This window comes from Lepidochelys kempii, chromosome 2 (genome assembly GCF_965140265.1).
Source record: "Lepidochelys kempii isolate rLepKem1 chromosome 2, rLepKem1.hap2, whole genome shotgun sequence".
Classification (NCBI taxonomy): Eukaryota; Metazoa; Chordata; order Testudines; family Cheloniidae; genus Lepidochelys; species Lepidochelys kempii.
In genome coordinates, this window is record NC_133257.1 from 256824899 (window position 1) to 257113256 (window position 288358).

Sequence of the window (288358 nt, forward strand, 5' to 3'; positions counted from 1 at the left end):
GCAGCGGTTGGGCTAGGTCTGAGGCCAAAGCAGCGGCCAGGGCCGGAGCAGTGAATGGTCAGCAGAATAGTTCCACTGATTTCAATAGTACAGAGTCACAGACTTCAATGAAACTATGCTGATTCACACCAATAAAGGATACTGCCCATGGTGTCTAGCTTCGAAATATAGGGAGAAAGTTACAGCATGGGCCCAAAACTCCATAGTAAGAGACCATTTACACCAGGAGAAGCAGGGGGAATAAAACAGAGAGAAAGAAAGATAAAAGGCATTACAAATATTATTTATTATTTTTTGTATTCAAATAGTACCTTGAAGCCCCAATTAAGACTGGGACCACATTGTGCAAGGCACTGTACATATGCATAGTAAGAGCCAGTCCCTGCCCAAAGAGCTCACAATCTAAATAGACAGACAAAAGTGGGGAAAAGGGAGATTTATTAAAGGAAATATTATTATTCCCATTTTATAGAGGGGGAACTGAGTGAAAGAGAGATTAAGGTACATCTGCACTGCAGTCAAATGTGATTTGCCTATGGTCACATGGAAAGTCTGTAGCCAAGCAAGGAATTGAACCCAGATCAGAGTCTCAGTCCAGGGCCTCAGCCACAAAGCCAAGCTTCTTTTCTGTCTGAAAACACTGTGGGGAAGAAAGGAAAGCTGTGCTTCCCCTGGACCAGTTACCCTTGATAGTCACATGAATCTTGCCACTTTTTTTAATCTTATCTTGAAAAGTGATTTACATATACAATTAACAGTTTTAAATATGGAATGTAAGTGTCAAGAGAGACTTGAGTGGTCTTGTGGCTCTGAATACCTGGCAATGCAACAGAAAGGAAGACAAATCAGTAAATGAAAAGCAAAATGGTTCATACAGAAAGTATGAACCCACGTATCTCAAATAAGTATTTACACACATGGTAGAAGAGACTGAAGGCAGGCCAAGGTGTAGAGTTTGTTGTGGAGAAGTGACAGCTAATGATATCATGATGTCATAAGAGTCACAAAGATTTTTAGAAAGAAAACATGGTGAAGATAAAGATGTCAACTTCATAATTCCAGAGGAAAAGCAGTTCAGTTTTGTGTAAAAAAAATATTCTAATGTAATTCATTTCTGTTTCTGGAATGATAAGTATTACATTTATTATGTCATTATACTGCAGTAACTTGACTATAATAGTATACATACCATGGCTACTGTTTAAATTCATCATATTGGAGGAGTTCCAGTACAGTTTGACATATCCGTGGGTCATGCAATAGCAATGTTTATGATATGTGGGTCACAGAACTGAAAAGATTGGGAATCATTAGTCTACCAGGTTTATTATCAAAGTGTTAATTATGCTAAATTTCTCCTGCCCCTCCCTACTTCAAAACCCTCAAAAACCATTACATTTTCTCCCACCCCTTTCCCAGACAGCTATTTCTTTCCAGATATCTTGAAACTTATTTTCCACTTCTTGAACTTGGTCCATAATGAGGCAAACCAATCTAAGTGGGTGGGTGTTCGGTTAGCAGAAGTAAGCAAAGTGCAGCTCTAATCAGCTCTGTGTCTGGGCCATAGTAACAAGATACCAAGGATTCTGCCTTAATTCACGACTGCCACCAAAATAACAGTTATTACTCTACACAGATTCTTCCTAGGTATATCTAAATATAAACATTGAGTAAAGTTGAATGTAGCAGGGTCAAAGGTGACAGCTTATGAACTCCCATAGTTAAGGGTAGAACCACCCTTGTTTCTTTTGCAACTAATGTTTAAAAAGAAGGCTGCTTCGGTTGCTGTATATTTACATCATTATATTCTGTGAATATTTTAAAGCATTATTAACAAAATATTAAACAATGGATTCTTTATCTTTGTCTGGAGATAGCCGACAACCTATAGGTACATCACATTTGGAAGAGTCCGCCGTCTTTACCTGGAGGTTGTCATTAGTGTCCCCGGTGACACTGTCATAGGATGGAGGGAAAGACGTTGAAGACACAGTCTCAGACTTGTCTAGGTTCTTACCATAATTTTCATTCACCATGAATGCAATGAGACCTTCCTTCTGTGAAGCATCTTCAAGGATGTCACCATCACAAGTTCTATGATATAAGAGAGAGGCCTGCTTCATGGACCGTTGAATCAAATGACTCCTATAGGCCCTCTGGATAATAATGGCAGAAACCTCCTCTTCTTTGTGTCTGAGCGTGGTTGTGATTGGTTCATGAAAAAACCTAGATGGATTGGCAGCCATAAACTTTTCCTCTGTCTGTTCTTTTAGTTTGTCCATTTCCCCAGATTCTCCTAGCACCCGTTTGGTAAAAGCAAACAAAATATCCAAACAGTGAATCCTATCTCCGCTGGCCAAGGGAAGGTCCATTGCCAGGAGCTCAATTTTGTTTGGTTTGGCTACACGTAAAGGTTCTGCCAAAGCATCTGCAAAGTTTGAAAGTGCAGAATACTCAATAAATTGAGTTGCTTCAGGATCAAACTTCTCCCAGATTTTATAAAACATATCAAAGTCATCGTCACCTACAGGATCTGTACTTTCCTCAGTGGCAACGTTGAAGTTCTCTAAAATAACAGCTATATACATGTTTACAACAATTAGAAATGATATAATGATGTAACTTACAAAGAAAATAATACCCACAGCAGGTTTACCACATTCTCCCACAGCACCTCGTATGTTAGGATCACAAAATGGAGGTCCAGTGTTTAAAATAGGACTGAGAAGACCATCCCAGCCAGCAGATGTTGTCATTTGGAAGAGACAAAGAATGCTGTTAGCAAAGGTTTGGAAGTTGAACATGTCATCAATCCCACTCTCCCATGGAACATAAGCAAAGTTAGCCATGCCAAAAATGGCATAAATAAACATGACCAGAAAAAGGAGGAGACCAATGTTGAACAGAGCAGGAAGGGACATCATTAAGGCAAAAAGGAGAGTTCTAATTCCTTTGGCAGCTCGGACAAGTCTTAATATTCGTCCAATCTCAGCCAACCGAATGACTCTGAAGAGTGTAGGTGAGAAGTAATTTTCAAATGCATTAACAATGTCAGAAAGCAGAGCGCCTAAAGGAAAAAAAAAGGAATAATCAATTAGAATTTCTAATTTTTTGTGAATTTGTAACTGAAAGAAATAATATTATTCGTAAAACTGATATCTCCCTGACATTAATGTGTTGATGATCTAACACTGACAGTTCTTACAGGAAAACTTACATATTTTAAAAAAAGATTAATGGCTTATCTGTAAAAGTTTAGAAATTAAAAAAAATAACACACCTTTATGGAATTGTATGTTGTGCCCACAAAATCTGCGAGCTGCGGCACATGGAAAACACACGTGTGTACTCAAGTAGATGTTTTATGTGCAGCATTTTGCCAGTGGGTGCGAAGGTTATGTGACTATGTTTTAACATTTGGTCCTAAAGGTTGAAAAAAATCAAAGCTCAAACAACAAACCAAAACATAACACCAGAATCATAGGCACTTAGATGCCTAGATGAGAACCATGTAAGCAAGATAGACAGAAACAGATAAAGTAAATATAAGTGTAATCCATGCTAACAGTGTGGCTTTTGGCCCCTCTCTTGTGATTTGACTACTTTATTAGTCTGATAATGCCGCCAAACTAATGGAGAAGGTCCATTTTCACTAGCAGTAGAGTCTATTCTTTTAAATCCAGAGGTCTCAGATTCAATCCCTGCAGATGATTACTCCAGGGGTGTCCTTACACAAGGAAAGGCTAAACTTATTCTTATTCTAGAATAATAACACTTATTATTCTAAAGTGTTCCGTTGCAGCCCCAAGTAGTCTCATATGACAACAAAAAAGAAAAAGGTGATCTTTTAAACATCATTTGGTCATAACTTGATGGAAATATCTATACATTTTTTCACATGATAGAAGAACGGGATTTTTTCTCTTGTTCTCCTTTTAGGTCAACTTATTTATTTTAGCTATTTTCTGGGAAGTCCTTGAAGCAACTTGCACTATAGAGAAATACTTCTCTTTTAAGGGAGATGCGTTTTAAAATTCTCCTAATCATTATGGGCTTTACAGGGACCACTTTTTTGCTCCTCTGTTTTCACCCTTATGTCATCACAGAGGAGGTAGAAAGGGAAAGAGGAAGAGATTAGGATACATTTGTCCCACTACTCTTATTTCTACTCCAAATATGTCTAATAGTGTGGGGCAGTAGACATGTTTAAGACTGGTGGAAAAAAGGCCAACTGATAATTTTGAATAGAATCATAGAATATCAGAGTTGGAAGGGACCTCTGGAGGTCATCTAGTCCAACCCCCTGCCTAGAGCAGGATCAATCCCCAACTAAATCATCCCAGCCAGGGCTTTGTCAAGTCTGACCTTAAAAACTTCTAAGGAAGGGGATTCCACCACCTCCCTACGTAACGCATTCCAGTGTTTCACCACCCTCCTAGTGAAAAAGTTTTTCCTAATATCCAACCTAAATCTCCCCCACTGCAACTTGAGACCATTACTCCTTGTCCTGTCATCTGCTATCACTGAGAATAGTCTAGCTCCATCCTCTTTGGATCCACCTTTCAGGTAGTTAAAAGCAGCTATCAAATCCCCCCTCATTCTTCTCTTCTGTAGACTAAACAATCCCAGTACCCTCAGCCTCTCCTCAAGTCATGTGTTCCAGACCCCTAATCATTTTTGTTGCCCTTCGCTGGACTCTCTCCAATTTTTCCACATCCTTTTTGTAGTGTGGGGCCCAAAACTGGACACAGTACTCCAGATGAGGCCTCACCAATGTCGAACAGAGGGGAACGATCACATCCCTCAATCTGCTGGCAATGCCCCTACTTATACAAGGTGCCATTGGCCTTCTTGGCAACAAGGGCACACTGTTGACTCATAACCAGCTTCTCGTCCACTGTCACCCCTAGGTCCTTCTCTGCAGAACTGATGCCTAGCCATTCGGTCCCTAGTCTGTAGTGGTGCATTGGATTCTTCCGTCCTAAGTGCAGGACTCTGCACTTGTCCTTGTTGAACCTCATCAGCTTTCTTTTGGCCCAATCCTCCAATTTGTCTAGGTCTCTCTGTATCCTATCCCTACCATCCAGCATATCTACCACTCCTCCCAGTTTAGTGTCAAAATATCGTATTTTTAGATATAGCCAAAGCTTTTGACTCAGTATCCCACGATCACATCATGTGGGTGCTGCGGGAAAGGGGCCTGGACCAGCACATGATCAGCATCATCAGTGACTCCTATAGGAACGTCCATACCCATATGGAAGTAGGGAAGGAGCTGTAATAACTTTGATAAAGAAATCTACATACATGGTCCTTTTTATTGGTATTTAATAAATTGACTTTTTAATATGCTATGATAAATAACTCCACAAAAGGCTATCTTGGACATTTCTAAAGGTGTCTCTAGAACAACTGTGCCCTTTAAACATGTAACAAACTTTAAGGATATACTTTTTCTCTGTCACTAATACTTTGCATCCTTTGTAGAACTGATTAACAGATTTTATTTAGAAATGTACTAAGTTCATAAAAAAAGCATATATTCCTCTTAAAATGATGAAAAGGCATGAAATCTACATTTATTCATTCATTTTTTGATGTTTCCAGTTAAATTAAATTAAACTTTTTCCCCAAAATGGCCAATGGTGCCAAAAATGCACATGGGTCCAAATGTGATACCTAGATGCCTAGGGAACCTAGAAAGGGTAGGAATAGACTTCCAAAACCATACGGCCAACTCCTAGAGCAGAAAGGGGGAGGAACAAAATGGCAGCAGGAGGGGTGGGGGGCATGGAAACATATAAAATAATATATGGTGATGAAATATAAAGGGCTATTACTGAGCTTGTTGGTATATTTTTACCTACCAACAATAGACATAATGACCACACTTAAATCAAATATGTTCCAGCCATTGGTGAAGTAATAGTGTCTCAGAGCCAACAATTTCATGGTGCATTCTACAGCAAAGATGGCAACAAAGAACATGTTGATTTTGTTAAGAATGTCAGTCTTCCTTATAGTTTGATCATCAGTTTCCACCATCATAGTGATCATGTTAAGGCAGATGAGAATCATGATGATAACATCAAAGGCTTGGCTTGTTACAATGTCAAAAAAAAACCCTTGGTATTTGTTCTGCAGGGGGGGAAAACAAGAGTATTTAGTATTAGTTATGAAAATGAGGCCATGCTTAGGCATGTGTATTTACTTACTAGTAGTCCTTATATGTTTCAATGTTGCTTAATTCCATTATAGATAGATATATTAGAGAAAGGTAGAGTATAAAACAGGATAGCATAATTCCCTTGCCATTCTGAAGGATAATCAATTTCAAGGTAAATATTTCTGCAAAGAACTTAATAAATATTTATTCTTTATAATCCTTCAGTGGCAATTTCTTGGTACAGAATTAATTCTATGAACATTCTCTGAACATCAGTGGAAACAAATACATTATATATAATGTGTATATTATATATAATTAATAAATTTTTGGGTGGATTAAGTTTATTTTACTATGGATTTTCACTGATTAGAAATATTTTAGTTGGAAGAACTCAGGTGGTCTCACCAATGGCCTTGGGATGGGTTTTTGGGGTTTCTTGGATCCCAGTTTTTTCATTGCGTTATAGTATTTTCTTTGTTCTTTTGTCATAAAGATGTCTTGTCTACCTAAGTATATGGAGATAATGCTACTGTTACTATTGATGAGAAAAAAACATCATTGCCCTGCAAGAGTCTAAAATATTGGAAGCCAACATTTCTTTCTTTTTCTGCCCTTTTATTTCTTGCTGTTACTAACACTTCTCACAGTACCTAATTGGGATCAAATGCATTTTAAACAGTTCTGTAGTGGCACTCCACTGGCTCAGAAAGCAGGAAAATGACTAGCTACGAGCTCAGGCACACGAGGGAAGGATCAACTTGTTCCCTTCCCCTTGACCTCCTGTTGTTGCTGTCCTCTACCAGCTCTGGCGCACTGCCCAATCCCAGAGCTGCTCCTCAGACCCTGTCCCACAGTGCTTAGCTATAAATCTCCTCACTGTATTTTCCACTGAATGCATCCGATGAAGTGAGCTGTAGCTCACGCTCAAATAAACTGGTTAGTTCCTAAGGTGCCACTAGTACTCCTTTTCTTTTTGCGAATACAGACTAACACAGCTGCTACTCTGAAAGGTAGGGGAAGTAGCATTCAAGTGACTGCATAGCTGACTTCACAGCCTCTTGAATCAGTGCTGCTTCTGGAGCCAAGAATTACATGGATGGGAAACATGGGAAAGGAATGGTGAAGGGGAAGCACTTCTTAGCACTTCACTTGTAATGCTGCCTCAATTAAATTCAATACTGATGCTGTTCCATGTAATAAATGTAAATAAATGTTTTAGAGTTTCAGTATACAGCTGGCATCCTATACTCTGAAGACAGCATGTAAGGGATATATCAGGGGTCTGGAAACATATCCAATATACTTATCTTTTTCTTTTGTTGGTTAAAATTGTCAATAATGACACCAACAAAAAGATTCAGTGTGAAGAAAGATCCAAAGATGATGAAAACCACAAAATAGAGGTACATGTATAGATTATGTTCCTTCCGTGGCTGCTTTTCTTTCTGCAAAAATGATAACCAAGATGAAAAATGACTGAAAACAATATGGCTGTGCTCCTAGAAGGAGTTCCAAATAGGTGCCTCCATCCCCCCGTACAGAGTTCATTGCAGGATATCAAATTTACTACATCACTACATATTCTGAAAAAAGTTGTCTAGTTAAAAACTCTAGTGGGTAACAATAAGTACTCCTGACAGAATTCTGTGCCCCTGCAGGAGCACAGAATTCATATGGCCTGCATATTTCTGTGCAGAAAAATGGAAAAAAAATCTGCCAGGGGACATGCGCCTCTTCCCCGGTAGCCCATTCAGTGCATCTATTCCAGCATGCCTGGAGCAGCCTCAGAATTGGGGGCGAGAGGCTGGATGTGCGTGTGCCTGTGTGGTTAATCACTGGCGGGCGGGGGGAGGGAGGGAAGGCTAGGCATATGTGTGTGCCAACGAGAGAGAGAGAGAGAGATCCATCCCTCTCTCTTGCGACTGCAGCTCGCGGCATGGAAGGGTAGAGTTTTTTATTATGCACGAGGCTGGCTATGTCCTGGAGGCACAAAAATAGAAGCATGCCTCTGTAGTAACATTGTTAAAGTGGCTGTTGACTTCAATTGAGCTCATTCTCTGAGGCACAAATGTAGCAGCCTGCCAGTGTAGTGACACTGTTAATGTTCTTATTGTTAGTTAACTGTTTCCAGTCTCAGTCAATTCACCCAGGAGTATAAAACCTGTAAAAAGTTTTAAGGCTGCTACATTGCCAAAGTGATGTAAAGGAGCCTTATTATAATGACAGGAAGGGAATCCTCAGCTAAGAAGGTCTATAGGCTTTCTCACTTTTTTCCTGTGCCAAAGTGGCACAATGGGGTTAGAGTACAGCTCAGGATTTATTTTACATACCCATTTAAAAAAAAAAAGACTTTGAGGGCAAATAAAACATTCACTAAGCAGTCAATAAAATGTCAGGACAATCCGAACCAAGCACTTCCCCAACTCCCCAGCCAGACACAGGACAATGATTAGCAAACCTGTAGGACTTTCATGTATGAAAGTCTGAGCAAGTTAAAATAACATTCTACATTTTTTGGGGGGCGCTGTTTGGTGTCTGTAACATACTTCAAATGAAAATCCAGGATTATAACTGGAATCCGGGTATGCTACCAAGTGTTTGTAACTTAACTTTCATGTGTTTAGGAAATGCTGTGACTTTTTTCTGTATTGTAGTTTAAATAAATTACCAAAACAATTGAAATTGGGGTGATTATATTGCATTATTATGACAAATAAAATATACAGAATTTTGAATTTTTTGGCACAGACTCTCCCGAGGAATAAGTACGTCTTGCATTTCATGGGTGCACTTGAGGAGGGGAGAGAAAATCTACAGTGTGACTGTTGGACAAAGTTAAATCTAAGGACACCACAGAAGATGTGGATGACAATTTTACTGAGAGCAATGTTTCTCCTAGCACTTGACTATCCTTCTTGGTGACCTGAAAATATCTTCTAAAAATAATATGCCAAATTTTCTGTTGTCAATTAACTAAATGGACAGAGAATTTGGCCCAATGTATTTTAGTGGTGTCATAAATATAAAGGGAAGGGTAAACATCTTTAAATCCCTCCTGGCCAGAGGAAAAACCCTTTCACCTGTAAAGGGTTAAAAAGCTAAGATAACCTTGCTGGCACCTGACCAAAATGACCAACGAGGAGACAAGATACTTTCAAAGCTGAGAGGGACACAAAGGTTCTCTCTGACTGTGTGATGCTTTTGCTGGGAACAGAAAAGGAATGGAGTCTTAGAACTTAGTAAGTAATCTAGATAGATAGTGTTAGATTCTGTGTTGTTTAAATAGCTGATAAAATAAGCTGTGGTGAATGGAATGTATATTCCTGTTTTTGTGTCTTTTTGTAACTTAAAGTTTTGCCTAGAGGGATTCTCCATCCTGATTTTACAGAGGTGATTCTTTTACTTTTTCCTCAATTAAAATTCTTCTTTTAAGAACCTGATTGCTTTTTCATTGTTCTTAAGATCCAAGGGTTTTGGGTCTGTGTTCACCTATGCAAATTGGTGGGGATTTTTATCAAGCCTTCCCCAGGAAAGGGGCTGTAGGGCTTGGGGGGATATTTTGGGGGGAGACATTTCCAAGTGGGCACTTCCCCTGTTCTTTGTGTAACACTTTGGTGGTGGCAGCGTTTAAGCTAAGCTGGTAAGAATAAGCTTAGGGGGTCTTTCATGCAGGTCCCCACATCTGTACCCTAGAGTTCAGAGTGAGGAAGGAACCTTGACATGGTGGCAGAGCGGTGGGATTAATTTGAAATTATTTTGAGATTTTTTTTTAATCAGAAGCACAAAAGGATTTTAAAAGATTTTAAAGGGTTTTGTAAAAGGGGACAAAGCAACAAGCATAACAAAAGGGACCTTGCTTTTGTGAGCTGGAGTTTTCTCTACCTAAAGGCAGGGTAGTTAACTTCCTGCAGGGAAATTCACAAGTCTTCACAGACCTGAAGAGGTGGGTTCTTTTTTTAGCTAAGAGCAACGAGAGGCTTTTTCTCTCTATTTGCCTGGAGACAGAGGTGTTAGTTTCTTTTTTTTTTAATGGATTTTTCTGTAGGCTGACAATCACTATCAGAGAACATCAGTATCCGGTTACAGCACAACCTTTTTTTTTTTTTTTTGACAAGCCAAGTTTTTTGTTTGTTTGTTTTATTTCTACCTCTCGGGTGTAAAGTTAGTTAAAAACAGAGAGGCAAAATGACAGAGCCCAAGGCAGAAAAAAACCAAGAGGCTGCCCACAGGAGAGCTATGGAGGCAAAGGAAAAAGAAATGGAGGCAAGGGAAGAAGAAATGGAGGAGAAGGAAAAAGAGAGGAAGCATGAACTGGAGTTGGAGACGGTAAGGGCTGAGCGGAATCCACTGGATAACCCTAACCATCCTTCCCCAACAATCCACAAATGGGAGCGACTATGTCCACAGTATGATGAATCCAGTGATATTGCTGAATATTTTCTCACCTTTGAGAGACTGTGCACTCTCCATAAAATTCCTGAAGCTCACAAGATGAACACATTGGTCGCAAAATTGACTGGAAGAGCTCTGGACATATTCAATAAGATGCCTATTGATGAGGCTTCTGACTATAATAAGTTCAAGGATTTGGTTTTAAAGCAATTTCAAATTACTTCTGAAACGTACAGAGTAAAATTTTGAACCCTTAAAAGGGGGCCTGGACTAAGTAATGTGGCTTATCTAAACCAGATGAAGGATCTGTTAGATAAATGGGTCCAAGGAAGGGGTGTCACTAGCTTTGACGGAATGTGTGATTTGATAGCTGAGGAGCAATTCCTGAATATGTCCAAGGAGGAAATAAAACAGTGTTTATGGGATAAGGAAATGGACTCAGCAGAAAGTCTTGCTTCTTATGCTGATCGATACAAGCAGTCCCAGACCGCCAGAGAGGTAGGGCAAGCCAGAAAAAAATGGGTGAAGGGAGGAGAGAGGAACAACCCTAGTCGCAGTTGGAACGGATACCAGAAGGGACACCCTCAGACCACACCCTACCACCAGGGGCAGCCCAAAGCCCCAACTACACACCAAGGATTACTCCAGATACCTTATCGTCCTGCCACACCATTCTCCAGCAACCCACCTCAGTGACCCGTCAGCTGGATGATGTTTTAAATATAACGAGCTGGGGCATGTGAAGGCCAACTGCCCCAAGAACCTCAACAGATTACAGTTCATTGCACCGGAATCACACCAGAGGTCCTCAGGCCCAGATACCTCCCAGATACCCTCAGAGCGGAGGGAAACTGTGAGTGTGGGTGGGAAGAAGGTCACCGCGTGGAGGGACACCGGAGCACAAGTGTTGGCTATCCATGCTTCCTTAGTGGACCCCAATTTAATCGACCCAGAGATCCAAGTGACAATTCAACCCTTCAAGTCCAACTCTTTCAATTTGCCTACAGCCAAGTTGCCTGTCCAGTACAAGGGCTGGTCAGGAACGTGGACTTTTGCAGTCTATGACAATTATCCCATCCCCCATGCTGTTGGGGGAAGACTTGGCCAATCATGTGAAGCTAGCCAAGAGGGTGGGAATGGTCACCCGCAGCCAGGCTAAACCAGCCGTCACACCTAGCTCTGTTCTGGAAACTTCTACCAGGACCCGGTTAGAGGTGATGGACCCGGAACCCAGGCCAACGTCTGCAACGGCAGTAGTGGATCCAATCCCAGAGACCCAGACAGAGCCAGCCCCAGAACCAGAACCGGTGGAACAACCAGCACCAGACCCACTGAACGCAGTACTTGCAACCCTAACACCAGAGGGCCCCACCGAACCTGAACTGGCAGCAGCCGATAACCCTACACAAGAGGCTCTGCCGGAGCCTGAACCCCAACATAGTGCACCAGCGAAGAGCGGTTCACAGTCAACGGAAACAGCCCCATCCCCTACATCGCTTCCAGAGGGACCAAGCCTAGGTCCACAATCCAATGAGGAACTGATGTCTTCAGCATCAAGGGAACAGTTCCAGACCGAACAGGAAGCAGATGAAAGCCTCCAGAGAGCTTGGACGGCGGCACGGAGCAACCCACCGCCTCTCAGCTCTTCTAATCGATCCAGGTTTGTTGTAGAAAGAGGACTTTTATACAAGGAAACTCTTTCTGGTGGACACCAGGAAGACTAGCATCCTCAGAGACAGTTGGTAATTCCAACCAAGTACCGGGTAAAGCTCTTGAGCTTAGCCCATGATCATCCTAGTGGCCATGCTGGGGTGAACAGGACCAAAGACCATTTGGGGAGGTCATTCCACTGGGAGGGAATGGGCAAGGATGTTTCTACCTATGTCTGGTCTTGTGAGGTATGCCAAAGAGTGGGAAAACCCCAAGAGCAGGTCAAAGCCCCTCTCCAGCCACTCCCCATCATTGAGGTTCCATTTCAGCGAGTAGCTGTGGATATTCTGGGTCCTTTTCTGAAAAAGACACCCAGAGGAAAGCAGTACATACTGACTTTCATGGATTTTGCCACCTGATGGCCGGAAGCAGTAGCTCTAAGCAACACCAGGGCTAAAAGTGTGTGCCAGGCACTAGCAGACATTTTTGCCAGGGTAGGTTGGCCCTCCAACATCCTCACAGATGCAGGAACTAATTTCCTGGCAGGAACTATGGAAAGCCTTTTGGAACCTCATGGGGTGACTCACTTGGTTGCCACCCCTTACCATCATCAAACAAGTGGCCTGGTGGAGAAATTTAATGGAACTTTGGGGGCCATAATATGTAAATTTGTAAATAAGCACTCCAATATTGGGACCTAGTGTTGCATCAGTTGCTCTTAGCCTACAGAGCTGTACCACATCCCAGTTTATAGTTTTCACCATTTGAACTTGTATCTGGCCGCGAGGTTACGGGACCATTCAGTTGGTGAAGCAGCAATGGGAGTGGTTTACTCCTTCTCCAGGAACTAACATTCTGGACTTTGTAACCAACCTACAAAACACCCTCCGAACCTCTTTAGCCCTTGCTAAATAAAACCTACAGGATGCTCAAAAGGAGCAAAAGGCCTGGTATGATAAACATGCCAGAGAGTGTTCCTTCAAAGTTGGGGACCAGGTCATGGTCTTAAAGGCGCTCCAGGCCCATAAAATGGAAGCGTCATGGGAAGGGCCATTCACGGTCCAGGAGCGCCTGTGAGCTGTTAATTATCTCATAGCATTCCCCACTTCCAACCGAAAGCCTTTTTTTAGCTGCACAGTATTAATTCTCTAAAGCCCTTTTATTCCAGAGAATTAAGGGTTTGTCAGTTTACAGCCCAGGGAGAAGATGACACTGAGTGGCCTGAAAGCGTCTACTACGAAGGGAAAAGTGCTGGTGGCGTGGAAGAGGTGAACCTCTCCATGACCCTTGGGCGTATGCAGCGACAGCAGATCCAGGAGCTGTGTACTAGCTATGCACCGAAGTTCTCAGCCACCCCAGGACTGACTGAACGGGCATACCACTCCATTGACACAGGTAATGCTCGCCCAATTAAAGTCCAACCTTACCGGGTGTCTCCTCAAGCTAAAACTGCTATAGAATGGGAGATCCAGGATATGCTACAGATTGTGGTAATCCGCCCCTCTGGCAGTGCACGGGCATCTCCAGTGGTTCTAGTTCCCAAACCAGATGGGGAGATACGTTTTTGCGTGGACTACCGTAAGCTAAATGCTGTAACTTGCCCAGACAACTATCAAATGCGATGCACAGATGAACTATGAGAGAATCTGGGACGGGCCCAGTTCATCTCTACCTTGGACTTAACCAAGGGGTACTGGCAGGTACCACTAGATGAATCCGCCAAGGAAAAGTCAGCCTTCGTCATGCATGTCGGGGTGTATGAATTTGATGTACTCCCTTTTGGGCTGCGGAATGCACCCGCCACCTTCCAAAGACTTGTAGATGGTCTCCTAGCAGGATTAGGAGAATATGCAGTCGCCTACCTTGATGATGTGGCCATATTTTCGGATTCCTGGGCAGAACACCTGGAAAATCTACAAAAAGTTTTCGAGTGCATAAGGAAGGCGGGACTAACTGTTAAGGCTAAGAAGTGTCAAAGAGGCCTAAACAGAGGACACCAGGTTGGTCAAGGAACTTTCAACCCCCTACAGGCCAAAGTGGATGCTATCCAAAAGTGGCTTGTCCCAAAGTGAAAGAAACAGGTTCAATCCTTCTTAGGCTTGGCCGGATATTACAGGCGATTTGTACTGCAATACAGCCAAATCGCCGCCCCACTGACAGACCTAACCAAAAAGAAACAGCCAAATGCCGTTCAGTGGACCGAAGAGTGTCAGAAAGCCTTTAACCAGCTTAAAGCGACACTCATGTCTGACCCTGTGCTAAGTGCCCCAGACTTTGACAAACCGTTCCTAGTAACCACAGATGCGTCCGAACATGGTGTGGGAGCAGTTTTAATGCAGGAAGGACCAGATCAAGAATTCCATCCTGTAGTGTTTCTCAGCAAGAAGCTGTCTAAGAGGGAAAGCAACTGGTCAGTCAGTGAAAAAGAATGTTACGCCATTGTCTACACTCTGGAAAAGCTACGCCCATATGTTTGGGGACGGCGTTTCCACCTGCAAACCAAACATGCTACGCTACAGTGGCTTCATACCGCCACAGGAAATAACAAAAAACTTATTCAGTGGAGTTTAGCTCTCCAAGATTTTGATTTTGACATCCAACACATCTCAGGAGCTTCTAACAAAGTGGCTGATGCACTCTCCCGTGAAAGTTTCCCAAAATCAACTTGTTAAAATCGTCCTTGAGATGTGGAAAATATTGTTAGTCTTTATATACTTGGTAGTATATTTAGAGGTGCATGTGTCTTATTAACTCTGTTTTTCCTAGAGTTCCAGGAAGAAATCACAGCCAGCGTTTCGCCCTATCTGTGATTTTGGGGGGGGGGGGTGTCATAAATATAAAGGGAAGGGTAAATACCTTTAAATCCCTCCTGGCCAGAGGAAAAACCCTTTCCTGTAAAGGGTTAAGAAACAAAAATAAACCTTGCTAGCACCTGACCAAAATGACCAATGGGGAGACAAGATACTTTCAAAGCTGGAGGGCCGGGGGGGAAACAAAGGGTTCTCTCTGTCTGTGTGATGCTTTTGCCGGGACCAGAGCTGCAATGCAGGTCAGAACTCCTGTAAAGAGTTAGTAAGCAATCTAGTTAGATATGCGTTAGATTCTGTTTTGTTTAAATGGCTGATAAAATAAATTGTGCTGAATGGGATGTATATTCCTGTTTTTGTGTCTTTTTGTAACTTAAGGTTTTGCCTAGAGGGATTCTCTATGTTTTGAATCTGCTTACCCTGTAAGGTATTTATCATCCTGATTTTACAGAGGTGATTCTTTTACTTTTTCTTCAATTAAAATTCTTCTTTTAAGAACCTGATTGCTTTTTCATTGTTCTTAAGATCCAAGGGTTTGGTTCTATGTTCACCGATGCAAATTGGTGAGGATTTTTATCAAGCGTTCCCCAGGAAAGGGGGTGTAGTGCTTGGGGGGATATTTTTGGGGGGGGGAGACATTTCCAAGTGGGCACTTCCCCTGTTCTTTGGTGGTGGCAGCGTTTAAGCTAAGCTGGTAAGAATAAGCTTGGGGGTCTTTCATGCAGGTCCCCACATATGTACCCTAGAGTTCAGAGTGGGGACGGAACCTTGACAAGTGGTATGATTGCTATTGTCTGTTGATTTGATTTCTGTGCAATCTTTAAGGTGTTCTCTGTCCACGTATTGAAGAGATCACTGCAACTGACACTGATGTTGATTACACTTGTGCTAAGAAACTTGTAGGACAATATCTCCCATTCCATTTACACTGCTGACAAAGAAATTAAAAGCTTGACGGATGGATTTTTTTAAGGAGAGTGAGAGGAGTTGCACTTTTGTCTTCATTCAAGGACACATAAGAAAATGTTTCCCTTTTTAACCATCTGTTTAAAATATTATATATCATGACTAAATATATGTCCAATTCAACTTCCATTGAAGTCAACCGGAGTCTTTATTGACTTCAAAGAGAGTTGAATCACATCTTACTGGCATGATTTTCAAAGGCATCGAGGAGCAACCAACAGCTTTGACTGAGGTCGGTGGCAACTGTTGAGCACTCAACATTTGAAAATCAGGTCACTTATTTAGGAGCCTAACTTCAAGCTTCTGCTTTTGAGAATCTTGGCCGAGATGTGTTCTTCCAATTTAAACCTTTGGTTGAAAAGCTATTCTATTACTGTTGGAAAAAAGCAACAAAGTTTTACATAAACCTGAGAAAATTATTTTCAAATGTGGTTACATTTGAGCTCATTCATTTCCTTGGAAGATATGCTGGTAATTTTGTTCAATTTAAGTCCTTTGGATGCAGAACTGTATCTTCCTCTGTATTTGTACAGCAGCTAATGCAGTGGAACCTTAATCCTGACTGGAGTCTTTAGGTGGCACAGTAATACATACATTAAATATAATAATAATGATACTTAATAAATAATGCTTGCCCATTTATTTTGAAAAAGATGCTCATCCATTTTAGCTCAGTGAGTAGATAGCACCACGAAAACAATGTACAGACTAGACCTACACATTGTGTTGACTAACACTAATAAGCATGAAAATTAGAAAACACAAGTAACAATTGGAGAGATGGTTACAAGAGAGAACATTTTAATTTTCATGACCTACCCCTCGTGAATCTACTGCTGCATACATAATGTCTGTCCAACCTTTAAATGTTGCCTAGAAAAAACAGAAAAATTATTAAAATCATATTAAACTTTTAGGATGAGATTGTTTAGCCTGTTTACATTTTTGTGCTTCTGAGATGGTGCAAAGGGACTGTAGTATGTCCACAAATGCCCAGCACAGAATTCACCTGGTGTAGGGGATCTCCTTGCTGACATGTTTGTGACAGAGTTGATCACAACAAATCAGGGAATTGGAACCAGCCCACTGATGCTCTCTCCCCACTTCCCATTTCTGCACTGAGCTTTACTCAGTGCAGGAGAGAATTTTGCCTGTAGTTTCATGAAATTATAACAAACATTTCATACCATCTTCCCAGGAGATAGCTGCAAATCAGAGGAGCACATTTTCAAATGGTTACATAATCAGTTCGTAGCTCACCATTGGACACTATATGTGCATACACTGGAAGGGACCCTGAATGGGCTAACCATATTGTCAGTCTGAACATGGGGTGGGGTTGGGACAGCAGGCTTCGCAGGGCCACTGCTTCCCACTCCTTGCAGATGTGGGTAAGCAACTGGCAAAACCTGATTCCACCCCACCCCACAACGTGCCAGTCAGCAAAACAGAACTTACCACCTGAAGAAGAGCCAGATAACCAGAACCAACATTATCAAAGTTGACCTTAGCATTTGTCCAATATATTTTTTGCGTGTCATTATAGGTTGTGCAATCCAATTTGTTCCTAATACTTTCATTTAATCCTGATGTTTCTTCAGTCAAGTTAATGCATTTTCCAAATTTTCCTGCAAATAGGTTCACTCCCATGATACTAAAAACGAGCCAAAAAATGAGGCAGACAAGCACAACATTCATGATAGAAGGGATGGCACCTACTAGGGCATTCACAACCACCTTAGGAGAAATCAAAGAAAAACATGCAGTTACTATAGGTATTCACATGTGCAAAGCCTTAAACAGCTATTTGCTGCATTAAACTGTTTTGAAAATCTAAGCAATCCCGTGTCATTTCAGTAAACAGTTACACACATGAGTAACTTTACTCCCATAAATACTTCTACTGAAGCGGCAACTATTTCGAGTAAAGGTTCTTACATCTATAGTGTTGGCAGGATCAGGCCCTTCGATTATCAGTTCTTCCGGACAGGAACCTGTTTTTTGTTTTCTGTGAAACACCTAGCACACTTGGGAGCACTATTAAATAAAAATAAAGTATTTGAATGTAATGGTAGAATGTTCACTTTTGGAGCTTCCTTTTGTTGTTGTTTTTTTTTGTTTGTTTTTTTGTTTCTACAAGATTCTAAATACACATTATTTCCTCATGAGGATTAATATAGCCGTCTGTTTTTATTCATGTCAGCATGAAATTTATTCAAGTTGTGTGGAAAATTAGTTATTAGAGGATCAATAATGAATCTGTGGTAGATATGTAAAGGTTGCTGCAGATATTGTAACTTCCATGAGAAGTTTTCCACAATTCAAGAGTAACCTGGAAAGTGTCAGTACAACATGTAAGTTTTGAGCAGACTTATAAGCTCCACTGGTATGAAAAAATAAGATCTACCATAATCTCTTCTGGGGAAATAGCAGAAATTGTGACCAACTTGCATAAATTACACATTCTGACTCATGCCTGATGGAGACTTTAACTTCCAAAGTGCATCTCATCACATCTGGCTAGTGTTTCAAGGAGTAACCTCTACTAATGATCTCATAGAGTAAACAAATGTCAAAGCTGTGACTTCCTGCTTAGGACAGGAACTTCTGCTCATTGCCTAGTAAAGGGCAGAGTAGAACCCAGTACCCCCCAAAAGTAGAGTATGGGTGATCCTTTACCTTCACACAGGTCACAGCCAGTGGGGCGAGCTAGCTTCCCAAAGGCAACACTTTGAAAAAGAGAGGTCAAGCAGGCCACTGGGCATCCCCTCTAAGAAATATCTAAAGTTAAAGTGGGAGCCTGGGCTTATTGGGAGGGTGGAGTGGGAGTGTCCTAAACTGAGTGCAAGTATAGCATGACACTCACCCTACATTCAAGTGAATACATTTCAGATTCATAACAAATCCCAAACCCAGGCAAGCTTTTCTTATTTTTGTTTCCTTACAAGTTTCATACAGCTTTCAAATTAGGAGAGAGAACAGGAAAGAAGCCTCAAATATTGTGCTAGTCAAGTTTGTGCTTGCTGGGTTTCACATGGCCAGAAAAGCCTTCAAGGTCTATACCGTTTGTGCAGAAGCTATAGCATTTCCCAGACAAAAACTTTATGATAATGTTAAAGTTATAAATAAATATCTTGATTCAGAACAACATTTTTAGAACACTGGGATTATATAAATAGGGGACAAATTTGTAGTTAAGATTGTACAAGCTGTCTTAACTATACCCCTATATCCTCATGCTGCCTTTACTGATACACCAAAAACCCTCATCGCTACTGGTCCTGTTTCATATAATTTCCAGTCTGGACTACAAATCATCATGAACCACCAATCACAAATGGCTTACAGACAATTGTATATCATCTTTCAGTTCACTTCCCTTTTATAGAGCAGAGACACCAAAATCTTACTGTCCATAGACAGTTCAGATGGTTGACAATCCCCCATAACAACTTTCTTCTATGGCCAACAGACAACGAAGATATCACATCAGACTCGTAGTATACAGATAGTACAACTTGCCAGAGACAGGTATATAGAATGCCACTTCTATAACACATTTTCCTTTCTTTCCCCTTATCCCAAGACAGGCTCTCCAACTGATGCTGTGGGGCCAAAGGAATGGGAAGGGAAGAAGCAGCTGTGGAACCTGTCTAGAGGCACAGGACCCCCACACTGACAGACATCAGCTTCACTGGATCTACCAGGATCCGGAACTGATGCCCTGGCTCTTCCATAGAGCAGTGGCAAATTCCTTATGTAGGATCTTTCCACATATAGGTGATGATTTGGAGAGAATGGTTAGCAGAACAAAGAAAAGCAGTAGATATGTTAGTTACAAAACTGCCTCAGCTACAACCTGTGCAACTCCTGTGGAATTCAATGGGGTTGCACAGTTTTAACTGAAACAGATTTGGACCCGTTATCCAGGATTCAAAGCCTTCCTGCCATGCAAAATGTAAAAGCCTTTGATGTATACTGTCAAGGTTCCTCCCCCACTCTGAACTCTAGGGTACAGATGTGGGGACCTGCATGAAAAAACCTCCTAAGCTTATCTTTACCAGCTTAGGTCAAAACTTCCCCAAGGTACAAAATATTCCACCCGTTGTCCTTGGACTGGCCGCTACCACCACCAAACTAATACTGGTTACTGGGGAAGAGCTGTTTGGACGCGTCCTTCCCCCCAAAATACTTCCCAAAACCTTGCACCCCACTTCCTGGACAAGGTTTGGTAAAAAGCCTCACCAATTTGCCTAGGTGACTACAGACCGAGACCCTTGGATCTTAAGAACAATGAACAATCCTCCCAACACTTGCACCCCCCCTTTCCTGGGAAATGTTGGATAAAAAGCCTCACCAATTTGCATAGGTGACCACAGACCCAAACCCTTGGATCTGAGAACAATGAAAAAGCATTCAGTTTTTTACAAGAAGACTTTTAATAAAAAAAATAGAAGTAAATAGAAATAAAGAAATCCCCCCTGTAAAATCAGGATGGTAGATATCTTACAGGGTAATTAGATTCAAAAACATAGAGAACCCCTCTAGGCAAAACCTTAAGTTACAAAAAAGATACACAGACAGAAATAGTTATTCTATTCAGCACAATTCTTTTCTCAGCCATTTAAAGAAATCGTAATCTAACACATACCTAGCTAGATTACTTACTAAAAGTTCTAAGACTCCATTCCTGGTCTATCCCCGGTAAAGACGACTACAGACAGACACAGACCCTTTGTTTCTCTCCCTCCTCCCAGCTTTTGAAAGTATCTTGTCTCCTCATTGGTCATTTTGGTCAGGTGCCAGCGAGGTTACCTTTAGCTTCTTAACCCTTTACAGGTGAGAGGAGCTTTCCCCTGGCCAGGAGGGATTTCAAAGGGGTTTACCCTTCCCTTTATATTTATGACATATACCAAACTTAACATAAAAACATCTAAAAATTCATATACACCCAGTATCACAACATGTAATTGTTTACCCACTATATTACTAACTTTTTGCTTTAAATCCACTACTATATGCCAATGACTCACATTAGCACTCATATACAATACTCTAACAGTCTTTCTATAAAATCTAGTCTATATTTGAATGAGTTTGCTGCTCAGTTCCTTCATTCTATCAAAATTAGGATCTTCTCTGCTGATACAAGCCTTTTCTCTTTTTCTCTGACATTTCTGAGCCTGGGACAAAGTGATATTGATTCACAAAAATAAAATTTTCTCTCTTTTTGAAACTGAGTATGAAAATGCCAGGTCTTATTCTCCATCATATCACAGTATTTCACTTTCTTCTAAACTACTAATATAGGGTTTCTCTGTCCCTTTTGCATTTCTTTACACTTCACAGAAAAATGACGTTACACACTCACAACAGGCAATCATGAAGGCCACACTATGGATCAGACCCTCAGTTATTGTAAATCAGTATAGTGTGCCCTTCACAACTAGCTTCAGGTAGCATGAGTTTTTGCAATGTAACCTGGAGGTGCTGAAGGCAAGGGTCATGACAGTCAGGTCAACATATAAGATTCAGGGGGCAAAGTATGACTTTAGACACTCAGCTGAATCCCCAGCTTTTTCTATCACTAGTGTGTACAATACCATATTGTGAGTGACCAAGGTAAATTATTTTCATTATTAGTTATGATTATTAATTACGAATTAATATTAATTATGAATTTAGTGCTAGTGAAAGGGTCAGAACTGGCAGGCCTGGAGATGGAATTCCTATATCCATAGAACATGTATGTAGATTAGTTAATGATAGCACAAATTTCCCCACAATATCCAACTAATGTCTCAACCTTGATGTGCAATTACTATGTTGGGGGAAGAATGAGGGAGATTATCTAGTTTGCATTAGAGATGGGTCTAAACCAAAACCTTTAAACAACCTGTGGTAAATTTTAAAGGAAATCTTAATCTAGTTTCAAATGTCACTGTTGGTGCGTCTTTCTCTTATGGGTTGAACATAATCTCTGGTCTAAACACCTCCAAACTCTGGGAAAGTTCAGATCTGAATATTGTGAGTTGGACTTATCTCCAGTTTCCATGTTCGCTGAATTCTTGACCTTTCTGCAAGTAGTATCAACAAGGGTTCCAATTGTTCTGGTGGTTTTGTTACCTTAATGCAGACAATTTTACTTTAGAAACAGGAATGGGGCCATCAACTTACTGAACATCCTCTAGATATTAATGACTTTTAGTTCATACAAACATATACTGAATCTGAATTTGATATAGATATAATAGGCTCCCTATCTTAGTATCAGTCTCCTGAGTTTTTGTAATTATTAAATAATTAATACATAGTAATACCTTTCCTTAGCACACTTAAGGATTTTGTGTTTCCGAATTTAGTTTTTGCTTTCATTTATTGAAAAATTTATCTGGTGCCTTGCTATGTGTGTTTACATCAGAAATCTTAGATTAATTTGTAAATGTTACTTACACTGCTAACTTACATATCGTGTGTTGCCATGTGATCTGCAGTATTAGTGATGCACTTGCTGATATAGAATACAATTATAATAATTTGCTAATCATGTAATGATAAAAAGGAAATACAAAAACAACAAATCCAAATCACTAAAGGTTAAATCCTGGACCAATTGAAGTCAATGGGAGTTTTGCCATTGCTTCAATGAGATCATCATTTGTATACTTAGTATGATCATCAAGCAAAAACAAACAGATAAGAGAACTCCTGGCAAAATATTCATTCACCAAGAAAATGCAAAAGTGAGCAAGAAAATGTTTGGACAAACAATGAACACAAGTGATATGGTTACAAGCTAATTCTGGCATTCCAGCTTTAAACTAAAGTATATCAGAGGATTTTTTCCCCCGTAAATCTACTTATTAGTTTTCCAGATTTATAAGTGTAAGGTTACTTTTCTTCATTATTTAAAAAAAAATCCGCAAACATTTTGTGACTTTTTCTATGTCTGAATTCTAGCGGAAGAAAAGAGAGAGAATTCAGTGAAAATCGGCCATAAAGGAATGATTTTTAAAATCTTATTGTTCTTTGTGTTTCAATTCATTTTTCATCAAACCATTACAAAAAATCCAAACATATATAAATTTTGAGTATGATTTGATTTTTTTTTGCCATTTCAGTGGTTTTTTTTACAAAATAAAGTTTTAAAAACTCTTAAAATTGAACTCAAATGTAACCTTAACTATTGTACAGCACCATAATGAAAGCAAACCCATATGAAATAGTGTCCTTTCACATGCTTGCTCTTCAGACAAAGGGGCTTCTTCAATGGTTGCTTTATTTATTCTTACCCTCATCCCTTCAAATTGTGACAATGCTCTTAATGGTCTCAATGCTCTCAGGGTTTTAAGGGATTTCATGGGTCCTATTTCGGCATATCCAAGTGAGTTAGCTATAAGGCTTGCAAAAGAGACCTAAATAGAGAGAGACAAAAAATATTAGCATAATCCTGCCCTCTGGTTTTTTTTCCTCTTTTTTCTCATGCTTACAAAGTCCTATCAGTGAAAGTATGAAATGGCAGCCAGTACAGTACAATAGAAAGGCATCTTAAGGGGACACTAACAGGTATAAAATAATGAGTGAAATGCAGGCAGCATTGAAGTTAATAATAAAACACCAATGATTTCAGGGGTGCCAAGATTTCACTCAATCCATTTTAACAAAACAAATGTACTTGACCTGTCTTACTAATGCTAACTTAGATTATTAAAGCTGTAAGAATTTTGAGGCCAAAATTTTAACAAAATTACTATTTTTGTTGTCCAAATTGAGACACTTTGAAAGGTCTGGTTTTTCAAAGGGTGGGTGCTCGGTACTTTCTAAAAATCAGTTCCCCTTCAAATGAAGGTGCCTCAATTTGGGACATCCAAAAAAAAAAAAAAGCGAACATTTTGTTGTTCTATATTACGTAATCCTGCCCACAGAACTGATCAAATGCAATACTTACACCTACAATTAGGAAGTCAAGCCAACACCAAGCATTGGTGAAATATTTCTTGAAGCCATAAGCCACCCATTTCAGAAATATCTCCAGGACAAAGATGTAAGTGAAGATTTTATCAAAAAATTCCAACATAATTTTAATGTTTTTTCTTTTCTCAAGATGTATATCTTCAAATGCCTGAAATAATAATGCTTAGATATAAACCCACTCTACAGAATTTCAATGGAATATGGTACTGTTGTACTGAGATTAGAGATATGTGCACCCTTCATTATGAAACCCCAAACCACATGAAACCTGGACCCTCATCCTGCAAACAGGTAAACAAGAGTTTAACTTTCCACACAGGTAGCCACTCTGAAGATAATCCTGATGAAATGGATATTAGACACTGTGGAGGGGCTACAAAATATTACCATACATTAAAAAAAATGTGAGTCCTTGCTCCATTATACAGTTGAACTTTGATATTAAATTTCAGGTTTCAGAGTAGCAGCTGTGTTAGTCTGTATCCGCAAAAAGAACAGGAGGACTTGTGGCACCTTGTTAGTCTCTAAGGTGCCACAAGTACTCCTGTTCTTTTTATTAAATTTGTATTTTGTGGCACAACAATCTATTTTTGGCAGAAACATGGGTGAGAATCCTGATACAAGTGTAAATAGGTATAGGCTCAGTAAAAAACAGACCTGGACAACTATCACAAAGTATCATATAGGCCTATATATTTCCTGGTTACAATCTATGAAACAAACAGCAACATTCAGAGGTGAGTCTTGTTATATTTGGACCCAGCAGAGAAGGGGATGGACACAGGGGGTGCTGGCAAACACAGCTGTCTGCTGTAGTGGCTTTATTGTTCTGCTAACAAAACAGAAACTAACATAAAAGTGAGGCTCTGCAACTGAGTGCAGAGTGTCCAAACTATTTAAAGGTGCAGAATATCTAATTTCTCCACCCTCCATTAAAATACTTTCCAAACATATATACATTATCATTTATGTGGATAACATAAAACACTATATAACCTAACTAAAAATTATGGGTGGACTACTGCATACTCTTAAATTGCAAGGGATTATTCTACCCTGGAATACCAACTCTAGCTAAACAACATATAAGTTCAGGCGCAAGCACTGGTTTTTACGCTCTCTTGGGATAACATTGTGATGGTGGAGAAGCAATGTCTGGTACAACAGGAACAGTCTGTGGTACAGAATCAACTGCATCTGGTACCAAAATTTGTTCCAACAAGCCAAGAAAATTAAGAATTGAATGGAAGGAGGTTTGATCAGAGGAGAAGAGAGTCCTGATGGAACAGTCATGGATTCTGTTACTTGTTGAGGTTGCAGCTGGTCCATATGTCGTTTCCACAAAGTACCACCACATAGTTTAACCATGAACGAAAAAGGTCTCATGCATTTCACAAGTTCCCCAAGTATGCATTTCACTCAACAACTGTAGTTGCGAGTCCCCATTACATCTCCTATTTGAAAACAACAATGATGAACCTCACGTTGTCAATCACTTTGCATGGGATTTGGCTACACATAAGACAACATCAAGTCATAGCAGGTTCCAAAAGATACCCAATGATTGCTTCAAAAAAACAGGTGCAGTTGACTGCAAGGTAGTAGCACATGGTGTGCTCCTGTAGACAAACAAGAATTTGTCCAATTTCTGCTGATAACTCAAAATAAACTTGTTAGCTCTTAAGGCATGCTTAAGTGTCTGTACAAAGAGTTCCACTAATCCATTTTTAGCAAGGTGGTACGGAGCAGAACATATGTGCTGAATTCCATTTGATGCTAGGAACCTCTGAAATTCTTCTGAATAGAATTGAGGTCCATTGTCACTCACCAACTGTAACAGTAGACCAAACTGACTAAACAAGGCATGAAGATGTCCAACGGTCTTGAAAATTGTGTTAGAAGTCATTCTGAAAACTGGTCATTTCAAATGGGTGTCAACTATGACCAAATATATATAATGTTCCAATGGTCCAGCAAAGTCCACATGAACATGTGTCCTCCAAGGAATCTGAGGCCAGAACCAAGGGTGTAAGTATGCTGGGCCAGGATCATGCTGAATTTGCTGACATATAGTACAGCACTTCACCTTCCTCTCAATGTCTTCATCTATCCATGAGGACATTGAGACAGAACTCCAGACTATAGCCTTCATCCATACAATGCCAATATGACCATCGTGAAGAGCTTCCAAAACTTGAGACTGAACTGATTTTGGAAGGATAACTCAGATTCCCCATAAGATGCAACCTTGATTCACAGATAATTCAGGCTGACGCAACCCAAATTGTGTAAACTGGGGATTCATAAGATCCAATACCGTACTTTGTAGTACCATTCTCTACACAAGAGAAAGCACAACATCCTTAACAGTTTCTTTGTGCTAGTGACAGGCAATCTATCCACCAAATTGAGATAAAACACTTCGTCTGAATACCATTGATTTCCATTCAGTCCCTTCAGGATCTCATCCATGGCCTTCTAGAACAGGGAAGATGCCAATGTGGTACTAAAAGGCAACCGGTAGCAAAATAAGCTTTTTCTTCCATGTTGATTGTGAGATATTTGTTAGATGCCATATCAATCTACATTTGGGACTTATCAGTTGGAAGTGATAGAGGAGGAGAAAGACTGGGTGTATTGGTTGATCACAGTATGACTATAAGCTGTCAATGTGATGCGGCTGTGAAAAAGGCTAATGCAGTGCTAGGATGCATTAGGCAAGGTATTTCCAGTAGAGGCAGGGAAGCGTTTAGTACCATTATAGAAGGCACTGGTGAGACCACATCTGGAATACTGTGTGCAATTCTGCTCTCCCATGTTTAAGAAAGATTAATTGAAACTGGAACAGGTGCAGAAAAGGGCTACTAGGATGATCCAAGGAATGGAAAACCTACCTTATGAGAGGACACTCAAAGAGCTTGTCTTGAGGGGAGATATGATTGCTCTCTATAAATATATATCAGAGACGGAGAGGAGTTATTTAAGTTAAGCACCAATGTGGACACAAAAAACAAATGGATACAAACTGGCCACCAACAAGTTTAGGCTTGAAATTAGATGAAGGTTTCTAACCATTAGAGCAGTGAAGTTCATAGAATCATAGACTTTAAGGTCAGAAGGGACCATTATGATCGTCTAGTCTGACCTCCTGCACAACGCAGGCCACAGAATCTCACCCACCCACTCCTGTAACGAACACCTAACCTATGTCTAAGCTACTGAAGTCCTCAAATCGTGGTTTAAAGACTTCAAGGAGCAGAGAATCCTCCAGCAAGTGACCCATGCCCCACGCTGCAGAGGAAGCCGAAAAACCCCCAGGGCCTCTGCCAATCTGCCCTGGAGGAAAACTCCTTCCCAACCCCAAATATGGTGATCAGCTAAACCCTGAGCATGTGGGCAAGACTCACCAGCCAGCCACCCAGGAAAGAATTCTCTGTAGTAACTCAGACCCCACCCCATCTAACATCCCATCACAGGCCATTGGGCATATTTACTGCTAATAGTCAAAGATCAATTAAATTGCCAAAATTAGGCTATCCTATCATACCATCCCCTCCATAAACGTATCAATCTTAGTCCTGAAGCCAGATATGTCTTTTTCCCCCACTACTCCCCTTGGAAGGCTGTTCCAGAACTTCACTCCTCTGATAGTTAGAACAAAGGGGAGGTTCCAAGGGGAGCATTGGAGGCAAAAAAATCTAACTGGCTTCAATGTTGAGCTTGATAAATTTAGGGAGGGGATGGTATGATGGGACTGTCTACAATGGCATGCGGCAAAAATCCCCAGTTGCCAGAGATGGGGCACTAGATGGGGAGGGCTCTTAGTTACTACAGAGAATTCTTTCCCAGGTATATGCCTGGTGGGTCTTTCCCACACGCTCAGGGTCTAACTGATTGCTATAGTAGGGGTTGGGAAGGAATTTCCCCCAGGTCAGATTGTTAAAGACTGAGTATTTTTTTGCCTTCCTCTGAGGCATGGGGCAGAGGTCAAGTGCAGGTTTAAACTAGTGTAAATGGGGGATTCTCTGTAACTTGAATTTTTTAAATCATAATTTGAGGACTTCAGTAACTCAGCCACAGGTTAGAGGTCTATTACAGGAGTGGGTGGGTGAGAGTCTGTGGCCTGCAATATGCAGGAGGTCAGACTAGATGATGATGACAGTACCTTCTGACCTTAAAGTCTATTCATCTATGAATCTATTTGTAGGTATGCATTAAACAAATCCAATTTGCTGAAACACTGCCTTTCACTAAGAGTAGCAAACAAATCTTTGGTACGAGGAAGTGGATACTGGTCTGCACATAAAACTGGATTCACTGTCACTTTGAAATCTCTGCAAATTCAAATGGAACCATCATTCTAGATCACTGATACAATGGGTAGCCCACTCACTGTGTGTAACATGACTCTGATGCTCACTAAACGGTCCAAATGAACCTCCACCAGAGGCGTCAGAACATAAAGCGCAACTCTGGGCTTGGCTGTTAGACTTAACACTGAACTTCACTGACATGTTGCTTATCTGTCCAAATTCTTTTTCAAAAACTTTGGAGTGTCTGTCCAGTATTTCTTGAAGATTTTGAGGTGCTTTTATGATCACCTTGATCTTGGTCCAATTCACCTTGAGCTTCTCAAGCCAAATCCTGCCAAATAGTGATGGATACTTTCCTTCAATCGCATACAAGGTAAAATGACAGATTGTCCATCTAGCTGAACTTTCACTTGGAGTATCTCCTAACTTTACCCTGGTATAAAAGTCTTCAAAACTGGAGAGGTTTTCTTCCAGAGGAACTTGTGACAAAGTCTGGTGATGGCAGATGCAGAAATCAGTGCGACGGCAGCTCCAATGTCAAGCTCCATTCTTGTAGGAACTCCCTCAATCAAGGGTGTGACTCAGATGACATCTCTTTCTCCAGCTTCCGATAACACATAGAATCATAGAATATCAGAGTTGGAAGGGACCTCTGGAGGTCATCTAGTCCAACCCCCTGCCCAGAGCAGGACCAAACCCCAACTAAATCATGAAGTGTTATGGTTTGGTCAGTGCCGCTAGAGCTTTTGACTTTTTCCACATTATGAATTCCCAACTTCTATACTTTCTTAGGTTCAGTCTTCATACATGTGCTCTTGGATGGATGGTTACTCTGTGTTGTTGGATGTTGAACGGTGCAACAGGTAACCACAATGTTTCCTTTCTCCTGGCACTTTCTCTAAATGACCAGATATGCCCAGCAATTCTTTTTAGCATGTGCAGTTTGTGCACAGTGGCCACATGGGAATGACTCACATTCTCATGCTCCTCTGTCTCACCAATTCAGGAGATGTACTTCTTGGTTCATACTAAATTCCAGAGAATCCTCTGTGGTTTCCATGGTAATAGCTACCTCAATAGCCTTCTTGAATGTAACACTGATATAGTCAGTAACTTCTTCTGGATCTAGTCTTTGTGTAAACCAGAGACAAACTGGTCACACAAAGCATCACTTAACGTTTGTCCATACTGACCATGCTCTGAGCACTGTCTTTACAGGAGCAACAAACTGTGTCACTGACTCTCCCCTTTCCTGATGCCTCTGATGGACCCGTTATCATTCTGCTATTATTGATGGGTAGGAGAGAAATATTCCTGCATTGCCGCCGTAACTGCAGCATATGTGGCAGTTCCAGGCGTAGCCTGATATAGTAGATCATGCAGCAGTCTGTATGCCTTTGGACCCATCACTGTCAGCAAGGTTGAAACTCGTACATCTGGAATGCAATTGCAGGTCATAAATTGCTCAAAATGTTTGAAGTACACAATCATGGTTCACGATTCTCTTCAAATTCACTAACATTGCCCAGAAGAGTTGCCATTTTACTTCTATCCTGTTGATCTACACACCCTTCTGGATCTCTGCTTTTCCACTGATTTTTTTTTTAAACCATACACTGTCTGTTCTTGATCTCCCTTTACTGACTGTGTGCTGACAGAGCAGAATGACAGTACTTGGGCTCCCTCTGCTGGCTGTATACACTGCAGGCTAAAGCTGTCTCTGTCTTCTTGCATGGGGTCATCCAAGATGGCTGCTTCATCCTCACTCTGCTCTGTGTCTGGTCAATCAGCAGCAACTGCAACCGCTCCCTTCTTTGTTCTGCCCTATTTGCCTACTTTCCCTGTTTTTCTGGCTGGTCGACACTGTTTTTCTTGGGACAAAAGCTTCAGTCTGCTACCTTGTGCCTCTAAATGAACTTTTTTCCTTTTTTAAATATTATTTTTTTTACTTTTTCTCCTTCTTGGGCAGGCAGTGAGAGCACTGGACACCCATGGGATAGAAGCTCCTTGTCACCAATGTTATATTTGGAACCAGCAGACAAGAAGATAGACTTAGGGACTGCTGATTTAAGTACAGCTGTCCGCTTTAATGTTCTGGCAGCAAAACAGAATCTAACACAAAAGTGAGGCTATGCAATTGAGTGCAGAGTGACCAAGTCTTTTAAAGGTGCAGGATATCCTAAGTTTAAGCAAGTGTAAGTCAAGAGGGAGACAAAGTTAATTAAATCTTCTGGCCCCTCAATATGTAAGTTACACAAACTTAACTCCCTTTAGACTTATTTTATTCACACTAACTTACTAACTTGTAACTTTTACACACAGACACACTACACTTCTGTCCTGAGGAGTTTTACTTTCAATAATTTTTAGGGGAGTATTTTTTCAGATGTATACAAAAATCTAGTTCAAAAGTAGATTCAGCTTCATGTTCCAAGAGAATTAGCACCAGGAAAGACTCTTTGGTCTTAAGGATGAACATAAAAATGATAGTCTGTGTGTGTGAAATAACTGCCAGACAAAGCTTCAGAAAAACCAATATACACCAGAATGGAAATCATCACAGCTTGTTAGAGTTGCTCATTCTGTCATTCGATTTACTTTATTTTCCAATTACTATAAAAAATAAGTTAGTCCTTTGCGAGGCCAGTTTTCTTCTTCTCCCACCATCAGCTTTGAAAATACACCCTCTTTCCTGTGCTAAAAAGTCATTTATAATTCAACCTGATATGAGATTAAATTAAATTTACCAGGCTTCCACTGCTTAGCAGAATCATGAATATGATAAAGCTTTCGAAAGAGTTGTGTTCAACAATTTTGTAGCATGTTTTCCTCAGGTTCCACCATGTTTTTCCTGGAAACTTTGTGGTATTCATTGAGCAGCAAGGGGAATGTCGAACACAGCCTGAAAGAGGGACACATGGTAAATACATGAACACCCAGGACTGCTGTAGAAATTTCTGGGTTCAGGGGAAACTCCTTGGTCACCTTAAACTTGTGTCTCTGCTGTTTCATCTCTCTGTCCATTTTCCTTTGAAAACAAACTACAAAAATATTTTTAAGCAATGAGGAATATCTTACACCCTTTAGTGAGTTACCTTCCCGATCAACAATACCTGTTGAGAACACTGGCAACACCCTCAGAATGTTGATGTTCAGATTCACAGAACAAAGGCAACATAACATGACGAATTTCATAGCTCTGGAGGAGGTTTACCAGCATGGTTAGCACTGGAATATGGAAGGATAATACAGTTGGCAGAAGGAGTTATTGCATCACAGAAATTAAAGATAAAGAAGAGCAGTGGGGTCATCTAGTTCACCTCCTTAATAGTGCATTATTGTTCCCTACATTCTAACTTCTAGTCATTTATTCATTCTAGATTCAAATGTACAAAGCAACTGGGTTTCCACCATACACCTTGAAAGAAGATATGGAGGTTACTTAACTGTAAGTGGAGGTTTTTTGAGATATGTGGTCCATATCTGTATTACACATGTGGGTACTCACGAGCACAGTGCACCTGAGACTGGAAAATCTTGTGAGCAGAGTCTATTGGTCAACGCTTGCATCCTGGAGATTCTTGTGGTCAGCACCCAAAGTGGAAGGGGAAGTGCAGACTGACCACCTCTCCAGTTCCTTCTCTACTACAAATCCAGTCATGATCCAAAGCAGAATGGAACTAGGGCAGGTAGTGGAATACATATAGGGGCCACACATCTCAAAGAACCTCCAGTTACAGGTAAGTAGCTTCCATTTCTTCTCTGAGTGCTGGTCCCTACATGCATTCCATACATGGGTGACTGGTAAGCAGTAGTCAAGAAAGAAGGATGTGCAAAGAGTATAGATTCTGTAATACCCCTGTTCCAAAGACTGAAATCAGCAGAAGAGGCTTGGACTAAAGCTTAATGCTTTGTGAAGGTGTGGATGCAACTCCAGATTGCTGCCTTATAAATGTTCAGCATAGGCAGTTCTCTAAAACATACTACCGAAGTAATCTATGCTCTAGTGAAATGGGCCGTCATCCCATTCAAGGAAGGGAACTGTGCTCACTGATAGCAAAGAGGAAACAGCCAGAAATCCACTTAGAGTCTCTGAGCAAATATTGCTTGCCCCTGTGTTTATTCTGCTATAGCAACAAATAATCTAAGTGGTTTTCCTAATTGGTTTCATTCTTTGCAGATAGAAAGCCAAAGCTCATCTGACAGAGGTGAAGCCTCCTCTCCTTGCTAAAGGCATGAGGTTTTGGAAAGAAAACTGCCAAGTAAATTGATTGATATGGAACTTGGAAATTAATTTAGGAATAAATTTCAGGTGGAGATGAAGAGATGCCTTCTCTTTATCAAAAGTACTGTATGGAGGGTGGGCCATGAGTGACCCCAGCTTACCTTCTGGCTGACATGAAAGCAACTAGGAAAGTGACCTTCACAAACATGTGGCCAGTGGTTCTGGGGGCCCTGTCAGGGGGCAGGGGTGTGAATAGGGGACTGGGAGAAGGGGGGGTTGAATAGGCGTGGGAGTCCTGGGGGGCCTGTCAGGGGTGGGGGTGTGGATAGGGGACAGGGAGTAGGGGGTAGGGTCCTGGGGGGCAGTTAGAGGCTGGGAGTTCTGGGAGGAGGCAATTAGGGGACAAGGGGCAGGGGGGTTGGATGGGTCAGAGTTTCTGAGGGGGGCAGTCAGGGGGCGGGAAGTAGGAGGGGGAGATAGGGGGCGGGGCCAGGCTGTTTGGGGAGGCACAGCCTTCCCTACCCGGCCCTCCATACAGTTTTGCAACCTCAATGTGGCCCTTGGGCCAAAAAGTTTGCCTACCCCTGTTATAGCCCCTTGTGAGGAGAGAGTCTGCCTCGTGATGGAGGATTTCCTTGTGAGAGTGGTCTCTGAAGAGAGATTGGAAAAGAAACTAGATGTAGCCAGAGTGCATGATATCTAGTGCCCATCTGTCCATTGTTGTGGCCCTCTAGTTGTCGGCGTAGTATGCTAGGCAGCCACTAAAGGTTTAGGAAGCAGCAGGGGATGGTGTCTGTGATGGTTTGCAACTCTTGAATGTCCCAGCAAAAGTAACCCTTTGCTGGTGAGTGAGATTGCGTGGCTGATATCGAGGTGCATGAGGCTACATATTTTGGTCCTTGGACCTTCTGGCACTTGCAGCACAGCCTGAATGGAGAAGGTGGTAGAAAGATAGTGGGAGAGGAATTGGCTTCTACAGCTGTTTATGGTATTTCCTCTTATGGCCTGGGATATAAATGTCATTGCAGTGGAGGATTGTCCTGGAGTCCTTTAATGAGCATAAGGACTCATTTATGTTCTCGTTAAAAAGATTAGATTTGAAGGAAAGATCCTTGATGGTATTCTAACCTCCCTTGAGAGTCCCAAAGTGTGAAGCCACAATTCCCACCGCATAACTTTTACAGTTGCTATGGCTTTAGATGTGGTATTAGCCATGTCCACTATGTCTTTGCTACCAGTTTACCCTCATCAATGTGGGTTTGAAATTGGACCATCTGTTACTGAGTGAGTCACTCCTTAAACTTCAGGAACTTGGAGTACTTCGCAAAATCATACTTCGCCAACAGGGCCTGGTACTTAGCAATTCTAAACTGGAGGCTGGTTAGTGAGAATACCTACTTCCCTAGAAGGTCAACACATTAAGCACCCTTGTCTGCAGGGGTAGTCTTGAGATGTTGCTGCCCGGATCTTTCTATGGCTGCTTGTACAAGTAGGTAGTTGGGGGCGAATGGGTGAACAAAAATTCCTCTGCTTTTGGTAGGTACAAAACAACTTTCAGCCCCTTTATGTGTAGCAGTCCAAGATGCAGGTCTGTGCTACATCACCCTGGTAGGTTCCACGATGGCCTCATTTAGAGGGAGAGCCACTTGATTGAGATGAGTAGGCTGCAGGATGCCCAGGAGCTTATGCTGAAGTGGGATCTGGAGGTCAGCCACTACCCTCCTCAAGAGTTCTTGGTATTGCCTGTTGTCATCAGTCAGGGATGACAAAGATAGGATGCTAACCTCATCAGGTAAGAAAGATGATATGCTTGTTGGTACTACCGCTACCAGGGGTTCCAGCTGAATATCTTCCTCTTCTGCATACTCAGGTGGAGCTGGTTGGTGTTGTCTAGGGGAAGAGAGTCAGTGACACTCTTGCATGAATCAAAGGTGCCATGCATAGGGATCCCATGGGCCTCAGTAGGGCCAGTATGATGGTTTGAAAGCTGGTTGGGGAGGACTCCACTGGGTACTATCGGTCCCTCAGAGGGTAATAGTGTCTGGGTGGAGGGAGGGTCCAAGACAGGTTCTGTCAGGGCTAATCTGCCTCTGTGGAGGTGGATTGCTCATCTTGAATGTCAGATTTGACTGAAGAGAAGGTTGAATCCAGCGATAACAGTGATACTGGGAGATGTAGACTCCAGCCTGGGGACAGAGTAGGGGAGTAGCTCCTTCTCCTCAAGGTGGGTTCCTCTTTTGGTGTCAAAACCATCCGTAGAAGAACTGGACTTGGGAGAAGAGGAAATTGAGGGTAGGGAAAATGAAGATACCATCCAGAAAGGTAGAAGTTTCAATTAATCCAAGAATACAAGGTGTCCCAGTAGTTGGTATGGGCAGATCCAGCACTTCCACAGGCTTAGCAGTTGGCCGATCCTTATGGGGTTGAGTCAGTACCATGGGAGAAGATTCTTGCCTGGAGCTGATGGTCAGTGCCAGCAGATGGTGCTCTTTTGGCTTAGTAGTCAGAACCAGAGTCAGTACCAGTGGATCCTTGCTTCTGCATGCCATACCCTTGTGGTTGGGAGGTTTAGAAAGGCATAAGTCTTTAGGATTCGAGCACAAGGTTTAATCTGATTTGGAAGGAGTCAGGGAGGGATCCCTTCTTTTGGAAACAGATTTGGAAGTGCACCTGGTCCTGTATTTTAAGTGTACCCCTTCTCTCATGAAAGGCCCAAGACAATGGGTCCTTTGACTTAGTAGATTTGACCTCTGTTCTGGAGCTCATGCTCATAGAGGTGCTGCTCTAAGTTCTCCCAGCCCGGATCCTACTGGGATCTCATGGCTTTCTCCATGAGACACTTCCTCAATTGAAGCTCCTGTTCCTCTCAGGTTTCGGGAGGGAAGGAGCAGTAGATGCTGCAGTTGGTGGAGATATAAGCTTCTCCAAGGCAGAAAAGGCTGTGCCCAGGATTACCACTGACTGAGAAGGAGCAGGGTAGGAAACACGGTTTTTAAACCCCTGATCTCTGGGCATAGGCCTTCTCCCAAGGGGAGAGAACAGGGAAGGTTTTGAGGTGGGGAAAAACTATGTGAGGACTGAGGCATGGCTAGTGGTTGGAGTCAGGGGCCAGGAAACAGAGCCAGGGGCTGGACCTAGAGACAGGGTGAGGAGTCAAGGCAAGGGTCAAAGCCAGAGACAGTTACAGTTACCAGTGTTTTACCCTACTTCTAGGGTAGAGGTCAGTTTACATACTCTGGATGTTGGAAGGACATTAGCCTTTCACTTGGAGCCTTTCACCTCCTTTGGAAAACTTGCTGTGGTTGGATTCTGCATTAAGAATGTAACTGGAGTGGCAGTTGGTCTAGCACGGCCCTATGTACCCTTAGTACAGGGCACAAGGATAGTTATGATGCATGTGTGGACTGAACAGACTGCAACCAAAAATCTCTCAATTTGAGGCACATGCACACCTATGGCGGAGCACCCAAAGGAAAAAAAACATCTTGAAAAACTCCAAATACCGTACACAGTAAATAGCTTATCCTTATTTCCCTTCCAGCTGCTTCCGACTCCCCATCTCTTCCATTCCTGAATTTTGACCAAAAATCCAGAATGAGGCAGGTTAATGGTATCTCCTACTACTAAAATTACTGTGTTTTTTTAACAACAGATTCATACTGTAGCTTCAGGGTGGAGACAAATAAAGCCGGTAGTATTGTGGTGTTATGCTTGTGATTTAGACTGTAAATTAAATGTTAATTGACTGTAATATAGCTGAAATGCTTGTAATGGAAATGGCTGCAGTAGAATGCACAAGGATAATGATATCATGGAAAAACTGAAAACAAAACAGAGAATACAATATTTACACAAAGTAAATAGTTTGATTTGCTAGTCTGGTGTATTTGGAAATGTTCCTACTTCCCAATGCTGCTTTAAATTGGAATTTATACTTTCTTTTGGCTATGAACTGAAAATGTATGGCCAGATCCTTGGCCCCGGTCAGGTCCCTTTGGGTCAATCTCTGACAGGGAAGCTGGAGGTTCCCCTGTCTCCTGTAGAAGTGACATAGCCAGCTCTGCACCAGCTCATCCTTCCCCATCTCATGAGGCATGTACCAGGATTAGAAGTGCTTTGCACTCCAGTAATCTCCCGCCAGCAGAACAGCTCCTTGGAGGCCATTGCTGTGGGCACAGATTAGAGAAGCCTAAAGGTCAGAACAAGGTAGAGACTGCTCTACTTTATGTTGGGGCAGAACTGGCCCCGGCTACCATCAGGATAGTCACCTTTTCTTTCCCCACCTTGGGTCCTATGCTGAGAGTAATTTGGCTAGACTTGAGGATCTGGTCTGTAATAATTTTCCTGTTTTTGAACTGAAATTGTCTAGATAGAGAGGATACAGCTTCTGCAGAACTAGTCACATGGATTAAAAATTTGTTGCAGGATCATAAACTAGTTCAAACTTATGCATGATCTTAACTGGAAGAAGGTGAGTAGCCCCCTGGAAATCTATTCACTTGCTTACAGTTAAGTATGTGTGTAAGTGTTTGCAGGATTGCGGCCTAAACACACAAAGCAGCATACAAAGGTTGTTGGGAAGAGAGAAAGAGTCAAACTAAGAATTATATACACACACACACACTTGTTTTATTTTATAGCAAATATCCTAGAGAATAATTTAATGGCAGAGTGGAAAATGGAGGATGACTATCAGGAAAAGTTTCCTTTCAATCTCAGCACATTACTCAAACTTGTTGTACTTATTCATCGTCCATTTTCCTAAATAGTAAAATCAACTGAAGTGCCGATTCTTCTTTGAATACTGGTGCCTATGTGTATTCAACACATAGGTACACATGCACACAATGGTACAGGAAACAAGAAAATCTTGTGAGTCTATTCCTGTGCCCTGAAACTCCTCTTGCGTCAGTTTCTGCTTCCTTTTGTCTCTTATGTTAAATTGGCTTTGGCTTATTTGTATAAATAAGTTAGCTTGAGTCTCAGAGAAGGGCTCACATATCTGGGCGCATTGGCAAAGTGCTTTGCTAATAAACAGAGTGTCTGACAAATTACGTGAGTCCTGAATCTGACTTTGACACTCAGTACCATGGTATAATGGGAGGTGCAGACCTACCACTTCTCCAGTTCCTTTTCATTGCTGCACGGTCTGAGTCGGAATCCTCTCTGTCCAAAGCTCCTTCACGGTCTTATTATCTATTAAACAGTTCTTAGTTTTCTTCTGCTAGCCCTTAGAGGTAGTAGAGTGTACTTTGTGAGGAAATCATGGATCTTGAAACCAGGCCCATAGGTCCCCAGGTAGCGCTCAGACCACAGCCACCATCCATTGCTCAGCAAGGGCTCCACCCACAAAGCTCCTGACTGGGAAAACATCCAGCTCCACCAATCGGCTCAGACGCACCACTTAAGCCAGAAGGAGGCACAGGAAGTTGTTTGAGGAAGTAGGTGAATCCCTTGCTGGCTGCCACTTCGGACCCTGCCTACTCAGCTGACTCCTGAGCCCTGCCTTTCAGCCTGGTCTGGGTTCCTGCCCTTCTTATCCCGGATCCTCCAATACCCCAAGTTCCTTCCTCGCTCTAGTTCCCTGCTCCTCTGTCCTACCCTTGACTCCTCACTCTGACTCCAGCTTCAACCCTTGGCTTGACACCTCACTCAGACTTTGGTTGGACCCTTGGCTTGACTCCTCAATGACTACAAGGTTCTCAGCCCACGGGCCACATGAGGCCCCATTACCACACAGCTGCGGCCCAGCTCAGCTGTGTGCTAAAGGCCATGGGCTCCAGGATGCTGGCTGCCCTGCTGCGTGGCGAGCTCTGGGCTCCTGGCAGCCCTGCTGTGTGGTGGGGATTGGGGTCCTGTCAGCTGGCTGCCCTGCCACATGGTGGGCTCTGGGCTGCCAGCTGCACAGAGAGGGTTCCTGCACAGCAGGGTCTGGGGTTGGGGTCCCTGCCCCACACCCAGCTCTCCGCTCCTGCGCCCACCCTGTGGAGGGGTCTCTGGGCAGAGGGCACTGAGCATAGGGGTTTGTGTGTGGGGGGGTTAGATGGGGGGCACCGTGGTTCTCAACCTGTGGCCCAGGTAACACTTTGTGGGCCATATATGCAGCCCACAATGATAAATAGGTTGAGAACCCCTGATTTAGCATAACAAAGAGAAGGTTAAGGGATGACTAGATTAGAGTGTATATGTATCTACATGGGAACAAATATTTAATAACAGGCTCTTCTACCTAGCAGAGAACAGTATAACATGATCCAATGGCTGAAAGTTGAAATTAGACAATTTGAGACTAGAAATAACATGTACATTTTGAACAGTGAGAGTACGTAACCATTGAAACAATTTATCAAGGATCATGGTGGATTCTCGATCATTGACAATTTTTAAATCAAAATTGTTTTTTTCTAAAAGATATGCTCAAGGAATTATTTTGGGGATGTTCTACTGCCTGTGTTATACAGGAAATCTGACTAGGTGATCACTGGACTCAAGGACAAACCAAAGATCTTTAAGCCCATGTCAAGGTTCCTTCCCCACTCTGAACTTTAGGGTACAGATGTGGGGACCTGCATGAAAGACCTTCTAAGCTTATTCTTACCAGCTTAGGTTAAAACTTCCCCAAGGTACAAAATTTGTCTTGTCCTTGAACCGTATGCTGCCACCACCAAGTGTTCTAAACAAAGAAAGGGAAAGAGCCCACTTGGAGATGTCTTCCCCCAAAATATCCCCCCAAGCTCTACGCCCCTTTTTCTGGGGAAGGTTTGATAAGAATCCTCACCAATTTGTACAGGTGAACATAGACCCAAACCCTTGGATCTTAAGAACAATGAAAAATCAATCAAGTTCTTAAAAGAAGAATTTTAATTAAAGAAAAGGTAAAAGAATCACCTCTGTAAAATCAGGATGGTAAATACCTTACAGGGTAATCAGATTCAAAACACAGAGAATCCCTCTAGGCAAAACCTTAAGTTACAAAAAGACACCAAAACAGGAATATACATTCCATCCAGCACAGCTTATTTTACCAGCCACTAAACAAAAGGAAATCTAACGCATTTCTAGCTAGACTACTTACTAACTTAACAGGAGTTGTAAGGCTGCATTCCTGATCTGTTCCCAGAAAAAGCACCACACAGACAGACAAACCCTTTGTTCCCCCCTCCAGATTTGAAAGTATCTTGTCCCCTCATTGGTCATTTTGGGTCAGGTGCCAGCGAGGTTATCTTAGCTTCTTAACCCTTTACTGGTGAAAGGGTTTTGCCTCTGGCCAAGAGGGATTTTATAGCACTGTATACAGAAAGGTGGTTACTCTTTGCTTTATATTTAGGACAGCCCAAAAGGTAATATAATAAATGTGGTAATTCAGAATCGGAAGGAGAAAAGCCACATTGTGTACACCAAAAAGAAAAGGAGTATTTGTGGCACCTTAGAGACTAACAAATTTATTTGAGCACCGAGACTGAAACCTCTTCCATTTCTCAAGGTAAGACTTTCTTGTGGATGGTTTTCTGCTGTTCACCAATGTTTTGCACTTCTGCAGTACAGTTCATCTCTAGGTTTAGCAAACATATCTTGAGATGGATCAGACTAAGACTGGAATGGAGAGACCCGAGTCAGCAATTTGGGCATCAATGGCAAATGAAGTGATGGTTGAGATAAATTAGGTTGAGACATTAATAAGGTCTGGTAACTATATCTGTCTTGCACATGCTGGTGCTGTAAGAATGACTCTCACCTTGTCTTGCTTTATCTTTTTCAGCACCTTCAAAAGCAACACAGAGTGGGAGGGTAGGCATAAGCCAAATTCCCTGACCATGTTATGAGGAATTCATCCTCTAGAAAGCTGTGACCTAGAGTTCCCCTTAAACAGTACACAGCTAGCAAATATTCTGTAAAACACTGAATGGTTCAGCTCTTATTCGTGATCCCACAGGAAATGTCTACTTTGTCTGCTGTAGTGTTCTATAGACAAAATGGTAATCTGATGTCTTATAAACCAAATCTCTAGCTTCCCTGCTTCTGTACATAGGGAGAAAGCTCTCATTCCTCATTGATGATTTATGTAAACTATGGTCGCCTTGTCATCTGTCATGATTCTGATCACATGATCCTAAAGATGAGCACCCCAGACTATTACAAAGCCATTTGTCACTATAGTCTGCATGGATAAGGTGAGTGGGAAAGAGTAAAACGTACTCCAACGCACACCTTGTTTGGATCCCTCCACCCACCAACTGAGCAAGTCAAGAACCCTCTAAGGAACTCACAGTGACCTATCTTGACTGTATTTTTGTGTATATAAGCACTCTTTAACCATATTTTAAGGCACTGAAGATGCAATATGGCATGAGGTGTTACAAATGTACATGTAGCCATAATGACTCAACAAGTACTTGCTGTTTTGTGTGGACTCAAGTGCAGTTGGAAAATGAGGCTTGACTTTGTATCAAACCTGTCCCCTGATAAGTAACTTCCGGCAGTTAACCTCGGGCAGTTTTGGAATCCAAGTTGGTTCTTATAAACTCAATGAGCTGAATGGGTATCAAAGTGGACTTTTCTTTGTTGAGTTTTAACCCTCGAGTCTTGAATATGGTTATAGTCTTGTTTATTGCTGACTGTACTTTGTCAGAAGATCAACCTTGAGGAGCCAGTCATCTAGGTAAGGAGAAACTTGAACTCCTAAATATCTTAGGTAGGCTGCTACTAGTGATAGAACTTCCATGAAAACCCTGGGGGCAATCAAAAAGCCAAATGGAAGTACACAATGCCGAAAGTGATCATGGCCAATCACTTTGCTATAAGAAAATATTCATTCTGGAGGTGTCATAAATAAAGGGAAGGGTAAACCCCTTTGAAATCCCTCCTGGCCAGGGGAAAGCTCCTCTCACCTGTAAAGGGTTAAGAAGCTAAAGGTAACTTCGCTGGCACCTGACCAAAATGACCAATGAGGAGACAAGATACTTTCAAAAGCTGGGAGGAGGGAGAGAAACAAAGGGTCTGTGGGTCTGTCTTATGCTGTTTTCTGCCGGGAATAGACCAGGAATGGAGTCTAAGAACTTTTAGTAAGTAATCTAGCTAGGTATGTGTTAGATTATGATTTCTTTAAATGGCTGAGAAAAGAACTGTGCTGAATAGAATAACTATTTCTGTCTGTGTATCTTTTTTGTAACTTAAGGTTTTGCCTAGAGGGGTTCTCTATGTTTTTGAATCTAATTACCCTGTAAGATATCTACCATCCTGATTTTACAGGGGGGATTTCTTCATTTCTATTTACTTCTATTTTTATTAAAAGTCTTCTTGTAAGAAAACTGAATGCTTTTTCATTGTTCTCAGATCCAAGGGTTTGGGTCTGCGGCCACCTATGCAAATTGGTGAGGCTTTTTATCCAACATTTCCAAGGAAAGGGGGGGGGTGCAAGTGTTGGGAGGATTGTTCATTGTTCTTAAGATCCAAGGGTCTGGGTCTGTAGTCACCTAGGCAAATTGGTGAGGCTTTTTACCAAACCTTGTCCAGGAAGTGGGGTGCAAGGTTTTGGGAAGTATTTGGGGGGGAAAGACGCGTCCAAACAGCTCTTCCCCAGTAACCAGTATTAGTTTGGTGGTGGTAGCGGCCAATCCAAGGACAACGGGTGGAATATTTTGTACCTTGGGGAAGTTTTGTCCTAAGCTGGTAAAGATAAGCTTAGGAGGTTTTTCATGCAGGTCCCCACATCTGTACCCTAGAGTTCAGAGTGGGGGAGGAACCTTGACAGGAGGTCAAGGTATGCAAACCAGTCACTTGGATCTACTGTTGTTGTTGCTGCTGCTGCTGAGGTAACCATCCTGAATCTATGTGTCTGGATGAAGGTGTTCAGTATTCTGAGATCCAAAATAGGTCTCCACCCTACCTTCTTGGACACTAAAGCATTTTGAGTAAAAAACCCTTCACACTTGGGGGAACAGAACTGGTTCTATATCTTCTAGTTGTAAAAGAGATTCTACCTCCTTTCTTAAAAAACTTCTTGTGAGAGGGGTCCCTGAAAAGGGACAGGAAAGTGGGTGGGGTGGAGGAATGGATTATTACTTCTAATGCCCATTTGTCTGATGTAAACTTTCCCATGAGTCTTTGTAAATGGAAAGATGGTCTCCAAATGGTGAAGTAGAAGGGTAATGCAGCTGTAAATTCAAACAGTGAAGTGGTTCACAGCTCTCAACCAATGTGAAGTGAGGTAATATCTTTTATTAGACCAATTTCTGCTGGTGAGAGAGACAAGCTTTCAAGCTACACAGACCTTTTCCTCGGGTCATCACCTGCCTGAGGAAGAGCTCTGTGTAGCTTGAAAGCTTATCTCTCTCGCCAACAGAAGTTAGTACAATGAAAGATATTACCTCACCCACCTTGTCTCTCTAGTATCCTGGGACTGACACAGCTACAACACTGCATACAAAATGAGTGCTTGCCAGATGTGGAAGATTGTGTTGTTGCAGTTGCAGATGTGGAAGGTCTATTCTTCTGGAATTTAGATCTCCTTCTAGGTGGCTACGATGCCCTGTGATAGGCTGGAATTTGAACTAGATGAGATCTTTGGTATGTTTGTGAACTGCTGTATTTTCTTTTGCTAGCAAAACTATAAATCCTGAATGAAGGAAGCATTGCCCTCAGATCTTTTAAAGAGTGTCACAGTCATGGTTTGAGGCCGAAGGGATCCATCAGATTACCTAGTCTGACTTCCCGTATATCCCTGGCCACCAATGCCACGCAGTGCCCACAACCTAATGACCGAAATTAGACCAAAGTATTACTGTCCAAAGGAGATTAAACTACTATGTGCCACAAGCAGAAAATAGGAGGCACAAAGGCGCACTAATGCCTGAGGCCCCTGCAGTGGCAGGGAAATGATTAAGTGAGATATACTAAGTTAATGCTAGCAAATTACCATTACCCCACACTGCAGAGGAAGGTGAAAAACCCCTACGGCCACTGCCAATCTGACCTGGAGGAAAATTCCTTCCCGACTCCACGTATGGCAATCAATTAGACCCTGGGCATGTAAGCAAGAACCCACCAGGCACGCACCTGAGAGAGAGAATGCTCAGTGCAACCTCAGAGTCTTGGCACTCCCTTTCCAATGTCCCATCTTCAGCCGTGGCCATCCCTGATGCTTCAGAGGGGGGAGATAAACTAACATACAATGGAGAAATCTTTTCCTGCCTCCTGCAGGTGGAGAGGTTTGTCCCTGGTATCACTAAGCAGTTTTGTCCCATCAAATGAGATATTCTATACAGTATTCTGGACCTCTTTTAGGATTCCAGAACATTGCAGCCACAATGCCCAGTTTATCACTAGTGCTGTTGCCATACAGCAGGACACTAACTGCCACATCCAATGAAGCTTGCAGTGATGCTTTGGTAATAAGATGACCCTCCACAATAATTGCCTAAAACTCTCCTTTTTTTTTACTAAGATATTCAATAAAAGATGTGAATTATTATGGTTGAGATAATTGTATTTAGCAATGATAGCTTGATAATTTGCCACTCTAAATTGCAGAGAAGCCAACAACAACAACCAAAAAACCCCTCTTTCAGCCTAATAAATTCAAACATTTTTGGTAGTTAGCATGAGATAGTCTTGGAGTGGTGTTGCTTATTGAGCTCATTCACAGCATCCATCACCAACGAATTCAGCATTGGGTGTGCAAATAGGTATTCTGTCTCTTTCACAGGCACATAACATTTTTTGTCTGCACTCTTGCACATTGGAGGTGCAGTCACTGGGGGATGCCACAATGTTTAGGTGGTTCAAGAAAGGCTTCATTCATTGGTGGAATTACTTTGTCTTAGGGCATGGTGTGGAGTATATCTACCAGCTGATGGTGCATTTCCTGAACCTCCTCCAATGAAAACTGTAAAATCTCAGCTACTCTCTTGAAACATCTGAAGTCATCTCAAAAGGCAGGAGGAGAAGGCATTCTTGTCTCATCAGACAAAGAGTAAGATATATTGGCTGCTGGCGGTGTTTCCTCATCTGGTCCCATCTCTTGCTCTTCAAAAAAACTCCTTTTGCTGAGGAGATAGATGAGAAGGGTGTTGTGCTATAGCTGGTTTTCTCCTCTGATTCTCCCTATCTGGAGGTCTAGACACCCAAGGATAGTGCTCTCCAGCCATTAGGAAGAAACAGCATGTCAGCTAATGCAAGTGACAAGAAGCGAGAACACTGTGGGGAAAAGGATCTGAGTACTGTCAGGCTTTCTAAAATCAAGGAGTTAATTATCCAGGAACTCTATTCCTTTACAGTTATATAGAATTGTAACCCAGGAAATTAATCCAACTGCGAACTGACCTTGTTGACATGTGGTACACCATTACATCTAGTACAAACAGGGGGAGACTATCCTTTGTTCAGAGTAATAATTGATATAAGGGTTTGAAGGAAATGTTAATAAATTTAACTTTTCTCTAGCAACAACCATAATAATCTTGTTATGGATAGTTTTGGCTAGAAGGAGCCAGCTTTGAAAATTTAAAAACGCATTGAGCACAAATATTGACATGAAATAAACTTGTAAAGCTAAAAGCTATACAGCAATTTAAAGTGGGCTCCCAGGCTTACCATCCTAGAGAAATTCAACCAAACACTAATAAATTCTCTCTGCCTATTTCACATATGTTTTCACTATTACTGAGATCTATGGATGAAAAGTGCTACACAAGTACTAGGTAATTATATATTATTAAAGTATTTTTATCATTAAATACTTTGCAAATAGAGTGCCTTGGTGTTGAGTGCCTGAGTGTCTCAGGATTAGCTAGGAGAACAGGTTACTGTGGGCTATTCTTCTCACTTCCTAGTCATACTGAAATCAGTAGATCCTTACCTTCTGGAAAACAGTTATCAGGTTTCTTTAAGTATTCAGCTAGCTCAGGGATCTGTTTCAGAAGCTCCTCAGGATTTGTCAGATCCACTGTGCTGCCTTCAGAACAGCTGATGTCATCAAGTTGCTACACAATAAAAGACAATGCATCAATTTTCCCTTAATGAAGTCATTGTGCTTTAAAATAAACTGCATAAGTACATTGGTGAACAGTTATAATTAAGGGAAATATTCAAAAATATAAAATTTAGTTGGGTACTGTACTTATTAACAACATGGCAGTCCTGGAATGGCCTCTTGCTTTACAGTGTGTGTGATCCCCAAAAAATCTCCACATCAATTCAAACGGAAGTCAAAGTTATATTTAAAAGGAACCAGATTAATCACTCTAGTAAAGCTCACAAATGGGAATGATTCCAATTTCTCTGCATTCAAGTACATGTGGTTTTCAAACATGGATAGGCTTTAAAACACTCTACTAGCTTGGGCTGAAAACAATTAAAACAGAGGACAACACATGAAAAAATAGAGAAGGCAAAAAGAGAAAATATAATTTTCATCAAAGGACTACTTTGTAGAGCTCTAAAACTTTCTGTTCAGAATGAAACTATGAAATGCCCATGGTAGTTTACATGAAATAGCATATGTAATCACATCATGTATTCTTCTCTAGCACAGACTTCCATCCTATTTCATTATATTTAGGATGTCACACCACTAGAGATGTGTGAATAACTCATAACTAATAATTTATTCAATTATTTTTACTGTTTCCAAATTGCATATATTCATTGTTCAAAATTACTCTCCAAAATATTTCTGTGAATAATCATTGGACTTTAGTTTATTTGTGAGCAATTCATTTGAAATATTCTGTGTTTGAAATTTGAGCTGTTTTGATTAGTCTCACAGGCCACATGGTATGTTTCCTTTCTCTGACCGAAGGAGCAATTTTCAAAGCTGAATACTCATGATTACATATACAACATTCACTTAAAGTTGTTCCAACTCAAAAAGAAAGAACACGCTGCACACACCAGAATTTTCTGGGACAATCTTTTAACACCTCTTTATTTCAATAATTCAGATTTAAAGAAAAATAAAGTAGGTAATGTTAATTTTATAGTGACCTTTTTAATAAAATTATTTCAGTAACTCAGGACTATTTCTCTTCCTATTAATGTTTTATATCAATACTTAGAAATACAGCATTGTGCCATTTGCATTCACTGAAATCCACTTACTCTACCCTTCATCAGTGAGACAGAATACTTCAAGATAAATACTACTAATGCAACTAAATTTAGTAATGTTATGATCCAATTGTGAACACTTATGTGGCTAAGATATCTGGGGACTCCCATAACTGGAGTTGCAGCTAGCAAGGGATGTGAAGGGTAACAAAAAGGGTTTCTACAGGTATGTTAGCAACAAGAAGGTGGTCAGGGAAAGTGTGGGACCTTTACTGAATGGGGGAGGCAATCTAGTGACAGATGATGTGGAAAAAGCTGAAGTATTCAATGCTTTTTTTGCCTCGGTCTTCACAGACAACGTCAGCTCCCAGACTGCTATACTGGGCTGCACGGTATGGGGAGGAGGTGAGCAGCCCTCAATAGTGAAAGAACAGGTTAAGGACTATTTAGAAAAGCTGAACAGGCAAAAGTGCCTGGGGCCAGACACAATGCACCCAAGGGTGCTGAGGGAGTTGGCTGATGTGATTGCAGAGCCATTGGCCGTTATCTCTGAAAACTCATGGTGATCGGGGGAGGTCCTGGATGATTGGAAAAAGGCAAATATAGTGCCCATCTTTAAAAAAGGGAAGAAGGAGAATCCAGGGAACTACAGACTGGTCAGCCTCACCTCAGTCCCCAAAAAAATCATGGAGCAGGTCCTCAAGGAATCCATTTTGAAGCACTTGGAGGAGAGGAAGGTGATCAGGAACAGTCAACATGGATTCACCAAGGGCAAGTCATGCCTGACCAACCTGATTGCCTTCTGTGATGAGATAACTGGCTCTGTGGATATGGGGAAAGTGGTGGACATGATATACCTTGACTTTAGCAAAGCTTTTGATATGGTCTCGTACAGTATTCTTGCCAGCAAGTTAAAGTAGTATGGATTGGGTGAATGGACTATAAGGTGGATAGAAAGCTGGCTAGATCTTCAGGCTCAATGGGTAGTGATCAATGGTTCGATGTCTAGTTGGTAGCAGGTATCAAGCAGAGTGCCCTGTGGGTTGGTTCTGGGGCTGATTTTGTTCAACATCTTCATTAATGATCTGGATGATGGGATAGATTGCACCCTCAGCAAGTTTGTAGATGACATGAAGCTGGGGGGGGGGAGGTAGATATGCTGTAGGGTAGGGATAGGGTCCAGAGTGACCTAGACAAATTGGAGAACTGGGCCAAAAGAAATCTGATGAGGTTCAACAAGGACAAGTGCAGAGTCCTGCACTTAGGATGAAGAATCATATGCACACCTACAGGCTGGGACCGACTGGCTGAGCGGCAGTTCTGCAGAAAAGGACCTGGGGATTACAGTGGATGAGAAGCTGGATATGAGTCAACAGTGTGCCCTTGTTGCCAAGAAGGCTAAAGGCATATTAGGCTGTATTAGTAGGAGCATTGCCAGCAGATTAAGGGAAGTGATTATTCCCCTCTATTTGGCACTGGGGAGGCCAAATCTGGAGTATTGCATCCAGTTTTGGGCCCCCCACTACAGAAAGGATGGGGACAAATTGGAGAGAGTCCAGCAGAGGGCAATGAAAATGAATAGGGGGCTGGGGCACATGACTTATGAGGAGAGGCTGAAGGAACTGGGCTTATTTAGTCTGCAGAAAAGAAGAGTGGGGGGGGGATTTGATAGCAGCTTTTAACTACCTGAAGGGGGGGGGAGGGACACGTTCCAAAGAGGATTGAGCTATGCTGTTCTCAGAGATGACAGAACAAGGAGCAATGGTCTCAAGTTTCAGTGGGGGAGGTCTAGGTTGGATATTAGGAAAAACTATTTCACTAGGAGGCTAGTGAAGCACTGGAATATGTTACCTAGGGAGGTGGTGGAATCTCCATCCTTAGAGGTTTTTAAGGCCTGGCTTGCCAAAGCAGTGGCTGGGATGATTTAGTTGGTGTTGGTCCTGCTTTGAGCAGGTGGTTGGACTGGATGACCTCCTGAGGTCTCTTCCAACCCTAATCTTCTATGATCCTTTGACTAGTAAATTAGAGAGTTCTTGTGCATTAACACAAAATAGGGTAATAAATACAAAATTTAAAGTACAAATTATTTCTTGATTAATGATCTTTATAAATTCTGAAAAAATAAAACAGATATAAAGGAAATCAACTAATGTTCGTGATTCCATGTTAGATATGAACACAGTGTTACCTCTTTTTGTAGTAGAGATGATGATCCAGCCTTCCATTGTTTACCTATGTTAAACTCATTTAAGTCTTCAGAGAAAATCGCAGATCCTTTACACCAAGCTCCTGATCTTTTACTTTGTTCTCCCCTCTGTCTCTGGTGGTTTTCCTGCTGAAGATAATCTTAGATGTGTTTATTTTATTTTCTCTTTTCTTTTTGGTGGCAGAGGGACGGCACACATAATTTTAAGGGAGAATGCTCCAAATGGAACATAAAGCACCTTGAACGGCTCGTTTTCAGTATCTTTATTTTTACAGAAAGAAATAAAGGAGGGGAAAGTTTTCATCGGTGACCTAAAATAAATTAAGAAACCCACAGTTTAGCCAGGCCTGATCCAAAGCCTACTGATGTCAGTGGGAATCTTTGCATCTGGACTTAGCGAGGAACTCAGTATAACTATGTAGCAGCCTTCAGGACCAGAAGGGGAACATTTTAGAGTCATAGTCAGTCATGACTCCATAGGTAAAAGGGAACTGCAAAAATTCAGACAAACATAAAGAAATGTCATTCTATACACTATAATATAATAAGCATAAGTTGACAGAGCCATTCCTTTCTTAACCCATTAATCTTCTTCTAAAGATTATTTTCTGGGACATGTTGATAGGACAAAAAAGAAGGTGAGGCCTCCTTGTTAAAAATTCACAATTTGAGCCCTTGACATTATGTACTTTATCCAAGAAATAAATTTTCTCTCCACCAGGTTACTGATACTGAACATAGATGAGAAAGTTACTCTCCTTGTGCAGTAACTGAGGTTCTTCAAGATGTGTGTCCCTGTGGGTGCTCCACTTCAGATGTCTGTGCGTCCTGGCACCGTTGATTGGAGATTTACGGTAGCAGTGTCTGTGTGCTCACAGTAGGCGTCTCGTGGTGCTGCATCTAGCATGCGCACAACCCAAGCCTTCCAGTTCCTTCTCTACCGCAGATTCCCAACTGCGAACTCTGAAGTAGAGGAAAGGAGAGCTTCTCTTCTTCTTCAAGTGCTGTCCCTGGAGGTGTTCCACTTCGGGTGACTGTAGAGCAGTGCCCCTCAGAAGGCAGGAGGGCCTTCGGGTTCATTTGAGTCATAGAGGTAAGTATGGTTAGGCCAACTATGGTGACAGCCCTGGAGTCCGGAGTGATTGCATAGTGCTCAGTGAACGTGTGGACAGAAGCCCAAGTGGCCGCCCTACAAATCTCTAATATCGAAACATTGTTGTGGAACGCTATTGAGGTAGAAATCAATTGTATGGAATGCTCTCTGATGTGCGCATGAGGGTCCATGTTCCAAATACGATAGCACTGTTGAATGCATGGGGAGATCCATTTAGACAATCTCTGAGTGGATATTGTGCAGCCTTTAGAACGCTCTGTAGTAGAAACAAACAGTCTAGGAGATTTTCGGGAAGGTTTGGTCCTTCCCAGATAAAACACTAATGCATGCCTAACGTCCAATGTATGCAAAATGGCCACTGCTGGAGTGCTGTGAGGCTTGGGATAGAACATGGGAAGATGGATTGGTTGGTTCATATGGAAGGCTGATGTTACTTTTGGTAGGAATCTTGGGTGCGGATGTAGCATGACCTTATCTTTAGAGAATATTGTGTACAGAGGATTGATATGAGCTCCCCTATCTCACTCACCTATCTGGCGGAAGTAATAGCAACCAAAAAGGCCACTTTCATGGACAAATGCAGCAGGGAGTAGGTGGCTAAGGGTTCCAATGGTAGTCTGGTGAGGCATTTCAATACCAGACTGAGGTCCCAGGCCAGGGTAGGTTGACAAACTTCTGGGTAAATGTTCTGGAGACCCATTTAGTAATTGGGTGTGCGAAGATCGAGGTCCTGTCAATCTCATGATGGAATGCAGTAATGGCTGCAAGATGGACTTTGGTTGAGCTCATTGCTAAACCTGATCGATTCTGCTCCAGTAGGTATTCCAACACTAATGACAGTGGTGCTGTGGAGGCTGTCAAGTGTATTTCTTGACACCAGGAGGAGAATATCTTCCATTTTTTAAGGTAAGTATTACATGTGGTCATCTTCCTGCTGTTTAGTAGCACGAGTTTAACTTGTTCTGAGCAGGCTAGTTTGCCAGGATGGAACCATGCAGGAGCCATGCTTGTAGGTGGAGTTTCTCTCGATTCAGGGAAAGTGTGCGAGCATTGTTCTGAGACAGCAGGTTCAGATGATGAGGAAGAGCTCAAGGGGTGCATATCGCTATGCGCATCAGGTAAGGGTACCATGCTTGTCTGGGCCATGTCAGGACTATGAGGATAACCTTGGCCTTGTCTGTTCTTATGTTGTGTATCACATGTGATATCAGTGGAATTGGTGGGAAAGCATACATGAGGTGTGCATTCCATGTGATGAGAAAGCTGTCCCCCAGTGACCGGGGTCCCATTCCCGCTCTCAAGTGGAACGTTGCGCATTTGTGGTTCATTGGGGATGTGAACAAGTCGATGCGGGGAGGGCCCACTGGTGGAAAATGGACAGCAAGACTCCCCCATTCATGGTCTTGAGAGAAGTACCTACTTAGTGTGTCTGCAATTGCGTTCTGACAGCCGGGAAGATATGAGGCAAAAATGTTTATGTTGTGGTATTTGCACCAGTTCCTCAGTTTCATGGCTTTGGTGCATACCAAGTGTGATCGAGCGCCTCCTTGGCGACTGATGTAAAACATGCATGCAATGTTGTCGATCATGATGTGCATGAATTTGTTCTTTATGTGATGTAGGAAATGTCTGCAGACATTGCGGACTGTGCTTAGCTCTAGTAGATTGATATGATGAGTCTCTAGGTAGGCTGTGCTTGCTGGGTACGTATACTGAGCTCAACCAGCCCTGTAGGTAGCACATATGTAGTCTTGCGTGTTGTACCACAAATGTTGTGGCCACCATGTGTCCTAGCAGTTGCTGGACAGTACAAGCTGGTATTTTGGTGCTGAACTGTACCTCTGACATAAGGTTTGTCAGAGTTGTGAATCTGTTCAGGGGCAGAGATGCCTTGGCTTCTATGGCATCGAGATGTGCCCCAACAAAGTCCAGTTGTTGGACAGGGATTAGAGTGGATTTTCATTCATTTATCTCTACCTTAGATCCCTGAATTGTGTAATTGTCATCTGGACTGAGTACAGTACTTCTTGTTGAGTTGGGCCTTTGAAAAGACAATCGTCCTGGTAAGGGAAAATCTTTATTCCCTGTTTGCGTAGATGTGCTGCTACTACTGCTAGGTTTTTGGAGAAAACTCTTGGTGCCAGTACTCTGTACTGGAAGTGTTTGTGTCCTACTGTGAAATACAGGAATTTCCTGTGAGAAGGGTATATGGTAATATGAAAATAAGCATCTTGGAGGTCAAGGGCTGAAAACCAGTCCCGCTTTTGCAGCACTGGAAGTATCGTGCCCAGTGTCACCATCTTGAACTTCTGAGTGTGTACGAACTTGTTGAGTTTCCTGAGATCCAAGATAGGTCTCCATCCCCCATTCTTCTTCTGGGTCAAGAAGTAGTATACGCCTCCCCAAGAACACGAACACACAAAGAGTGTCTGCCCGAAATGGGCATTGCTTCATGGCAGGAGCCGCATTGCTTAAAGCCTGCGGAGCCAGACATCTTAATGGTTAACCGCCCCCAGTGTGGGGAGGATAAACTTAAACTTTGGGGGGTGATTAGGGGTAATAAAAACTAACACTACACTAACTACACCCTTCTATATGACTAACTAATTACATTATTTTTTTTCCAACAGGTTTGGAAGAATGATGAACATTGCCCCAGGGCTCCGTCTTCAGCTGAGGACAGTTGAGAAGGAACTGCAGGGCTCGGGTTGTGTGTACGCTAGACGCGGCACCAATGGCACTGCGCGACCTGCGAGGACACTGCTACCATAAATCTTCAATTGACGTCGCCAGGATGCCCTGATACCTGAAGTGGAAGAGCCACAGGGACTCCAAGAGACAGAAAATTGACCAAACCTCTTGGTAAGTTCTTCCAATGGGTAATTACCCTCACTTTTGAAAAATTACATTTTAGTTCTCTTTTGATTTTTTCTAAATTCATCTTCCTGCAACTGGATCATGCTATGCCTTTGCCAGCTCCATTAAAGAGCCTGTAGTCTCAAACACCTTTTCCTGACTAGGTTTCTTACCTGTTTACTGTTCTCCATTTCTGTGAATGTACTTGGATTATCATCATCATCTTCATAGTCCTCACTATCAGATTCTGCCTCAGCAATCGGGACGCAGACAAACATGTTGGGGTTGGTGATAAAATCTTCAAGAATGCTAACTGAGCATTGTTCTCCATTTTTCTCAGTCACATTGTTACTGTGATTTTCTTTACACTTCTTCCCTTCTTTCCCAATCTCCACACATGTGTTCTCAGCAGCTAATTTAATTTTCTTTTTGGTGACTTTCTTTGGATGCCGGAGCTTTCCACAACAGTAATCCCATGTTGAGTGTTTCAGCAAGCGAAGTCCTTTGTGGATCCGAGCAAATGCAATCTGAAGGTTGTTCATCTCTGCATCATCTTCAGGTGCTTGAAGGTTGTCAGCACTGAAGGAGTTCAGCAGTAGTGCAATGAACAGATTGAGAACCTGAAAATAATTGAAGTGAAAAGAAAATCATGGCAATATAATTTTGAAATTTAAATAGGAGGCTTGAAGATTAGTCAGTTTCTAAACAATTTGTTCTTAATGCATCAACCTTAAGACAAAACAAAATTATGGTTCATAAAATTATTTTTCATAGAGCATGTTTAGATCTCAAAAGGGCATGTTTTCATGATCCTCCAAAAAATAAAAAACAAAAAACATTTTTGTGGCATAAAACTGACCCTTTCTGTAATACAGGCCTGTGTATGAAAATCACACAATTTTACTGCAACATGTTTTAAAATGTTAATAATAGTAATGGTAAATTAATAATAAATTGTGGTCATGACTATATAGTGAAGACTGAGTGGAGTTTTGCTCTTCAAACAAGAATTTAATCTTTTTATATTTGTATGAAGAATACTCTGCATCTTCCCCAAAATCACAGCATTTACTCTTTGAGTATTAAATGAATTGTCTGAGCATTTGCAAGTAAATCCATTAATATATGAGTTAAAATTACACAAAAAATGTAGCACTCTCTGTCAGCACTTCTTGTCTTAAATGTTTTCAATTCATGTATTATCTATCTATGCAAAACTTGGCAGAGATAAATCTTGAGTTTAAAAAGTCAAAACATGGAACGCCCAGGTACAGCACACAAAGAGCCTTACCTTGGCCCTGTGGTGATACGTGGAGGGGGAAAAAAGATTAAACAAATCTTACACGTCTTTTAAAATCACTTTAATCTAACCTGGGACAATAAGCATTAAAATACATCAATATTTTTATGGTTATTGCCTGGCATCACTATAGGAAAGAGTTAGGTTGTTTGGGTGCATTAACTATGCATTTCCTTATCTTAATATGTTTAGATTTCCCTTAAGTTTATCCTGAATCCTGAATGTTCTGTTTATAAAGTTTGTTTTGGGGATGGTTGCAACATTCTTAAAATGTTTATTACCTTTAAAACACTGTTATGCACCCTTCTGCTTAACATATTGTTTGTCTGGGAATAAATTCTAATAGTATCAGCTGTGAAGGATGAGTTGATGAAGGAGGGAAGATTTTATGGCAGCTGGAAGGATGTTGGTGAGAAGGTGGTCCGGGAGACAGTGTCTCTGAGGGAACTGGGAAGAGTATGGAATTTGCAGACAATTCACCAAGTGCATATTGGGATCCACCAGGTGCTGCAGCTTATGAGGCCTAGCAACTGAAGAACGTTTAATGTTTGCCTCAGAGTCAGTCTCCTGGGAGCACTTCCAAGTGGAGTAAAAGAAATAAAAGTTGGTGTATCATTACGTTCCATCAATTCCTTGAGGGGGAGACAATTACAAAGTTACTGATATATATAATTATGGGGGCACGGTTCCTTTCGCTGGCCAGAATTGGCAAAAGGAAGCTGGAGATGATTTGTACAGTAGAACTATCACCCCCTGTATTAGGCTAAGAGCACAGATTCAGCATAGTAAAGACTAGTAAGGGCCTGATTTTAGTCTCATGATGGTTTTCTTAAGGGAAACGCCATCAGACCTGAGTGGAATTGCTTCGGATTTGCATTGGGTCCAAAACCCACACTAAATAAATCTACCCCTTCCTTGGTGTTTAAACCCTTCGGGTGCTGGTTATCAAGTCCCCTGATGGACATTCTTTAGCTGAACAGAGCCCCCAGATTATTTATGATGCTTTGCTTTCGGACAGACGGTCATCCCCAGGTGGGTATCATACATCCCCTCACCCTGCTGCCACAAAAGATTTCTGACAACTGTAAGTTCCATCCAGGACTCCCTACGAGCTCTGTGGGAAGAAGATGCACTAATTAACATGTCCTTCACCCATCCTGATTCTCCTCTGCCCACATTTAGAGCTGTGCAGGTCAGCCATGAACCTCACATCTCCAAGCAGACTTCCACCAGAGAGAGACTGGCAGCTCCCACAACCCAGATTCCACTGGTGGAACCCAAGTTACACTGTCCACTTCCCTTTTCTCATTCCCAGGCTCCTATGTATTTCTGGCTTTACTGCACTAAGCTTCTCTAAAAAGAGATCACTGCCAGCTCCAATCTACTATTTTAAAATGTAAAATGAGAATTTTTGGTCATGATCCTCCTCGCACTTCCTCCAATGGAGTAACTCCTGACACTGGTGTAAGCAAAAGAAGCATCAGGTCTTGTACCCCCTTATGAGTCTTTTTTTATATATATTAATTCTGCACTATGTTTGCAAATGTGGGAGTATGCGTGGGAGGATGCCATGTAAACATCCTAGGCTGATGTTTTTCATTCTCTCTGAATATCCTGGGTTTGTAATGCTTGTTTTGGGGATAAATTAAAACATCTTTATAATATTTGGGGCTCTTAAATTACTGATATGTACTTTCAAACTTACTTCCAGATTAAGGTTTTTATTATTCCCACACAAAATACAATGTTCACATCTTAATATTTGTTTAAAAACAAACAAACAAACAAACAAGATTCCACTGATTCGCAGAAAGCCGACAAAAGTAATTCAAATTTTGGAAACGAAAATTTCATCTGAGAGTTAGTTTTCTCTCAGGAACTCTACTTTTACGGTAGGGCAACAACACTAATTTTAGTGTATTTACTTCTGATTTAGCGTATTTACTTCTGATTTAGCCTACTATAAGAAAGAGGAAAAGCAGATCCAATGTCTTGCATCTAAAGAGAACTAAATTATGAGCCTGCATTGAGCTATGTTCTGACAGAATCCTGATTTCAGTGGGTTCATGTGTGGGCCCAGGAATTGCCTGCAAATAACTCAGTAGAGAAACAAGTTCTTAAACAAAAAACAGGTTGTGATATATTCTCAAAAGGAGTTAGGTTCCTACTTTCTATTTAGGCGTCTAACTCCCATTGAAATCAATGGAAACTATTAAAAATAAAGTTAGGCTCCTAACTTCCATTATCTATCAGTAACTTCCACTGATTTCAACAGAAATTAGGAGCCTAAGTAGACAGTTGGAGCCTAACTCCTTTTGAGCATTCAGCCCTTCGTGATTATTTCCAAAGTCTTGAGATGAAAAAGAAAATTGTTGCTAGTAATTTTTTTCTGTTAGAAAATTGTTCCTCATTGGAATGAATACTGGTCTGTGAAAAGGTTCAGTGATGCAATATTGAAAAAGTGTCTTATTTTAAATATGAACATGAGTTCCACATGTGAAAGATAAATAGGGGATTTACTAGAGCACAATTGACATGGTGTGGCTCCTTTACCACCATCTGTAGGAGACCTACCATTCATAGAAAGACAAGTCAGTAGATTATGCAGTGTTTTGTAGCTGTATTGGTCCCAGGATATTAGAGAGACAAGGTGGATGAGGTAATATCTTTTACTGGAACAACTTCTGTTGGTGAAAGAGACAAGCTTTTGAATTTACACAGATCTCTTCTTCAGGTCTGCTGAATCCAGACCTGAGGAAGAGCTCTGTGTAAGCTCCAAAGCTTGTCTCTCTCACCAACAGAAGTTGGTCCAATAAAAAATATTACCTCACCTACCTTATCTCTATAAGTCAGTATATTGTATACTCTACAGGCAATAAAAAGAGAAACGTATCTGGAAACTCACCACTAGGTTTCCTATCACCATGGCCAGCAAGAAGACAATAAGGCATAATGGTTGCTCAGCTACCACCATACAATCCCACATGGTTTCAAGCCATTCTCCACACAGAATTCGGAATATAATAAGGAATGAGTGGAAAAAATCCATTGTATGCCAACGTGGCTTGCAATCCTTACTTATTTTATAGGCATGTTCTTTGTAGCTTTTACCGAAAAGTTGCATTCCTACTACAGCAAAAATAAAGACTATGATCACCAGAACCAGGGTAAGGTTACCCACGGCACCCACTGAGTTACCAATGATTTTAATAAGTGTATTCAAAGTCGTCCAGGACTTTGCCAGTTTGAAGACCCTCAGCTGTGTATAAACATAAAACATAGCATTAGACAACAGAAGATTAGATATTCTTCATTTTGCACTGTTTAAAAATGGTTAAAAAAAACATTATGCAGACATTTCAAACTACTCAAACACTATGAAATGTAGGGTATTTTAAGTCAGTATATGATCCATGTAATATAGACTACTGATTTGTTTATATGTTATATCTTTGTCACCTTCTCTTCATCTGTGTGTCTTTTAGCACAATGATACCACAATCCTGGTTGTGGTCTTTCCACAATTCCATAACATAAATGTTTACCATACCACTAGTAGCAATTTATTAGCACCTTCCATTGTGAGTTTCTCAGGCAAGCAAGCTGTTGCATTTCCTTCTTCCTGCACTTTCACATCTTCTAGAATCAGAACTTAAGTTCCTGTTTATCATAATCTGTACTTTAGTTCCATTTTCAATAACCAAATATTTACATGCAAATGTCCTGAATTTTAGAGATGCTGAGCACCCACAATTCCCACGGACTTAAACAGGAGTCATAGCTGTTCAGCACCTCTGTAAATCAGGCCAAGGATCTATCTTAAGTTTTTATAGCATCCATCACCACAGTATCACAGACACTAAACAAGCAAGCCACATAAAGTATATGCTTAATTTTAAGCATGTGACTTCAATGGCTCTTCTTACATGCTTAAAATTAAGCATGTGCTTAAAGGACTTTGCTCGATTAGGGTCTACATGTTGATGCAGAAAGGTAATCACTTATCTGTAATTCTTGTTCTTTGTATTTATAGAAGTTATAACATCTCATGACACTTAGGATCTCTGCCTCTGGCAAATGTCAGCCTGTAATCTTTTAAAAAGTCAGTTCCTTGCCATTTTGAAAATAAAATGGTAACAACAACAACATATAATTCTGAGCTGGTGAATAATGATCTATTACAACCACAGTACAATGTATTCAGAAAATAATAATAGGTAAGTAACTTTCTTCAAAGATAAATGTTATGATAGATCTCCAATCTTGATGAATACAATTCTTATGGGATCTTTTTCAGAAATCCTAATTAATCAAAAAGAAAAAAATTACCACAAAGAAGAACCAGTAACAAGTATGACTGACAAGGTGGCAACAGTAGACTGGTACAGCAAAGGGGGAAATAAATAAATGGGAAAATGGGTGCCTATATAGTTTATATATAGATACAATACATCTCTGTTTGTGCATTGGGAGAAAGTAAGATACCTTCAAACAAATCACAAAATACCCGCTAAATTTCCAATTCAGGAAAGCACTTGAGCTGACACTTAAATCCATCCCTATTCAAGAAAGCACTTAAGCATGTGTTTAACTGACACACACATACTTAAGTGCTTTCTGGAATAGGGATGCCTTTCCTAAATTTGTGTTTAGGAGACATCCTAAAAACATTTAAATGAGGATGCCTGTTATATCCTCCTTTTGTCTACCCAATCCATCACACAGGCCTCAATCCTGCGAACAGTTACACACAAGAGTAATTCCAAGTCTCTTGATGTGTGTAAAGTTACATGATGGAGTGTTTGTAGGAGTGGGGCCTGAGGCCTAGATTCAGAAAAACATCCTCATTCTTTCATGTGGGCACTATAAAATAATAATCTTAGCCCGAGACTGTTTGGTTTATTTGAAAAGCTCACACATTTCTCTCTCTCAGGGTCAGATGCCTATATTTCAAAAGTTATATAGAGTTTTTGTCACATGATTTGCTTTTCTTTTCAGCCATTCCTTTAATTTTGACACGTTTTCTCCTCAGAAGCTGCTTGCTGTGATGGTCTCTGACAAGCAGAAGAACAACTTGCAAAAAGTACATCATGGGAGAAGGAACTAGTTGACAACACTAAATATTGTTGCTGGAGATGGTATAGCAGTTGCTGTTGCAATAGTTAATATGAAGAACAGCAACTTTCCATTCCAAACTGAAATGAGGTAAGGATGGGGAAACATGCATTTTGAAGATTTCATGAACCTGAAACACTATTTCAGGGGTTTGTAGGATTTACCAGAAAAAATTGAGTTTGCAAACCATTTTCACTTTAAATTAAAAATCACATCTTTCCCAAGATTGTTTTATTTGTTTTTTTAAAAAGTGTTTCTAGCTAAAAAGAAGATTGCAATATAGTGTATGAATAGATAAACCAACCACCTCCCTAAAATCTAGGATAGCACAAGTGTATAGGGATTATACAGTATAAATATGTCTTTATTCCATTTTTTCTCCTCCATTTCTTCCTTCTCAGTTTCTCTGAATTTGTTTTTCATTCTTTTCATTCTCTCCTCCAACATTAACTATATCTTAACTTTGGATATTTCTTGTACTCCTTTTATTCCATGTTTTTAAATCATCTCACAGTGAAATACAAATGCTATATTTGTTTGTCAAAGTTTTAAATGGGTTTGAAATTAGACAAAATGAGTTTCCAGTTCCTAATATGAGGGTGTAGAAATTGCACTGAATGAGGGAACTAAAATCCTCTCTATTGTATTCATGCAAAAAAAGTTTTATGAGACTGAATATATATGAGCCATTACCAGTTTGAAGGAACGTAAAACTAACAGGTTTCCTCGTTCTTTTCTTCCTTTACCTTTGGTGGGTAAACTCAGGTCGATTAAGCTTATAGTGACAATTAAGCTGTCAAAAATATTCCAGCGGTGCTGAAAATAGTAGTAGGGATCTAGAGCAATGATTTTCAAGACCATTTCTGCAGTAAAAATTCCAGTAAAGACCTATGATAAAAGAAACAGTAAGTCATGTCTGCCTAAAAGGTACTGTGAGCACATCTCTCTAGACCAGTGGTTCCCAAACTCGTTCCGCTGCTTGTGCAGGGAAAGCCCCTGGCGGGCTGGGCCAATTTGTTTACCTGCTGTGTTTGGCCGATCGGGGCCGCGGTTCGCTGCTCCAGGCCAACGAGAGCTGCTGGAAGCGGCGGCCAGTACGTCCCTTGGCCCACAAATGTAGTAGCATAGATATAGGTACATCAGTAAAGTCTGAACAGCAAACCCTACTTTTATCATGTATATCATAAAACCCAGGGTTGTGAGTTCAATCCTCCAGGGGGCCATTTCGGGATATGGGGTAAAAATTGGGGATTGGTCCTGCTTTGAGCAGGGGGTTGGACTAGATGACCTCCTGAGGTCCCTTCCAACCCTGATATTCTATGATTCTATGATTGTCAACAAAAATTCTAGCCTTGTCTGCTCATATTCTAAAGGATGTTTAGAACTACTGTGAAACAAGAGTAACATTTGGGAATCCCATATCCCAGAAATTAACAGACAGAGAATGAATAAATGAATCTTTTGTTCTTACCACCATTCTTTGTATCCTGGGTAGAAATACACATAAATTCATTCTTGATAGTGAATGTCAGAATTCACTTACCTTGTTGCCTACGTCAAGCATGAATTTTAAATTTCTTCTCATTTTATAGTGCTCTAGTGCCATGAAGATCGTATTCATCACGATGCAAAAAGTGATGGTGAGGTCAGTAAATGGATCCATTACTAAAATTGTCACCTTTTTCTTGATTCTCAACCACAGTGGACAACAGTCCCAAATAAGATATTTTAGGGCAAAGTCCTTCAAGCGGGCAGGGCATTTCTGTTGCGATTCTTCAAGTTACAAATGACAAAGAAAACAAACCAATAACCAGGTAATTAGTGCTGTCCTATGTGACAAGAGAAGAACGGCAACTAATGAAAGCACAGAAAAATGAAACCCAAAACCCATCACATCTTCTTGAGCCTTTTTCCAATCATATCATTCATTTTCTATATACTCTCTCAGCACTCTCTCAGCCTTCCATTCTTTTTTTAAACAAACCCCAGATCAGTGAATTAATATTTAAACTCATTCTCTTCAGACAAGGCCTGATTCAAAATCCACTGAATTTCAATGGGCTTTTAATCAGAACCTTATTCATTTTAGACATACATTCCTATTGTCTACAACACTGGAAAAATATGACTGGGGTGACACCTTGCTTTCTAATTCGCCAAGAAATATAAAAATTAAAACTACTTTTGTGCTTTCTCCCCCACTTGTATAGAATACATTTTGTGTGCAATATCACTAATAACCATGTTGAATGCAACAAACAGCTCAGTGATTGATTAGTGCCAAAGTGAAACAGTATTACAGTTACATTTTGATTAGGTCTAATTCACATGCACATGTAAACACTCCTGTATTTTCCAAAAGTTTCAGGTCACTTAAAGTCTAAATACCAGAGGCAAAACTCAGTACAAACACATAGGCAACATTTATTAAGCTCCAGACTGCCAGTAGATTTGGACAGGGTTATTGAAACTGAAAGTAAGGTTAACAGCTATCTTGGAGGATCTCATTGAGTGATGGAAAAAGAAGGGTATGATTTTTCCATCTGATGTATGGAATGCATTTGAGTAAAAGGATATAAGTTGCACTTTTTTTAAAAAAGTCTGGGTGTTAAATTACACCAAACAACTGCTAGCCTATTTTTCCATCATAAGCAGATGGAAGAACACTGTTGTATACATGGCTTACTCACTTTATGGGTATGCTGAAGAAAGATGTACATTGTCTTTCTAAAAAGAGAAGTGGCCACAAACAAATCTCACACACTTCAGGAGATATATAGATACAGTGTGTCCTCCCCTCCAAAAGCAGAATAGAAACTCTTTTCCAATTTGCACATGGGTGGCAGCAAATACTGATATGGGAACATTGCTTCTTGACAGACTTTGTAGGATGGCCGGGCACTAAATGCAATATATATTGTAATACAGATAATATACTGATATTGTGATATGTGCTGCTTGATGTTCAGGCATATGGGGTCACATTCAGATAATAGATTTGTCTCTGGATAAATTAGGTATCTGTTATAGATAAGGATATGATTTTTGTTAATTGACTATCTTACTGAATTTTCTGACTGTACGATAATCACACAGTGCGCTACCAAGATGTGCATCACTGAGAACATCCACAAGTACAGGGTAATTAATAACATACATGCAGCACTACTGGACTTGCTACACATCAGCTTTCCGAGTGCATGTATTTGTGTTGGGGGAGGGTAATCTATGTGAAATCTATATGTATACATTCTTTGACAGGGTAACAAGCTGTGTAGATGGGGGAAAGCAGTAGATGTGGTATATCATTACTTTAGTAAGGCTTTTGATACTGTCTCACATGATCTTCTCATAAACAAACTAGGGAAATAAAACCTAGAAGGAGTTACCATAAGGTGGGTGCATAACTGGCTGGAAAACCATTCCCATAGAATAGTTATCAGTGGTACACAGTCAAGCTGAAAGGGCATATCGAGTGAAGGGATCAGTTCTGGGTTCAGTTCTGTTCAATATCTTCATCAATTATTTAGATAATGGCACAGAGAGTACACTTATCAAATTTGTGGACAATACCAAGCTGGGAGGGGTGGCAAGTGCTTTGGAGGACAGGATTAAAATTCAAAATGACCTGGACAAACTGGAGAAATGATCTGAAGTAAATAAGATAAAATTCAATAAGGACAAATGCAAAGTACTCCACTTAGGAAGGAACAACCAGTTGCACACATACAAAATGGGAAATGACTGCCTAGGAAGGACTACTGCAAAAAGGGATCTGGGGGTAATAGTGACTTCACAAGCGAAATACGAGTTGACAGTGTAACACTGTTGCAAAAAAGTAAACATCATTCTGGGATGTATTAGCAGGTGTGTTGTGAGGTTTGACATTAGGAAAAATTTCCTGTCAGGTTGGTTAAGCACTGGAATAAATTGCTTGGGGAGGTTGTGGAATCTCCATCATTGGAAATTTTAAAGAGCAAGTTAGACAAACACCTGTCAGGGATAGTCTAGATAATACTTAGTCCTGCCATGAGAGCAGGGGACTGGACTATATGATGTCTCGAGGTCCTTTCCAGTCCTATAATTCTATGATTTACTTTTAATGCTTCCAAGAAGGGTATAGTAAATAATATTTTTAAAATAATTCCCCCCCAAATGGATGATGGAGCCAAAAATGTTCATACATAGGAGCCTTGGCAGTGGGAGAAGAGGGGAGATAGGGCTTCCAACACTATATGGCCAACTCAATTGACAAAAAGTGGTCAGGACAAAAGGAAGGGTGGTGCACAGTTCTAATTGGTACAATATCATGGCATGGGGAATGGAAACCTGTCAAAAATACGAGATGAGGAAAGATATAGAATTATTATTACATATGTTCAAAACACAGCTCCCAATGAACGCAGTGGCAGCTATGTGTGCTCACTACTTCTGCAAATCAGAACCCAGGGTCTCAAGTCAGGCAGCCAGAAAGTAAGGAAAACACAATTAGTGAACACCTGTGAAAAGACTAGTTTAGGTGACTTGACTGACATCAGACAGGAACTCTGTGGCAGAAGCAGGGACAGCATATAATTCTTCAGAGTAGCAATCATGCAACCAGCAATAGTAGGTTGTTATCCTCTACGTGGCCTAGCACCAGAGATGGATGAGACATTTTGCCAATGGGTTTCAGAGACATTTGCTGACAGCAGAAGAATCTCGAGCTCCATTCCAGGCTCTGGTGGGGAATGTGCTCTAGACAGCACAAACTCTTTTGGCCATCCCTCACCCCCAAGGTTGACTCCTTCTGCTCTGTCATTCAGCAAGACAGTAAATTGACAGGAACTCTGGCTCCTCCTCACAGCCCCATTGTCCTCACCTAGCCAATCCCATTCTTCACTTCAGAGACTTCTCATACCAATCCTAGTACACTCCAGTTCTTCCCCCAAACTCCGACTCCTTATTAGATGTCTCTCCCCTACCAGACCACCTCTTTCTCCCTCACTGGTTCCTAGTTTCATTTTCCTTGCCAAGCCAATCCTAATCTTCCCCACCATTGCCTTGTCTCCTCTCAGTCTTCCCAAACACATTGGCTCCCAGTATCACTTTCTCCATTTCCCTCCCCAGCTCCCAGTCTCTTCCCCGAACCAGTACCAATCTCCTTCCCACCCCAAAGGTCACCTCCTATCCAATTTCAGGCCCATGCTTCAAAGCATATGGGTGGTAAAGCTTCTCAAAAGAAAGGTTGCCAGGATTTTTTAACATGGGCAAAACAACATATTTTTCCTAGCATGGTTCTTGGACATCGATAAACCCTTTTGGCTGAAATTTCCCAGAAATGATCAGCCTGAGGCACACACCCAGCATGTAAAATTTCAACCTGCATGGTTAAAGTTTGGCAAAGTGATAAGAAAGTTAAATAGGGTCTTATAATGGGAAGTGTCAGGCAACCTTAATAATATGTGATGCTACCAACCCACTATATAACATATTTTTAAAAAAGTAAAAAAGAATTTTAAGGTGGCAAAGTCAAGCACTAAAAAGTTAGGGAATGTCAGAATTAATTTTGCTTAATTTTGCTAAGTAACCTCTCCTTGCACTACAGTAGCTTTGAGACGTTTTGGCCCTTTGGGTGCTCCACCAAAGGATGTGAGCATGCTGGTGTGCTCTCAGCTGAAGACTGCAAAGCAGTGTCTGCGGGCACATGCCTGGGCAGAGCAGCACCTTGTGCTCAGAATGAGAACATATAGGGAGGCATGAGCCTGCCACCACACAGTTCCTTCTTAATCATGAAGCCAACTCCACTGTAGAAGGAAAGGAGGGTGGGAAGTGGAGCACCCATAGGGATAAAACATCTCTACTTACCTTATAGTAACTTAAGTTCTTAATCTCTTCTTCTTCAAGTATATGCCCTCCATTGTAGGAGACCCCCAAGCAGTAACTCAGTGAGGAGACAGGTGTTGTGGAGGTAAGTTCAGGACAGTTTGAAGGACTGCATCACGAGAGGCAGCGTCATCTCTGGAAGCAGATAAGATGGCATAACGCTTGGCAAAAGTACCGATAAAAGACCAATTACCAGTCCTGCAGATTTCTGCTACGGCAACGTCCTTCAGAGGAGCTATAGCTGTGGACTGAGCTCCAGTGGAATGTGCTGTGCTACTCTGTAAAGGGGATGCACCCTAGCATTTTCACAGTAGGTCAAGATACAACCTGAAACCCTCTTAGCCTTTGTGTGTAAATCAGTTGGTTCTTCATCCTATCTGCAGATGATATCGATAGCCTGGGAGAGGTCTGGAATGGTTTAGTCCTGTCCAGATTGTAAGCAAGGGCCCCAACAGCCAGTGAACGAAGGCTTGATTCTTCTCTGGAGGCATGAAGTTTTGGGTAGAAAACTGGTAGGAAGCAAGGATGGGGACATATTATAACTTTGTATTTGTAGAAGGTGGGGCATGGTGGGTCTGCCATGAGTGCTCCCTGCTCCCACATTCACTTGCTGAAGAGATGGCAGCTAGAAATGAAATTTTGAGGGAGAAATGGAGGAGGGACCAGGCTGCCATCGGTTCCAAGAGTGGGGTGGGTGGGTTTGTAGAGTATTTAAACCAGGCTGAAGTCCCATTTTGGGGCCGGCTGTCCCATGGGAGGAAACAAGTTGTATAGACCCTTGAGAAATCTGGTTGTTGTCAGGTGGGCAAAGACTGAGAAGTTCTGGATGGGTGAGTGAAGGCTGTGATGGCAGCCAGAGGTACACTGATAGAGCTCATTGAGGGACCCAGGTAGTGCAGGATCTTGGAAAGTGGAACTTCCAAGTATAGAGAAGATGAAAGGCAGAACCAGGATTGGAAGCACTTCCACTTTTGGAGGTAAGTCTTGTGAACACTGGGCTTTCTACTGAATAAAAGAACTGACTGAACCCTATCCAGAATGGTCAGTTCCATGTTTGAGAGCCATTGAGGAGCCATGCTTTCAGATTCAGGGAGGAAGTGCTGGGATGGATGAGTTCTGTGTCACTAGGTCCTTTGTGATAGGAAGTCTGAGAGATGTTACCTCTAAGAGGTGGATGAGGTCTGAATACCACACCTGTTTCAGCTAACCAGGTGCAATAAGAATAGCACTTGCTCCTTCTTGGGGCAGCTGGAGAAGGATCTTGAGGATTAATGGTATAGGTGGGTAATCATAAAGAAGGATTCAGGGCCATGGTATCCATCAGAGTGGAGGCCATAACCTCCGTTGGAGTAGAACAGATGGCATTTTGCATCATTCATGGTGGCAAAGAGGTCTACCCCGGTATACCCCAAGTCTGGCAAACACCATGGAAGACAGAGTCTTTAAGCTCCCATTGTGATCCTGCCAGAAGTGTAGACTCAGGGATTCTGCAATTGCATTCAGGAGGCCTGCTAGATAGAAATATCAGCAGTCTATCTGATGGGAGATGCACCATTTCCACAGCCATAACGACTTTGCACATGAGGACTGGGATCTTGCTCTGCCCTGTAATACATTAGTACGCTGTTGTCCAGCATTATTCTGACAGTGATTCATATGGAGTGAAGTAAATGTTGGCAAACATCTTGTACTGCTTTAGCTCAAGGATATTGATATGGAGTGCCAATTCCTGTGCCAACCATTTGCTCAGTGCTGTCTCCCTCTATAGGTGAGCTCCCCATCCTTTCAGAGACACATGTGTTGTGAGGATCTTCGGAAGTGCTGGATACAAAAACAGGGTTCCATCACAGACCCGCCTTGGGTCCTTCCACCAAGTACAAGAGTCCAACAGCTTCCAAGGCACTGTGACACGTTTGGAAACTCTGTGTCTTTTGAGGGGTATACACTGTTCTTATCCATGTCTAGAGGCACCTGAGGTGCATACTCTCATGAGGAGTCACATACATGGAGTCCAATATATGGCCCAAGACCTGTAGACAAGTCCTCACTGTTGTTTCTGGGCTGCACTGTAAAGCTGATATTTGTTGGATAGGATGGAGACTCTCTCTTTTGGTAGGTAGGCTCGTGCTTGTGGAGTCTAGAGTAGCTCTTATAAAGTCTATTCTCTGTAGTGAGGTTAGTATGGATTTTTTGTGGTTGATGTGAAGGCCCAGAAATTGGAATAGCGTTAATGCTCTGGACGTTGCTGACTGGACCTCTTGGGGCAACCAGACTTTGCAAAGCCAGTTGTCCAAATATGGGAACACTGATATTCCCCACTGATGGAGATGAGCCACTAACACTGAGAGAATCTTTGTGAACGCCCTCAGAGACATGGAGAGTCTGAAGGGGAGAACTCAATGTTGATAGTGATCTGCTCTACCATGAACAGGACCGGCTCTAGGCACCAGCAAAGCAAGCAAATGTTTGGAGTGGCACAATTCCAGGGGCGGCATTCCGGCAATCTTTTTTTTTTCTTTTGTTGTTGTTGTTGCTTGGGCAGTTGAGCTCTCAGAGCTTGGGGCTGCAAATTTTTTGCTTGGGGCGGCAAAAAACCTAGAGCCGACCCTGATCACAAATCGTCCATGCTTGTGGAAGGGGTGGATGGCTACACGGAAGTAGGTATCCTGAAGATTGAGGGCAATGAACCAGTCTCCTGGATCTAAGGATGGAATTATGGTAGCTAAAGTCAAGCATTCTGAAGTATTGTGCTAAGGACACAGTTATTTAAGTTCCTGCAGTTAAGGATTGGTCTCCACCCTCTACCTTTCTTGGGAACAAGGAAGTAATCAGAATAGAACCCTCTTCTACTGAACTCTGGTGGAACTGGTTCTATTGCTCCCAGAAGGAGGACGGAATGAACTTCTTGTTTTAGGAGTTCCTTGTGAGAAGGATCCCTGAGAAGGGATAGGGAGGAAGAGTGGGAAGGCGGAACAGAACTGAATGGAAGTAGATACAGTAGCCCATATTGGTGACCTCCACTATCCATCTCTTTGAGGTAAGGTACTCCCAGTTTGAGGTAGGTAGTGTAATAGTTGGTCTCCGAAGGGGGGTAGTCGCACAATAGATGATCCTTTGGAGTGGACTGCTTGATTTCCTTGACTGAGTTGTCACAAGTGCCTCTTAGAAAGTGTAGATGATTGGGTAGAAATGAGGTGGGAGGTCCCCATTTATGTGGTCTGGTCTTTCTCTTGAAGGGCTACTGAGGTCTTGGGAAAGCATGCCGATAGACTGGAATGGTTTCAATCTTTGAGCAGTTTGGGATCTACTAAAACATTTTTTCATTACAGGCACATAAATCCACAGTGACTGTAATGTTGCCTTGGAGTCCTTGAGTGTATGGAGAGAGGAGTCTGTATGTTAACTGAAGAGCTTAGGCCCTTCAAACGGGAGGTCTTCCACCATGTTTTGAACTTTTCTGGTAGGCCTGAGGACAGGAGCCAATATGCTCTTCTCATGATAATCACTGTGGCCATTTACCTTGAAGCTGTGTCAGCAGCATCTAGGGCAGTTGCAGGAAGGCTTTCACAATCAACTGTCCTTCAATGACTATAGTCTGAAATTGATCTTTCTGGTCCTGTGGCAAGTGCTCAATTAAAATGTGTAAATTTGGAGTATGTGTTAAAATCATATTTTGTCACCAAGGCCTGGTAGTTGGCAATCTGAAATTGGAGAGCTGCTGAGGAGTAGCTCTTCCTTCCCAGCAAGTCTAGCTGGTTAGTTTCCTTGTCAGAAGGAGAAGGCCTAGAGCAAGCCTGATGGTTCCTATCATTGGTTGCATCCTTTACAAGGAACTGGGGTTATGGTGGGAGAAGTAGTATTCCACTCTTTTGCATGGGATGTAGAATTTCTTATCTGCCCATTTATATGTTGGTGGGATTGTAGGAGATATTTGCCACAGGTTATGTCCGGGAGAGGATAAAGCCTTTCACTGGGACTGATGTTCAAGATGGCCACCAGGAATATTTCAGCTCTGGGACTTCCTCTAGTCGGATTTGAAATAAGTCCACAAGTTTTTCAATGAAGTTCTGGAAGGTCTTAAAATCATCAGTGTAGGAGGGCAAATGGAGGTGAGATCTCTATGGCCTAAGACTCTTGCTCTTCTTGTACATTGTCCAGTATCAGAAAAGTGTGCAGTACCAATGTGTGTGTTATCATAGGACACTATGTAGGTTCTGATTGCTGGTATGGTATCAGTGCTTTCTCTTAGGCACCCAATGAAGTTGATCAACATAGTGGCTCCAGGGATCCCAGTAACCCCACTATGGAGAAGGATAAAGCAAGGGATTCCAGTGATAATCATAAACTCTGAGTTTATGATGTTTGGTAAGTTCCTTAGGATCCTCCTCATGAAAGGGACTCATGGGTGTGGGGTAGGGTAGTATGGTACTGGGATGGATCCTTGAATCAAATAGCTGAGTATGAGGAATCTTCCCTTGAACTAAACAGGGGTGGGAGGGTCCTTCAATGTTCTAACCAGTACTGAAGGCTGGAGACTTAAACAAGTCTCAACTTGCTATTTTCACAGTGGTACCGGGGAGATAACACTGGAAGATCTGCCCAGTACTGTTGACTCAGGTTCACCGGAGATAATGAGATCCTCTGATGAATCATAGAATATCAGGGTTGGAAGGGACCCCAGAAGGTCATCTAGTCCAACCCCCTGCTCAAAGCAGGACCAATTCCCAGTTAAATCATCCCAGCCAGGGCTTTGTCAAGCCTGACCTTAAAAACCTCTAAGGAAGGAGATTCTACCACCTCCCTAGGTAACGCATTCCAGTGTTTCACCACCCTCTTAGTGAAAAAGTTTTTCCTAATATCCAATCTAAACTTCCCCCACTGCAACTTGAGACCATTACTCCTCGTTCTGTCATCTGCTACCATTGAGAACAGTCTAGAGCCATCCTCTTTGGAACCCCCTTTCAGGTAGTTGAAAGCAGCTATCAAATCCCCCCTCATTCTTCTCTTCTGCAGGCTAAACAATCCCAGCTCCCTCAGCCTCTCCTCATAACTCATGTGTTCCAGTCCCCTAATCATTTTTGTTGCCCTTCGCTGGACTCTCTCCAATTTATCCACATCCTTCTTGAAGTGTGGGGCCCAAAACTGGACACAGTACTCCAGATGAGGCCTCACCAATGTCGAATAGAGGGGAACGATCACGTCCCTCGATCTGCTCGCTATGCCCCTACTTATACAGCCCAAAATGCCATTGGCCTTCTTGGCAACAAGGGCACACTGCTGACTCATATCCAGCTTCTCGTCCACTGTCACCCCTAGGTCCTTTTCCGCAGAACTGCTGCCTAGCCATTCGGTCCCTAGTCTGTAGCTGTGCATTGGGTTCTTCCGTCCCAAGTGCAGGACCCTGCACTTATCCTTATTGAACCTCATCAGATTTCTTTTGGCCCAATCCTCCAATTTGTCTAGGTCTTTCTGTATCCTATCCCTCCCCTCCAGCGTATCTACCACTCCTCCCAGTTTAGTATCATCCGCAAATTTGCTGAGAGTGCAATCCACACCATCCTCCAGATCATTTATGAAGATATTGAACAAAACTGGCCCCAGGACCGACCCCTGGGGTACTCCACTTGATACTGGCTGCCAACTAGATATGGAGCCATTGATCACTACCCGTTGAGCCCGACAATCTAGCCAGCTTTCTACCCACCTTGTAGTGCATTCATCCAGCCCATACTTCCTTAACTTGCTGACAAGAATACTGTGGGAGACCGTGTCAAAAGCTTTGCTAAAGTCAAGAAACAATACATCCACTGCTTTCCCTTCATCCACAGAACCAGTAATCTCATCATAAAAGGCGATTAGATTAGTCAGGCATGACCTTCCCTTGGTGAATCCATGCTGGCTGTTCCTGATCACTTTCCTCTCATGCAAGTGCTTCAGGATTGATTCTTTGAGGACCTGCTCCATGATTTTTCCAGGGACTGAAGTGAGGCTGACTGGCCTGTAGTTCCCAGGATCCTCCTTCTTCCCTTTTTTAAAGATTGGCACTACATTAGCCTTTTTCCAGTCATCCGGGACTTCCCCGGTTCGCCACGAGTTTTCAAAGATAATGGCCAATGGCTCTGCAATCACAGCCGCCAATTCCTTCAGCACTCTTGGATGCAACTCGTCCGGCCGCATGGACTTGTGCACGTCCAGCTTTTCTAAATAGTCCCTAACCACCTCTATCTCCACAGAGGGCTGGCCATCTCTTCCCCATTTTGTGATGCCCAGCGCAGCAGTCTGGGAGCTGACCTTGTTAGTGAAAACAGAGGCAAAAAAAGCATTGAGTACATTAGCTTTTTCCACATCCTCTGTCACTAGGTTGCCTCCCTCATTCAGTAAGGGGCCCACACATTCCTTGGCTTTCTTCTTGTTGCCAACATACCTGAAGAAACCCTTCTTGTTACTCTTAACATCTCTGGCTAGCTGCAGCTCCAGGTGCAATTTGGCCCTCCTGATAACATTCCTACATGCCTGAGCAATATTTTTATACTCTTCCCTGGTCATATGTCCAACCTTCCACTTCTTGTAAGCTTCTTTTTTATGTTTAAGATCCGCTAGGATTTCACCATTAAGCCAAGCTGGTCGCCTGCCATATTTACTATTCTTTCGACTCATCGGGATGGTTTGTCCCTGTAACCTCAACAGGGATTCCTTGAAATACAGCCAGCTCTCCTGGACTCCTTTCCCCTTCAAGTTAGTCCCCCAGGGGATCCTGGCCATCCGTTCCCTGAGGGAGTCGAAGTCTGCTTTCCTGAAGTCCAGGGTCCGTATCCTGCTGCTTACCTTTCTTCCCTGCGTCAGGATCCTGAACTCAACCAACTCATGGTCACTGCCTCCCAGATTCCCATCCACTTTTGCTTCCCCCACTAATTCTACCCGGTTTGTGAGCAGCAGGTCAAGAAAAGCGCCCCCCCTAGTTGGCTCCTCTAGCACTTGCGCCAGGAAATTGTCCCCTACGCTTTCCAAAAACTTCCTGGATTGTCTATGCACCGCTGTATTGCTCTCCCAGCAGATATCAGGAAAATTAAAGTCACCCATGAGAATCAGGGCATGCGATCTAGTAGCTTCCGCGAGCTGCCGGAAGAAAGCCTCATCTACCTCATCCCCCTGGTCCGGTGGTCTATAGCAGACTCCCACCACTACATCACTCTTGTTGCACACACTTCTAAACTTAATCCAGAGACACTCAGGTTTTTCTGCAGTTTCGTACCGGAGCTCTGAGCAGTCATACTGCTCCCTTACATACAGTGCTACTCCCTCACCTTTTCTGCCCTGCCTGTCCTTCCTGAACAGTTTATAACCATCCATGACAGTACTCCAGTCATGTGAGTTATCCCACCAAGTCTCTGTTATTCCGATCATGTCATAGTTCCTTGACATCACCAGGACTTCCAGTTCTCCCTGCTTGTTTCCAAGGCTTTGTGCATTTGTATATAAGCACTTGAGATGAAAGGGACCTGGAAGGAGGTAGAGGGCTCTGATAGCCTTCACACAAAGTTTAGGTCAGTACTGGCTGGCGAAACGGAATCTGCTGTGGTACCAAGGTGATCATAGAGACATCTGTCCTTTCAGGGGTACAGTGAGATACCAGTACTGGGGCATGGATGGTATCCCTGAGTGTCTCACGGTGCCACAATGAATCAGATAGTGCTGTTGCAGTGGTTGCTTTGGTGGTAGGTATGTCCAAACAGGGCTTCTTCGCCTGAGAATGGGTCTTATGGGGTGATCTGGCCCTTTTCTTCATTTCCTTGGTTGGAGAGACTTTTTTCCTTCTTATTGTCTGGGGCTGCAGATGAGGCAATAATTGGGACGGAGGCAGCCTGCGATGTAGAAGCTGATGTATGTAAGGGAAGCGGACCTCTTTGGAGCTAGGGCATATTTCATAAATAGGAACTTAAGTCTAGTCTCCCAGTCTTTCTTACATCTGCCTTTGGAACCCAGACCGACCTTGCACTTACAAGAGTGGCAAGAGTAACCCCAGACACTGCAGGCAGCTGGAGTGTCTGTCACTGTGGGGAAAGGACCTGTGGGAAATCTCACAGGTCTTAAACCCTGGGGTCCAGGGCATGACAAATTGTGCTCTTCCACAAATGACTGAAGAAGGAGAGAAGGGGAAGGTGCTCCACTCCCTAACTATCACAACAGTGCTAAATAAAATAAAGGTATCCAATGAAATAAAGAATTCACAAAGACAAGGCAGGAAGCTGAATACAACAGATGGCAAAACTCTCCATCTTGAGCTGCAGGTGGTTGAGAAGGAATTGAGTGGTGGTGGGTTTGAGCTTCCCTATATAGTCTCCTTCTAAGCAGGAGATGCTGCCCTGTGCAGGCATGGGCCCATGGACACTACTTTGCACTTTCTGACAGAGTATATGGGCATGCCTACCATGGAGCACCCGTAGGGACATATACTTGAATAACTTTAATGAGGTTCCCTTGTGTATATGCACTATGATAATCTTTCCCAATATCACAGTATTTGGCAGAGTAAGGAATAGAACCCAGTTCTCCTGAGTCCCAATCTAGTACCTTAAACACAAGAAAACATCCTTTCTCCTTCTGCAATCACTACCTCATTCATTGCCCATCCTGTGCACTTTATGAAAAGAGGTTCCTGTAGAATAAAAAGTATGTGATCACAAAATTAAAGACTGTATCATAGAATCATAGGTCTGGAAGGGACCTTGAGAAGTCATCTAGTCCAGCCCCCTACGCTGAGGCAGGACCAAGTATGCCTAGACCATCCCTGACAGGTGTTTGTCCAGCCTATTCTTAAAACCCTCCAATGATGGGGATTCCACAACATCCCTTAGAAGCCCATAACTAATATCTAACCTAAATCTCCCTTGCTGCAGATTAAACCAATTACTTATTATCCTAACTTCAGCAGAGATGGAGAACAACTGATCACTGTCTTATTTATAAATTTTTTTAACATATTTATCAGCTGCACCCTCAGTCTTCTTTTCTCAAGACTAATGTGCCAACCAGTTTGCTCAGAGAGTATCTAAATAGGCTTTGGGGCACATTAGACTTGGTTATGAGTTAGCTAGTTTAGATCCTCCAGCCAATGTTAGAGTCCATTTTACTAGGGCCCAGGCAGCCTCCGCTGCTTCCTTGCAAAACATCCCCATTTTGGATATCTGTATAGCAACTACTTGGGTTTCAGTACATATTTTTACCAAGCATCATGCCATAGTTGAAGGATCCAGGTTGGATGGTTTAACTTTTCCTCATAGTTCAGGTTTTCTAAACCTTTTATCATTTTTGTTGGTCTCCACTGGACATACTCCAATTTGTCCACATCTTTCTTAAATTTAGAACTGGACACAATACGTCAGCTGAGGCAACTCCTGTGCTGAGTAGAGTGGAACAATTATGATACTAAACTGGGAGGAGTGGTAGATATGCTGGAGGGTAGGGATAGGATACAGAAAGACCTAGACAAATTGGAGGATTGGGCCAAAAGAAATCTGATGAGGTTCAATAAGGATAAGTGCAGGGTCCTGCACTTGGGACGGAAGAACCCAATGCACAGCTACAGACTAGGGACCGAATGGCTAGGCAGCAGTTCTGCGGAAAAGGACCTAGGGGTGACAGTGGACGAGAAGCTGGATATGAGTCAGCAGTGTGCCCTTGTTGCCAAGAAGGCCAATGGCATTTTGGGCTGTATAAGTAGGGGCATAGCGAGCAGATCGAGGGACGTGATCGTTCCCCTCTATTCGACATTGGTGAGGCCTCATCTGGAGTACTGTGTCCAGTTTTGGGCCCCACACTTCAAGAAGGATGTGAATAAATTGGAGAGAGTCCAGCGAAGGGCAACAAAAATGATTAGGGGACTGGAACACATGAGTTATGAGGAGAGGCTGAGGGAGCTGGGATTGTTTAGCCTGCAGAAGAGAAGAATGAGGGGGGATCTGATAGCTGCTTTCAACTACCTGAAAGGGGGTTCCAAAGAGGATGGCTCTAGACTGTTCTCAATGGTAGCAGATGACAGAACGAGGAGTAATGGTCTCAAGTTGCAGTGGGGGAGGTTTAGATTGGATATTAGGAAAAACTTTTTCACTAAGAGGGTGGTGAAACACTGGAATGCGTTACCTAGGGAGGTGGTAGAATCTCCTTCCTTAGAGGTTTTTAAGGTCAGGCTTGACAAAGCCCTGGCTGGGATGATTTAACTGGGAATTGGTCCTGCTTTGAGCAGGGGGTTGGACTAGATGACCTTCTGGGGTCCCTTCCAACCCTGATATTCTATGATTCTATGATAATTACCTCCTGGGTCTGACATACAACACTCCTATTAATACACCCCAGAATGATATTAGCTTTTTTTTGCAACTTCATCACGTTGTTGACTCATATTCCATTTGTGATCTACTGTAACACCCAGATCCTTTAAGTGGTACTACCATCTAGCCAGTTATTCCCCATTTTGCTTTTTGTGCATTTAATTTTTTCTTCCTTGGTGCAGTACTTTTCACTTGTCTTTATTGAATTTCATCTTGTTGATTTCAAACCAGTTCTCCAATTTGTCAAGGTTGTTTCGAATTCTAATCCTGTCTTCCAGAGTACTAATAACCCCTCTTACCTTGATGCCTTCCACAAATTTTATAAGTATACCTTGCACTCCATTATCCAAGTCATTAATGAAAATATGAAATAGTACCAGACCAAGGACAGACCCTTGTGGGGCCCCACTAGATATATCCCTCTCCCCCAGTTTGCCAGCGACATATTGATAACTACTCTTTAAATACTTCTACACTACATGCTCCTTATGGCAGTGTGTAAAGTACAACACACTGCACTCTCCCCTAGCAGAGATATAAATAGTAGTGTAGATGGTGATGCACTGCTTTGGTGAATAAAGGAAGGCCTGAACCCAGGTATGTTCCCAACATGGCTTTCTACATACCCAAACAGTGCCTCCTCCATCTACACTGCTATTTTTAACAGTGTAGTGTCCTGCTGCCTACCCACTACCAGAGTCTTTCCCCACTGCAGGGAAAGGCTCCAGCAGCAGGGAAAAGCTCTGGTGTGAGGAGACAGCGGAGAGAGACTCTGGCAGCTCCCCACAGCCACAGCCTTTCCCTGCTGCCTCCCTTGCCAGAGCCTTTCACATCGCAGCATGCTATTCTCTGTGGACTGTAGCTATACATCCCTACACACTGCCATCAATGATGTGCAGTGTAGACATAGCCTTTGAGTATGATCTTTCAACAAATTTTGCACCCACCGTATAGTAATTTAATCTAGTACACATTTCCCAAGTTTGTTTATGAGACTGTCATGAAGGACTGTGTCAAAAACCATAATAAAATCAAGATATATCACATCTTCTGCTTCTCCCCTATCCGCTAGGCCAGTAACCCTGTCAAAGAAGGAAATTAGGCTGGTTTGGGATGATATGTTCTTAACAAATCCATGCTGGTTATTCCTTATAACCTTATTATCCACTAAGTGCTTACAAAATGTTTAATAATTTGCTTCAATATCTTTCCAGGTACCCAATTAGGCTGACTAGACTATAATCCCCTGGCTCGTCTTTGTTATCCTTTTAAAAGATAGGTCCCCTCTAGAAAGACAGGTATAAGATCATAATATGTATATTCACAAGGGAACCAAATTAAGGATGCACAGAACATGTATTCTGGCATTTCCTAACTGAAGCATTTGCAAAGGCTCTATTCCCCCATCCCACCCCTCCCTTTTTTTTTTTTAGATTTTGATCTTTCATATCAACATATGCTTAGGTTTGAATTAAAAAATTATGAGAAATGACTTACCCTCCAGGACACAGGTAATGGTACTGACTGCCTCAGTTGCCTTTTGTCTTTGTAGTGGCTCATTAAAATAGTCCACTGACAGATGATGGAGTAAGTGCTTCTTGCTCACTTCATCACATACAGGGGTCTGTTTAAACAAGTAAACATGGTTAGTAACATAAAACAATACAAAGTGAGATAAGAATTTGACAGGGATAGGCATGGACATTAATATGAATGATGACATGCAATGAGATAAATGGACCTCTTCTATAGGAAGTAATAGCCATTTGGAATGAGTTAAAAAATAAAGGCCTGACTTCCTTGTGGCAATGACAGTTCCCAGGGTATTTGCCTTCCAGTATTCTGAACAAACTTGAGATTGGTTAATGAGATTCTGCCTATCTAAAACTTCTCTTTGATTACAGTATTTTGCCTTTCCTATCCTGAACTAATCTGTAGTGTTTCTTTTTCATACTCAAAAAGTGGATGCTCTGTTTTTGCTCAAATTTTACATATAAAAAAATCACCTCTGGGCAGAGACCAGACCTAGAAAGATTTTACTCCTCAAGAGGTAAGTTTGAAAAAGTTATTAGCAACTGAAAAAGGGAGTTTTCAATGCAAAAACTTATGCAACTTTAACTAGTTGTCAGTAGCATGTCAGCTATATTTCAGCCATGGGATCAATTTTACTACCAATGTAAGCAAGTGCAATTTCAGTGACATTGGGGGAACTTGTATCTTCTTATTCAAGTGATGAATTTGACCCAGGGTGCTCATATTGGTTCAAATTCTGTTTTCAGCTTCACTGGAGTAATTCCAGATTTACAATGGTGTCGCAAGGAACAGATTTTGCCCAGCAGTTCCTGTTTGTTGTGTTTTAGTGAACCTTTGATAGTGTTACAATATCTAAAGAAACCATAGAAAGCTGTATGGTTCTGAAGGAAAACATAACATGAAGTGCATTTTTAAAAAGTGCACTTTTCTTGCCAAATCATCTATTCTAACGTTTTTCATAACTGGGTGAAGCAATAATCCTTGAGGAGAAGTTGAATCTAAACTGCATGCCCTGGTACCTTCTTCTCCCATCAATGAAATCATGCCACTGAAACCATCTATATTGTTCCACTTGCTATTCTGCATTTGTTTACAGTAGAGATGCTTGGGGAATTTCTGACAAAACAGGGTTTTGCTGGAAAATGCCAATTCATCAAACCTGAAATGTTTTGATGAAACATGTCAGGCTCAATGAACCACAGACTAGCTTTCGATGGAACCCTGCCTGGTTCCTGGCAGCTTGTCTAGTGGACTGCTAGGAACCCCAGGCTTCTGATGTTCATAGTTCTGCACAGCTCCACTATGTGTATTGTCCCAGGGCCAGAGATGCAGGACTTCCATATTCTGCAGCTCTTGGGAAGCCTTACTATGTGGACTACCCTGGGGGCAAGGACCCCGGGGCTTCTAGATTCCCATGCCAACTAGCTCACAGGCTGCACAAATCCGACAACCTGGTGAGCCAGCTTCCCTGAGAGTCAATCTGGGGAGACAGCTGGCCTGGGCGTCTAGAAACCTTAGGGTCCCTGCCCCAAGCAGTTCACATGGTGGGGCTTCCCAGGAACCATGGGATCCCTGGCAGCTGATGACTGAAATTTACATGAATCATGTTATTTTCAGTCAGCAACTGCTAGAGTCCCAGGGCACATATCTCATTTTGGAAATACCAAGTGTTGGTATTTCCAAAACAAAAATTGTACAGAATTTCCAATTAATGGGAAATTTCAAAAAAATTGGGTTTGGTACACATCAAACCAAATTTTGAAATAACTAATTTCACACAAACTAGAAAATCTGCCAATTCTAATTTGGAGTAGCAGAGTCATAATTATGGCTCATTTGACTTTGCACACTTGGTTGTCATCAACATAGGTGTCATCAACCGTAACCTGCATTGGATTTCATTTTCCAAAGCACTGAAGATCTCATCATCACCAAAATCAGTTTTGGAGCCAATGTCTCTGCTAGGTAACTGGAAATTGAATATGCTTCCATGGCTGAGCCTGCATTTCATTTGGTTTGCACTGGGACCACAAGTAAGTACAAGGAGAACCTAAAAGTCCCAAAAAATGAAAAAGGGAAAAATGGCATAGCATCATGCAATATGTTTCTTGGGAATGATAACGATTTTTAGTACCTCAATCAACCATGGAAGGTCTGTAACTCCAACATTAAATAAAGTTACTCATAAAATGATTTAATTTAGGGAAGGTCTATGTTAGGATATAGATATTCAGGCCTGTCTGTAAAGGCCTGTACTTTAAGAATTTAGGTGTATTCTTATCACTTGGCTAGTTAGAGGTATAAAAGAAAGAATCAAAATCACTGTCTGCCAGTGAAAGGTCCTTCTCTTACTGTGACAGTCTGAGGCCCTGTTCTTAGGCTAAGGCCTTTGGCTAAGCAGCAGAGGCAGCCATAAGCTAGGAAGCGAACAGTCACATCCTCACATTCCAAACTAGTCACATTAAAATAAGGTGCTACTGGGCTGTCAGGCACTATCAGGACAGGATTGTATTCCTATCACCTCCAGAGAAAGGGAAGTGCCTAGAAAATGTAAAAGGAAACTTAGTTTGATAGCATCCTGTCTGGCACAAACTCACTTATCAATAGCTGGGATGTGAAATCCTCACTTCTGTATTGTTTTGTCATTATAGTTCCCACTTTGCTGTTGTTTGTCTGTATAATCTCTGTCTGGTTCTGTGATTGTTTCTGTCTGCTGTATAATTAATTTTGCTGGCTGTAATCTAATTAAGGTGGTGGGATATAATTGGTTACATAATCATGTTACAATATGTTAGGATTGGTTAGTTAAATTTCAGTAGAATGATTGTTTAAGGTATAGCTAAGAATATTACTATATAAATTAGGGGCAAACAGGAAGTAAGTTGGGATTCGAAAATAAGGGAAAAAGAACTTGTATTTAAGCTTGCTGGAAGTTCACCCCAATAAACATTGAATTGTTTGCACCTTCGGACTTCGGGTATTGTTGCTCTCTGTTCATGCGAGAAGGACCAGGGAAGTGGGAGAGTGAAGGAATAAGCTCTCTAACAGTCTACACTACTGCTTAAGTCAATCTAACCTACGTCACTTGGGGTGTGAAAAGGACAGCCTCCTGAGTGATGCAAGTTACAGCGACTTACACTCTTCCCCACACCGGCACTATGTCAGTGGGAGATGCTCTCCTGCTAACATAGCTTCTGCATCTCCTGGAGGTGGAGTAATTATGCTGACAGGAGAGCGCTCTCCCGCTGACATAGCTTCCGCATCTCCTGGAGGTGGAGTAATTATGCTGACAGGAGAGCGCTCTCCCGCTGACATAGCTTCCGCATCTCCTGGAGGTGGAGTAATTATGCTGACAGGAGAGCACTCTCCCGCTGACATAGCTTCTGCATCTCCTGGAGGTAGAGTAATTATGCTGACAGGAGAGCGCTCTCCCATCAGCATACAGTGTCTTCACCAGACGTACAACAGGGGCGCAGGGCTGCATCAGTGCAAAAGTCTGTTATGGAATGTTAATTAAATTCCAGTTCCAGTGTATTTTTTTAAATTTCCCAATATTACACGGAATGTTAACATATTTTAATCTACATATATTTTAAACGTTTATGAAAATATTTCTGTTACAGCAAAATCTTCTCTGCTTTCATTCACACATAACTTTCTAAAAAGTTTTCCTTTTGCTGTGAAATGTTATCTGCTTCTTTCTCAGCTGAAAGGAGATTTAGCTTTAAAGACCAAAGAAGCAAATGCTAGCTTATATCTATAAATACAGCATTCTATTTCTTAATGGGATTGTGTTTGTGCTTTTGAGCAATTTCTGTTCTAAAACTGACAAAGCTATAAGGATTTTAGATTTAGATAATTCATTACCGAGTTTTGTTGACAGCTACTGGACTGTGATTTGGAAACTTTTCGATCTTCCCCGTAATCTTCTATCCCTAAGAACATATTTTTATTCCTCCTATTGCTTCTATCTTTGACTTCTTCGGCCGGTAAAGGTGACATTTCAAAGGAGCAAAGTGACTTTGTATCATATCCTTTAGCAGCCAATGCCTAAAAGTAAACAAACAAAAAACATAGCTGATACTCTAGATACAGAGTTAGGATATCAGTAAGGGAAAAGTACTGCAGTGCTCTATAATTCTTGTTAACAATTATCATTTCATATAGGTGGTTAAAATACTAACTTTATGTTTCTGGTGCAAGCTGCTCACTGAAGGTATTAGGAAGGATTTCCCACTCCATATAGAGAATTGAGCAATTGGTTACATGCAGTGTTTGTGTACAAACAGATACTCCCCCTGTCAGAGGCAAAATATAAAACTTTGGATCATTCATACCAATCAACTCCTATTTTTCTGTGTACATATTACAGATTGTACAGAATCAGTTTAAAATTTGAGTATTAGCACATCTATCCACTTCCCAAAATGAGGACCTAAACACTGAAAATCACAACCTCTGTTGGGTATCTTCAGGACCGCAGTCACACAGTGGTCTGCTGTCATTGCTCCAATCTGTGTTTTCACCGATATTTCAAATATACAAGAATCCTGCTCTCTAGGAGCCTGATCCATTGAAGTCAACTGGAGTCTTTTCATGGTCTCCAATTGGCTTTCGATCAAACTCAAAAGCTGTCAAAGAATAGAATTATTGTATGTTTCAATACCCAGCCTACCCACAAGAATGGGCCAGCTGAGCAATGGAATAAAAAAAAAAACATTCATGTGTCCTTATGGAAACTACAGGTTGGTGGAATTTTAGACCCGTCAGCCTTTACAATACTATTTTGCTTACAGTACCATGAACTAATGTTGCATTTTTATGTTCACTACTCACACTTTTCTGTTCTCTACTCTCACATACTTTTTATGAGTGAGGCATTGTTTCTATTTGCTCTAGAAAGCACTCTGATAACTTTGAATAAGGTAGTAGCCGGCACCTGTTCTCATCAGTGATCACAGTGTCATTGTTTATACACACTCAAAGATAAGGAGGGACTGATAAATACCACTACAAATGTTGTATATTGCAAGTGGAGATGCCAAACATTAACAAGGGAATAGTTTATGGACCTCTTGCTCTTTTTTCAACAGTTCCATGGCTTCCTGAAACTTCCTTTCCTTTGCCTCAGTTTCAGCAATAGTAGCTTTGTTCTGCTCTTCGTATGCCATAGTCACTACAGCCAGGATCAAGTTGATCAGATAAAATGAACCCACAAAGATGACCAGCATAAAAAAGAGCATGTAGATTTTTCCAGAAGCTCTGAGAGTCTGTAAGCACAAAGTACACACTAAAATAAGGAGTCTGACACAACACTTCTAGTGTAATTAGATTAGTTAATGGTCAAAAAGCATATTGAAAATGTAAAGCACTATATGACAGTAGTAAATATTATTTTAAGGTGTTTTTAAAAACCTTGGTTACATTTCCATATTCCTGAATAAAATGCTTTAAAAAAACCCTTTAAACCCCCACAACCTATTTGGGCTTCCGTTCCCACTTCCTTACCAGCCTCAATGAGCCCTAATGATCTTCCTGATGGTGGCCAGTAGACCGCAGTTTAGGTGAACAGAAAGGGAGCTGCACGTCTGAGGGGAAGGCTCTGTTGTGCTACTGGAGCACTGCACAGTGACATCTCAGTCCCCTTCTGCTGCACTACACTCCCCGGGATTAGGGTTCGTTTAAAGGGCTGTGGAAGCATTATGTTGCCCCCTTGCAGGAAGTCTGGCAAACACCGCAGTACAAAGAGGCTATGCTCTTGCCAAACAGCCATTAAATAGGAAGAATTTTAGTCAGATTCAGAGGTGCAAAGCTTTGTATTATGTTACCGCTCCCAGTCCCTTGTGGTCCCCCTTTTTGGGGATATATATGTAGCATGTTTTGAATCTTTCCTCCAGGCCAGTAAAATCTTCTGCCCTCTACTTATTGACCCATCATACAACAAGCTATTAAGTATTTTTCATGATGTTTAATTTCCTTGTAAAAATTCTTTATTGAAAGCAGCAGAAGCTTCGTATAGTGAGTTAGCTGTAATACTCTCATCATATGGATGTGCACAGTTTAGTCACTTATTCTGTGACTTCACCCATTGTTTTAGACTTCTTTTCCTCTTTTTACTTTAAATACGTTATACATTTATCCAACTACATTACTGCTTTATTTAATATTTGAATTAAGTAAATCTGATACCTGTTGATAGAGACGCTCCCAGTAATCTTGTGTCATCAGGCGGAACAAGGAAAGAAAGGCCCAGCCAAATGTATCAAAACTTGTGTAGCCATAATCAGGATTTTTCCCAACTTTTAGACATACATATTTATCTGGACAGGAGCTACAGATGATGAATAAAGAGTGATGAAAACTTAAAAGGTCTAAATTTAAAGGCAAATAGCTTTAGTTCCTTTGAAAACTCAGATTATACACTCAGTTATACTACAACTGAAATATAAGGACTCTCTTCTTCCATGAGACCTGCAAACACTAACCCATGCTAAGCAAATATCCTCCACACCCCTACAATATTTTGTTGAGAAAGAGGGCCATAAAGTGAAAGGGCAGAGAGAGTAATACAAAAACACACGTACACAAAAATATGTTAAATATTATTTTGTATATATATATATAATATTATTTCCCATTCTAAGTTAACATTTCCTCTGCTTCTTTTAATGCACCTTGTCTTAAACACTGGCCCAGTTCTGTGGAGTTACACATGTGCATAGTCTGATTGAAATCATTGGAAGAATTGGTGCTGGAGTAACTGTTTAGAAGACCTACCTTCTGCCTTTTACACTGTAAACTAAGGTTATCTTTAGACTCTGAACTACAGTCAGAGGCTGACTGAATATGCATTAGACAGAGTGGCATCAGGGTAACACATTATAAAAGTTGTTTCCGAGCCTACGTGCCTTGGGAGACGCCAGGATGACAATCATGATGAGGATGACTAACACTTCAGGTGCTTTTGCAAGGGATGGTGTGAATTTATGGATGCCAGATCTCATTCTGTATTCTCTCTATCTACCTTGCTCGGTGGAGCGTTTGTGATTTTGCTAACTGTGTTAATGAAACTATTGCAAATTCAAGGGTTTTCTAAGTGTAAGTGTTGCAACTGTGCACATCGGGGTTCCCAATTTAACAGTAATTCTAACAACACTGGGCCTGATCTTGAGACTAGAACCTACTAAACGTCTGAGTGTTGTCAACTGTGGATTCTGGAGAAACAGAAGAAGAAGAAGGAAGATCAGAAGAGAGCTGAAATCACTGAAGAAGGGAGCGCTGTGGCAGCAGTGACAGCTAGGTTGTCATGACAGAGCAAATGGACTGCAGTAGAGGGAAAGACGACTATAGAGAAATAAGCATGATGACCATAGTATAAGGAACCAAGACATATGAGTGTGTATGCCAGAGATGATAAAGTTGGACGTTGTGTATGTATGTTTGTTACTCTGTATACAATTTTAATGTTTTAGGTAAGAACTTGCTGTCAGCATTCTACATGTGATTGATCACGGCATGTAGAATGTAACCACTTAAAAGCTATTTCCATCTGTATGGTATTGCAGTATTGGGTACTTTGATATGCATACCTGTGCTAATGAGATTTGTATTTTGTTTCTTGAGATATGCTTTTAAGGTTTATTGTATCAGGGAATATTGATATATTAAATTAAGATTTTTTTTTGGAAGAATTACTGCCTGAGTGTCAATCCTTCAATTGGAAGGCTGTATCCGTGTCCTCCCAAGAGTCAACAAAGTTAGTCTACCCTGGGGAGTTCTTGAAGGGTCAGGGAGAAACCCTTAGTAAAACCCTGGCAATTCCTCTTGGGCAAACCACCCCCTTCCACCTACCAAAACAGAGAAACTGACAAGTGGGTTACTGCCTCAGAGTGGAGGTCCTTCCAGATTTACATTTCTTTGCCTGTATTAAATTAATCCTATGGTCAGAGTTCCCACATCTCACTGACACATCAATTCTGCCTGTCCCCCAGCTCCAACATCAGATCAGCCCCAAAGCCCACACCCAGACCCTAGATCAGTGTGCCCTCCCAACCGCACATCTGCTGTACCCCATCAATTCTGCCCCTACATCTGCCCACACCCCTCACAAGTTCTTCCCTTCCCCCTGGCATCCTCACTTCTCCTCCTCCTCCTCTTATGGTGAGTGAAAGGGGAGAGACTCTGCCTCCTTCCTGAAGGGTTGAAATTTGTGAGGGGGCTGGAGTTTCTTGCATTATCAAGAAACAAAAACACTCTATATCTTGTCCCTGACCTTTTAAATCCTGTCTGATGTCCTGGGTAGAGGAGAGGAAGTGCAGCTGAGTCCCCCCTGCCTATTTGTCAGTCCTATCCTTCTACACCCTCAGGGTAGAAACAGATTTGGGTTAAATTTTATTTTTTTCTGAAATGAAAACACTGAAGTTAACCCTACTTCCATCTCCACCTCTCATTCTTTTGAAATGTAATTCATTAAATGGAAATGTATTAAATACATTTCTGAGAAGAAAGTTAAAGTAATTGCAAGAACATCTGCCAGAAGGCCGAGGAAGAACTTAGATCTGAGTATAGAAACCAGGGGCTCAAACTCTATCCCCTGTCATTCATTAAACTGTCTTTTATTTGTTATATTTTTATTATCCTTGCTCCCATTTTGTTGTTTTTAGGAACTTGAAATTTGCTCTTCACATTAGTCACTGCTGGGCTGAATTAAGCCAAAAAGTACTGAAGCAAACAAAAAAGTTTAGAACCAAGAAAGGTTAACTGCACTTACCCAGCATCTGAGCTGTTGCCACACAATAAGATATCCATGGTGCCATTCTTCTTGAAAAAATTTTCTACAAGAAAAATGAAAGCATAATACATTCAAAATACTTTTTAACATGTACCTCCTAGATTAATATAACATGATAAATATCCAGTGAAATAAATATTGGCAAGGGCACATAGACACAAAAGGCAAAACAGACATTTGAGTAATTCAAAAATTTACTTACCTGTACAATAACTGGAGTTCTTTGAGGTGTGTGTGTGCGCACATGTGCATATATATATTTCCACTCTTGGTTCACATGCATCTCTTGCATTAGAGATTGGAGTCTTTTGGCCATTTGGTCTGCACATGTGCCCTGAATGTCCTTGTGATCCTGTATCAAGGGTAGTGTATGCACACCAGACAGTTCCTTTGCAACTACAGAATCCACATGTAATAGGATTCTGTAGTAGTGGGGAAGGAGGGCAGGTCATATAATATCTATATGGATAATACATCTTGAAGAACTCCAGTTACTGTACAAGTTAAACATCTTTCTTCTGTGAGAGTTTCTCCCTATATGTATTCTATTTTTGGCAATTCCCAAGCAGTGATCTGATATGAGGAGGTGAGTATTCAGAGTCTACCTAAACAGAGACTTCAGCACAACTCTTCCAAAAGAAGTGAACAACATGGATGCTTCCGCTATGGAAGGATGCTTGATAAAAGTATGTACTGAATCCCAAGTAGCTGCTGGACAGATCCAAAATGGGGATGCTTTGCAAGGATGCAGAAGAGGCTGCCAGTGCCCAAGCAGAATGGGCTCTACATTAGCATAAACTACCTAAAATATAATAAGGTCTAATTCACCCCAAAACCCATTAAGATAATCTCTGGGCAGGAATTGGTTGGCCTTCATTGTGTCAGGAAATGATATAAACTGCCTTGGGGAAGCTCTGAAGGGCGTTGTCCTTTGCAAATAAAAGGCTAGCGACCTGCTAACATCCATATGTAATCTGGACTCTCCCTGGTTAGAATGTGGTTTTGGAAAGAATACGGATAAATGAATCATTTTGATTTAAATGCAATTCTGCATTTACCCTGGGAAGGAATTTGGGATCTGGCCTAAGAGACACCTTATCAGTAGGGAAAACCTGCCATGAGTCCCTGTATCTCCCCAATTCTCCAGGCTGATGTAATTGCTACATGTTGCTTGGGGTTGGAATGGAGGATCCACCAAACTTGCAAGCAAACTCATTAAGGTCCTGGGAGATAGGGGAGGTTTCTTTACTAGTAGAAAAACCATAGGTCTCAGGAATTTAGACAGAGCAGTGGGAAGGCTCTTTACTGCCTTCCATAGGAGGGTGATATGCAGTGGTGGCTGTCATGTGGACTTTATCAAAACTAATTCAAAGTCCAGAGTTCCTTAGAGAGAGTAAATAGCCCAAGATAGGTATCTTTGTGTTAACAGGGCATAACTGGTACTGTATGTACCCTGTTGTAAATCTTTTCTGCTTAGCAGTGTAGGTTTCTCTGGTAGAATTTTTCCTACTATTTATCAGAATGTTCAGGACATCTGAAAAAAAAACCCTCTCTCTATCTGACACCCATCCATTAGCCATGCAATGAGATGGAGGGAGGAGGAGGTTGGACAACGGATGTTCCCATTGTCTTGGGATATCACATCTAATGTTTGGAGTAAAGGTCTTGGAGAAACTATCAGCTCCAGGTACCAAAACAACCTCAGCCAAGTGGGAGCTATCTAGATGACACTGGCAGTGCCTTGCTTGATCTTTCTGAGTACCGTGGGAATCAAAGGAACTTTGTCCAGTCATGATCTGAGGAGAAAAGCCTTCTTAAATTGTCTGCCAGAGTGTTAGCAGACCTGGAAAGTGAACTGCTGCTAGAGATATCTGGTGTCAAATGCACCAATTCCATAATCAAACCACCTCTTGGCATAAGGCGGGATGATCATGCTTCCTTCCCCCCCTCTCCCCCCCCGCTTCTATAAAACATGAGTCATTTTGTTGGTCATAATTTGGGCAGACAATCCTTGAATCAGAGGTAACAATTCCAGGCCTTGCAAACCACTGAGTTCCAATACGTTTATATGTAAGAGTCGCCTCAAAAGTCCACTTGCCATGTGATCCAGATGTACTCCCCATCCCAGAAGTGATGCATCTGTCACAAGATCTTTCCACCAATTCAGTGAGGAAAGAACATCTTGAGGGATCAACTTGGTGCATACACTGATTTTAGCCAACCCTGCATGCAGCCTAGGCGTACTCTGGCAATCAGCACAGTGAACCTTCTGGAAATTGTGTGTCTGAGTAGACTTACACACGTCCTTACTATTATCTGTAGGTTTGTTTGAAGTTGAGTAATAAGACTAGACATGGTTTCAAATTTGTCTTGGGGCAGACAGGTTCTGGCTGTCATAGAATCTAACACTGATTTCTTATATGAGCAGCAACTACCGTTAAGACCTTGCTGAACATTGCATCCTTGGTTATAAAGAGAGATCAAAGGGTCTCTGATGATACAGTAGTGTATTGTACTGTCCTGTCTGGAAATTTAAGCATTTTCTGTGTACCAGATGAATGGAAATATGGAAGAAGGCTACCTGAAGGTCACAAGCTGCAAACCAGTTTTGTGGCTCTAGAGATGGAATTATGAAGACTAAAGTGACAGTTTGCATTTAAAACGGTGTATGAAAACGTTGAGTCCTCTCAAATCCAAAATTGGATTCCATTCCCACCTTGTTCTTTGGTATGAGGTACTAATTGGAGCAGAAACTTTTCTTCTTGCATTCCTGTAGATCCTCTTCTATTGCTCTGAGAGACAGAAGTGTTTCTAGTTCCTTCTGTAATAGTCTCACATAAGAGGGGTCCCTGAAAAGGCATCGGACGTGGGTGAGGGGCGAGTGCAGTATGGGACTGTATGGACTAATGTACTGAGACAATCTTCAGTTTCCAGCAGTCTGTTAGAGAGTCCCATAATTTTGGGAAGAAGTGTAGATGGCTCCCAAATGGAGTGGAAGAAGGGTCTAGATCTATCAAAACGGTTGTGGTGCGAATTTCGACCAACCTGTCAAAATGATGTTTGTAGATTCAGGGTAGAATCGAGAGGTGGCTGATGCAGAAATTCTTTTCTTTGGAAACACTTCCTCTTTTTATGGAGTTCTGTTTTTCTCTGGTAAAAGAAAATGTATGTGATGTTCTCTGTTTAGAATAGCTATGAGGTCTCCTTTGTTTTCTTTTGGTTGCAGATGTATACACTATAAGAGAGTGAAGTGTGGCTTGGGGACCTTTCAACATGTGGAGAGTGTCATTGGTTTTAGTGTTGAAAAGTTCTGAACCACAAAGGGAAGATCTTCCACAATTGATTGAACCTCTGTTGGAATGCCCGAACTTTGGAGCCAAAACATCCACCTCATAACCACTGATGCTGCCATAGTTCACGAAGCAGACTTAACAGTTTCCAGAGCTGCCTATAAGGACATGCTAACAATCAGCTGTCCTTCCAAAACTAAGGATTTAAACGCCTCCCTATTTTTTTTGGCAGCTTATCAAAAAAATCCATACAGTTGTTGTAGCTGAGAAAACCATAATACGCTAATGATTTCTGATACTTTGAAATTCTGAATTTTAAACTGGCAGATGAGTAACATTTTTGACTAATTAAATCTAGCCATTTTGGTTCCTTTTCACAAGGAGTCATTCTTGGGTGACATGGTCAGCTTTTCTCATTATCTGCCACTATCACCCAAGAGACAAGATATTTTTCTCTAACAGATGACACCTGAAATCTTTTGTCAGCTTTCTTTGAGGTGAAGGTGATCAACGCAAGTGTTTGCCAAATATTTCTGGCATGGTCCAAAGAAGCCTCCTTAATGGGGAGTGCCACAATCTTTGGCACTGTGGCATAGAGAACGTCCAGTAATTTCTGTGGGGACTCCTGCATCTCTGCTAATGGAATCTGGGAGGACTCAGCTATCTGCTTCAGCAGTTCTTGGAAGCTCTTGTAGTCATTCAGATGAGATAAAATAAAGGGGAACAATACCTCACTTGAAGACAAGGACAAAATAGTCAGATACTTGTAGATCTTCAGTCTGAGATTGTTCTTCCTCAGAAAGTTCCTCTGTTGTTCGAAGATCCAGTGGTGTCATCTCAGTCATCATACGGTTTTGCCTCTGATTAGGGAAGGAGGATATCTTCCTGGAGGTTAGTGCATGGGAGTTATGCCTTATACAATAAGGACCCCAATAGTTCCAATATGGCCATGGTGGTACATTATTCATGTAATGACCAGAGGCCACAGGAAAAGGTACCAGAATATGTGTATCCTCGTAAACTTTATGGTGTCTAGGTCTACATGAAGTCCTGGATTCCCTCTCAAATTCATAAAACTCATAAGAAGGGGAATAAGAAGGGGGATCCTTGAGGAATAAGTAGGGGATCCTTCCCCACTGTGCTGAGACTCACAGGATGAGTATGAACATTTCACCACTAAGGGAGGGGCTGCTGAAGGTGGAATGATAGGTTCTAATGTAAGTCTAGCAGTGAGTTCTACAGAGGAGCTCAGTACTGAGAAAACATTGGGCATCCATACTGAGGACTCAATATTTAGCCAAACAGAAAGTAAAGGAAATTCCAGCTCCCCTAACAGCTGAATGTACTTCAGTACCATATACTTTCCTGTACCAAGATGCACTCAACCAATCAGCACCCTTTATCTGCAGCTAATCTGCATGCAACAATTCTATTGATTGTAATGACTCAGTCATATGAGGGAGACTGGACACACATCAACAGTTCTCACTCGTAGATTATATGGCTTAATTGTCACTGCTCCTTAAAGATTCTATGTTTGGATGTTGGCATGGGCATTCATGCTTGAAAGGCACTGCTACTTTGGCTTCACTGCACATTGAGGTAGCACTGCTGGGGAACTGAGGCAGCAACACAGGGGAAGCCCTTAAAGTGCAGAGACATTGAGACTCGGAGACAGGACTATTTCTGACCCCCTTCATACAGTACCAGTCTCACTAAATATAGCCCACTTGTCAATTGCAAGTTAAGGGACAGATTCACCAGTACAGAATCATAGAAATTTAGGGCTGGAAGAGGTCATCAAGTCCACTTCCCCATGCTGAGGCAGGATAAAGTATATCCAGACCATCCCTGACATGTGTTTGTCTAACCCAGTGGTCTCCAAACTTTTCAGGGTCACGCCCCCTCTTGCCCATCCACGCCACCCCCCGGGAGCTGGGGCTAGCAGCAGGGCCGCAGCTCTGAAGTGGTGGGGGGAGGGAACACAGACAGGGTAAGGGGGCTGAGGATGGAGCTGGGAGTGGGTCTGGGGCCACGGCCAGGAATAGAACCAAGGCTGGGGGGTGGGGCCAGGGATGTTAGTGGAGCCCCAGCTGGGGGCCAAGGCTGGGGGCGGGGCATGGCTAGGGGTGGGGCAGGACTGGTTGGTGCTCCTTCCCCACCCCCCTGTGGGGGCTGGTCTGGAACCCATTGTACCCCCCAAACACTCCTCTGCACCCTCCTAGAGGGGCATGCCCCAAACTTTGGGAACATCTGATCTAACCTGTTCTTATAAATTTCCAAGGATGGGGATTCCACAACCTTCTCAAGAAACCTATTCCACATCTTAACTATCCTTATACTTAGAAAGCTTTTTGTAATATCTAACCTGAATTTCTATTGTTGAAAACTAATCCAATTAATTCTTGTCCTACGCTTAGTGGACATTGAGAACAATTGATCACCATCCTCACTGTATAATCGTTTACATATTTTAAGACTGTTAGCACCCCCCAGCCCCCCACCCCAGACTTCTCTTTTCTAGACAAAACATAAGAACATAAGAATGGCCCTACTGGGTCAGACCAAAGGTCCATCTAGCCCAATATCTTGTCTGCCGACAGTGGCCAGTGTCAGGTGCCCCAGAGGGAATGAACAGAACAGGTAATCATCAAGTGATCCACCCCTGTCGTTCATTCCCAGCTTCTGGCAAACATAGGCTAGGGACACCATCTCTGCCCATCCTGCTAATAGCCATTGATGCCCAATTCTTTCAATCTTTCCTTATAGATCATGTTTTCTAAACCTATCATCATCTTTGTTGCTCTCCTCTGGACCCTATCCAGTTTGTTTACATCTTTCTTAAAGTGTGGTATACAAAACTGGACACAGTACTCCAACTGAGGCCTCATCAGTGCCAAGAAGAACGGGACAATTACCTCCCATGTCTTACATTCAATATACTTGTTAATACATCCGAGAATGACATTTGACTTTTTTGGAACAGCATCACACTGTTGGCTTATATTCATTTGTGATCTAATGTAACCCCCAGCTAATTTTCTGCAGTACTGCTGCTTAGCCAGTTATTTCCCATTTTGTATTTGTTCATTTTTTAATTCCTAAGTGTCATACTTTTCACTTAACTTTATTGACTTTCATCTTACTGATTTCATACCAATTCTCCAATTTACTATGATCATTTTGAATTCTAATTCTGTCATCTACAGTGCTAGTAACCCCTCCGAGGAGTTGCTAGCACTTTATAAGCATAGTCTCCACTTCAATATCCAAGTTGTTAATGAAAATATTTAATAGTACTGGACCTAGAACAGATTTTGGCTGCTTTGCACTGCTCTAGCCTCCAAAATTGTGTTGTGTTGCCCCAAAATTACAATTTATTTTTAAGATAACATGAAATAACCAAGTTGAACATACAGTAGGAGGGAAGCAGTGGAGGGAGAACAAGGAGCTGAAAAAGTAGGACAGTAGCTCAGGAAGTCTCTGATTAACTCCCACTCTCCGGAAAGGGAACTGAACTGCTGTGGGATCTAGTGCAGGGTTTCAGGCAGTTCCACCCCTACCCAGAGCAGTGTGTAGAGTGTCAGACCCAACTCAGCACTGGCTACCAAAGGCCAGCCAAGACCCCCACAGAACTCCAGACTAAAGAGCCAGGAGATGACCTTGCCCCATCCAGAGGTGAAGACACTGTAAGAGGATCCTTTTTCATTTGTTTATGCTGGCCAATGTTCACAGCACTGGTCTCTGGATTCAACCTTAGCATGTCATCTGGCTGGGAAGATGCCAGGGAGGGAGCTGTGGTTTGAGAAGAGTAGATAGTGCTGGGAGGTGGGAAATTTGTTGATGTGTTAGTACTTATTAGTTAACCCTAAGGCTTTCCTTTCTCAGATGCCATTTTCCTGCTCTGAATAAAATCGTCCTTTGTTATATTGTTATTTCTGGGTGCGTCATTTTTTTGCTGTGCTTTGTATAGATGTGCTTTATTCTGTCATTATGTAGTGGGTTTTATACTCCTTGCCCATTAGCAGCATTAGTCATTTTTCGAAAAGACAGCACCCCTTGTGCCCTGGGCACAGTGAAGAGTCACCTTGGGTGGAGGCACCAGACATCACATTAAAGAGCCCAAGACCAGCCCATGCAAGGAGAAGGGAGAAGTCACTCTAAGTAGTAAGCATCCCCGGGGAGGCTTGAGCCACACCTCAAGGAAGGGGACACATTATGAACCACAAATGTGTATCCTACAATGAAATATAAATGATGTGCAACACAGCAAAGTTAATGTTTGTAAAGGAACATTTAAAAATTAAAATAAAAAAATGAGGGCTAGGTGGCTGGTTTCTGTTTCATGTTATTCCTCTTATGTATTTTGAAATTCCTCTTTCTAGCCAAAGCTTTTACACATCTATTGCATGGAAAAGATCTCTCTCCTGTGTGAATTCACTAGTATTTTTAGAGATTGCCTTCTGAATGAGGCTCTTCCTATAGTCAATGCTTGTAAATGACTTGGTTCCTGTGTGGATTTTTCCAGTGGGTTTTGAGAATTCCCTTACCATTAAAGTTTTCCCTACATCTGGTACATATAAATAATTTCTCTCATAACTGGATTCTTGGTGAGTTTTGAGAGATCCCATCTCAGTAAATCTTTCACATTCAGTGCATGCAAAATGCATCCCTCCTGGGTGGATTCTTTTGTGTATTTTAACCTCTCTTTTACAAGTACAGTTTTCTACACACACAGTGCTTATTGATAGTTCCTCCTGTGTCTAAATTTCCTGGTGTATTTGGAGATTTCACTCAGTGATAAAACTTTCCCCAGATTCAGCACATGCAAATGGTTTTTCTCATGTTGTTCTCTCATGTATTTTGAGATCTTTTTTCCTCATAAAGCTCTTTCTTCCCTCGATGCACCTAAATTTTTTCTTTCCTCTGAAGATGCTTTGTTGTGCTTTCAGATGTCTGTTCTACACATCCATATTTTCAGCACTAATTGTAGTCAAGAAATACATATGGAATAGAAAGATATACAACTTATTTATAAGGAAAACACACATTTTAGTTGAATATTCAGTTCAGCTAAAACTGTTCACAGTCCACAACAGAACACATAAATCTGCAGACTTCTTAAATGAACAGCAAACTGTACGTATATAACTGCTTAGTACACTGTACAAGGCCAAACGTCTGTAAATTACGTCAGAGAATGAGCTAATGTGCATTTCAGTTACTATGGTATCATACTGGGAAACACAGATGACTATTATTGGAAACTTTGTAAACACTGTTTTCAATAATGGGTTGATGGGGGAAAAAAAGAAAGGAATTGTAGCACCAATAGCAGAAATCATCTCTGGACCTTTGCAAATCATTCTGGCATTTTAAAGATTAACATTGTGCTGTGGTAGTAGTTCATCTGTATTTTCAATATATTTGCAGTGCAGGAGTCAATATATATATCTATAAATCTATCATCTTAAAAGGAAACAAGAGGACAACATACCTGAATCATTAATAAACTCATCAAAGGAGCCCCATTTTTTGTCATCCAAGTAAATACTTCCATTGGTGGAGTTAAAATCCCTGACACACTTATGTCTCAAATTGCCTTTAAAGAGCTGGAGGCCTATCAGGGCAAAGACACTCAAGCAGAAAACAGTCAGGATCATCACATCAGCAAGTTTCTTAATAGACTGGATAAGTGTACCTACAATGACCTTCAGTCCTAGAGAGAGAAAATTCAGCAGTATAAGGACTAAAAGACTGAAACACATGTATCATGCTTTTGGGAGTCAAAACAACATACAGTCTCCACAAGTTCATAGTCACTTGGCCAGTGTTGCATGTATCTTTTCAATACAAATATAGTCCAGATGAAACAAAAGTAATCAAAGTAAGAAAAGAAGTTTTTCTTCTAGTCTAAGCAATTGTCCCTAGAACTTTTGCACCGAGTATGGAGTGTGTGGAGGGGAAAAGGCTCCTTTTGTCCTTCCTGAATGAATTGTACCCTCATCCATGCAAGGACCAGGGAGAATCTGACTTTCATAATCTCGAAAAGGGAATAAATATCCTGCTAATTAAATTTGCAATGATGCTACCTTGGGAGGACTTGTAAACACTAGAGACATACAGAAAAATAATACAAGGGGACCAGAAAGAGACCAATGGACCAGATCCATCAACCATATTCAATTTCATTACAGCTGTTAACCAGCAAACACGTAATTGATTTGCCTGATTAAGGAATGAGTAAAAACTGAATAGGATTTGACCTAATAATAATAAATATTAATTATAAAGCAGAAGTCTGCTGAGTCATTAAGGACATTGCACAGTCAAAACAATGATCAACAAGAACAATTAGAACAGCCTTCTGTATAACAGATATTATAAAAATCAAGCAAAATGCTTAAAGACATGAACAATCAAAATAACTAAAATGGCAGATTGTTTCCAGTGCTTAAATTATTCTGACTGGGCCAACAATCCTGAGACACCACGACATCCACAAATTCAGTTGTTTCTGTAACACAAAGTCACTCAGATAAAAAAAAGACAAAAGACCTACAAAACCAATGAAATGGTTGGAGGAGAGAATCACTTGTAGTTGACAGAAAATATTCAAAAATCTGGGCTTCTTACCTGGGAGTATTGAAATAGTTTTTAAAGCTCTCAGAACCCTGAATGTACGAAGTACCGAAACATTGCCTAGATCACTAAACTCCCCTGCATATCTATAAAATCAAGACATGACAAAATATGCTATTAAATTGAATGAACAGTGGAAATATTTTATACAACTTTTCTTAATTTCTAACCCTTCTGAGCATATAATATCTTGAGCATTAACAAACCCAATGTCAAGGGCTCATCCTGAGTATTATATGTATCAAGGATCCATTTCTTGATTACTTCAATATTACTTCACATACTTATAAATTAGTGCTTGATTATGAATGCTTCCAACATCCCACAATACCATGAGCTTCTAAATTTAGCCAAAAACAGCAACACATTAATTATTACAAATATTTATTAAAAATATTTTGGCCAGAGGAAGGAGAAAATAATTACTTTTGATCAAATTCCCAAGTAATACTTCAAAGTTTGCCTCCTCCCTGGGTTACAATAAATCTATCAATTCCTCCTACATCACGGTTCCTCCCTGGAAAAAAAATCATAGAATCATAGAATATCAGGGTTGGAAGGGACCTCAGGAGGTCATCTAGTCCAACCCCCTGCTCAAAAGCAGGACCCATACCCAATTAAATCATCCCAGCCAGGGCTTTGTCAAGCCTGACCTTAAAAACTTCTAAGGAAGGAGATTCCATCAGTTCTCCTCACTATAAGAAAATGAATCAATTCCACCCTGTAATAGTCTCCTCTATTCCCAGAGTACAGATCAAACAGTCCAAGCCACAAAACAATCTGACACCTTCACTTCTCTCTCTCTCTCTTTCACACTCACACACACACACAGTCCCTAGTACCTCTCAGTTACTGCCTTTGGCTCTTCTTTCTCAGCCCTACCTGTTGCTACCTCTGTTTATCACCTCTCTCTCTGTCTGACACACACACACACGAGCGTGTTCACCTACCCACCCACACACCTTTTGTTCTTTCAACCAAGTGGGAGGTAGAGTTGGAGAATTTAGAATGAGTCACTTCTTCACTGGCAGAGACTGCTAGAACAGTATAAAGAGGAATCTCTCTCTAGCGAAGCTCTGTGACGGATACAGGCTGGACATGCAATAGGCATGCAATAGGCTGCTGTAGGGACAAGCCCTGAATGGCAGCTTCGACAGTAAGAGCCTGAAGAGAACAGTCAGAATCACTGGAGAAGGGAGACAGTGGGGAGCTAGTCAATCAGCAAGGTCCAGGAGGAGAGTTGGTATCCACCTCTGGACCAGAGAGGTTTACAGTTTGAGCCTGGGAAGGAAGCAGGAAGCTAAAGAGCGTGCTGACAGAGACATCCTGAAGAGGAAGTATCTAAGACATTAGCTCTCCATCGAGAAATAGCAGAAGAAGAGACTGAACTCCAGAGTGGATGTGGGGTGGAGCAGCAGAGTCTGGAATGCAAAAGAGGCTGATGACAAATTACTGATGAGAGACGGTGAGAAGGATCATCCCCTGAGGAGGAGGAAAACTGAAGCCTAGAATTCTTTATTTTAATTTAATGGTGATTAATGAATAAAGTCCTTCCTTGAACAACGGATTACTGAAGGTGAAGTCTGACTCAGGACTGAGTTACACAGCCAAAAGGGGAAACTGTGGCATGATCCACGGCCTTGGCTGATGACCCTTCCCTTAGAATGGTTGTCAATAGTGTCCTGGGAATTAGTAAAAGGGACCTATGGATTTAATGGAACTAAAAAAGTCCTGTGGCTGTCTCTGTGTGTGGTAGGAAGTTCCTCCTCTCATCTCTGGTGACTGGGCTGCAGTCAGTGTGTTGTCACTGGGAGCACAGTGAATGAGAAGCTGTCTGTGCAGACAGCTCAGAGGAACTCTGCAGGGAGTAGCTCTTGCCACTGTTGGTATGGAGTACACTTCATACTATCTACAGTGAAATAATTGGAAACACTATGGATGATAGTATTGTCTGTTCATTGCCTTATTGTGATAAAAGGAAACGAAGATACAAGGGACTTAAAGGCCCAGTTTCTTTGGAACTCTCATCACTCAGGCAAGTTGGGAGTAATCAAACCATGGAGTAATAAGTTCCGCCTCCCCCTTGTTACTTATACTTTAAAAGAAAGTGACAGAAAAATTTGACATCCCAAATTTGACAGCCCATAGGTCTTGAACTCCTGTGGATTGCAGACCTTCTTGACAAGCTTGTGTAAAAGGAGGAGCCTGTAATACAGTGGCTTAATTAATTTGGTTTTATTGCTTTCTAATTATAGAAAGTTCAAGCTCACACTGTTTTTGGTGATGCCGATCCCAGATTTAATCCACTGACTACCATGATGTCTGCATATATGTGGCACACAGATACTTCATGACAGTATAGATATTACATCTCACTTCCTGTCAGGTCAGACCCTTTTCCTATTTCACAGAAAAGGGGCTGCTGATGGCTACTTGATGGCATTGAATGTATCATATATGTTGCTATCTTTATCCTCTGTACAATCCCCTTAGCCTCTTTTTTGGGACTGGCATGCTGTTGATATCCAGTATATGATACAACAAAGAGAATACAAGAGCACTAGATACAGTTATCACTCCTTACAATGTTGTTGTGTCTTAAGGGGACAATACAAAACCTTAGTGAAAAGTTCTAGAGAAAATAAACACAAGCAAAAATAATTTTTACCCTTCATGATAGCTCTTTAAAATATATATGTTTACTTACGCCATAACAATGACACTGAAATCCAACCAATTCCACGGATCTCGAAGGAAGGTGAATTCATTCAGACACAATCCTCTTGCCAATATTTTTATCAATACTTCAAAAGTGTAAATGGCCGTGAAAGTGTACCTGGGGAGTGAAGTGCCCAAGAAATGTGAGAACATTAGCAATTAATGGAGGAGGGTATGTGGCACATGCAGTTTACTCACTTCGAGCTGTCTCTTTGCCCAAGAACCTGACCTAGTGCCCCCAAATGAAGTTAATAGAAAGGCTCCCATTGATTTCAATGGGTATTGGATCAGCACTTAACTCCTGCAGGCAACTTAAGATATTAGCTGCCAGCAGTCTGCATGTGGCTATCAACATCTGTGTCTGCAGTATACTTGCTTACATGTGATAATTTTTTGTTTGCTAAAATTTTAAAGTGACTCAGGTTGGGCATCCCTAATTTGAGCCACCCCAAATCACTGTCCACTTTTAAATTTTTTGACAATAATCCATCTCTTCACTGGTTCAAAATGTCAAAGTGGCTGCTCAGTGCATTGTATGTTGTTCACTTTGTGTATCTTGTAGCACTTTCTTTAAAGAATGTTGAAAAAAAGGTCACAGAAATACAGCTTTACAGGACTTCAATTTTAAAGGCAGCATTTTCTTTAAAATGGAAACTAGCAGTAAAAGCTCTGCTGGCTTTTCTGAGTGCACTTATCATTTCAGCAAGTTCGAGATCTCCTCAGAGAATTTTAAAGGCATTTGGTATTCAGGAAATATGTTCAGAAATTATTTGACTGCAATGTAGCCCTTTTTACTGAGGGTGGGGGTGGGAAAGGTGTTTGAATTACCATAGCATCTATTACTTTGTCTAAATTCTGACCCCCCCTTGCAGAGAAACTTCTTGATGTACACTGGTTTTCAAATGGAGATATATATTACAATCATACAGTTTTATTCAGATATTATAGTTAGCAAAGTGGATGACCTGGCAGACTGAAGTTATTAATTTAGATCAAGAGATCTGCATCATGCTGCACAAGGGCAGAACCCTGCACCCACAGGGAGATGCACTGACGTTAATGAGATTCATGCAGGCACACGGATCCAACCCCATAGAGCCAGGGCTGCCCAAATAGGGGCAAAGGGGGTAGTTTGACACAGGCCCTCTGTTTGAGAGAGTACCCAAACTGACTGGTGCTACAAACTTGAGTGAGTGGCATTCTGACTCTGCATGCCAGGTGGCAATGCCCAGAGGGAGAGGAGACACTGCTGCAGGGTGAGTGCAGGGCAGGCTCACGCTCCAACCCTCTGTTTCCCACAGCCTCACCTCAGTGGAATTTGTTTGGAAGGATGGGGGGGCTCAGTTTCAGATTTTATCCCAGGCCCCTGAAAACATGCATTCCTGCGCAGAGCTCATTGGAGTACTCAGTATTGCCAACACAGCGTGTTTGAAAATCATGAGTCAGGTCCCAACAAGTCATGTGAGTGTCTTAAAACAAATGTTTAAAGTAATAGGTTTTTTGTGGTTTTTTTGATGTGGATGTTGGGGTTGTTAGGGTTCATGTTTTCAAACTTTGACACTGGGAGGGATAGAAGTTTACACTTTTTTTTTTTTAAATGAAGTTTGAGATTCTCAGGTTTTCACATGACATCAGGAGTTGAAGCTTTAAGAAAAAACATTGAATATTTTGCTATTTGTGATAAAATTGCGAGATCTGGCCAATGCTGAAGAAAAGGCCCCTTATTAACAAAGTTCCACAGGCAAGAAGCATCTGACAGACCATTTTATTAAAGCAAATTGTGTACAAATCAACATTACAGAAATGAATTCAGTAAGGATTTCAAGACCTTATCCTTTCTCTTAGTCAACAATGACATTGATTGGAGACTTGCCTCAGTAAAAAAATGTGTAAAAATTAAGGGAGGACTTTAGGATTTAGAACAATTAAATGTGGACAAAAGATAATGAAAATAACTTAGCACTTTTTTGGCACTAAATGGCTGATTCTGTTTTCATTCACCCCACTGAAAATCCAAAGCGACTCCAAAGACTTACTCTGGATTTATAATACAGCAAATGAAAGCAGAATATGGCCCGATAAATAATTAATTAGAACTAGAGAATTAGGAAAAATAAATTCCTACAGAAATACTTACTCGACATACTTGTTCCATGGAGGAGGTGCGGATGACTTAGACTTCCTAGGAGTCTCAAATATAGCCATGAAGACACAATTGATTAAAATAGTGCACATAATAAAAATAGTGAACAATGTAAGTAACAGGAGTTAAGGTAAAGAACATTACAGTGTAATCGAAACACTCCACTAATACAAAAAATGTTTAAGCCATTGTAGATTTAACATCTGGTTTCAAAATTTTGGACATAATTAACAATTCTATTTGTATGTTATTCATATTGACATCAGACCACAATGAACCCAAGCAACTAAATTGGGACTCCATTGCAATAGGCATTATATGTAAAACTTAATAAGAGACAGTCCCTACCCCAAAAGAACTCAGTCTAAATAAATAAAAACAACGAAGAGTGGGACAAGAGATCTGTTTTTATCCTCCTCTTACATATAGGAAGACAAAGGCCTAGATCCACAATGCTATTAAGGCTTCAGTGGAAATTAGGAGCCTAAACAGCTTTGCGTCTCTGGGCCTAAGTGACTTGACCAGGGTGACAAAGATAGTCGATAGGTGGGAATTGAACCCAGATGTCAATGTCCCACTTCAACGCTTGAGCCACAAAATCATTGTTCCTCACCCAAGAATAGTTTGTTCAAGAAGATATGTGGGAAATGTCACTGCTTGGCACTATTCTCCTTCTACTCTTTTTCTTCCTTTTTACAATTTGTTACACTCATTCGTGGAGTCTTGTCTTAAAATTATATTATAAACTCTTGAGGGCAGAAACTGTGACTTTGTGTTTCTACTACATCTAGCTGGGGCCCTTGGGCAATACTGCTGTACAAGTAATGGAAATAACAATGAATTCCTCATGAAACTCTGAGGTAGGTATTGTATTATGCCCTTTTTACAGATGAAGAAACGAAGATTAAGTGTCTTGTCCGAGGTAACAAAGAAAAAGCCAGGAACAAAATGCAGAGGACTGCTTCTGATAACACTGACACTGATTTTAACACTAGAGTAACTATGGGCTTGACCATGATGATGGTGCAAAGGGTTTGCACTACCGCACACCTGGGATCTGCAACAGCGCTGAGCACTACTCAGTGACCCTGTTGGTGTGGATCCCCACTTGGAACTGAGAGAGTTAGGCACATAGAGTTACCACATAGCAGATGTGATCCACGTACACCCAACTATGGAGGAGTGTGCAGGGGGAAGATGGGGCATGGTGCTATGCACCATGTACATATGCACTTCATAGAATCATAGAATATTAGGGTTGGAAGAGACCTAAGGAGGTCATCTAGTCCAACCTCCTGCTCAAAGCAGGACCAACACCAACTAAATCATCCCAGCCAGGACTTTGTCAAGCTGAGCCTTAAAAACCTCTAAGGATGGAGATTCCACCACCTCCCTAAATAACCCGTTCCAGTGCTTCACCACCCTCCTAGTGAAATTGTGTTTCCTAATATCCAACCTAGACCTCCGCACTGTAACTTGAGACCACTGCTTCTTGTTCTGTCATCTGCTACCACTGAGAACAGCCTAGCTCCATCCTCTTTGGAAGGCTATCAAATCCCCCCTTACTCCTCTCTTCTGCAGATTAAATAATCCCAGTTCCCTCAGCTTCTCCTTGTAAGTCATGTGCCCCAGCCCCCTAATCATTTTCGATGCTCTCCGCTGGACTCTCTCCCATTTGTCCGCATCCCTTCTGTAGTGGGGGGACCAAAACTGGACACAATACTCCTGGTGTGGCCTCACCAGTGCTGAATAGAGGGAAATAATCACTTCCCTTGATCTGCTGACAATGCTCCTACTAATACAGCCCAATATGCTGTTGGCCTTCTTGGCAACAAGGGCATACTTCTGACTCATATGCAGGAAGCAGTGGGGGTGTATAAAAGATTCCCTCCCTCCCCTACCTCCAATATTCTACTACATCTACTAGCTGCAATTGTAGGAGCCATCCTCACAGACAGGGACCTCAAGAGACCCATCAGCTGCACCATGGACCTGAACACAGGCAGACCTACTGGAGAAGGGGATGTCTGAACTAGGCTGGTCAGCCCATGTGACCCCAAACTCAGCATGCTAGAGAGGAGATCCTCAACAGAATCACCCTCTCTGCACTGTTGCTGAGCCATGTGCACCACCTCTTCTCTGAGGCCTGTTTACTGCAGCAAGAGTGAGCTTAAGATCACATGCAGCTCTGCAAGATATGCAGGACACCCTTGCAGGGCTCTGCATGACTGGTAGTACTTAGATCTCCACAGTGGCTGGATCAAGCCCTTGGGTCTGATTCACCACTGTGATACTCCAGTTTTACTTCAGCATAACTTTGCCATCTAAAACTGGTGAAACACCACAGTGAACCAAGCCCATTGACTTTAACGGCATTAATCACGGGTATAAGTGAGATCAGAATTAGGCCCTCTATTACTTGGTTTCCATCCTTCCTCCCTGTAGGTCAATCCCTGTACACTTCCTGTTTCATATACTAGTAACAGTCGTTTCTAAAATAATTCACAATTATCTGAAACAGGTGCACTATTGCTTTTAGAAACAGGCTAGATCCAGGATATGTTCTAAATATGACACACTCAGTATTACACCCATATTATCTCATACCCATTATAAAAAAACTAGAATAAGTGAAACCACCTGAAAGGATATGAATGTACCAAAATTTTAATCACTGCTCTTCTGATCGGATGAAAAGGGCTAAGTATACATAAGGCATGTGTGGCAGTAAATCGGAAGAGTGTTTTCCTTTTGTTCAGTACCATAAATGTCTTTAAGAAAAAAAACAGAGATAATCTTAATTAATGAAACTTCTCCAGAAAGTGAACTGTGGACATTGAAGGGTTGTATTGCTGGCAGAATTGCAAATAATTTGGGGGAAAGATAGATGGTTGACTTGCTTTTTGTTTGTCTATATTGAAAGATTCCTTGTAATTCTTGTTTGTTACCTTTTTTGATTCATTATATATTTGAACCACACATTTTTAAAGTTTCTGTAAAGAATACTGTGTACTCTGGAGAACACTATTCATGTCCCTTTTTAAAGGTAAATTTAGGCAATTAATTACTGAACTGGAATTTCTCACTATGAAACTTCTTCCTTTTGCCCTGATCCCACAAAGTGTGCATAGAAGTCATTTTACTCATGTCAGCATTCTCATTAAAGTAAATGGAGTTATTCATGCGAGTCACATTTATATATATATATATAAAATTTGAGAGCATTTTGGAGGATCAGGGCCTTTATTTGCTGAAGTACTGACTCAGCATTCATTAATATTGACCAGAGCTGGTCAGGAATTTTTCAACAAACCAATTTTTCATTGAAAAATGTGGATCTGTCAAACCTGAAACTTTTCCCATGCAAAGAGTTGTTTCAACAAAACTTTAATTTGGAAAGTGTCTCAGGTCCAGGGTGGAATTTCCCCCTCCTCCTCTCTAGCTTTGAGTAGAATGTCCTAACAATGCATCTACAGTCAGCCTGCCTCCCTTGCTCACTCACTCCTGATGGAGCTGTTCCACTTTGTAGAAATAATTAAATAGTATCTGGGCTAAAGGTAGACTGACTTTATTGCCCAGTGGTCATGGCACCCATCTGGAATGCATGAGACATGGACACAAGTCTCAGTACCAATGATATTTAATTATTTAAACAAAGAGAATTAGAGCAAGCCATCCTAGTATAGCCAATAGTCTGGGGGTTAGGAAACGCACCCTAGCCAATCGCCTGGGGTCTGAGAGAGCTGGGTTCATGTTTTAAAAGCTAAAATATATTCTAGAAATCATTTTGTACTTGGAAGAACTGGTGGTTTTGAAAAAAAATGTATACTTAGGGGCAGTATTTCCTTATTACAATGTGTAACATAGGAAAACAGACTGTATTAAGTGGTTCTGATTATTAACAGCCTATAGAGAGAGAAGCTGCATGTAATGGGGTGGCTTTGATTCAGCCCACATATAGGTCTAATAAGCTTGAAGATACTTTAGATAAAATCCAATAACTCTGTTTTCACTCATCATGCAGCAATAGATTTTTATATTCTCTGTCCTATGTTATATTCAGTGTGGGTGACATTCATCCTTGTGTAGAGGGGTAACATATACCTCCTAAATCCCACTTAAACGCTATTTGGAGGGCTTAAGCAGGATGTAAATCAGGGGTGGCCACATCCGGCCCATCAGACCTTTTAATCCGGCCCTCAGTTCCAGCCAGGGAGTGGGGTCGGGGGTTTGCCCCGCTCCACATCGCTCCCAGGAAGCAGCCTGCCTGACTACCCTCTGGCTCCTACATAGTATGCAGAGGCGCAGCCAGGCAGCTCTGCGCACTGCCCCATCGACAAGCACCGCCCTCCACAGCTCCCATTGGCCAGGAATGGCACCTGCGGACAGGGCAGTGTGCAGGGCCACCTGGCTGTGCCTCCGCATAGAAGCCGGAGGGGGGACATGCTTCCAGGAGCTGCTTGAAGTAAGTGTCGCCCGGAGCCTGCACCCCTGAGTCCCCCTCACCCCCAATCCCCTGACACAGCCCTGATCCCCCTCCCACCCTCTGAACCCCTTGGTTCCAGCCCAGAGCACCCTCCTGCACCCCAAACCGCTCACCCCGGCCCCACCCCAGAGCCCACACCCCTCGCTGGAGCCCTCACACACACCCCTGTTCACCAAACCCCTGCCCCAGCCCTGATCGCCCCTCCCACTCTCTGAACCCCTCGGTTCCAGCCTGGAACACCCTCCTGCACCCCAAACCCCTCATCCCCCTGCCCCCACCCCCAGCCAGAGCCCGCATGCTCCCCCACACCCCAACACTCCACCCCAGCCCGGAGCCCCCTCCCGCACCCTCAAATCCTTGTTTCTGGCTCCATCCCAGAGCTCGCATCCCCAGCCGGAACCCTCATCCCCTCCTGCACCCCTGCCCCCAATTTTGTGAGCATTCATGGCCCGCCATACAATTTCCATACCCCGATATGGCCCTCGGGCTAAAAAGTTTGCCCACCCCTGTTGTAAATGGTGCACATGCCTCATGCTGATGAATTTCACTCTCTATGATTAGTAGAGTTTAAAACTAAGGTTTTATTACATGATCACTTAGTGATCAAAGTATGATGTCTTTTTCATTATAACTTGATTGAATACAACTGTCTTAATATAATCATTCAAAGAAAGCACTGACAAATTTATCTCTCTGACTCCTAAACCAGAAAAGGCTCCCTACTGACAAATGATCAAGGAGGGATGAAATCAGATTCCTCGGCATAAGCTGTCTCTAACCTTGTGATCATTGTAATAAGGATCAAGATCCTCCAGTGGTTTCCCAACAAGCTCCTGAGGAGGATTGCCATAGAGAGTAGGCAGCTTTTGGAAAACCTGCAAGTCAAGTTGGGGACGAGGTTTCTCTTTAGGTTGGTGGTCTTTGAAATTCTTGTAGGCAGCAATTCGCTTCTCAATAGCAGCCAAAGATTCACGAGTGAACTGGCGGAAGTGGTTAGAACACGGTAGTGAAAAGTCAGCCATATTTTCATCCTTTTCCTCCTGTAGTAGATTTTACTCCTAGTAGTGGAAATAACTAAAAAGAAGCATCAACATAAGTGACTACCAAAAAGGTAAGCTGTCAAAGACAAACCATCTCATTTAGCTTTCCAATTGTCTTATAAGTGTTCCCCGTTTTGTAGCAGTCAGCCTGAGAGAAATTGCACTATATTCCTAAAAGATAAGTTACAGGGTTTTATTTTTAGATTACATGTAACTGACAGGATTTAGGTATATATTATAGATGAAATGATGTTGTGGGTGATCAGACTAATTTTCCAGAGATCTAGGAATGATCAACCACATCTATGAGCTCCTCCTAATATATTTTTCTTCCTTTAAACTTTCAACATACCCTACAGGCCTTGCATCTCAGCCACAGTCCATCCAGCCAAGGAGGACTAAACATTATTTTTCTTGAAATCTGTCAGTTACGTTCTCTAGAATCTTTACTGATACGTGCTGCAAAGAGCTCCCTGCTAGGATTAAAGGCATAGCCTCCATGGTACTTGTAACTCTTACAACCTTGAGAAGTAACAGAAAAGGAAAAGAAAGGAAGTCTTATACATCTAACTTAAAAGTACCTGGATACTTTAAAAATGTAAAATACATTACACCTAGAATTATCCAGTGATCTTAACATGGAAACAAAGTAACCAAATTGAACAGCATTATTTACTGTTCACACTTACTCATTAGTAGACCTATACATTTTGTGCAGTGTACTTAACATGCTAAGCACATGCCACATCAATAGCTAAAAGCACATATTACAAAACAATTGAGGAACACACACTGTTCAAGAACACCCACAACTCCACAAAAATAGACACCCTCTCCACTCTGCTCAGACCCACAAAGAAACCCTGGATGAATATTTAGGCTGTGCAAGATGCCCTGAAGGGATGCAGCATAACAGTACACAGGAAATGAATAATTTTCTTCCAAGTGCTATAGCTATGGGGGTTACCAATAATAACAACATCTACCAACAGTTAAGAAAGCATTTGAAACAATGCAGCATCTCCGATATCATTGTGTGGTAACTACAGCAAGACCAATTATCCAAAAATAACCAAAAAACTCCAAAATGCCCCCTCCCAGATAAAATAACTTGTCTTTTTTTTACAAAAGTCAAAGTTCCTATGTAAGAAAATCCATTTTAATCATTGCAAATACTAGAAAGCTAATAGGTTTATTTTCCAGCAGCAATGACCAGATAGGAATATGATGTTACAAACTAAAGAGCACACTCTATTACAATTACAATAACATTTTCAGTGTTGTCAAACAATGATTGCATTTTTTCATGCCATTTTCTAGTTATTACCCACCACCACCAAAAGTCAGACTCTCCAACGAAGGGACAGCCAAGCAGTCCCACGTTTATGGTATGGAGAACTGAGTCACAGCTTGCTGGGTACCACTACCTCACACTGAACTTTGTGACAAATGCTATATGGAAATTTTTCACAAGTACTTATCCTGGAGTTGATTACAACCTGTAGGGTGATATTAATGTTCTGATACAGGATCATAAAGCTGCTGCACAATGGTGTGAAGAACTGCTACTGCCAGATAACCCTCGGTTTTAGCCTTGGTCTACACTGTACAGAATGTCTCCAAAAACCACACATTCAGATCACATGGCTTTCTTTTATTTACAACAAACCACTTTGTAAATTATTCTATTGTTTGTTTCTTTAAAGCCATTGTTTCCTTTTCCCATATAGCCTCTTGACGGTACCTGTGTTTGAGAGATGAAAATTCACAAGACCCACTCTGTGTATCCTGACAGGTTTCAGAGTAGCAGCCATGTTAGTCTGTATTCGCAAAAAGAAAAGGAGTACTTGTAGCACCTTAGAGACTAACCAATTTATTTTTATTTCCTCAATTTTATTTCATCGGATGCATCCGATGAAGTGAGCTGTAGCTCACGAAAGCTTATGCTCAAATAAATTGGTTAGTCTCTAAGGTGTAGTCTCTAAGGTGCCACAAGTACTCCTTTTCTTTCTGTGTATCCTGTTTTCCTATATTTATTGGACAAAGTTCAGTCCTAGTGTAAGCAGATCCAACTCCTACTGAAGTTAATAGGAACTTAGGTCCACTTATGCCAATGGTGAATTCAGCCCATATTCCTAACCTGCATATTTGTTAATTCTACATTCTTTTCTTGTTTCTTTTTCTCCATTAAGTCTACCAAAAAGAGTAGCAAATCTGATTTCTTGTAAAGGAGATAACAGGTTCCTTTCTTGAAGCTCTATTGCCTGGCAGTTCCCTCTTGCTGTCCCCTCCCTCCAATCTGATTCCATTTCCCCCAGATGGATGGACAGCAAAGGTCTGGCATTCTATGAACTAACAGTCAGAGCCCAACTGCCAAACTGCAGTTGCCATGGAACCAGTTGATACCAGTGTTCTATCTCCGTCTCCTGTAAAACGGTTATACAAAGCAAAAATGTAAAGGCAACCTAAGCTGTCAGCACAGAGTAGGGACTGCTGAGGGAAAAGAGGGTATATTCAGCTTTTCTACCTATGTTCAGCTATCCTTGCAACATCAATTTTGACTTTCCAGGCACTTAAAAAACAAAAAGAAAAAGAAAACAAACACTACAAGAAATAAAGATAAATCAGAAAGCATAGTAAAACTAGTTAAAACATATGTAACACAAAATATTATATGTACACCCCCTTTGTCAATACTGGTTATGTAAAACTAAAGACATTTTGAGGTACTGTTCTTATAAAAGCTAAAATTGAAAGCTCTTAACTCACTGTGCCTCTGAGGCATGAACCAATAGCACACAATGCACATATTGTTATGGGTTTTTGCTTAATTAGGTTATGCGAGCAAAGAGTCAACAAGCAAGATAAAAGTAATGCAATCTTCTATCCACAGAGGGTAACATTTTCAAAAGTGCCTAAGTGATTACAGAGCCTAATTTCCATTTTCAAAAGTGAAGTGGGAAGAGCATCTGTACTAGTCCATGCTATAGCATTCTGCCTCACAGCAATATGGGAATAATCAGAGAGCTGTCAATCAGAAATCAGTAAAACACATCTTACCCCAATGAGCAGTAGTAATAGTTCACTGCTGGCAATATTGTTATACAGCTCTGTGGCCGAGGTAGATGTAGGTTGCTTGAGCTCTGAAACTCAAATATAAATAATGTGGCCATAATCCTATTATTATAGTTGGAGATTTTAGCAAAACTAGACCCAGTTCTTCATAAATCATCTCCATCTCTGCATAGAAACAATAACACTTCATACATACATGGCTGTGTAAGTGCATGGCCATCCCTCCTTGTCAGTCTCTGAGGGAGGCCATGCCCACTCGCTGTCATGTGCCTGCAAAGGTGAGCTTGAAAGGAGGAATTAGCTACACCTAATGTTCCGGTCCTCCGGCCAGGCAGAACAGTACACCAGCCAATAGTTAGTAGGCCCTAACCTGTAATCAGGGCAGAGCGACTCAGCAGTCTATGAACCCCAGGCTCAGTCAAGGGTCCGGCACCCAGCAAGCTGCCTCGGGCACTGGCTGGGGTCTGGCACCCAGCAAGCTGCGTCGGGCACTGGCCGGGGTCCGGCACCCAGCAAACAAACTAGGGGCTCAGTCAGGTATGAACGCCACCCCTGTCTGTCGTCCTGGCTCTGGTGGGTGACAGACAAACACAGGCCTCTTAGCCTATGGAGGGGGAGTAATGCCACCCCAGGGGTGGGATGGAAGGGGGGGACAAGGGCCCATCCAACTCCTCCACATCCCAGCCCAGGGCCCTTACAGAGGCAGAGTGGTCTGCCACTGGGTCAGTGGGGATCCGCCCGCAACACGCTGACCTGGTCTCAGGCCACTTCCCAACCAGACAGTTGCCTGGTTTCCCTGGGCTGCTTCCCATTCCCGCTCAGGTGTACCTGCATCCGTCATCTCGGGGAGCTCTGGCCAGTCTGCAGGAAGCAGCCCCAGGAGCTCCTTGGCGTCTCGGTCAGGCGGGTGCCAGGGGAGATCTGGCCAGTCCTCAGGCGGTGAGCCCCAGCAGCACCTCAGCACCTTGGTTGGCCAGCACTCCTGGGAACTCGAGCCAGTTCGCAGGAGGCAGCCCTGGCAGCTCCTCTGTGGGCTCCTGCAGCAGGCGGGATGCATCTGCCTCCTGTGGTGATGCTAGCCCAACTGAACTACAGGGTCCGACTTTTGTACTTCCCCTTCCCGTCCTGTCCTTCCAGCGAGGCAGACGTGACTTTCCTGACTCGGCCCAGCAGGGGGCATGTTGCGTTCCCACTTGTCAGTTTCTGAGAGAGGCTACGCCCCCTCGCTGCAGGCTGATTTAGGCTTCTGAAATGTGTGGAGATTGGGAAATCCTACAGCCAGAGACCAGATTTTTTTTTCCCTGAAGCTCATTCAACATATTCAAGATTGGATTATTTCTTAATAGCACAAGGACTTGACAAATTCTGTCACTGATTGTGGCATTGGTACTATTACTATATCTCACAAGGCTCCCGTATATACGTCTTTTAGGCTCCCAGGCAGGGTATGAACACCCAACTATGCAGTGGATATAGATTAACATGATTTGCTGGGGAAGATTCAACATGGCTTCTATAAAGGGAAATCATGGAAGGTTCTCTCATGGATCAGTAACTGATTAAAAGATAGGAAACAAAGGGTAGAAATAAATGGTCCGTTGTCATAATGGAGAGAAGTAAATAGTGGTGTCCCCTAAGGGTCTGTACTAGGATCAGTGCTGTGCAATATATTCATAAATAATCTGGAAAAGGGGGTAAACAGTGAGGTGGAAAAATTTTCAGGTGATGCAAAATTACTCAAAATAGTTAAATTCAAAGCAAACTGCAAAGAGTTACAAAGGGATCTCCCAAAACAGGGTGACCCAGCAACAAAATGGCAGGTGAAATTCATAAAATTCAAATTGATAAATGCAGAGTAATGCACATTGGAAAACATAATCCCAACTATTCATACAAAATTATAGGGTCTAAATTATCTCTCAAGAAATAGATCTTGGTGCCATTGTAGATAGTTCTCTGAAAATATCCATTGAATGTGCAGCAGCAGTCAAAAAAGCTAACAGAATATTAGGAACCGTTAGGAAAGGGACAGATAATAAGACAGAAAATATCATAATGCATCTATATAAATCCATGGTACGTCCACACCTTGAATACTGCATGCAGATCTGGTCACCGCATCTCAAGAAACATACAGTAGAATTGGAAACGGTACAAAGAAGGGCAACAAAAATGATTAGGGGTATGGAGCAGCTTCCATAAGAGGAGAGATTAAAAAGTTGGGGACTAAAAGTTGGAAAAAGAGACAACTATGCGGGGATATGAGAGAGGTTTATAAAATCTTGACTGGTGTGGAGAAAGTGAATAAGGAAATGTTATTTACTCCTTCACATAGAAGAACTAGGGGTCACTCAATGAAATTAATAGGCAGCAGGTTTAAAACAAACGTAAAGAACTACTTTTTCACAAAACGCACTATCAACCTGTGGAGCTCATTGCCAAGGAATGTTGTGAAGGCCAAAACAATAACAGAGTTCAAAAAAGAACTAGGTAAGTTCATGGAAGATAGGTCCATCAATGACTATTAGCCAGGATGGGCAAGAATGCAACCCCATGATCTGAGTGTCCCTAACCTGTTTGCCAGAATCTGGGAATGGATGACAGGAGATGGATCACTCGATGATTGCCTGTTTTGTTCATTGGCCATTGTTGGAAGATAGGATATTTGGCTAGATGGACCATTGATCTGAACCACTATGGCCTTTCTTATGTTCTTAAGAGGTGGAGACTGAATACCTATTTACTGTTTGATATATTTGTAACCCTTCTGCCCGTCAGAGTTGGCAGCAACAAGGGCCGGGTTCAGTATCTAGGGGTTCCATTCCAATATACAATGCAAAACCGGCTTGAGCCCGCACCCAGTGACCTGGGACAAATATATACCACTCCCGCAGGGCGCCTCTAAGAGGCAATACTTCCCCTCTCGCAAGCACAGTCTGAGTGTAGCAAAAGCCTTTTAATATCACAGAGAAACAATGTGGCATTATGTTGGGGAAACACCACCAAGAGGATTCACAACACAACCCATGAGCAAAAAAACCCGACCCCAAGCAATTTGGGGCATGTCCTTTCCCTTTGGTTCTTGAGTCCAGCAACCCAAAGACACCCAAAGTCCAACAACCCAAAAGTCTCTGTCCCTGGTCAGGGCAGCACCAGAGCTCGAAAATATCTGCAGAGTTTTACCTCCCACCTGGGTGGGGGGTGTCAAGGCTGGGATTTCTTCCTGGAGCTCTAGGAAAAAACAGAGTTAATAAGACACATGCACCTCTAAATATACTACCAAGTATATAAAGACTAAAAATATTTTTCACATCTCAAACACAGTTTTAACCAGTTGATTCTGGGAAACTTTCACAGGAGAGTGCATCAGCCACTTTGTTAGAAGCTCCTGAGGTGTGTTGGATGTAAAAATCAAAATCTTGGAGAGCTTAACTCCACCAAATAAGTTTTTTGTTATTTCCCGTGGCGGTATGAAGCCACTGTAGCGCAGCATGGTCGGTTTGCAGGTGGAAACACCGTCCCCGAACATATGGGCGTAGCTTTTCCAGAGCGTAGACAATGGCGTAACATTCTTTTTCACTGACTGACGAGTTGCTTTCCCTCTCAGACAGCTTCTTGCTGAGAAACACTACAGGATGGAATTCTTGATCCGGTCCTTCCTGCATTAAAACTGCTCCCACACCATGTTCGGACGCATCTGTGGTTACTAGGAACGGTTTGTCAAAGTCTGGGGCACTTAGCACAGGGTCAGACATGAGTGTCGCTTTAAGCTGGTTAAAGGCTTTCTGACACTCTTCGGTCCACTGAACAGCATTTGGCTGTTTCTTTTTGGTTAGGTCTGTCAGTGGGGCGGCGATTTGGCTGTAGTGCGGTACAAATTATCTGTAATAACCGGCCAAGCCTAAGAAGGATTGAACCTGTTTCTTTGACTTTGGGACAGGCCACTTTTGGATAGCATCCACTTTGGCCTGTAGGGGGTTGATAGTTCCTTGACCCACCTGGTTTTCAAGGTAAGTCACTCTGTTTAGGCCTATTTGACATTTTTTAGCCTTAACAGTTAGTCCTGCCTCCCTTATGCGCTCGAAGACTTTTTGTAGATGTTCCAGGTGTTCTGCCCAGGAATCCGAAAATATGGCCACATCGTCAAGGTAGGCGACTGCATATTCTCCTAATCCCGCTAGGAGACCATCTACAACTCTTTGGAAGGTGGCGGGTGCATTTCACAGCCCGAAAGAGAGTACATTAAATTCATACAGCCCAACATGCGTGGTGAAGGCTGACCTTTCCCTGGCGGATTCATCTAGCGGTACCTGCCAGTACCCCTTGGTTAAGTCTAAGGTAGATATGAACTGGGCCTGTCCCAGTTTCTCTAATAGTTCATCTGTGCACGGCATTGGATAGTTGTCGGGGCAAGTTACAGCATTTAGCTTACGGTAGTCCACGCAAAAACATATCTCCCCATCTGGTTTGGGAACTAGAACTACTGGAGATGCCCATGCACTGCCAGAGGGGCGGATTACCCCCATCTGTAACATATCCTGGAACTCCCGGTCTATAGCAGTTTTAGCTTGAGGAGACACCGGTAAGGTTGGACCCTAATTGGGCGAGCATTACCTGTGTCAATGGAGTGGTATGCCCGTTCAGTCAGTCCTGGGGTAGCTAGTGCACAGCTCCTGGATCTGCTGTCGCTGCATACGCCCAAGGGTCATGGAGAGGTTCACCTCTTCCACGCCACCAGCACTTTTCCCTTTGTAGTAGACACCTTCAGGCCACTCAGTGTCATCTCCTCTCTGGGCTGTAAACTGACAAACATTTAATTCTCTGGAATAAAAGGGCTTTAGATAATATGGTATACCTTAAGCTTTCGGTTGGAGGTGGGGAATGCTATGAGATAATTAACAGCTCCTAGATGTTCCTGGACCATGAATCGCCCTTCCCACGACGCTTCCAATTTATGGGCCTGGAGCGCCTTTAAGACCATGACCTGGTCCCCTACTTTGAAGGAACGCTCTCTGGCATGTTTATCATACCAGTCTTTTTGCTCTTTTTGAGCATCCTGTAGGTTTTATTTAGGAAGGGCTAGAGAGGTTCGGAGAGTGTTTTGTAGGTTGGTTACAAAGTCCAGAATGTAAGTTCCTGGAGAAGGTGTAAATCCCTCCCATGGCTGCTTCACCAACTGTAATGGCCCCTTAGCCTCGCGGCCAGATACAAGTTCAAATGGTGAAAACCCTAAACTAGGATGTGGTACAGCTCTGTAGGCAAAGAGCAACTGCTGCAACACTAGGTCCCAATAATTGGAGTGCTCATTATCGAATTTACATATCATGGCCCCCAAACTTCCATTAAACTTCTCCACCATGCCATTTGTTTGATGGTGGTAAGGAGTGGCAACCAAGCAATTTACTCCATGAGCTTCCCAAAGGCTTTCCATAGTGCCTGCCAGGAAATTAGTTCCTGCATCTGTGAGGATGTCGGAGGGCCAGCCTACCCTGGCAAAAATGTCTGCTAGTGCCTGGCACACACTTTTAGCCCTGGTGTTGCTTAGAGCTACTGCTTCCGGCCATCGGGTGGCAAAATCCATGAAAGTCAGTATGTACTGCTTTCCTCTGGGTGTCTTTTTTGGAAAAGGACCCAGAATATCCACAGCTACTCGCTGAAATGGAACCTCAATGATGGGGAGTGGCTGGAGAGGGGCTTTGACCTGCTCTTGGGGTTTTCCCACTCTTTGGCATACCTCACAAGACCAGACATAGGTAGAAACATCCTTGCCCATTCCCTCCCAGTGGAATGACCTCCCCAAATGGTCTTTGGTCCTGTTCACCCCAGCATGGCCACTAGGATGATCGTGGGCTAAGCTCAAGAGCTTGGCCCAGTACTTAGTTGGAACTACCAACTAACTCTGAGGATGCCAGTTTTCGTGGTGTCCATCAGAAAGAGTTTCCTTGTATAAAAGTCCTCTTTCTACAACAAACCTGGATCAATTAGAAGGGCTGAGAGGCGGTGGGTTGCTCCATGCCTCCAACCATGCTTTTTGGAGGCTTTCATCTGCTTCCTGTTCGGTCTGGAACTGTTCCCCTGATGCTGGAGACATCAGTTCCTCATTGGATTGTGGACCTAGGCTTGGTCCCTCTGGAAGCGATGTAGGGGATGGGGCTGTTTCCGTTGACTGTGAACCGCTCTCTGCTGGTGCACTATGTTGGGATTCAGGATCCGGCTGAGCCTCTTGTGCAGGGTTATCAGCTGCTGCCGGTTCAGGTTCGGTGGGGCCCTCTGGTGTTGTGGTTGCAAGTACTGGGTTCAGTGCTGGCAATGGGTCTGGTGCTGGTTGTTCCACCGGTTCCTGTTCTGGGACTGGCTCTGTCTGGGTCTCTGGGACTGCATCCACTACTGCTGTTGCAGACATGGACCCGGACCCCAGGCCAATCACCTCTGACCGGGTCCTGGTAGAAATTTCCAGAACAGAGCTAGGCATGACGGCTGACGGCTGGTTTAGCCTGGCTGCGGGTGACCATTCCCATCCTCTTGGCTGACTTCAGGTGATTGGCCAAGTCTTCCTCCAACAGCATGGGGATGGGATAATCATCATAGACTGCAAAAGTCCACGTTCCTGACCAGCCCTTGTACTGGACAGGCAACTTGGCAGTAGGCAAATTGAAAGAGTTGGACTTGAAGGGTGAATCGTCACTTGGATCTCTGGGTCGATTAAATTGGGGTCCACTAAGGAAGCATGGATAGCCAACACTTGTGCTCCAGTGTCCCTCCACACGATGACCTTCTTCCCACCCACACTCACAGTTTCCCTCCGCTCTGAGGGTATCTGGGAGGTATCTGGGCCTGAGGACCTCTGGTGTGATTCTGGTGCAATGAACTGTAATCTGTTGGGGTTCTTGGGGCAGTTGGCCTTTACGTGCCCCAGCTCGTTACATTTAAAACATCGTCCAGCTGACGGGTCACTGGGGCGAGGTGGGTTGCTGGAGAACAGTGTGGAGGGACAATAAGGTGTCTGGAGGGTTCCTTGTGGGGTAGTTGGGGCCTTGGGCTGCCCCCGGTAGTAGGGTATGGTCTGTGATTGTCCCTTCTGGTATCCGCTCCAACTGCGACCAGGTTTTTTCTTTTCTGCCACCTCCACCCATTTGGCTCCAATCTCCCCCGCCTTGATTACAGTTTTGGACTTCCCATCTAGGATGTATCTTTCTATTTCCTCAGGAACACCCTCTAAGAACTGCTCCATTTGCATTAGGAAGGGCAAATCTTCTGGAGATTTAACACTTGCTCCTGATATCCAGGCATCCCAATGTTTCACAATGTGGTAGGCATGTCGGGTAAATTACACGTCTGGTTTCCACCTTAGGGCTCTGAACCACCGACGGGAATGCTCGGGTGTTAGCCCCATTCTGACTCTCGCCTTGATTTTAAACAGTTCATACTGGTTCATGTGTTCCTTAGGCATTTCAGCCGCCACCTCAGCTAAGGGTCTACTGAGCTGCGGCCTCAGCTCTACCATGTATTGGTCTGTAGAGATGCTGTACCCAAGGCAGGCCCTTTCAAAGTTTTCTAAGAAGGCCTCGGTATCATCACCTGCCTTGTAGGTGGGGAACTTTCTGGGATGGGAAGTGGTACCTGGAGAAGGATTGCTAGGGTTTGTTGGTATATTCTGCTGAGCCTTTGCCTTTTTCCTTCTCCTCTTCCACATGCTTCCTCTCTTTTTCCTTCTCCTCTTCCACATGCTTCCTCTCTTTTTCCTTCTCCTCCATTTTCATCCGCATGAGTTCTATCTGTCTTTCTCATTTCTTTTGTTTTTCCTCAGCCTCAAATCTGACTAATTCCAGCTTTTGTTGAACAGTGGAGTCTGTCATCCTAACCTCTCTGTTTTTAACTAACTTTACACTCGAGAGTTAGAAAGAAAACAAAACAAAACAAAAAACTTGGCTTGTAAAATGTTGCTGTGCTGTCCAGATACCTATATTCTCTGATAGTGATTGTCAGCCTACAGAGAAATCCTTAAAAAAAAACAAAACAATAAACCTAATACCTTTGTCTCCAGGCAAATAGGTTAAAAAAAAAAATTCTTCACATCTGTGAAGGCTGGTGAATTTCCGTGCAGGAGGTTAACTACCCTGCCTTTAGGTAGAGAAAACTCCAGCTCACAAAAGATAATTCCCTTTGTCTCTGCTCTGGCCCCAAAGCAGAGAAAAAAAACCTCTATCTGCTTTCAGTTAAAACCTGCTTTCCAGCAGCCCAAAGGAAAAAAAATTCCTTTTCAAATCTGTGCTTCTGGTTCAAAAAAATCTCAAACTGATCTCAAAATGATTTCAAGTTAATCCCACCGCTCTGCCATCATGTCAAGGTTCCTTCCACACTCTGAATTCTAAGGTACAGATGTGGGGACCTGCATGAAAACCTCCTAAGCTTACTTTTACCAGCTTAGGTTAAAACTTCCCCAAGGTACAAACTATTGTACCTTTTGCCCTTGGACTTTCGCTGCCACCACCAAACGTCTAACACCGGTTACTGGGAACGAGTCCGTTTGGAAACATCTTTCCCCCCATAATCCTCCCAAATCTTACACCTTTCCTGGGGAAGGTTTGATAAAAATCCTCACCAGTTTGCACAGGTGACCACAGACCCAAACCCTTGGATCTTAAGAACAATGAAAAAGCATTCAGTTTCTTAAAAGAAGAATTTTAATAGAAGAAAAACTAAAAAGAATCACCTCTGTAAAATCAGGATGATAAATACCTTACAGGGTAATTAGATTCAAAACATAGAGAATCCCTCTAGGCAAAACCTTAAGTTACAAAAAGACACAAAAACAGGAATATCCATTCCATTCAGCACAGCTTATTTTCTCAGCCATTTAAAGAAATCAGAATCTAAGGCATATCTAGCTAGATTACTTACTAAGTTCTAAGACTCCATTCCTGTTCTGTCCCCAGCAAAAGCATCATACAGACAGAGAGAGAGGCTTTGTTTCTCCCTCCCCCCCAGCTTTTGAAAGTATCTTGTCTCCTCATTGATCATTTTGGTCAGGTGCCAGCGAGGTATCCTAGCTTCTTAACCCTTTACAGGTGAGAGGATTTTTCCTCTGGCCAAGAGGGATTGTAAAGCTGTTTACCCTTCCCTTTATATTTATGACAGGGGGTTTAAGGGGCACCTTACATGGTCCAAAGCAGATTGCCCCACCTCTCCATGGGGCTCCGCTCCACCAGCCGTCCCACAAATCACTCCTCTCTGCCAGCCGCGCCCCATGAGCTGCTCCAGCCATCCCACAAACTGCTCCGCTCCACCAGCCGCTCCGCTCTGCCAGCCGTCCCACGAGCAGCTCTGCTCCAAGAGACGCTCTGCTCTGCCAGCTGTCCCGCAAACTGCTCCACAATATATCTTCAGGCTCCCCCACTACTTAACAAAACACTCAGTGATTTCAGCTCTTAATAAGTTTAGCTCTTTTGTGATTTCAGCCTGTAGTAGGGGAGCCTCAGTGCTGGTACACCATTGGCCTAAAGTGAATTCAGCTCAGCAGCCTGTAACTAGACTCCTAATGGAATCAAAATTAGCTCTGATATTCCACAGTGGAAAAAGGAGGAAATACAATTAGCATGCCCTTCCCAGGGACCCCACACCACCAGGTATTAATACCTGTCCCCAGCTTCTCTCAATTCACTGAGCTTTGGAACCCATGTCCCTTGCCTAGCGAGTGCTACTTAGTTGATGGCGAGTCCCTCCATCATAACAAAAGGCCAAGTACAGTTCCACTGTCCTTGATTCACATAATCAGGATAATAACAATTTATTCTTCCTGCCCCAATAACAGAGAAACTGGGGATCCCACAGCAGCCAAAGTGACCACTTGGGCAGCCATGCGCTCATGCTAGGTGGGGTGGGTGTGCCTATGCAAATGAGACCAGCCCCTGAAGTTCTTTTCCACAACTTGCCACAACTCACCACCAGATGTCAGGATGGAGCTCATCCTGACTCTGCTTACATCTTATTTATTAACTTTAACCTGCAAGAGCGACAATATTTTTTAAGAAAACAAATGTACAAGGTTCAATGCTGGTGTAAGCAGATCCAACTCCCACTGAAGACAATGGGAACTTACGCCCACTTATGCCAAGGGTGAATTCAGCCCATATTCATAACCTGGATAATTGTCCAGTCTACATTCTTTTCTTGTTTCTTTTTCTCCATTAATTCTATCAAGACTTAGCAAATCTACTTTCTTGAGAAGCAGATAACATGTTCCTTGAAGCTCTATTGCCTGGCAGTTCCCTCTTGCTGTTCCCCTTCTCCAATCAATAACATTTTATTTGCCCCCAAATGGATGCAACAGTTTGGGAAGACTGTAAAGTCTTCATCACAGGATATATCCTCTCTTTTGCCACCTTTAAAAAGAAATGCAGAGATCATAGAATTCATACCCTTGCAAAGGAAATTAAGTCTATATACAAGGTCTATGTTTGCACCCTCCCCAAAGAAACTCCGAATCCTCATCAACCTAAGATATGAAATCAACAACCTTCTGTCCCACAAGGCTGAGTTTGCTTTATTCTGTTTGAAGCTAACAAAGTAAGATTGTAGCAATAAATTATATACAACACAGTCAGATATTAACAAACAATTTCAATAGCTTTATTCAAAACTATACTTAGCTGAATAGGAAATCAGTAAAGAAGCCCTAAATAGCTGTTTTATTGGATTGTCTCTCCCAGAGATCTGACTGTTCAGATGCACCTCTAGAAATTGCACAACTGCTGCGGGATATAAAAGAAATGAAGGTTTACTGGTGCAGATGGATTCCCTACTGAATTTTACAAAAAGTTCTGGGAAATTTTAACCCCTAGATTATTGAATATGTTCAATGAGGCCAAGGATGAGGAAATGCTCCCACATACTCAAAGAGAAGCTTTAATTTCAGTTATTCCCTAAATCTGGGAAAGACTTGGACTATGTAGTAATTACAGGCCAACATCAAATTAATCATCAGTGACACCAAAATCTTAGCTAAAGCTCTTGCAATGAAAAAGTTTTCTCTCACTTTATATGAAAAATCAGATAAGCTTCCTGCATAACAGAAATGGCTCAGATCATTTGTGTTAACTGATAGATATTATTGCTGCTTTGAGACATTCTAAAGAACCTTTAGCTGTCAGTTCATTAGATACCGAAAAGGCCTTTGACCACATAGACTATGTCTACACTACCACTTATGTCAGCAAAAAAAACAGTTACTCACCTTCTTGTAACTGTTGTTCTTCAAGATGTGTTGTTCATGTCCATTCCAATCTGGTGCGTGCACACACATGTGCATAGTAGCTGGAAGATTTTTCCCATAGCAGCATCCGTTGGGTCGTCCTGGGCGCTCCCTGGAGTAGCACCTTCATGGTGCTCAATATAGAGCCTGGCCAGCCCACCACCCCCTCAGTTCCTTCTTGCTGGCTACTCCGACAGAGGGGTAGGAGGGTGGGTATTAGAATGGACATGAACAACGCATCTCGAAGAACAGTTACCATAAGGTGAGTAACCGTTTTTTCTTCTTCAAGTGCTTGTTCATGTCCATTCCAATCAGGTGACTCACAAGCCCAAGTTCAGGAGGTGGGGTCAGAGTCATCCACTGATTGGAGCACTGCTCTTCCAAAGGCCTCATCGTCTCTGGCCTGCTGGGTAATTACATAGTGTGTGGTGAAAGGATGTATGGAGGACCACGTCTCTGCTCTGCAGATTTCCTGGGTGGGAACCTGCACCAGGAATATCGTTGAAAAGGCCTGAGCCCTGGTAGAGTGTGCAGTGATCCGAGGAGCGGGCACCTTTGCCAGGTTGTAGCACTCACGGATGCAAGACGTGATCCATGACAAAATTCGCTGAGAAGAGACAGGAAGACCTTTCATCCTGTCCACCACTGCCACAAATAACTGGACTGACTTTCGGAAAGGCTTCATTCTCTTGATGTAGAAGACTAGCGCTCTGCAGACATCCAACGAGTGAAGCCTTTGCTCCCTGCCGCTCGAGAGAGGCTTAGGATGGAATACTGGGAGGAAGATGTCCTGGTTGATGTGAAATTCGGAGACAACCTACAGGAGGAAAACTGGGTGGGGTCTGAGCTGAACCTTGTCCTTATAAAAACAACGAGGAGTCTGGTGGCACCACCTGACTCCTCGTTGTTTTTGTGGATACAGACTAACACGGCTACCCCTCTGATACTTGTCCTTATAGAACACAGTGTAAGGGGGCTCTGATGTCAGGGCCTTGAGCTCAGATACCCTTCTGGCTGAGGTTATCGCTACCAGAAACACTACTTTGTAAGACAGATAGAGCAGGGAGCACATTGCCAAAGGTTCAGGGGGTCGTCCCATGAGTCTGGAAAGGCCCAGATTGAGGTCCCAAGCCAGGACTGGCTGTCGGACCTTTGGGTATAGCCTGTCAAGACCTTTAAGGAAACGACTGAGAAAAAAATAGGGTTAGCAAAGACCAAGCAGCCCTTTGCTCCTTGGTGAAAGGCAGAGATGGCAGCCAAATTAAACCTTATTGATAACTTGGACAGCCTCTGCTGCTTGAGATGGAGGAAGGAGATAGTCTAACATTAGTGGCACGAAGGTGAGTGTTGGGGACGAACGGTGCTGCGCCTACCAGATTGAAAATCTCTTCCACTTGGCAAGGTCGGTAGCTCTGGTGGAAGCCTTCCTACTGCCAAGGAGGACTTGTCTAACGAGGTCTGAGCACGAGAGCTCCATTGGGTTCATCCATGGAGCTTCTATGCTGTGAGGTCTTTAAAGTCCTTGAAGTCTTTAAACCACGATTTGAGGACTTCAATAGCTCAGATATAGGTGAGAGGTTGTCATAAATATAAAGGGAAGGGGTAAACCCCTTTAAAATCCCTCCTGGCCAGAGGAAAAATCCTCTCACGTGTAAAGGGTTAAGAAGCTAAAGGTAACCTCGCTGGCACCTGACCAAAATGACCAATGAGGAGACAAGATACTTTCAAAAGCTGGGAGGAGGGAGAGAAACAAAGAGTCTGTGGGTCTGTCTTTATGCTGCCTTTGCCGGGGATAGACCAGGAATGGAGTCTAAGAACTTTTAGTAAGTAATCTAGCTAGGTACGTGTTAGATTATGATTTCTTTAAATGGCTGAGAAAAGAATTGTGCTGAATAGAATAACTATTTCTGTCTGTGTATCTTTTTTGTAACTTAAGGTTTTGCCTAGAGGGGTTCTCTATGTTTTGAATCTAATTACCCTGTAAGGTATCTACTATCCTGATTTTACAGAGGGGATTTCTTTACTTCTATTTACTCCTATTTCTATTAAAAGTCTTCTTGTAAGAAAACTGAATGCTTTTTCATTGTTCTCAGATCCAAGGGTTTGGGTCTGTGGTCACCTATGCAAATTGGTGAGGCTTTTTATCCAACATTTCCCAGGAAAGGGGGGGTGCAAGTGTTGGGAGGATTGTTCATTGTTCTTAAGATCCAAGGGTCTGGGTCTGTAGTCACCTAGGCAAATTGGTGAGGCTTTTTACCAAACCTTGTCCAGGAAGTGGCGTGCAAGGTTTTGGGAAGTATTTGGGGGGAAAGACGTTTCCAAACAGCTCTTCCCCAGTAACCAGTATTTGTTTGGTGGTGGTAGCGGCCAATCCAAGGGCAAAGGGTGGAATATTTTGTACCTTGGGGAAGTTTTGACCTAAGCTGGTAAAGATAAGCTTAGGAGGTTTTTCATGCAGGTCCCCACATCTGTACCCTAGCGTTCAGAGTGGGGGAGGAACCTTGACAGAGGTTTTTCGCAGGAATGGGTGGGTGAGATTCTGTGGCCTGTTTTGTGCAGGAGGTTGGACTAGATGATCATAATGGTCCCATCTGACCTTAATATCTATGAATCTATGAAACTCGAGGTTCAGGTGTTGGAGATGGCTGTGATCCTGAGTTATTAAGTCCGGGAAGAGTGACAAGGTGATTGGGGCTTCAACGGACATTTCCAGGAGTGATGAGTACCAGTGCTGGCAGGGCTAGGATGGAGCTATCAATATCATCAAAGCTTGTTCCCTCCGTATCTTGAAGAGCACCTTGTGAACAAGGGAAATGGGCGGGAACGTGTATAGGAGACGGCCTCCCCATGGGAGGAGGAACGTGTCCATGATGGAGCCCAGGCTGTGGTTCAGGAAAGAGCAAAACTGCTGGCACTTCCTGTTGCGTCACATGGCGAACAGGTCTATCTGGGGAAAACCCCACTGATGGAAGATTGAGTTTGCCACATCTGGGCGAAGGGACCATTCGAGGCCGTGGAATGACCTGCTGAGGTAGTCCTCCAACTCATTCTGCACTCCCGGGAGGGTACGATGCTTGCAGATGTATTGAGTGCTCTACACAGAAGTCCCACAGCATGGGGGCTTCCCGGCACAGTGGAGAGGAATGTGCACCCCCCCACTCTGTTGATATGGAACAATGCCGTGGTGTTGTCTGTCATAACTGATACACATCTCCCTATTAAGTGGGCTCGGAAAGTCTGGCAAGCCAGAAGCACCGCTCTCAGCTCTCTGACTCTGATGTGAAGAGGGAACTCCACCTGAGACCAGGGCCTTGTGTTCTGAATTCTCCCAAATGTGCTCCCCAGACCAGAGATGAAGAATCCATCACTAGGGAGAGGGAGAGCAGAGGGCTGGTGAAGGGGACACCTGCACATACTACTTGTGGGTCGAACCGCCACAGGAGGGAGTCTAGTACCAGGCGAGGCAGGGTTACCATCTTGTCCAAACTGTCCCGGACTGGCCGTTACACTAACGCCAACCACGACTGAAGAGGCTGAAGTCTGAGTCTGGCATGCTGTACTACATAGGTACAAGCCGCCATGTGTCCTAGCAGTCTCAGGCAATTCCTTGCTGTGGTGGTGGGAAACTGCCTGAGACTTCGAATGATGTCATTCAGAGCCTGAAACCTTGCTTCCGGGAGGTATGCCCTGGCCTGTGTCGAATCTAGTACCGCCCCTATGAACTCTATCCACTGAACCGGGGACAGAATCGATTTGTCCATATTGAGAAGAAGGCCCAGTTCATCGAATGTCAATCTGAAAGTCAACTTGTGCCTCCGCTTGAACCCTGGATTGATCCTTGATCAGCCAATCGTTGAGGTACGGGACCACTTGCACCTGTTGCCTGCACAGAAATGCAGTCACGACTGCCATGCACTTGGTGAACACTCGAGGTGCCACCAACAGGCCGAACAGGAGGACTGTGAACTGGTAGTGGTATTTTCTGTGGGACGGAGTTATTACTATGTGAAAGTATGCGTCCCTCAAGTCGAGGGTAGCATACCAATCTCCTGGATCCAATGGAAGAGATGATGGAGGCCAGAGAGATCATGCAGAACTTGAGTTTCTTCACAAACATGTTGAGTTCTCGCAGGTCTAGGACGGGCCTGAGCCTGCCCTTTGCAGACTAACTGCTTAAGACCCAGCTCACGTGATTCCCTACAGAGATCCTTAGCCTGTAAAGAGGACCAGAAAACACCTTGAAACTTAAAGTGACAGCTTGTAATTTTAACATAGTTTTCAATACACCACAGCAAGATTCCCCCAGTATATTCTGGTAGCGTTGACCAATTCTCTGGTAAAGAAACTGCAGATCTTGTGTTCCAAAACAGCCCTATTGGTCATCATTAATGTGACTATTTCACCATTTCAGTTTCTTTGAAAGTTGGCTGCATTTCATTCTAGAACTGTAGCCTTTAACACCAGGCTAGGAAGATGAAACTGTACAGAGTCAGGCACAAAACCAAGAGAGAAAAAATCAAATCAAAAGTTCTGGACAGAAGAATTTGTTTGGAAAAAAAAGCTCTTAATTACCAATGTAGGGGGATGAGATGTGTGCCCGTGGCCCCAGTTTAGGAAAAACACGTAAGTACATGCTTAAATACATTCCTATTCTGGAAAGCATTAAGTGCTTTCCTGAATCAGGGCCAATATATTGAACATTCTTTTTATTTTTATTCTTTACAACTTTGAAATCAGTGCAGCCTGTAATGTGGTGAAATTAAAATGAAACCTGCTCTGATGTATTAAAGTCCAAACCCATATTTGTTGTTCAGGATAATTCAGATGTTGTGGTATTGATAATGAGAGTTGTGAATGATCTATGAAATGACACCATTTCTGTGCAATGCACACAGGGAATACAATATTTGCTTTGCTATTTGCCAAATGTTACACAAATGCTCATCAGCACAAATGCTTCCATAAAAGTCTACAAGTCTCAAAGGCTTTTAAAAAACCAATTTAAAATGCCTCCTCACAGTTAATGTTGTTGTTTTGTTGAAGACTTTATTAACATATTTGAGGAAGGGAGAGCAAACATCCTTCAAAATGCAAAAAATTCTTTAAATATAAGTGAATATTGTTATATTATCCTCTCCTGAGGACTATTAGCAGCTAGTGCAAAAGTATTCTAATATATGGGTAGGGACCAGGAAAGGCAGGGCCTCGTTGGCCTAAAATTGGGGTTAGGGTTCAAAAAGGACTCTGGAATCCCTGCTGATGGTGCCTTGGCCAGAGCTGGGAATCCGAGCCAGAGTATGCTTTCTGGTCCAGATTTTTGTACAAATGTCTTGACCTCTGAGCAACTGTTAGGTGCTACACAGGAAGTAAAGGCTTGATTTTGCTGTCACAGATGACAGTGGCAAAACTCCAATTGACTTCAATGGGAGAAGAAGCATTTCTAAAATAGTTTTCACTCGGGAGTTCTGAGGTAGTTAAACTTTTGCTAAGTAAAAACTTATCAGTATTTAATACACACACACACAGGATTCAAGAAATATACAGTTCAAAATTATTCAATTATATCCCAGCGACACAGTTGTGGAGACAGTTGCGGAGGAGCTGAGGGTGTAGGGCTGCCCGGTGGCCCCATGTTCTGTTCCTTTCCCTGCTGTGGTTCCTGGCAGAGCCCTGAACTACAGGGAGCAGAACCCCCAGCCCCATGCCCTGGCCTTCCACGGAGCCGCGTCTCCTCTGGTTCCCAGCAGCAGCCCCGCTGGAGGACAGGGCTGGGGGCGCTACAGCTGCCAGAGTTGCTGCCAGCACTCAGCTCCTTTCCCTGCAGCCCCTCCCATTGGGGAAAGGAGCAGAACCCCAGCCCTGACCCCTGCCCTTCCATGGAGCTGCGTCTCCTCTGTCTCCCAGCAGCAGCCGTGCCGGAGGACAGGGCTGGGGGTGGAACAGAAGAGCTGCTGGTGTTCTGCTTCTTTCCCCACTGCAGTTCCCGGGAGAGCCCTGAACCACAGGGCTCTCCTGGGAACCTCAGCAGTGAAAGGAGCAGAACGTGGGGCCACCGGGCAGCCCCACAGCGGCAGCTCCTCTGGCATGCCTACTGTTCTGCCCCCAGCTCTGTCCTCCAGCGGGGCTTGCTGCTGTACAGACGTAGGAGACCCTGGATGGAAGGGCTGGGGTGGTGGAGCTGCGCCAGAGGAGCTGCGGGCATGGGGCCTCCTGGTGGCCCCACATTCTGCTCCTTTCACCACTGTGGTTCCAAAGTCACTGCAGGAGGACAGAGCCTCCCCACCAAGTAAGGGTGGTGGATCATGGGGAGGGGACAGGGAGGAGTCATGTGGAGGGTCCCATGAAGAGGTCACGTGCCCCCCATACTGGTAAGAAATGGATTCCACTTGCACCACTGGGGACAGTCCCTGGATAGGTAGGTTGAGTCCTTGGAGGGCAGGGCAGTTGATGGGGGATGCTGGGGGGCAGTCCCTGGGAGGTGGACTGGATTCTGGAGGGGCAGTCCCTGGAGTGCTGAGCAGGCATATGTTCCAACCCAGTGTTGTGGGGGTGGGGTCTGGATGATGGGGAGATAGTCCCAAGGTATTTGGGTGAGGGAGAGCATTCCCTGGCTGGGGGGGCAGCCTGGGGAGGGGCTGGGGGAAGTTCCTGGGTGGGGGAACTGGATGCATGGGGGGGCAGTCTCTAGCTGGGGGCAGCGGGAGCTCTGCACTAGGCAGGGCTCTTCACCTTTGCAGGCAGGCTCCACAGTCGAGCTCTCTGGGCGCTTAGCCCCGCAGCGCAGAAGTCAGGATGGGAATACATCATGCCATGCCATCTATGGCATACATACAGTAAAATTTATTACTTTTAACAGTTAATGTTGACTTATTTTGCTAATTTAAAATGCTCTCGATAGATATTTGCCCACGTTGAAAGGTTATTTATTTATTTGAATCCTATTGCTCTCACGTAACAAATACCAAACCTTTTTTTGTGTGTGTAGATGTACGGGTAGTATATCTATTGTGTGGCGCAAACAACACAGAGAGAGCTGCATATGCGGCCCACAATGGTAAACAGGTCAAGAACCAGTGCTCTAGGCAGAGCCATCCCTAGGGTATGGTGAATTGGGGCAACCTCTCCAGGCCCCGTGCTTTGGGGGGCCCTGTGGGCTGGTGCGCATGGGTGGCACAGTGGCACTGCAGCCTCCCCAGGGAAGGCCGGTGGCATGGTCCCAGCCCCCTGGAGCCCAGCAGCACCGCTGAGGCAGGGCCTGGGGGGGGGTGGAGGCAGAGTGTGGGCGGAGCCACGCCTGCTGTTTGGGGAGGTACTGCCTCCCTCAGCCTCCCCTACCTGCCGCCCGGAGCAGTTTGTACTGGAAGTGACGGGTTGGTTCCAGAAGTGATGGATTCGTCACTTCTGCCCCGGGCTCCGCAGCCCCCTAGGGACGGCCCTGGCTCTAGGCCATCTGACCAGGATCTTCCAGAAGCAGGGTATGACAGCATTAGGACTGGCAGAGCAATTCAAAGATGCAGATTAGGCCTTTTGTTGTTGTACTCCATGAAACTCTGATCATTTTAAATGAACAAATCAAATTGACAGTCTAATATTAATGCAGTTAAAATATATTTTAAAGCAAACCAATACAATTTTTATATTTTAAGACTATTTTAGTTCTCCCATTTAAAAAAAGAAATTTTAATACAACAACACATTAGAATAACTTTAAAGGTATAGGTTTCAGAGTGGTAGCCGCATTAGTCTGTATCAGCAAAAACAACAAGGAGTTTTTTTAAAGGTACAAAGTAAGGTGAAAAACAAAGAAGTTAATAGTTGAAAATACCATGCTGTCTTTAACACACCCCATTTTGCCTACCTATTTGTGGCAGTTTACAAGAAGCTTGCTTCTGGTCTTAGTTACGCTGAAGTGTAAACCCTGTGTAACTCTACTGAAGTCATGGAGTTACTCTGGATTTTCACTGTTGTGGCTGAAGTCACTATCTAGTATACATGTCAAAGATCTTTCCATCCTTAGCCCTGAGGTTACTCTAAGCTGTGCCAAGAGAACTAATTTTCCTCAAAGCAGAGAGAAATTTAATTATTACTTCTAAAATGCCATACATTGTTTAGAATAAACACCAGAAAAACCAATCAATACAAAAATGAGGAAACCTTAAGCCTACAAGAGTTTAATACCCTTATTTTAAATGATCTCTGCATTAAATCTGTTTGATCAATTATAAAAAAATTACAGAAGATCATCCAAAGACTGAAAACTTTGAACCACAACTTGGAAAAAGTTCACAAATTGTATCAAATTCTATCCTGTATTATTTAGTAATTTGGCTGTCTCATTTTTTAAAATTCATTTTCTTAAAGAAGCTGAAACTCATAAGCAGAATTAATCTATGAAGGTCTTATTTTGCATTAAATGTGATCTGATAAGACAATCTAGACAATGAAAGCTGCCAGCTTGCCAGATCTCCACCTGCCTTACTTATCCTAGGCAAAAAGCGAAGACTAAAACCAAACATTTGATCTCCCTCATCCCAGAGAATAATCTCAGTTAAAAATCACAACATTTGAAAAACGATTCAGGATTTAGCAGTACAAAACACTTAAGACTATGAAATGCACACAAGCTCCATGAACCGAGATCCAACAACAGTCAGCTCTGAAAGTCTTCAAGTTTCAGAGTAGCAGCCGTGTTAGTCTGTATCCGCAAAAAGAAAAGGAGTATTTGTGGCACCTTAGAGACTAACAAATTTATTTGAGCGTAAGCTTTCGTGAGCTACAGCTCACTTCATCGGATGCATGCGGTAGAAAATACAGTGGGGAGATTTTATATACACAGAGAACATGAAACAATGGGTGTTACCATACACACTGTAAGGAGAGTGATCACTTAAGGTGAGCTATTACCAGCAGGAGAGCAGAGGGGAAAAAACCTTTTGTAGTGATAATCAAGGTGGGCCATTTCCAGCAGTTGACAAGAACGTGTGAGGAACAGTGTGTGGGGGGGAAATAAACATGGGGAAATAGTTTTACTTTGTGTAATGACACATCCACTCCCAGTCTTTATTCAAGCCTAAGTTAATTGTGTCCAGTTTGCAAATTAATTCCAATTCAGCAGTTTCTCGTTGGAGTCTGTTTTTGAAGGTTTTTTTGTTGAAGAATTGACACTTTTAGGTCTGTAATCGAGTGACCAAAGAGACTGAAGTGTTCTCCGACTGGTTTTTGAATGTTATAATTCTTGACATCTGATTTGTGTCCACTTATTCTTTTACGTAGAGACTGTCCAGTTTGGCCAATGTACATGACACACTGGTAGATGTGCAGGTGAACGAGCCTCTGATAGTGTGGCCAGTCGGAGACCTTTAATCCCTCCTACTCAATCAAAGGAAAGAGACGTGCGTCTGTCACTTAGATAAAGTCTTGAAACACATCTTCACTTTCCCGCTCAAATCCCACCACCTATCCAGTTTATTCTCACAGACACTTTTCTCTTGGCTTCACCATTATTTAATTTATTTCTCCACCAATGTTGGGCTCATTGGAGTCACTGCCCTGCAGGTCATCTTGATAAAACCACAATCACTAATCATCATCCTCCAAGTCTCCCAACTAAGTGTTTTTGGTTTGACAAACAAAACAGAGACTGAATTAAGTTTCTGATTAAAAAAAAATCTACCCTAAAGTAAGAACATATGTCTGGGGCCTCCCAGGTCATCAAGTCCAGTCCCCTGCTATTGCAGGCAACCCCAGTATATAACCCAGTTCATAAACTTAACAAACTTCATCTTAAAAGTAGTTTAGGTTATTTGCCTTACTTCTGTTGGGAGGCTGTCTCAGAGTCTCACCCCTTGGAGGGTTAGAAATCTAATTTCCAGCCTAAATATATTCATGGCCAATTTGTACTCATTTGTTCTTACACTAACACTGTCCTTTAGCTGAAATAGCTCTTCTTCCTCTCTGGTTTACCCCCGATGTGTTTACAAAGAGCAATCATATCCCCTCTCAGTATTTGGGGTTTTTTTTGCTGGGCTAAAACAGGCCAAGCTCTTTGAGTCTCCTCTCCTAAGGTAGATTCCTCATTCTTCTGATCATCCTCATAGCCCTTCTCTGTATCTTTTTCAGTTTGAATTCATCTTTCTTGAACATGGGTGATGAGAATTGTACATAATATTTCAGATGAGGTCTTACCAATGCCTTGTACAATGGCATTAATATGTCTCTATCTCTATTGGAAATACCTCACCTGATACATTGTAGGATTGCATTTTCATTTTTCTTGGCCATATAACATTGGTGGCTCAGTCATTCTGCAACTGATTAATACAACCAAGTCTTTCTCCTCCTCTATCATTTCCAACAGATGAGCACTCATTTTATAACAGAAATTCTTATTAGTCCCTGACTGCATGACTTTGTACTTTATATTGTTACATTTCATTCTATTTTTATTACTCCAGGCCTCAAAGTCACCCAGTTCTTCCTCTATAATATTCTAATCCTCGTTTGTATTGATAATGCCTTCCAACTTTGTCTCATTAGCAACTTTCGACAGCCCATTCCTACTTTTGGTCCCAAGATCATTAATGAAAGTATTAAATAAGACTGGTCTCAAGACAAATCCTTGAGGAACTCCACTAGTAACCTCCCTCAAGCTCAATATGTCTCCTTTCAGCACAACCTGTTGGCATCTCCCTTTTAGACAGTTCCTTATCCATCTACCAATTCTTGTACTAATCCCCATCTTTTCCAATTTAATAATTTTCCATGTGTTGCTGTGTCAAATGCTTTACTAAAGTTCAGATATATTGCATCTACTGATTTCCCTTGTCTAAAAAAATCAGTTATCTTATCAAAGATAGATATCAATTAAGTCTCGCATAATCTACTTTTGGTAAACACATGTGACATTTTATTCCATTTATCTTCATTTGACTATTTTTTCCTTCAAAATTTGTTCTGAATAGCATGCAAGGTTTTAGATCAGATTAACAGGCCTGTAAATGCCCAAAACATTTTTTCCCTTTTCTTAAATAAAGGTACTACATTTGCTATTCTCCACTCATACTGTACTTTCCTCAATTTGATAGATTTATTAATAATCTTTGTTACTGGATTGGCTATTTCATGTGCCAATTCTTCCAGTATTTTGGGATGGAGATGATCAGTTCTCCCTGACTGGAGATCATTAAGCTCTTTGAGTTTTGCTTCCACCTCAGATGTGGAAATTTAAGTTTTTATACATTCATTCCCATTCACCAACCTGCCTTTGCCCCCATGTTATACATCGCCCTTATTGAAAAGTGAGGCAAGGTATTCATTTATGTTTTGGACCATACTTTGATTATCCTTCCTCTCTACTCCCCAACCTCACTGCATAGTGGCCCCACTTCTTTTCTTGTTCTCTTTTGGTTTAGATGACTAAAGAACGTTAATATCTATTCTTTTTCCACTTTCAGTATATAAAGGTTATTCAGAGTCAGTTTAACATTAAATAAAATAAACCTATTCATTTTCAGATAAGATAATGAGGTATCAAACTTCAATTTATTGAAATAATTGCAGATTGTATGAGGCCTTTGAATTCTGAAGTAAAACATATACAAAAGGAATCTTTATTTTATAATGGTCACACATCTAGCATCTCAGCATAAGAGCACATACAAAATTATTGATCCATCTACTACTTCTTTTATATGTTATCACTGTCCCTAATTTATCCACATCATCTGAAATCACAGGTATAACATACACCAAAACTGGAGTGGGAGAAACTCCATTTCTCTTCTTAGATTAGAAGTAAATATTTACATTTTCTTTAACTCCTATTCCCTGTTAATGTCTTCTACAAACCACTCACCTTGAGGAAAGGTTTTGCTTAGTTTCCTGAATTCCTCTTAAGCAGATAAAAGTTTCCACCATATATCTTCCTGTTGTCAAGAAGAAACAAGAATGTATTAAGCATGTAAGACTTACATTCTTTTCCACATCTTCTAAACAAAGGTTATATTCAAAGAGAAAAAAAGTTTCAGTCCAGTTATCTCCAGAGGGTCAGAAAATTCTCTCATGGTATCACCTTCTCTATTTCCCTCATAAGCAATTCCTCTTCACGTTGGCTAAGCTCTTACTCCAGACAGCGTGTTATTTTCATGTGGGGTGTGTATATGTGGGGAAAGGAGAGAGGGAGGAGAGTGTATTTGTTTAGATGTGAAATTAACTAATGTGATTTTATGAGATCTCATGGGAAAGGCTGTAGCCCGAGTAAGCAAAGAGTTGGGAAGGTTCCTAGCAGAGTATTACTTTAAAATATTATTCTATCCATGCACAAATGAGAGTGTGTCTTTGATAGAAAAACACTGTTTGCACTGAATCTGAATAAAGTGGGTAGGAAATACAAAGGCAAAATCTGTTTTACAAACTCTTCTCTGCATCTAGTGGACTCTCCCTGTCTGTACTGCAAACACTTTGACTGTAAATACTTCCATATATGAATATTTTATTCCATCTCCTTCTACTTGTGCATTAGTCCAAATAGTACAGTATGCCAAGTCTGAAAAGGATATTGAAATAATAAGATTCAAGTTAGAGAAAAAAATATCATGGTAATTGAAAAAAAAGTGTAGCTTTTGTAGTATTGAAGGGTTGCAGCCCACTTTCAATTATATATTTTTGATGTTCAGTTACTAGCCTAGGGTACAGGGCACTAGACTGAGACTCAGGTGAGCTGGGCTCCATTCCCACTTCTGCCACTGGCCTCGCGATGTAACCATGGGCAGGTCACTTCTCATCCTGTGCCTCAATTATTCCCATCCTTAAAATGGGGGTAATGATATTGACCTCTTTGGTAAACAACTTTGAGAGCTAAAGATGAAAAATGCTATATCAGAGCTATAAAGTATTATTATTACAACCCCCCAAATCACTGAATTTCTTATTTTAAGAAAAAAGCTTTGTGGCAAATAAATTAAAAGCAAATGTTATAAAACTCAGATTAATCAGATGAAATGAGTAAAGAGTGTGTGGCAGTGAAAAGGAGTTTCTATTGCTCATGAAGTCTCTCCAGTTCTCCAGAGTTTGACTGCAGATGCTAAATAAGACTGGAGAGCGAACTGATCCTTGTGGAGATTTACAAGTAATGGGTCTCATGGTGGAGTACAGTTTCCTTTAATCAAGAATGTTGAATGCTGTGTCCAGGAATGGTAAATTTTACTTGAGTTTCCTTTCTTTTTAAAAAAATATTTTTTTCATATAAAATATAAGCATATAACAAGACACAACATAAGTTCGTATACAAAATGGAAATAGCATATAAATATTACAGTTCAACATTCACTCCTTGCAAAACCCGAGTGTGATGGGGTGTACAAATCCCACACTGGGCAATATGGGATTAAGGAATTATTTTGGGCTCAGCCAGCTCTGCCCTGCCACACTTGCAGCAAATGTTCCATCTGCTGAAAGAATTAAAAGACAGGGAATTAGCTCATTCATTAGTGGCAGAGCTAGAGGTGAGCAGACTTGCAGCCCACAGCTCCAGCAAAGCAAAGCAAAGGGAAGCCCAAGACTCTGACACAGTTGCCCAAAGTGGCCCTCCTTCAGAAAGGGAGGGCCCACCCCAGAAACAACCAGAGAGGGAAGTATCTTGTGGACCTTGGACATTGGTTACCCCCTCTTACTTACTGTGGTTTGGATTTTCCCACCTGAAGAAAGCCTTGAACTAAGCTGATCCTGGAGGTAGGGGGTGGAAATTAGAGGAAAAGGCCCAGGGAGGACAGCCTTTCCTTGGTTGCCAGACCACTGATAGCTGAAAGGGTCCTGAGTCGGAGCCTGGTAGAGTGGGAGGGCCACCAGACCCTAAGTGAGGATCGTTACATGGGGAAAAAAAAGCCAAACCCATAATTTCCTTTCTGCTATTTTCTCATATGTATAAGAAAATAAGAATGGCCATACTGGATCAGACCAATAGACTGTCTAACCCGGTAGCCTATTTTGCAATAATGGCCAGTGCCAAATGCTTCGGAGAGAATGAGCATACCAGCGCAATTATCAAGTGTCGTCTAGTCCCAGGTTCTGGCAATCAGAGTGCTAGGGACACCCAGAGCTCTGGGTTGCATCCCCGACTATCATAGTTAATAGCCATTGATGGACCTATCCCCCATGAATTTATCTAATTCTTTTTTAACCTACTCATACTATTAGCCTTCACAACATCCTCTAGCAATGAGTTCGACAGGTTGTCAGTGCATTGTGTGAAGAAGTACTGCCTTATGTTTGTTTTAAAACTGCTACCTATTAATTTCATTGGGTGACCCTTGGTTCCTATATGATGTGAAGGAGTAAACACCACTTCCTAATTCACTTATCCACACCATTCATGATTTTTTAGACCTTTCTCATTTTTCCCATAATCATCTTTTCTAAACTGAAAAGGAGTACTTGTGGCACCTTAGAGACTAACCAATTTATTTGAGCATAAGCTTTCGTGAGCTACAGCTCACTTCATCAGAAGAAGTGAGCTGTAGCTCATGAAAGCTCATGCTCAAATAAACTGGTTAGTCTCTAAGGTGCCACAAGTACTCCTTTTCTTTTTGCGAATACAGACTAACACGGCTGTTACTCTGAAACTTTTCTAAACTGAACAGTCCCAGTCTTCTTAATTTTTCATCATACAGAAACTGTTTCATACCACTAATAATTTTGTTGCCCTTCTCTCTATTTTTTTTCCAATTTGATGATGGCATGACCAGAACTACATGCAGTATTCAAGGTATTGGCATAGTATGGATTAACATAGTGGCATTATATTTTCTGTTTCCCTTTCCTCATGGTTTCTAACATTCTGTTAACTTTTTTGACTTCCACTGCACATTGAGCAGATGTCTTCAGAGAACTGTCCATGATGACTTCAAGTTCTCTTTCTTGAGTGGTAACAGCTAATTAAGACCCCATCATTTTTGTGTATAGTTCAGATTATGTTTTTCCCTCTTTGTGGACAGAGTCAAGGAGCTGTTCTTGGTGTTTATTGCAAATCTATGTGCTTGAAGCTGATCCAAAGTCTCGATTCTGGCATTGTGTCGAAGATCTAATCAAGATGTGCCCTAGGAAGGATACAGGTGAGTGCCTGGAAAACTGAGTCTGGGTATTATTAGCGGTAGAGACTCCGAGTGCCAGCAAAAGACCAAAGGAGAGTATTTGTAACAGGCAGTGGGCCATGCCATATGCAAATCTCAGCAGTCTGTGGCAGCATGGGGGTATAGAAATGTGGAGATATGCATATGCTAGATCCACAGATGCAAGAAAGTCCCCTTTAGATAGGGATGCTACTTCTGAAGCTAGTCTCCATCCACAATGGTTTACTTCATTTGCTGACCCCACCTGAGATCCAGGATGGCTCTAACCTTCCCCCCTCCCACTGCCCCACTCCCTCCACATGCTTATGAATAATAACAAAACTGGAATATATGCCATCATGTGCCAGCAATGCCCCTCTGCCATGTACATTGGCCAAACTCGACAGTCTCTACACAAAAGAATAAATGGACACAAATCTGACATCAGGGATCATAACATTCAAAAACCAGTAGGAGAACACTTCAACCTCTCTGGCCACTCAGTAAAAGACTTAAGGGTGGCAATTCTGCAACAGAAAAGCTTCAAAAATAGGCTCCAGTGAGAAACTGCTGAGCTTGAATTAATATGCAAACTAGATACCATTAACTTGGGTTTGAATAGAGACTGGGAGTGGCTGGGTCATTACACATATTGAATCTATTTCCTTAAGCTAAGTATTCTCACACCTTCTTGTCAACTGTCTAAATGGGCCATCTTGATTATCACTACAAATGTTTTTTTCTCCTGCTGATAATAGCACATCTTAATTAATTAGCCTCTTACAGTTCGTATGGCAACTTCCACCTTCTGTGTGTGTGTGTGTATAGTTTCTTACTATATGTTCCCTTCTATGCATCTGATGAAGTGGGCTGTAGCCCATGCAAGCTTACGCTCAAATAAATTTGTTAGTCTCTAAGATGCCACAAGTACTGCTGTTCTTTTTGTGGATACAGACTAACACGGCTACTACTCTGAAGTCTGAAGAATCTTTCTTTTGAGGGAACCCTTTCTATTGCTCCTATATCCAGGAGATATGAGATTTTGTTTAACACCAGCTCACATTCAATGTGGTTGTTCAAGATGGGGGATTGGATAAAGAAGTGATGTGGTGAGGTCGTTAGTTCAAGGGAGTATCTGCGACTCACTCCCTCTCTCACCCACTTGCCTGGAGTGCTTAATTTGTAATGAAAGAGGTTCCAGGGCTCAAGTAATTAGGTACTGGAGCTCAAGCAATTTTTTTTACATTCATAACCAATGCAGCAAGCTCAGAGATGCCTGGGCTATGAACTGTTAAGCCTCAAGGTGCTGGGGTTTAGCCCTGGTAATACCTAACACAAATTGAGCACTGACTGTCTGTGGTCAATCAAGACCATTTTTTTGAGAAGTGGGAATTTCTGCCTCCTCGATTCAGGTCCTGGTGGACACACATTCACTGTAGGCTCTCAGAGACTTTTGCAACCCTTCCCCAGTTCCAGGGTTTTCCCTAGTATACCTGTAATCTTTCCTCTAGTACCTTTCTGAGGAGGACGGGTGAAAGGAACATTTTTGGCTGTGGCAAAATTTGTAGTTCCTCCTCAAAGCACTGAGTGGAGTGCGGATGGACTGTTTCGGTTTGGCACCAATTTCTGCCACTTTTTTGCCTAGATTTTTCCCGAAGAGATGAGAGCCTGTTCATTTAGAAGAGAACAAAATTAATTTGGAGTGAGCGTCTACCTGCCAGCGGTGAAGCCAGATGTGGTGCCACATGGTGACAGTATGTTGGCCCATTGATAAGTGTTGCTGCCCAGCTGTGGCCCAGGTATGGTCCTTTGTGTCTCACTTTATGCAACACCAAGAAGACTGTTATCTACAGCCAGGCATTCAGTTATCACAGAATATGCACTGAGGAGAAAGTCCATGATACATGCATTAACACATTGAAAACTGCCTTTATCAAACAAGGACACTCCATCAAAGAAGCAGATCACATCATGGAATGGGCTATCCAAATACCCCAAGAGAACCTGTTTCAATACAGGGGAGGAAAAAGAGCCCTCCGACTGTACACCCTAAACCAGTGGTAGGCAACCTGCGGCCCGCAGGTGGCCCATCAGGGTAATCTGCTGGCGGGCCAAGAGACAGTGTTCACAGGCACAGCTGCCCGCAGCTCCAGTGGCTGCGGTTTGCCATTCCCGGCCACTGGGAGCTGCGGAGGCTGCAGGGATGTGCTAAGCCACTTCCCGCAGCTCCCATCGGCCAGGAATGGTGAACCACGGCCACTGGGAGCTGCAGGCAGCTGTGCCTGCGAACCGTCAATGTAAACACAGTCTTGCGGCCCGCCAGCAGATTACCCTGATGGGCCGCAGGTTGTCCACCAATGCCCTATCCTGACACACCTCGGTGCAGCCCATATGAAGTATCATTAACCAATTACAACCCATACTCAGCGAGGACCAATCTTGGGGGAAAAAAAAAAACCTTTCCCAACCCCCGTTTTCTTCTGGCCTTCAAACAGCTTCCTACATCACCAAGCTCATCATAATAAGGAAGCTCCTCACAGACACCCAACTCAAAGCAGCACCAGACCCTGCCATAACAAGATGCAAAAGCTGTAGACATATCCCCACTGCTATGATGATCAATACCCCTCACAACACACCTTTCAAGATCCATTGGTCCTACACATGCTGATCAGAACATGTGGTATACCTCATCCAGTGCACTAAATGTCCCAACAACAACTATGTGGCTGAAATGAGACTATCATTACTCTCTCAAATGAATTCCCACAGAAAAATAATAAAAAAGACAAAAACAACATATCACCCATGGGCGAACACTATTCACAAGTGATCATGCCATATCTGCTCTCTGTCCTCATCCTCAAAGGCAACCTACACAATACCTTCAAAAGACAAGACCGAGAACTTAAATTCTTAACTTTGTTAGAAACTAAAAATCATGGATTCAATGAAGGCGCTGGTTTTATGGATCATTACAACAATTTATAACTGACTAAACCTTTGTTCTATGACTGCAGAAATGTTAACTCCCACTTCATCTTGAATAGTCTCCTACAATGTTATCTCCCATCTGTTCCACCTTGTATTTAACTGTGATACCATAAGTAGCTTTCCCAGATCTGAAGAAAAGCTCTGTGTACATTCAAAAGCTTGTCTCTCACTGACAGAATTTGGTCCAATAAAAGACATTACCTCACCCACCTTGTCTCCTTGAAATAAATACCATTTATGCACCCAGAAACTTTTGAAAATACCACTAGGCACCCTATCCGCATCTTTAAATGCCTAAATGCCTTTAAAAATCTGCCTGTGTGTGCCAAATACCACCCCCTTGCGCATGGGGGTGAGGAGTAGACTGAAAAATGGCAGCTTTGGCTTCACCCTGCCCTCCTCCCAGGTCAGTGCTGCTGAGCTGGAGAAGGTGTATTGGAATTTGTTGCTGGTATAGGCAGCAGCGAATTACTACCATCTCCATGCAAGCTGGGGAAGACACGAAACTCAGAGGTTCATGTCTCAGTCACACTGCATTCCAGGAATCCTCCTAGGGTGGGGCACATTACTCACCACTTCTTTCTCAGGACTGTGTTGAAAGAAACAAGCTAGCTCTTAATGATTAAAAGATGTTCCAATACATTTTTAAAAGAACAAATACTTTATCATGTTTCACTTCATCTGTATTTCTCTATTTGTGCATATTTTGAAGGGGAAAAAAACGAGGTGCTGAATTATCCATTCCTAGGTTTCAGAGTAACAGCCGTGTTAGTCTGTATTCGCAAAAAGAAAAGGAGGACTTGTGGCACCTTAGAGACTAACCAATTTATTAGAGCATAAGCTTTCGTGAGCTACAGCTCCCTTCCTATCTGAGGAAGTGAGCTGTAGCTCACGAAAGCTTATGCTCTAATAAATTGGTTAGTCTCTAAGGTGCCACAAGTCCTCCTTTTCTTTTTATCCATTCCTAGGAACTACCCCTTAGAAGGGGAAAACTAAGCAACATTTAAACCTCCATAAGTTTCACCTCAAAGAATGAGAGTCACATGATCCTCTCAAAGGGTGAGATATTTAAAGTCTTATGGAAAGGACAGGCCTGTGAGCCACAATCCCCCACTAATCATCAGAATCTGCGTGAAAAGTAGAGTGGAAATGTGAAAAACCCTGGTCCATTTCCAGGCAAGCTTTTCCCTTCTTCAATAATTCCTGGCATTCCTCTACCTCCTGACAGCACAGCCACGCAATAAGCTACAATGTCATTTTCTCACTCATTTACACCTATGCCCTGTCCACCTGTGCCCCATCCAACAAAGGGATTAGAAGTGTGGAGCAAGATTTAATGCTACCTGTTGCAGAATTAACTACAATGCAGTTCTCTATTGGAAATCCACCAGATTTAGACGAAGAGATCATGAACAGCAACTGATCTTTTGATTCGACCCTTTACCACCTTGACTTGTTTCACCCAAACTTATCTTTTGAATCCCCAACTATGGTGTGTGAGCACTTTGACTCCCCATTTCTATGCTCTCCCACTCTACTTCCACCTTGTTTTTCTCCCCTCCATCAGTGTAAAAAGAGAAGAATCTTAGACCTCAACTAAGTAATTGTGATGGTAAATGAGGGGAGGAAGCATGTACCATTGAAACAAGGCTAGCAGGAAATGTATGTTAGGGTTAACGAAAACTGAAATGTGGAGCATATAAATGCTGCTTTGATAAACTTATCATTGCAAAAACAAGAGGTGGCAAAAAAGATTTCCACTATGGAAAGAAAACATTTGGCTAGGCAAAATAATAATAAGTACAGAGTGCAAATACATAAAGGTGATCCAAAAGCACTAAAAGACTAAGCAGTACACCTTAGAGTGGATAAGGCATAGAAAACGGCTTAATCTAAATAGCCAAAATAAATACTGGGTGGATGTTAATGGATATCAGAATCCAAGATAAATTAATACTTAAATATAAGAGAAACATTTCAGTGTTATATATTATATTTGTTCACCATCTAAAAAGGATAGCACCTATTACACGTTAAATAGTGTGATTTACAAGAAAACTACACGTTCAGTTGAAATGACTGGATTCAAAGGCCTCCTAATTATTGTCCTCCCTAGTGTAGCAAGAACCTTGGGGTAATGAACAGATTTTAAAAAGCATTTATTATTCTAGTACCAAGGAATTCCAGTTTCTAGTTCTCTTTAAACTGACAGTTTAATTTCTCATGTTTGCTGATGGTTGTATATACAGTTTATCTGTTGTATTAATTTTTTCACAGTAAGTTAGGCACTTTGCAGCATGGATAGAAAGTCCTTGCTCTGAAGAATTTACAATTTAATTTTAGAACTAACAAGGAATAGGTATAATAAGAAAATGGGGAATTACGCATAAGTGGATCAACTGCACACACTACCGGTCTAGGTTTTTATACGACTCATCACTATTGTAACCGTGTCTAACTAGTCATTTGCTCCTGTAGTTACCACAGTTGTGAATGCAATTGTGCTAATTGTGAGAGCCAATTAGACATGCACCTCACTGAAAGTCTGCATGCAGTTCTGAAAAATATGGCCTCAAAATCCTTAAAGATAAACTTCAGGTCTTTCCAGATAGCCTAGACATTAGCCAGAAACATCATAGTAAATTCTATGTCAATAAAATCCATTATTAAGGATATACAGTTAGCATGAGCTATATCTGGAAAGATGTGAACATTCTGATCATGAAACAAAACACATGTATATCATGTTCTTTGTCTCAGAGAGATACAGCAGTCGTAACTACAGCAATACGACTTTACGCGGGAGGTGAGCTTGTAATACTTGAGAGATGAGGTATATGTGGAAAGTTTTAGTAAAATGCAAGGTATAGTTTCTCAAGTAACTTTCAGAAATGGGAGTTTTTCAATACTATGTTCTTTCTCTTCCACGGTTATGTCCAACATTTCCATTTACAATTCTTTGACAGATTTCAGGCTTTCAGTGTAGAACTGTATAATATTTAATTAGGAGAACACTTAGATACTGTAACAGGTATACCTAAATTTAAAATAAAAATGAAGCGCTTCTTATTTGCAAACGCTGGAATTTCTGATTTTGAAGAGATATCTGGCAAAAATGGGATTTTGCAACTTCTGGAGACATATCATAGCACAGTAGTTTAAGAGAAATAGAAAGTTCTTCAAACAAAGTTCATTCACATTTAAAACAAAGCAAATAAAGAATCAAAAACTGTCCCCCATGTGGGTTATCCCTTTGTAGAAAACGGAAAAAACGCAGTGAGTCTGATATCACAGAGATTCCACCTTATTGTTCTATCCAATATTGTTGTGGGAATTGCCTTCAATCCCACAGAACTGGCACAGAGATTCCACCCAAAATACAGTGTCCTGACATTGCAGGGATCTGGTCTATCCACACAACTTCCAGCCTCCTCACTGAACTCTGCTTACCCCTTGGGTAAGAAAGAAGGCTGCTGTACCATAGGGAAACCCTCATAAGTCAAGGTTGGCATAGTAAGCATTAACTTACAAGGGGATTCCTCGCCCATTTTAAAGGCTGGGGAATGATTTGCAAAAGCATTTAGAGCATGACTTCACTGCATCTGGGAGTAAGTCTACTAGCCCCAGGTCCACAGACTTATGGTAGCAGGGCTCATGCTAGCGCACTAAAAATGGCTATAGACATGATGCTGCTGCTCAGCTTCAGAGCCCATGCTCCAGCCGAAGACATAACATCAAAGCACCATCTACACAGCTATTTTTAGCACGCGAGCAGGACCACTACACCACCAGAAATCTGTGTGCCCAAGCTGGGAGGTTCACTCCCAGAAGAAGTATAGATATACCCTATGTGATTTGCAGGGATTTGTAATTATACAGAAACTAGAATAGCTTTCATAATCTATTATACTGTGTGTTTCCTTTAAGGGGAAAATTCAAGCCATTTTTCAGTCCACATAATAGTGGAGTCTAATTGTATAAAGTAGTTAATTGGCATCTTTGTCAAAATAAAGAGCTAGTATAAAGGGTTCTCATTTCCTTTTATCAGAGAATGAAATAAGAAATTGCACTGATGTAAAATCCAAACTCTTAAATGGATAGTTGGTATTACAGAATAACTGGAAATGACTTTCATTGTAAGTACATACTGAAACCATTCTGTTATACACAGTAATCTTCAGCTAAATGGTCTAATGCACATTTCAAACAGCAGGAAAATTTGCTACCATCTACCTAAGTAGAAGTGCCATTTTTCTCCTCTCGGTTGTCTAACTAAACAATTTCAGAGTGGAGGACACTACAATCTTTTGGTGATCTTCCAGAGAACACCATCCTAGCCACTATGGATGTTGAAGCTCTCTACACAAACATTCCACACAAAGATGGACTACAAGCCATCAGGAATAGCATCCCCGATACCATTACGGCAAACCTGGCGGCTGAACTTTGTGACTTTGTCTCCAGTCTGAAATAGTTGTGGGTGAGGAAATATTATAATTATATATATACACACGTACACACACACACATATACATATGCATACACACACACACACGCCAGATCCTACTCCCATTCAAGTCAAGAGACTGCAAAAGGAATTAAAAATTTCAGAAAATAATCCATATAAAATTATGCTACAAAATGATCTACTTCTTTCCAGAGGAAAATCTCATTACTGTACAACTCTTATACAAAATGAATCAATCATGGAGTAATTGTGATGACAGTCTATGTGGGAGCTGTGCCTCTTTGCCGCACTTAACATCCAAGAATGAAATGCACTAGGTGAGAAAAAAAGACAATGAAAAGGATAACTGTGCTTTTCTAAAAGAATCAGAGAAGAAAGATGGACAAGAGTGATGATCAGATTATATAGTCATGAGGTCGCTTGCCTCCTCAGTGCATGATTGTTCTAACATTCAAATCAAGAAATACAGATTTTTCTTTTACATAAGTAACTACATTTATTGTTAGACAGCTACACACAAGTTTTAAAATTTAAGAAAAAAAATGTCCTCCATGCCACCAAATAATTGGGTTTAGTGTTATTAATTAAAGAATAAGTTAATTGCTTTTGCCAAATATAAGATGTTTCCTTTTATCAAATGATTTTTTTTAAGTTACACTCCTGTAAAATTCATTATATTTTAAAAAAAGAAAAGGAGGACTTGTGGCACCTTAGAGACTAACCAATTTATTAGAGCATAAGCTTTCGTGAGCTACGCTGTAGCTCACGAAAGCTTATGCTCTAATAAATTGGTTAGTCTCTAAGGTGCCACAAGTCCTCCTTTTCTTTTTGCGAATACAGACTAACACGGCTGTTACTCTGAAACCTGTCATTATATTTTAAATACAGGATAAAAGGAATGCTCTTTATGGAATTACAGTAAATGACTAGTATAAGTACACATTGCAACCATTTGGTTACACAAAGGAATCTCCCGCTCTTTAATGGACTAATGCATGCCAAAATGTAATGGGGTAATTTGCTCAACACCTACTTAAGAAGATGACTCTAGGGTGCCCAAATCTTCCCTTCTCAGGAGTCTGACAAAGCAATATATTGCAAAACATGAAAGCATCTGAGACACTTTGATAGATACTGTTAAGATGAAGCCAGTGCATAATTGGACTCTGCTAAAAGAAATGCCTCCAACTGCCTCTTGGAAAACATTCCTAAAAATTATTATCAAAACCAACAAACAAAATGGAAGATATCTAGGATTTGTTTTAGCATTCATATTACCCTCTTTTCTGATGATATCCAGAACTTTACTATTTTTAACCTATGGAACCAGAAGAATGTGACCTGTTGAGCTATAAGGCCTGTTCTTGTTTCTGAAATTTGTTATGTTCTTAACATTAAAAATATCTGTACTTGGTCAGCTACAATCATTTTCCAACAAAGCTGTGTGAAGTCCTGAGCTACCAGTATTTAAAACTAACGTTTTTAGCCTCACCAATGTTGAGTCCATTTGAATTTCTGGTGAGTTGAAGGCTCCATTACATTTCAACAGGAGACCATTCATGGGAACTATTTACTGGAGTTTGAATCTATGACAAATCTCTCTCTCTCTCTCTCTCTCTGTGTATACATGTATGTGTATATACATACATATACATACACTCACAGATAGATACACACACACTATAAATACACATTATGCACATGTGCATGCATACACATATACAGGTACCTTTACCCTTGTTCTTCTAATTAAATAGCTTACTAACTGGACTATACTGATGATGGGGAAACTTCCAAAGATTTAGAGTTCAGGCACAGATAAGCATCTAAGAATTGAATGCTTATCTGAATGATCCTTTAAAAAAAAAAAAACAGCCCCACCCCCATAAGTCATGTGACTTTTCCTCACTAGTATCCACGCATTATGATTCCCTTCTATCTAATATCAGGTCTTCTTGAAATGATTGGGTGGCCCTGTGATTTTCTATTCCCCTTTAACATCTGGTCTCAAAAAGCAAGGTCCTCCAAAGGTTTTCAGGGTCCACTCATCAATACTGGGCTGCAGCACGCAACTGGTAGGAGTGCTGTCCTGCCATCAGAGAAATGACTGGTAGGTCTGTAAGTCTCCTTGTAGGATTTTTGAGGCCTCTCCCCCTTTTCTCAGTGTTTGGGGACAGTGAGATGCCATCCTTCCTCCTCTCAGGTGATCAAGGACTTTAGAATTAATCACTGCATTTCATGGAACACTTTAAGATGCAAGAGGCCAAGAACAGTAAAACGCTTCTATGATCTCTAGCTCCAGAAAGTGGAGTAAGCAAGCTGCCTTCTCTGCAAATATCATGACATGGGGATTTGGCCTTATTCTATGGCCTCAAGAAAACCAAGCTCAATGTGAGGGACAGGTACTTAGCACATGGAAACATTCATAATGCCCTTCTCTCTCCTCATGTTTATCAGCTAAATTTTAATAGTACTGTATTCATCTGAATATCAAATAACTAAGAATATTAAATAGCACTGAGCTGAAGAGGAACTAAAAACTGAACAGTGAAAAATAATAAATAATAAAATCACAGCTATTATTTTACCTTTACTGCATGATGTTAATTATTCTTCACTTACCTTTTCTGGACCTGGAAGAAAATAAAGATCACATCAGTGGTACTCTGAAACCACTCAGAGACAGAGAATCCAAGCATTTATAAAGCACTTATCACCAAGGTATCCAAGGGCCTCTCACAAAGAAATCTGACACAGTGTTGTAGAAGTGATTGAGGACTCTTGCCAAGGCTTTACCTGGATTAGACAGACAGGAGATCCCTTGGTAATTTGCACACTCTAATCTGTCACCCTTTGTATGATATAGAGGGAAGAGAATTGCATCTTTGATCTCAGATTCCTAAATGGATGCAAACAACTATTGAAGACTGTGCATAAGTGCTGTTTAGCCACAATTATTATTATTAAATAATGTATTATGTGCTTATTGTTATGCTTTAGGTGATTATGGTGAGCTGAAGCAATGAGCTGAGGATTGATTGAGATTAAATCTGCCCTCTTGATGGAAGATGATGTTCTGCCATGGATGAGGTGGACTACCGCTCTAAGCCAGTACTGAGAATCCTCTTTCTAAGGTACTTGTCTGATGTGTCTTGCTCACATGTTTAGGGTCAAACTAATCACCAGATTAAGGATAGGAAAGGAATTTTACCCCAGATGGGATTGGCAGGGACCTTGGGAGTTTTCTCATTCCTCTGCAGCACGGACTGCCTGCTAGGATAATCTGGGTATATTTCATCTAATCCATTCCCTTCCATTTCAGGAGCCTCAGGCATTGGTGGCAACTCAGCAAATAGTTTAGACTCCTGAGAATTGAAATGCTTTAGTCTAAACCACATTACTGGGCTCAATAGGATAACTGGGTGAAAGTTAATGGCCTGTTATATACTAGAAGTCAGACTAGATGATAGAATGGTTTCTTCTGGCCCTAAATTCTATTAAACTAAATTATTTATCATCAAACTTTGCAACCTTGAGGTTTGATAGATACCCAGTTGTTTCTAGTTGACCAAAGAGCAGCAGTGACAAAGCCTGTGTTTTCCACCTCATTTAAGGTAGGGATGTTGATTGCTACTGTTATTCATGCCCTTGTTACTTCGTGTTAATACAGAATTTAACACCCTGTTGGATGAGTGGAGTATCTCGTCTTGAGTCCATGATGCCAGCGCTCTGTTATATTCAATACACTGGGCAAGAACTGAGCAAAAGACTAAGGGACTGATCCAGCATTGAAGGCAACAGCAGAAAACAAAACTGACAATATCCTCCTTCTGTTTACTGTTTCCAAGTCTGAGCTCTCCCTCCTGCTAGTTGCCTCCAACCACCACCGTAACCTCTTGACCCTATGCTTTTCCTAACTCCTATTACCTCATTTAAAATATTTCCTTTTTTTCCTAGGAATTCATGAAACCTCTGAATGAATATAGGGACAGATGAGTCACACTGCTACCCCTAAGATCATCAGAGTCACATGGATACACATGGCCCCTTCCTGAAGGGTTCACATTATAGCAGAACCAGCAACTCAAATCTAAATAAATAAATAAATAAATAAAAGCAAGGGATCATAAATTTTACCTCAAATTAGAATGTAACAGGTAAAGTTTTTTTAAAAAGCAGCAAGCAACTTGTGCTTTAATAGAAAGCAACTCAAGAAATTTCAAAAGTTGCATTAATGGGTGAGACTAATTCCTTTAACTACAGCATTTCATTCCCTTCCAGCTTCTCTTCAAGTACTTTGTGGTTTCTTCTCTATGCTTTTAATTTAGTTTTTTCTAACAATCTACTGAACAGTCTCATTCCTGTAGAACTTCTCTTCAACAGCATCATATCCAAATGCGTCACTGCTAACACTAGTCCCTTCTGATCCTGACTGGACCATCAACTTGTCAGTTGGTCAACCTAAGTACTAGGGGTCCCAGTTTCTCTTCTGTCCCTTCAAGAGTTTTTTACAGCAAAACAGATAAAGCTGCTGGTGAATTGAATGCAATTAATTCTTTAGTCTGGTTAAAATGTGCTTTGCATAACACCACAAGGTTCATGGTGACAAGTTGAGTTTATGTCACTGTTGCAACCCTGGGGCTGGCCAGAGACCACTTCAGCCACTGGTGAATCTTAGAGCAGCCTAAGGCAAGCTACCAGTTGTATCTGGCTGCCTACGGCCCAAAAAGGCTGCTATGGGCAGCTGAGGATCCATGAAGTGCAGAGAAGTTGTATCCATGCTCTCTCTTCCCTGGTTATATGAAACAAACAAACAAAAAACCCACTAAGGGACTAAATTTACAGTCTAAACAAACCTAGACAACTCTTGAAAAAACACGAGGTAAGAACTATGACTCAAAGAGAAATAGGAAGTTCTAACTCTTGCCAGACAGTGAGAAGAAAGAGAGAGAGGGGGAGAGAGCTGAGAGCATGCGCACCACTCCAACAGCACCACTAGCAAAAGTTTCCGACGTGAGTGTACCGAGTACACATACACCTATCGCGGAACGTACAGGTGCAAAATCACTCAAAAGAGAGCCAAATAAACTAGTACCCACATCAGCTTGTATCATACAACGCAGAAGGAGGGAAGTCAACTGAAAGGATATCAATGCACCAAAATTTTAATTGCTGCTTTTCTGATTGGATGGAAAGGATTAAACACATACCAGGCAGGAATGGCACTAAATTGAAAGATTATCTTCCCTTTGTTCAGTACTATAAATGTATAGAAAACAAAACAGAAAATGAAATGAGAATACTTAGTATTTGCATTTATGATCCAGGGGGCTCAACCCACCTCCCAATTGCAGAGTCCCTCCCATCCCAATGCCCCAAACATCCTTCCCAGTTGCAAATACTCTTTCATCCAAAGACCAGTTTTCCAAAAGGCCTTCCAAACTGCAGTCTTTCCCCAGCCCCCTACCCCATGAACAATGCACCAAACTTACTTCATCACCTGCTTCTGACCTGTATAGTCCTTCCTGCCCTAAGCAGAGTCCTCTGATGTCTTTTGCCATGCACATCCTTACTTTAGATTTCCTCCCATTCCACTCACAGTCCCCCAAACCTCCTCCCCAGCTGGCTTCCGGCTGCAAATTTGCTAAGCAATGCCAGAAGCTGGGAATGGGCGACAGGGGATGGATCACTTGATGATTATCTGTTCTGTTCATTCCCTCAGGGGCACCTGGCACTGTCAGAAGACAGGATACTGGGCTAGATGGACCTTTGGTCTGACCCAGTATGCGGGTTCTTATGTTAAGCATTACCACTCAGCAGTATCTGAGACACTGCATTTATTTCCTGCTGTAAATATGTATGGTAAATGATGGCCTTGTTATGGTGAACTGAGAATGCTCAGCACGTTGCAGAATCAGAACAAGAGAATCCCGCCCTGTAGCACAGCCTGACCTCGAGAGCCACCTGTATCCAACAAACTCACAACATGCTCCAAGACTAAGGCATTTTTTGAATGTGACAAATTGATCTGGCCTTAACTTCTATGGACATTCTCATGAATAACACTACTCTCTACTAATTCCTCTTTTCATTCACCAAGTGGAGATTCTTGGACAAATTCTCACATGGGATAAAGCCATTTTGCACCTCACTGCCAGCACTATCTGATCCCATAGATCCACTCCAACATCATCCCCAGCAAAGGGGATCCTCAGGTGGCAGAAAAGGAGTGCAGAGGATCTTATGCTGCTCCTCCTTCCTGCTGCCAGTACAGCTGGGGAAAGAAAACAACTAAGCAAGTGATGATTTCCATATCCAACTAAGAAATATGTCCTTCCTGTGATTTTTGTTTCCTCACCTCTCCTGCCCTCCTCTTTATTATTCTCATCCACCTGTTTTGTCTTGTCTTTTAGAGTTTAAGCTCTTTGGGGCAGAGCCTGTCATTTACTATATGTTTGTATGGCGCCTAGCACAATAAGTCCCAACCTGGCTAAGGCCTCTAGGCACTTCTGCACTACAAATGTGGAAAAAAGCAGTGTGGTTGGAATGTCCCTGAACCACATCAGTCACTAGCTGTAGTTTTGACTCACTTGGGGGTACTGGCAGCTGACCTAATTTAGAGCAGCCCATAAAATGCCTTGACTGTGCAAAGAGGGACAGACCTGCACATGGTGGCAGCAGGATCAGGGCAGTCACATGTGGCTTTGTGCAACTTTGCAACTTATCCATTGGCCTTAAGTGATGCACAGGAGGTTGTGCAGACTCTAGGTCCTGGGGTGAATTTCACACAACGAAAGGAAGATACAGCAGATACAACCCACAATTTAATTGAACTCAGCTAATAGTCTGGTCCCATATAACAATATATATTCATATTCAATGTTACTTGAACTTTGCAACTCATAATTAACCTTTTTCCCCATACATCACTGCTGTTTAATTATTCAGTGGAAGTTCTGCCCATAATAGCTCTCTGATCTTTAAAACAGAAGAACGCATTATTACTGGTCACTGGGGAAGGACAGAGCAAAGCCAGAGACCTCAACATAAAGCATTTCTTATCTTAAAAAGAAGCTGTAACTCACTTCTGAAGACTCTAACCTGTGGTTCCTGTAGTAAGGGTTAAGATCCTCCTCTTTCTCCAATGTGCTCTGGAGAAAGAGTGCCACAGATATCATACTCCTTTTTGCAAGCTTGTCAGTCAAACTGAAGCCAACCCTTTTCTTTGTCACCCAGCTGGTCTCTGGGCACCTGTGTGATACTCCTTGCAAGTTTCTCTGCAATTCACTTTTCAGTACCATTATGATGGGATCACTGGTATGTAAGGGGTTAAAGCAACCCTGGGGAGGCTGTGCAGGAGGCAGCCCATAAGGAAAAGGCTTGTAGTGCCAGTCAATTAGGGGAAGGTTTATTGTAGGAGCCAATCAGGGCCAGACTGGCCCATCTAAGAAGGGCTTGCTGAGCAAAGCAGAGGAAGTCACTCCCTAGAATTTGAAGGGAGGAGGACTAGCTGCTTAGAGGGCTGGAGCACCATGGACAGAGCAGAGCAGAGCTGGGCCAGGTCAGCAGAGTCCAGGCTGCCAGCTGCCAGACTGAGGCCCTGATACAAGGGCAGAGGAGAGGTGCTGGGGCTCTGGGGAAGTGGCCCAGGGAAGGAGACAGCAGAATTGGAGGAGAGGCAGCATGTGGCTGCCAGCTATAGGGTATCTGGGCCCAGGTCTCCCACTGACTTAGCCTCCACTTGCCACTGAGGGGAGTGGTCAGTGTATGGATTGCAGTTTGCCACCAGGACAAGTGGCTAGAACCTGGACTGCAGTTTGCCACTGAGGCAAATAGTTGGACTGAGGACTGTTGGTCCCCTGGAAGGGGGGAAACAGCTGAGTGGGGCACAGCCAGAGGGCTGTGTCCAAAAGAGGACGACGTGATCCGGGAAGCGACATGGATCCTGGAGGTGGAGATAGAAGTGACGATGGGCAAGACACCACCTGAGGAGGGTGCACTGGCAACCCTGAACTAATTCCCAGGACAGCCAATAAGAGGCACCAGGGATTCAGGTGTGAACTAGAGAAAGCTGATAGAACCCAGTAGTAACAAGAAGTCAACCATCTTTTATCCTGCTTCTTCTGTACTGGTCTTTACTCCAGGTAGTGGACACAACTAAAACAAAGGGGATCAAGAAAAGTGACTACAGAAATAGCAAGCCAGCAAACAGCTAGAACAATATATGAGTTTGCAATAATCAGGTAACCCTTGCCCATTTGTACATGGCTGACAAAACATTAGGGAAAATAAAATCAATTGGAAAAGTAGTTCAAATGAGCAATTGTCCCAGTCATCAAATCTGAAGAGAGATTTTATAGATTTAAGGTAAAATTTTCAAAAGCTCCTATGTCCCAATTTCAAAAATACCTACGCTCCCATGTCTCACTAAAAGTCATAGATATTTAGACTCCTAAGTCATGTAGGTGCTTTTAAACATACCCACCTTCAACTTCTGTATCATCTTCTTACAGAATTTATTTTCCTTTAGGGACAAGTGGCGGCATCTTACACATTCATATCAGTGCCCTGAAAAGTGGCACATTTTCTCCTGCTTTACCTCACACTGCCCTAGAGAAGCGGAAGTAAATGTTCAGATATGCATGAATCTACTTAGGTACCTAAATCTATGTTTTGACACTTCAATAAAAGTAGTCCCATTTTCAGAGGAACTGAGCAATCAAAGTTTCCAATTCAGTCCTTCTGAAAATCAGGCCACTACTATTTTGGCACATAAAATGAATATAGATGCCTACGGTTAGGCAGCTATGTTTAAAAACCTTGGCCTGAGTGTGCTTCCTCACCAACACTTCCATCCCCTACCAGAAAGGAAAATGAGTGACTGGTATTGGAAATTCTTGCATCTGGTTTTATGTATATATGACTGAATTTTATTTCCTCCCAAAATAAGGGGAGAACAGAAAAAAAGACAAAAGAACAATAAAATGAAAGGAATGGGAAGGAAGAGAAACAAAAGGAAGAAAAAGGGGCAGGGAGAGCAAAGGAAAGCTACATTTCAGTTTTATCTGCTAGGAATTAATCAAAGATTTTTAAAAGGTTAGATCAAATCATTTCATATTTTCTTGAGGTTCCTCCTCTCTGAAACATTACCTGCTATTTAACTGCCCGGTGAGCCCAAGTCACTGTGCCAAGTTTTTATCCCTGGAGGCAGCCGTCTCTTCCATTTAAGCAATAAAAGTAATTTGACTACAAGCAAGCTCTAGAGAAAGTTTCCAAGATGATGGGATACTCCCAAAACACAATTCTGGGAAGTAATTTTTGAGGATGTATCCATTATCATATTACTCCTTCTAGCTACTTTTTCCCAAGATACAATTATTTTGGCTAGGTCCCAAAACATGTGAACCAGCATGGCTCTGGGCAACCCACATCTCCAGCAGCAATCTGTATTGGCAAGGCCCATGCACTGTAACATCTGTAGGGACCTGTGTGAATGAAAAATAATTTTCTGATGGATCAGCTTTAATCATAGATCAATAATAGAGTTTTTAATGTTTTAAAGGGCACTTTCCCATTGGCTTAAGTTCAAGAATATACACAAATCTTTGCTCCAGGCAATATAAATTACACAGTCGTTTGGGCTAGGAAGCTGTGATGGGCTATAGCTGGTGTGAGGGACCTGAGGAGCTATCTCCATGTCACCAACAATTGTGGAGTCTCTGTTGCTACCACCAGAACTAAATAGTCAGGAATCAGGGCCTGCAGCAGAGCCAGTCTCTGGACAATCTAACGACTACAGCTGGCCTGTAGCAGGCTGTCTGATTTTCTAAGCCACCTGATTGGTAGAAGAGTCAGCAGATTGTCTCTTAAGCCCAGCAACAGCAGCAGTTCAGTAGCTGCTCAAAGCATTCACCTGTGCCTACTTGTTCCCAGACTCATCTAAGGCCTACTCCTACCCTACTCCTGCATTGTATCCAGCCCAGTTCCTGAGCTGGTCCCAGCCTTGCCCCTGCCTTGCCTCACTCCAGGTAACCCACTTGTGACCCTTGCTCCAATTCCTGACTTCTGTCTTCAGCCCTGGTGTCTGGCTTCTGACTTTGGCTCTGACCCAGGTCTCCAATTCCTGACTATCAACTCCTGCTCTAAACACTAGGCATAATTCCTGCTCTAACGACCGAACATGACTTCCCATGTGACTGGAAGTCCTAGCAGCCCTGACAAACAATAAGGGAACTATAGCTGATACAGTGAGAATGAATTCTACAAAGGCCAATATCTCTCTGACAGAGATAGTGGGAAACCTACAGACCTTACAGGCTCAGGTTGCTGCCCTGCAGGTGAAGAATGCGGTCCTGCAAGCTCAAGCCATGCCATCTTCACCTCCAACCCCTGCTCCTCATAAGCCCAAGTTCTCCCTGCCTGACAAATTCAAGGGCGAGTAGGACAAATTTCATGGGTTCCTAAATAAGTGTCAGCTCCTTTTTCTCCTACACCTACAATCGTATCCCACTGGCCAATCAGCCTGCTTACCAGTGAGGCCATAGCTTGAGTTTCTCTGCTCCTGGAAAACTCAAGCCCACCTCAAAGACTTTGAGGACTTTATTAGAGCTAAGGCGGTGCTCTTCAATGACCCAAGTCGTAAGCTTACAGATGAAGCTGCCCTTCAGGTGTTGCAGCAGGGATGCTGGCCAGTTGCTGTATATGCAGCAAAGTTCTGACGCTTGGCAACACATCGAGTGGAATGAGGCTGCCCAGCATTATCATTTCCTGCTCACCCTTAATGACAATATTAAAGATGAACTGTCCAGCCTGGAGGCCTTAGTCAACCTATGCCTCAAGATCGATGACCGCTCAACTGAATGCTAACAAGAAAAGAAAGAAAGAAAAAAAAAAAGGTCCTTCTGGCTCCCTCCCACCCCCTGTCATGAGTCCTTCCCATTCAAGTCAATCAGGTCCAGTCCTGTCTCTCTGATGTAGAGAAGAACTGACTTTGGGCATCGGGCCTATGCCTATACTGCAGGGAACCAGAATGTTTTGCATCAAGCCAAGGTTTGAGCTGCACCCAGGTCGGGAAAAGCCAAGCCCCAGCCCCAACAGGGGCATCTGAGCTGAATAGGCACTCTTCTCTTCACCCCGGCAGGCCACTCCAATGCTTGTATGCTGGTATACTTATAATGGGCGATCAATGTTGAACGTATCTCCAACTCTTTCTCTGGCACCCTGCTATGCTCAATATCAACCTAACAGCACTGGTGGACTAGCTTACCTCAGGGAATTTCATGGATCTGGAGTTTGCCTGAGTACACAATATCCCCACCCAACACAAGAACTCCCTTCAGTTAGTGGAGTCCATAGACAGGTTGCTTCTTTTGCCGGGACTGACCACCCACCAGATGCCCCCCTTAGAGTAACTACCCTTTGAAACCACCAAGAAGTCCTCCAGTTTGAGCTAATTCATGCACTGCATTCACCAGTTGTCCTCGGTATCCCCTGGCTCATCACCAGCAGATGCATGGGTTGTGGACAATCAGGCATTGTATGCTTTGACACTCCATCCTGCCGACAGTTATGTTTCTTGAGAGATGACCCAGGACCAGCAACACTTTGAGGCTTATTTGGTTATCCAAAGAATTCAGAGACATGAAGAGAGGATCCAAAGACAACCCTGGCCACCCACACGACCTCCTCAATGGCTCCAAGGATTCCTGTTGACTATCAACACTATACCAACATGTTGGACAAAAAGAGAGCCACACACCCTACTGCCCCATTGCAGTTAAAATGGTCTCATTGACCTCCACCAGGGAGAATAGGTTACCTTTGGGTGCGTTTATTCCCTTTCTGAACCCTAAGTACAGGCTGTGTACACATCTTTAGCAGGGGTCCCAATCTTCATGGTAAAAAAAATTAACTTCCTCCAGCCTCGTGTGCACTACCAAGCTCTGAACATGATTGCAATCTGAAACTGTGTACCACTCACCACTTACTAATAAGCTGTTTGAAAGACTCCACTCTGCCAAGGTCTTCATGAAGTCAGACCCCCACAGAGCTTATAACCTGGTGAAGATCCGGAAAGGAGACATACAGAAGACTATCTTCTGTACCGGGTATGGCTTTTTGAGTATTTGGTCATGCTGTTGGGTTGTGCATTTCATAAACAACAACTTTAGGGACGTGTTGGACCAATTTCTTGTCATTTACCTGGACAACATCCTCATTTTCTCCAGAAGTCAGGACCTCCACAATAATCACATGTACACTATCCTGGAGAGACTCTGCAAGAACCACCTCTACACAAAAGGTTGAAAAATGAAAGTTCAATAAGGACACTGGAATTCTTGAGGTATATTGTCTTACCCACATAAGGTGATGCAATAGCCAACTGGGCCATGCCCAAAGACATATGCAGGTGCAGTGATTCCTGGGGTTCCGCTTCCCATACTTTCGATATTTAATGGCACTTTGTTTAAACATGGCAGCAAAACAAAAAAAAGTTGACACCAAAAACTGTTCATTTAAAGAGGAGAAACAAGAAACCATTAATGGGGAGAGAGTGGATGGATAAGGGGATAATTTGGGTGCTTAATTTGTGAAGATACTGCAGCTGTTAAAAGTGGGAATGTCAAATGTCACTATAAACAAAGCAAAAAGAAAAGGAATACTTGTGGCACCTTGGAGACTAACCATTTTATTTGAGCATAAGCTTTCGTGAGCTTATGCTCAAATAAACTGGTTAGTCTCTAAGGTGCCACAAGTACTCCTTTTCTTTTTGCGAATACAGACTAACACGGCTGTTACTCTGAAACCTATAAACAAAGCAGAGATTTTGACCACAAATATCCATTTAGCTCCCATTTAAGATTTGACAAGATTGCTTAATTAAAGGATCCATATTTTTAGAGCACACATTATTTCAAAGTACACTTGTGCTCAGAAAAAGGCAACTGAAATTTTATTGAGGTGTGGGTAACGGCAAAACACAGGAAACCTTTCACTGATGCAGGCACCATTAAGCTGTGTATGGTTACTATAGCTGAAACCCTTTTTGTTGTTGACTCCTTGTCCTTCAGACAACTGCCAGTCTCAAACACAACAGCTACTAGGTGTGCAGAGATGATGGTACAAGATGTTTTCAAGCAGTTGTGTGAGAAACTGAAAATAGGATAATTTTCCATGATGGTATATGAATCCTGTGATATCAGAAACACAGCTCAGCTAATGCTGAATGTCTTTTTCTTTTTTTTTTTTGATAGAGAGAAATTTGTGGAGGATTTTCTGTTCCTTATACTGTATCACAATCACAGGACAGGTAAGGGTTTGTTTAATTTTGTTCCAACTGTTTTTAATGTGACTCATTAAAGGTTTTAATGTGACTCATTGTGTCAATTACAACAGATGGCACTTCTGCCACGATCAGTACTCACTGAGGGCTTGTGAAACGTCTGCAAGATCCTGTCATAAATATAAAGGGAAGGGTAAACACCTTTAAATCCCTCCTGGCCAGAGGAAAAACCCTTTCACCTGTAAAGGGTAAAGAAGCTAAGACAACCTCGCTGGCACCTGACCAAAATGACCAATGAGGAGACAAGATATTTTCAAAGTGGGAGGGGGGGAAACAAAGGGTTCTCTTTGTCTGTGTGTTGTTTTTGCCAGGACCAGAGCAGGAATGCAGGTCAGAACTCCTGTAAAAAGTCAGTAAGCAATCTAGTTAGATATGTGTTAGATTCTGTTTTGTTTAAATGGCTGATAAAATAAGATGTGCTGAATGGAATGTATATTCCTGTTTTTGCGTCTTTTTGTAACTTAAGGTTTTGCCTAGAGGGATTCTCTATGTTTTGAATCTGATTACCCTGTAAGGTATTTACCATCCTGACTTTACAGAGGTGATTCATTTACTTTTTCTTCAATTAAAATTCTTCTTTTCAGAACCGGATTGCTTTTTCATTGTTCTTAAGATCCAAAGGTTTGGGTCTGTGTTCACCTATGCAAATTGGTGAGGATTTTTATCAAGCCTTCCCCAGGAAAGGGGGTGTAGGGCTTGGGGGGAAAGACGTTTCCAAGTGGGCTCTTTCCCTGTTATTTTCTTTAGATGCTTGGTGGTGGCAGCAATAAAGTCCAGGGACAAAAGGTAAAATAGTTTGTACCTTGGGGAAGTTTTAACCTAAACTGGTAAAAATAAGCTTAGGGGTTTTTTCATGCAGGTCCCCATATCTGTACCCTAGAGTTCAGTGTGGAGAAGGAACCTTGACATGGTGGCAGAGCAGTGGGATTCACTTGAAATCATTTTGAGATTTTTTGAACCAGAAGCACAGATTTTAAAAGGAAATATTTTTTTTCCTTTAGGCTGCTGGAAAGCAGGTTTTAAGCTGAAAGCAGTTAGAGGTTTTTTTTTCTCTCTGCTTGGGGGCCAGAGCAGAGACAAAAGGGAATCGTCTTTTGTGAGCTGGAGTTTTCTCTACCTAAAGGCAGGGTAGTTAACTTCCTGCAGAGAAATTCACAAGTCTTCACAGACCTAAAGAGGTGGGTTATTTTTTTAGCTAAGAGCAAAGAGAGGTTTTTTTCTCTCTATTTGCCTGGAGACAGAGGTGTTAGTTTCTTTTTTTTTTTTATGAATTTTTCTGTAGGCTGACAATCACTATCAGAGAAAATCGGTATCCGGTTACAGCACAACCTTTTTTTTTTTTTGGGGATAAGCCAAGTTTTTTGTTTGTTTGGTTTGTTTTATTTCTAACTCTCGGGTGTAAAGTTAGTTAAAAACAGAGACGCAAAGATGACAGAGCCCAAGGCAGAAACAGCCAAAGAGGCTGACCACAAGAGAGCTATAGAGGCAGAAAAACACCAAGAGGCTGCTCACAGGAGAGCTATGGAGGCAAGGGAAAAAGAAATGGAGGCAAGGGAAAAAGAGACGAAGCATAAACTGGAGTTGGAGAAGGTAAGGGCTGAGCGGAATCTACTGGATAACCCTAACCATCCTTCCCCAACAATCCAAAAATGGGAGCGACTATGTCCACAGTATGATGAATCCAGTGATATTGCTGAATATTTTCTCACCTTTGAGAGACTGTGCACTCTCCATAAAATTCCTGGAGCTCACAAGATGAACACATTGGTCGCAAAATTGACTGGAAGAGCTCTGGACAAATTCAGTAAGATGCCTATTGATGAGGCTTCTGACTATAATAGGTTCAAGGATTTGGTTTTAAAGCAATTTCAGATTACTTCTGAAATGTACAGAGTAAAATTTCAAACCCTTAAGAGAGGGCCTGGACTAAGTAATGTGGCTTATCTAAACCAGATGAAGGATCTGTTAGATAAATGGGTCCAAGGAAGGGGTGTCACTAGCTTTGACAGAATGTGTGATTTGATAGCTGAGGAGCAACTCCTGAATATCTCCAAGGAGGAAATAAAATAGTGTTTATGGGATAAGGAAATGACTCAGCAGAAAGTCTTGCTTCTTATGCTGATCGATTCAAGCAGTCCCAGACCGCCAGAGAGGCAGGGCAAGCCAGAAAAAAAAACGGGTGAAGGGAGGAGAGAGGAACAACCCTGGTCGCAGTTGGAGCGGATACCAGAAGGGACACCCTCAGACCACACCCTACTACCAGGGGCAGCCCAAGGCCCCAACTACACACCAAGGAATACTCCAAACACCTTATCATCCTGCCACACCGTTCTCCAGCAACCCACCTCGCCCCAGAGACCCGTCAGCTGGATGATGTTTTAAATATAACGAGCTGGGGCATGTGAAGGCCAACTGCCCCAAGAACCCCAACAGATTACAGTTCATTGCACCGGAATCACACCAGAGGTCTGCAGGCCCAGATACCTCCCAGATACACTCAGAGCGGAGGGAAACTGTGAGTGTGGGTGGGAAGAAGGTCATCGTGTGGAGGGACACCAGAGCACAAGTGTTGGCTATCCATGCTTCCTTAGTGGACATCAATTTAATCAACCCAGAGATCCAAGTGACAATTCAACCCTTCAAGTCCAACTCTTTCAATTTGCCTACAGCCAAGTTGCCTGTCCAGTACAAGGGCTGGTCAGGAACGTGGATTTTTGCAGTCGATGATGATTATCCCATCCCCATGCGGTGGGGAGAACACTTGGCCAATCATGTGAAGCTAGCCAAGAGGGTGGGAATGGTCACCCGCAGCCAGGCTAAGCAAGCCGTCATGCCTAGCTCTGTATCGGAAACTACTACCAGGACCCGATCAGAGGTGATGGACCCGGAACCAAGGCCAATGTCTGCAACAGCAGTAGCGGATGCAGTCCCAGAGACCCAGACAGAGCCAGTCCCACAACAGGAACTGGTGGAACAACCAGCACCTGACCCATTGCCAGCACTGAATCCAGTACTTGCAACCCCAACACCAGAGGGCCTCACCGAACCTGAACCAACAGCAGCCGATATCCCTACACAAGAGACTCAGCCGGAGTCTGAAAATGTAGTGCACCAGCGAAGAGCGGTTCACAGTCAATGGAAACAGCCCCATCCCCTACATTGCTTCCAGAGGGACCAAGTATAGGTCTACAATCCAATGAGGAACTGATGTCTCCAGCATCAAGGGAACAGTTCCAGACTGAACAGGAAGCAGATGAATGCCTCCAGAGAGCTTGGAGAGCGGCACAGAGCAACCCACCGCCTCTCAGCTCTTCTAATCGATCCAGGTTTGTTGTAGAAAGAGGACTTTTATACAAGGAAACTCTTTCTGGTGGACACCAGGAAAACTGGCATCCTCAGAGACAGTTGGCAGTTCCAACTAAGTACTGGGTCAAGCTCTTGAGCTTAGCCCACAATCATCCTAGTGGCCATGCTGGGGTGAACAGGACCAAAGACAGTTTGGGGAGGTCATTCCACAGGGAGAGAATGAGCAAGGATGTTTCTACCTATGTCTGGTCTTGTGAGGTACGCCAAAGAGTGGGAAAACCCCAAAACCAGGTCGAAGACCCTCTCCAGCCACTCCCCATCATTGAGGTTCCATTTCAGCGAGTAGCTGTGGATATTCTGGGTCCTTTTCCAAAAAAGACAGTCAGAGGAAAGCAGTACATACTGACTTTCATGGATTTTGCCACCCAATGGCCAGAAGCAGTAGCTCTAAGCAACACCAGGGCTAAAAGTGTGTGCCAGGCACTAGCAGACATTTTTGCCAGGGTAGGTTGGCCCTCCGACATCCTCATAGATGCAGGAACTAATTTTCTGGCAGGAATTATGGAAAGCCTTTGGGAAGTTCATGAGGTGACTCACTTGGTTGCCACCCCTTACCATCATCAAACAAATGGCCCGGTGGAGAAATTTAATGGAACTTTGGGGGCCGTGATACATAAATTCGTAAACGAGCACTCCAATGATTGGGACCTAGTATTGCAGCAGTAGCTCTTTGCCTACAGAGCTGTACCACATCCCAGTTTACAGTTTTCACCATTTGAACTTGTATATGGTCACGGGGTTAAGGGGCCATTACAGTTGGTGAAGAACAATGTGAGGGGTTTACACCTTCTCCAGGAACTAACGTTCTGGACTTTGTAACCAACCTACAAAACACCCTCAGAACCACTTTAGCCTTTGTGAAAGAAAACCTAAAGGATGCTCAAAAAGAGCAAAAAGCCTGGTATGATAAACATGCCAGAGAGCGTTTATCTCTTTACCTCCAGGCGGGAGGTAAAACTCTGCAGATATTTTCAAGCTCTGATGCTGCCCTGACCAGGGACAGAGACTTTTGGGTTGTTGGACTTTGGGTGTCTTTGGGTTGCTGGACTCAAGAACCAAAGGGAAAGGACATGCCCCAAATGGAACCCCTAGATACTGAACCCGGCCCTTGTTGCTGCCAACTCTGACGGGCAGAAGGGTTACAAATATATCAAACAGCAAATAGGTATTCAATCTCCACCTCTTAAGAACATAAGAAAGGCCATAGTGGTTCAGATCAATGGTCCATCTAGCCAAATATCCTATCTTCCAACAATGGCCAATGAACAAAACAGGCAATCATCGAGTGATCCATCTCCTGTCATCCATTCCCAGATTCTGGCAAACAGGTTAGGGACACTCAGATTCAAGATCAGATTGCAATATTCAAGGAGTGGACGTACCATGGATTTATATAGATGCATTATGATATTTTCTGTCTTATTATCTGTCCCTTTCCTAATGGTTCCTAATATTCTGTTAGCTTTTTTGACTGCTGCTGCACATTCAATGGATATTTTCAGAGAACTATCTACAATGGCACCAAGATCTATTTCTTGAGAGATAATTTAGACCCTATAATTTTGTATGAATAGTTGGGATTATGTTTTCCAATGTGCATTACTCTGCATTTATCAACATTGAATTTCACCTGCCATTTTGTTGCTGGGTCACCGTTTTGGGAGATCCCTTTGTAACTCTTTGTAGTCTGATTTGAATTTAACTATCTTGAGTAATTTTGTATCACCTGAAAATTTTGCCAACTCACTGTTTACCCCCTTTTCCAGATAATTTATGAATATATTGCACAGCACTAATCCCAGTACAGACCATTAGGGGACACCACTATTTACTTCTCTCCATTATGACAACGGACCATTTATTTCTACCCTTTGTTTCCTATCTTTTAATCAGTTACTGATCCATGAGAGAACCTTCCATGATTTCCCTTTACAGAAGCCATGTTGAATCTTCCCCAGCAAATCATGTTCATCTATATCCACTGCATAGTTGGGTGTTCATACCCTGCCTGGGAGCCTAAAAGACATATATACGGGAGCCTCGTGAGATATAGTAATAGTACCAATGCCACAATCAGTGACAGAATTTGTCAAGTCCTTGTGCTATTAAGAAATAATCCAATCTTGAATTTGTTGAATGAGCTTCAGGGAAAAAAAAATCTTGTCTCTGGCTGTAGGATTTCCCAATCTCCACACATTTCAGAAGCCTAAATCAGCCTGTAGTGAGGGGGCGTGGCCTCTCTCAGAAACTGACAAGTGGGAATGCAACATGCCCCCTGCTGGGCCGAAACAGGAAAGTCACATCTGCCTCACTGGAAGGACAGGACGGGAAGGGGAAGTACAAAAGTCGGGCCCTGTAGTTCAGTTGGGCTAGCATCACCACAGGAGGCAGATGCATCCCGCCTGCTGCAGGAGCCCACAGAGGAGCTGCCAGGGCTGCCTCCTGCGAACTGGCTCGAGTTCCCAGGAGTGCTGGCCAACCAAGGTGCTGAGGTGCTGCTGGGGCTCACCGCCTGAGGACTAGCCAGATCTCCCCTGGCTCCCGCCTGACCAAGACGCCAAGGAGCTCCTGGGGCTGCTTCCTGCAGACTGGCCAGAGCTCCCCGAGATGACGGATGCAGGTACACCTGAGAGGGAATGGGAAGCAGCCCAGGGAACCGTCTGGTTGGAAAGTGGCCTGAGACCAGGTCAGCGTGTTGCGGGCGGATCCCCACTGACCCAGCGGCAGATCACTCTGCCTCTGTAAGGGCCCTGGGCTGGGACGTGGAGGAGTTGATGGGCCCTTGTCCCCCACTTCCATCCCACCCCTGGGGTGGCAGTACTCCCCCTCCTTAGGCTAAGAGGCCTGCATTTGTCTGTCACACACCAGAGCCAGGACGACAGACTGGGGTGGCGTTCATACCTGACTGAGCCCCTAGTTTGTTTGCTGGGTGCCGGACCCCGGCCGGTGCCCGACGCAGCTTGCTGGGTGCCGGACCCTTGACTGAGCCTGGGGTTCACAGACTGCTGAGTCGCTCTGCCCTGATTACAGGTCAGAGCCTACTAACTATTGGCTGGTGTACTATTCTGCCTGGCCGGAGGTTGGAACATTAGGTGTAGCTAATTCCTCCTTTCGAGCTCACCTTTGCAGGCACATGACAGCGAGTGGGCATGGCCTCCCTCAGAGACTGACAAGGAGGGATGGCCATGCAGCTACACAGCCATGTATGTATGAAGTGTTATTGTTTCTATGCAGAGATGGAGATGATTTATGAAGAACTGGGTCTAGTTTTGCTAAAATCTCCAACTATAATAATAGGATTATGGCCACATTATTTATATTTGAGCTTCAGAGCTCAAGCAACCTACATCTACCTCGGCCACAGAGCTGTATAACAATATTGCCAGCAGTGAACTATTACTACTGCTCATTGGAGTAAGATGTGTTTTACTGTTTTCTGATTGACAGCTCTCTAATTATTCCCATATTGCTGTGAGGCAGAATGCTATAGCATGGACTAGTACAGATGCTCTTCCCACTTCACTTCTGAAAATGGAAATTAGGCTCTGCAATCACTTAGGCACTTTTGAAAATGTTACCCTCTGTGGATAGAAGATTGCATTACTTTTATCTTGCTTGTTGACTCTGCTTAATTAGGTTATGTGAGCAAAAACCCATAACAATATGTGCATTGTGTGCTATTGGTTCCTGCCTCAGAGGCACAGTGAATTAAGAGCTTTCAATTTTAGCTTTTATAAGAACAATACCTCAAAATGTCTTTAGTTTTACATAACCAGTATTGACAAAGGGGGTGTACATATAATATTTTGTGTTACATATGTTTTAACTAGTTTTACTATGCTTTCTGGTTTATCTTTATCTCTTGTAGTGTTTGTTTTCTTTTTCTTTTTGTTTTTTAAGTGCCTGGAAAGCCAAAATTGATGTTGCAAACACAGCTGGACATAGGTAGAAAAGCTGAATATACCCTCTTTTCCCTCAGCAGTCCCTACTCTGTGCTGACAGCTTAGGTTGCCTTTACATTTTTGCTTTGTATAACCGTTTTACAGGAGACGGAGATAGAACACTGGTATCAACTGGTTCCATGGCAACTGCAGTTTGGCAGTTGGGCTCTGACTGTTAGTTCATAGAATGCCAGACCTTTGCTGTCCATCCATCTGGGGGAAATGGAATCAGATTGGAGGGAAGGGACAGCAAGAGGGAACTGCCAGGCAATAGAGCTTCAAGAAAGGAACCTGTTATCTCCTTTTCAAGAAAGCAGATTTGCTACTCTTTTTGGTAGACTTAATGGAGAAAAAGAAACAAGAAAAGAATGTAGAATTAACAAATATGCAGGTTAGGAATATGGGCTGAATTCACCATTGGCATAAGTGGACCTAAGTTCCTATTAACTTCAGTAGGAGTTGGATCTGCTTACACTAGGACTGAACTTTGTCCAATAAATATAGGAAAACAGAATACACAGAAAGAAAAGGAGTACTTGTGGCACCTTAGAGACTAACCAATTTATTTGAGCATAAGCTTTCGTGAGCTACAGCTCACTTCATCGGAATGCATCCGATGAAGTGAGGTGTAGCTCACAAAAGCTTATGCTCAAATACTGGTTAGTCTCTAAGGTGCCAAAAGTACTCCTTTTCTTTTTGCGAATATAGACTAACACGACTGCTACTCTGAAACCTGTCAGGATACACAGAGTGGGTCTTGTGCATTTTCACCTCTCAAACACAGGTACCATCAAGAGGCTATATGGGAAAAGGAAACAATGGCTTTAAAGAAACAAACAAACAATAGGATAATTTACAAAATGGTTTGTTGTAAATAAAAGAAAGCCATGTGGTTTTTGGAGACATTCTGTACAGTGTAGACCAAGGCTAAAACCGAGGGTTATCTGGCAGTAGCAGTTCTTCACACCATTGTGCAGCAGCTTTATGATCCTGTATCAGAACATTAATATCACCCTACAGGTTGTAATCAACTCCAGGATAAGTACTTGTGAAAAATTTCCATATAGCATTTGTCACAAAGTTCAGTGTGAGGTAGTGGGACCCAGCAAGCTGTGACTTAGTTCTCCATACCATAAACGTGGGACTGCTTGGCTGTCCCTTCGTTGGAGAGACTGACTTTTGGTGGTGGTGGGTAATAACTAGAAAATGGCATGAAAAAATGCAATCATTGTTTGACAACACTGAAAATGTTATTGTAATTGTAATAGAGTGTGCTCTTTAGTTTGTAACATCATATTCCTATCTGGTCATTGCTGCTGGAAAATAAACCTATTAGCTTTCTAGTATTTGCAATGATTAAAATGGATTTTCTTACATAGGAACTCTGACTTTTGTAAAAAAAAGATAAGTTATTTAATCTGGGAGGGGGCATTTGGGGGTTTTTTTGGTTATTTTTGGATAATTGGTCTTGCTCTAGTTACCACACAGTGATATCGGAGATGCTGCATTGTTTCAAATGCTTTCTTAACTGTTGGTAGATGTTGTTATTATTGGTAACCCCCATAGCTATAGCACTTGGAAGAAAATTATTCATTTCCTGTGTACTGTTATGCTGCATCTCTTCAGGGCATCTTGCAAAGCCTAAATATTCATCCAGGGTTTCTTTGTGGGTCTGAGCAGAGTGGAGAGGGTGTCTATTTTTGTGGAGTTGTGGGTGTTCTTGAACAGTGTGTTTTCCTCAATTGTTTTGTAATATGTACTTTAGCTATTGATGTGGCATGTGCTTAGCTAGTTAAGTACACTGCACAAAATGTATAGGTCTACTAATGAGTAAGTGTGAACAGTAAATAATGCTGTTCAATTTGGTTACTTTGTTTCCATGTTAAGATCACTGGATAATTCTAGGTGTAATGTATTTTACATTTTTAAAGTATCCAGGTACTTTTAAGTTAGATGTATAAGACTTCCTTTCTTTTCCCTTTCTGTTACTTCTCAAGGTTGTAAGAGTTACAAGTACCATGGAGGCTATGCCTTTAATCCTAGCAGGGAGCTCTTTGCAGCACGTATCAGTAAAGATTCTAGAGAACGTAACTGACAGATTTAAAGAAAAATAACGTTTAGTCCTCCTTGAGTGGATGGACTGTGGCTGAGATGCAAGGCCTGTAGGGTATGTTGAAAGTTTAAAGGAAGAAAAATATATTAAGAGGAGCTCATAGATGTGGTTGATCATTCCTAGATCTCTGGAAAATTAGTCTGATCACCCACAACTCCATTTCATCTATAATATATACATAAATCCTACCAGTTACATGTAATCTAAAAATAAAACCCTGTAGCTTATCAATTAGGAATATAGTGCAATTTCCCCCCCAATTTTTCTCTAAGGCTGACTGCTACAAAACGGGGAACACTTATAAAACAATTGGAAAGCTAAATGAGATGGTTTGTCTTTGATAGCTTACTTTTTTGGTAGTCACTTATCTTGATACTTCTTTTTAGTTATTTCCACTACTAGGAGTAAAATCTACTACAGGAGGAAAAGGATGAAAAGATGGCTGACTTTTCACTACTGTGTTCTAACCACTTCCGCCAGTTCACGCGTGAATCTCTGGCTGCTATTGAGAAGCGGATTGCTGCCTACAAGAATTTCGAAGACCACCAACCTAAAGAGAAACCTCGTCCCCAACTTGACTTGCAGGTTTTCCAAAAGCTGCCTACTCTCTATGGCAATCCTCCTCAGGAGCTTGTTGGGAAACCACTGGAGGATCTTGACCCTTATTACAATGATCACAAGGTTAGAGACAGCTTATGCCGAGGGATCTGATTTCATCCCTCCTTGATCATTTGTCAGTAGGGAGCTTTTTCTGGTTTAGGAGTCAGAGAGATAAATTTGGCAGTGCTTTCTTTGAATGATTATATTAAGACAGTTGTATTCAATCAAGTTATAATAAAAAAAGACATCATACTTTGATCACTAAGTGATCATGTAATAAAACCTTAGTTTTAAACTCTACTAATCATAGAGAGTGAAATTCATCAGCATGAGGCATGTGCACCATTTACATCAGGGGTTGGCAAACTTTTTAGCCCGAGGGCCATATCGGGATATGGAAATTGTATGGCGGGCCATGAATGCTCACAAAATTGGGGGCAGGGGTGCAGGAGGGGATGAGGGTTCCGGCTGGGGATGCGGGCTCTGGGATGGAGCCAGAAACAAGGATTTGAGGGTGCGGGAGGGGGCTCCGGGCTGGGGTGGAGTGTTGGGGTGTGGGGGAGCATGCGGGCTCTGGCTGGGGGTGGGGGCAGGGGGATGAGGGGTTTGGGGTGCAGGAGGGTGTTCCAGGCTGGAACCGAGGGGTTCAGAGAGTGGAAGGGGCGATCAGGGCTGGGGCAGGGGTTTGGCGTACAGGGGTGTGTGTAAGGGCTCCAGCTAGGGGTGTGAGTTCTGGGGTGGGGCCGGGGATGAGCGATTTGGGGTGCAGGAGGGTGCTCTGGGCTGGGACCAAGGGGTTCAGAGGGTGGGAGGGGGATCAGGGCTGTGTCAGGGGATTCGGGGTGGGGGGGACTCAGGGGTGCAGGCTCCGGGCGACACTTACTTCAAGCAGCTCCTGGAAGCATGTCCCCCCTCTGGCTTCTATGCGGAGGCACAGCCAGGTGGCTCTGCACACTGCCCTGTCCGCAGGTGCCATTCCTGGCCAATGGGAGCTGTGGAGGGCGGTGCTTGTCGATGGGGCAGTGCGCAGAGCTGCCTGGCTGCGCCTCTGCATACTATGTAGGAGCCAGAGGGTAGTCAGGCAGGCTGCTTCCTGGGAGCGATGTGGAGCAGGGCAAACTCTCGACCCCACTCCCTGGCTGGAACTGAGGGCCGGATTAAAAGGTCTGATGGGCCGGATGTGGCCACCCCTGATTTACATCCTGCTTAAGCCCTCCAAATAGCGTTTAAGTGGGATTTAGGAGGTATGTTACCCCTCTACACAAGGATGAATGTCACCCACACTGAATATAACATAGGACAGAGAATATAAAAATCTATTGCTGCATGATGAGTGAAAACAGAGTTATTGGATTGAAAGTATCTTCAAGCTTATTAGACCTATATGTGGGCTGAATCAAAGCCACTCCATTACATGCAGCTTCTCTCTCTATAGGCTGTTAATAATCAGAACCACTTAATACAGTCTGTTTTCCTATGTTACACATTTTAATAAGGAAATACTGCCCCTAAGTATACATTTTTTTTTCAAAACCACCAGTTCTTCCAAGTACAAAATGATTTCTAGAATATATTTTAGCTTTTAAAACATGAACCCAGCTCTCTCAGACCCCAGGCTATTGGCTAGGGTGCGTTCCCTAACCCCCAGGCTATTGGCTATACTAGGATGGCTTGCTCTAATTCTCTTTGTTTAAATAATTAAATATCATTGGCACCGAGACTTGTGTCCATGTCTCATGCATTCCAGATGGGTGCCATGACCACTGGGCAATAAAGTCAGTCTACCTTTAGCCCAGATACTATTTAATTATTTCTACAAAGTGGAACAGCTCCATCAGGAGTGAGTAAGCAAGGGAGGCAGGCTGACTGTAGATGCATTGTTAGGACATTCTACTCAAAGCTAGAGAGGAGGAGGGGGAAATTCCACCCTGGACCTGAGACACTTTCCAAATTTAAGTTTTGTTGAAACAACTCTTTGCATGGGAAAAGTTTCAGGTTTGACAAATCCACATTTTTCAATGAAAAATTGTTTTGTTGAAAAATTCCTGACCAGCTCTGGTCAATATTAGTGAATGCTGAGTCAGTACTTCAGCAAATAAAGGCCCTGATCCTTTAAAAAGGGACATGAATCGTGTTCTCCAGAGTACACAGTATTGTTTACTGAAACTTTAAAAATGTGTGGTTCAAATATATAATGAATCAAAAAAGGTAACAAACAAGAATTACAAGGAATCTTTCAATATAGACAAACAAAAAGCAAGTCAACCATCAATCTTTCCCCCAAATTAATTGCAATTCTGCCAGCAATACAACCCTTCAATGTCCACAGTTCACTTTCTGGAGAAGTTTCATTAATTAAGATTATCTCTGTTTTTTTCTTAAAGACATTTATGGTACTGAACAAAAGGAAAACAATTTTCCGATTTACTGCCACACGTGCCTTGTGTATACTTAGCCCTTTTCAGCCGATCAGAAGAGCAGTAATTAAAATTTTGGTACATTCATATCCTTTCAGGTGGTTTCATTTATTCTAGTTTTTTTTATAATGGGTATGAGATAATATGGGTGTAATACTGTGTCATATTTAGAACATATCCTGGATCTAGCCTGTTTCTAAAAGCAATAGTGCACCTGTTTCAGATAATTGTGAATTATTTTAGAAACGACTGTTACTAGTATATGAAACAGGAAGTGTACAGGGATTGACCTACAGGGAGGAAGGATGGAAACCAAGTAATAGAGGGCCTAATTCTGATCTCACTTATACCTGTGATTAATGCCCTTAAAGTGAATGGGCTTGGTTCACTGTGGTGTTTCACCAGTTTTACATGGCAAAGTTATGCTGAAGTAAAACTGGAGTATCACAGTGGTGAATCAGACCCAAGGGCTTGATCCAGCCACTGTGGAGATCTAAGTACTACCAGTCATGCAGAGCCCTGCAAGGGTGTCCTGCATATCTTGCAGAGCTGCATGTGATCTTAAGCTCACTCTTGCTGCAGTAAACAGGCCTCAGAGAAGAGGTGGTGCACATGGCTCAGCAACAGTGCAGAGAGGGTGATTCTGTTGAGGATCACCTCTCTAGCATGCTGAGTTGGGGGTCACATAGGCTGGCGAGCCTAGTTCAGACATCCCCTTCTCCAGCAGGTCTGCCTGTGTTCAGGTCCATGGTGCAGCTGATGGGTCTCTTGAGGTCCCTGTCTGTGAGGTTGGCTCCTACAAGTGCAGCAAGTAGGAGTAACAGAATATTGGAGGTATGGGAGGGAGGGAATCTTTTATACACCCGCACTGCTTCCTGGATATGGGTCAGCAGTGTGCCCTTGTTGCCAAGAAGGCCAACAGCATATTGGGCTGTATTAGTAGGAGCATTGCCAGCAGATCAAGGGAAGTGATTATTTCCCCTCTATTCAGCACTGGTGAGGCCACACCAGGAGTATTGTATCCAGTTTTGGTTACCCCACTACAGAAGGGAGGTGGACAAATGGGAAAGAGTCCAGCAGAGGGCATCAAAAATGATTAGGGGGCTGGGGCACATGACTTACAAGGAGAGGCTGAAGGAACTAGGGTTATTTAATCTGCAGAAGAGAAAAGGGGGATTTGATAGCAGCCTTCAACTACTTAAAGGGGGGTTCCAAAGAGGATGGAGCTAGGCTGTTCTCAGTGGTGGCAGATGACAGAACAAGAAGCAATGGTCTCAAGTTACAGTGGGGGAGGTCTAGGTTGGATATTAGGAAACACTATTTCACTAGGAGGGTGGTGAAGCACTGGAACGGGTTATTTAGGGAGGTGGTGGAATCTCCATCCTTAGAGGTTTCTAAGGCTCAGCTTGACATAGTCCTGGCTGGGATGATTTAGTTGGTGTTGGTCCTGCTTTGAGCAGGAGGTTGGACTAGATGACCTCCTTAGGTCTCTTCCAACCCTAATATTTTATGATTCTATGAAGTGCATATGTGCATGGTGCATAGCACCATGCCCCATCTGCCCCCTGCACACTCCTCCATATTGGGTGTACGTGGATCACATCAGCTATGTGATAACTCTATGTGCCTAACTCTCTCAGTTCCAAGTGGGGATCCACACCAACAGGGTCACTGAGTAGTGCTCAGCGTTGTTGCAGATCCCGGGTTTGCACTATCATCATGGTCAAGCCCATAGTTACTCTAGTGTTAAAATCAGTGTCAGTGTTATCAGAAGCAGTCCTCTGCATTTTGTACCTGGCTTTTTCTTTGTTACCTCGGACAAGTTACTTAATCTTCGTTTCTTCATCTGTAAAAAGGGCATAATACAATACCTACCTCAGAGTTTCATGAGGAATTCATTGTTATTTCCATTACTTGTACAGCAGTATTGCCCAAGGGCCCCAGCTAGATGTAGTAGAAACACAAAGTCACAGTTTCTGCCCTCAAGAGTTTATAATATAATTTTAAGACAAGACTCCACGAATGAGTGTAACAAATTGTAAAAAGGAAGAAAAAGGGTAGAAGAAGAGTAGTGCCAAGCAGTGACATTTCCCACATATCTTCTTGAACAAACTATTCTTGGGTGAGAAACAATGATTTTGTGGCTCAAGCGTTGAAGTGGGACATTGACATCTGGGTTCAATTCCCACCTATCAACTATCTTTGTCACCCTGGACAAGTCACTTAGGCACAGAGACGAAAAGCTGTTTAGGCTCCTAATTTCCACTGAAGCCTTAATAGCATTGTGGATCTGGGCTTTTGTATGTAAGAGGAGGATAAAAACAGATCTCTTGTCCCACTCTTCGTTGTTCTTATTTATTTAGACTGAGTTCTTTTGGGGTAGGGATGGTCTCTTATTAAGTTTTACATATAATGCCTATTGCAATGGAGTCCCAATTTAGTTGCTTGGGTTCATTGTGGTCTGACGTCAATATGAATAACATACAAATAGAATTGTTAATTATGTCCAAAATTTTGAAACCAGATTTTAATTCTACAATGGCTTAAACATTTTTTGTATTTGTGGAGTGTTTCGATTACACTGTAATGTTCTTTACCTTAACTCCTGTTACTTACATTGTTCACTATTTTTATTATGTGCACTATTTTAATCAATTGTGTCTTCATGGATATATTTGAGACTCCTAGGAAGTCTAAGTCATCCGCACCTCCTCCATGGAACAAGTATGTCGAGTAAGTATTTCTGTAGGAATTTATTTTTCCTAATTCTCTAGTTCTAATTAATTATTTATCGGGCCATATTCTGCTTTCATTTGCTGTATTATAAATCCAGAGTAAGTCTTTGGAGTCGCTTTGGATTTTCAGTGGGGTGAATGAAAACAGAATCAGCCATTTAGTGCCAAAAAAGTGCTAAGTTATTTTCATTATCTTTTGTCCACATTTAATTGTTCTAAATCCTAAAGTCCTCCCTTAATTTTTACACATTTTTTTACTGAGGCAAGTCTCCAATCAATGTCATTGTTGACTAAGAGAAAGGATAAGGTCTTGAAATCCTTACTGAATTCATTTCTGTAATGTTGATTTGTACACAATTTGCTTTAATAAAATGGTCTGTCAGATGCTTCTTGCCTGTGGAACTTTGTTAATAAGGGGCCTTTTCTTCAGCATTGGCCAGATCTCGCAATTTTATCACAAATATCAAAATATTTAATGTTTTTTCTTAAAGCTTCAACTCCTGATGTCATGTGAAAACCTGAGAATCTCAAACTTCATTTAAAAAAAAAAAGTGTAAACTTCTATCCCTCCCAGTGTCAAAGTTTGAAAACATGAACCCTAACAACCCCAACATCCACAGCAAAAAAACCACAAAAAACCTATTACTTTAAACATTTGTTTTAAGACACTCACATGACTTGTTGGGACCTGACTCATGATTTTCAAACACACTGTGTTGGCAATACTGAGTACTCCAATGAGCTCTGCGCAGGAATGCATGTTTTCAGGGGCCTGGGATAAAATCTGAAACTGAGCCCCCGCATCCTTCCAAACAAATTCCACTGAGGTGAGGCTGTAGGAAACAGAGGGTTGGAGCGTGAGCCTGCCCTGCACTCACCCTGCAGCAGTGTCTCTGCTCCCTCTGGGCATTGCAACCTGGCATGCAGAGTCAGAATGCCACTCACTCAAGTTTGCAGCACCAGTCAGTTTGGGTACTCTCTCAAACAGAGGGCCTGTGTCAAACTACCCCCTTTGCCCCTATTTGGGCAGCCCTGGCTCTATGGGGTTGGATCCGTGTGCCTGCATGAATCTCATTAACGTCAGTACATCTCCCTGTGGGTGCAGGGTTCTGCCCTTGTGCAGCATGATGCAGATCTCTTGATCTAAATTAATAACTTCAGTCTACCTGGTCATCCACTTTGCTAACTATAATATCTGAATAAAACTGTATGATTGTAATATATATCCCCATTTGAAAACCAGTGTACATCAAGAAGTTTCTCTGCAAGGGGGGGGTCAGAATTTAGACAAAGTAATAGATGATATGGTAATTCAAACACCTTTCCCACCCCCACCCTCAGTAAAAAGGGCTACATTGCAGTCAAATAATTTCTGAACATATTTCCTGAATACCAAATGCCTTTAAAATTCTCTGAGGAGATCTCGAACTTGCTGAAATGATAAGTGCACTCAGAAAAGCCAGCAGAGCTTTTACTGCTAGTTTCCATTTTAAAGAAAATGCTGCCTTTAAAATTAAAGTCCTGTAAAGCTGTATTTCTGTGACCTTTTTTTCAACATTCTTTAAAGAAAGTGCTACAAGATACACAAAGTGAACAACATACAATGCACTGAGCAGCCACTTTGACATTTTGAACCAGTGAAGAGATGGATTATTGTCAAAAAATTTAAAAGTGGACAGTGATTTGGGGTGGCTCAAATTAGGGATGCCCAACCTGAGTCACTTTAAAATTTTAGCAAACAAAAAATTGTCACATGTAAGCAAGTATACTGCAGACACAGATGTTGATAGCCACATGCAGACTGCTGGCAGCTAATATTTTAAGTTGCCTGCAGGAGTTAAGTCCTGATCCAATATCCACTGAAATCAATGGGAGCCTTTCCATTAACTTCATTTGGGGGCACTAGGCAAAGAGACAGCTCGAAGTGAGTAAACTGCATGTGCCACATACCCTCCTCCATTAATTGCTAATGTTCTCACATTTCTTGGGCACTTTACTCCCCAGGTACACTTTCACGGCCATTTACACTTTTGAAGTATTGATAAAAATATTGGCAAGAGGATTGTGTCTGAATGAATTCACCTTCCTTCGAGATCCGTGGAATTGGTTGGATTTCAGTGCCATTGTTATGGCGTAAGTAAACATATATATTTTAAAGAGCTATCATGAAGGGTAAAAATTATTTTTGCTTGTGTTTATTTTCTCTAGAACTTTTCACTAAGGTTTTGTATTGTCCCCTTAAGACACAACAACATTGTAAGGAGTGATAACTGTATCTAGTGCTCTTGTATTCTCTTTGTTGTATCATATACTGGATATCAACAGCATGCCAGTCCCAAAAAAGAGGCTAAGGGGATTGTACAGAGGATAAAGATAGCAACATATATGATACATTCAATGCCATCAAGTAGCCATCAGCAGCCCCTTTTCTGTGAAATAGGAAAAGGGTCTGACCTGACAGGAAGTGAGATGTAATATCTATACTGTCATGAAGTATCTGTGTGCCACATATATGCAGACATCATGGTAGTCAGTGGATTAAATCTGGGATCGGCATCACCAAAAACAGTGTGAGCTTGAACTTTCTATAATTAGAAAGCAATAAAACCAAATTAATTAAGCCACTGTATTACAGGCTCCTCCTTTTACACAAGCTTGTCAAGAAGGTCTGCAATCCACAGGAGTTCAAGACCTATGGGCTGTCAAATTTGGGATGTCAAATTTTTCTGTCACTTTCTTTTAAAGTATAAGTAACAAGGGGGAGGCGGAACTTATTACTCCATGGTTTGATTACTCCCAACTTGCCTGAGTGATGAGAGTTCCAAAGAAACTGGGCCTTTCAGTCCCTTATATCTTTGTTTCCTTTTATCACAATAAGGCAATGAACAGACAATACTATCATCCATAGTGTTTCCAATTATTTCACTGTAGATAGTATGAAGTGTACTCCATACCAACAGTGGCAAGAGCTACTCCCTGCAGAGTTCCTCTGAGCTGTCTGCACAGACAGCTTCTCATTCACTGTGCTCCCAGTGACAACACACTGACTGCAGCCCAGTCACCAGAGATGAGAGGAGGAACTTCCTACCACACACAGAGACAGCCACAGGACTTTTTTAGTTCCATTAAATCCATAGGTCCCTTTTACTAATTCCCAGGACACTACTGACAACCATTCTAAGGGAAGGGTCACCAGCCAAGGCCGTGGATCATGCCACGGTTTCCCCTTTTGGCTATGTAACTCAGTCCTGAGTCAGACTTCACCTTCAGTAACCCATTGTTCAAGGAAGGACTTTAATGGTGATTAATGAATAAATTAAAATAAAGAATTCTAGGCTTCAGTTTTCCTCCTCCTCAGGGGATGATCCTTCTCACCGTCTCTGTCATAAATATAAAGGGAAGGGTAAACCCCTTTGAAATCCCTCCTGGCCAGGGGAAAGCTCCTCTCACCTGTAAAGGGTTAAGAAGCTAAAGGTAACCTCGCTGGCACCTGACCAAAATGACCAATGAGGAGACAAGATACTTTCAAAAGCTGGGAGAAGGGAGAGAAACAAAGGGTCTGTGGGTCTGTCTTATGCTGTTTTCTGCCGGGGATAGACCAGGAATGGAGTCTTAGAACTTTTAGTAAGTAATCTAGCTAGGTATGTGTTAGATTATGATTTCTTTAAATGGCTGAGAAAAGAACTGTGCTGAATAGAATAACTATTTCTGTCTGTGTATCTTTTTTGTAACTTAAGGTTTTGCCTAGAGGGGTTCTCTATGTTTTTGAATCTAATTACCCTGTAAGATATCTACCATCCTGATTTTACAGGGGGGATTTCTTCAAGTCTATTTACTTCTATTTTTATTAAAAGTCTTCTTGTAAGAAACTGAATGCTTTTTCATTGTTCTCAGATCCAAGGGTTTGGGTCTGTGGTCACCTATGCAAATTGGTGAGGCTTTTTATCCAACATTTCCCAGGAAAGGGGGGGTGCAAGTGTTGGGAGGATTGTTCATTGTTCTTAAGATCCAAGGGTCTGGGTCTGTAGTCACCTAGGCAAATTGGTGAGGCTTTTTATCAAACCTTGTCCAGGAAGTGGGGTGCAAGGTTTTGGGAAGTATTTAGGGGGGAAAGACGCATCCAAACAGCTCTTCCCCAGTAACCAGTATTTGTTTGGTGGTGGTAGCGGCCAATCCAAGGACAACAGGTGGAATATTTTGTACCTTGGGGAAGTTTTGACCTAAGCTGGTAAAGATAAGCTTAGGAGGTTTTTCATGCAGGTCCCCACATCTGTACCCTAGAGTTCAGAGTAGGGGAGGAACCTTGACAGTCTCTCATCAGTAATTTGTCATCAGCCCCTTTTGCATTCCAGACTCTGCTGCTCTACCCCACATCCACTCTGGAGTTCAGTCTCTTCTTCTGCTATTTCTCGATGGAGAGCTAATGTCTTAGATACTTTCTCTTCAGGATGTCTCTGTCAGCACACTCTTTAGCTTCCTGCTTCCTTCCCAGGCTCAAACTGTAAACCTCTCTGGTCCAGAGGTGGATACCAACTCTCCTCCTGGACCTTGCTGATTGACTAGCTCCCCACTGTCTCCCTTCTCCAGTGATTCCGACTGTTCTCTTCAGGCTCTTACTGTCTAAGCTGCCATTCAGGGCTTGTCCCTACAGCAGCCTATTGCATGCCTATTGCATGTCCAGCCTGTAACAGTCATAGAGCTTCGCTAGAGAGAGCTTCCTCTTTATACTGTTCTAGCAGTCTCTGCCAGTGAAGAAGTGACTCATTCTAAAGTCTCGAACTCTACCTCCCACTTGGTTGAAAGAGCAACAGGTATGTGGGCGAGTAGGTGAACACGCTCGTGTGTGTGTGTGTGTGTGTCAGAGAGAGAGGTGATAAACAGAGGTAGCAACAGGTAAGGCTGAGAAAAAAGAGCTAAAGGCAGTAACTGAGAGGTACTAGGGACTGTGTGTGTGTGAGAGAGAGAGAGAGAGGTGGAGGGGTCAGATTGTTTTGTGGCTTGGACTGTTTGATCTGTACTCTGGGAATAGAGGAGACTATTACAGGGTGGAATTGATTCATTTTCTTATAGTGAGGAGAACTGATGGATTTTTTTTCCAGGGAGGAACCGTGATGTAGGAGGAATTGATAGATTTATTGTAGCCTAGGGAGGAGGCAAACTTTGAAGTATTACTTGGGAATTTGATCAAAAGTAATTATTTTCTCCTTCCTCTGGCCAAAATATTTTTAATAAATATTTGTAATAATTAATGTGTTGCTGTTTTTGGCTAAATTTAGAAGCTCATGGTATTGTGGGATGTTGGAAGCATTCATAATCAAGCACTAATTTATAAGTATGTGAAGTAATATTGAAGTAATCAAGAAATGGATCCTTGATACATAATACTCAGGATGAGCCCTTGACATTGGGTTTGTTAATGCTCAAGATGTTATATGCTCAGAAGGTTAGAAATTAAGAAAAGTTGTATAAAATATTTCCACTGTTCATTCAATTTAATAGCATATTTTGTCATGTCTTGATTTTATAGATATGCAGGGGAGTTTAGTGATCTAGGCAATGTTTCGGTACTTCGTACATTCAGGGTTCTGAGAGCTTTAAAAACTATTTCAATACTCCCAGGTAAGAAGCCCAGATTTTTGAATATTTTCTGTCAACTACAAGTGATTCTCTCCTCCAACCATTTCATTGGTTTTGTAGGTCTTTTGTCTTTTTTTTATCTGAGTGACTTTGTGTTACAGAAACAACTGAATTTGTGGATGTCGTGGTGTCTCAGGATTGTTGGCCCAGTCAGAATAATTTAAGCACTGGAAACAATCTGCCATTTTAGTTATTTTGATTGTTCATGTCTTTAAGCATTTTGCTTGATTTTTATAATATCTGTTATACAGAAGGCTGTTCTAATTGTTCTTGTTGATCATTGTTTTGACTGTGCAATGTCCTTAATGACTCAGCAGACTTCTGCTTTATAATTAATATTTATTATTATTAGGTCAAATCCTATTCAGTTTTTACTCATGCCTTAATCAGGCAAATCAATTAGGTGTTTGCTGGTAATCAGGAGCTTCTAACAAAGTGGCTGATGCACTCTCCCATGAAAGTTTCCCAGAATCAACTGGTTAAAATCGTCCTTGAGATGTGGAAAATATTGTTAGTCTTTATATATTTGGTAGTATATTTAGAGGTGCATGTGTCTTATTAACTCTGTTTTCTCCCAGAGCTCCAGGAAGAAATCACAGCCAGTGTTTCACCCTATTTGTGATTTGGGGGGCGTGTCATAAATATAAAGGGAAGGGTAAACACCTTTAAATCCCTCCTGGCCAGAGGAAAAACCCTTTCACCTGTAAAGGGTTAAGAAGCTAAGACAACCTCGCTGGCACCTGACCAAAATGACCAATGAGGAGACAAGATACTTTCAAAGTGGGAGAGGGGGGAAACAAAGGGTTCTCTTTGTCTGTGTGTTGTTTTTGCCAGGACCAGAGCAGGAATGCAGGTCAGAACTCCTGTAAAAAGTCAGTAAGCAATCTAGTTAGATATGAGTTAGATTCTGTTTTGTTTAAATGGCTGATAAAATAAGTTGTGCTGAATGGAATGTATATTCCTGTTTTTGCGTCTTTTTGTAACTTAAGGTTTTGCCTAGAGGGATTCTCTATGTTTTGAATCTGATTACCCTGTAAGGAATTTACCATCCTGATTTTACAGAGTCGATTCATTTACTTTTTCTTCAATTAAAATTCTTCTTTTAAGAACCTGATTGCTTTTTCATTGTTCTTGAGATCCAAGGGTTTGGGTCTGTGTTCACCTATGCAAATTGGTGAGGATTTTTATCAAGCCTTCCCCAGGAAAGGGGGTATAGGGCTTGGGGGGCTTCTGGGGGGAAAGACGTTTCCAAGTCGGCTCTTTCCCCGTTATATCTGTTAGATGCTTGGTGGTGGCAGCAATAAAGTCCAGGGACAAAAGGTAAAATAGTTTGTACCTTGGGGAAGTTTTAACCTAAACTGGTAAAAATAAGCTTAGGGGGTTTTCATGCAGGTCCCCATATCTGTACCCTAGAGTTCAGAGTGGGGAAGGAACCTTGACAGATCCGAACTCCAATTTGATTTCCTAACACTGTGTAATCCATCAAACTACACTTTGTGCAAAGCTTAGATAGGAGTATGCTAATGTAATGTCAATGGTGATTAAACTTGTCAGCTTTCTTCAGTCTAAGTCAGCACTACAACACAGGCAGTTCAAAAGCTTTCTTTCAGAAATATCTGCCGATTACAATGACCTGTTGGTTCATGACATCTGCTCTCTGAGCAGAGGGGAAGTACTAAGAAGGCTGTGGGAAATTCAAATTCATGTGGAAGAAGATCTATGCAATATCCCAGAGAAAATGGCAGAAGAGCTACACTCATTTTTGAGGGATGCCGCAAGCATGATCATCCTGGCCTTCCTTGTTGATTTGACAAGGCCACTTAAATTGTTCCAACTTAAAGCTATAGGGGCAAAATCACAATGTAATGGATCTCCACAGCACTGTCGCTTCATTTCAAAACAAACTGTCTCTCTTCAAAAGAGATCTGAAAACTGGGGAGATGCTTCATTTCCCAATGCTGCTAAATTGCCAGGACATTGCAGATATAAATCAGATGGCACCATCTCTGGACAGGCTTCTTCAAAGCTCCCAGCAGAGGTTCCAAGAATTTAAGTGTTAACATCTCCCTGTTTGTAAGGAACCCATTCATGGTACAAGCAAATGGCACTTGGTGTGATCAAGCAAAAGCATCCTTTGCAGATGTTGAAAAAGCAAAACTACAAATGGAGCTTACTGATTTACAAGCGGATGAAGTGCTTAAGGTGCGGCACACTGAAACTACATCTGAAATTTTCTGGACAACCCTTCTGCTGAACTCCAAGTATCCACATTTGACGAAGATGGCATTTAACATTTTGACTGTTTGGCTCAACATACCTGTGAGTCAGCATTCTCAACAACAAACAATATTAAATCATATAATCACTCTGTTCTGACTGATAATAATCTGTGCAATTGCCTCCGTCTTGCCTTGCCAGAACTCACTACAACCTTAAAGGCCCTTGTCCAGAAGAGGACCTGTCACTTTTCCCACTGATGACAAGTATTATAATTATACACTATTCATGCGTATTTTATTTTAAATTTGTATTGCCACATAAAATTACATTTTCAGTAGTGACACTGTAGTTTAACAGGTATCTCATAGTAATTATTCATGATTCTTTTACTTAATATGTGTGTGTTTGTCAAATTTATTGTAGGCATATGTATATGGATAAACATTCAAAACTTTCAAGCCTTTTGTGGCTTATTTAATATTAGTTTGAAAGAAAATAACACTTAATACACATGAACTCTCCATCTTAGGTTGAATCACATCTTTCTAATAACAATCTAAGTTAATACTCTTGTAAACTCATAACACTTTCAAAACTTAAAACAGTAGTCAGAAAGTGTTTTAATGCTAATATTTGCATCTATTTGACATTTTATCTATGTACTTTTTTAAAGTCTCAGTCTCCTTTCTTGGAGGTTATTTCTGGGTTATACAGTGGTTTGATTTTATTTTTCATTTAATGTACTAAAACTGTAAGTAATAGGTATATTACTAATGCACAGCATTGTATGTGTTTGTTGAACAGGGGCACTCTTGATGTGAAAAATGTTTCTCTGGGGCCTCGACCTTGACTATACCTTGACCAAGAAATGTGGACCTTGACAAAAAATAATTGACTATCCCTGATTTATAGTCATGGACAATGCTTTGAACTACATCATAAGTACAGTACTATCTCAACATGCAGAGCCCCGCAACCAATTCCACCCCTGTGCCTTTTATTCTCAGAAGTGAAGCTTGGCAGAAACAAATTACAATATTTGGGACAAGGAGCTTTTGAGCTAAGGTGGCTTTTGCAGAGTAGCAGCACTTACTATAAGGAGCTTAGTTCCCTGTCTAAGGCTTGATGGACCACAAGAACCTGTAGTACTGGTGAACTTCTAGATATCTTAACCAACAGCAGATCCACTCCTCTCTCTTCTTCATTCGCTTTTACTTTGTTGTAACCTATGATCCAGGGACAAGAAATGGAAAGACTGATATCCTATCCTGCAAAGATGAATATCTTAAAACTGGCAATTAGCACTCTGCCACTGAGCTCAAGGCATCCAACTTTGTCAATGGGACAATCAACAGCAGCCTGATATCCTCCATCTGCTCCCTGATGACCCATTTGCAACCCAAATCTGCAGATCCTAAAGGATACAGGTACCTGACCTCCAAGTTCTAACTACAGAACTGCCTCCTCTTCTGCAAGGTTTGAATTCTAAAGTATAGACAATATATTCATGTAATATTTAAGAAAAGTTTTGTAAATGAGTTCCAATACTTCATGGATTAGGGACCCAATCTTGTGGGGTTCCAGGGGCTTCTGTATAGATTCAGGTTAATCTTTCTAACTACCCAATGGGGCTCAGTCTAGAAGATGCCATCAGAGATGCTTAGGTATGCAGTTCTCAAACTGCATTTGTCTCTCCAGAAAGAATATAACATGTTTGTTAACAGCAAAAATGTTTTTAAATCAATAATATACAGAGGTGAGAAATAACAGTCCTCAACCCTATTGTCCCTAGAGTAAATCCCTTATCTCTTTCTAGATGTGCGAAGTTTCAAAAAGTTCAATGAATAGAAGATTGTTGGGGGAAGAATACATTTGGACAAGGAGAAGAAGTCTGGAGATAAATGTGAGAAGGGAGGGACAGGCAGTAGAAACAAAAGTGAAACTGTTTGAGCAGCGTATTCCAGAAGTCTTGAGGTCTTTCTGAGTGATTTGAGATCTACCATACCAGTAGAAAATCTGTAGCTCACCAAAGCTCATGCTCAAATAAATTGGTTAGTCTCTAAGGTGCCACAAGTACTCCTTTTCTAGTTGTGTTTTATTTTGCAGGTTACAGTGAACCACTTCAGGACTTGATTCTGCAAGCCCTGAAGTAAATAGGGTTTGACACATGGAATGCTTGTAGGATTACATCCCCAGGCTGCATGTTAACAGACTGTAAAAATGTTGCAAAAAGAAAAGGAGTACTTGTGGCACCTTAGAGACTAACCAATTTATTAGAGCATAAGCTTTCGTGAGCTACAGCTCACTTCATCAGATAAATATCGTGGAAACTGCAGCAGACTTTATATATACAGAGAGAATATGAACCAATACCTCCTCCCACCCCACTGTCCTGCTGGTAATAGCTTATCTAAAGTGATCATCAGGTGGGCCATTTCCAGCACAAATCCAGGTTTTCTCACCCTCCACCCCCCACACACAAATTCACTCTCCTGCTGGTGATAGCCCATCCAAAGTGACAACTCTTTACACAATGTGCATGACAATCAAGTTGGGCTATTTCCTGCACAAATCCAGGTTTTCTCACATCCCCCCCCACCCCCATACACACACAAACTCACTCTCCTGCTGGTAATAGCTCATCCAAACTGACCACTCTTCAAGTTTAAATCCAAGTTAAACCAGAACATCTGGGGGGGGGGGGGTAGGAAAAAACAAGAGGAAACAGGCTACCCTGCATAATGACTTAGCCACTCCAAGTCTCTATTTAAGCCTAAATTAATAGCCTGTTTCCTCTTGTTTTTTCCTACCCCCCCCCCGATGTTCTGGTTTAACTTGGATTTAAACTTGAAGAGTGGTCAGTTTGGATGAGCTATTACCAGCAGGAGAGTGAGTTTGTGTGTGTATGGGGGTGGGGGGGATGTGAGAAAACCTGGATTTGTGCAGGAAATAGCCCAACTTGATTGTCATGCACATTGTGTAAAGAGTTGTCACTTTGGATGGGCTATCACCAGCAGGAGAGTGAATTTGTGTGCGGGGGTGGAGGGTGAGAAAACCTGGATTTGTGCTGGAAATGGCCCACCTGATGATCACTTTAGATAAGCTATTACCAGCAGGACAGTGGGGTGGGAGGAGGTATTGGTTCATATTCTCTGTGTATATATAAAGTCTGCTGCAGTTTCCACGATATGCATCTGATGAAGTGAGCTGTAGCTCACGAAAGCTTATGCTCTAATAAATTGGTTAGTCTCTAAGGTGCCACAAGTACTCCTTTTCTTTTTGCGAATACAGACTAACACGGCTGTTACTCTGAAACCTGTAAAAATGTTGATATACCGAAACACCAGGACTCAAAATATCAGACATTTAGCTGGATAACAAGAATATTCAGTTACAATAATAGAGAATTTTTTTAAAAAAAAGTGTTTTGAAGGATTATAAACTTTTTCTTCAGGACATAAGATAAACCTCTAACGGGTTTGGAAAGAAACTTCCCTTGGGGGCAAGTTACGCCATAACTTCCTACTGCAGGTGGGAGGTGGGGGTGTTAAATCTTCCTCTGAAGCATCTGAAACTAGCAGAATGGGGAACTAAATGAACCCCTAAATGGGCGATCCAGTCTGCCACTTCCAATAATCTTGAGGAATACTCAGCTCTTCTGAACATTAGACACTGGGGTGTTTAAGATTAGCTACCTAAAGGTAGGTGCCTAATATTAAGTATGCGAGTTTGAATGTGTATAACTATTTTTAAAATGTACCATATTCACATGGAGTTAAATTACAAAGTTAAAGCACATGCTATAGATAATTTTCAAATTATAACCTGGATTTAGAGTATTTTTAGAACTATACGATTTTGACAATCTTTAGAAGACTTCTATATGTGATAGTAGCACAGTCTGGTATGGCTGTAGCATGTCAGCATTTACAATGAAAACTCCTTTTGGAAGTGTTTATTAGGGAACCAGAAAAATTCAATTTGAGCTACGAACTGATGTGTTTATATTTCAGCAGAGAAACAATGTTTTGTTATTATATTTTTACAAATTATAATGTTTTTAAAGTCTGACGAGTTTTAGATTATGTATGGGAACAAAAGCAAATGAAGGGCAATTTAAGGGGGTAAATCTTACCAGACAATCTCTAAGTTTGTCAATTCAAACAAAAGTCTTGGTGCTATTTTATTATTTGCTGCATGGCATTTCAAATTTTACAAAGATTCTGCAGGATTAACTTAGTTTTTGTCAAACAGATTTGAGATAAAAAAGACTATTGCCTTTATTTTCCCATCACAATCAGGATAATATTCTTTCACCGTTAAAGTTTAGGGACCCTCTGATAACAATGAGATTTTTGCACATCAGAGTGGATAGAAGTCAACGATTTTTAAAAAAAAAAAATAAAAATCGGATTTTTTATTTAAATCGGATTTTTTTAATAAAATGCTTTTTGAGGGGAAAAAAACCTATCTAAAGATAGTTTTAATTAAGATACATTATAGCTCAAAGATATCTCATCATGGAATAGGGATTATAAATTCTAAAGTATGAGACAATATATTCAAGTAATGTTTAAGAAAAGTTTTGCAAATGAGTTCCAATACTTCATGGATTAGGGACCCAATCTTATGGGATTCCAGGGGCTTCTGTATAGATTATTTAGGTTAATCTTTCTATCTACCTAATGGGACTCAGTGCTCAGTCTAGAAGATACCATCAGAGATGCTTAGGTTTGCAGTTCTCAAACTGTGCATTTGTGTCTCCAGAGATAACATGCTTGTTAACAGCAAAAGTGTTTTTAAATAAATATACAGAGGTGAGAAATAACAGACCTCAACCCTACTGTCCCTCTGCAAATTTGTATACACAGGGTCAATCCCTTACCTCTCTCTACAAGTGCAAAGTTTCAAAAAGTTCAACGAATAGAAGATTATTGGGGGCGGAATAGATCTGGACTGGGAGAAGAAGTCTGGAGATAAATGTGAGAAGGGAAGGACAGGCAGTAGAAACAAAAGTGAAACTGTTCGAGCAGCATATTCCAGAAGGCTTAAGGTCTTTCTGAGCGTAGCCTTCATTGATTTGAGATCTACTATACCATTCTCTCACTAGAAGGGAAAGCCAATAATGGCAGCAGGCCATAAAAGAGACCCAATTTGGGAATAAGAACCATTCAAGAAATATATGTTTGCTGATGATGTTTTAAAGAAAAATCACACCAGTGAACTTGTGGAAATCACTTAAGCACATGGATTCAGAGACTGTTGAAGTGATAATCTCACTTTAATAACAGTAGCTTCTTCTGCAGGTGTAGAAAGAATATTTTCTTCCTTTGGACTAATTCATTCCAAATTGAGAACTCGTTTGGAACCTGAAAAAGCAGGAAAACTTGTTTTTCTTTTCCAGATTATGAACAAACAGGAAAAAGAAGGTGAAGATGACTGAGTTAGCTGCAGAAGCCAATATTTTAAGTTTCTCATGTTGAGCTGGCTGACAGTCGATTTAATTTTTTTTAATATTTCATTTAACTATTTTAGTTAAAAACAATTTTAACAAAAACAAACCTGATTTTAAAAAACTTGAATGTTTAAATTCAAAAATTAATGCTTGTTTTTTAAAATTATATATTTGCAGTTGAAGAAAAAAATTCAAAATAAATAACGTTGTTTTAGTTAAATAAAACAATGTAAATGTCTGTCTGATGATGTTCCCCTCCTAATACAGCATGGCAAGAAAATCCTCCAAATATTAATGATAACCTGTTGAATTGGCCATAGTTCACCATCCAATGACTTCATAATTATCTGCTTCAGTTGCCTTTGGTAAATGAAATAACAAAACATATATTCATATATCATTCTGATATAGCTGTAAAACTAATCTGAAAAGTTTTCAAAATAAATCATTTTTAAAAGGTATAGTATCTTCTAAAAATGAAACCTATATCTATCTCTGAGTTGCGAAGAATATGTATTAAGGTTATAACAACCAACAAGAATGCAATTTTATGTAGAAATCCATGATTAAATCAAGTCTTCCTGACTAACAATTTAAATCAATTTGATTTAAATCAAATCCACCTTGCTGCACATGGAAGATTTGCAAAATAACTACTTCTAAATATTGGCCCAAATTAAGGCCTTCCTAAGGTAGAGGTGTTAAGAAAGGAGGCAACACAACACAGATATTTACTCCTAATTAAAGAGCCACAATTTTAAAAAGGAAGTTTTCTGGCCAAAAAGCATAGCAGTAAGTGTGAAGCTATGCGAAGCACAGACCTCCAGCAAGATACTCAGTTTTCCCTTCTGTAAAATAGGGATGATAATACTTCCCTATTTTACAGGGTTGTTTTATGTGTTAAATCAGTGGGACTATTCATGGAGAAAAATACTTCGCATGAAAAAGGGAGGCAGAATCTGACCCCTATGTTTGCAAAGTGCTTCAAGATCTTCAGATTTCAGATGCTACAGAAATGCAAAGTTTTATTATTGTTTGCCTAAAAGTAGATATCAAGAACCAGAATAAAACCACACACCACAGCCTGGAGCCCCCAATGAGGTACGAGTTTGGTGTCATGTTTGTATATGACTATTGTTAGCATTAACTTTGATCGGTCATCTAGAAAATATTATGTAAACTCACTTCTTAAAGCTGAAACCTTTTGGCCACTAAATCTAAATATATCACAACGTGTATAACAGGCCAACATTAAAATTACTTCATGGTTGGGCTGCTTCCCAAAAGAAAACTGTTTCCCCCAAAACAGCCTGCATTTCTGAAGGTCTTTCTCCTACGCTTGCCATCTGTTAAGGCTCTGCCGATGGAGACCATTCACAATGAGACAGACAACTCCTCCATCTCATCCTGAATCAGGTCCTCCCAGCTTTCCTGGAGCCAGCATCTCTTGGCAGCAATGTGCCCCCAAAGCAGCAGCAGCACCTTCAAACGCCTAACTCAACAGCCCCGCGCGAAGGCGGCCACGGGCAGCGGGCGCAGGGGGGAGAGGGGCGGGCAGCGGGGGGCTCTGGGGCGGTCCCGGTGTCGCCCAACTCTCCTGTCGGAACCATTCACCAGCAGTGGAAGCGGGGCCCCAGCGCGGGAAGGGTCGCCCCCCCCCCCCAGTGACAGCTCTCTCCTTCTCGGCCCCATCCAGAACAGGGCTCATTCTCCCCTCACCACGAACAACCCAAGGCGAGACACTTACTGGCTTTATTCGCTATTTCCTGCTAAACCCAGCGCCCCAGCATTGTATCCACAGAGTCTGACTCCCAGCTCGGGAACTCCCCGGGGGCGGAAACTCCAGCTCATTGCGGCGGCTCTGTCCCCCCGCAGCGCTTCCTCCCCGTCCTGGACGGCGCCCGCGCCACAGGCGGCATGATTTGTTCGCGCCCCGCCTGCATGTGTGGGGACGCGCAGCTCCCGGCCCGTCCAGCCCAGGGGAGGCGTTAGCAGGCGCCGCCCCGCGCCCGCGCCCGCGCCCGCCCCAGCCCCAGCCCCGCGCTCTCTGCCCGCTACCTGCCAGCGCCGGACTCTCCCAGCGCGTCTCCCAGCGCGAGCGCTGCCCGGCAGCGCCCCCTGCTGGCAACTGGCCGCTTCTCAATGGGTAAAATAGGAGAGGCCTGGCGGTGAAGGTTTTGCACTTAAGCCTAGTGATGAGCAGCCAGAAGCTCAAGAACCGGTTCCTTCACTTGCACCGGGTCTTCGGTGGTACTTCGGTGGCATGTCCTTCAGTCCCTCCGGGTCTGTATGCCGCCGAAGGCTCGGAGTGCCACCCGGTCAGTAAAAAGTCACATGGGAGCCTCCCCAGCCCAGAGCTCAGGCGGGGCGGAAAGGACGGTCCCAGGGGCCACATCCTGTCCGTCCCGCCTGAGCTTCCCCACCCCTTTAACAACCGGTTCTAAACCGGCTTCAAAATTTAACAACCAGTTCGCGCGAACCGGCTCCAGCTCACCACTGCTTACACCCACCCCAGCTGTGGGCTAATCTTCCCTAGCTTTTCCTTGCAGTCTGCAATCAATCTGGTGCCCTGTATCAGAGCACTGAATTGCACTGCTGTAAATGTTAAATTCATCTACCTGTGAAAGCCAAGCGATGTGGTGGTACAATACCTGCAGGAGAATATGGGGAGCAAGAAGAGGAACAATCTTTAATTCATTTTTCATTAAAGTCTGGGGAATTCCTCCAATCCCCCCAATGCTATTTTTATTTATTTAGTGTAATGAAATTAATTCTTTTGTTCAGACTGACCAAAATAGGTAGGAAATACAAAAGTTCAAATATTTACTTACTTGTAAATAGACAAGACCAATAAAAGGTCACAGAGAATTGAAGTGATTTGCCCAAGGCTACAAAGCAGGGAATAGAACCCTAGTCTCCTGCCTCCCAAGCCAATGGCCCTATCCAATAAAACATCCTCCTTACATGTTTCATACACTTTTTCTATAAAAATGTACATGCTACTTGAGTAGTTTTTAAAAATTTTCTTCCCTTTTGTACATCATGTCAGCACATGGAGAATGTTCCATCATGAAAGAGCACTGAAGGCAGTTACTGAGACTGTAAACCTTACTTAGATTGTCAGTTCTCTAGGGCAGCAGTGTTTGTACAGTGCCTAGCACCAGGGGGTCCTGGTCCATAACTACAGCTCATATGTGCTACTGTAATACCAATAATACATAATAAAAGATGACACATTAACTAAAACAAACAGACAGATCAGATAGATAAAACACAACAGACAAAGGAGATATTTTCTGCCACTCCAAAAACTTTCTGTTTAAGAGACACATTCTGTGGCAAGTTTTGAACACAAGTTAAAAAGGCTCAAAACAATCAGCTGAAACAAACAAAATGTGTGTGTTGGGGTGGGTGGGAGTGCGGTGAGTACCAACCAACTATTGGATCAATTGCTACCTCCCCTTTGCCCCACATCCTCTTCTCCAGAAATGGGCCTCTGTTTTTGTCCTAAGCAATCATAGCTATTCTAGAAGGATTAGTGGAAAGCAGTGCAGGTCCAAACATTCCAATTATTTATGTAGAAAAAATAGTTGTGTGTAAATTTTCCCTTATTTTTGTTGTTTTTCCCTCCCAAGGAAAAACTGAATCCACAAGTGAAAAATGTTCACTTTTTGAAAAATATTCTTGGTTAAAAAAAAAATCCAGGGGAGATTGAGAATGATTTCGGTAAAAATGGGCTTTGGTTTCTAGCTTTTTAATGGAAAACTGGAAAATGTCTTCAAAAATGAAATTATCCTGAAATTATTCAAACATTTTCTTAAAAATTAATTTAATAAAAAATGTCAGAGCTTTCTCTTTCTCTCTCTATCTCTCTCACACACACACAGACAAATTCATGTTGAAAATGAATCATCAGCTATTCAGTGAAGCACAATATAGATCTTATTTTTTATTGTGTAGGCCTAACACAAAGGTTTTACATGAAGTTTGCTATCACCTTGAAATATAAACTATTTAAGAACCTTCTTAATATTAAGTCTGATGCAATATTTATTTCTTTATAATTCTGAGTTTAGCCAATATCCCCCTCCCTCTAGTGGCTAAAGAGAATAATGCTACTTCTGACCACAATTACCTTTAAAATAATTTCCACTTCCACCTTAACTGAATTGGCTCATTAGCACGGACACCACCACCCCCCCACACACCCTTTTGGTAAGGCTTTTCATGTGCTAGAATATATATTCTGCTTACTGTATTTTTCACTCCATGCATCTGATGAAGTGGGTGTTAGCCTACGAAAGCTTATGACCATATAAATGTGTTAGTCTAAAGTGCCACGAGAACTCCTTGTTTTACTTTAAAATAAAGGTGAACTGCAAGGAGTGGTCATGTTTCTTTGAGCCAGAGAAGATCCTGGAGGTAAAAAATAATAGCCAGGAGGGGGGGAATTATGAAAAACTTTAAATTGAGCTTCTTTCTTCTTCTTTCTTTGAGTTGGAAGTAAAACCCAACCTCAGGAAGGGTCAATTTAGACACAAATGCAATTCTGCAAAGATTTATGCATATGTTTAACTTAAATTTCAGTATGTTAGTAAGTCTTTGCAGGATCAGGACATAACTCTGGATCTGTGCACAGTATTGTAGCTGGCAGAAGGACTTAGTCTTTTCACATGGTTTAGAAGCAAAAGCAGAAGATTCAAAGCTTGCTATCCCTAATATTTCTACAGAAAACTACAAAGCCAAAAATAAATATTTTTAAGATCAAACATAATACAGGCGCAGTACAGGGCACAAGCAAAAATACTTTTCATTGTGTGTTCAGTTCACCTTTAAACGGGACATTACATTAAAAAGTATAAGTTTTTTTTAAAGTTTCCTTTCATCATGAGCAATACTTTATATTTTAAAATTGTTCCAGTGGTTTATTACTTCATGTTACAAATTTACATCTTATTTCCAGACTTAATTTGTCTAGTTTCAACTTCCAGCCATTGGATCATGTTATAACAATTCCTAGCTTTGTCAAAGACTATGTGTGATTTTGAGCAAGTCACTTAATATCTCAGTTCCTCATCTGTAGTATGGGGGTGTCATGACCCCAGGTTTTCTACGCTCTGGACTCCGTTAACTTTTGCCACCACCAAGCTTCGCACTTGCAAATATTATATTGTGTCACCTCTCACTCTGCTCCCTCATTCCAAGGACTCGGTCTCCAGGAGCAAGGTGCTCATGGATAAGTATGGTAGGTGGTCTTCAATGGCCACTGGAGGAAAACCCAGTCACCACAGATCCATTCCAGAGTCGTTTAATGAACTCTTACTTTATCAATTACAAGTAAACCCATGAACAAACTCAGTTACCCTTCAACAGCTACATTCTCAAGCACAGGCAAGTCTTATTACCAGAACCCAGTTCAGACTTCCGTCTCAGAAGCTGCTGGATCTGACATCCTCTGAACTTGGGCTCAGTACCACTTTCCCAGTAGCCTGAGCCCATACAATCCCCAATGGACTAGTCTCTGATGTCTAGTGAATCCATTCTTGGCAACCTTCATTGAGATCCTGGCTAGACTCACCTCCAGCTGGCAAGCCTCAGCTCTTCCTTCCCAAGAGTCCTCACCCAACTGCTGGAATTTGAACACACATTCCATGATGTCTCCTAGAAACCAAATGGGCCATTACAGAGTTCTCAGATGATAAATCTCTGTCACATGTTCAACCACAAGTTTAATTTCCCAAATCCCCCTACATAAAATAACATTAACTTAACATATTACCTAACACTTGCCACAAAGGACAATAGGATTTCCCTATTTCACAAGGATTTGGGGGGGATAAATTCATTGTCTGGGCAGTATGCAGATATGAAAGGACCCTAGAAAATTCCATAAATTGTACAGTCGTGTCTGGTTGTCCTACATCCTGACATACTCAAATATCTCCACCTTAGATTCCTTCATAATTTGCTGTTTTGTCATTCAAATATGGTTTCAGCCCCTGACCCAAGGTTTGAAAATGGCTAGTGATGCTTCTTTACATTTCAAGGACCTAATACAAAGTTAGTATAAAGGCAACACTGAAATAAATGTCCCCATCTTGCTTGATTCTTCATTGTTAGATCACTCTTCCCAACAGCACCAGAACAAGAACAGAGGGAGATAGAAAGTTGGACTGGCCTGTGAAAGAGCAACAAAACAAAATTTAGTGTTGATTTCTATCAGAAAGTGACAGAGTTTGTTTTGATAATGTTTAACAGCTTAATTGTGAGCAGAACTGTGCGGGTGTAAAAAGTACAGAGTAATTTTTAGTGTTGAGCATATGTTTTTTAGAAAAGGAAAGTAATTATGTTTGTGGAAACAAAAAATACAGCAATCAAAGCTAAAAATAACTGGTTTGAGTTAGCACAAAAAAAACCTTACACAGGGGTAAAAATATTAAAAATAAAAAAACTAATACATACATAAAAAACCCCAACGTTTTAAATGTCATCCTAGACAAAGAGAAAAGGAGTACTTATGGCACCTTAGAGACTAACAAATTTATTTGAGCATAAGCTACAGTTCACTTCATCGAAAGCTTATGCTCAAATAAATTTGTTAGTCTCTAAGGTGTCACAAGTACTTTTCTTTTTGCGAATACAGACAAACACGGCTGCTACTCTGAAACCTGTCATTCTAGATAAAGGGAAGCTGAATCTGTGAATTGTCTGGTGCTGGAGGTGACCGTGTGGTGTTGTCCGGGTAAGCTTCTCACTTATGAGTAACTAATCATTATTTACTAGTGTTTTGCCTTTATTAAGATTTGTGAGACCCATCTGCTGAGTGTTGAATCTGAATCCAACAGTGCCCAGGTCTCCTGACTCCCTGTCCTGTTCCTGATAACAGGGTTTTAAAAGTAGTCAGAATTTTCTAGTGAGTCAATGACTCAGTTACATAAAACCTGGCAGGAGACAGTAATTGGATAGACCTCAGATACTCAGTAACTTTGATTGTGGACTTGGGCCACATTAAAAACAATCCTTTTCTACCCTGCGGCCTTTAAAATCTTGGATGAAATACTGAAAAGCACCTAAGTGACTGAGGAGCTTAAGTCCCATTTTCAAGGTGATTTAGGAGTTTAAATCCCATTGACTTGTCTATCTCCCCAGTAAGCCCTGAACCAAATCAATAAAAAGTACATCATATAATCACATATCATTTGGCTGTACTGTTTAATACCTACTTCACATTGTTATTTAATTAACCAAAAACATTAAACATATACTATAAATCCTTAGATTCTATGTTATTGAGTTGAAAGTGTTTGTTTCACTTCGTTATATTAATCCCAAACCACTATTGTTTGGCTACCATACAGTTCTACTTTCATGCCACGAGTTGTCAATGGTCTCAGGTTATAAATTATGTCGTATCTCCTATTTGCCTTGTAATCATAGTCAAATGTATTTGAGTCAAATTTAAAGCAAGGTTGAATGTATTTCTAAAAGACATGCTCTGTCTGGTTCAACTACAAGTAAAAGGGTACTTAAGGATCTATCTGTAGCAATCTCAGAACCCTAAGCAATTATCTTCAGGAACTTCTGGTGTACAGGTGAGGTCCCAGAGGACTGGAGAAGAGCAAACATAGTACGTGTCTTAAATAAGGGGGACAAAAAGGACCCAGAGAACTCTAGGCCAATCAGCCTAACTGCAGGGAAAGTATGGTCAAGGGGTCTGATGTGCTGCAGAGTGAAGGTGTAGAACTCCTGGGACTGGAAAAATATAAAACTCCTCTGCATTTAGCTAATGTGCATTGGGAATAGGAAGATTTTGAGGGCCCCTTAAAAGTAGGGGAGTTGGACTGTATTGCAGTGGAAATGGTGGTGGGAAATGATATTTTGAACATGTCCAAAGTAGTAAATATTGTAACCAATAGAAAAAGGAATATTGTTCTGTAATCCGAGAAGGAAATGGTAAAGCAAAAGAAACTGCTGTGGGGGGATGGGAGTGTTACCATAAAAACAGAATTAGGGTATCCACAGATTATCTCACCTATTGCCCCCTCCCAGGTTTACCAAGTGTTTCCTCAAAAGAGCCCATTATTTGACCAATCTGTTCTCCTAAGGTATGGGTCTCCTGGATGGCTACGGAAATACCTGGAAAACACAGATAGAGCCTTCCGAAAAATGATTGACACAAAACAATAGTCTTTCCAAAACAAGGCACCTTTTTATTGGTTCAAATAACAATCCCTAATACAATAATAACCTAAAACACAAATCCCTTGCAAGTTAAAGAGCACTCTAAACCGCAATAACATACTTCTATGCTTCTAAGGGGCTGCACCCTGCTTCAGATGGCCAATCTTCCACAGGACACTGACAGCAGCTTTTAAATGTTTCTTAACTTTTACATATATACATTCCTTTTACAGTTAACAGACATTCACACATCTTCATTAACACAAGCACACACACATGCATACTAACACTGCACTATACCATGCTATGATTATGACTGACAGGCTTACTCTGTCTACTGGCCTCACTGCCTTCTGCTCAGGTCTCTGCCTTTTCTCCCTCTGTGTCCCAGTCTGTGTGTCTGCATTCCAGTGGCAGGGCAGGACTCCCTCTGCTGCTGTCCTTCTGCTGCTTTTTTATTGTCAGCTCCTAACCCAGGGCGGGCAAACTTTTTGGCCTGAGGGCTGCATCGGGTTTCGGAAATTATACAGAGGGCCGGTTAGGGGAGGGGGACGTAGCCCGGCCTCCACCCCCTATCCACTCCCCCCCACCTCCTGCTTCTTGCCCCCTGACGGCCCGCCCAGGACCCCTGCCTCATCGAACCACCCGTTCTCTTTGTCCCCTGACCACCCCCAGAACCCCTGTCCCAACTGCCCCCCCCGCCGTCCCATCCAACCCTCCCCCTCCTTCCTGACTGCCCCCCCCAGACCCGTGCTCCATCCAACAACCCCTTCTCCCTGTCCCCTGACTGCCCCCGGAACCCCTGCCCCTCACCGCCCCGTCCAATCCCCCCCTCCTTCCTGACTGCCCCCCCCAGAACCCCTGCCCCTGTTCAACCCCCCTGTTCCCCGCCCTCTGACCGCCCGGACCCCTACCCACCCCGCCACCCCTGACCATCCCCCCCGAACTCCCCTGTCCTCTATCCAACCCACCCTGCTCCCTGCCCCCTTACCGCCCAGCACAGAGCACCGGGTCAGGCCAGGCTCTGCAGCTGCGCTGCCCCAGGAGCTCACAGCCCCGCCGCGCCACCTGGAGCATTGCGTCGCCGGCAGTTAGCTGAGGCTGCGGGCGAGGGGGAACAGCGGGGGAGGGGCCAGGGGCTGGCCTCCCGGGCCAGGGGCTCAGGAGCCAGGCAGGAGTGTCCCGCGGGCCGTAGTTTGCCCACCTCTGTCCTAACCCCTTGGCTGCCCACTGACACACAAACTTACACTGTCCTGTCAGAACTTTCTAGACCCTTCTGCTAATATCTTCCTGTCAGATCTTTCTTGGAAGCATGCCAACTGCCCACATGCCAAACATTCCAATCATTCCAAACTGTCAGTTCTATTTTTAGCCTGCAACCCTTTTTACCTCAGAGTTATGATTTGTTGACCTTTCCCTTACTTTGGTTTTCCTGCCAATTTTATTTTTAGTGCTATGTGACCTGCAGCTTCTAATGGTGGAGTGACTCTTGCCTATTTAAAATGGAAGCCAGGGATACAAAATAGTCCATCAATGGCTATTAGCCAGGATGGGCAGGGATGGTGTCCCTAGCCTCTGTTTGCCAGAAGCTGGGAATGAGCGACAGGGGATGGATCACTTGATGATTATCTGTTCTGTTCATTCCCTCTGGGGCACCTGGCACTGGCCACTGCCGGAAGACAGGATACTGGGCTAGATGGACCCTTGGTCTGACCCAGTAGGGCCATTCTTATATAAAATTTGGGGAATTTCTCTGGTATCAGGAAGACTCTTCCAGCTCCAGCTCAGCAGAAGGAAGCAGTGTGCTTTCAGGTGTGGGAGGAGTTGATACCAACTCTTATGTAGCAGAGAAAATTAGCATGCCTTTGGATCTTTGGAGGAATTAACTCCTGTAGCTGAAGCAACTGTCAGCTACTAGCATTTTGCAGATGAGCATAGGGAAGACCCTATGCTAGAAAGCATAAGGGGACACATCCTAGACTGGAGGGAACCTCAGTGAGGGGGAATAGGGGAAGATTTTTTTGAAGAGGGAGGAATGTTGTACAGGAAAGCGCCAGTGGATAAAGATAAAAATGTTGGGAAACCTTCCAAGCAACTAGTTGTGCCTGCCCAGCATTAAGGGGACTCAATGTTGCTAGCCCATGACTACCTTTTTGCTGGTCAGTCAGAGGCACAGAGCACCTACGCTAGGTTAAAAGGGAATTTTTACTAGCCAGGGATACAGCATAATGTAAAAGACTATTGCAGATCTTGTGACTTATGCCAGAAGAGAAAGAGAACTGCAGGACCCCCAAAAGTTCCTCTATACCACTTGCCTGTGATAAAAGAGGCATTTTTAAGGTCACATTAGACATTGTGGGCCCTAAGCCACATCCTACCCAAAGAAGGAAGCCATATCTTGGTCATAGTGGATTTTGCCACTAGCTATCCAGAGGCAATGGCTCTGTCAAACATAGAAGCCAGTGTGCTTTAGCGTTCACCCAGGCTAGTAAGGGATTCAGTCAATACCTGCTTTACAACTCTGGGTGCCTTAAATGCTATCCTGTTGCAGCTCTCAGCCTTGACACCAACAGCTAGCACACAAACAAGAAGGTCTCACTGGCTTCCACTGCCCAATTACGCTTTGCAGTGGGACCTCAACAACACTTCCAGCCCCCAATCTCCTCAAAACCATCTTCTCTGCAGTGCTCAGCCCCTCTCACTGTAGCAGTCACAACGCTTATCAAGTTCACTTCTCCTTTAAAGAGGCAGTACACAGCACCAGCCTGTTAGTTTGGCTGAGGATTTTACTCTTCAGTTTGAAATGCTACACCAAGATGGCAGTGTAATAAAACAAAATTAAGGTTATTAACAAACAGATATTTAAGTGATGCCAAGTAGAAGGTCTTAAGATAGAAATGGTTACAAACAAAAGTAAAAATACTCTCCTAAGATTAAAACCTAATTTAAGAAACTAAAGCCTTATGTTCAAAGTAGATTTCTCACCACAGTTGTATTTCTGGTGTGGCTGGCCAGTTCTTAGCCAGAATCCAACAAAGAGCTCAAAACACTTGGTTTCTTTGTCTTTTCACATGAAGGATTCCAGAATGTCTTTTTCTCTTTGAGCATTTTATTTTTCTTTTCAAAGTCAGAATTACTCTCCAGGTCCCCCAGGGAGCTGACACCTTGTTAATTTTTGTAATCTCCTCCCCTGTCATGATAATTAAGTAGTTATCTTCCCACGCGGTAGGATGGTTTTGTTTACCTTTTATGTAAATGTACTTTCATTGTCTCTCTGTTCGATTTACACTGGAGACACATTCAAGGAGGCTTGACTACATTCCTTTGTCTAGGGCGGGGTGACTTAAGCCATACCTGCCAAACACATTTTAACATCATATTTCCAGCACATTTATAATTTTTCATATGTCACCCATATGTATACCATACAATAATATTAATGACCAGCATGTTACCAGATCACATATGATAGCTTACATGACACCTTTTAGGTACAGATTATGACAACAGTGAGTTGGCGTACACGGAACTGGTCAGGCCATCTGAGACTTACTGCTACATACTAGGGAGCCCCTTGCCTGTTGGCATTGGGATCCTCTAGAGTCACAGCAACATTCTCAGATGATATAAATCAACATAGCATCACTGAAGTCAATGCATATTTACTCTACCAGCTGATGAGCTGGCTGCATATGTACAATCAGGATATAACTCAATACCGTAGATTGGTTAATATACATACAGATCCTAGTTTGAAAAGTTTTAAGTAAAATTCACTGATAAAAATATAATTTCCAATCTGAGGAATATGCCTGAGGTAGTGTCCTTTAGCTGGAACCAAATGCCCTATTAGGGTATATCTACACTACGAAATTAGGTCAAATTTATAGAAGTCGTTTTTTTAGAAATCGGTTTTATATATTCGAGTGTGTGTGTCCCCACAGAAAATGCTCTAAGTGCATTAAGTGCATTAACTTGGCGGAGTGCTTCCACAGTACCGATGCAATCATCGACTTCCGGAGTGTTGCACTGTGGGTAGCTATCCCACAGTTCCCGCAGTCTCCGCTGCCCATTGGAATTCTGGGTTGAGATCCCAATGCCTGATGGGGCTAAAACATTGTCGCGGGTGGTTCTGGGTACATATCGTCAGGCCCCCCGTTCCCTCCCTCCCTCCGTGAAAGCAGCAGCAGACAATCGTTTCACGCCTTTTTTCCTGAGTTACCTGTGCAGATGCCATACCATGGCAAGCATGGAGCCCACTCAGCTCACTGTCACCGTATGTCTCCCGGGTGCTGGCAGACATGGTACTGCATTGCTACACAGCAGCAGCAACCCATTACCTTGTGGCAGCAGATGGTACAATAGGACTGGTAGCCGTCATCATCATGTCCGAGGTGCTCCTGGCCACATCGGCCAGGAGTGCCTGGGCAGACATGGGTGCAGGGACTACATTAGAAGTGACTTGACCAGGTCATTCTCTTTAGTCCTGCAGTCAGTCCTATTGAACCATCTTATGGTGAGCAGGCAGGCGATACGGATTGCTAGCAGTCGTACTGTACCATCTTCTGCCAGGCAGGCAAGAGATGAGGATGGCTAGCAGTCCTATTGTACCATCTTCAGCTGAGCATCCATGAGATGAGGATGGCTTGAAGTCCTTCTGCACTGTCTGCTACCAGCCAAAGATGTAAAAGATAGATGGAGTGTATCAAAACAAGAAATAGACCAGATTTGTTTTGTACTCATTTGCTTCCCCCTCTCCCCCGTCTAGGGGACTTATTCCTCTAGGTCAGACTGCAGTCACTCACAGAGAAGGTGCAGCGAGGTAAATCTAGCCATGTATCAATCAGATGCCAGACCAACCTGCTTGTTCCAATAAGAACAATTACTTAGGTGCAACATTTCTTAGCCCTGGTCTACACTAGGACTTTAGGTCGAATTTAGCAGCGTTAAATCGATGTAAACCTGCACCCGTCCACACAATGAAGCCCTTTATTTCGACTTAAAGGGCTCTTAAAATCGATTTCTTTACTCCACCCCTGACAAGTGGATTAGTGCTTAAATCGACGTTGCCGGCTCGAATTTGGGGTATTGTGGACACAATTCGATGGTATTGGCCTCTGGGAGCTATCCCAGAGTGCTCCATTATGACCGCTCTGGACAGCACTCTCAACTCAGATGCACTGGCCAGGTAGACAGGAAAAGAACCGCGAACTTTTGAATCTCATTTCCTGTTTGGCCAGCGTGGCAAGCTGCAGGTGACCATGCAGAGCTCATCAGCAGAGTTGACCATGATGGAGTCCCAGAATCGCAAAAGAGCTCCAGCATGGACCGAACGGGAGGTACGGGATCTGATCGCTGTTTGGGGAGAGGAATCCGTGCTATCAGAACTCCGTTCCAGTTTTCGAAATGCCAAAACCTTTGTCAAAATCTCCCAGGGCATGAAGGACAGAGGCCATAACAGGGACCCGAAGCAGTGCCGCGTGAAACTGAAGGAGCTGAGGCAAGCCTACCAGAAAACCAGAGAGGCGAACAGCCACTCTGGGTCAGAGCCCCAAACATGCCGCTTCTATGATGAGCTGCATGCCATTTTAGGGGGTTCAGCCACCACTACCCCAGCCGTGTTGTTTGACTCCTTCAATGGAGATGGAGGCAATACGGAAGCAGGTTTTGGGGACGAAGAAGATGATGATGAGGAGGAGGTTGTAGATAGCTCACAGCAAGCAAGCGGAGAAACCGGTTTTCCCGACAGCCAGGAACTGTTTCTCACCCTAGACCTGGAGCCAGTACCCATCGAACCCACCCAAGGCTGCCTCCTGGACCCAGCAGGCGGAGAAGGGACCTCTGGTGAGTGTACCTTTTAAAATACTATACATGGTTTAAAAGCAAGCATGTGAAAGGATTACTTTGCCCTGGTATTTGCGGTTCTCCTAGATGTAGTCCTAAAGCCTTTGCAAAAGGTTTCTGGGGAGGGCAGCCTTATTGCGTCCTTCATGGTAGGACACTTTACCACTCCAGGCCAGTAACACGTACTCGGGAATCATTGTACAACAAAGCATTGCAGTGTATGTTTGCTGGCATTCAAACAACATCCGTTCTTTATCTCTCTGTGTTATCCTCAGGAGAGTGAGATATCATTCATGGTCACCTGGTTGAAATAGAGTGCTTTTCTTCAGGGGACACTCAGAGGAGCCCATTCCTGCTGGGTTGTTTGCCTGTGGCTAAACAGAAATGTTCCCCGCTGTTAGCCACGGGGAGGGGGGAAGGTTGAGGGGGTAGTCACGCGGTGGGAGGAGGCAAAATGCGACCTTGTAACGAAAGCACATGTGCTATGTATGTAATGTTAACAGCAAGGTTTACCCTGAAAGAGTATAGCCACTGTTTTATAAAATGTGTCTTTTTAAATACCACTGTCCCTTTTTTTTTCTCCACCAGCTGCATGTGTTTCAATGATCGCAGGATCTTCTCCTTCCCAGAGGCTAGTGAAGCTTAGAAAGAAAAAAAAACGCACTCACGATGAAATGTTCTCTGAGCTCATGCTGTCCTCCCACACTGACAGAGCACAGACGAATGCGTGGAGGCAAATAATGTCAGAGTACAGGAAAGCACAAAATGACCGGAAGGAGAGGTGGCAGGCTGAAGAGAGTAAGTGGCGGGCTGAAGAGAGTAAGTGGCGGGCTGAAGACAGGGCTGAAGCTCAAATGTGGCGGCAGCGTGATGAGAGGAGGCAGGATTCAATGCTGAGGCTGCTGCAGGACCAAACCAGTATGCTCCAGTGTATGGTTGAGCTGCAGCAAAGGCAGCTGGAGCACAGACTGCCACTGCAGCCCCTCTGTAACCAATCGCCCTCCTCCCCAAGTTCCATAGCCTCCACACCCAGATGCCCAAGAACGCGGTGGGGGGGCCTCCGGCCAACCAGCCACTCCACCACAGAGGATTGCTCAAAAAAAAGAAGGCTGTCATTCAATAAATTTTAAAGTTGTAAAATTTTAAAGTGCTGTGCTTAAAGTGCTGTGTGGCATTTTCCTTCCCTCCTCCACCACCCGTCCTGGGCTACCTTGGTAGTCATCCCCCTATTTGTGTGATGAATGAATAAAGAATGCATGAATGTGAAGCAACAATGACTTTATTGCCTCTGCAAGCGGTGATTGAAGGGAGGAGGGGTGGGTGGTTAGCTTACAGGGAAGTAGAGTGAACCAAGGGGCGGGGGGTTTCATCAAGGAGAAACAAACAGAGCTTTCACACCGTAGCGTGGCCAGTCATGAAACTGGTTTTCAAAGTTTCTCTGATGCGTACCGCGCCCTCCTGTGCTCTTCTAACCGCCCTGGTGTCTGGCTGCGTGTAACCAGCAGCCAGGCGATTTGCCTCAACCTCCCACCCCGCCATAAACGTCTCCCCCTTACTCTCACAGATATTGTGGAGCACACAGCAAGCAGTAATAACAGTGGGAATATTGGTTTTGCTGAGGTCTAAGCGAGTCAGTAAACTGCGCCAGCGCGCCTTTAAACGTCCAAATGCACATTCTACCACCATTCTGCACTTGCTCAGCCTGTAGTTGAACAGCTCCTGCCTACTGTCCAGGCTGCCTGTGTACGGCTTCATGAGCTATGGCATTAAGGGGTAGACTGGGTCCCCAAGGATACATATAGGCATTTCAACATCCCCAACAGTTATTTTCTGGTCTGGGAATAAAGTCCCTTCCTGCAGCTTTTGAAACAGTCCAGAGTTCCTGAAGATGCGAGCATCATGCACCTTTCCCGGCCATCCCACGTTGATGTTGGTGAAACGTCCCTTGTAATCCACCAGAGCTTGCAGCACTATCGAAAAGTACCCCTTGCAGTTTATGTACTCGGCGGCTTGGTGCTCCGGTGCCAAGATAGGGATATGGGTTCCGTCTATAGCCCCACCACAGTTAGGGAATCCCATTGCAGCAAAGCCATCCACTATGACCTGCACATTTCCCAGGGTCACTACCCTTGATATCAGCAGATCTTTGATTGCATGGGCTACTTGCATCACAGCAGCCCCCACAGTAGATTTGCCCACTCCAAATTGATTCCCAACTGACCAGTAGCTGTCTGGCGTTGCAAGCTTCCACAGGGCTATCGCCACTCGCTTCTCAACTGTGAGGGCTGCTCTTATCTTGGTATTCATGCGCCTCAGGGCAGGGGCAAGCAAGTCACAAAGTTCCATGAAAGTGCCCTTACACATGCGAAAGTTTTGCAGCCACTGGGAATCGTCCCAGACCTGCAACACTATGCAGTCCCACCAGTCTGTGCTTGTTTCCCGAACCCAGAATCGGCGTTCCACAGCATGAACCTGCCACATTAGCACCATGATGCATGCCTTGGCAGGGCCCATGCTTTCAGAGAAATCTTTGTCCATGTCCTGATCACTCACGTGACCGCGCTGACATCGCCTCCTCGCCCGGTATCGCTTTGCCAGGTTCTGGTGCTGCATATACTGCTGGATAATGCGTGTGGTGTTTAATGTGCTCCTAATTGCCAAAGTGAGCTGAGCAGCCTCCATGCTTGCCTTGGTATGGCGTCCGCACAGGAAAAAGGCGCGGAACGATTGTCTGCCGTTGCTCTGACGGAGGGAGGGGCGACTGACGACACGGCTTACAGGGTTGGCTTCAGGGAGCTAAAATCAACAAAGGGGGTGTCTGTACATCAAGGAGTATTTCAGGCAGGACTTCACGGAGGGTTCCAATAAGAAATGATGCACCTAAGTTATCGTTCTTATTGGAACAAGGAGGTTAGCCTGGCCTCTGATTGATACATGGCTAGATTTACCTCGCTGCACCTTCCTGTGAGTGACTGCAGTGTGACCTAGAAGAATGAGTCCCCTAGACAGGGGAGGGGGGGAAGCAAATGAGTACAAAACAAATCTGGTCTATTTCTTGTTTTGATCCACTCCATCTATCTTTTACATCTTTGGCAGGCAGCAGACGGTGCAGAAAGACTGCATGCCATCCACATCTCATGGCTGCTCGGCAGAAGATGGTACAGTACTACTGCTAGCAGTCTGTATCGCCTGCCCGCTCACCATAAGACGGTTAAATAGGACTGACTGCAGGACTAAAGAGAATGACCTGGTCAAGTCACTCCAAATTTAGTCCCTGCGCCCATGTCTGCCCAGGCGCTCCCAGCCGACGTGGCCAGGAGCAATGGGATTCCCTAACTGTGGTGGGGCTATAGACGGAACCCATATCCCTATCTTGGCACCGGAGCACCAAGCCGCCGAGTACATAAACTGCAAGGGGTACTTTTCGATAGTGCTGCAAGCTCTGGTGGATCACAAGGGACGTTTCACCAACATCATCATGGGATGGCCGGGAAAGGTACACGATGCTCACATTTTCAGGAACTCTGGTCTGTTTCAAAAGCTGCAGGAAGGGACTTTATTCCCAGACCAGAAAATAACTGTTGGGGATGTTGAAATGCCTTTAGTTATCCTTGGGGACCCAGCCTACCCCTTAATGCCATGGCTCATGAAGCCATACACAGGCAGCCTGGACAGCTATTACCAGCAGGACAGTGGGGTGGGAGGAGGTATTGTTTCATGGTCTCTGTGTGTATATAATGTCTTCTGCAGTTTCCACAGTATGCATCCGATGAAGTGAGCTGTAGCTCACGAAAGCTCATGCTCAAATAAATTGGTTAGTCTCTAAGGTGCCACAAGTCCTCCTTTTCTTTTTGCGAATACAGACTAACACGGCTGTTACTCTGAAACTAGTCAGGAGCTGTTCAACTACAGGCTGAGCAAGTGCAGAATGGTGGTAGAATGTGCATTTGGACGTTTAAAGGCGCGCTGGCGCAGTTTACTGACTCGCTTAGACCTCAGCGAAACCAATATTCCCACTGTTATTACTGCTTGCTGTGCGCTCCACAATATCTGTGAGAGTAAGGGGGAGACGTTTATGGCGGGGTGGGAGGTTGAGGCAAATTGCCTGGCTGCTGGTTACATGCAGCCAGACACCAGGGCAGTTAGAAGAGCACAGGAGGGCGCGGTACGCATCAGAGAAGCTTTGAAAACCAGTTTCATAACTGGCCAGGCTACGGTGTGAAAGTTCTGTTTGTTTCTCCTTGATGAAACCCCCCGCCCCTTGGTTCACTCTACTTCCCTGTAAGCTAACCACCCTCCCCTCCTCCCTTCGATCACCACTTGCAGAGGCAATAAAGTCATTGTTGCTTCACATTCATGCGTTCTTTATTCATTCATCACACAAATAGGGGGATGACTACCAAGGTAGCCCAGGAGGGGTGGTGGAGGAGGGAAGGAAAATACCACAAGGCACTTTAAAAGTTTACAACTTTAAAATTTATTGAATGACAGCCTTCTGTTTTTTGGGCAATCCTCTGTGGTGGAGTGGCTGGTTGGCCAGAGGCCCCCCCACCGCGTTCTTGGGCGTCTGGGTGTGGAGGCTATGGAACTTGGGGAGGAGGGCGATTGGTTACAGAGGGGCTGCAGTGGCAGTCTGTGTTCCAGCTGCCTTTGCTGCAGCTCAACCATACACTGGAGCATACTGGTTTGATCCTCCAGGAGCCTCAGCATTGAATCCTGCCTCCTCTCATCACGCTGCCGCCACATTTGAGCTTCAGCCCTGTCTTCAGCCCGCCACTTACTCTCTTCAGCCCACCACTTACTCTCTTCAGCCCGCCACCTCTCCTCATGGTCATTTTGTGCTTTCCTGTACTCTGACATTATTTGCCTCCACGCATTCGTCTGTGCTCTGTCAGTGTGGGAGGACAGCATGAGCTCAGAGAACCTTTCATGACGAGTGCGTTTTTTTTTCTTTCTAATCTTCACTAGCCTCTGGGAAGGAGAAGATCCTGTGATCATTGAAACACATGCAGCTGGTGGAGAAAAAAAAAGGGACAGTGGTATTTAAAAAGACACATTTTATAAAACAGTGGCTACACTCTTTCAGGGTAAACCTTGCCTTTAACATTACATACATAGCACATATGCTTTCGTTACAAGGTCGCATTTTGCCTCTCCCCACCGCGTGGCTACCCCCTCAACCTTCCCCCCTCCCCATGGCTAACAGCGGGGAATATTTCTCTTCAGCCACAGACAAATAGCCCAGCAGGAACGGGCACCTCTGAGTGTCCCCTGAAGAAAAGCACCCTATTTCAACCAGGTGACCATGAATGATATCTCACTCTCCTGAGGATAACACAGAGAGATAAAGAACAGATGTTGTTTGAACTCCAGCAAACATACACTGCAATGCTTTGTTGTACAATGATTCCCTAGTACGTGTTACTGGCCTGGAGTGGTAAAGTGTCCTACCATGAAGGACGCAATAAGGCTGCCCTCCCCAGAAACCTTTTGCAAAGGCTTTGGGAGTACATCCAGGAGAGCCGCGAATGCCAGGGCAAATTAAACCTTTCACATGCTTGCTTTTAAACCATAGTTTTATATAGTATTTTATAGTATAGTATTTTAAAAGGTACACTCACCGGAGGTCCCTTCTCCACCTGCCGGGTCCAGGAGGCAGCCTTGGGTGGGTTCGGGGGGTACTGGCTCCAGGTCCAGGGTGAGAAACAGTTCCTGGCTGTCGGGAAAACCGGTTTCTCCGCTTGCTTGCTGTGAGCTAACTTCGTCGTCCCCAAAACCTGCTTCCGTGTTGCCTCCATCTCCATTGAAGGAGTCAAACAACACGGCTGGGGTAGTGGTGGCTGAACCCCCTAAAATGGCATGCAGCTCATCATAGAAGTGGCATGTTTGGGGCTCTGATCCGGAGTGGCTGTTCGCCTCTCTGGTTTTCTGGTAGGCTTGCCTCAGCTCCTTAAGTTTCACGCGGCACTACTTCGGGTCCCTGTTATGGCCTCTGTCCTTCATGTCCTGGGAGATTTTGACAAAGGTTTTGGCATTTCGAAAACTGGAACAGAGTTCTGATAGCACGGATTCCTCTCCCCATACAGCGATCAGATCCCATACCTCCCGTTCAGTCTATGCTGGAGCTCTTTTGCGATTCTGGGACTCCATCATGGTCAACTCTGCTGATGAGCTCTGCATGGTCACCTCTGCTGATGAGCTCTGCATGGTCACCTGCAGCTTGCCACGCTGACCGAACAGGGAATGAGATTCAAAAGTTCGCGATTCTTTTCCTGTCTACCTGGCCAGTGTGTCTGAGTTGAGAGTGCTGTCCAGAGTGGTCACAATGGAGCACTCTGGGATAGCTCCCGGAGGCCGATACCGTCGAATTGTGTCCACAGTACCCCAAATTCGACTCGGCAAGGCCAATTTAAGCGCTAATCCACTTGTCAGGGTTGGAGTAAGGAAATCGATTTTAAGAGCCCTTTAAGTCGAATTGAAGGGCTTCATCATGTGGACGGGTGCAGGTTTACATCGATTTAACGCTGCTAAATTCGACCTAAAGTCCTAGTGTAGACCAGGGCTTAGATTCAAAGAATGAGGAATAGCCTCACAATATGGGAAATGACTGCCTAGGAAGGAGTACTGCGGAAAAGGAATCTGGGGGGTCATAGTGGATCACAAGCTAAATATGAGTCAACAGTGTAATGCTGTTGCAAAAAAGCAAACATCATTCTGGGATGTATTAGCAGGAGTATTGAAAGCAAGACACAAGAAGTAATTCTTCTGCTCTGCTCTGCACTGATTAGGCCTCAACTGGAGTATTGTGTCCAGTTCTGGGAGCCACATTTCAGGAAAGATGTGGACAAATTGAAGAAAGTCCAGAGAAGAGCAACAAAAATGATTAAAGGTCTAGAAAACATTGCCTATGAGAGAAGATTGAAAAAAAATGGGTTTGGTTAGTCTGGAGAAGAGAAGACTGAGAAGGGACATGATAACAGTTTTCAAGTACATAAAAGGTTGTTACAAGGCGGAGAGAGAAAAATTGTTCTTCTTAACCTCTGAGGATAGCACAAAAAGAAATGGGCTTAAATTGCAGCAAGTTCGGTTTAGGTTGGACATTAGGAAAACTTCCTATCAGAGTGGTTAAGCACTGGAATAAATTGCCTAGGGAGGTTGTGGAATCTCCATCATTGGGGATTTTTAAGAGCAGGTTGGACAAACCTGTCAGAGATGATCTAGACAATACTTAGTTCTGCCTTGAGTGCAGGGGACTGGACCAGATGACCTCTGGACCAGTCCCTTCCAGTTCTATGATTCTATGTGGGAAACCACTACCAAATCAATCATGACTACTACTAGTAAATGGACACAGAGTACAGAAGGCTAACCTAGATGGGCAGTTGATTGTACTATATATTAACTTTGTCACTTCTGATATACCTGCTCATGCCTAGAAAATTTTACTCAGTAGAAAAATCTTAAGAAGAAAGGTCCCATGGTTTATGCCCTGTGGACAAGACCAATGGGACAGAAAATACAAAGCACACATTTCGATGCCTGAAACTGTGCTCTCTTCATAAAGAGAATATATTAAATATACATTGTTCTATTTTTACTTTTTACATATTTAACTCAATTTTGTGTACACAAATTAGTCACATGATAATTTCATTGTAAAAAGGTCTCATTGCTGAATCTCTTTAGACAAGATAATTTCATCAACACACCCATATGATTTAAAAACTTTGAAAATCTGGATTTAATTTTCCATTAACCACCCAAATGTTTTTAAAGGTAATTGTGATCATTCAGTGATTTCTTTAGCACACTCCTCAAGCAAAATCATTTTGCAAGACACATAAGAACCAACCTGTTGTGTAGATCCAGTCCCCAAACACCTGCACAGGGGGAGTGAAGGTGCAGTGATGGATTTTTCAGCTCTTAGATTGGAACAGTGTCCATGAAAGGACTGTATTGTAGCTCCATGGCCTGTCTGTGGTTGAAAGATGAATTCATGAATTCATTTTTCCTACCTGCATTTTAGTACTCTGCATAAAGATGAATTACTTAGTCTCTATGCAGGGAGAGATGAGTTTCACCCTAATATGAGTAAGATTTTAAATCTATAGGATTAGGCTTTATCTATGGACGGAGATGCATTGTGTTTACTGGTGAATAGCCTAGCAGAATGATTCCCAACAAATGGGCAAGTGCAATTCATTTTGTGTCACCACCTGGTTTTTGCTGGGTCGCAAATAGGATTTTTTTAAATTGTGTAATAACAAAAACTACATAAAAAAGAAGTATTTTATTTAGTCGTTTTTCCAGATCTTCAGCTGGTGCAAATCAGCATAGCTCAATTGATTTCCATTGTACAGTGTCACTGACGTCAATGACACTGATTCACACCAACAAAGGATATCGCCCACTGTGTCTAGCTTCAAATTATAGGAAGAAAATAATAGTATGCCTCCAAAACTCCACAGTGAGAGACCATGTGGATTAGGGGAAGCAGGGGAAATACAACACAGAGAAAGGAAGTTAAAAGGCATTACAAATATTATTATTTCTTGTATTCAGATAGTACCTAGAAGCTCCAGCTCAGATTGCAGCCCCATTGTGCAAGGCACTGTACATATGCATAGTAAGAGACAGTCCCTGCCCAGAGAGTTCACAGTCTAAACAGAGAGACAGACAAAAGTGAGGGAGAAGGAGAAAGGAATAATAATAATTATTATTCCCATTTTATACGTGGGGCACTGAGTGAAAGAGAGATTAAGGGTATGTCTACACTGCAATCAGAGGTGATTTGCATGTGGTCACGTGGGAAGTCTGTAGCCAAGCAAGAAACTGAACCCAGATCAGAGTCCTAGTCTAGTGCTAGAGCCATAATGTCAAGCTTCCTCTCAGTCTGAAATAACTGTGGTGAAGAAAGGAAAGCTGTAGGTCTCTCGTGGACCAACAACCCTTGATAATCGCATAAATCTTGCAACTTTTAAAAAATCGTATCTGGAAAACTGACCTGCATAGAAAATTGAGTGATATTTAAACAAATGGAGTGGAAAAAAGGGGCCTGGCAATGTTGTGGCTATAACTTCCTGAAAATATGACCCAAAGGAAGACAAATCAGCCACTGAAAAATGAAATGGTTCATACTGAGAGTTTAAACACACACACACATATATATATATCTCCAATAAGTATTTACATGCATGGGAAAAGAGACTGAACCTAGGTCCAGGAGTAGACGTCTTTGTGGGATTTTTGTGAGAGCATGATGCCACAAGAGTAGCAAAGACCTTAAGAAAGAAAACATGGTGAACATAACATGATGAATGCCATAACTACAAAGGGAAAAGATTCAGGTTTGTTTAAAAACAAAAGAAAGTTCTTACTCAGTTCATTACTGTTTCTGGAATGTTAAATGTTACATTTATTATTTCATTATACTGCAGTAACATGACTACAATAGTATATACACCATGGCTATTCTGTTTAAATTCATCATATTGGGGGAGTTCCAGTACACTATGTCATATCAGTGAGTCATGCAATGATTATGCTTGTGATATGTGAATCACAGGATTGAACAGATTTTGAATCATAAATCTACCGGGTTTATAATCAAAAAGTTAATTAGGAATGAATTAAGGCTACATTTCAACCCCCTCCCTACTTCCAAAAACCCCAAACCTTAAACTTTGTCACAGCCCACCCTTTACCCTGGGCAGACATTTATTTTCAGACACCATGAAACTTATCTTCCTTGAACTTGCTCCCCAACAAAGCAAACCAATCTAAAGAAGTAGATGTCTGGTTAGCAGAAGTGGAATACAGCTCTATAAACACTATGTCTGGGCCACAGTAACCACATACTAAGGATTCTGCCTTAACTTGGTACTGCCACTGATATAATAGCTGAAACCATACACAGATTCTTCCTGTTCATATATAAATATAAACATTAAGCAAAGTTGAATGTAGCAGGGTCAAAGGTTATACCTTACCAACTTCTGCAGTTAAGGGTAAAACCACCACTGTTTCTTTTGCAACTAATGTTTAATACGAATGTTTAATTGCTGTATATTTACATCATTACATGATGGGAACAAAATTTTAAAGCATTCTTAACAAAAATTTAAACAATGGATTCCTTTTCTCTCTCTGCAGATAGTGGACAATCTATAGGTTCATCACTTTGCGGAGAGTCTGCCATCTTCACCTCAAGGTGCTCGTTAGTGGTCCCAGTGACACTGTCATAGGATGGAGGGAAAGAGGTTGAGGACACAGTTTCTGATTTGTCTAAATTTCTACTATAATTTTCATTCACCATGAATGCAATGAGGCCTTCTTTCTCTGGAGCATCTTCAAGGATGTCACCATCAGAGGTTCTATGACGGTATAAAAAAGAGGCCTGCTTCATGGAACGTTGAATCAAATGACTCCTGTAAACCCTCTGGATAATAATGGCAGAAACTTCCTCTTGTTTGTGTCTGATTGTGGTTGTGATTGGTTCATAAGAAAGCTTGGATGGATTGGCAGCCATAAACTTTTCCTCCATCTGTACTTTTAGAGTATCCATCTCCCCAGATTCACCTAGCACCCGTTTAGTGAAAGCAAACAAAATATCCAAACAGTGGATCCTATCTCCACTGACCAAGGGAAGATCCATTGCTATGAGCTCAATTTTGTTTGGTTTGGCTACACGTAAAGGTTCTGCCAGAGCATCTGCAAAGTCTGAAAGTGCCGAATACTCAATAAACTGAGTTGCCCCAGGATCAAATTTCTCCCAGACTTCATAAAACATATCAAAGTCATCTTCACCTAGAGGATCTGTACTTTCCTCAGTGGCAACATTGAAGTTCTCTAAAATAACAGCTATATACATGTTTACAACAATGAGAAATGATATAGTGATGTAACTTACAAAGAAAATAATACCCACAGCAGGTTTACCACATTCTCCCACAGCACCTCGTATGTTAGGATCACAAAATGGAGGTCCAGTGTTTAAAATAGGACTGAGAAGACCATCCCAGCCAGCAGATGTTGTGATTTGGAAGAGACAGAGCATGCTGTTAGCAAAGGTTTGGAAGTTGAACATGTCATCAATCCCACTCTCCCACTGAACATAAGCAAAGTTAGCCATGCCAAAAATGGCATAAATAAACATGACCAGAAAAAGTAAGAGGCCAATGTTGAACAGAGCAGGAAGGGACATCATTAAGGCAAAAAGGAGAGTTCTAATTCCTTTGGCAGCTCGGATGAGTCTTAATATTCGTCCAATTCGAGCCAAGCGAATGACTCTGAAGAGTGTAGGTGAAAAATAATTTTCAAATACTTTAACAATGCCAGAGAGCACTGTGCCTAAAAACAAAAATGAATAATCAGTTAGAATTTCTAATTTTTGCTAATTATTAACTGAAAGAAATAATAGTATCAGTAAAAATGTGCTAGCCCTGATGGATCTTGATTCTTAAAGGAAAAGGTACACATTTTAAAAAAGTTAAATGGCTTATCTGTAAAAGTTTTGAAATTAAAACAAGAACGGACCCAATGGACAATATTTTTCAAACATTGGAGTAGTATGTATGTTGCGCCCCTAAAATCTGTATATGAACTATTGCACATGGGAAACATACAAGTAGGTGTTTTATGTGCAGCATTTTGCACGACCACTGGTACATGTGTATTTTTTGTAGGGGCAGGTTATGTAAGTGTATTTTAACATTTGGCTCTAAATGTTGAAAAAACAAAGCTCATATAAAAAAACAAAACATGACACCAGAGTCAGAGGCATTCAATGCTTAGATACTGTGGTGATGAGGGCCAAATAAACCAGACAGAGAAAAACAACAGAGTAAACAACAGTGTAATCCATGCTAACAATGAGGCTTTTGGTCCCTTTCTAGTGGCATGATCACACATAGAGGTTTATTAGTCTGGTTACTCTAAGCTAAGGGACAAGGTCTATTTGCACTAAAAGTGGAGTCTATTCTTTTAGATCCAGGGGTCCAAGGTTCAGTCACTGCAGATGAGGAGGCCAGAGGTGGTGTTACACAAGGAAAGACTAAATTCATTCAGGGCTTCCTAAAGTGTCCCATTGCAACCGCAAGTAGTCTCATATGACAACAGAAAGAAAGGTAATCTTCCAGACATCAGCAGGTCAACGCTTGATGTAAATATCTATACTCTTTTTTTCCCCATAATGCAAAAAGGGTTTTCTTTCTCTTGCTCTCCCTTTAGGTCTATTTATTTTTGCTATTTTCTAGGAATTCCTTGTGATGAGGTGCACTATAGAGAAATACTTCTCTTTTAAGGGAGATTTTTTCTTAAATCTCTAATCTTTATGGGGACCCACTTCTTTGTGCCTCATTTTTCACCACTGTCACCAAAGTGGAATCAGGAAGAGGTTTGGATACATTTCTCTCAATACTCATACTGCCGCACTAAATGGTACTAATTATATGGAGAGCAGATATTTTCCTTACCTGTATACCTTCTGCAATCACTTTTGCCTGTATCTGCTTTAGAAGTAGTTAAATTAGCAGAACAGAAATTTTATTCCAGTTCTTCACTCCATGTCTGCATTAAAATCCCTTCAAACTAAACAACATATTTGGGCCTGATTCTCCTCTCTGTTACTCTAGTACAGTGATGGGCAACCTGCGGCCCGCAGACCGTACATGGTTCATCAGGGTAAGCCACTGGCGGGCCGCCAGATCATTTGTTTACACTTGCATGGCCGCCTGCAGCTCCCTGTGGCCGTGGTTTGCCATTCCTGACCAATGGGAGTTGCGGGAAGCGGCGTGGGCCTGGCCGCCGCTTCCTGCAGCTCCCATTGGCCGGGAACAGTGAACCACAAATATTTTTGGATTTTGGATATTACCATATCTATTGTTATTCAGGATTTATCAACTAAAGTTGCTATATTTTAATTTCAATTTTTGCAGCTGAGTCTCCTTTACAATGTGAATGTATTGTATATGCTTTAAAAATTGGCAAAATATTTCTTCATGAACCAAAATTATTACAGGTCATGATATCATATGATAAAAGATTATACAATCACTGAGTTCTGAAAAAAATAATCTGAATTTTAGTAAAATTTAAAATGTTTCACATCCCTAAAATAACCCCTAATTAACACAGAAAATTATTAACTTTATCATCTGAATTCTCTTTCCAGTGTTATGAGACCAACGTATAATACTTATTATAACCTGGAACGTTACATTTACAACTTTTCAAACAGTAAGAAAAAAAACACAATCAGAGATTGTATACAATGTATCCTTCCACTATAAAAAGTAGTTCCTTTTAAAAGATAAGATAAAACAATAGGAAAAGTTTATAAATTCCTGTTCTGTGCTACTTTGAATATATTTGTTGGCATTTATTCTTCTGACCTTTCTTTTCTTTCTCTCTTTTTTAAAAAAATCTATTTTGACTACTTTCCCCAACACTTCATTTCTAACATCCTGGGTCCCATTTCAGCAACAGTTTTTGGCCAAGTAGCCAATTCAACTCACTTTCTTTTATGAAAACTAAATATGGGATAGTGAAGAAAATGCTTCTGTATTTTTACCTACCAACAATGGACATGATGACAACACTTAAATCAAATATGTTCCAGCCATTGGTGAAGTAGTAGTGTCTTAGGGCCAATAATTTCATGATGCACTCTGCAGTAAAGATGGCAACAAAGAGCATGTTGATTTTGTGAAGAATGTAAGTCTTCTCTGTACTTTGATCATCAGTTTCTACCATCATAGTGATCATGTTAAGGCAGATGAGAATCATGATGATAACATCAAAGGCTTGGCTTGTCACGATGTCAAATAAAAACCCTTGGTATTTGTTCTGTAGGAGAAAAAAAAGACTATTTACTATTCATTATGAGAATGTAGGCATGCATAGAATAATAGAAATGTAGGACTGGAAGGGACCTCAAGAAGTCATACAGTCCATCCCCCTGCACTGAGGCAGGACCAAGTATACCTAGACCATCCCTGACAGGTGTTTGTCTAACCTGTTATTAAAAATCTCCAATGACGGGGATTCCACAACCTCCCATGGTAACGTATTCCATACTTAACTAGCCTGATAGAAAGATTTTTCTAATATCTCACCTAAATCTTCCTTGCTTCATATTAAGCTGTTTATTACTTGTCTGCCTTCTGTGGACATTGAGAACATTTGATCACAGTCCTATTTATAAGAGCCCTTAACATATTTGAAAACTGTTATCAGGTCCCACCTCACTCTTCTTTTCTCAAGATTAAACATGCCCAGTTTTTTAAAGCTTTCCCCATAGGTCAGTTTTCTAAACCTTTAATAATTTTTGTTGATCTCCTCCAGACATCTTTCTTCAAGTGTGGCATCCAAACCTGGACACAACACTTCCACTGAGGCCTCACGAGTGCCAAGCAAAGCAAAACAATATAACCTGAATATTATCCTTTTTCACAAACAATATCACACTATTGGTTCATATTCTGCGTGTGATCCACTGTCATCCCCAGACCCTTTTCCGCAGCTCTACTGCCTAGACAGTTATTCCCCATTTTGTATTTGTGCATTTCATTTTTCTTTCCTACTTTTCACTTTTACTTACTGAATTTCACTGTGTTGATTTCAGACCAATTGTTTAATTTATTTTGAATTTTATTCCTGTCCTCCAAAGTACTTGCAATCCCACCCAGATTGTTATTATCTGCAAATTTTATAAGTGCTCTCCACTCCATTATCCAAGTCATTAATGAAAATGTTGAATAATACTAGATATAGGACAGATCCTTCTGGGATCCTACCAGATACATCCATCCAATTTGACAGCGAACCATTGATAACCACTCTTAGGGCATGGTTTTTCAACCAGTTTTGCACCCACTTTATAGCAATTCCATCTAGACCATACATTTCCCAAGTTTGCTTATTAGAACGTCATGTGGGACTGTATCAAAAGCCTTACTAAAATCAAGAAATCACGTCTATTATTTCCCCCGGCTCCCTAATCATCCTTAGTAACCATGTAAAATAAATGTACATACTCATTAGTGGACAGCTCCAATTTTTATATGTTACAATGTTATTTAATTTCATAATAGGTAGATTATATATTTGTATCAGAGTATACAAATCCTGAAGGATAATCAATTTCAGGATAAATATACAAAACAATATTTTTGCATTGACCTTCATAAACATTTAGTCCTTATAATCTTTATAATCAATGACAATTTCTTGGTGCAGAGTTAAGACTATGAAGTAATGGAAAGAAACAGGTATATTGTATATATAGTAGTTTTTTTCAGTGGATTAAGTGAATTTTACTATGGATTTTCATTTATTAGAAATATTTGAGTTGGAAGAACTCAGGTGGTCTCACCAATGGCCTTGGGATGGGTTTTTGGGGTTTCTTGGATCCCAGTTTTTTCATTGCATTATAATATTTTCTCTGTTCTTCTGTCATAAAGATGTCTTGTCCACCTAAGTATATGGAGACAATGCTACTGTTATTTTTGGTGAGAAAGAAGCATTACTGCTGTGCAAGCATCTAAATTATTGGAATCCAACATTTCTTTCTTTTTCTATCCTTTCATCTCTTGCTAACCCTTCTCCCAGTACCTTATTAGGCCCAAAACAGTGCAGCAAGTTAACCAGATCTCCCAGAGCAGCAGTTCTGTGGTGACAATCTAGTGGCTCAGAAAGCAGGAAAATGATTAGGTTGCTAAGAGCCCAGGCATCTGAGGGAAGGAGCAAGTTTCTCCCTGCCCCTCCAACTCATCTTGCTGCTTCCTCCATCTAAGGCCCACTGCCCAATCCCAGAGCTGCTCTCAGACCCTGTCCCACAGTGCTCAGCTCCAGGGCAGGGGAAGTAGCATTCATGAAACAATGTAACTGGCTTCATAGACTCTTATGAATCAATGCAGCCCCAAGAGCCAAGAGTTACATGGTTGGGATATAGGGGAATGGAATAGAGACGGGGAAGCACTTCACTTGTAATGCTGCCTCTATTAAATCCAGTACTGATGCTGCTCCATGTAATAAATGTATATAGATGTTTCAGAGCTTCAGTGTACTGCTGGCATGTTCTAGTTTGAAGACAACACATAAGGAATATATCGGGGCCTGGGAACATATCCAGTGTACTTATCTTTTTCTTTTGTTGATTAAAATTGTCAATAATGACACCGACAAAGAGATTCAGTGTGAAGAAAGATCCAAAGATTATGAAAACCACAAAATAGAGGTACATGGATAGACTCTTTTCCATTTGTGGCTGCAATTCTTTCTGCAAAAATGAAAAGCAAGATGAAATTGGCTGAGAATAGTATGGCCCTGGTCATGGAATGAGCTCTGTATAGGTGCAGGAGTCCTCCCGCACAGAGATCCTTGCAGGATATCAAACTTGCTTCATCACTAGAAATGCGAAAAAAACCCAAACCTGTCTGTAATGCACAAGAATAAGGGACTATCTACCCAGTGAGTTAGTATGCAGCAAGCCAGGGTGGAAATCTACAGTGCACCTGCTTGAGGCAGCTAAACCACACTCTGGGACTTCCGTTCTGCTGTAGCAGTGAACACATGGTGAATGATGCGCAGTAAGCTGCTGCACTCTAGTTTCACACCCTGTCTTGCTGTGCACTAACTCACTGTAGACAAGCCATAGGTCTTGCATTTCTGTGGTGGTGGGGAGAAAGGGAAGCGGAGATAAAGTTTGCAGTGTGATTAAAGTTAAATCCAAGGACACCACAGACAATGTGGATAACAATTTAACAAGGAACAATGTTTTGCCTAGAATTTGATTATCCTTCCTGATAAGCTGAAAATATGTTCTGAAAATAATATGCCAAATTCTCTGTTGGCATGTTTCCATTGAAGTAATTGGAAAGAGAATTTGGCCCAATGTCTATTAATAGTATAACTACTATTTGTTGTTTTGATTTCCTCTGCAATCTTTGTTAAGATTGTTCTGTGCAGAACAGATTCCTGTAATTGGCACTGATATTGATTAAACTTACGCTCAGAAACCTGTAGGGCAAAATCTCCCATTCCACTAACTGAAGACTAAGAAATTAAAAGATTGAATTTAGGGTTTTTTGCACTTTAGTATTCACACAAGGACACATAAGATAATACGTTTCAGAGTGGTAGCCGTGTTAGTCTGTATCAGCAAAAAGAACGAGGAGTACTTGTGGCACCTTAGACACTAACAAATTTATTTGAGCATAAGCTTTCGTGGGCTAAAGCCCATTTCATCAGATGCATGCAGTGGAAAATACAGTAGGAAGATGTATATATATATATATATATATATATATATATATATATATATATATATATATATATATATATACAGAGAACATGAAAAAATGTGGACAATGTATACCTTCAAGTCAGCGGCACTGCTATGGATATCCGCATAGCCCCACAGTATGCCAACATTTTTATGGCTGACTTAGTACAATGCTTCCTCAGCTTTCGTCCCCTAATGCCCCTACTCTACTTGTGCTATATTGATGACATCTTCATCATCTGGACCCATGGAAAAGAAGCCCTTGAGGAATTCCACCATGATTTCAACAATTTCCATCCCACCATCAACCTCAGCCTGGACCAGTCCACACAAGAGATCCACTTCCTGGACACTATGGTGCTAATAAGCGATGGTCACATAAAGACCACCCAATACCGGAAACCTACTGACCGCTATACTTACCTACATGCCTCCAGCTTTCATCCAGACCACACCACAAGATCCATTGTCTACAGCCAAGTTCTAAGATACAACTGCATTTGCTCCAACCTCTCAGACAGAGACAAACACCTACAAGATCTTTATCAAGAGTTCTTACAACTACAATACCCACCTGCTGAAGTGAAGAAACAGATTGACAGAGCCAGAAAAGTACCCAGAAGTCACCTACTACAGGACAGGCCCAACAAAGAAAGTAACAGAACGCCACTAGCCGTCACCTTCAGCCCCCAACTAAAACCTCTCCGGCACATCATCAAGGATCTACAACGTATCCTGAAGGATGATCCCTTTTTACATAAGATAATGTTTCTCTTTTTATGCATTTGTTTAAAATACTATCCATCATAACTAAATATAAGCCTGAATCAACTCTCACTGAGGTCAATGGAGTCATTATTGACTTCAGTGAGAGTTGAATCAGACTTTCTTGGCATGATTTTCAAAGGTGTCAAACGATCAACAGTTTTCACTGAGGTCAGTGGGATCTGTTGAGTACTCAGTACTTGAAAATCAGGCTAGAGAAGCCTAACTTCAAGTTCTCCTGCTTTTGAAAATCTTGGCCTAGATGTTTTCGTACACGCAAATGACGCAGTGTGGAATAAGCAAAAAAATATTTCTCATTAACCACCTGTGTCAATATGATGAAAATCTTGATGTGTACTATCTGGCCAGTTGATATGTATTCTATAACCCACTTTGAAAGCATATTAATTTCATTGCAAATCAACTTAGAGAGGACTAATATTTGCATGCATGTATCCCGCACCCAAACTCCCTCCCGCATTCCCACCCCCTGACCCAGCCCGGAGCCCCCTCCCATATCCTGAACTCTGATACCAGTCAGCTCTGTCTTTTTGGGAAACCAGGGCACAGTATCTAGCCTGTCTGACTCATAAAAGACACCCCCCCTCGCCATTCTCTGCTTGAACCAAAACCAGTCAGAGAAAAGGCTTGCAGAGAGCAGTGAAGGGCATTGGAAGACACACCTAGACCCCTCCTGACAAGGGTGACAAGATTAAGACATCTCCATTAGCATACAGAATGAAGAACAGAGAGAAAGATAGGACAGGGAGACATCTCCATTTGCATACAGAATGGAGAACAGAGAACTGCACTGATATCTGGGACCAGAAAAGCGGGGAAGCACTGCATCATGGGGGATCTCTGCTCCAGATGTTAATGAACCTACGCCTGCACACAGCCAGCTCAGCAGTTATCAGATCAATTCTAGTAATGAATCCTTCATTGATATCCAAAATACTGAAGCAGCCCAATTGCATTGTGAGCTCCCTGGAAGAAAACACAACCCATAGCCAAGAGTGATCAATTCCTATTGCCTAGCCTAAAGAAAATCCTTGAGTCATCAGCTTACCCATAAACAAATCTAGTGTTCTCCCTTGAACCATTGTATTTTCTCTACAAAAACCCCTACCTATGCCCAAGTAAGTGTTCTGATGCACGGACCCAAACTCTGAATCAGTTCCACTGCGACTCCATCTCCTGAATGATCATGCTGGGGGCTCTGCCTGTCTCCAGCACTCAGGACCCTGAGCTCCCACCATCACCTGGGAACCCCAACCAGTTCAAGCCTCATGGAGTGGGTGAGATCCCCCCCTCTCTTTCTCTTCTGTCTCTCTGTTTTCTTTTCTACCTCAGGTATTAACCTTTAATAATATAACTGTTATGTTGGTTTAGGCTCTCCTTGTGTAGTTATCACTATTATTCAATAAATAACTTTTATGATTAAGCTGATTGATTCTCTCTCTCTCTCTCTCTGAACTTTACTTTTTTGTGTTTTTAGCTTCCCCCATGTACTCTGCAGCCATGCTTCTTTTACCTAAGCTAAAGATCCCTGCAGTGCCCAAAATACTATGGGGTTTGCTCATCAAGTGGGTTACTACCAGTATAATTGTGACATGAAAGTGGGGATAGGGCTGTGTTAAACATGTGGCACATAAGGGTGGCAGCCCATTGAGTACAGGGACATATAAGGGGGTCAGCTTGAGACTGCTGATTGACCCAGTCTGCTCAGACTTGCTGTGTGTGTGTGTGTGTGTGTGTGCACGTCCACGCATGTGTTCATCTGGTTCTAGGGCTGCAGTACATCAATAGAATTACAGAAATTCCTCCCCCCAGAAGAGTAACCCTAATAAATGAGTATACCCCAAAGTAAAGGGCACATCTGGTAACAACTCATCATTTCTGGCCCTACCCCAAAGCCTGCAACCCCAGCCCAGAGCCTATACCCCCTCCCACACCCCAACCCCCTGCCCCAGCCCCAGCCCAGAGCCCCCTCCCACACTCTGAACCCCTCACCCCTCCAGCCCAGAGGCCCCTCCTACACCCCAAACCCCTCATCCCTGGCTTCATCTCAGAGCCTGCACCTCAGACAGCGCCCGCACCCCAATCCCTTTCCCCAGCCCAGTGAAAATGAGTGATTAAGGGAGGGTGGGGGACAGCAAGCAACAGAGGGAGGGGGGATGCAGTGAGCAGGGCGTGTGACAGGGGCGTGACCTTGGGGGAGGGGAGGGAAAGGGGCGGGGCAGGAATATTCGGTTTTCTGCAAGTAGAAATTTGGCAACCCTACCCCAAGTACCAGAATTCCAGTTACTTCTGACTGACTTCTGCTATGTATCTCAAAATGTGCAGCAAGAAAAGCCCCAGAATGTATAGAGCCCAGCAGTGAAGCAAAGCACCATTGGATACCTACTCAGAATGAAGAAAAGGAGTACTTGTGGCACCTTAGAGACTAACCAATTTATTTGAACATAAGCTTTCGTGAGCTACAGCTCACTTCATCGGATGCATACTGTGGAAAGTGTAGAAGATCTTTTTATACACACAAAGCATGAAAAAATATCTCTCCCCACCCCACTCTCCTGCTGGTAATAGCTTATCTAAAGTGATCACTCTCCTTACAATGTCTGTATCTGTACAAGTTTTTTCATGCAGTTGATAGATTTCCACTCCATACGGCTAAATGCAGTGCCTTGCATAATGACAGGTTTCAGAGTAACAGCCGTGTTAGTCTGTATTGGCAAAAAGAAAAGGAGTACTTGTGGCACCTTAGAGACTAACCAATTTATTTGAGCATAAGCTTTCGTGAGCTACAGTTCACTTCATCGGATGCATACTGTCTGTATCTGTACAAGTTTTTTCATGCAGAGAAAGGAGTTGTAAGGAGAGTGATCACTTTAGATAAGCTATTACCAGCAGGAGAGTGGGGTGGGGGGAGGTATTTTTTTATGCTTTGTGTGTATAAAAAGATCTTCTACACTTTCCACAGTATGCATCCGATGAAGTGAGCTGTAGCTCACAAAAGCTTATGCTCAAATAAATTGGTTAGTCTCTAAGGTGCCACAAGTACTCCTTTTCTTTTTGCGAATACAGACTAACACAGCTGTTACTCTGAAACCACTCAGAATGCTGACCGCTTACTCCCAGCTATTTACACACATGGATACATATTGAATCAGAAAGCAGTTTACAGTCTGTATGCCATCAGTGTGTACTATCTAATATGCACTTCTTAGTGCACAAAAATACATTGTGCATGAACTGCCCTCCCACCCTCTGTGTACACAAGACTTCTGTGTTCATATAACCTAACACAATAGAGCCCTGATTCTGATTTGGGCCTCTGGATGTTACAGTAATATAAATATTAAATAAAATAATAATATTTGACCATTTATTTTAAATGGTTGTCATCCACTTTAGTTCAACCCTGAATTGCTCCTAGTTATAATTTTGAAGGCTTTGAATTTGACAGAAAGCAGCTTCCCTTTAAAACATCCACTGTAGCAATTAACTGTATTTATGGTATTGCAATGTGCATATCAGACGCTGAAAATAAAGATCAGGGAGTTTTATCATAAGTGGACAACACCAAGAAAACAATGAACAGAAAAGACTTATAACATTGTATCACCTAAAACTAACAAGTATGAAAATTATCAAACACAATAAAGAACTGGAGAGATAGTCATCAAGGAGAATAGTTAATTTTCGTGACCTACCCCTCGTGAATCTACTGCTGCATACATAATGTCCATCCAACCTTTAAATGTCGCCTAGAATAAAAGACAAATTATTAAAATCATATTCAACTTTCAGGGACAGATATTTTAGCCTGTTTACAACATCTTTGTGCCACTGAGTTGGTGCAAAGGGACTGCAGTCTGTCCATAAATGCCCAGTAGATTTACTTCTGGTGTAGGGGATCTACCTGATGACCACCATCTTCTTGCATAGAGGGCATGTCAGGAGAGGGAGGATGCAGACTGCAGTTATATTCTGCCATAGCAGTCCTCCACTTGTGTATGACCCATTAAGGACCTTAATTCAGTGGCAGATCAAAGCTGCCTGACACCAGGTATAAATTGTGTTGGGCCAGGGGTTGAGCCAAGATTCAGGGAATTGGAACTAGCCCACTAATGCTGTCTTCCCCCTTCCTATTTCTGGCAGAGAGAGAGTTTTGCCTTGAGTTTCATGAAATTAAAACAAACACACCATCTTCCCAGGAGCTGTAAATCAGAGTATCATAGAATAGCATAGTATCATAGAGTAGCATATGTTCAAACGGTTACATCATCAGTTTGTAGATCACCCCTAGGCCCTACATGTCTGTTCACTAGAGTAAGAGGCCCCACATGGCCTAACCACATTGCCAGTATGAACATGAGCTGGAGGGGCAGAGAAGGCTCTGCAAGGCCACTATTCCCCACCTTGCACAGAGGTGGGTGAGAAATCAGCACCATGACACCACCCCATAGCCAACCAGCAAAAGAAAACAGAACTTACCACCTGAAGAAGAGCCAGATAACCAGAACCAACATTATCAAAGTTGACTTTAACATTTGTCCAATATATTTTTTGTGTGTCGTTATAGGTTGTGCAATCCAATTTGTTCCTAATATTTTTATTTAATTCTGATTTTTCTTCAGTCAAGTTAACGCATTTTCCAAATTTTCCTGCCAATAGGGTCACTCCCATGATACTAAAAATGAGCCAGAAAATGAGGCAGACAAGCAGAACATTCATGATGGAAGGGATGGCACCTATCAAGGCATTTACAACCACCTTAAAAGTGAAATGAAAGAAAAGTTATTATAGGCATTCACATGAGCATGGCCCTAAATAGCTATTCACTACATTAAACTGTTTTGAAAAACTAAGCAAACCCTTGTATGCAATGTTGTTTTATTCATTACTGGTCCCGGGATATTAAAAGAGACAAGGTAATATGTTTTATTGGACAAGGTAATATGAGGTAATATATTTTATTGAACCAACTTCTGTTGGTGAGAGAGACAAGCTTTTGAGCTAATACAGAGCTCTTCTTCAGGTCTGGGAAACATACTCAGAATGTCACAGCTAAATACAAGGTGTAACAGAGTGTTTAGCATAAGTAATTAACATATATTTCAGTGGACCATTCAAGGTGAAGTGGCCCATTAACATCCTTCCAGCCACAGGGGACAAAGGAAGACAGAGGGAAGCAGCTAGGGTGGGGGTTCTTAGTGGGTTACAGATTGTTGTAATAAGAATAAATACAGTGTCTCTCAGTCCATGATTATAAATGTTTAGTATGTTATGAATTTAAACTCCCAGATTTCTCTTTTGAAAGTATTGTGCAGATTTCCTTTGAGAATGAGGACTGATAGGTCAGAAATAAAGTGATCACTTTGTGAAAAGTGTTCACCCACAGGTGATACAGTGTTTTTGTCTTTTATCATTTTCCTGTGTGTGTTCATTCGAGAGTGTAGTAATTGTCTGGTATTACCCAGATAGTAGATATTTGGACATTCATGAGGTACACCACATGTTATGACAGGCCTAGGTAGGACCCATGGACCTTGAAAGGTATGTTGTGCGGGGGTGTTGATCATTGTGGCACAGGAGAAGATTGCATCATGGAATGGGCCACCCAAATACCCGAGAGAACCTGCTTCAATACAGAAATGCCCCAACAACAATTGTGTGGGTGAAACCAGACAATTACTACTCTCTCCAATGAACTCACACAGGAAAATGATAAAAGATAAAAACACCATAACTCATTCTGACTCATGCTTAATGGAGATTTTAACTTCCACTGTGGATCTTATTACATCTGGCTAGGTGCTTCAATTGCTTGCTTCAGTCTCTACTAATGATCTCGAGAGTCAGCAAATACAAAGCTATCACTTCCTGATTAGGACATGGAACTTCTACTCATTGCTGGTCCCAATTTTACTCTCCAATAAAGGGCAGGCATGGACTTCAGAGTGGAACCCTGTACCCCAAACAATTAAGATATGGGTGATATTTACCTTCACACAGGTCACAGCCAACAGGATGAGCTGGCTTCCCATACGTGACATTTTGCAAGAGAGGGGTCATGCAGGCCACTGGGTGTTACACCCAAGAAATATCTAAAGATAAAGTGGGAGGCTGGACTTCTTTGGGAGGAGTAGGGGAGTGTCTTAAACTGACTACAGATGTAGTATGAAACTTACGCTATATTTGGGTGAGCACATTTAAGATTCATAATAAATTCCAAACCCAGGCAAGTTTTTCTTATATTTGTTTCTTTACAGGTTTCAGACACCTTTCATCACATCAGGAAAAATGGAAAGAAACCTCAAATATTGTACTATTCAAGTTTGCACTTGCTGGGGTGAAATGCTCCAATGACATGGGGGGAAGAACTTTTAAGTTCTATATAGCTTCTGTAGAAACTAAGGAATTTCCGAGACAAAATCTTTAAGATTGTATTAAAGTTGTAATTAAATATCTTAATTCAAAACAACATTTTAGAACATGGTGATTATAAAAACACGGACGAAATATGTAGTTATGGTTCTACAATCTTAATTCTACCCCATATCCCCACTCAGAAACCCTCTTACATCTACTTGTCCTACTTCATATAATTTCCAGTATGGGCTACAAAGCACCATGAACCAACCAATTATTAACCACAAGTAGCCTACAGTCTAATTGTAGATCACCTTTCAATTCACTTCCTCTTTATACATCAGGGAAATACAACCTAGATGGAGCTATTATAAGATGAGGGTATAACTGGTTGGAACACAGGGAGTAGTCATCAGAGGTTCACAGTCAAGCTGGAAAGGCATATCAAGTGAGGTCCCGCAAGGATCAGGTCTGGATCCGGGTCAGTTCAATCTCTTAATCAATCATTTAGATAATGTCATAGAGAGTACACATAAAGTTTGCAGACAAAACCAAGCTGGGACAGGTTGCAAGTGCTTTGGAGGATAGGATTAAAATTCAAAACGATCTGGACAACCTGGAAAAATGGTCTGAAGTAAATAGGATGAAATTCAATAAGGACAAATGTGAAGTACTCCACTTAGGAAAAAACAATCAGTTGCACATATGCAAAATGGGAATAGACTGTCTAGGAAGGAGTACTGCAAAAAGGGATCTGGGAGTCATAATGGGTTACAATTGTAATGCTGTTGCAAAAAAAGCAAACATTATTCTGGGATGTATTAGCAAGAGTATTGTAATCAAGACACAAGAAGTAATTCTTCCACTCTGCGCAGATTAGGCCTCAACTAGAGTATTGTGTCCAATTCTGGGCAATACATTTCAGAAAAGATGTGGACAAATTGGAGAAAGTCCAGAGAAGAGCAACAAAAACTATTAAAGGTCTAGAAAACATGACCTATGAGGGAAGATTTAAAACACTGGGTTTGTTTAGTCTAGAGAAGAGAAGTCTGAGGGAGGACTTGATAACAGTTTTCAAGTATATAAGAGGTTTTTACAAAGAGAGAGGAAATTTTTCTCAGTAACCTCCGAGGATGGGATCAGAAGACTATAGGCTTAAATTGCAGCAAAGGCGGTATAGGCTGGACATTAGGAAAAACTTCCTAACTGTCACAGTGGTTAAGCACTGGAATAAATTGCTGAGGGAGGCTGTGGAATCTCCATCATTGCAATTTTTAAGTGCAGGTCAGACAGACACCTGTCAGGGATGGTCTAGGTAATGCTTGGTCCTGCCTTGAGTGCAGGGGACTGGACTAGAAGACCTCTTGAGGTCTCTTACAGTCCTATGATTCTATGATCAAAGACAGCAACATCTTACTTCATATTCTCCATAGACAGTTCAGATAGTTGACCATCCCTCATATCAATTTTTCTCTAAGGTCAATAAACCACAAGGATATTACATCTGATTTGTAATATACAGAGAGTACAGCTTATTATATACACCTTACTTGCCATATACAGGTAATAGTATGTGGAATGCCACTTCTGCAACATTTTTTCCTTCCTTTCCCCTTATCTTGTGAAAGCCTCACCCACTGATGCTGGGCTGCCAACAGGCTGGGACGGGAAGAAAGAAGCCTCAGAATCCGTCTAGAGGCACCAGACCCTGTTGTGCACAGACACTACCTTTATTGGATCTTCCAAGACCTGAGACTGATCCCTGCTTCTTCCACAGGAGGAACTGTGGCAAATTCCCTATGCAGGGTTTCCCACATAGGTGATGGTTTTGGATAATACTTAACAGAATAGAGGAAAGCAGTAGATATGTTAGTCACAAATCTGCCCCAGCTACATCTGTGCAGCTCCCATGGAATTCAATAGGGGTTGCACACAGTTTTATTTGAGGGCAGACTTGGACCAGTTATCCAGGATTCAAATTCTAATTACCACATAAAATACAATGTATATCAAACAACAGAAAAGACATTTAAAATGCATTTACACGCACTGTAAATCACAAGAAGTAATTGTTTCCCCACTATATTACTATCTTTTCCTTTCAAATCCACTACTAGGTGTCAATAACTCAAATTAATACTTATATATAATGATCTAACAGTCTGTCTACTGACTTGAGTCTATATTTGAATGTGTTTGCTCCTCAATTCTTTCACGCATGCAAAATTAGGATCTTTGCTGACACAAGCCTTTACTCTTTTTCGCTTACATTCTGACTCTGAGATAAAGTGATACAGATCCACAAAAATGAAAATTTATCTAGTTTTGAATCTGATTGTGGAAACGCCTATTCTTATTTTCCACCAGAGCACAGCATTTTCATTTTCTTCTAAGCTACTAATATTGCATTTCTCAGTTTCTTTTATATTGGTCTACAGGTTACAAAGGCAGCATGGAAAAGTGATTTTACATATTTGCAATAGATAATTGTGAAGGTCATGAGAAGAACCAAATCCTGAGCTACTCTAAATCAGTGTAGTATGGCCTTCACACCTAGCCTCAGCTCGTGCAAGTTATAGCAATGTAATCTGGATGTGCTGAGTGCACGGATTGCATTAGTTAGGTCAACATATGAGAAGCAGGGGGCAAAGTTTGAATTTGGGAAGTAAGCTGAATCCTCAGAGGCTTTTTCTGTCACTAGTGTGTACAATATCATACTGTGAGTGAAGGCAAAATTTATTTCATTATTAATTATGATTATTAATTAGTGAATTAAGTGCTAGCAAAAAGGTCAGGACGGATATCCCCAGAGACCAATGTACTCTATCAACAGAATATATATATATATATATATATTCGTTAATTGCAGCATAAATTTCCTCACAGCGCCCAACAAATATGTCTCATGCTTGGAAAGCAATTGCTATCAGGGGATGGTAACAGAGGGGATTATCCAGTTTTCATTAGTCTAAACCAAAGCCCACCTATAGCAAATTTTGAGGAAAGGGTTCCAAATGTGCTGGTGGTGTTTTGTTTTCTGAATGTATACAGGTATCCTTTAGAAACTGGAGTGAGGCAACCAATTTATATCATGGGCCTCTGAACACCCAATAGATTGTAGTAACTTTTAGTTCATAGAAACCTACATTGAATTTGTGACAAGGATTGAAAAAACTGTCAGGTACAAAACTTCTTTCTCTTAGCTGTTTCTCTCCAAACTAATTATTAATGGCTTAATGCCCCCCAGGGAATCTGGAGGCAGTCCAGTGTTGTTGCTAGAGGCTCCAGGACTAAGCTCCGCCCTTCACCCCAGGCCATAACAAGAGTTCTTCCACAGCTGTGGAAACACTCCAGGAATTGATTATTATCATTAAGAGACTTGCTATAATGTATGAAATTAGCCTGAACACAATATATGCCTAAGTCTCCTTTCAGAGAAAGACTTCAGTTTATATTCTGGTCATTTAACAGCATTTGGGTTGAATTTGGGGAAAAGCTGCTAACAGAAAGAAAATTATGAGGTAAGAAATTTCTCATTCTGTTTCAGAGTAACAGCCGTGTTAGTCTGTATTCGCAAAGAGAAAAGGAGGACTTGTGGCACCTTAGAGACTAACCAATTTATTAGAGCATAAGCTTTCGTGAGCTACAGCTCACTTCTTCAGATGCATATCGTGGAAACTGCAGCAGGCTTTATATATACACAGAGAATATGAAACAATACCTATTCCCACCCCACTGTTCTGTTGTACAGCTTCTCTCCTCATTCATTGCTAATGGGAAGTAGCAAGCAGTGAATCCCAGAAGTAGGGGGGAAAGGATAAAACAGAGTTTAATTATTATAGTAGAATAATAGACAGGAAAAAATGGTTATTAACCTGTTCTGTAACTGTTGTTCTTCAGATGTAGCAATGACATGTCCAGACAAAGAATTTTCTCTTTGCTCTGTGATATCAAGTTGGGAAGTAGAGGAAGGGTGATTGGTGAATGTATTGTGATACAGCATGGCCAGAGGGCAGCAGGAGGGTGATCCTATTGGGGTCCAGGAAGTGGGCAGGATCCACTGCTAAAGGATCCCCCCCCCAGCCTAAGAGGGGGATCCACAGGACCTGGAAGCCAAAAAAATAGGGGGGACAACTAATGAAATAACAGGGACAGGAGTGCGGTCAAAGGGTCAAACGAAGGGAACCAGATGAGGACACTGAGGAGAGAACCCCGGACAGAGCCCACTGCTCCTCGAAGGCGTCAAGGGAATCAGTGGATGCCACCCAGAGGAACTCTGCCCGGATACGTGAACGGACAGAGGATCAGAAATGGGCCCCACAGTCACAGGAGACTCCATCGGCCAACCTTCTAACCCTGGTTTTATAGATGGCCACTTTAGCCAGGGCCAGGAGGAGGTTAGGGTTTGTGGGGCCACGGATAGGGAGTGCATAGATGAGGACGTGAGGGGAAAAGTACAACCAAAAACGTAACAAAATATCCGTGAGGAGCCAGAATAGAGGCTGCAACCTGGCGCACTCCAAGTAAATGTGTGCCAGGGGTTCCTTCATGCCGCAAAAGGGGCAGGTGTCTGGGATAGGGGTGAACCGTGCCAAGTACACGCCTGTGCTCACGGCCCCATGAAGGAGCCACCAACTGATATCCCTGGTGGGCCTCAGGACCAGGGTGGAGTATAGGCTTGCCCACCGGGGCTCCTCACCCTCTAGAGGTGGCAAGGAGGTCCCGCCACTTTGTGTCGGGGTGGGACGCGAGGGTGAGGATGTGAAGGGTGTGGAGCACGAGTGTGTATAGTTGTTTCGTTGGCGTGGTCTGGAAGCAGACTGGCTGCAGATCGTGCAGCCGGCTCACAGTGAAGGGGCGGGGGGGTTGGTTGGGTCCACAGGGTAGGGGCCCAATAAAAAGGTTCAGAGGGCCTGGGGTGGAGGGTGGGCAGGGTGTGCCCTTGTGCAGGACCCGGTCGAGGTAAACCCAAGCAGCGGGTGGCAAAGCGGCCCTCACCTCCTGAAGTACGTGCCAGGGAGTACAAGGCCTGGAGAGCCCCATGCGCTGAGCGAGCATCAGGGTATCCAGCCAGTCTCCCTGGTCGTAGTCCAGGAGGTCTCCGACTCTTGTGACTTCTGCCAAGACAAACCTCTGGCGCACCGAGTGGGACTCCGCCACCTGCACATGGAGCTGGGGATTGTGTAGCAAGGGCTCCGCGAGGAGATCTGTCCCCACGGTAGCTGCCATGGCTTGGTCGCTGAGAACAGTTTCCAGGTCTGGAGGGGGTCCTGGTAGAAGACCAGCAGCCTGGAGAGGTCTCGCGGAAGACCTCTCGGATGGAGAGAAAGGAGCTGCCGGTCGTATCAGAGCCCTCGGAAGCGGCACAGGAAGGCGTGTGCCGGTACGCTCCATTCTGGACTACCTGCACCATAAAGGAGCCTCTGCAGGGCCTGGAGGCAGAAGACATGGACCTGAGTGTGGAGACACTTTAGGCCCTGCCCTCCCTGCTCCAGGGGTAGATGGAGAACCCCCGCAGAGACCCAGTGCAGTCCTGACCAGAAGAACTCCAGAATCGATGTCCAGAGGTTGGCCAGAAAATCTGGGGCCGGGACCAGGGTGTTGAGGCGGTACCAGAGCATGGACAGGACTAGCTGATTAAGCACCAGCGCTCTCCCTCGAAGGGAGAGGCACCAGAGTAGTCCTGTCCATTTCTGGAGCTGCTCTGTCACCCTGCCCTCTAAATTGTGCCAGTTCTCTGGCAGAGATGGATGAGTGGCAGAAAGGTAAACCCCGAGATAGAGCAGCGGACCTGCGCTCCACTGGATGGCCTGAAGCGCGGGTGGGAGGGAGCTCGCCTGCCACCCATCCCCGACCACCAGGCCAGAGCTCTTGACCCAGCTGACCTGGGCGGAGGAGGCTGCCGAATAGATGGTCTAGCAAGCCTCCACCCGCACCAAGTCACCTGGTTCTGGACCACGAGCTGCAGCTCCGGCTCCCGCAGCACATTTATCTGTCCACAAGGGGGTCCTGTGCCTCTAGATGGATTCTGAGGCTTTTTTCTTCCCATCCTAGCCCGTTGGCAGCCCAGCATCAGTGGGAGAAGCTTTCACAAGGGGAAAGGAAGGAAAAAATGTTGCAGAAATGGCATTCCACAAACTATTACCTGTATATGGCAAGTAAGGTGTATATATTAATTATGATTATTAATTAGTGAATTAACTGCTAGCGAAAAGGTCAGGACTGATAGCCCCAGAGACAAAGGTACTCTTATCAACAGAATATATATCAATTTCATAAATCGTGGAGGTCCCCCTTCTTCGGCAATAAGGTGAGCGCGGCTTGCCTGCATGAAAGAGGGAGGACCCCGCTCTGCAAAGATTTAGCCCAGATCGTGACTAGATCTGGGCCAAGGACGTCCCAGAACAAGCAGTAGAACTCCACGGTCAGCCTGTCCATGCCCAGAGATTTATTGGTGGGCATGCAGCAGAGGGCTTCTGAGAACTCGGCCAGAGTAAGAGGCAACTCTAGCCAGTCTTGGTCGCCCGCACTGACCGTAGGGAGTTCGTCCCAGAGCACTCTGCAAGCATTAGGATCGGTCGGATCTGGGGAGAAAAGGCTTGCGTAGAAAGCCCTGGCCCTCCCGCACATCTCCACAGGATCCATGAAGGGGGTGCCGTCCTCTGCCAGAAGGCAGGTGACGTGCTTCTTGGCCCCCCTCCTTTTCTCCAGGGCGTAGAAGAAGTGGGAGCCGCGATCCATCTCCCGAAGGAGATGGATGCGGGATTGAATAAAGGCGCCCCGGGCCCGATGGTCTTCGAGGGCCCGGAGCTCCTTCCGCTTCTCCTGGCACACTCTGCAGAGGGATGGATCCTTGGCGCTGGCAGCCAGATGCCTCTCCAACTCTAAGACCTCACGTTCCAACTGCTCTATCGCCACATTCCTCCATTGGCTGGCGCCCTGGGTGTACTCACGGCAGAAGAGCCGGGCGTGCACCTTCCCCAGGTCCCACCACTGCTGTGCCGAGGGAAAGGCATGCCGCTGCCCTCACCAGGCCAGCCAGAACTCCTGGGAGGACACCACAAAGCCCACATCCTCCAACAAGCTGTTGTTGAAATGCCAATAGGCTGGCCCTGGCCTCTCCATGCAGACAGAAGCCGTCACGGTGGCTAAATGATTATCAGAGAATGGGGCCGGCCGGAAGCTGGAGGAGTGGGCCCGTGAAAGGTGGAAATGTGATAAATAGATGTGGTCCAACCAGGAGTGGCAAGACCGATGGACTTCCACCCGGACAAAGGTGAACATCAAGATGTCGTCCGGGTGGTGGTCACGTCAGACTTCCACCAGGGAGTGGTGTTTGACTATCTCCAAGAGGACGTCCGCAGCGGCCGGGCACTGCTCAGTCCTTGAGCGGTGCCGCTCCTCGAGGGTGGTGTTAAAGTCCTCACGCAGGACCAGGCACTCGCGAGGATCCAAGGTGCCGAGGAAGGCGGATGCCTGCTGATAGAAACACAGCCACTCCAGGCCCGATGTCGGGGCATAGACGTTAACGAGGTTGACTACGAGCCCCTCCATATAGACCCGGAGGTGCAGCAGGTGGCCCGGCATAGCCTCGGCGACCCCCAGCACCTCGGGCCGTAGGTCAGGGGAGAACAGGGTCACCACTCCAGCCGTACGAACTGTGAGATGGCTAAAGTAGACGCTGTCCCCCCATTCCAGCCGTCAGCTGTCTTCGGAGGCCGGATCAGTATGGGTCTCCTTCAGAAAAACCACAAAGTACACCCCTTCCCGAAGGAAGGAGAGCACCTGGGACCTGCGGAGACCCATCCTACAGCCCCAGGTGTTCAACATTGCGATGATGATAGATGCCATGAGGAGGGCTGGGGGGGATCCTTGCCAGCAGGGATGCTTGCAGCCCCTATTGGGCCTTGCAGTAAACTGTGACCTACTCTGTAGGTGAGCAAGGAGTCACAGAAGCGGCAGACCTGCTGGTAGGCTGCGGCGGCCTGCTTGCCGGACCTTTTACCCTCCCCAATAAGGGCCCTTGCGGCCTGGAGAATTTGATGAAAATCCCCCCATCGCTGGATAGCAAGCTTTAGAGGGGAGATATGTAAGCCCCAGGATGATGAGAGCCTTATTCCCTGTAGAGAGAAGAGAGGTTGCTGTAGATTAATTAGAGCACCTGAAGCCAATTACAGCACCTGAAGCCAGTCACCTGATAAAACCCCCCTGCTTCAATCAGTCAGTTGGAGGAGCTGAAGCAGAGTGGGTTGGTGTTGGAGCAGAGAGCAGTTTGGAGGAGAGCAGTTTGGAGGAGTTGAAGCAGAGTGGTTTGGTGTTGGAGCAGAGAGCAGTTTAGAGGGAAGTAGAGGACAGTTTGGAGAAGCACTGTGGTGGGCAAGAAGACCAAGACCCTAGGTAAAGGGAAACCTGGCTTGTGCAGAGCAGAGGGACTCCACAGACACAAGGGATTGGGAGAAACCTGGCCCAAGCAAAGAGAGGGCAGGAAGCCCCACAAGCTGAAGGGCCAGAGAGGGAAGTAGGCCAGGGGAAGGAATCACTAGTTCAAGTGGTTTGATGCTATCCCTAGGGCCCGGGTCCCTCCCTCTCCACTCTCCTTCTCTGGGATACTAGTGGGACAGGTGATACCTCAGATCAGGGGTGAGAAACAGTGCCCTGAACCCCCACCCACAAGAAGAGAAAGCGCGGGACCCATCATACTAGTGCTGGCAATTTGCCACAGTATGGACAATCTGAACAGTTCCAGAAACCAGTACTGTCTTGGCCATGCTGGTGCAATGAGAATCAGCTGAGTCTTGAGTAATGAGTCAATGAGTCAATGAGTAAGCTGAGTCAATGAGTAAGCTGAGTCTTGCTTGAGCTTCACTGAAGTTCTTGGAATCAGTGGAATCTTCATTAAACTTCATTAAAGTTCTTGGAGTCAGCAGAGGATAGGCAAAATGAAGGCCTACAGACCATTAGATAATGAACATGTCAGTTATAGAGCCTGGACTGATCCCTGCTTTTGTGCAATACCTCTGATACTTTTTGTAGCAAGCAGATCCACATGAGGCTGACCTCAATTCTGGAATTCATAAGAGCCACAGATCTCTTCAGAGACCAGTCATGGTCTGATGAAAACTGCTTAGCTGGTCTGTATGAGCATTCAAAAGACCTGGTAGATGAACTGTTTTCAGGGACACCTGATATTGTATACACCATTCCCAAAGTAGATGCACTTCTTGACATAAGAGTTCTGACCTTGTTTCCCTTGACTGTTTATGTTTCTTTGACAGGGTAATAAGGAATGAATTACCAGTGAATGAGGAGAGAAGCTGTACAACAGAATGAGAAATTTCTTACCTCATAACTTTCTTTCTGTTAGCAGCATTTCCCTAAATTCAACCCAAATTCTATTAAATAACCAGAATATAAATTGAAATGATCGGGAGGAAGCAGTAGATGTTGTATATATTGACTTGAGTAAGGCTTTTGTTACAGCCTCACATGACCTTCTCATAAACAAACTAGGGAAATACAACCTAGATGGAGCTATTATAAGATGGGTGCATAACTGGTTGGAAAACCATTCCCAGAGAGTAGTTATCAGTAGTTCACAGTCAAGCTGGAAGGACATATTGAGTGAGGTGCTGCAGGAATCAGTTCTGGGTCTAGTTCTGTTCAATATCTTCATCAATTATTTAGATAATGGCATAGAGAGTACACTGCTAAAGTTTGTGGACAATGCCAAGTTGGGAGGGGTTGCAAGAGTTTTGGAGGATAGGATTAAAATTCAAAATGATCTGCACAACCAGGAGAAATGGAGTGAAGAAAATAGGATAAAATTCAATAAGGATAAATGCAAAGTACTCCACTTAGGAAGGAACAATCAGTTGCATCATACAAAATGGGAAATGACTGCTTAGGAAGGAGTACTGCAGAAAGTGATCTAGGGGTCACAGTGGGTCATAAGCCAAATATGAGTCAACTATGTAATACTATTGCAAAAAAAGCAAACATGCTGGGATGTATTAGTAGGAGTGTTGTAAGCAAGACACAAAAAATATTTCTTCTACTATACTCCATGCTGATTAGGCCTCAACTTGAGTACTGTATCCAATTCTGGTGGCTACATTTCAGGAAAGATGTGGACAAATTGGAGAAAGTCCAGAGAAGAGCAACAAAAATGACTGAAGGTCTAGAAAACATGACCTATGAGGGAAGATTGAAAACACTGTGTTTGTTTAGTCTGGAGAAGAGAAGATTGAGGGGGCACATGAAAATAGTTTTCAAGTATATAAAAGGTTTTTACAAGGAGGGAAAAAGATAGTTCTCCTTGACCTCTGAGGATAGGACAAGAGGCAATAAGCTCAAATTGCAGCAAGGGTGGTTTAGGTTGGACATTAGGAAAAACTTCCTGTCAGGTTGGTTCAGCACTGGAACAAATTGCCCAGGAAGGCTGTGGAATCTCCATCATTGGAGATTTTTAAGAGCAGGTTAGACAAACACCTGTCAGGGATGGTCTAGATAATACTTAGTCATGCTATGAATGCAGAGGACTGGACTAGATGACCTCTCGAGGTCCCATCCAGTCCTACAATTCTATGATTCTATTCTATGATTTTATGTAAAATGGTGGTGGTATTGTTGATGATGACTTGAACAACCTTGTCCTGGCCGGATCAAAGAAAAGAAAAGAAAAGAAAAGAAAAGAAAAGAAAAGAAAAGAAAGATGAATTGCTCACAGTTCCAACATGTTTATATGTAGAAGAGACTCTTTCTGAGACCATAATGCTTGAGTCTGATGATGTAGGAAGTTCACATCTCAACCCAGTTTGGAGGCATCCATTATCCTCATTACAGTTGGTTGAAGAGATACAAACGGAAGGCCCTTGCAAACCTCAGAAGGATTTAACCACTAACGAAGGGGCATCAGAACTCAATGGGGAACTCTGAGTATCATATCTATGCTTTGTGTAAAGATCCACAAGTCTATAAGGAAAGGTTACTCACCCTGTGCAGCAACTGTAGTTCTTCAAGATGTGTGTTCCTATGGGTTCTCCACTTCAGGTGTGCAAGAGTCCCATGCACCGTCAACTGGAGATTTTCATTAGCAGTTTCCATTCAACCTATTCTTATGCCCTACACATCTTTGTGGCCCATGCCGAGGCTATATAGAGCTGCACAGGTGAACTACCCTGTGTTCCTTCTCTAGCACAAAGTCCCACCAAGAAAACTTCAAAGCAGAGGGGAAGGAGGGCAGATAGTTGGACACGCAATAGGGATACACTTCTTGAAGAACTACAGTTACTGCACAGCGGGGGTTCCGTCTTCTTTGAGTAATGTCCCTATGTACACTCCGCTTCAGGTGATTTCCAAGCAGTATCCCCAGGAAGAGGCAGCTTTGGAATAAAGTCTAGTACAGATGAAAGAATTGGGCTGCCCATTGCCACATCAGATCTAGAGGCATGATATAGTGTTTGGAGAAAGTATGTACTGAAGATCATGTAGTGGCCTTCCAAATTTCAAGTACTGGAACGTTCTTAAGTAAGGCCATAGATGTTGATTTTGACCTATTAGTGTGGACCAGAACCCAAGCAGGAGACTAGGTATTGGCAACCTCATAGCAAGTGATGATATATCCCAAAATCCACCTTGATAGTATTTGGGTAGAAACAGTGAAACCCTTAGATCTGTCTTCAGTGGAGACAAATAGTCTAGGACAGTGACTCTCAACTTTTCCAGACTATTGTACCCCTTTCAGGAGTCTGATTTGTCTTGTTTCAGAGTAGCAGCCGTGTTAGTCTGTATTCGCAAAAAGAAAAGGAGGACTTGTGGCACCTTAGAGACTAACCAATTTATTAGAGCATAAGCTTTCGTGAGCTACAGCTCACTTTGTCTTGTGTACCTCCAAGTTTCACCTCACTTAAAAACTACTTGCTTACAAACTCAGACATAAAATACAAAAGTGTCACAGCACAATATTACTGAAAAATTGCTTACGTTCTAATTTTTACCATATAATTATAAAATAAATCAATTGGAATCTAAATATTGTACTTACATTTCAGTGTATAGTACATAGAGCAGTACAAACAAGTCATTGTCTGTATGACATTTTAGTTTGTACTGACTTTGCTAGTGCTTTTTTTATGTAGCCTGTTGTAAAACTTGGCAAATATCTAGATGAATAGATCTCTGGAAGACATCTGAGTACCCCAGGGGTACTTGCACCCTTGGTTAAGAACTACTCATCTAGGAGACTTCTGAAATCGTTTGATCCTATCAAGATAGAAAGACAGTGCTCTTTTGACATCTAAGGTATGGAAAGAAGCTTCCTGACCCGAGTTATGTGGTTTTGGGGGAAAATGGTAAATGTATGGTCTAGGTCATATTAAACTCAGATAAGAACATAAGAACGGCCATACTGGGTCAGACCAAAGGTCCATCTAGCCCAATATCCTGTCTTCTGACATGGCTAATGCCAGGTGCTTCAGAGGGAATGAACAGAACAGGAAATCATCAAATGATCCATCCCCTGTCGTTCATTCCCAGATGGTACTTTAGGAAGGAATTTGGCATGTGGACATAGGGAAACTTTATCCTTGAAGAATACTATAAAGACAGCATCTGCCATTAAGGCCCTTCATGCCAATGCAATGGCTATTAAAAAGGCCATCTTCATGGATAGGTATAGTAATGAGCAGGTCACCATAGGTTAAAAAGGAGGCCCTATGAGACCTCTGAGAACTAGATTAAGATCCCAGACTGGAGCAGGGGCTTTTACTTGAGGGATGAGGTTCCCCAGTCCTTTAATGAACCTTACAGTTGTGGGGTGAGAGAATACTGAGAACCCTTCCACTAGAGAATGGAAGACTGATATTGCAGCTAGATTAATCTTAATAGAATTACTTGTTAAGCCTGTTTTCTTTCTTCACTTGTAGCAGGCAATCCAGGATAAGTGAAAGTGAGGAAGATTCCGGTGCAATTTGCTGTATTCACACCAACAGCTAAATCTGTTCCACTTCTGAAGTACTATGGATAGGTGCTTTCCTGCTGTACCTCTACTGAACAGGTAGACTCTATGTCCATGAACCACTGAGGAACTATGCCCTGAGGTGGAGAATCTTTAGGTTGAAATGAAGCATTTATCCCTCATCTTGAGAGAGAAGATGAGGGAAACATGGAAGATTGATCATCAGACAAAGAAACAATCAAACCATGCTTTTCTCAGTCAAGTAGGGATTATCATGATTACCTTATCCTTGTCCTGCCAAATCTTCTTCAAAGAATGAGAGGTGCTGGGGGAAATGTGTAACACAAGCCCTTTGTCCAAGGAAGGAGAAAGTCATCTCCTGAAGACTGAAAGCCTAGGCCCTCCATTGAGCAGAACAGACAACACTTCCTGTTTGTGGCTGAGACAAAGAGATCCACCTCCAGAGGTCCCCACATTCAAAATATGTCATCTAGGATCCAAGGGTGCAGCTCCCATTCATAGTCCTGGGAGAAGTGTCTGTTGAGAACATCAGCTGTGGAGTTTTGTATTCCAGGAATGCACATTGCCAAAATGTGAATATGATAGGCTATGCACCCATTCTATAACTTTATTGCTTCAACACAGAGAGAGGGGATCTCATGCCACCCTGTCAGTTGATATAAAACATGCAGGCTACTTTGTCAAAATCTTGATTGACTTCCCTCTGATCAGAGGAAGAAAGGAGACAGACATTTCTGACTGCCCTTAGTTCCAGCAGGTGGTTGTGGAGACTGGTCTCCTGAGGTGATCATCTGCCCTGGACTGTATGAACATTGAGATGTTTCCCTCCCCCATTTGAGTAGTGATGCATCTGTCATTATGGTGACCATCAGCATTGACTGAAGGAAGGCAATGCCAACCCCAACATTGTGGTGATCCTTCCACCGGTCTAGGGCATCTTTCATCTGGCATGGAACACAAACTTGTTTGGCTAAGCTGTGTCTGTGTGGTGAATACACTGTCCTGAGGCACCCCTGAAAGTACCAAAGGTGTAATCTTGCACAATCTGTGATGAAAGTGCAAGCCACCATGTAACCCAGGGAGCTGCAAACAGAACCTCACTGAGGACTGACGGCTCACTTGAATAGTCCTAATGAGGTTTGTTAAGATTATGGGAAGATAGGCCCTGGCAGTCAGTGAATCCAAAGATGCCCCAACTAAGTGTATTTTCTGAATAAGGGTCAACACAGACTTCCTGACATTGGGCTGGAAGCCTAATCTCAGGAACAGTGAGAGAGCCCTCTGGGAGGTCAACAGCACTTCCCCGTAAGACTGACACTTGAACAGCCAGTTGCTGAGGTATGGCAATACCACAATTGCCTCTTGACCAAAAGGAAATATATGATATTGGAAGTGATCTTGACCTATCACAAAATGCAAGTATTATCTGTGAGCTGGGTGTATGGAAATATGTGTCTTGTAAGTCAAGGGCTGAAAATCAATCCCCTCAATCTATTGCTGCCAGAGTCACCATCCTGAATTTTTAGCACTTCACAAATTTGTTTAGGAGTCTTAGATCTAAAATCAGTCTCCACCCTCCATTTTTCTTTGGTAAGAGGAAGTAACTTGAGTAGAAACCCTTCCCCTGTGTAGAGCTGGGACAGGCTCTGTTACTCCCAAGCAAAGGAGGTAGTTTATTCCCAGTCTTAGTATGAGCTCATGAGAAGGGTCCTTGAAGAGTGGGGATTTGACAATCTCCAAAACTCATTTTTCTGTGATAATTCACTCCCATGTGTGTCAGAATGGGGAGATGGGAAAACTGTTGTAGCTGGCAGGCTAAAGAATGGGGAGGCTTCAAACCCTTAACCGTCTCTTCAAAACTGATACTTTGATGATGAAGCTGGTTGTGTACTTGAACCAGATGGGTTTGTGTTTCTCTTCCGCTGGAACCTATGCTTCTTTCTCCGGGGTTTGATGGGTCTCTGGTACCTGGAGAAATGTATCAGAGGAAACCTGCTGCTGTATCATAGGAAATGTATGAGGTTGCTCATCAGGGTGACACTCTCTGACTGCTCGGGTGATGGTGACCTTTGCCTTGAATTAGATGAAGTTGGGGTCCTATAGCTCTGATGAAGAATCCAAGGGTACCAATACAGCCACATCTTTGTCCATAAGGAAACTGCATGGCTGCCCAAGGAGAAGGAAACCAGAAGCAAGGAAAGGTTCATAATAATTACAAGAAGATTGCTGCAGTCTGGTTTGAGAATGAACCTCTGATGAGAAATAGACAGGTGAGGAAGAAGGAGATCCCTCCAAACTTGCCTCAGAAGCTGATGAAAATAATACACATTCTTCTGAATAAGGACTTTGAGGAGTCTTCATTAATTGAGTTTCAGACCCTAAAGTTAGAAGTTCAATAGATGGTATTTATGATTCACCCATATACAGTACCAATAGTGGATTTTCAGCATAAGCCACTGGAGGTGATTTTGGATGATCAGATACAACTAAATCTGATGCTATGGTGAATGAAGGACCTGAAATAACTGGTACCAAAGCTGGAGCTGTATCAGTACATGCAGTATTACAGAGAAAAGAGACCTGGATGCAGCATCCTTGACCTTAAATGGCACCTGGGCACTTGGTACTGAATCCATGCACCCTGATGGAGCACATACAGTAGATGGTACCATAACATTCAGAGGTGGTACTGAAGCCTCAGAACGATCAGAAGATTTTCTCTTTAACAATTCTGAGCTCTTAGTAGTATGATTCAGGGCTTCTAAGGGCACTTTTCTATGTCTTGAAGTCCCTTTTGAAGCTTGAGGTGATCTTGCCTTCTTTTTTCTTGAAGGACCAGGAGAATGAAATCTGTGGCTCTCTTCAGCCAAAGATCTTTTAACAACCACAGTAGCACAGCCAAAGATTTTCTAACCACAGGAGCACTTCTTGTTGAGGGAATACTGGAAATAAACTGGTCCGAATGACCAGAATCGGAATCAGGTCTCATGGATCTGCCCTGGAGATATATACTGAGTTTAATCTCCCAGGTCATTTGAAACCAGTGGCTGAAAGAACAGCAGATTGCACATTTACTAGGAATATTCCACCCATCTAGATAGTAAAGACACTTTTCATGTGGCTGGTATAGCAACAATACATGAACGGCATGTTTTGAAACTGGATGATTTAGGAACCAACATAGCTGCTTGTCATCCAGTACCAATACCTAACTAAATGTTAAAACTAATACTAAAATAGTAACAGAAGACCTACTCTAAAGCTAACTGACAAAAAAAAGCTATTTACAAAAGACTGAGCTACCCAAGTTTAAAACATATACAAGTGTGCTTAAATTTGCCAGTATGGCTTAAAAGTTATAAAATGCTCTATTGACAAACACTCCTAATGTACAACTGGTATTTTAATGATCAGCACATGAGGAGCAACAATGTAGAGAAAAGAAAGGTCCCAGATTGTATCATAGAATATCAGGGTTGGAATGGACCTCAGGAGGTCATCTAGTCCAACCCCCTGCTCAAAGCAAGACCAATCCCCAATTTTTGCCCCAGATCCCTAAATGGCCCCCTCAAGGATTAAACTCACAACCCTGGGTTTAGCAGGCCAATGCTCAAACCACTGAGCTATCCCTCCCCCCTAGTAGAGTTCTTGCTAAAAGGAGTACAAAAAAAAGTGAGAGAATCTAGTGAAAAATTGCCAAAAGGGATGAGTTTAAAACTTTTATTATTCTCTCTGTATCAACTCATTTTTCATCAATCCACCACAAAAAAAATCAGAATATAAACTATGAGCACAGTTTATGTTTCATTTGGTGCCATTTCAATGAGACTTTTACAAAACAGGTAGTTAAAGCTCCTGTTAAAACTGAACTCTTAAATGTAACCTTAACTATGGTGCTGTGCAACATAATGAAAACAAAACCATATAAAATATTGTCACTTTACATCTTTAATATTCACACTAGATGGTTGCTTTATTTACTCTTACCCTCATCCCTTCAAACCGTGACAGTGCTCTTAATGGTCTCAAAGCTCGGAGAGTCCTAAGGGATTTCATGGCTCCCATATCGGAATATCCAAGTGAGTTAGCTATGAGAGTTACTAAAGAGACCTGAATGAAGACACAAAGTAAAAGTCCAAAATATTAGTGCAATCCTACCATCTGTTCCTTCTCCTCTTCTTCTTTTTTTTAACTCTTGCTTAAAAAATCTTACCAGTGGAAGTGTGAATAAACAGCCTGTATAGCACAAGTAGAAATGCACCTTAAATGGACACTGACAATTACAAAATAATAGGTGAAATCTTGGTCCTATTGAAGTTAATAGTAAAATACCCATTCTCTTTAGTGGTGCCAAGATTTCACCCAATACATTTTAACAAAACAAACGTACTTACCTGAGTTATTAATGCTACCTGAGATTATTAAAGATGGAGGAATTTTGAGTCCAACATTTTAACAGACTAATGATTTTCATTGCCCAAATTCAGACAACTTGAAGAGTCCTGATTTTCAGATGATGGGCGCTCAGCACTTTCTAAAAATCAGTTCCCCTTCAAAGTACATCCAAAAAAGAAGAGTGAACATTTTGTTGCTGTATCCGGTTCACAGAATTGTTCAAATGCAATACTTACATCTACAATTAGGAAATCAAGCCAACACCAGGCATTGGTGAAATACTTCCTGAAGCCATAAGCCAGCCATTTCAGAAACATTTCGAAGACAAAGATATAAGTGAAGACTTTATCAAGAAATTCCAACATGGTTTTAATGTTTTCTCTTTTTTGAAGATGAATATCTTCAAATGCCTGGAATAATAAAGATTAAATATAATCCCACTCTACAGAGTTTCAGTGGAATATTTTAATGTACTGAGATGAGAGATGTATGCACTTTTCATTATGAAACCACATGAAACCTGGACGTTCATCCTGCAAACAGTTACACATCAGCTTAACTTTACACATGTGAATAGTCCCAATGAAGGTGATCATTACAGATGGCTGAAAATACAGAATTTGTTTTCCATGATTTCGGAAAAGTTTTATTGTTTCACAGAATGGAATCCAGAAAAAGTTTCATTTGAAAAAATGCCAAAATGCTTTGCTAAGACATTTTTTGATCCAGAACAGCAAATGTCCTACTGTTCATTTATTCAGATTTTCACTGCATCATTCAGGGATGGAGGTGGGGAGGGTAAGTGGAGGAGAGAAGGGATCCCCTCAGCATTCCCAAAGTTGCTGCCAACCTCTGTCATACTGGAGTACTTCATTGTGGTGGCACGGCAACTGGATGTGGCTCCCTATCACCACTGTGACAGTGACTCCTTAGAAGCGAGAGAGGGAGTTGGGGACCACCTTTGTGATCCCACCTGAGATGGCAGCACCCAGAGTTGCTGCTCTTCCCAACATCGGGCCAGCAACCTAGTACCCACTCTCTTGCAAGTGAAGTTTACACCACCTTAACCAGCTCCTACTTTGGAGGAGTGGGACCAGGCATAGTATGCCTGTGAGCAGTGCTCAGAAGAAACAGCAGTTGCAGGCTGAGGTTATGGTGCTTGGGGACTGGGAACATGCTCTTGCAGCACAGGAGCTACCAATGGAGGCCTGAGAACACCACCATGCTCAGCTGGAGCAGCAGAGGGAGGAGTTCGTTTGAGGGCAGGCTGAGGCCACAGCCCTGATTCTGGGCACAATGCTGTAAAAAATTTTGGGTTCCCTAAAATTAATTTTTTTGGAGAAAACAAGTTTTGTCAAACATTTTTTCCACCAGCTGTAGTGATAATAGTGAAAAGAACATATTAGATACTGTGGAAGAGCTACAAAATATTACCATATGCAAGGAACAATCCTTGCTCCATATATAGTCAATCTTCATTAAAGCTGTATTTTGTGACACAAAAATCTGTTTGTGGCAAACAAAGTGGTTACAAGCGGTGAGATGTGGGATGAGAAAATGTAAAGATGGATGGTGGAAATGCCAACTCTGATATCTCTTATGCTTCCCCAAATCCTGCATCAGCATAAATAAGTCCTCTAAGTATCAAAGCTGAAAGGACTTGGTATGTGGTCATTGTTTTAATGATGAAATAATCTTACAATTTGTTGCTTGTTTTAAGAAGGGAACAGCAGGTTCTTATTTAGAATTGTGTATGCACTTCAGCTCTAGGAACCTTCCTGGAGAGCTGACATGGTTCTTCACTTAGGGAAGAACATCAAAGAAATCAGGATCTTACAAGCAGAATTTTGAGAGAGATCAGCAGCAGATGTGATGTTCCTCAGCTGCTTTACATGTTACATGTGGAAGTTTGGGAGTTGCATCATCTCTCTCTGTGAAAATCCTAATACAAGTACAAACAGGTGTCCCTGTTACAAATATAGCCCTGTTCTGCACTAACACGGTAAATCAATCTAAATTATGCGAGTTAAGTTATGTAAGAAATGTAATTTAAGTCAACATAGCTTAGATCAATTTACAGTGTTATGTTCACAGCGCTATGTCAATGGGAGATGCTCTCCCACTGACATAGCTTCAGCCTTTTGGGGAGGTGTAGTCCTGAAGTCAACGGGAGAGTGCATTCGCATCGACTTATCATGTCTTCATCAAACCAGCTAAATTGATGCCCGCTACATCAATCACAGCAACACTGATGTATCCCATAGTGAAGACAACGCCATAGACTCAGTCAACTACAGACCTAGATGACTATCACAAAGTTTCATTACAGGCCTAGAAATTTCCTAGATACAATCTGTGAAACAAACAGTAAAATTCCAAGGTGCGTCTAAGAAAATGTAATCCTAGAGGAAAATTAAGTTAGTTAAAGCTACTTAAAGGCCCCTCAATATGTAAGTTACAGAAACTTAGACTCACACTAAACCCATTCAGACTTGCACCAATTTACCAACTTGTAGCTTACAATGACCCATACACATACACACATCATTTCTGTCCCAAGGAATTTTATTTTTGGTGGACTCTAGGTGAAGAATATATTGTCAGATAGGCACAAAATTATGTTCTGGTTTAACTTGGATTTAAACTTGAAGAGTGGTCAGTTTGGATGAGCTATTACCAGCAGGAGAGTGAGTTTGTGTGTGTATGGGGGTGGGGGGGATGTGAGAAAACCTGGATTTGTGCAGGAAATAGCCCAACTTGATTGTCATGCACATTGTGTAAAGAGTTGTCACTTTGGATGGGCTATCACCAGCAGGAGAGTGAATTTGTGTCGGGGGGTGGAGGGTGAGAAAACCTGGATTTGTGCTGGAAATGGCCCACCTGATGATCACTTTAGATAAGCTATTACCAGCAGGACAGTGGGGTGGGAGGAGGTATTGGTTCATATTCTCTGTGTATATATAAAGTCTGCTGCAGTTTCCACGATATGCATCTGATGAAGTGAGCTGTAGCTCACAAAAGCTTATGCTCTAATAAATTGGTTAGTCTCTAAGGTGCCACAAGTACTCCTTTTCTTTTTGCAGTATTGTTGTAACCATGTTGATCTCAGGATATTAGAGAGATAACGTGAATGAGGTAATATCTTTTACTGGACCAACTTATGTTGGTGAGAGAGACTATCACAGAGTCAGGTCTATCCCCCCAGCCTGTCCCAGTTTCCTGGGTGTGACCCCTTCTGTGTGCCAGGCCCCAAGGACCTACACAGTTCCACAGAGGCAGGCCCATGACCTCCAAGACTGGCCCTTTGGCACCAGCATCTCCTGTCTCTCTCCAAGGATCCCTGCAGTGAATCCAGCCAAACCAGAGTTCTGTGGGAGGCTTGTACTGTGCCCCTTCAGGACACGATGCTCTCAGTGAGTATTTACAGTGACACAGGCAGCCTTTTCAAAACAAGGTAACCATTTATTAGTCACTGGCTACAGAATCTGAAAATCCTTTGCTGAACATAGAGAGGTAGAAGTTAAGCCATAGTCCATCCTGACCAAGCCAGTGCCTTGATGAGCCAGCCAAGTTGTGATGAACCCCATCTCTGGATCTCTCCCCTCTTTGTCCTGCAGATCTGGGCTCCCAAGTCCCTCCAAAAAGCCCCCTTCTACCAGTCAGCTGACACATTGTTCTCCAGCTCAGCTCACAAGTCCTGCCTGCTGGGGTTTCCTTTTGTTAGATATGATTGTTCAGTCACTGGGGTATCTCTTTGTCTCGCTGGACCCTCTGTTGATTTGGGTCAGTTTGGGCCAGTTTTTTAATGACTGTATTCATTCCTCCGCAGACAGCAAGGGGACACACACCCATACACCTCCTGCCTCCTGCACTGTTCCATGAGCAGTGTTAACCCTTTTGGACCCACTTGGAACATAAGAACGGCCATAGCGGGTCAGACCAAAGTTCCATCTAGCCCAGTATCCTGTCTTCCCACAGTGGCTAATGTCAGGTGCCCCAGAGGGAATGAACAGAACAGGTAATCATCAAGTGATTCATCCCCTGTTACTATTTTTTTCACACAATGCTCAGTCAACCTGTGGAACTCCTTGCCAGAGGATGTTGTGAAGGCCAAGATTATAACAGGGTTCAAAAAAGAACTAGATAAGTTCATGGAGGATAGGTCCATCAATGGTTATTAGCCAGGATGCACAGGGATGGTGGCCCTAGCCTCCGTTTGCCAGAAGTTGGGAATGGGCAACAGGGGATGGATCACTTGATGTTTGCCTGTTCTGTTCATTCCCTCTGGGGCACCTGGCATCGGCCACTGTCGGAAGACAGGATACTGGGCTAGATGGACCTTTGGTCTGAACCAATATGGCCGTTCGTATGTTTTTATGTTTGATTTTAATGAAGCATCTAAAAATGCTAATCTATACATTTGAAATAACTGCCACAGAAAAGCCACAGCAAAACCAATACACAAGCAGAATGGAAATCATCTGTCATGTGACTTACAGTACTTTATAGTCATTATAAAAAAGAAGTTACCCCATGCTAAGTAATTTTACCCTCTCCCAACACAGTCTGAAACGTCTACCAACCAGTCTGAAAATACATCCTTCTGCCCTAAGCAAAAAAGTCATATCTTGGATCTGAAATTAAAGCTATGTAACACCTCTGCATACAATTATAATTCAACCTGAGATGAGATTAAGTAAAAATTTACCAGTGCACCGCTGCTCAGCAGGATCATGAATATGATAAAGCTTTCAAACCAGCTATGTTCAACAACTTTGAAGCAGGTTTTCCTCAGGTTCCACCACGTTTTGCCTGGAAACTTTGTGGTATTCATCACACAGCAAGGGAAATGTCGAACACAACCTGAAAGAGGGACATGGGTTACATTAGTACCCAGGGCAGCCATGGAAATTTCTGGGTTCAAGGGAAAGTCGTTAGTCCCTCAAACTTGTCTGTCTCCTGTTTCCTCTTTCTCAGTCCTTTATTATTTGAAAGCAAACTACAAAATTATTTTTAAGCAATTAGGAATATCTTGCACCCATTGGTGAGCTACCTTCCAGCTCACTGGAAATTGGTAAGAACATTGGGAATGCTCTCGGAATGCTGATGGCTGGGTTTACAGAACAAAGGCAACACAACAGGATGGACCCTATGGCATTGCAGATTTACCAGCTATCTCAAAGCCATGACAAGCATTGAGAGATGGAAGAATAGCACAACTGGCACAAGGAGTCATTGTATCTTAGAAATTAGAGATAAAGATAATCTGTAGGGTCATCTAGTCCATCCCCTTTGACAGCAGGATTGTTCCCTACCTTTTAATTTCTAGTCATTTATCCATTCTATGTTCAAATGTACAAACTGACTGGGTTTCCACAACATAACTTGTAAGAATAGTCAACTGTCTAGTTGATCTTACAATTTAGGAAAAGTTAGGTTGAATATCAGGAAAAGTTCTCTTTCAATCTCAGCACATTACTCATATACTTTTTAGTACTTATTTAATTATAGCTGGGGCAGGTAGAACTGCCTATTATTAAGGTTGCCGAACACGTCCCATTATAAAACCATGTTTTCAGTTCCCTTATAATTTTGCCAAACTTTAACCATTTGGGCTGAAATTTTCCTTGCTGGGTGTCTGTCACAAGCCTCTGCAACCTTACTTTGGCCCTTTGTGCATATGGACTACGATACAGTCTTTAATTACACAATCACATACTTTTTTTCCCCCCGGGACCCCTGCCTCATTCACTGCATAAGGATGGACCTGCTCTGGGCATGAATAAGGGTTGTGGTAATGAAGAAAAGTGTTATCTGTAGGATCCTTGCCTCATTTATTCCAAAAGCCAAATGTTGTATAGTGCATGAGGCAGTGGACTGCAGGAAGAGAAAGGATGGCCTCATGGTTAAGGCAGGTGAATGATGCCTGGGGAATTCGACTATACCTCTGTCTCTGCCACAGACTTCTTATGTGATGCTAGTCAAGCCACTTAAACCAAACTTTTCACAGGTGGTCACTAATTATATGCTCCTCATTCTCTGGGTGCCTAACTGAAGACTCTGTGGGTCTCATGAGCAGAAGTGCTGAGCACACACAGCCAGTAACTGAAATTAATGTGATCTGTGCTTTGAACATATGAAGTGCTATATAGTGCTAAATACTCTGAAAAATCAGGTCGTAAGTGTCTCAAATTAGGCACCCAAAATTAGTGGATATTTTTTAACTTAATCTCCCTGAGTCTCAGTTTCCTATCTGTGAGATGGGGAAAATACCATCCCCTCACCTTACAGAGGTATTGTGGGGACACATTAACTACTTTTGTGAAGCACTCATGTACTATAGTTGTAAGCACCAGAGAAAAGCCCATGAGGAATTTAATAAGGCTGTCTTCATAGGAGATTTTGAATAGTGTACAGTAAATAAGGCATGGGACCACACACTGATCAACAAAGAGAAAACAAAATATTGAATAGCTGCTTATCAAGTGAGAATCATCCATTCTGTGCACTGAAGGATGCAGGAGTGCTATAGAAAAATAGTATGTAATCATGTAATTAAAGAATGTATTATAATGCATATACACAAAGGGGCCAAGTTAAGGTTGCACAGACAACTTTAGCTCTGCCATGTCCTAACTTTTGAGTGCTTCACTTTGAAACTTTAATAATGTTATTTTAACATCGTTTTTTGTGTGTAATTATTATATAACATGCATATATAATGTCCTAGGTGTGCATGTCATGGATATGTGTGTATAGCCTTGAGGAAGTCCTTATTGTTTACAAACTTCAAATACTTTGAGATGATTACCACATACCTACTTCTAGTGCGTAGGAAGAGGGTAGTATACTTTTAAATAGTTTGAGAGTCCTGTAGTGGTATTCACTGTGTTTTATGTTTTGAGGAGCCACCAGGACTAAGCAGAGCAGGAATATGTGTAGCTAGATCTTACACATTTATAAGTATTTAATAAATGTGGTTATTTGGGACTGAACTGCCAGTGCAGTTTCTTCATATTATTTTTGTTGTGTAAACAGCAAAATACATAACACCACCTTATTTCAAAAAGAAAAGGAGTACTTGTGGCACCTTAGAGACTAACCAATTTATTTGAGCATAAGCTTTCGTGAGCTACAGCTCACTTCATCGGATGCATACTGTGGAAACTGCAGAAGACATTATATACACAGAGACCATGAAACAATACCTCCTCCCACCCCACTCTCCTACTGGTAATAGCTTATTAAAGTGATCATTCTCCTTACAATGTGTATGATAATCAAGTTGGGCCATTTTCAGCACAAATCCAGGTTTTTTCACCCTCCGCCCCCCCCCCCCAACTCACTCTCCTGCTGGTAATAGCCCATCCAAAGCAACCACTCTCTTTACAATGTGTATGATAATCAAGGTGGGCCATTTCCAGCACAAATCCAGGTTTTCTCACCCCCCCCCTTTTTTAATCATCTTCCTTTCCAAATGCAAACAGATGGACATCGTACCAAAAGGACTGAAGGTAAAAAATCCATTACAATCTACATACCACACAGACTATGCTGACAGCTTGTGCCACACGCTCTCTAAGAAACTGCGGAATCACCTGATCAACATCCTCTACAGCAAACAGGGAAAGATTAAGAATGAGCTCTCAAAACTGGATACTCTCATAAAAAACCAACCTTCCACACAAACTTCCTCGTGGCTGGAATTTACTAAAACTAGACAAGCCATTTACAATCCACACTTTGCTTCTCTACAAAAGAAAAAGGACACTAAACTTTTTAAACTACTACATGCTACAAGGGGCCACAGCAATGGTTCCCTCAACCCACCCAGCAATATTGTTAACCTATCCAACTATACTCTCAGCCCAGCAGAAGAAGCTGTCCTATCTCGGGGCCTCTCCTTCTGCCCCTCCACCCCCACGAACATGATACTGTTCTGTGGTGACCTAGAATCCTATTTTCGACGTTTCCGACTCAAGGAATATTTCCCAAATACCTCTGAACAACATACTAATCCACAGAGGCCTCCCTACCAACATTACAAAAAGAAGGATTCTAGGTGGACTTCTCCTGAAGGTCGAAACAGCAGACTGGACTTCTACATAGAATGCTTCCGCCGACATGCACGGGCTGAAATTGTGGAAAAGCAGCATCACTTGCCCCATAACCTCAGCCGTGCAGAACACAATGCCATCCACAGCCTCAGAAACAACTCTGACATCATAATAAAAAAGGCTGACAAAGGAGGTGCTGTTGTCATCATGAATAGGTCGGAATATGAAAAAGAGGCTGCTCGGCAGCTCTCCAACACGAGTTTCTACAAGCCATTACCCTCTGATCCCACTGAGAGTTACCAAAAGCAACTACAGCATTTGCTCAAGAAACTTCCTGAAAAAGCACAAGATCAAATCCGCACAGACACACCCCTGGAACCCCGACCTGGGATATTCTATCTACTACCTAAGATCCATAAACCTGGAAATCCTGGGCGCCCCATCATCTCAGGCATTGACACCCTGACAGCAGGATTGTCTGGCTATGTAGACTCCCTCCTCAGGCCCTACGCTACCAGCACTCCCAGCTACCTTCGAGACACCACTGACTTCCTGAGGAAACTACAATCCATCGGTGATCTTCCTGATAACACCATCCTGGCCACTATGGATGTAGAAGCCCTTTACACCAACATTCCACACAAAGATGGACTACAAGCCGTCAAGAACACTATCCCCGATAATGTCACGGCTAACCTGGTGGCTGAACTTTGTGACTTTGTCCTTATCCATAACTATTTTACATTTGGGGACAATGTATACCTTCAGATCAGCGGCACTGCTATGGGTACCCGCATGGCCCCACAGTATGCCAACATTTTTATGGCTGATTTAGAACAACGCTTCCTCAGCTCTCGTCCCCTAAAGCCCCTACTCTATTTGCGCTATATTGATGACATCTTCATCATCTGGACCCATGGAAAAGAAGCCCTTGAGGAATTCCACCATGATTTCAACAATTTCCATCCCACCATCAACCTCAGCCTGGTCCAGTCCACACAAGAGATCCACTTCCTGGACACTACAGTGCTAATAAACAATGGTCACATAAACACCACCCTATACCGGAAACCTACTGACCGCTATTCCTACCTACATGCCTCCAGCTTTCACCCTGACCACACCACACGATCCATTGTCTACAGCCAAGCTCTGCGATACAATCGCATTTGCTCCAACCCCTCAGACAGAGACAAACACCTACAAGATCTCTATCAAGCATTCTTACAACTACAATACCCACCTGCGGAAGTGAAGAAACCGATTGATAGAGCCAGAAGAGTTCCCAGAAGTCACCTACTACAGGACAGGCCTAACAAAGAAAATAACAGAACGCCACTAGCCGTCACATTCAGCCCCCAACTAAAACCCCTCCAACGCATTATTAAGGATCTACAACCTATCCTGAAGGATGACCCAACACTCTCACAAATCTTGGGAGACAGGCCAGTCCTTGCCTACAGACAGCCCCCCAACCTGAAGCAAATACTCACCAACAACCACATACCACACAACCACTAACCCAGGAACCTATCCTTGCAACAAAGCCCGTTGCCAACTATGCCCACATATCTATTCAGGGGACACCATCACAGGGCCTAATAACATCAGCCACACTATCAGAGGCTCGTTCACCTGCACATCCACCAATGTGATATATGCCATCATGTGTCAGCAATGCCCTTCTGCCATGTACATTGGTCAAACTGGACAGTCTCTACGTAAAAGAATAAATGGACACAAATCAGATGACAAGAATTATAACATTCATAAACCAGTCAGAGAACACTTCAGTCTCTCTGGTCACACAATTACAGACATGAAGGTCGCTATCTTAAAACAAAAAAACTTCAAATCCAGACTCCAGCGAGAAACTGCTGAATTGGAATTCATTTGCAAATTGGATACTATTAATTTAGGCTTAAATAGAGACTGGGAGTGGCTAAGTCATTATGCAAGGTAGCCTATTTCCCCTTGTTTTTTCCTACCCCCTCCCCCCAGTCAGGCATGCTGGTTAAACTTGGATTTATGCTGGAAATGGCCCACCTTGATTATCATACACATTGTAAGGAGAGTGGTCACTTTGGATAAGCTATTACCAGCAGGAGAGTGAGTTTGTGTGTGTGGTTTTTGGGGAAAAAAAAAAAGGGTGGAGGGGTGGGGGGGTGAGAAAACCTGGATTTGTGCTGGAAATGGCCCACCTTGATTATCATACACATTGTAAAGAGAGTGGTCGCTTTGGATGGGCTATTACCAGCAGGAGAGTGAGTTTGTGTGTGTGTTGGGGGGGGGGGGGGGGCGGAGGGTGAGAAAACCTGGATTTGTGCTGGAAATGGCCCAACTTGATTATCATACACATTGTAAGGAGAGTGATCACTTTGGATAAGCTATTACCAGTAGGAGAGTGGGGTGGGAGGAGGTATTGTTTCATGGTCTCTGTGTATATAATGTCTTCTGCAGTTTCCACAGTATGCATCCGATGAAGTGAGCTGTAGCTCACGAAAGCTTATGCTCAAATAAATTGGTTAGTCTCTAAGGTGCCACAAGTACTCCTTTTCTTTTTGCGAATACAGACTAACACGACTGTTACTCTGACACCCCATTTCAGTGTGTTAATAAACACTCTTTAAAATCTTGTCCCATAAACTCATCCCTACAGACCTTTAACCATGTTTGTTTTTCTCCTTTGAATTCTGTCTAGTTTGTCAACAAGAAATGAAAGCAGTGTTCTAAGAACAGTTTCACCATAAAGAGAGGGGCCATTACTTTCCCTGATCTATAACCAGTTACAGCTCATATATAGGTCCAAAAGTGCATTACACATTGTGCTTGATACAGGGTCTTAGCCAAAGCCCACTGAAAACAATTGGAGACTTTCCACTGGCTTCAGTGGGTTTGGATCACACTCACATTGCATTACAAGTTAAATGTTATTTTTTGTCCAATACCTTGCTTTATTCTCTTTTGAAATGACTGGTTTCAGAGTAACAGCCGTGTTAGTCTGTATTCGCAAAAAGAAAAGGAGTACTTGTGGCACCTTAGAGACTAACCAATTTATTTGAGCACACGAAAGCTCATGCTCAAATAAATTGGTTAGTCTCTAAGGTGCCACAAGTACTCCTTTTCTTTTTGAAATGACTGCTTCCAAAGTTATCTTTATTTTGGATTATTTTTACCCAAGTATCTCAGCTTGTATTTTCTAAGATGAATTTCATTGTATTACTTGCCCCTGTGTTTTAAATCTCCTTTTTATTATTTCTTTGTCAGCATTGGTATTTGCAACACTTCCCAGTTTAGTGACATATACAAACATATACATGTTTAGTTAACATGGTGTTTTTCTTCATTTCAAAATCATTAGTGAAGGTATTAAATAGCACCAGACCCAAAGCTGATCTCTTCAATATCCCCTGTTTATGAATTGTTCACAAGCAGCTTCCAGTTTTTGTAAACGTATTTGCTATTCAAAACTACTAGCTGAATCACTTACAGCAATAATTCTTGGTCTACAGATTGTTTGTGAGCAGGCTATTGTGAGCATTCACTATTCAAAATTCAAACTGTATTGGCTTCACAAGGTGAATAGGTCCCTAGTTAAATGAATGCAAGTATTTCAAACATTCGCAGTATCTGGTATAATTACTCATATTTATGAGTTCAACGTTTTATTTCTGCCAACATTTTCTAATATTCACTTAAATGTCATTGTTTCAACAAACATTCCTGCCATTAAACTGATCTTCTAGGATATTTGCTAGAAAATGAAACAATAGAATGCATAAAATAGATAAATAAAACAGTTCTTAGTTTGACTCTAGCCCTCTTCCTGACAACCTTTGTATGCTGCTTTGGCCCCAATCCTGCAAACACCTTCATACATTCTTAACTGTAAGCAGGTAAGTAGGCTTCAAGGGAGCTACTCCCCTACATCAAATTAAACTCATTCATAAGTTCTTATGATCTTAGATGGTAAACTTTGCAATGCAAGATCTCAAGATCTACATCTGCCTTGTGTGTACAAAGTATCTAGCATACTGTTGGCATGTCCAGAATACAAATCAATAATGAATAATCATAATATTCATTGGATTTTTTGTGCGGAATTTATTTAGCTATTAAGAAAAGGAGTACTTGTGGCACCTTAGAGACTAACCAATTTATTTGAGCATGAGTTTTCGTGAGCTACAACTCACTTAATCGGATGCATCCGATGAAGTGAGCTGTAGCTCACGAAAGCTCATGCTCAAATAAATTGGTTAGTCTCTAAGGTGCCACAAGTACTCCTTTTCTTTTTGCGAATACAGACTAACACGGCTGTTACTCTGAAACTTAGCTATTAAGTTGATCAGTGAACTTTATGATCCTTCAACAAGTTTTTAATCCATGTGATCTCATATACCATGGCATTGAAATTAACATTCCAAGTAGGATTTCATGTCTACTAGATCAATCTCTTAGGAATTCCTTGTAATAACATTATTGATGATGGATTGCTGTGGATTTATGTATACACACTCTCATTACAGTGTGTATGGTAACACCCATTGTTTCATGTTCTTTATGTACATAAATCTCCCCACTGTATTTTCCACTGAATGTATCTGATGAAGTGAGCTGTAGCTCACGAAAGCTTATGCTCAAATAGATTTGTTAGTCTCTAAGGTGCCACAAGTACTCCTTTTCTTTTTGCGAATACAGACTAACACAGCCGCTACTCTGAAACCTGTAATTCCATTGGAATTTAGCAATGATATTTATAGAATGAACTAATTCAACAGAAGCTGTATCCCTGGTATCTAATCAATTTCAGCTTGAAAACAGAAAATTATTACAAACCAGATCCTTAGGTCCAGCTAAGTTACTCTCAGCACAGGACCTTAGATAAACAAGAAAAGGTGGCTGTCCTGGTGGTAGCCAGGGGCCAGTTCTACCTTGATGTAAATTAGACTGGTTTCTAATTTGTTCTAATCTGCAGGCTGCTTTAATCTATGCCAGCAGCAATAGCCTCGAAGGCACTATTCCGCCAAGGCACTATTCTGCTGTCTGGAGATTACTGGAGTGCAAAGCACTCCTCCTACTCCTTATACCTGTCCCAGGTGATGGGGGCAGGATGAGATGGTGCAGAGCTGGCTATGTCACTGCTGCAGGAGACAGGGTTCCTCTAATCTGGGGAAATCCCCAGCTTCTCTGTTAGAGATTGACATAAAGGAACCTGACCAGGGCCAAAGATCTGGCCATACATTTGCAATTCATAGCCAAACAGGGCGTATCAATTCCCATTTAAAGCAGCTTTGGGGAGTAGGAACATTTCCAAATATATCAGACTAGCACATCAAACTATTGACTTTGTCTAAATATTGTATTTTCTTTCTTGTTTTCAGTTATTCCAGTGTAAAACTGTCCCTTCAACAGTTTCTTCAGCCCTCATTTTTTATGCATCTTTCACATACAACCTCATCTCCCTTGCACATTCTACAGCAAGTGTCTCCATTACAGCTATTTCAACTGTATTACAATTAATATAGTAATTTACAGCCTAAAACACATGCATGGCACCACAGTGGTTATCTGCTTCACTTGTATCTACTCCAGGGCTAGTTTATGGAGCCTTTGTTAAAAGCCACAGTAATTTAGTACTAGCAGATACAATGAACCTGCCTCATTCTGAATTTTTGCTCAAAATTCAGAAATGGAAGAGTCGGGGAATCGGAAGTAATTGGGAAGGAAATATAGGTGGGCTGCAGGGGGAGAGGCTAGGTGAAATGATAGAAAGGACCCTGAACAGTGAAGGTAAGGAAAAGTGTGGAGAAGTAGATGGCAGGAGAGATTATGGTAAGGAGGGCCTGTGGGAATCTAGAATGTTGTTATAATGAAAGAAAGTAGCAGGAATGGGGAGCAGGACAGAATCAGGAGAGAGATAGCTGGGGCAGTGAGGAACAGTGGGGAAGAGGCAGTCAGGCAGGGTTAGTAAGTGAAGGAAGAAGCTGGATGGCAGATGCAGATCTGCCACAGATAACTGAGGTCACAAGGTGGATGGGTACAAGAGATAAAGGGAAAACTTAGAAGAAGCGTGGCCAGTTGAACACTAGACTCAAACTGCAACAGCTAATGGCTAGTGGAAGGGCAGAAGGGAGGAGACTTTATGTCTTGTGAGCCAGCTGGTAGGAGGAAAGAGCATGTCAGCTGACGGGAGTAGCATTGTGGGAAAGGAATCTGAATACTGTCCAGCTTTCTAAAATCAGTTAGTTCTCCAGGAACACTGGTCTTTTATAATCATAAGGAATCATAACCAAAGTGGAAATTAATCTAATTGTGAACTGACCCTGATGACATGTTTTACCTGTTACTTCTACTACAGACAGTTCAGGAAGACTACTGTTTGCTCTGAGAAATAACTGATATAAAGTAGGGGTTGGATGAAATGTTAATAAATTTAAATTTTTCTCTAGTGAAAACCATAGTATTCTTAATTTTGGCTAGAAGGAGACAGCTGTGAAAATTAAAATAAGCACTGAGTACAAATATTGGTATGAAGTAAACTTGTAAAGCTGTGCAGCAATTTAAATTGGGCTTCTGGACTTACCATCCTACAGAAATTCAGCTGAATACTAACAAGTTCTCTCTGCCTGTTTCATGTGTGTTTGACTATTATAGAGATCTATGGATCAAAAGTTCTATGCAACTACTCAGTAATTATATTGTTATTAAATACTGTGCAAGTAGACAGAGTGCCTTGGTGTTGAGTGCCTGAGTGTCTCAACATTAAGTAGGAGAAGAGGCTACTTTGGATGGTTTACTTGTGGCACCTTAGAAACTAACCAATTTATTTGAGCATAAGCTTTTGTGAGCTACAGCTCACTTCATCGGATGCATACTGTGGAAAATACAGAAGATGTTCTTATACATACAAACCATGAAAAAATGGGTGTTTACCATTACAAAAGGTTTTCTCTCTCCCCCACCCCACTCTCCTGCTGGTAATAGCTTATCTAAAGTGATCACTCACCTTACAATGTGTATGATAATTAAGGTGGGTCATTTCCAGCACAAATCCAGGGTTTAACAAGAACGTCTGAGGAACCGGGGAGGAGGGGAGTAGGAAAAAACAGGGGGAAATAGGTTACCTTGCATAATGACTTAGCCACTCCCAGTCTCTATTCAAGCCTAAGTTAATTGTATCCAATTTGCAAATGAATTCCAATTCAACAGTCTCTCACTGGAGTCTGGTTTTGAAGTTTTCTGTTGTAATATCGCAACTTTCATGTCTGTAATCGTGTGACCAGAGAGATTGAATTGTTCTCCGACTGGTTTATGAATGTTATAATTCTTGACATCTAATTTGTGTCCATTTATTCTTTTACGTAGAGACTGTCCAGTTTGACCAATGTACATGGCAGAGGGGCATTGCTGGCACATGATGGCATATATCACATTGGTAGATGCGCAGGTGAACGAGCCTCTGATAGTGTGGCTGATGTGATTAGGCCCTGTGATGGTGTCCCCTGAATAGATATGTGGGCATAGTTGGCAACAGGCTTTGTTGCAAGGATAGGCTCCTGGGTTAGTGGTTCTGTTGTGTAGTATGTGGTTGCTGGTGAGTACTCACTTTAGGTTGGGGGGCTGTCTGCAGGCAAGGACTGGCCTGTCTCCCAAGATTTGTGAGAGTGTTGGGTCATCCTTCAGGATAGGTTGTAGATCCTTAATAATGCGTTGGAGGGGTTTTAGTTGGGGGCTGAAGGTGATGGCTAGTGGCGTTCTGTTATTTTCTTTGTTAGGCCTGTCCTGTAGTAGTTGACTTCTGGGAACTCTTCTGGCTCTATCAATCGGTTTCTTCACTTCCGCAGGTGGGTATTGTAGTTGTAAGAATGCTTGATAGAGATCTTGTAGGTGTTTGTCTCTGTCTGAGGGGTTGGAGCAAATGCGGTTGTATCCTCAGACGTTCTTGTTAAACCCTGGATTTGTGCTGGAAATGGCCCACCTTGATTATCATACACATTGTAAGGAGAGTGATCACTTTAGATAAGCTATTACCAACAGGAGAGTGGGGTGGGGGGAGAGAAAACCTTTTGTAGTGGTAAACACCCATTTTTTCACGTTTTGTATTATAAGAACATCTTCTGTATTTTCCACAGTATGCATCTGATGAAGTGAGCTGTAGCTCACGAAAGCTTATGCTCAAATAAATTGGTTAGTCTCTAAGGTGCCACAAGTACTCCTTTTCTTTTTGCGAATACAGACTAACACAGCTGTTACTCTGAAACCTTTGGATTGTTTGTCTCACTTCCTAGTCATCGTGAAATTAGCAGATCCTTACCTTCTGGGAAACAGTTATCAGGTTCTTTTAAGTCTTCAGCCAGCTCAGGGATCTGTTTCAGAAGCTCCTCAGGATTTGTCAGATCCACTGTGCTGCCTTCAGAACAGCTGATGTAATCCAGGTGCTACACAAGAGAAGACAATGTATCATTTTTTTGTTTAGAGTGGTCACTGTGCTTTAAAATAAACTGAATGCTCTTCTTATTACATTCTGTTGCACACCAGAAGCAACTACAACATTACACTGTCATCATCAGGAGGGTGCCTTCTGCTCGTTGGGAAGGAAACTGCAGCCCTCTGCTCATTGGTAAGGGTGCTCTGTACACTGCAGCCCAGGTTGGCTGGGGTTGGTTAATTTCTCGCTAGCCTGGACTTGAGCGGACTGGTTAGTGAAAGGGAGAACCCAGAACCAGGGGGAAGAGGGCATTCCTCTCACCTGAGCTTGGCACTGCAGGGAGCCAAGAAAGTAGATTTAAAACCAAAAATCCGCTAGCCGTACCCCTTCCCCCCGTTTCTAGGGTTTCATTTCTGAAAACAGCTGGGCAGGTAACCTCAGGCCAAGCCAGGGGAAGGAGTAAAGGGGAAACAAAGTCAAGCTAGCTCCATCTTTGATCCTGTAGTAAGGGCTTCATCCCTGGAGGCATGGTGCCTCCCCTCCCCACCCCATTGGGGCACATGGCCCTGTCTTATCCCACCCCACCTTCCATCCGTGCGGCTCTCCTCACTGGCTAACTTGCCTCCCCTGCCCAGCCCGCTTCATTCGCCATCTTTCCCTGCATCATAGGATGTGCTACCTACTATGGAACAGCGAGAAAGAACACATTTGAGTAAAAACAAGCCCTGGCTAATGTGCTGCTCTCTCTAAAGTACACCAGGCTTTAGCAAAGTATTTAATTAGCCTCCACAAATTTCTTTTCCTCACCTGCAGATTATAGTGATATCAGCCCAAGAAGCCCTGGAATGTGATTCCTTCTGTGGACATGTTCAATTGAGACGTAATGACATTGACTTGGTATACAACAGAATGTAGTAAGAAGAGCATAGAATGGATTTTATTAACACTATTGAGCTGCTTGTGAATGATTTTGTAACTATACATATTGGTGACTTCTTTCTCTGAATGTCACTGTAATTGGCAGTGAAAGTCACTCAATTTGTCACTGGTCACTTTGACACTTATTTTCTCACTAGGGAAACCAAAAAGTCTCTAAATCTAGTGACAAAATAGCTAAATTGGCAACATTCTGGTGGAATGGACTTTCTCCCCTGAAATATCTCCACATCAATTTAAAGCCAAAGCTAAATTTAAAGGCACCAGATTAATCACTGTAATAAAACTTGCATATGGGAATGATTCCAACTTTTCTTGAATTAAGTGTATATAGTTCTCAAACACAGACAGGCTTTAAAACATTTAACTAGTTAGAGCTGAAAACAATTAAAACCAGAGCACCCCACCTGGGGAAAAAGAGAGTGAGAGAGAGACAGACAGAGAAATGAAAATATAGTTTATTCAGAGTCCTGTTTGGTAGAGCTTTACAAATTTCTGTTCAGAATGAAAGTACGGTAAAATGCCCTCAACAATTTACATGAATTAGAACATGTAATCACATAAAACATAATGTATTCTCCACTGGCTTAGACTTCCTTGTATTCCAGCATATTTCACACTTCACACCATTAGAGATGTGTGAATAATTCATAACAAATTATTTATTCAGTGAATTCTGCCACTTTTTCTGTTTCCAAATTGCTGATGAACAATTTGTGATTTTCTTGAATATGTTCCTTATTAAAATTATTCTCCAAAGACTTGTGTAAATAATCATGGGATTTTATTTTTTACTTTTTGTGAGCAATTCATTTAAAATATTTTGTATTTGAAATCTGAGCTGTTTTGATTGGACATATAGACAACGTTGTATGTGTCCACTCCCTGACTAGAGGAGTATAACCCTTATATATTCAGCTTGGAAAATTGTTTTTAAGATTACATATACAAAATTCATTTAATGTGTTTTGAAATTATACAGAAAAAAGACTGGACACACCAGAATGGTCCCTGAAACCATTTTCTGGGACAAAACATTTTTGCTAATTCAGATGTCAAGTAGACAATGTTAATTTTTTGGTAATCTTTCTGAATCAAAGGCAACTCAGAACCCAGTTTCTCTTCCTAATAAAGTTTTTAATTAATATTTATAAATACAGCATTTTGCCATTTCCATTCATAGAGATCCAACTATTCCACCCTGAACCAATGACACAGAATACTTCAAGCTAAATATAACTGAGCCAAGTAAATTTATCAGTCATGTCATGATGCAAGTATTAATCCAAAATGGAACTATGATGAACACCTGCATGGCTAAGATATCTGAGGCCTTCCCAATACTTGAAGAAAGAGAGTTCTCGTGCTTTAAACACAAAATAGAATAATAAAGATAAATTTTATTGTACAACATTATTTTTGAGTCATTATCTTTATTAGATTCCAAAAAACAGAAACAGAACATACAGAGATTGGCCAATGTTGGTGATTTCAGGTTAGGTAAGAACATGGTGTTACCTCTTTTTGTCCTTGTGATGGTTCATCCTTCCTTTGTTTACATATGTTAAACTCACTTAAGTCTTCAGAGAAAACCTCAGATCCTTTACTCCAAGTTTCTGGGCTTCTACATTGCTCTCCCCTCTGTCTCAGGTGGTTTTCCTGCTGAAGATAATCTTAGATGGGTATATTTTATTTTCTCTTTTCTTTTTTGTGCCAGAAGGATGGCACACTTAATTTCAAAGTAGAACACTCTAAATGGAACACAAAGCACCTTGAACTACTCACTTATAGTCTTGATCTTTACAGAGAGATACAAAGTGGGAAAAGTTTGCCTTGGTTACCTAAAATAAATTAAGGCCTGATCCAAAGCCCACTGAAATCAATGAGAATCTTTTAATCAGAACGAAGTGAAAAACTCAGGACCTGAAGGGGAGATTTTAGATTCATAGTTAGTCATGACTCCCGTGACGTTCCCATGGGTACCCAGGTTTCTGAGGCACTTCGCTACCACATGCCCTTAGGAAGAGAAAGCCTTGTCAGACCCTGCTGTGGGTCAGCTCACCAACTCCACCGCCCACGGACAACACAAGCACTGCCCTCTACACCTATGCAGGCCCCACACTCTCTCTCTGGCTTAGCAATAGGCATCCTCTAACCCCCAAACCCTCCTAGTATCTCCCTGAGTGTCCAGGCCCTGTTCCACTGTACAATTGCTGTATTCACAGATTTGCAGCTCCCAAAGGCGCATTACACCCAAGATTCACCAGTTATACCTCAGATCAGAACTCCGTTCAATACTCAGCACTTAGATACATTCATAGTGAAAACAAGTAAAAGTTAATTCAACAAACTATAGAGCTTCAAGTGATAGCAAGCTGAAGTATTAGAAACAAATGGCTACATATAAAAGAAAATCATTACATGCGTTCTAGAGCCTGGACTTACTGAACTAGTTACTTTCATAAACTTATCGAGCAATGCCTACCCAAAGTTCTTCCAGAGTTTTACTACCAGACATGGCTGTAATCTGTTCAGGAGACAAGTCTTGCTGTCAGATTGCCTCCGAGGGGAAAGATGCAGGGTATACCTCTGCACCTCCAAGTATATCCCACCATCCATTGTTTTTTACTCATGAACAGGATTCCCTGCTACTGTTTATTTTTCCCTGTAAATTTCCTCTTTTGAAGATTTTGCAATCTCTTCATTAGCATTTGACTCAGTATACAAGGGATACTGACCAGACAGAGGGATAAATGCCATTACTTGCTGCTTGAAAGAAACATTCCTGAGGTATGTCACCGCTGGGTTACCTGCCTTGAGAACCTAATTTTCAGTATAAACACATAACTTCTTAAATATTACCAGCGCACATATTTTCCAGTGATTATGATGTCCAGAAACCTCACATGCCACCATTTAGTGAATCATTATGCATATAACTGACCCAAGGGATCCCTGTAAAACTCTATGAACCACCCATGCCCTCTGCCAGTTGGCATCCAGACGTCCCTATGGATCACAACTCTAGTTAAAGGGGAACTGCAAAAATTCAGACAAACTTAAAAATGTGTTTCTATGCACTATAATATAATAAATATAACTTTGAAAGAGCCATTCCATTCTTAATCCATCCTTCTTTTTGCTGAGATGACAGAAGAGAAAGAGAGGTCTCGTTGTTAAGAGTTCACAGCTTGAGCCCTTGACACTATTTCCTCTCTGCCTGGTTACTGGTGCCAAACATATATTTCAAGGTCAGAATGGACCAATGTGATTAGCTAGTATAAATTCGTCCATAACTCAGGCCGTAGAATTTCACCCAGTAATTCCTGCATCAAGCCCAACAACTTGTGATCTGTATTTCACAAATACATCCAATCTTGATTTAAAGATTCCATGTGATGGAGAATTTACCTAATCCTTGGTAATGGTTCTTCTAATGGTTGATCACCCTAACTTTAAAAAATCTAAACCTTATTTCCAGATGGAACTTTTTAAACTTAAACTTCCTGCAGCTGGATCATGCTTTGCCTTTGTCTGCTAAATTAAAAATCCCATTAGTATCAAACATATTCTCCCTGTACATGCTTCTTACCTGTTTACTGTACTCAGTTTTTGAGAATGTGGTTGGCTTATCATCATCTTCTTCATAATCCTCACTATCAGAATCTGCCTCAGCAATAGGGACACAGACAAACATGTTGGGGTTGGTGATAAAATCTTCAAGAATGCTAACTGAGCATTTGTCCCCAGTTTTCTCAGTTCCATTGTTACTGTGATTTTCTTTACAATTTTGCCCTTCTTTTCCAGCTTCCACACATGTGTTCTTGGCAGCCAATTTATTTTTCTTTTTGGCAGCTTTCTTTGGATGCTGGCACTGGCCACAACAGTAATCCCATGTTGCGTGTTTCACCAGGTGAAGTCCCCTGTGGATCCGAGCAAATGCAATTTTAAGATTGTTCATCTCTCCATCATCTTCGGGTGCTTGGAGGTTGTCAGCACTGAAGGAGTTCAGCAGTAATGCAATGAACAGGTTGAGAACCTGAAAATAATTGGAATAAAAAGAAAATCATGGCAATATAATTTTGAAATGTAAATAACGGCTTGAAGATTAGCTGGTTTCTAAACAATTTGTTCTTAATGCACCAACCTTAACAAGACAAAATGAAATGATTATTTAGCAAGTTATTTTTCATGTAGCATATTTGGCTCTCACAAAGGTATATGTTTCCATGACCCTCAAAAAAAATAAAAAAATAGTAGATTTTGTGTAGCATAAAATGACGATCTTATTGCCAATACAGGGATATGTATAAAGATCACACAATTTAACTGAAACACAAAAAAGATTAATAAAAAAAATTGGTGTATCACAGTACTCCATCAATCCCACAAGGAGGAGACAATTACATAAAATTACAGATACACTGATTATGGGGGTGCTGTTCCTTTAACAGGACAATATTGTTAAAACAGTGTTGGAGAGATTTGTGCAATAGAACTATCAGCCTGGATTTTAGAGTAAGGGCACAGTCTGGGCCTTGTACAGGATAATGAAGGTCTGATACTAGTCTCACAACAGTTTTACCTGGGTGTAATTACACCAGACCTGAGTGGAACTGCTTCTGATTTGCATGGATATGAGATCAGAATCAGGCTCAGTGTGTCTATCAACTTTGTAGCATTGTAATGAAGAATATTCTAGGACTGGCTTCCCTTAGGAAGAGTCAATTTGATTGCAGGTGGAACTATAAAGTGTATATCCAGTTAGATGTTGAATATATTGCTTCAAATACAGTGGTGGAGATGATTGAATCAGCAGTTATAGAATCATGGTGTTTTTCCTCCAGGCTTTTCCAAAGGAGGGGGTCAGAAATTTGGGAAGAAAACCTATTTTTATATTCATTTTAAGATAAAAGAGGGATGAAATCGGTACTTACCTTAAAGTAACTGTGGTTCTTTGAGATGAGCTGTCTATTTACATTCCACAGATGGTGTGCACATGCCCTTTGCATTCAAGTCTAGATTCTTTTGGCCTGCAGTGTCCATTGGGGGTCACAACTGTGCTCTGAGTGTTCTCATGCCTCCAAATGAGAGCATAAAGTGTGGAGCGACCCCAACTGCCCCTCAATTCCTTCGCCAATACAGAATCCTAATGCTATAAGGCTGTTGTAGCAGGGAAGGTGGGAGAGGAAAAATGGAAACACTATTCTGATCTTAAAAAGAAAAGGAGTACTTGTGGCACCTTAGAGACTAACCAATTTTTTTGAGCATGAGCTTTCGTGAGCTACAGCTCACTTCATCGGATGCATACCGTGGAAACTGCAGAAGACATTATATACACACAGAGACCATGAAACAATACCTCCTCCCACCCCACTGTCCTGCTGGTAATAGCTTATCTAAAGTGATCATCAAGTTGGGCCATTCCTTATTTCTTATTTCTGCAGGAAATGGCCCAACTTGATTATCATGCACATTGTGTAAAGAGTTGTCACTTTGGATGGGCTATCACCAGCAGGAGAGTGAATTTGTGTGGGGGGGTGGAGGGTGAGAAAACCTGGATTTGTGCTGGAAATGGCCCAACCTGATGATCACTTTAGATAAGCTATTACCAGCAGGACAGTGGGCTGGGAGGAGGTATTGTTTCATATTCTCTGTGTGTATATAAAGTCTGCTGCAGTTTCCACGGTATGCATCCGATGAAGTGAGCTGTAGCTCACGAAAGCTCATGCTCAAATAAATTGGTTAGTCTCTAAGGTGCCACAAGTACTCCTTTAGTGTGAATCAGTGATTCAGCTAGAAATAGAATCCAAATTTCCTGTCTCTTTGCCTTCACTCACCACTAAATCACAATCACAAGATGGGTTGGGTAGGGTGGCGGCATTGGGATAGGGATTTGGAGTAGCAGGGTATGCTGGGGGACAGGCCTGGGACACAATGGAAGGGTTCTGTGTTTTGTGCAGTGAGAAGGGAACACTCATCAGGGAATGCTGCAAGGCTAGTTTGGTTTAGTATCACTGGACTGGTCTACATGAACAGTTAGTTCACAACAAGCTGGGGTGTAAATCTACCCCACATTAGCTTGCTGCTCTTTAAATGTCCATGTGGACCATGTAACTGCATACTAAAAGGTCCATAGTGAGCTTTGATCTAACCTGCTTTGAAACAGACTAAATGTTCTTGTAGACAAATCCACTGACTCTACTTCTGTGACTTTCCTCAAACTCTCCCCTGAAAAGTGCCAGTTCTGGGTGAAACTTTGATTCAGGAAACCCAGCAGCAGAGGAAGAGCAACAGGATTCAGGTAAAAACCCCCTCTCAAAGAGGTTGGCAGGTTCAGGCCAGCTACTGGCAGCTCGTCTCCTAGGGTGGTAGTCTCATTGGCCAACTACCTCACTGTATGCGGACTGTTCAGCTCTTTTGTCACAAGATCAAGGCGGTAGGAGTCCATGATCATTTACGATGCTTCGTATTGGACAAGATAGTTATCCCCAGATGGCTACCCTGTCTCCTGCCACACAAAGGTTTTGACTGCTTTAAATTTTTTCGTTTTATTGCACTAAGCTTCTTACTATAAGAGATCACTGCCAGCTCCAACCTACAAATTTAAAATAACACATATAAGGAGAATCTTTGGTCCTGAGACTCTTATCATTTGCACCGTGTAACTCTGTTAACTCCAATTCAGATATTCCGGATTTATACTGGTGTAAGCAAGAGAAGAATTGGATCTTGTACCCCATGAGTCTTTCACTGTATATATTTAATTTTGCATTGTGTTTTGAAATATGAGACTGGGAGGGGGGTGTGCTATGTAAACATCACAAGCTGATGTTTTTGATTAACTCTGAATGTCCTGGGTTTGCAATGTTTGTTTTAGGGATAATTACAACATCCCTGTAATGTTTGGTACCCTTAAGCTACTCTTAAGTGCTTTTAACCTTAACTCCAACTGAACTTAATTTTTATTCACATCTTAATATTTATTTGTTTGGCTTTTTTTAAATTCCACTAATATGCCGAAAGCAAGTTGGCAATGAAAATGTCATCTCAGAGTTAATGGGCCAGCATTTTCTTTTAGATACGCTACTTATACAGTAGTGTAATTACACTGATTTCCATGTAGTTACTCCTGATTTAGCCTAGTGTAAAAGAGAGGAGAAGTAGAGCCAATGTCTGGCATCTAAAGAGACCTGAACTACGAGCCTGCATTGAGTTATGTACTGACAGAATTCTGATTTCAGTGTGGCTACATATGGGTTCAGGGGCTGATTGCAAAGAACGCGGTGCAGACACAAGTTTTGATAATCATACACTTAGTGATAATTTACACCAAACTCCTGATAAGAAAATAAATTATTGCCAGTATTTTTTTTCCTGTTAGAAAATTATTCCTCCCTGGAATGAACACTATCATGTGAAAGAGTTCATTGCTACACTACTGAAAGTGTCTTACTTTAAATATTAATAGGAGTTCTAAAGGTGAAAGACAAATGGGATTTTCTAGAGCACAACATAGTGTGGCCTCTTTATCAACATCTTTGAGGGACTTACCATTGAGTGATAAAAAGACAAGTCAGTATATTGTATACTATATATGCAATAAGAATAGAAAAATAGCTGGAAACTCACCACTAGGTTTCCTATCACCATGACGAGCAAGAAGACTAGAAGGCATAGTGTTTGCTCAGCTACCACCATACAACCCCACATGGTCTCAATCCATTCTCCACACAGAATTCGGAATATAATAAGGAATGAGTGGAAAAAATCCATAAAATGCCAACGTGGCTTGCAATCCTCACTTATTTTATGGCAATTTTCACCATAGTTTTTCCCAAAAAGTTGCATTCCTACCACGGCGAAAATAAAGACTATGATTGCCAGAACCAGGGTGAGGTTACCCAGGGCACCCACTGAGTTACCAATGATTTTAATGAGGGTATTTAAAGTTGGCCAGGACTTTGCCAGCTTGAAGACCCTCAGCTGTGTAAAAAATAAAACATAGCATTAGATAACAGAAGATTAGATATTCCTCACATTGCATCATTTAAAAATGGTTAAAAACATTATACATACATTTTAAACTATTCAAACACTCTGAAATGTAGGTTTCAGAGTAACAGCCGTGTTAGTCTGTATTCGCAAAAAGAAAAGGAGTACTTGTGGCACCTTAGAGACTAACCAATTTATTTGAGCATGAGCTTTCGTGAGCTACAGCTCACTTCATCGGATGCATACCGTGGAAACTGCAGCAGACTTTATATACACACAGAGAATATGAAACAATACCTCCTCACTGTCCTGCTGGTAATAGCTTATCTAAAGTGATCATCAGGTTGGGCCATTTCCAGCACAAATAGAAAACCTGGATTTGTGCTGGAAATGGCCCAACCTGATGTTCACTTTAGATAAGCTATTACCAGCAGGACAGTGGGGTGGGAGGAGGTATTGTTTCATGATCTCTGTGTGTATATAAAGTCTGCTGCAGTTTCCACGGTATGCATCCGATGAAGTGAGCTGTAGCTCACGAAAGCTCATGCTCAAATAAATTGGTTAGTCTCTAAGGTGCCACAAGTACTCCTTTTCTTTTTTCTGAAATGTAGGATATTTTAAAGTCTATATATGATCAATGCAATATAGACATACTGATTTGCACATGTGTTATATCACTATCCCCTGTTCTTTATCTGTTTGTGTCTTTTTGCTCACAGGCCCTGCAGGGTAATGACTGTTTCTTATCTATCTTTATAGACAGTCCAGTCCAATGAGGCCCCAATCCTGGTTGTTGTCTTTGCACACTTCCATAAACATAAATTACCAACTTGCAATTTGAATTTCTCAGGAAATAATCTTGGGGGACAGCACATTGGCAGATTTCATTCTTCCAATATTTCCATGTCTCCTAGAAACAAAACTTTAATAACCTTCCTGATTAACCTAATTTGTACTTGATTTGCATTTACATTAATCAAACTTTTATATGCAGATGGTCTAAATTTTAGACCCACAACTCCAAGTTATTAGGAGTTATGGGTGTTCAGCACCTCTAGAAATCAGGCCACATATCTATCTTGAGTTTTTTATGCCATCCATCACCATACTATACAGGGCACATAACCTGCTTAATTTTGAACATGTGAATAGTCCTATTGATGCCAAAGTTTCTAGCTAAAAAAAAGACTGATATATATTATATGGATAGATAAACCAGCCACCTCTCTAAAACTCAGGCTAGTAGATGTGCCTAGCGATTATATAATGTAAATGATGCCTATTTTATTACAATTTTTCTCCATCTCCAGCTCTGCTTCTTCTTTCTCAGTTTCTCTGCTTTTGCTTTTCATCTGTTCATTCTCTGCTCCAGCTTTCACTGTATATTAATGTTGGGGGTGTTTTCTATCTCATTCACTCCATATGTTTTTAACCATCTCCAAGTTGAAATACTAATGCTGTATTAGTTTCAGTCAAATCCAAATGGGTTTGAAATCTGGCAAAATGTCTTTCCCATTTCTAGTACTGAGGGTTTACAAATTAATTTTCCTTGCACTGAATGGGGGGCACTGACATCCTCTATTATATTCATGCAAAAGGTTTTATGAGATTGAATCAGTATGAGACATTACCAGTCTGAAAGAACGTAAAACTGATAGGGTTCCTCCTCCTTTACTGCCTTTAGTTCTGGGTAAACCCAATTCAATTAAGCTGAGGGTGACAATTAAGCTGTCAAAAATATTCCAGCGCTGCTGAAAATAGTAATAAGGATCTAGAGCAATGATCTTCAAGATCATTTCTGCAGTAAAAATGCCAGTAAAGACCTGTGACAAAGAAACAGTAAGTCATGTCAGCCAAAAGGGTACTCTTTAGACTACCTTCCTTCAAATATAATAGCATAGCTATAGATAGGTCAATGAAATCTGAACAGCAGATCCTACTTTTATCATGTATTCATATAATGCATTGTCAATAAAAACTCTAAGCTTTTCTGCTGCATTCTAATTGATGTTTAGAATGTCTGAAAACCAAAAGTAACATCTGGGAACCCCATATCCCTGAAGTAGAAAGAAAGAAAGAAAGAAAGAAAGAAAGAAAGAAAGAAAGAAAGAAAGAAAGAAAGAAAGAAAGAAAGAAAGAAAGAAAGAAAGAAAGAAAGAAAGAGAAACTTTCTTTCTTATCAGCATTCTTTGTATTCTGGGTAGAAATATCCATAAATTCATTCTTGATATAGAATGTGACAATTCACTTACCATGTTGCCTACGCGAAGCATGAATTTAAATGTGTTTGTCATGTTATAGTGCTCTAATGCCATGAAGATAGTATTCATCACAATGCAAACAGTGATAGCAAGGTCAGTAAATGGATCCATTACTAAAATTGTCACTTTGTTCTTGATTCTCAACCATACCGGACAACAGTCCCATACAAGATACTTTAGGGCAAAATCTTTCAAGCATGGAGGGTATTTCTGTTGTGATTCTTCAAGTTCTTAATGACAAACAAAAAACAAAGCAATAACCAGGTAATCAGTGGTGAGCCAAGTGGCAAAAGAAGAACTGCAACTAATGAAAGCACAGGAAAAACCCCCCAAATTCCATCACTTCACAAGTGATCAGGGAACTCTTCTGGATACTTTCTGAAATCATATCACTCATTTTCTACAGAGGCACTCCGTCACTCTGCAATCATTTTAAATACACTTCCTAGACCGGAGAATTAGTATTTTAACTCGTTCTCTTCAGATAAGGTTTCATTCAAAACCCACTGAACTTCAGCAGGCATTGGATCAGGCCTTTATTCGTGAGACATACATTTCTACTGTCAACACCCTTAAAAATATGACTGGGGTAAAACCTTGCTCCAGATGCACCAAGGAATATAAAACTTAAAACTACTTTTGTGCTTTCTCCCCACTTACATGTTATAAATCTTGTGTGCCACATTACCAGTGACCATGCTGCATGCAATAAATAGCTCTGAGACTGATTAATGCTGAAGTGAAATGCCTGTACTACACTTAAATTTTGATTAGATCCACTTCGCCTGATATCACACCTGAATCTTGGGAAAGTTTTAGATTCACATAAAGCCAAATCTCAGTAGAGGCAAAACTCAGTACATACACATAGGTAACATTTTTTAGGCTCAAAATTGTCAGTGGATCTGGACAATGCTGGTGGAAACTGTACGGAAGGTTAACAGCTATTTTCAAGGATCTGAGAGTGATGAAAAAAGTGGTGTGATTCTTCCATCTGGTGTATAGAATTTATTTGACTAAAACCATGTAATTTACATTATTTTGGGGAAGACTGGGCAGTGAGTGTATTACCTCTGCAGCAACTGATCATTCTGGATACTTGTAAACTATTTACAGTAGTAGCTGACAGTCTGTGCTGTTGCATAGGTGTAATTCGTAAAATCGTGTATGTAAAAAAAGACGAAAATGGCTGAGAACTTAAAAACTAGACAGTGACAGACTGCAAATCCAAGTGATGATTGAGCCTGGTGATATTCCAAACAAAAAAAGCTCTCAACCATGCTTGTAGCTGTTTCCATTTTTCCACACTGTGTTCCACACTGACTCCACAGACATTCTAGGCTTCAGAATCACGTTTGGGGTTGTTGTGTGGGCTGGGTGGGTGGTTCTGTTCATCTCTGTGTCTGTTGTACTGTGCTGGGAGAGTTTTGTGGATTTGTGTGGGTGCTAGTTAGGCACACAGGTTTGGTAGCTGGGCCAAGAAATCCGCCATCTATGCAGTCTCCCTGATAGCACCAATGAAATTGTTGAATGTAAACTAGCTGTAAAGTAAGGGTGATTTTCTGAATTACCTCTGATATCACAATGGTCTAGGACTCTTGGCATGGCATAGATACATGCCTTACTGTCGCCAAACACAGCATGGGTATAATTCATAAAGTCAAAATGACTGAAAACTTTAAAAGTTTACAGCAAGAGACTGCAAAACCCAGTGATGATTCAACCTGGTGATATTCTGAACAAAAAAGGGTGCTCAGCCATGCTCACACTGACTGTATAGATATTCTAGGCTTCAGAGTAACAACAGAATGACATTCTTGGGATTTTATTATAGAGATTACACACACCAACAAAACAAACAAAAACAATAACCAACAAAACCCTATATTTAAAAAGCATTATTAAAGTTTGCAACGTGAAGCAAAAGTTAGGAAATGCCAGAATTAAAGTTATCTGTGAAACTTTAATTTGGCAACTTTAAACATATGCATAGTTTTTAATTCTATGATTACACGCTTTTTTCCCATAGCACCCGTGCCTCATTCAGTGCACAGGATGGATGGTTCTCACCTAATTAGCAGCTATTCAATATTTTGTTTTCTCCTCATTGATCAAAGTGTGGCCCCATGCCTTGTTTACTGCACACATTCAAACCCTGCTAGGAAGACAAAATTATTAAATTCCTTGTGGGCTTGTCTATGGCTCTCATCATTATAGTATCTGAGTGTTTCACAAACAATTGATTTTTGCAAGATGAGGAGGTATTATATCCACATTTTACAGGTGGGACAAAGACCAGAAAGCACATATGCTGTTGTAGACATAGAAGCTTGGCTCCTGGATGGAAGTTCCACCATTTGGAACTTTGGGGGGTTGAATTTGAAGGATGTTCATTTGGTTACTGGGGGTCAGAAGGAGCAGGATCACAGTGGGGTCATAGAGCTAGACTGTGGTCAGGCAAGGAAGCACACAGCCAGACTCCTATAAGAATAGGTTTCCCCTAGTGGAGTAAGAAGCAGGATGGTTCTGAAAGCTATTGTTATGTTTGTTATGTTTAGTCTGGTGAAATAAAAGTTTAGCGGTTTTTCAAATCCAAAAGTTGGAGGTGTAGTCAACTGGGGGATTCTGAAGAGACCTGCAGGTCCCCTGAAATAGAGGGATCACCTGATATTTACAGGCAAATGTCTGAGAGGAAGATTAGAGAGATAAAAGCATAGGTGCAGGAACTAGAGTTTATAGTTTGGTTGAATGGCTCTTAGCACACACACTATACAAATTGTTCCAGCACCCCTGGGTGAAAGGCCATACTAGCAACCTAGAGATGCTGATGTTGAACAAAGTATGCCACGGAAGGACAGGTCATGACAGTTGCTTTGCAGGTACTGCTTCAAATTTTCACCCCTCCCAATGCTTTTCTTAATGTTATTTATTTACTATCTCTGATAACCTATCAAAAAGTGATTTAAAAGACTGGTAGAACAATGGAGGGAATAGAATGCCTCATGTAGTGGGGGAGAGCCACTATATTTCAAGCTCTTGCTAATGCTACAGTATGACAACTAACAAAGAATGGGTACAAAATTGTTACAAATGTACTCAGCCCAGTCAGTTGGAAATTAATCCTAAAATCCAGGCCACCTCTTATCCCCACACCTGTTTTTTTCATATAACCTACATATCCCCTGCCAAATTTGAAATCTCTGTTCAATGAATGGAGGGCACTAGAGCTTCTCAAATAAAAGGTCTCCAGAATTTTTTAACATGGGCAAAACAAAAGGTTTTTTTCCCTAACCATTTTTTTTCAGAAATGGCTAAACTGTTACAGCTAAAATTTTCCAAAATTGATCAGTCTGAGGTAGACACCCAATATATAGGATTTCAGCCCAAAAGATTAATGTTTGGCAAAGTTATAAGCAGCTGGAACAGAATCTTATAATGAGATTTTTTCTCCTGCTGATAATAGCTCATCTTAATTAATTAGCCTCTTACAGTTTGTATGGCAATTTCCACCTTCTCTGTATGTGTATATATATATCTTCCTATTATATGTTCCATTCTATGCATCCGATGAAGTGGGCTGTGGCCCACGAAAGCTTATGCTCTAATAAATTTGTTAGTCTCTAAGGTGCCACAAGGCCTCCTTTTCTTTTTGCGGATACAGACTAACAAGGCTGCTACTCTGAATCTTATAATGAGATGTGTCAGGTAACCTTAATAATAGGTGACACTAGCAGACCCATCTATAATTATGTATAAAAACTAAATTAAAGGAATTTTAAGATGGCAAAGACAAGTACAGAAAAGTCTGGAAATGACAGAATTAATTTTGCTTGTACAATCTTTATTTGGCTCCCTTGGGCATGTGCCTGTGATAGTCTTTCCCAATATCACAGTCTATGGCAAAGTCAAGAAATAGAACTCAGCTCTCTTGTATCCAGGTCCAATGCCTTAAACACAAAAGAATGTCCTTTCTCCTTCTGTTACTCCTAGTTCATTCCCTGTCCATCCTGTGCACTGAATGAGGTAAGAGTCCTGTAGAATAAAAAGTCTGATCATGTAATTAAAGACTGTTTTATAACACATATTCACAAGATAGCCAAATTAAGGCTGCATAGGCAACATTAATTCTGGAATTTCCTAACTATAGCATCTAAAAGGCTCTATTAGCAACTTTAAATTTTTTACTCTTGACATTTTGATGACATTCTGATCTTTCACATCAACATATGCTTAGGTTTGAATTAAAAAATGATGAGAAATGACTTACCCTCCAGGACACTGGTAATGACACTGACTGCACTTGCTGCCCTTTGTCTTTGAAGTGGCTCATTAAAATAATCCACTGACAGACGAGGGGCCAAATACATCTTGCTCCCCTCATCACATAAAGGGCTCTGCTTAAAGAAGTAAACATGGTTAGTAAAATACCACAAAACAAAGTGAAGTATCAGGCAGTTGGGGTAGCTGTGGAGGTTAATATGAATGAAGACATGCAGTGAATAAATGGGTCTCTTCTGCAGGAAATAGCCATTTAGAATGAGATGTAAAATGAAGGCCCTAATCCATTGTGGCCATTCTAGTTCCCAGAGTATTTGCATTAAGTCTTCTGCACAAATTTCAGTTTGGTTAAAGAGATTCTGCCTTGCTACAATTCCTCTTTTATTGAGCCTTCTGAATTTCCTATCCTGAATTTATCTGTAGTGTTTCTGCACATCATGAAACACCTGGCATGTTGCACACATGTGCCCAAGCAGATAGTCTGTGCTATAATATTCTATTAATTTTGCTATCATGACCTCCCTCTCCTTCCCTCTCTTCATGGATTTGGGTTGGAATTATATAAAAATTTAATGGGTCTGTATGCTTTCAACCAGGGCTAGATAAATGCAATGACCACCCATAAGTCCTAACATTTTGCACATTTTTCCCACTCCCTATCTTCTCAACTCTTTTATCCTACAGAAGGATCAACAGGTTGCAGATCTCCCATTGTGCATATATGATTTTCTTTTTACAGCGCCAGCTCTCCTCAGCCTGTTTTATTGCTTCTTCCTATGTCCTGCATATTCATCTCATCCCCACTGGGAAAATTTTCACACACTCTCCAAAATTTCTGAAATCCCACATAAAACTTTTTCAAAGGATCTAAAATCTAACACACATCCATGTACAGTGCAGCTCTTTGCTTTAGTACAATGAGAGATTATTAAAAATGGTTATATTACAGGCAGACTACAATTTTCAAACCATTATAAATTCTCCAAACAAAAGTGGATTTCCATGGGGATACCAAGGATCACTTATTTTCACTAAGGAGCATTTTCATGCCAAGTTATATCTTTCTATTGCAAACCATTTCAGCACAAGAGCTGCTCAAAAAAGATCATAAAAATTATTTTTCATATTAAAATATAGCTGAACTCATTTTGCTCAAATTTTTCACCACTTGGAAGAGACCAGACCTAGAAACTTTCAGGTTCCTGAAAAGTAAGTTTGCAAAAGTTCCAAACAGGTGAAAAAAGCAGTTTAGAATGGAAATACTTCGACCACTTTTACAACACTTGTCAGTAGCATGAGAACTGTGTTAAACTCATGTGGCCACTTTTTCTGCTGGAGTAAGCAAATGCAGATCCATTTACATCAGTGAAGTTTTATCTTCTTATTCAAGTGATGAATTTGATCCACGATGCTCACACTGGTTCAGATTCTGTTCTCAACTCCACTGGAGTTACTCAAGATTTAAAATAGCATAGCAGAGAGCAGATTTTCCTCAATAGATCCTGCCCTACTGTGTTTTTGTGGATGTTCAATATGTTAAAGTACGTAAAGAAACCACAGAAAACCTTATGCTTCTGGAGGAAAACATAATATGAAGTACATGTTTTTAAAATTGCATTTTTCTTACCAAATCACCTATTCTAGGGTTTTCCATAACTGGGGGGAGCAATAACCCTTCAGGAGCAGATGGTTCTAGACTGTATGCCCTGGTGCTTCCTCCTCCCATTAATGAAACCACGCCATTGTAACCATCTGTGTTGTTGCACTTGCCATTCTGCATGTAGTTTGGAGAAGCAGGATAAGAACTATGGCTCATTTGACTTTGCACACTCAGTTGTCTTCCAGTCCGTGCAACCAACAGTGACCCACGCTGGATTTCATTTTCCCCAGCACTGCTGACCTCATCATAACCAAGATAAGCTTTGGAGCCAACGTCTTTGCCAGATATCTGGAAATTGAATATGCTTCCATGGCTGAGCCTGCGCTTCATTTGATTTGCACTGGCACCATAAGTAAGACCAAGAAGAGCCTAAAAGTCCCAAAAAAGGAAAAAGGCGGAAATGGCACATCAAGCAATACATTTCTTGGGAATGATAAAGAGTTTGAGTTCTCCCATCAACCATGGAAGATCCATAAGTCCCACTTTAGAATCATAGAATATCAGGGTTGGAAGGGAACTCAGGAGGTCATCTAGTCCAACCCCCTGCTCAAAGCAGGGCCAATACCCAATTTTTGCCCCAGATTCCTAAATGGCCCCTTCAAGGATTGAACTGACAACCCTGGGTTTAGCAGGCCATTGCTCAAACCACTGAGCTATTCCCCCCCCCCGAATTTAATATTCACGAGGCATATTTCTTAAAAAACTCTGCAGATTTCAGAAGTCACAGCACATATATGCATCATGGTATGTTTTATATAAGCGGACATGGAGAGGTTCCCTTTGTTATCAGCTAAGAATACCACAAGGATATGACTCTAACCATGCCTGTATCAATACATTGTATTGTAAAGGCTTCTACCAAGTACTTGAATCTGAAAAATTATTTATTTTGGGGAGGGAACAGCAAATTTCCAGTTTGAGCCTCCCTCAGAGAGCTCTCTCTCTCTTCCTCACTAAGGAGCAGCTAGGATTCCAAGTTTCTGCACCTTCATGGCCAAGTCTCCAAGGAGGTAAATATTTAGACACCTAAGAGCATAAGTGATTCCGAACAAAGACAGCCTTGTAATGGAGAAGCTGACCTGATTTGATAGTTCATGCTCCTTAAGCCCTAGTCCGTCTTAATGACACAAAATCAAACCAAGAATGGGACAAAGAAGGGAACTCAGAGGACTACAATCAAGAAGTGAGGGAGCTTCACTCAAGCCAGATAAAGCTATTTTGACACTGAAGGGTCAGGTACCCAAGACACGCCCCGTTAAACAAAACAGAACGAAGAACAAAGGAGTACCTGACCCCCCATCACTGCCACCTCCTTGGAAAGGTGAATGTGGCCCCTATCTCCCCCTCCTTCCCACAGGACAAGGAGAAAATTCAGATGGGCCTCCCCCATCTCTAACCCTCCCAGAGATACACCACCAGGATGGGGGCACCAGGAGTCCACTGCTTGCCGCCTTCATCCTCCCCCCTTAGGGGATCTACGAAAAGCAGGTAATATTTATTCCCCCCTCCAATCCCCAACTTTCTAGGAGGGTTAGAGAGAGGGAAGGTGTTTAAAGTTACTCAAAAAGGATTTAATTTAGATTTTAAATGACAGTTATTGAAATCCTATCAGCTGAAGCAGGAATCTCTGGTAATCCTTGTAACTTCATTTCACTAAATATTGATTTTATTTTTGCAAAAGACTGTTTATGGAATTTTAACTGAATTCTAGTTCCAATGCAGTTTTGTTTCACTTCCTAATATGGCAAGAAATGCTTTTTTTATTTATATTTTTAAATGTTCATGAAACTACTTCTCTTACAGAAAATTCTGCAATGAAGGGTGACACCTCACTTTCATTATACCTTCTCTTTCACACATAACTTTCTCAAAAGTTTAACTTTTGCATTATATGCTTCCTTCCCAACTCAAAAGAGATTTTTTTTTAAAGATTGAAAAAGTGGATGTTAGCTTTTATCTATAAATACAGCCTACTGTTTCTTAATGGGGTTGTATTTGTGTTTTTGAGCAATTCTTGAATTTACACAATGAATTACCGACTTTCGTTGATCGTCACTGGACTGTGATTCGTGTATTTTTTTATCTTCCCCATAATCTTCTGTCTCTAAGGACTTATTTTTCTTTCTCCTGTTGCTTCTATCTTTGACTTCTTTTGAAGGTAAAGGCGAGATTTCAAAAGAGCAAAGTGACATTGTATCATTTCCTTTATCAGCCAATGCCTAAAATTAAACAAACAAAACCATAGCTGATATTATCACTGCACAATTAGCATCTCAGTAAGGGAAAAGATTGCTGTGCTCTGTAATTCTTTCTTGTTAACAATTATCATTTCATATAGATGGTTAAATACCAACACTCCTTGCTTTTGGTGCAAGCTGATCACAGCAGAAATTAGGAAGGATTTCCCACTCCACATAGAGCACTGAACAAGAAGTTACATGCTGTGTTTATGTGCAAACAGGTACTAGTCCCTAGCAGAGACAAAATATAACAGTCTGGACCATTCATGTGGTTCAACTTCCATTTTTGTATACTCACTACATATTTGCTTACTGTAAAAATACTCAATTTTTAACCTGATTCTGCATAATCTATCCACTTCCCAATATGAGGGCTTAAACACTGAAAATCACAATTTGTGTTAAGTTTTCAGTGATATTTTTCTACAAGAATTCTGCTCTCCAGGTGCTTGATCCATTGAAGTCAACTAGAGTCTTTTCATTTACTCCAGTGGGCTTTGGATCTAACTCTAAAGCCGTCAAAGAACAAAATTTATTGTATATTTCAATACAATATTAAATATTTCAATACAAAAAAATATTGTATATTTCAATATATATTCAATCCAGCCTTCTCACAAGCATAGAACAGCACAGCAGAGGAATACAAAAAATGTTCATGTCTGTGGAAACTATAGATTGGTGGAATTTTAGACATACTTTATAATATCAATTTGCTTACAGTACCATGGACTAATGTTATGTTCTGCTGTTCACTCCTCACAGCTACAATTTACCAACCAATAAGGAAACATTCCTATTACTCTCGGCAGCAGTCTGATAATTTTAAATAAGATAGTAGTTGGCACCTCTTCTCATCAGTGACCACAGTGTCATTGTTAATACACACTCAAAGATAGGGAATGAATGATACATTTCACTATCAATATTATATACAGTTGGTGGAAACTGCCTAATTTTAACAAGGGAATAGTTCATGGACCTCTTGCTCTTTTTTTAACAGTTCCATGGCTTCCCGAAACTTCCTTTCCTTTGCCTCAGTTTCAGCAATAGTAGCTTTGTTCTGCTCTTCATATGCCATTGTTACTACAGCCAGGATCAAGTTGACCAGATAAAATGAGCCCAGAAAGATGACCAGCATAAAAAAGAGCATGTAGATCTTCCCAGAAGCTCTGAGAGTCTGTAAGCACAAAGTACACACTAAAGTAAGAAGTCTGAAATGACATTTCAAGTCTAATTAGATTAATTAATATTGAAAAGCACATTGAAGATGTAAAGCACTATATGAAAGTAGTAAACATTATTCTAATTTATTTTTTTAAAGCTTGGTCACATATCCATATTCCTGAATAAAATTCTTGGAAAGAACCTTAAAAGAACCCTGCCCTCTCCTTTGGGAGTTAAGCCATGGCGATAAGGCAAACCCACAGCTGGACCAAGGCTGGTCACTCAGGTATGACTCACCCCTCCAGAAGAGCCTGCAGTGACATACTTATCCTTGGACAGGGTCCAAGTCAGATGAGTCCAGGCACAGATATTTCACTCCAACTACCAAAGCTGTAAGTTCATCTGTCCAATAGCACCACTCAGCTAGGGACCCTCCTGCTGCCTTGCTGTGTTTCAGATTTCCTAGGCTTCCAGACTACAGTCGATCCTGTCCCTATTCCAGCCCCAGCTTTGCCCAAGCCTTGTTCCAGCCCACTCCCACCTTGTCTGTGTCCTATTCTGACCCTGCTCCAGCCCTGTTCCTGACCTCCTTCAGCCATGCACCCACCTCTTGATCCCCAGACCCTTGGACTGATTCCAGCCTTTCGCCGGCTTTCGGACTCTATGATCCTGATTTGGCTTTTCTATGGACTCTGGCCCCGGTTCTGACCCTGAGCCTTTCCCTGGACCCCAGTTTCAGCACTGCCCTCAGCCTGGTCCTGGCTGTCCATCCAACTTTGACACCTGGTATTTGTTCTTGGGCACTGCTCCAATCACGAGGCCTGACTGCCTAGAGCCCACAGTCTGACAATGGCTGTTCTGGCATCGAGGCCTGCTCCTATGAAAGTCAGTCATTGAGTCAGTTTTAATTGAGATTTGTCCAAATTTAATTTCAAGCCCAAATGGGAGAATGTTTGATGTCTAGGGTATCATTTTGGACCCGAGCACTTGATGCTGCCCAGACTAGACAGTCATCCAGATAAGGCAATATTAAATGCCTGTATGATGGAGATGGGCTGCTATCACTGACATGAATTTGGGAAAGATCCTCGGGGCAGATGAGAGACTGAAGAGAAGTACTGCATACTGGTCATGGTTGGTGCTTACCACAAATTGAAGATTCTTCCTGTGAAAAGGATGCATCACCATATGAAAGTATGTGTCTTGTAAATCAAGGGTAGCAGAGCAATCTCCGGAAAGGATAATAGAAGTGAGGGTAACCATCCTGAATCTGATTTTTTGGATGAAATAGTTAAGGTTTCTTAGATATAGAATGGAATGCAGACGCCCAGATTTCTCGAGGACCAGGAAGTACTGAGAATAGAAGCCTTTTCCTCTGTGCTGGTAATGAATTTCCTCTATCACTCCCAATTCTAGAAGGGACCACAGCTCTTGAAGTAACATGGTCTTGTGATAGGAGTCCTCAAAAATGGTTGGGGAAGGTGGGTTGGGAAAAGGGAGAGATGTAAATTGGATGACAGATTCCTCCTTCACTGTTCTGAGTACCCATTTGTCAAAGGTAATCAAGCACAGTAAAAGAGGGATAGGCATTGTCTGAAAGGAGGCAATATTATCAGTGCACTCTCTTCAAGTGAAGAATCAAAATGATTGCTTCAAGGATGCAGTCATCTGGTGAGAAGGGCCTGCCACAGTTGAAGATGGCTGGTGTCTTTGAGAAAATCTTGACCTTCTCTTAGGAGGTATATAGACTGGAGTCTGCCAAAGAGCCTTCTCTGGGTTTAGTAAACTTTGCTGATAGGAAGGGCGACCCTTCCTACAACAGGAGTCTATAAATTGTCCAGGAGAGTGAGCAGGTTCTCCTGCACAATCTCCACCTGGACCTCTACAGAGGTAGCCATGCTCCTCATGAGGTCCTGAAAAACACTGAAATCTTCTGGGTCATGTGGGGAGAGAAGTTGACTCCAGAGTCTAAGCTTCATCTGGCAAACATGAAGAAATGTGACGAGGGTAGAGGAACATCTGGTGACCCCTCCAATTATTCCCCCTCCTCCATAGAAGAAGGACTCCTGCACTATGGAAAGAGGAGACTTTCTCCTAGAAGGTGCATGAGATGGAGGTCTAGAATCTTTTGGAGCATCCAAAGGCCAAGGAGGAAAAGGCATGACCTGAGACATCTATGGTGAGGGACTCCAAGCTGAAACTCCCCTGTAGGGAATACAACCCTATTCTTTTGGCCTGGTATTTGAAGACCTGTAGGGTAATCTAAAAGATCTGGAGGAAGAAACAGAGTCCTCTCTCTCAGAGTCCAAAGAAGAAACAGAAACATCCTCAGGATAGGGAGGAGCAGTTCCAGTCAGAGTTCTAGGAGGTCTGGGTATTGGAGACAGATGAGGTTCAAAAGCAGGCAGAAAAACTTGTCAGTGCCAGTGGTGCCAGTAAATCCAGAGAGTGCATCAACAATGCCACATGCATCATCATTGTCAGTGGAGCCAGCATAGCTGCAGAATACATCAGCAGTGCTGGATGCATGGCTGGTGCTGGCGTAATCAGTGAGAGCATAAACAGAGCTGGCATGACTACAGAGGGCATCAAGGGAGTTAGCAGAGCTGAGATAGCCACAGTGTGCATTGATGGCATCTGTTGCATTGATGGGGCAAGCTGAGGATTCAGCTACACCAACGGGGTGTCAGGTAAGGAAAAGCCAAGGATGGTGCTGAAATAGACTAAACCAGTGGAGAGGAAGACGGATCCAGCATGGGGGAAGACATCGGTTTTGGAAGCCATAACAGAGCCAGAGTCAAGCGTGCTTCCTCAGACAGTACTGGGGAACGCTTAGATTTGTATGGTAAAGAAACAATATCAGAGGACTTATATGAGTTTTTGACAAAGTCAGAGTCTGGAATGCTTCAAATATGATAAAGAAGACAAAGCATGAGGTTTCTCACCCAACTTGTGCTTTGGGTGAGAAATGGCTGGAGGTGTACTGCAGGTTTAATCAGAATCCACTGTGTAACGGTCAGGGCCCAGTTCAGATGCACACTGCATTACCTCCTTTATGAGGTGAAACTTCAAACTACTGTTTGTTTTTTAGTCCTGGTGGGGAAGGAGTTACAAATGGAGCATTTGTCATTCACATGTCCCTCATCTAAACACCTAAACTGATGTGCCTATCCAAGACAGGAAAAACAGCCCTACACCTTGCACACTGATTAAATTCTGGGGAATTTTTATAAAAAATCTCCCAGGAACTTGTAAAACTACAATGACTAACTAACTGAACTATTAAACTATTAAGACACTAACTAACTATATATACTAAGACTCAGAAAGATGGTTAACTGAACCAAAGCAATGGGGAGCTCCAACTGTCACCTTGGGCAGTTAAAAGGAACTGAGAGAGAAACAGCAGTCACACCCTTTATGCCCCCCCTGATAGCATGAGGGGAGTAGGGGTTCATGTGCCACCTAATGGTATTACCGGCAAAAGTCTCTGACTTGAGGGCACTGGGCGCGCACACATCTATAGTGGCATGTAAATGTGCACAATCACTTGAAGGAGAACTTCTTTTTCTCTCTTTAAATTTTAAATACTTTATACATTTATCCAGTTAGGTTACTGCTTTACTTAGTACAGTAACTCCTCAGTTACCATTGTAGTTATGTTCCTGAAAAATGCTACTTTAAGCTAAATGATGTTAAGTGAATCCAATTTCCCCATAAGAATTAATGTAAATAGAGGGGGTTAAGGCTCCAGGGAAATTTTTTTTCGCCAGACAAAAGACTATATATATATATATATATATACACACACGTATACACAGTATAAGTTTTAAATAAACAATTTAATACTGTACACAGCAATGATGGTTGTGAAGCTTGGTTGAGATGGTGGAGTCAGAGGGTGGTAGAGGGTGGGATATTTCCCAGGGAATGCCTTACTGCTAAATGATGAACTAGCAATCAGCTGAGCCCTCAAGGGTTAACATGTTGTTAATGTAGCCTCACACTCTACAAGGCAGCACGAATGCAGGGAGGGGAGACAGCATGGCAGAGAGAGACAGAGACATACACCATGTGTGTGAGAGAGACACACACATTGCGCCTTAAAGTACGCTGACCCCACTCTAAGTACATTTCCTCTTTAAGTAGATTAGCAAGTTGCGAGAGCAGCTGCTGCCAGCAAGCTCCCTCCGTCCTAAACCCTGTGGTGCCCCCCCTCCTCTGTGGAGATAAGATACAGAAGCGGGGGGGGGGGACATCCTGACATTAGCACCCCTTTTCCCCTCCCCTGCACAGCAAGCAGGAGGCTCCCGGGAGCAGCTCCAAGGCAGATGGCAGGAGCAGCACATGGCAGTGGTGAGAGGGACAGCTTTACTGCCCAGCAATTGACAACCTGCTGGGCTGCTGCCGCACAGGGAACTTAGGGGAGCAGGGAGCTAATAGGGGAGCTGCTGGTCCACCCTAGTTCCAAGCCCCTACCAGCTAGCTCCGACAGGCTGCTCTTCCTGCAAGCAGTGGGCAAAGCAGGCGGCTGCCAAACAACGTTATAGGGGAGCACTGCGCAACTTTAAACGAGCATGTTCCCTAATTGATCAGCAATGTAACAACGAAACAACGTTAACCGGGATGACTTTAAGTGAGGAGTTACTGTATTTGAAATAAGTAAATCTTATACCTGTTGATAGAGACGCTCCCAGTAATCCTGTGTCATCAGGCGGAACAAGGAAAGAAATGCCCAGCCAAATGTATCAAAACTTGTGTAACCATAATCAGGATTTTCCCCGACTTTGAGACATATATATTTATCTGGACAGGTGCTACAGATGATAACAGAAAAGTGATGAAAGCTTAAAATGTGCAAATTTAAAGGGAAGCAGCTTCAATTCATGTGTAAGTTCAGGTTTCAGAGTAGCAGCCGTGTTAGTCTGTATTCACAAAAAGAAAATGAGTACTTGTGGCACCTTAGAGACTAACACATTTATTTGAGCATAAGCTTTCGTGAGCTACAGCTCACTTCATCGAATGCATAAAAGTGGAAAATGCAGTGAAGATATTTTTATACACACAGACCATGAAAAAATGGGTGTTTATCACTTTAAAAGGTTTTCTCCCCCCACCCCACTCTCCTGCTGGTAATAGCTTATCTAAAGTGATCACTCTCCTTACAATGTGTATGATAATCAAGGTGGGCCATTTCCAGCACAAATCCAGGTTTTCTCTCCCCCCACCCCACTCTCCTGCTGGTAATAGCTTATCTAAAGTAATCACTCTCCTTACAATGTGTATGAAATGGCCCACCTTGATTATCATACACATTGTAAGGAGAGTGATCACTTTAGATAAGCTATTACCAGCAGGAGAGTGGGGTGGGGGGAGAAAACCTTTTGAAGTGATAAACACCCATTTTTTCATGGTCTGTGTGTATAAAAACATCCTCACTGCATTTTCCACTTTTATGCATCCGATGAAGTGAGCTGTAGCTCACAAAAGCCTATGATCAAATAAATTAGTTAGTCTCTAAGGTGCCACAAGTACTCCTTTTCTTTTTGTGTAAGTTCAGAATATATTCAACTATATTGAAACTCAAATATAGGGACTCACTTCTTCTGTGAGACCTGCAAACAGTATCCCATGCTATGCAAATGTTCTCCAAAGCCCTGCGATAGTTTGGTGGGGAAGAGGGACACAGAGTGGAAGGGTAGAGACAGTAATACAAAAACAGATGCACACAAGTGCATTTTTAATTATGTATATGTATGTATGTGTGTGTGTATTCTATATAATATTTCCTATTCTAAATTAACACTTTCTCTGAGTCTTCCAGTGTATCCTGTCTTAAAACATAGTCTGACTGAAATCAAAGGGAATATGGGTGCAGGAGTAACTGTTTAGAGGATCGATCTCTACATCTATTTCTGGCACTGTGAGCTAAGATGATTTTTTGATTGTGAATTATAAGACCTTCAAGGCAGAGGCTGACTTTTCTGTGTCTTTCACAGAGCAGAGCACTTGCCAGACTGTGGCCCAGGCTTATTCAGCCACACAAAAACAAAAGGGGAATAAAGATCCTCACTCCCGAAACTCTCTTGCACAGCCTTCCTGTATCTCAACTGCAGGGACAGGGCACTGGGTAGAGAAGGAATCTGGGGCTACATGTTTGGTACTTTCCCCTGCCATACTCAGGCCTTGAAAGCAGGCAGGGAATAGGTGAAGCCTTGGGTTCACAAGCCCACTCGCATCTGAAACTCCCTAGCCTTTTTCTCAGTCTTCTCTTCCTACACCACTGGGGAGGGGAAACGTTTGGGTTAGATTTTTTATGTCTGAAATGATGCACCCATCCTTATTAGAAACACTGAAGTTAATCCTTCTTCCTTCTCCACAGCTCATTCTCTTAAAATATAATTCACTAAATGGAAAGGTATATTAAATGCATTCCTGAGAAGAAAGTTAAAGTAATTGCAAGAACATCTGCCAGGAGGCCTGGAAATAATTTAGACCTGAGTAAGGAAACCACAGGGTTGAACTTTATCCCCTATCCTTCATTAAACTGTTTTATTATTTGTATATATTTTCATTATCCTTCTTCCAATTACTGTTGTTGTTAGGAACCTGAAATCTGCTTTTTTACATTAGTCACTGGTGGACTGAGTTAAGCCAAAAGATATGGAGCAAAGAAAGAAAAGAATCAAGAAAGATTGTAGATTGCACTTACCCAGCATCTGAGCCATTGCCACACAACAAGCTATCACTGGTGCCATTCTTCTTGAGAACATTTTCTACAATAAAAATGAAAGCAGAGTAAATCAAAAATACTTTTAAACATCAACCCACTAGATGAATATGAATTGTAATACACACACACACAGATAAAATTGGCATTTGATTATTAAAAATAGTTATTCATGTGTAGAGTAGCTGGAGTTCTTTAAGATGTTGTTGTTCTTTCCACTCGATGCACCCTATGCACTAGAGATTAGAATCTTTTGGCCAGCAATGTCCATTGTGTCCCTGCATGTACCCTGAATGTCCTTATGCTTCCATACTAAGGGCATAAAAACATGGTGCATGCCCAACTGCCACTCAGTTCCTTTGCCACTGCAGAATCCATATATAACAGGACTCTATAGTTGTGGGGAACAAGGGCAGGTCATGGAATACATATATATGGGCAACATATCTCGAAGAATTCCAGTTACTGTATAGGTAAGTAATTTTTCTGTCTTTGAATTGTTCTCTCTCTCTCTCTATATATATATATATATATTGCATTCTTGATAACTCCCAAGCAGTGATCAGATATGACGAGGTAGGTGCTCAGAGTCTATCTAAATAGAGATTGCAGCAATCTGCGAAAAGAAGTGTCCAACTTGAATGCTTCCATTACGGAAAAATGCTTGGTAATAGTCTATGCTGAACCTCGAGGAGCTGATTTAAACATACCCAAAATGGAGATGGTTTGCAAGGAAGCCTCTTTAGATAATCTCTGGGCAGAAAATGATTGGCCCTTCATTGTCTCAACAAATGATATAGACTGTCTCAGGGAAGCTCTGAAGGGTTTAGTCCTTTGCAGATAAAAGGCTAGGGACCTACAAACATTGAGGGTATGCAATCTGAATTCTCTCTGATTAGAAATGTGGTTTGGGAAAGAATATTGGTAGATGACCAATATTATTCATTTAAACAGAAGTCTGAAACTACCTTGGACAGGGACTTGGAGTTTGGTGTAAGAGATACCTTAGAAATATGAAAAACTGAATACAGACTTCCTGTCATGAATCTCTGTATTTCCCCAGTTCTCCTAGTTGATGCAATTGCTACCATAAAGGAGGTGTCATAGATAAGTTTAATAGTGAACATGTTGCTAGGGGTTCAAATGGAGGGTCCATTAGACCTGCAAACACTGTGTTGAGGTCCAGGGAGAGGGAAAATCCTAGTTAGGTCTCTGAGGAATTCAGACATAGTATGGTAGGAAGAGACTGTACAGACTTCAATAGGAGAATGATATGAAGTGGTGGCTGTAAGGCATACTTTAACAGAAATAATTGAAAGTCCAGATTTCTTTAGATATTGTAAATAGTCCAAGATAGTAGATAGCTGTATGTTAACAGGATGTAACTGGGTATTGTATGTACCTAGTTGTAAATTTTTTCCACTTAGCCGTGTAGGCTTCTCTGGTGGAATCTTTCCTACTATTTATCAGAATAGTCTTGATATCTGAAAAACAAGTCGGACTGTCTCTGGACAGTGAGATGGAGGGGGGATGGGTTCGGATGAAGGATGCTCCCAGTGTCCTGGGATATCAAGTCTGGTGTTACAGGTAAGGGGCTTGGAGTAATAAACCGATGTTGGCCTAGTGGTAGCTATCAAGATGACCCTGTCAGCATCTTGCTCGATTTTCCTGTGTACCCTGGGAATTAAAAGAAATGGTGAGTAAGCGTACATCAGTGTCAAGGATCACCGCATGAGGAATGTATCTGACGGATCGTGGGCTCTGAAACCGTCTGGAACAAAAGGTGAGATACTTGGTTTTTTCTGTCACAAACAGATGTATTGAAGGATGGTCCCATTCCTGGAAAAATGTGTGAATCACAGTCTTTGTCCACTCATGATCTGATGAGAAATGTCTTCTCAAATTATCTGCCAGAGTGTTCTGCAGATCTAGAAGGTGAACTGCTGGGAGAGGTACCTCGGGCCACAGGGACGTGGTGCTGGCCACTTCCAGGAGCGGCGTGGGGCCAGGGCAGGCAGGGAGCCTGCCTTAGTCCCACTGTATGCCACTGCCACCACGGAGCCACTCCAGGTAAGCGCCCCAACCCTCTGCACTGAGTCCCCTGCCGCACCCCTCCTGCACCCCAACCCCCTGCCCTGAGCCCCCTGCCACACCCTGCATCCCTCCTGCACCCCAACCCCTGCCCTGAACCCCCAACCCCCTGCTCTGAGTCCCCCACACACTCTGCACCCCTCCCGCACCCCAACCCCCCACCCTGAGCCCCCTGCCATACTCCGCACCCACTCCTGCACCCTAACCCCCTGCCCTAAGCCCCCTCATACACCCTGCACCCCTCCTGTACCCCAACCCCTTGCCCTGAGTCCCTTCCTGCACACCACACTCCCTCCCACACCTGAACCCCCTGCCCCAGTCCTACATTCATGGCCCTGCATGCAATTTCCTCACCCAGATGTGGCCCTCAGGCCAAAACATTTGCCCACCCCTGTGCTAGACATTAATATCTCATTGGATTGTATGTGCTATCATCCTATGTGAAGTTATGAAGTTTGGCTATGTATGTGTTACTGAAAAATGATGTGAGGTTGAAAACACACACAAGTAGCCTTTCAGGTACAACAGTAAAAAGATGAAACAATGTTCATGGCTCATTGAGGAAAAGCACACAAGCACAAGGCTTACTCCAGGAACTGTGTACCATAGAAACCTCTCACAGATAGCATTACACAATGGGAACTGTTTGACCCAGGTCACAGCAAAAGAGCTTTCCAGCAAGTGGGAAGAAGATATAAAAGAGGGAACTGACATCATGATGGTACCTCACTCTCCCTAAAACAACACACCTGGAAACACCTGAAGAACAAAGACTGAACTGGGGGAACTGATGGTCCCAGGCTAAAGGGATTTCTAGCCTGTGAATGCAAACCTGGGAAACCCAAGTTGCAAAGCAAAGACAGCTTGTACATTAAGAATCTACCAGCATGTTTATCACTCAGGGTGAGAATTTACTAATTCATATTCTATGTATCTAGTATGTTAAGCTCAGTTTGCAGTTTTGTTTATTTACTAGGTAATCTGCTTTGATCTGTTTGCTATCACTTATAATCACTTAAAATCTACCCTTTTGTAGTTAATAAACTTATTTTATGTTTTAATACAAATGAGTGTGTCTTTTTAAAGTGTCTGGGGAAAATCTCAGCTTGGTTATCACAAGTGTGTATGGTCCTCTTCACATTGAAATATCAGGCGGACCAGGTATTAAATCCATATACTGGCCAGATTTTGACCAGTGCAGGACAGTATTGCTCTGGGGTCCTAGGTAGGAGGCTGGTGGTTAGAGAGCCTGCATGTAACTGCAGCTGGGTGTGTCCCTACCTGTGTGAAAGTGAAAGTGCAAGCTTGGAGGACTCTGCAGCTTGACACAGCAACACAGTGTGAGAGGGAGCCCAAGCTGGTGAGTCAGAGGGCTCAGTGGTACCCCAGCTCCAAGTGGCACCCTGGGGGGAACCCATCACACATGCAAACATTTTTTCTGGTATGGTTCCTCTTGTGTATTTTGGGGTATTTCTTCTGCATAAACCTCTTTCTTCCCTTGGTGCATCTAACTAGTGCCTGTCCTCTGAGAATGCTTTGATGTGTTTTCACATACCTCTGTTCTCATCCATACTTTCAGCACTAACTGTGGTCATGACATACATATGGAATAAAGAAATATAGAATGTATTTCAAGGAAAAAAGCAAGCAATTTAGCTGAATCTTTAATAAAACTGTTCAGTCCACTTCAGAACACATAAATGTGTAGCCTACTTAAACATACAGTTTTCTGAATAATTATAACTGTTCAGCACACTGTACAGGGCAGAACTTCTGGGAATTACATCAAAGAATGAGCTAATGTGCATTTCAGTTATTATGCTATCATACTGGGAAACACAGATGAATATTATCAGAAACGTTGGGAACATTATTTCCAATACTTTTGATGGGGAGTGGGGGGAAGAGAGAGAGAGACAGAATTGTATCATGAATAGAAGAAATTATCCCAGGACATTTGCAAACTGCTCTTGCATTTTGATGACTAATGTGTTGTGGTAGCAGT

At 42.2% G+C, this 288358-nt stretch overlaps 4 protein-coding genes across 5 annotated transcripts in view; 2 read left to right on the forward strand and 2 right to left on the reverse strand.

The window, feature by feature from the left end:
• Positions 1 to 275: 275 nt before the first annotated feature.
• Positions 276 to 186470, reverse strand: LOC140907821 (sodium channel protein type 5 subunit alpha-like). Its single transcript, XM_073334668.1, has 29 exons — positions 186435 to 186470; positions 132150 to 132219; positions 105709 to 106003; positions 103096 to 103214; positions 100474 to 100554; positions 98290 to 98418; positions 95577 to 95668; positions 94438 to 94659; positions 85630 to 85693; positions 83049 to 83190; positions 81932 to 82129; positions 80727 to 80909; positions 76824 to 76950; positions 71554 to 71562; positions 60677 to 60906; positions 59827 to 60021; positions 56924 to 57277; positions 52892 to 53338; positions 48731 to 48877; positions 45353 to 45476; positions 31019 to 31173; positions 23933 to 24106; positions 23277 to 23399; positions 17443 to 17721; positions 16800 to 16857; positions 7473 to 7610; positions 6575 to 6675; positions 5868 to 6138; positions 276 to 3067 (listed from the first exon to the last, which is right to left on the reverse strand). The coding sequence occupies exons 3-29, from the start codon at positions 105949 to 105951 to the stop codon at positions 1842 to 1844; spliced, it is 5631 nt and encodes a 1876-aa protein (XP_073190769.1). The 5' UTR covers positions 105952 to 106003; positions 132150 to 132219; positions 186435 to 186470; the 3' UTR covers positions 276 to 1841.
• Positions 166062 to 177202, forward strand: LOC140906183 (sodium channel protein type 5 subunit alpha-like). Its single transcript, XM_073329677.1, has 6 exons — positions 166062 to 166304; positions 168608 to 168726; positions 171257 to 171373; positions 173380 to 173508; positions 176903 to 176994; positions 177114 to 177202. Exons 1-6 carry the CDS (start codon positions 166062 to 166064, stop codon positions 177200 to 177202), a joined length of 789 nt encoding a protein of 262 aa, XP_073185778.1.
• Positions 186471 to 198069: 11599 nt separating the features above from the next.
• Positions 198070 to 207145, forward strand: LOC140906184 (uncharacterized). Its single transcript, XM_073329678.1, has 3 exons — positions 198070 to 198712; positions 199301 to 199760; positions 207073 to 207145. Exons 1-3 carry the CDS (start codon positions 198130 to 198132, stop codon positions 207143 to 207145), a joined length of 1116 nt encoding a protein of 371 aa, XP_073185779.1. The 5' UTR covers positions 198070 to 198129.
• A 1687-nt stretch (positions 207146 to 208832) lies between these two features.
• Positions 208833 to 288358, reverse strand: part of LOC140906084 (sodium channel protein type 5 subunit alpha-like) — a 90816-nt gene continuing 11290 nt past the window's right edge. Inside the window, exons 7-27 of one of the 2 annotated variants that reach the window (XM_073329592.1) lie at positions 284245 to 284308; positions 282208 to 282349; positions 277348 to 277545; positions 276162 to 276344; positions 274093 to 274494; positions 272455 to 272584; positions 268179 to 268417; positions 267558 to 267749; positions 265564 to 265917; positions 261524 to 261970; positions 259450 to 259593; positions 256882 to 257005; positions 245219 to 245373; positions 240747 to 240920; positions 240103 to 240225; positions 221262 to 221540; positions 220474 to 220531; positions 214850 to 214987; positions 214086 to 214186; positions 212287 to 212557; positions 208833 to 210061 (exon numbers count right to left, since the gene is read on the reverse strand). In XM_073329592.1, the coding sequence (XP_073185693.1) occupies positions 208833 to 210061; positions 212287 to 212557; positions 214086 to 214186; positions 214850 to 214987; positions 220474 to 220531; positions 221262 to 221540; positions 240103 to 240225; positions 240747 to 240920; positions 245219 to 245373; positions 256882 to 257005; positions 259450 to 259593; positions 261524 to 261970; positions 265564 to 265917; positions 267558 to 267749; positions 268179 to 268417; positions 272455 to 272584; positions 274093 to 274494; positions 276162 to 276344; positions 277348 to 277545; positions 282208 to 282349; positions 284245 to 284308 (5147 nt within the window). Of the gene's footprint in view, positions 210062 to 212286; positions 212558 to 214085; positions 214187 to 214849; positions 214988 to 220473; positions 220532 to 221261; positions 221541 to 240102; positions 240226 to 240746; positions 240921 to 245218; positions 245374 to 256881; positions 257006 to 259449; positions 259594 to 261512; positions 261971 to 265563; positions 265918 to 267557; positions 267750 to 268178; positions 268418 to 272454; positions 272585 to 274092; positions 274495 to 276161; positions 276345 to 277347; positions 277546 to 282207; positions 282350 to 284244; positions 284309 to 288358 lie in introns of both variants that reach the window. The other variant, XM_073329593.1, reaches the window with a different exon arrangement.

Coding starts and splice junctions, on each gene's coding strand:
- LOC140907821 (XM_073334668.1), bottom strand. CDS start 105,951: ATGGCTGACTTTTCACTACCGTGTTCTAACCACTTCCGCCAGTTCACT. Junction 76,951..80,726: donor GTAGCTGTCAACAAAACTCG/GTAATGAATTAT, acceptor TTGTTTAAACAG/ACCCCTGTATGTGATGAAGT. Junction 6,139..6,574: donor AACCCATCCCAAGGCCATTG/GTGAGACCACCT, acceptor CCCCCCCTGCAG/AACAAATACCAAGGGTTTTT.
- LOC140906183 (XM_073329677.1), top strand. CDS start 166,062: ATGGCTGACTTTTCACTACTGTGTTCTAACCACTTCCGCCAGTTCACG. Junction 171,374..173,379: donor CCATGGAACAAGTATGTCGA/GTAAGTATTTCT, acceptor TTTACTCCCCAG/GTACACTTTCACGGCCATTT. Junction 173,509..176,902: donor TTCAGTGCCATTGTTATGGC/GTAAGTAAACAT, acceptor TTGATTTTATAG/ATATGCAGGGGAGTTTAGTG.
- LOC140906184 (XM_073329678.1), top strand. CDS start 198,130: ATGCAGAGCTCATCAGCAGAGTTGACCATGATGGAGTCCCAGAATCGC. Junction 198,713..199,300: donor AGGCGGAGAAGGGACCTCTG/GTGAGTGTACCT, acceptor TTTCTCCACCAG/CTGCATGTGTTTCAATGATC. Junction 199,761..207,072: donor CCCAGATGCCCAAGAACGCG/GTGGGGGGGCCT, acceptor TCCATTGTACAG/TGTCACTGACGTCAATGACA.